At 41.7% G+C, this 243,191-nt stretch overlaps 12 protein-coding genes and 1 long non-coding RNA gene across 24 annotated transcripts; 7 read left to right on the forward strand and 6 right to left on the reverse strand.

Annotated features, from left to right (window-relative positions):
• Positions 1-16,359: 16,359 nt before the first annotated feature.
• Positions 16,360-32,064, reverse strand: tmem174 (transmembrane protein 174). The gene is made up of 5 exons (XM_069700758.1): positions 31,352-32,064; positions 20,087-20,137; positions 19,384-19,504; positions 16,551-16,602; positions 16,360-16,448 (listed from the first exon to the last, which is right to left on the reverse strand). Exons 1-5 carry the CDS (start codon positions 32,062-32,064, stop codon positions 16,360-16,362), a joined length of 1,026 nt encoding a protein of 341 aa, XP_069556859.1.
• A 10,873-nt stretch (positions 32,065-42,937) lies between these two features.
• On the reverse strand, positions 42,938-88,287 carry fcho2 (FCH and mu domain containing endocytic adaptor 2). 8 transcript variants are annotated; one of them, XM_069700814.1, is made up of 31 exons: positions 88,199-88,287; positions 78,302-78,393; positions 74,552-74,626; positions 73,838-73,979; positions 71,902-72,054; positions 71,469-71,573; positions 69,667-69,765; positions 65,443-65,539; positions 61,557-61,601; positions 61,373-61,442; positions 61,266-61,290; positions 60,963-61,019; positions 59,942-60,001; positions 59,541-59,714; positions 56,905-56,929; positions 55,966-56,010; positions 55,277-55,316; positions 55,013-55,092; positions 53,645-53,728; positions 51,488-51,985; positions 50,957-51,072; positions 50,749-50,884; positions 50,504-50,581; positions 50,192-50,251; positions 49,605-49,716; positions 47,785-47,940; positions 46,893-47,025; positions 44,976-45,175; positions 43,934-43,998; positions 43,643-43,807; positions 42,938-43,552 (listed from the first exon to the last, which is right to left on the reverse strand). In XM_069700814.1, the coding sequence occupies exons 1-31, from the start codon at positions 88,229-88,231 to the stop codon at positions 43,530-43,532; spliced, it is 3,243 nt and encodes a 1,080-aa protein (XP_069556915.1). In that variant the 5' UTR covers positions 88,232-88,287; the 3' UTR covers positions 42,938-43,529. The 8 variants fall into 8 exon arrangements, with proteins under 8 accessions (XP_069556915.1, XP_069556916.1, XP_069556918.1 ...); XM_069700815.1 differs by lacking the exon at positions 55,966-56,010; XM_069700817.1 differs by lacking the exon at positions 53,645-53,728.
• A 3,892-nt stretch (positions 88,288-92,179) lies between these two features.
• tnpo1 (transportin 1) lies at positions 92,180-112,970 on the reverse strand. 4 transcript variants are annotated; one of them, XM_069700823.1, is made up of 25 exons: positions 112,822-112,970; positions 112,569-112,680; positions 110,761-110,836; positions 109,806-109,955; positions 108,825-108,931; positions 103,345-103,478; positions 102,720-102,801; positions 101,641-101,763; positions 100,960-101,078; positions 100,530-100,590; positions 100,073-100,241; positions 99,707-99,859; positions 99,374-99,599; positions 98,951-99,122; positions 98,749-98,835; positions 98,535-98,642; positions 97,877-98,035; positions 97,695-97,782; positions 97,515-97,613; positions 97,294-97,389; positions 95,244-95,319; positions 94,117-94,216; positions 93,927-94,001; positions 93,443-93,582; positions 92,180-93,361 (listed from the first exon to the last, which is right to left on the reverse strand). In XM_069700823.1, the coding sequence occupies exons 2-24, from the start codon at positions 112,671-112,673 to the stop codon at positions 93,475-93,477; spliced, it is 2,673 nt and encodes an 890-aa protein (XP_069556924.1). In that variant the 5' UTR covers positions 112,674-112,680; positions 112,822-112,970; the 3' UTR covers positions 92,180-93,361; positions 93,443-93,474. The 4 variants fall into 4 exon arrangements, with proteins under 4 accessions (XP_069556924.1, XP_069556925.1, XP_069556926.1 ...); XM_069700824.1 differs by lacking the exon at positions 112,822-112,970 and having other exon boundaries at positions 112,569-112,796; XM_069700825.1 differs by lacking the exons at positions 92,180-93,361; positions 93,443-93,582; positions 93,927-94,001; positions 95,244-95,319 and having other exon boundaries at positions 94,129-94,216; positions 112,822-112,951.
• Positions 93,516-94,590, forward strand: LOC138622235 (uncharacterized). The gene is made up of 2 exons (XR_011310995.1): positions 93,516-93,605; positions 93,934-94,590. It is a non-coding gene; the product is annotated as an uncharacterized lncRNA (long non-coding RNA).
• Positions 110,650-124,691, forward strand: LOC138622232 (MOB kinase activator 1B). 2 transcript variants are annotated; one of them, XM_069700875.1, is made up of 6 exons: positions 110,650-110,747; positions 116,343-116,509; positions 118,650-118,743; positions 119,168-119,301; positions 122,268-122,431; positions 122,581-124,691. In XM_069700875.1, exons 2-6 carry the CDS (start codon positions 116,455-116,457, stop codon positions 122,656-122,658), a joined length of 525 nt encoding a protein of 174 aa, XP_069556976.1. In that variant the 5' UTR covers positions 110,650-110,747; positions 116,343-116,454; the 3' UTR covers positions 122,659-124,691. The 2 variants fall into 2 exon arrangements, with proteins under 2 accessions (XP_069556976.1, XP_069556975.1); XM_069700874.1 differs by lacking the exon at positions 110,650-110,747 and adding an exon at positions 114,678-115,000.
• A 1,484-nt stretch (positions 124,692-126,175) lies between these two features.
• dck (deoxycytidine kinase) lies at positions 126,176-131,583 on the forward strand. The gene is made up of 7 exons (XM_069700881.1): positions 126,176-126,331; positions 126,607-126,722; positions 128,757-128,950; positions 129,245-129,392; positions 129,561-129,676; positions 130,016-130,115; positions 131,285-131,583. Exons 1-7 carry the CDS (start codon positions 126,229-126,231, stop codon positions 131,309-131,311), a joined length of 804 nt encoding a protein of 267 aa, XP_069556982.1. The 5' UTR covers positions 126,176-126,228; the 3' UTR covers positions 131,312-131,583.
• A 776-nt stretch (positions 131,584-132,359) lies between these two features.
• Positions 132,360-165,666, forward strand: LOC138622237 (electrogenic sodium bicarbonate cotransporter 1-like). Its single transcript, XM_069700882.1, has 27 exons — positions 132,360-132,666; positions 137,133-137,206; positions 137,995-138,171; positions 144,371-144,503; positions 146,524-146,684; positions 146,855-147,049; positions 147,288-147,386; positions 147,953-148,029; positions 148,829-148,986; positions 149,251-149,338; positions 150,410-150,564; positions 151,336-151,452; positions 151,781-151,955; positions 153,529-153,662; positions 155,352-155,614; positions 156,011-156,063; positions 156,210-156,395; positions 157,843-157,956; positions 158,656-158,817; positions 159,272-159,450; positions 160,420-160,492; positions 161,343-161,411; positions 161,628-161,801; positions 161,906-162,070; positions 162,213-162,306; positions 162,644-162,721; positions 163,400-165,666. Exons 1-26 carry the CDS (start codon positions 132,647-132,649, stop codon positions 162,685-162,687), a joined length of 3,339 nt encoding a protein of 1,112 aa, XP_069556983.1. The 5' UTR covers positions 132,360-132,646; the 3' UTR covers positions 162,688-162,721; positions 163,400-165,666.
• A 7,605-nt stretch (positions 165,667-173,271) lies between these two features.
• Positions 173,272-174,842, forward strand: LOC138622189 (neuropeptide FF receptor 2-like). Its single transcript, XM_069700768.1, has 3 exons — positions 173,272-173,587; positions 173,712-173,811; positions 173,909-174,842. The coding sequence occupies exons 1-3, from the start codon at positions 173,272-173,274 to the stop codon at positions 174,804-174,806; spliced, it is 1,314 nt and encodes a 437-aa protein (XP_069556869.1). The 3' UTR covers positions 174,807-174,842.
• Positions 174,843-184,679: 9,837 nt separating this feature from the next.
• LOC138622238 (probable global transcription activator SNF2L2) lies at positions 184,680-192,095 on the reverse strand. The gene is made up of 6 exons (XM_069700883.1): positions 191,801-192,095; positions 189,540-189,769; positions 188,487-188,592; positions 188,050-188,151; positions 187,750-187,888; positions 184,680-187,557 (listed from the first exon to the last, which is right to left on the reverse strand). Exons 1-6 carry the CDS (start codon positions 191,894-191,896, stop codon positions 187,424-187,426), a joined length of 807 nt encoding a protein of 268 aa, XP_069556984.1. The 5' UTR covers positions 191,897-192,095; the 3' UTR covers positions 184,680-187,423.
• A 6,351-nt stretch (positions 192,096-198,446) lies between these two features.
• On the reverse strand, positions 198,447-207,426 carry LOC138622180 (KN motif and ankyrin repeat domain-containing protein 1-like). The gene is made up of 11 exons (XM_069700759.1): positions 207,390-207,426; positions 203,957-206,503; positions 203,390-203,527; positions 202,709-202,817; positions 202,469-202,624; positions 202,271-202,358; positions 201,365-201,584; positions 199,670-199,812; positions 199,050-199,250; positions 198,670-198,768; positions 198,447-198,568 (listed from the first exon to the last, which is right to left on the reverse strand). The coding sequence occupies exons 1-11, from the start codon at positions 207,424-207,426 to the stop codon at positions 198,506-198,508; spliced, it is 3,801 nt and encodes a 1,266-aa protein (XP_069556860.1). The 3' UTR covers positions 198,447-198,505.
• Positions 207,427-211,634: 4,208 nt separating this feature from the next.
• On the forward strand, positions 211,635-214,827 carry fbp1b (fructose-1,6-bisphosphatase 1b). Its single transcript, XM_069700884.1, has 8 exons — positions 211,635-211,881; positions 212,376-212,538; positions 212,653-212,745; positions 213,470-213,610; positions 213,778-213,915; positions 214,044-214,163; positions 214,303-214,492; positions 214,612-214,827. Exons 1-7 carry the CDS (start codon positions 211,712-211,714, stop codon positions 214,489-214,491), a joined length of 1,014 nt encoding a protein of 337 aa, XP_069556985.1. The 5' UTR covers positions 211,635-211,711; the 3' UTR covers position 214,492; positions 214,612-214,827.
• Positions 214,828-225,874: 11,047 nt separating this feature from the next.
• gas1b (growth arrest-specific 1b) lies at positions 225,875-228,038 on the forward strand. The gene has a single exon (XM_069700885.1). The coding sequence runs from the start codon at positions 226,322-226,324 to the stop codon at positions 227,096-227,098; it is 777 nt and encodes a 258-aa protein (XP_069556986.1). The 5' UTR covers positions 225,875-226,321; the 3' UTR covers positions 227,099-228,038.
• Positions 228,039-235,132: 7,094 nt separating this feature from the next.
• Positions 235,133-240,833, reverse strand: c9 (complement component 9). Its single transcript, XM_069700886.1, has 11 exons — positions 240,750-240,833; positions 240,560-240,650; positions 239,820-239,970; positions 239,583-239,724; positions 238,420-238,558; positions 238,112-238,333; positions 237,771-238,011; positions 237,424-237,552; positions 237,145-237,320; positions 235,870-236,104; positions 235,133-235,764 (listed from the first exon to the last, which is right to left on the reverse strand). The coding sequence occupies exons 1-11, from the start codon at positions 240,827-240,829 to the stop codon at positions 235,607-235,609; spliced, it is 1,764 nt and encodes a 587-aa protein (XP_069556987.1). The 5' UTR covers positions 240,830-240,833; the 3' UTR covers positions 235,133-235,606.
• Between the last annotated feature and the right edge of the window lie 2,358 nt (positions 240,834-243,191).

Here is a 243,191-nt window from a genome sequence, read left to right on the forward strand (position 1 = left end):
TGCAAATGACTCTTGCTTGCAGTCGATGCGGGTGGTGTTCTCAGGGGTTTCCCACTCACGGATAGATAATAATTAGGGCCCAGGGCCCGGGGCCTGTGTGCTAACCCCCCCCTCCTTGTTCCCCCCAGAGTCTGGTTCTGGTTGGATTTATACAAGCATTTAACATTATGTGGCTTTTAAAACAATTTAGAAAAATTATACCCCACTGATAGTGGCCTTAAGTTGTGGTTTCCCCCCTTTTACATGGAGCATGTGCAAGAGTATGTAACAGCATGAGACCGGCGTGATATTAATAGTACGCACGGCAGCAAATTTAGCAGGGAGGTGGCTACTCTGCAGACCCCACCGACAGAGAAGCAGTTTTTCCCATGTTTGATATGTCACCTACAGCCTCTGTGATGTATTCTCACCAGATTTTATTTGGAATTGAAAACCCTTTAACGCTTATTATAGGCTCTGCAGCTGTTTTTCCCGAACAGAATCGGCCCACTGTGAATCAAATTTAAAACTATACGTCGTTTGAAAGCTCAAAACTTCACAATTCAAACAATGGGAACCACTTTAAGATACGAATACCACAGCAACAGTAGTTTCTTGCTTTTTAATTTGAGTTTGTATGATTTTTCTATCCATTGGGACACATACTTGTTGAAACACAATGTGCTGTACACTATTTTCACCATAAAAATCCAACAAAATGCTTGTTCCCAGAAAAAAAAGGGGTTGAGTCTCAAAACCCAAACTGCCGTATGTATTAATAATCAAGAAGTCTGGTTGTTTTTAGGAGCGCAAGAAGAAGGATGGTGGTTTATTTGAATGAATAAAACGACAAGTAAAATTTAAAAAAAAAAAATACACTGACACTTTAAGTAAGAAAATTACTTGTTGACTGGACAACATGCTTCTTTCAAGTGTTAGTTAGATATGAATGGTGGAAAATAATTCAAAATATATATATTTTGTATGGTTTGCTAAATGTTCAAATACACAAGTAGCCAATTAAAATAAAACGTTGTTGCCATATTGGTGGTGCCGAAAGAAGCCTCTTTGTTACACACCTGTCTTTCTCTAAAATATGTAATCTCTCGCTCTCTCACTCTCTCTATCTACCTATCATATGGAAAAATATTGTTTCAGCTATACTGCCCGCCCTGATTAGTACCCAGACAAATAATATACAAGTAAATTACACTACTTTAGACCTGGTTTATTTATGTTAACCAGGGTCAAATGTAATGCATCGTTCATCTCAGGTCAGGCGGGAATGCGGCAACCAGATGTAGATACTTGTGCCTCCGTCAGGTCGAGTTAGTTTTGTCCTGTGAAGAGTGAACTCTTCTTTATCCACAGTCAAAAAACGGACTCAAAGAATGCAACAAGTAGGAAAGAAATTTACCCAAATCAAATGTGAAGGGTGGAAGTCAGCAAAGTGAGCAATAAATGTGTGTTACATGTGATTTTGTCAGTTGTTGAAGGCGCAAACATAAAAGTAGGTTGATGTCATAGATGAGTGAACACACAGGCCAGCTTTCGGAGCCTGAGAGGCCCAGGTGAGCTGCATTAGCTGACGACCCTCCAAGACAGTGGGAGGGGCGTTACAACACACACACGCACACACACAGCTTGCTGGCATTTCCCTTATAAGTAATGAGTAAATTGTGCCAAAGCTGGAAGTGCTTTTGTATATTTTTATGAATTTTAATGGTTCACTGTCATGACTAGAAAATATGAAAACAAGTAGGAAATGAATGTTTTGCAAGACAAAGTTAACCAGCAGTAATGTTCATCAGCTGCCTGGTGTTTGCCTCAAGATTCAGCGCAAATAATAAAATTCATCAAATGTAATCAAGTGCAACACGTCGACAGTATAAAACAGGATTAAAACACGATCAGAAGTAAATCGATTGCAGAAGTCTGTGGAAGCAGTCGAAGAAAGGAACGGGACGCTCTCAGCTGGATCAGCGGGGACAAACAGCCAATGAATCAAAACTTCAGAGTCGCTGCTCAGTCCTTACAGCTTGTACACAAACCATCATCAAATGCGGAGAGCATTTAGGGAAATGAATCATTTTTCCTTTTTCTTTACTTGCGGAGTTCACAAGCAAGATGTTAAACGTGATCAATCTCTCTTCTGCACATGCTTATCTGACATTAGCCCCATCCAATTATGGTTAGAAAAAGCGGGGATGATGCTCATTACGATGGGTGGAGAAGCCTTCTCGGTTCCTTTCCTTCACTTTTTGACAGATGCTATAATTCATAATGTAAGAGGCACGTCAGTGCGAGTTAAATACCGAGCGTGGGCCACACTCTCGTTCGACTTAGCTGGTGGTCCGTCTGAATTATGGTGAAGGAAATGTTTTGTGCGTGTGTGTGTTTTTAACTTTTAAAAAGGAAAGAAAGAACCACTCTCGACAAAGCTATCCTAAAAGCATCCATTACGTCCCGCCTCATGTGCTGTCTATGAACACCACATGTTGCTGGTCAACGGCAGGAAAAAAAAAAAAAAAAAATACGACTCTCTAAATCACTTGTGGCAAGTTTACGGTACACTTCATTCGCTGTGTGTCTGTCCGGCTATCTTTGTGTCTGCTCTTGCAAAAACACACACACACACACACACACACACACACACACATATAAAGCCACACACATACGTACTGTAGTGGCCAGTATAAGACGCCGTCAATTGAGTAGTAAAGTAGATGACTGTAAAGGGCGGAGGGAGACAACGTTGTCATTTTTTTTTTTCTCCGTGTGATGCGAATCATAAAATATGATTAACCACACATGCGCACTTACAACTTAAACTGTGTCTACATCACATGTACAATTGACGTGTCAGCAGTGAAAAGAGCAGCCTGAACTTACAATACGCTCTCTAAACGATCTTCATATTGTATTAAAATAGTCAAACAAACTGAAAGACTTCAATTTTGCAGGTGGTGTAAGAAATATTCATAACCTCTAATTCGACCGAGTATCACGGCAAAGCGTGAAATAGACACGCCGGTCCACTACAGCACAACGTGAAATAGTCACTCTTTGGGCTGTCAAGGCGCGAAAGTTACACACACACGTCAATGTCATGTGAGATCATGTGACAAAGGTCCTGCAATAGAGGCAACCAAGGACATTTTTTGGTGGTATTTGGAGGTAGTGACAGACTGCCATGCAAGACAATGAGGTTCAAATCCAGCAGGTGACAAAGTTTTTGTTGAGTTGTTTTTTGCTTACTAACCCCAACCATGTTCTTTCTCCAAACCCAAACCACATGTTTTAGCTACAAGTTTCATTTTCCTGTAAATTACATGCAGTAGGTGTCATTTTCATGCACTCCAGGATAACGTGTAACTTTCACACCTAGACAGGCTAAAGCGTGGCTATTTCACGTTTTGCCAGGATACCGGGTTGTCTAATGATAGGTTAGCTTTGATTGTTCTATATTTCTGTTATTGTTCACAAATCCCTTCAAAAGAGCAAAAATAACTCCCGTGTACCCAATTGCTCGATACATTTTTTTGCGCAGAGCTCCATTGTTGTCAGAAAAACAATTAGGAACATGTTAATTAGCCACATCACTCTGCAGGGCTACATGTTCCTTCGTTACAATGAACTCGGGCACTCTTATTTTTTTGTGTTAGTCCCACATCTAATGTCCTGCTGCCATAAAAATTTAATAACCACATCAAATCCTTGGCTGAAAATATCCCCCCATAACTCCTCTGGTTTGAATAACATTTGCTAAAACTGTAGTGTCCAGCTGCTTTAGAAATTATTCAGCCTTTTATAGAGATGAAAGTATATCATCTATTTTAAAAGATCCTCAGTGGGAACTGACAGGCTTTGACCCGAGTGACACAGACAGGGTAATCCATTGTTGTTGTTTTTTGTCTTTTCATGGGATTTGTTGACAATAAGAAAAATATTGAATAATCCCCAACTTTATCCTTTTCATAAAAGTTGCCTAATAATCTTAAAATGGTCAATTACAAGTAAAAATACTGCATTTAGATCTCTCTAACTGCAGTGTAGGATCATATTCAAATGACTGCTCATTTACACATCCAGCAGACAAGGCACAACACTCATTCAGAGTTGTGTTTATGGCATGTACAAAGCTGCAAAGTCTTCTTTTAGCTCTCTAACAGCGGAGGGAGATATCTGATTCTTTAGCTGCTGAATGCTCCATTATGTTCACCATCAAGTTGCTAAAGTCATCAGCCGTTTTGTGCTGAGCAGGTCTGGAAACTGGGATGAGAGCGGGGTTTGTTGGACTGTAATTCAAAAAAGGTGCTACAATGCTCTATAGTGTAGAAGGGAGCTGCAGAGTCAGGTGAAAATTCTCTGGGGGTCTGTTACTCTGGGCACCTTATGTAACACTCTTAGTGCATTCAGCACAGTATTTATCAGCGCTGCTGTAGCTTGTGTCACCACCCCAGCCGCCTCATAAGGCCACAAAAAAACGACACCCAATTTGCATCTTTCAACCTAAACCCAAACAGACACCCAGCAGGCAACAGAAGCCTCCCCAACAGCCAAACAGAACTGGGAGAAAAGCAGGTGTCTATACCCGCTCACACAGGTGAGGTTAATCCCTTGACTGAGTGGGCGGGGCCAAGCAATCAGGACCAAAGCTGAGCTGTATTTGTTTCAGGTTTGTTCCATTAGTTTTGCTACATGGTCTGTTTCATATTAAGGAAATTAACATCCCACCATGAATTGCATTGCTGTAGTCCATGGATTCAATAAAACACAAATTTAAACCAGTCTTTTTTTTAAATTCTAGAAAGACAATGTATTGAGTTTAGTTGCAGCTGCCATGATTCCACCAGCCAAGTGTTTAAATTGGTTTCTCTTTTTTTTCTGCCCCCCAAAAATTCTTTTTTACCCCACAGAATAATTGAAAATTTTTATGTTAAGTGTGCAACCTCAAAATGGAAGCCAATCCCGCTCATTAAAACCAAAGAATAAAAGTTCAGTAAAACTGATAATTGTTTGGTCCAGTTTTACAGCTAAACAATGTTTTGAATTAATCATATCAAACAGAAAACGTCCTCAACAATCTGTTTGATCGGTCCCTGCTGAAAAAGTCAAACCCCGCAGCCGCCGCAGACCGATATGAGATTTAAATCCGAGTTGCCATGTTTTGAAACGCTCCATCAAGACTAGTGACCCGTAAAAGCCAACCGTCTTTGAATTCGACACAACACTAGGTTACATCAAGACTTGGGTGTCTCCCACCAGAGGCAAATGTTGTCTGTTCCCAATCATTTCGGCCTCTGTTGGTGTTTCTGCATGGTGCCTTGTGAAGATACATGCGAACCCAGCGCATACATGTCATTCATAACTTAAGAAAAAAGCAACATCAGAGCGCGCGGTGTCTGAGGTTATAGTAACAAACTGAAATACAAAAAGAAACCTCAAATACTGACTACAATTCTGTCTAATGCACCATAAGACTGTAAACTGACGGTGGAGAGTTGACTCCAAACCACCACAGCATCGGCTCACGGTGAAGAAATAAGACGGTTCATTTATTTCATCTGGTTTTGGAAATGGATGAAAACACCACTTCCCTGTTGGTATTTTGATTAAAGTATGAAAATCAGTGGATAATATTCTGTATTCATGATGTACTTGGAAGTATCCGTGTGTCCGTAATGTAATCTTGCGAATATTAAAAGTGTAACATGTACAGAAAAAGTTTAATTAATCCGTAGATTTACATCAATTACTTTTTTATTTATTGAAGTAAATCAGCAACAGTTGGATGAAAATTTTGACTTTTCCCGTAATATTTTCTTTTCCCGCCACTTGGGAGCAACAACCTGTAAACATTACTCTGACATGTCATCACTTTTAACTTTATGTGCCATGTAAGTCTAATATTGACTCTCCTGTTAGCTTTGATTTGCTCTCTGTGAACTTCCGAGGGAAACAGCTGGCTGGTAAATCACAGCTAAATTTGTGTGCCAGTTGATGCTCGGCAGGTAGCACACTGTCGGTTAGAGCTTTTTCTTAAATGGAAACTTTCAGCTTGCTGCTGCTTGAAATGACACTCAGAGCAGTGACAGTTCACCAAACCACACACTCAAAACAGCTCCAACCAGTACGACTCTACAAGTGACCGCTTTCATATTATACAGTCATTTAATCCATTGTTAATACATATATGTGGATTAGAGCAGCTTCTTTGAAAAAAAAAAAAAAATCCATTTAGCAGCCACTGATACATCTTTTATTCAATGGATTTGTTTGTCTTTCATAGCTGTATTTTAAAGAAAATGTATTTTATACTGAAGGGTTTGCAGAAAATGTTAACAAAGACTTGGGCATTTCTCAAAAACACAGATTGAAACAGGTAGGGTTTCTTACATCACATACCTAAGGAACCAATCCTGTCAATTTGGGGGCGGGGCTTTCCACATCACCGGAGACTATTTGCAAATTCCATGTTTTCTGAATTACATCTCAGCAAATTAAAGGCAGTAGGGAATTTTTTTTTCTCTTGAAAAAAACCCCTCCTAAATATGTCATTTTTAAAACAGATGACTTTTGAGTTGTTGTTTTTTTAGTTTTTTTTTTTAGAGGAACTTTAGGGATGAGGTCAGGGTGGATAGACGGGTCGACCAAACATCAGACTTCAACACAATAAGCTGCAGTTTTCTTCCCGTTTCCCGCCAATAAAAAACTTTTTTGCCAAATCTATCAATTAATTCCAGTACAAAAGTTGTCATCACTGTGATCATTTCTGTTCCCTTAGCTCTTTCAGTGCATTGTGTGAGTTAGACCAGAAAACAGCCACTGGATTTGTATCTAAGATGAACATCTGAAGTATGACTTTATAGAAAAACTAAGACTATAACGACAAATTGATCAAATTATGAATGAAAAATAAAGTAGATTTCATTATTGTCATGGATGGAGACAAAATTTGCTTATGTGGGGGAACAATGCATATTTCCACTGAAAATGAACTGGAAAATAAAACTGTGATGGAGGGAAAATGAGGGAAAAGGGTGATCGTTAAAAGAGACAATGTATCCCAGCTGAGTAATGCAAGTGGCAGATGAATTGAAAACAATATCCCCCTGCACTAGGCTTTCCAAATTCAGTTACGGATTTCAGCTTTAACCTATTGGAACCCCGGAGCTGTTTTGAAGGGAGTGAGCAGGAAAGCAAACAGTATTAATCCTCAAAAAGTTCAAAATATCTTCCTGTCATAACAAAGGATTGAGCCCTTGTTCTGCGTAAAGTCTGCAAAATAATATTAAGTGCAGATGTGAGGGAAGATGGAGGCATAAACACTGGACCCTGTCTTTTCTAAATGTTTAAAAATGAACTCTAATGCAGAAGGGCTGCGGGTATTTGCCCAGCTGTTGGATAAATAAGCAGAGAGATTCAAAGGCTGGATAACCTCCGCCAGTGCCCATCAAACCAAACAGATGAGAGGCCATAATAATCTGCTCCGTTCTCAAATGGGACAACACTGACTCCAATTAGCCTTTCGGTCCCGGATCCGCGGCGGGAAGTTGGTGGAAATCTGAAAAAGAAATGAAACTCTTGTTCACATTTTACAGAACGCATTAAAGAGTTTCCACCTTCATTTCTTTTAATAATGTTTTGTTGGGAGCGCTGACACTCTTTGCTTTTTCACCGGGGTCAAACAGGAACTGTAATGCTGAGCTACACGGTTTTCATACTCTCCGTGTAATTAAATGACAACAGTCAATCAAAGTAGATCAGCTGTTTTCTTTACAAACACTGACGTCACGTCGGCGCTCGCTGCCTTATAGAGCATCGTGCGATGTGATAATCTTGGCCGCATCGCTGTTGGTTAGCAGATGGACGGCTGCACCCTTGGTCATATTTGGAGTAACAAAAAAATTAAAAAAAACGCTTTGATGTGCAATAAATAATTGGCAGCAGGATCCTTCTGGAAACGTATAGGAGGTCTTTTAAAGAGATCGGAAAAATGTTTTCACTACTGTTGAGCTCGCTGGCGTTCGAGCGGCAATTAAAGCGAGGTGGAAGAAGTGAGCTGACATTCATCAGGACTGTAGCGGGGGGTGACGGGGTTCGGGGGGGGGAGTTGATGCTCAGCTCAGCGCCAAACCAACAGTCTAATTCTTCATCTCTAGTTATTTTCTTGGCCCTTTCCTCCCTCTGAAGTTTGTTTTGTCATGGTACGGCCAATTTTTGAGCCCAATCTCTTATTTCCACATTTAATCCTCGCTATTGATTGTACAAACATAATTTTACAAAGTTATTATGTAATTAAATGTATGTTTGGCTGCTGGAAACTTCAAAGCGCGGGCTATTTCCGAAGACATAGCTTGCTGCTGATGTAATAATTTCCCTGGGATATTTAGAACAAACACATTAGGCCTGAAAGAATTCAAAACTTGTCTCGGACGATAACGCCGGCCTTTTTGATTGGCGTGAGGCGGGGAACGACACTTTTCAGTGAAAACCAATGGTCGTATTTAGCCAGCCTGCATTTCCCAGCTCCCATGCAGTGTAAATTATAGGATAATAGGGTGCAGGCGATTGCAGACTCTGTTTATTCAATCCATTTCTTCACACAAGTTCCCATTGCCTTTTTCCTTCTTTCTGCCTTGTGTGTGGCGGTCCTCTGATCCTGCTGACCCTCGCCATGTGTTTTCACTTTCGGCTCTGATCTCAGCTCCGCGACCAGTGGGGAACCAAATACAAATTGAACAGTAACCATTCACAGGCCACTCTGTTTCATACCACCGTTAAACCCGCTTTGTCTTCCCCGGGAGGCGCTCGGGGGATGGATGTCCCTTCTTTTGTGACGGGGGTCTCGAGTCCACCCCCCCCCCCCTTCGCAACCGTCAGGTTTTTCTTGCTGCAGACGTCCAACAACAATGTGGTTTACTGTAGTTCATAGCACATTTGACATCTTTTAAATTGACATCACATTATTCTCCCCGAAAAGGATCAACAGACCGCAAAACACAGGCTAAAATGAAAACATTTAAATGTGCGCCGACTTCTCAAAGCTTCGAGAGTGACGAGCGGAGGCCCAGAGAAAACACGACAGGAAAGGAACAAATCGCCAGTGTTTGGGTGGTGTGCTTTTTATTATTCCAGTTAAGGTGAAGTTTTCCTTAGGCCCATAAGCCCCCCCTTTTGAAAGCGAGCCCTTTTTCTGTGAAACTCGCTGGACAGCAGCCGCTCGCAAGTGGCAGGGTATGTTTGTTCAGCTTTTATTGGGAGATGTGGTTTGAAGAAGTTAAAAAGAACCCTTTTGTTGTTCTTGGGGTTCATATTTTCTCTGGAGTTGCTCCATGCACCGTGTTTGTTCCCCAGACTTGAGATTGAAAAAAAAAAAAAAAAAAAAAAACCTGAACACAGTAACTCACCTAAAGTGAAGACAACCTCTCGGAAGACTCGGTGGATAATCTCTCAGATAAGATATAAATCAAGAATGGTGAAAACACGAGCTGCGGGCTTTTATCGGGAGGCGGCTGCCAGACTTCGTGCTTTAAGACTCACAGAACAATTTAGTGGCCTAACATAATGTAATCCCCCAAAATGAGCCCAGACTTCCACCAGACCTGCGATATTTGATCAAATGATATGGCACAGATAACATCTACAGGCTGTTATTGTATTATCAGGACAGGACGGGACATGCTGATACGCTACGAGCGCATTAAAATATCCCGACACGTGCGTTTGTAATGTAATGTTGTTGTTTTTTTAAATGATCTTTACTGTACCGGGATTCTCCCTCCCTCTTTATTAGAGCAAAAAACACGCTCATCACCTGTTTCACATTAAAGTTTCACGCACGCAGTCCCAGCCCGCTTGTATCTTGTAAACTCTGCTTCGTTTACTTAGCCTGGATTTCATTGCGGCCATTTTGCATGGTTTACCTTTGTTTAGTTTATTAACCCAGGGGGTTACTTAACCCAAACATCCCAGCCTGAACGCCTCAGCTTTGGGTTTCAACGTTTTTAACAAAAGTCTTTTTTATAACGTAGCTCAAAGCAACACAAAGTGACAGATGATAGTTTTGATGCGAACGACAATTGGGAAGGTGATTGGATCAAAGATTTTTGAGACGCATATTTTGTTTAAATCTGAACCTGAAAAATTCTAAGAAATTGGACATCAAAAATTTCAATCTGTGAAGCACAGATTAAATTGATTTCAACTTCGACTAAAATTAAAATTCGACTTGTTCAAAGTGTCTTAAGGGAAAGAAGATTCTTTGATTTCACTCGGACATCGATCCTTGTCTCGACATCTCCTATCTAACTTCCGGGCTGCGTCACTTTCAACAGCACATGTCAGAAACCCTCAGAGGACTTTTCTTAAACAAATAAAGGCTCAGAAAAGCATTAGACAGAAGGAAGGCCTTTAAAAAAAAAAAAAAAAAAAAAACCCTGTGTGAAAGTCAAGTGAGACCGATCTTCATGTTACTAAACCAAAAATATCCCCCAGTTTTAAAAGGACCAGCTCCACGGCTGATGGCTGCCGCTCGGTTCCCATGCTCCAGCATTGTGTCTCTTCCAGCTGCAGCCAGGGGGGAAAAAAAAAAAAAAAAAAAAAAAATGGGGGGCGGGGGGGGGGGGAAGGCACGCTCATGGGTGGTCTGCCCCACATGGTCCCACACTCTGCGGTTTGCGCCCCTCCATCTGATAGCAGTGGCTCTCAGCTGGGGCGCGCACAGCTTACATTCTCCGTGCCATTTTTTTTTTTTTTACTGCAACAATCCCGAGCTCCATGGAAGGAGGCTGGAACTGTTTACCGCGCAATATCTTCATCAGAGCGGCACAGCTGGCCTCCTCTACGCCAACATTTCTTCACCAAAGGATGTTGTTCAAAATCTTCCACCAGTTTCTCGCTTGACTTTCACCATTAATCAGAACAGATAATGGTTCTTCAGAATTAGAACTTTTATTCTTTTTTATCCACTTATGCCCTTGCACGCTGCCTTTCAAATAATACTTCTAGTAATCGACACTTTTATCTACTTTTACCGCGCTCGGTTAAGTGAGCATTAACTACTTGTGCTGCGCCATAACCATTACTCTGCACGCATTTGGCTTAAAGAGACTCTCACACGCCCTTGCTATGGGGGTAAAATCGATCATTTCTCAGCCAGAAGGTTTTGCAATGTTCACACAAATCATGCTGAAATTTTTTAAATCCAGCCGAGTTAATAAGTGAGGGGGGGATGTTAGATCATTTAGGTTGAAGTGGATTTATCCTCGAGCCCACAAATACCACATTTTTATTGACTTTCATATGCTAGAGACCTGATGTGAAGTACAGGAGCACAATTAGCTTCATAATAACATTTTATGGAAATAATCGATATGGAGCAGAGCGGGGATGTTGGGGTTGGGGCGAGGGCTTCGAGTGTGGTCCTCGTCGCGACTTACAGACAGCGAGGCGATGGTTCTCTGCGAATTTTCTCATGAGCAGAGAAGCCAACATGTTGCAATCATCTTTTAACCCAACCACACACATGTAGATGAATAGTTTTAGTTTCTGGTTTAGAAAAGGGGAGCTCTTGATGGTGACATTTTGTCAAGTTTTCAACATCTTAATCATAAGTATATACCTTTTGATTTGTGGAAACCCATCTAGTTTTTATTCCTTTTCAAAAAGTTTAATCATATCTTTATTTATTTTTGTGTATAATTTTGTCACCGTAATGATTTTTAAAGTGACACCGCTGATTTAGGGAAAATTAGTATTGGGCGTTAGTTTGCTCACGATTCCTTACAGATTTCCTACATCTGTTACCTCTGCATTGAAATAAATGGATTATTTTCCAGTTATAAATGTTTTAGCTGTTTTTTTGTAGTAAATATATGTGCCTAAAAATCCAGACGCACATTGTTTCATGAGAGAATATGATCTATAGCTATGGTGATGACAGTGATGCTCGGTAAATGCAAAACAATTTTGAGAAAATCCAGATGCTGGATTTCTGGTGTGTGTGTGTGTGTGTGTGTGTGTGTGTGTGTGTGTGTGTGTGTGTGTGTGTGTGTGTGTGTGTGTGTGTGTGTGTGTGTGTGTGTGTGTGTGTGTGTGTGTGTGTGTGTAAAGCGAATCAGCGGTGATAAATTCTTCTACTTCAGAAGCTGTATTTTAAAATGTTTTATGCGCAACATGTTTCTGAGAGACGCGCTTTTAAAATGGTCTCCAGAGGAGGCAACAAGGGACATCACTCATTCTGCAGCGCGACTGTGATGAAGAGGAAGATGTTTCACAGCCAGAAGACGACACTGTTGGTGATCAGGGCGGTGAAGTGTTTCACAACTGCATGTGATACAAACAAGAGGCATCAATGAGCACGGCGGGAGTCTTTTGAAGTGGATCATGAAAAGATCAGGATGATTTCATCGGATGGTTATTATCATGTTATCAGAGTAGACTGACTTTAATGCGGACCATCCAGAATTTCAGTCCACCAATGGAAACGGGAGACTTGCTTGTCGTCAAGCAACACAACAGGGCTGGGTGTGTCCCCGTGACGACAGCGAAAGCTCCATCACTCGTGTTAAATCTGAAGGCAGCACACACAAAAATTCAGCTCGTCATATTGACAGAAAGGCTGAGCAGCAATAATCACGGACGAACAAAACAACGTGAAACTATATCAAATTAATCGAATGGGAATAGGTGAACAATCCAAATCAGTCAAACTCCAAAAATAATATGTTTGGTACTGACTGGTTCAATCTGGTGTGACAAGAAATTCTTAATCGTTTGACCAACGACTGTTCAGAAGTGGCCACTTTATTAGGTACACATAATCTCTTGAAAATCAATTCAACAATCCTGCTGTAAATTTTACCCTCACAAAGTTTTTAATGTTCCGAAATATGCACATTTAAGTTTGTTTATTAGTCACAATTTTTTGGTCCTTTTCATTTACATTCATGAGGGTGAAGAATGTCACAAGCACCGCTGAATATAATGCAATCCAGTACAACAGTTTTACACTATAACGCAAGCTAAAATGTAAAACTCAAGTAAAACCTTTGTGACAGCGTCCAAAGAACTTATTATAGACATAATGAACGTGCAGGTGTACTTAATAAAGTGTCTCCCGAGTGTACCTTTAAATTCAATGAGGGCCAAAACAAACAAAAAGTGGTATGTTAGGTAATAAGTATTATACATAGTAAAACACCCACACCATCAGATGCTGTTGCGTGTGAAAATCCCAATCAGTTAGAAATAAATCAAGGGATTTTAATGAATGATTTTCCTGTTTGTAAAAAGTCATTTCCTCGTCCCTCCAACAGTTTAATCTGCGCTGTAACTTTGAACGCATCCCTACAAAGAAAACCATAATTAAAGGGACATGCTGAAGGAGGCTTCTTCAATGATTAAGTAATAAAGCACCAGCGAAACAAGGCCTCGGGCTCGCTGACAGTCTAATGAATATCTTCTGCACTGAAATATGAACTGATGGTATTGTTTGCGGTTATTTTTTACAAGTGGACCATACAATATGAATTAAATTTCACCGCCTCAGCTTTAACTCATCAATGACAGTTCAATACAAAGCAGCACAATCTAATAAAGTACAGACTCAACTTGCTTTGTGAAGAATTCTTCCCAAAACACCTTAAAAATGTGATGTGTTCTTTCAAAAAGGAAGTTGAACAAAGCAAAAACCCAAATTTCAACTTAATTTGTAAGTGTAAAAAACACAGCAATATTTGGTTGACCGTGTTTTAAAACAGTCTCTTCTACATCTGATAATGATCAGCATTTTTTTTTTTCTCCCCACAAAATTGGTATTCAACATTTGGGAATAGAACGCTTCATTTCCTCGTGGCGTCTGGACACCATGAGACCTCTGAAGAGTATCGGTTTCCTTTGTATTTTTCACGTCTTATCGTACTCGAACTCTCGGCGGTGATTGCTACGACACAGGCTGAAAGGTGAAGTTTTAAGATGTTGCAGCTGATGCAGCTTTTGGAAAGGAGAGTGGCAACTACAGCTCCTCTTTCATGCGGAAAGATTTCTCTACTTATCACTTAAATCTGTCCACAGCCTTTTAATGTGCTGGCGAAAGCACAAAAAGATCTTCACATGTGGGTTTTTAAAGTACGAGGGTTTGCAGCATAAGATGATCAGTCTGGCCCGACGTATGCCGACCTCGTGAACTTTTGAATTTCCAGCTCAATTTTTCTCTTGTGTTTCTTCAAATTCAGAAAAAAAAAAGTCACACTCCAAAAACATCACAAGTGCAGCACCTGCTTGTTCTGACACTTAATTCACTTTATATTGAGTTAAAATCCAAGATGCCACGTTACGCTTTTTTTCCCCTGTGATTTCCCTGTGGAGGAAAACTGGCAACTTTGCAGTCAGATCATTTGCTGCTCATTTGGAAAGTTTTTAACGCAAAGATTTGACAAATGTTAGCGTTGACAGCCACGCAAGCAGATTTCTCTGAATCTGACACAGTGGTGTTTTGAGCTAACTGCTCATGCTTGAAGGCTACTTTGAACATGTTGACAGAGACAATGCTTATATGCTAATTGAAACTAAACACAACCAGGAAGGGAAATGCCTTTAGTTTAGCAGGCGTTTGGCCATAAAGCAGAGTATTACTGGAGTCACCAAAGTTATGATCCTGAGCCTGCACATGTTTTTAGCACTCTTTCTGGACTACTAACAACAACATCCACTAAACAGTGCTTGTAGTTACACACACTCATTCAAAAGAATATTTCACTCTTCTGTTGACTCTGTGGATTTAGCGAGCCTTTTTTTTTTATTTATTTATTTTTTTAGCTTGCTGTGTGTGCAGTCAATTGCTCCCAATATTGTGTCTTACCTTGTGTTTGGTTGAAGCTGATGACTCACTTTGGGCTCAGTGCTGAGCGTTCAGATGTAATCTGGACCCAAAAGACGGTGGTGGCCGTACAGATTTGTTGGGTGATGACTGAAAAATCTCATCTGATTAGACCGAATACATCAGTGTTTTTCTGGAACTCCATTACATGCTGTGTTTCTGTTGAAATTGTCGCAAATCGCTCTAATATAAGCTTGCTTCCTGTGCATGTAGGCAGCAGTAGTCTTAAAAAAATGCAGGACCTAACTGCACAACAGCTCCTGGGAGAGACAACAAGGTCAGCAACGCCTTGTTATTTGTTTTCCATGTTGAATTCACCGCTGGTAGTCAATGCTGGTGTAGTTCCTGTGGAAAGGGTCATGTGATAGGGGCGTGCCGAATCAGGGAAAGACACATCATGACTGGTAAGACTCAATCAGGAAGTGTCTGTCCGTCACGGTATTCAAAAGTCTCTGTTTTTAGGGGTTCAGATACATTGAAGTGGTGCGGACGGCAAGCATAAATGTAGCCAAAGTTATACTCTTTAAAACAAAAACACATTAGTGTGGATGTAGCAAGTGAAAGTTAGAGGGTGTAATTATGAGTCATCTTCACAAAACCATGAATATCTGAACCAAATTTTTTTTGGCCACATCAATTGGAAGAGCTTCAAATTTTTTTTTTTTTTTTTTTTTTTTTTAAAAGAAAAGGTCATTCATTTGATGGGCATTATGGATATCTGCACCAAATTTCATGGCAATTCTTCCTATTAACTGCAGCGTTACTGGTTTTAAGCATTGCAGTTTAAAGTTTGCAACAAAAAAATGACACGAAAATCCAATGTTTTTCTCCGATATCTGGGTCGCCCATTCGTGCGTGTGGATGTGCATATGTGTGGCGGTTGAATCAGACCTCGGTGCGCGCACACACATACGCGGAAGTGTTTATGTGTGTTTGTCAGAGAAAGCTTTGTTTCTGGGCGTGTGTGGGGCGACCGTGTTTGATTTCAAAGCACGGCGAATGAAACCTAAAACTGGGGAGAAGCTGACAAAACACAGCGAGCCCAGGTGGTTAATGGGCTGGGAGAAATGACCAGTTGACCAGCATCGTAGACGACCTCGTTCTCACGTGCCCTCTTCACCGGGCCAAACCCCATCTGCTTGATATTACACCTCGAGACTCTTCTGTTGGTCCAACATGCAACAGATGGGTGGTCTTGAGATGACACGGCGCGGCGCCTGCGTGTCATGTCGCTGAATGACACGTTCAACGTCGATTCAGTTTTATAGATTGGAGGCCACCGATGTGACAAGTGTGTCGTCATGCGGGCAATGACAACCTGCTCATTACTTCATGACGCCACTTTGAGACCAGTCACTGGAAAGGATGTGGACCTTTTGGCGGAAGGATCTTTTATCGTCTTTTAAGCTACCAACCGCAACCGTTTAATCACCCCGTCGCACCCAGATGCCTCAGAGAGACACCAAAAGAAGAGTTTGTCCGATAAAGAAAGACGTCTACGCTCTGGGAGCCGTCATGTGAAAGTTCCAGGTGTCAGGGGTGAGAGGTTGAAGGTCCCGGTAGTGTGGGTGGTTCTGATGAAGCCCTGTTAGCAGTTAATGAGGGCTGAACAGACACACTGATCACCCCTTGTAATTTGCAGAGGGCTAATCGCTGAATATTCCCTTTGACAAGAGAGATTACACACAGAGCCCGGGGCCGGACAATGGAGATCTGCCATGTAATGTCTCCGCTATAGACTGGGGACACAAAAAAAGGAGTGGATCAGACCGTAGGGGAGAGGAATTAGGGGAGGGGACGGCGAGGGGGGGGTGGATGTGACACCGGCCAAGATGTGCCACCTTTGGGACAATGTGAGGATAGGGGAGGGGGTGGAGGGGCAGATGGGGGGGGGGAAGACATATAACAGCGCGAAGCAGGAGAATCACATGGGTCAGCTATGACCTTAGAGAATGGCCATGGCTGGGGGGGGTATTATGATCGCCCAGAGAGAGATAAGAGCGCTTCGCTTCTCTTTACTTTTCTTTTGTGAGTTAAAGCAGCTACGATCAACACAGAGAATTTTCCCCCAACGCTGCGGTTTTCTTCAACTCTACAGAAATCTATGGCGTCTTTTAGCTCATTCTTATTTCAGCAACAAAAAAACAAAAAAAAAGCACTGAACAGCCAACCCGGTATTACGCCAAAGAATGTAAAACACCCATCAGCCCATTAAAGGGCACCGTGTCGATATTGCGTGAAAAGTAATGTAATTAAGATTCGGGCACCAAATACCACAAAGTTAGGTTACGAAAAGGTCATGTTTTATGTTAAATGTTTCACCGTAAAACTTTGGTTAGATTTAGGCAACAAACTTACTTGGTTAGATTTAGGAAAAGATCATTGTTGGTGCCTTCCTTATTTGACCCCGGTCAAACATGCGTGTACATTTCACGCCTGGGCAGGGTAAAACGTGACACTGACACAATACCATGCAGTGGACACAGAGGTGTGTTACACTGCGGGCCTGACACCAGGCTGAAACGGTAATAGTTATATGGAACCGAATAAATGTGCTAGATATTTAAAAAGCCTGTAAATGTTTGACAAGTTTGGCATATCAACTTAATTAGGTGAAAATTCCAATTAGGTGAAAAAAAATCCCAGCAGCCCTAAGTGGCTAAAAAACAACGAGGAAGTGAATCGTGACCAAAGTAAAAATATGTTTTTTTTCTTTTTCATTTTCACTAATCTGTTACCTCATAACTACCACTTGCTCCACAAATGTCATTTTGGCTCAGCGTGGAAAAACCCAAGGGAAGGATTTAGGTCTCAGTCCATCAAGCACATGGAAAGCTCATAACTCAATGAGGTTGAGCTTGCTTTAGTGGTTTTCAGTGACACGGATGACTTTTACAGGCAAAATGATTCCACACTAAAGGCAGTGCGCAACTCCTACATGTGTGAATATACCACATATACTTATACCTTGGTGGTCTGTACATTTAATTTAGAGATTTATATTATAGGCTGACCAAATACAGTACGAGGTTCGGGGTTGTCATGATCACCAGCTTTATATTCAGCTGTTAAATTACTAACTTTAATTCTGTCCCTCTTGTGTTTTTTTTTTGTGTGTTTTTTTTTTTTTTTTAATGAAATATGAAAGAGCAATGCATCATGGATATTTCCGCAATTAAGTTTCATTTTAAAAGCCAGCTGTAAATAAAATGCTGATCAAATTTGTAGCCGAAGATTTTGTTTTTCACATGCGGCGTAGTTTTAGATTTGCGCGCATAAAAGTGGAACAGATTAGTTTAATCAGGGAAAATGATATGGGTGACGTTTGCATTTGTGACACAAATATTGTCGGCAACGTGTCAAATATCAGAAAATGTTAACCGTGTGTAATCTGAATGATTCTTTTCTACCATATTGTGCAGCCGTAGACTTGTCGGGGAAACTTGACCGCCGCTGGTGCAGAATTTAGCTGCAATGACACGGCTTAGGTATTGTAGCTGGTGAGCTAACAAGCTAACACACCAGCGAACCGGAAACATGCTCGGTGTGAAAATATGTAAATGCGTTTACTTTGCTCCCACAAGTGTTTACATTTAAGTGACTTTATCGCCACAAAATTGAAAAAAAAAAAAATGCAAACGCTGTTGTGGTTGCGCTTTCATTATAAACAGTTTCTGCAAGGAGATTCTGCAGGGTGTCAGACAAGTCGTGCTGAAGGAGAGTGTCTCAACGCCGCGTGAAACCGAGGTACGTGATATTTTTGAATTAGCATGCTGTTCTGTGTTATCTACAGTGACTTTTGTTTTCTTCCTTGCGTGGCCCGACATCCCTCACGTCAGTCATATTTGCGACGTGCGGCTTTTTGTTTCCCCAAAAACATCCTTTGGGTTTGGCACGCGTGTTGAAACCAAAGGATGCATGCAACATGTTGTACGAGTCTGCGAAGACGGACAGGATTTTCCTTGTATTTTTTTTCCCTCCTCGCTGTATCCTGCGCGGACCACCAAAGATGTCGGCTGCAAATTAATTACAATCTCTGACATGGGCTGCATGTTTCGGATCCCCTGCTCACGTTTGTGTGCATTTACTTTTTCTGCAGTAGTCTGCATATCTTCACAAAAAAAACGGAGCTCGAATCCCAAAGGCTCAGAGACGGTCACGGGAATCTGAAGCCACACATTGAATATAAACTCCCAGTGGCAGTCTGATGAGAGTCCTTCAGCTCCGAACGCGTACGGTTGTAATTTGTGTAATTTGTCCCGAGGAAATCTTTCTCAGCCTCTCGCACAGTTTCGGGGCCGCGAGGTACCGGAGGAGAGGACGAGGGGGTCCATCCACCGAAGACGTAAAGGTGAAAATCCCGACTGCGGTGCCTTGATTTAACAGCTGAAGTTCTGAAAGCCCGGTGGATATAAAAGCCTGCCATCAACACATATAATCTCTTAGCTGAGCCCATTGAAAGCTGGGTCTCAGGGGTTAATTCTCCCATCACTCCATGTTTGAATCAACTCCTGACTCACATTGAGATGAAAGCCACGGAGTCCCAGGACCGAGCCCGGACTCCGAAGGCCCACTGATCCCGGACGACTGGAGCGGATTATTGCATGTTCGTCTCTTCGGACCTCCATTGGGACGGGGAAACTGAAAAGAAAAACAATAATTAGAGATAATTGCTTGTGTCCAAACACGAGCGTTAAAGCCCTCCTCCCCTCCCATCTCCTTTCGTAGTACGTGAGGTGGAATGAAAGGGACACCCCCCTGTTTTGACAGCTGGGCAGGCGAACATAATTTGTGACAGCTGAACTGAAACGTCTTTAACCGCAGGGAGAGAAACAGAGAGAGAGAGAGGAGGATTTGGGCAGAGAGAGAGAGAGAGAGAGAGAGAGAGAGAGACAGAGTGAGAAACGGTGAGGAAGATCAGACAAGAAGAAGGTCCTGGGCCAAAAGAAAAAGAAGGAAGATGTTGGGGGGAAAGAAAAAGAGACAGAAGAGAGGAGGGGGGGGGTGATTGCTGTGTAGTAGGGAGGGATTTCAGCAGAAATGGATGGAGGAGGTTAAAAGGGGGGAAATTAGTCACACACCATAAACTTTGAAGAGAGGTAGAATTTAAAATAACCCACCAAAAAAAAAAGAAAAAAAGACAAGAGACAGCTTAACATCAAATGCAAGTGGAGAAGAGGCGAATATTTAAAGAGCAGAGCTCGGCTGAACATGGTGTCATACCAGCTTTGACACATTGGGTTAATTTGCTGCTCCCTGGAGGTGACCCTTGATCTTCGGGGGGACACGGGGTCGAACAGGACTCAGAGTGAGACAGCCAAAATCATGTCAGTCTGAGGAGCCGGGTCACGGGTCACCGCTGAGATCCTCAGTATACAGGCCAAAACAAGGACCATATGTGGACGGAAACACATTTGAAACAAAAATAAGTCACGATTTTCCGTTCTCACTCCAAACTGGCCGCTTTCTTTTTCTCTTTTTTCCTCCTCCTCCTCCTTTTCCTCCTTCTTCTTCTTCTTCTTCTTCTTCTTCTTCTTCTCCTACCACCCCAAACATCTAGACCCACCGCAGACTTTCTGCCCTAATTCAATAAAGTCGTAAATACCAGCGTAACAGCAAATTGACATAATGTTGGCGGCGTGCCCTTTAAATTGTCAGTGACAGAAGTTTTCCCAGAGGTGAAATATTAATACAAACACAGGATTTCTTTTCCAAAATATCCAGCTTCCAAACTCTCCCATGTTTACTTTTCTTCCATGCTCCTAATTTCTCTTAGTGTGAAATGTTATGCTTACTGTTGTATTCACTGACAAGGGGGGGAGGGATGGAAACCATGGGAACCGCCACAGTGATCTTTAAGGGGGCATCGCTTAGCCAAATAAGTGACTCTCTGTCCTTTTCGTTTTTCACCTCACGTGACCAGGAAAGCTCCTTTCACCATCTGCGGAGTTTGGGTTTAATCGCTGATTGATCACCGCTCAAACAGTAAATAAACGGAACGTTAATAATTCCTAACTATTTGCGTTGTGGTGCAGTTTCTTCCTGCGCCGTATCAAATAGTATCGAGAAACACGACTCCCCCACAAATTAAACTAAGAACCTGTGCAGTTTGTTCAGTTTGTGGGGAAAAGGCCAAAACATGAGCACAAGCTTCACATCTCATTAAAAATCTGTTTTATTATTCTTTATAAAGTTCCACTATGATAGTTTCCCCCACATTTCCATCCGAATAGTTACATTTTGTTACCAATACGCAAGATGATCAACTGAATTAACATTTTTCTGCTACTAAATTAAGATTTTCGCGTTTTGTTTTTAACATTATTCAAACTGTTTATAAGTCAGTTACTTATTACCATATTAGATGAATAAATAGTTGTATAAAATAAAAAAAAAGAGAGAAATGATGCTTTAAGAAAGAAATCCAATAGTACAACAAACAGGAGTCAACAAATATAGGTACATATTGAAAAACTACAATATAGGCCTATATATAACAATACATGGCAGGGATGATGTTATATATAATATTAATGCAGAAAATACAACATAAGCCATTCACAGTAATAATATAATACCGTGAAATGCAGAGGAATGTAAGAGAATGCCATGATATACAGTAGCCACCAATAGAACAGCATGCAACTAAAAATATAGAACTAATATAGTATTATTATATAGTTGTATTAGTATTATGGTGCAGAGCCATGTTGCTGCTTCTTATACTACAACTGCCAAAGTACTGCAGTTACAGGACTGGTGATGTGTAATCAGAGATGAAGTGCAGATACTCTATAATATTGGACTGCTTGTTAAAATGTGAAACATTTCTGTCGGAGCGAAAGTAAAGTATTAACTCTAACTGTTTGCCTGTTTGTCAGATCGATAACTGTAAAGTTGTGTTAAATGTCTTTTTTGACACCTCCCTCTGAGAGACACCTCTGCATATTCAAGGTACAAATGCAAACATAACCGTATCATTGAGAGGGTTACACCATCACATTTGATGACAGTCATTTTTTTCCCCCTGAGCACAGTTTCGTGTAATTCATCTCCACTCTTTATATTATTGAGTCCCCTGATTTGGCACCATTCCATGTTTTAGTGCCACCGTGTGAGCAAATACCAAAGTCTTGTGTTTTATTTGCAGTATCTAACACCTTTAAAAGAAAATTGTTGCCTTCATTTTTCATTGTGGAGCATTTTATGACAGACATGTTAAAAGAGGAGTTGAAATAGTGACATAAATAGAAAGTAAAATCTAATTTCATAAACAGAGGTCCAAAGTCTGTGAATCTGATGGGACATCCCCTGAGTTTAGTTATACGTTTTTCCTCTTGATTTTATTATTCGTTTTTAATTCGCTGCCTTATGGTAGATACTTTAGGCTTTACAGCTATTAATAAAAAAGGATCAAATGTTTCATTATTGTTTTCTTGGCAAACTATTACATCCGACGCCCTTTTACAATACTGTGTTTTTCTGTTGCTTCGCTCACAAATGAGTAAACATATGACGAACACTCAGTTGAAGCCTAAAAAGCTCAAAAACGACTTATCCTGAGGCCAAGAGAGGATTTACTGTAATTGTATTTATTATTATAACATTTCAGCAAGACTCTGAATGAGAAGCCATTACAATAAAGTGTAAAACTGATTGTTTTTTGTTTTTTTTCAATGAATGAAAGAACAACAAAACAAAAAAAAATGAAAAAGTTGCTTGCTTGTACGAATACTTGTATTTTCCCACAACCTTTTTTTTTTTTTTTTTTTTTTTTTTTTACATTTTAACACTTCAGGAACTGAACACCATAAAATCTCCCACATCTGACATCAAAATATAATAATGTCATGGTAAAAGCCTCATAATTATGGAAGTAATAAAAAGAAAACCTCTCAAGGACAATTAAAGCTCAAATCTTATCTCGTATACAAAATGAAAACTTCATGAATGTAATAAGTGCCTTACAGAAGACACATGTAATTGCACTCAGAGTACAGTCACGTCCACTGCGGTCGCCCTCGTATACATTTATTTCCAATATGAAGCTGACCTCGCTGTGCTCTCTCCCTCCCTGAATGAGCTGAACACCTGCTCTCCGAGGTGCAGCGGAGAGGGAGCGGTTGGTCATAAAAAAACAAAAAAAAACAAAAAAAGAAACGTGATGGGGAAGTTATTAGAGAGAGAGAGACATAGAAAATGAGTTTATCATGGCAGCATGCTGTAGTTTGGCTGACAGTCAATAAAGAAAAAGAAAAATGACATAGTTTTGTCACTGTAGCTCTGGAAAACAGATGCAGTCATGTGAGCCTGGAGAAAAGTGTGTGTGTGTGTGTGTGTGTGTGTGTGTGTGTGTGTGTGTGTGTGTGTGTGTGTGTGTGTGTGTGTGTGTGTGTGTGTGTGTGTGTGTGTGTGTGTGTGTGTGTGTGTCTCTTTGTGTGTGTTTTCCGTGCAGTTTAGTTGCTGTTTGCACGTATACCTGTGCGTTTTTTGTCCGTGCATGTGGTGTGTGTTAGACAGAAGTGGAGCTGTGTGTGTGTGTGTGTGTGTGTGTGTGTGTGTGTGTGTGTGTGTGTGTGTGTGTGTGTGTGTGTGTGTGTGTGTGTGTGTGTGTGTGTGTGTGTTTCGGAGCTCCATACAAGGATGTAAATGGGTTATTATGCTGAGGAGATCTGCAAATCATTTCCTGTGGGCTGACTATTTATCAGATCCCCTTTGAGGTTTTCAGACGCTTGTCCCCATGCAAACTTGTGTGTGTGTGTGTGTGTGTGTGTGTGTGTGTGTGTGTGTGTGTGTGTGTGTGTGTGTGTGTGTGTGTGTGTGTGTGTGTGTGTGTGTGTGTGTGTGTGTGTGTCTGGAGATTGAAGACGTGTTTTCCCTGCATCTTGAGGATATAAACAAACTGTTAATTTGCATTTTTCAACACCTTCTCCACCAGGAATAGCTCAATAAAAAAAAGTGTGGGGACATTTAATCTGAAAGTGGCAAACCATGTGAAGTCACTCTCAGGGTGACTGCAGTGAAAAGAGCACTAAATGCAATGTGTGCAGTGGGAGAGCGTGTGTGTGTGTGTGTGTGTGTGTGTGTGTGTGTGTGTGTGTGTGTGTGTGTGTGTGTGTGTGTGTGTGTGTGTGTGTGTGTGTAAACTCAGTCTCTCTACCTTTCATGCACACACACACACACACACACACACAGACCTGCTCGCTGGGTGGTGACACCGCTGGCGAGCAGAACTTTAAAAAACTGCAAACGACAAAAGCTGGAACAACAGGAAGATAATTCAGATTTGATTGGTTTCACGTGTTCTTCATAAACAACAAAGTTTTCCTGCGCCTGCAGCGTGTTTTCCTGCAAACATGGAATCCATTTGTCCCCCCAGTCTCTCGGTGCCCTGTAGTTGCACACACACACACACACACACACACACACACACACACACACACACACACACACACACACACACACACACACACACACACACACACACACAGGCAGGCACACAGAGTGAGCCCACCACTGTGGCACTGGGATCTTTTGATATATACGGTCAGGAACTTATTTTGAAAACAGCCACTTTCAGCTGCTAAAAATAATCCCGAGGGGACTCCGAGACGAGAAATGTGAATGAGGTTCACCAGATCGGCGTCTCTGGCCAAAATAACATGAAATGTCCTGTCAAGAGGATTGTGTGCTTTTATGCCACTATGCAAGCCAGTCTCACACATGTAGGCACACACACACACACACACACACACACACACACACACACACACACACACACACACACACACACACACACAGGTCGGACATTTAAAGGGTAGACGCGCTCAAATACAAGAAGACATCATTTCTGATTTATGTCTGATGTAAAGAAAGTTTTTTGTTTTTTATTTTAGCTGTCTGAGATTTCTATACACTGGTAGTAAATTGAATTTTCTTTGTAGTTATCACATTCACGACAAACTACATTTTAAAAAAGGACTAATAGAAAAGTCTTTAGGTTGTGTTTTGCATCATGGGGTCAAAAGCAAAAAGGAGCCGGGAACCAGTGAGTGAGAAAGAAAATCTGTAATTTGAGTGAAAAAAAAAAAACTTTAATGCACACTAGGCCACATCATGCAATTTTTTTTTTTTTTTTATAAATGCATAATTTTAATACTGATTCCTACTTTATATAACTATAACGCTATATAACTTCAGCTTTAATTAGTCAGTTGATTAATTAGCAATAAAGACACCATTTAAACCCTTTTTGCTGTCAAACGTGTATCAAACTTAACTTTAAATCCTGTTGGAAAAAGTTTTCAAAAGTTGTAAATATGCCGAGCTAAAGTTTGGGGCAATGTAGAAAAAAAACTTTGCGAAAGAAGTATGGAACATTTTGCACAGTTTGAGCAAAAAAATATAATAATAAAAAAAACACAACAACTATGGAATATTGGCTGTTTTCGTCACTGGTAAACATCAGTAAAGTGTAGAATAAACAATATATGATACTGTCAAAGGATTTCATCATACTCGAAGCTCCATAAATTGGAAAATAAAACGGTACAGTAAGAGGTTAAATTTGGTTTATGATATTCGAACAACCCGTTTGTGTGGCTTTCTCTGCAGTCCGGCGTACTCTGTCGCTTTATATCAGTCGCAACAAAAGCTGCTTGAGTGCACCGTTACGAGAGAATTTCCTCCACAATGAGCTCAAGTTACAGTCCAAACGCCAACTTCAGCTGTTTGTGAGCTGCACGGACTTGAGCCCCGCGCCCGCTCTTCGCATGCGTCCATATGGGAGGACGATGTCGTAACAACGCAAACACGAAGTTCTCCCTCCGAGGTCGGCGCTAATTACTGGAAGTGCAATTGTGATTTAACAGGGATTATATGACCCCTTTTTGGGATTTTTGATTTCAAAAGGAAAATGCCAAACTCAAATCCATCCACAAATGTTTGGCTGCTGGGAGCACATGTGGTAGAGTGAGAGAAAGGTGGAGGGAGGGAGGGAGGGGGGTGGGGGTGGGTGGATTGGGGGAGGAGGAGGAGGAGGGGGGGCTTCCGGCACAATCAGACCGCTTTAGTAGCCACGCAATACACGCTCATCCCGGAAAAAAAAAAAAACACACAAAAAAAACACGTGACCAAAAGAGACACTGGGAGTTAGAGTCTGGACACCAGTGCAGCAGAGGTAAATAAATAAATAAATAAAAAAAAACACCTGTTGCATTCACAGAGAGCTTTAAATATTAAAGCCAGGAGTATCTTTAATATGCAGAAAGGTTTTTCCACCTCGTTATATAAATCATCATGTAGCCCCATTAGGACGTTTAAAGCTGCCAAATCAATTCAACAAGCACATCATTTTTTTTTTTTTTGATTTTTTTTTTTTTTTTTTGGGGGGGGGGGTATATGACTGTGAATAACTGGTTGTTTTGCTTTGAAACAACTCCAGATGGAATAAATAAAAGTGGTTTCCCTCATTATTAGCCATAAAATTACTGATAATAACCTATTCATAACCTTCAAAAAATAAAATCATATCAGGGCTCCTTTCTCGTGGGATTTTCTTGGCAAATATATTTCCACTTTTTTTTTTTTTCGCTTCTCTTTTTTTATTTTATTTTTTTTTTTTATTACGGAGTTGTTATCGTTCAGCATGTTCCGTAATACTTTCATAAATCGTCTGCAATTCTCCAAAATGGTGAAATAATGGGCCTTGTCGGCCACCCGCATTTTACTGTGCTGTAAAAATAATGAAAGTCATATTGCGTTGCGGTTTTCGGAGCTGCACAGCCAAACTGCACAAGTCTGAAGGAGGTCCCGAGATGTTTGCTAAATTGCGATGAATTTTTCTGTTTTTTTTTTTTTTTTTTTTTTTTTGTGGAAAGTTGTTATTGTGCAGCTGTACGCGTGTTTGTGGGAGCAAAGCCGAGTGTGAATGAAGAGAGACTTTGAGCCAGTGTTGGAACAAAGAAATATATAAATATATTTTTGGTTATCAAATCCATATTTTCCCGAGCTCGGAGCAGTGACATGTCACCTCACCTCCAAAAGAAAAACAGCAGATTAACTCCGTTAAAACAGTTTTTCCTGCTGCCCGAGACTCAGACTGTGATTCGTGAGGCGCCATTAATGACACAAACGACACGTACAAACTCGTGACACTAAATACACTCACAAATCTCAAGGATATAATCGCTTGTATTGTAAATATGACAGTTTTGTCATTTTACGAGCAACATTTTAAGAGGAATTGGAAAAAAAAAAAAAAACGGTTATAAAGTTGTTGTTTTTTTTCTAAAAACTTAAAATTCAGTCACAAATAATGAATAGATTTTTTTTTTTTAAATTGGCTAAACATGTATATATTTATTTATTTTTCAATGTGTTGACTAATCCGTATTTTAACACTGGCTGCAGGGGATCATGTTGTCTGCAAACGGGTTTCTGTTTCAGACGTTTAAAAAAAAATAAAAAAAAAAAAAAAATCCACCCCCGCCCACCCCCCTCCCCCCAAAAAAACCCAACTACAAATCCATCCATGTAGCCTTATTTATTCATAATTTTATATAATTAGCGTGTCAAATTAAGATAAACGCCCACAGATCGAAACTTTAGGCGAATCTATTTAGACACACCCAACAAGAAAACAAAGTGCGGTACGAGATGCGAGACATAACGAATGCAAAAGATATATAAATAAGGTTTAATGCAAAAGTAAACAAAAGCAGAAGATAAGTAATAAAACACGGATGAAAGGGAAATTCAAATTACAGCTACACAGCAGTGACAAATATGAATGTATACTCCCTATTCAATTTAATAAATTGTTATGACTGTTATTCATAGCATCAGTAGTAGTAGTAGTCGTAGTAGTAATAGCAGTAGGTGTCAACACTATAATCCCGGTACAACCACCTGACCTGACCCGGTGGATGGAGGTGTATTGATTTCCTCAGTGTTTCTGCCCCCGTGTGGTGCAGTGACACTCGTGTTTATCCTGCAGGCACAACGGACGACAAAAACTCCCCTCAGTCAACTATCAGGCTGCCTTCAGTGTGATGATCCTGCAGGAAAGCATGGGGTGGATTGAACGTGTGCTTGTTATGAGCATCATTAATATTTAGGACTGGTAGGAGCAATGTGGATGGGAATATGTTTATTGACTGATATTTTAAGGGAGATCTGCTCACTATGAGGCGATCATATTTTTGATGTTCATTGTTCTTTTTAGACAGCACGTATAAACGCGAGCAATATGCAAACAATTACAATCAAATGATAACTGACCAATATGTCTTTTTTTTAAATGTTAATTTTCGCCAGGATTGAATTATCAAAAGGAAGGAGGGGGAAGAAGAAGAAGAAAAAAATCCTCTCTTTTAAGTAACTCTGGTTATTCATCTCCATGTTTGTGTAGATGTCTTCTGCATTTCCTCTGCCAGCATTTAATAGACATGTACGGTGGTTTGTGTAGCAAACGGGAGACAACAAGCTCAAGATCAAATGTGTGTTTTCACGCTGAATTGAAATTGAACATTTCAGCTTCCAAAACCTTAGAGCCCTCAGATGGAGCTGAGGTTGCCCATAAGTCTTCAGTTTAATGAGGTTTTCTTCCAGGGAGTCTCATCTTTGTGGGTTTTATGACTTCATACATAATTATTATGGTGACTTTACATGACAACAGCTGTGGGGGCGAAGCCAAGGAGCAACGGAGTTAAACATTAAGGATATTGTAGACTTATTTTTGCAGGTTGTGATCGGTTGAATCACTATGACGAAGCATCTTTGAACTCCTTAAGAAAAAGGGAAAAATTTCACGGAAGGAAAACATGACAATCTTTACAGATTACATGAGATATTTAGGTTGGATTGTGTTTGTGAAAGGTCGGGTATATGTCTTCGTACGCAGGTGGTGGTGGTGAGCAGGTGGAGCCGACATCCTCTGCCTTCTGTAATCTATAAGAAATCAAACAACAGATCTCAGGCAGGCTGGCTGTTCGAGAAAGAGCTGGCTGATATCCAAATGTTTGCAGGCCCAATTGGTTACCCTTTAAGAGAAAACACAGAGGTTGAGCAATTTCTCCCTTGATCATTCCTCTATTTGGCAATAATCCCTGGAAACATGCTAAAAACAGGTCAGAAGTCGTGACAACATGAGCGAGCTTGCGAGACAAGCATGTGGTCCTATATGATCTGGGGCAGCAGTTTATTGTCATCCTAGGTTAACTGTATTATTGCTGCTGTCTGCTTTTATTAAAGCCAATTTCTTTCCTGGAAACCTGCTGGGAGTAATCGTCTAAAACCAATACAAGAAAGTGAAATCTTGTAACTTTTTCCACTAATGGAAGGCAGTTTTGTGTTTAGCAGGACGTCGGTCTGAGGAGATCCGATTGGATTTCAAATAATTGGGATCCTGCAATGAGAGGAAAAAACTTTTTTTTTGGGTAAGAACAGGTGTGAAAATATGACCTAAACATTCTCGCTTCATTTGTGCTTTTCCTTAAAAAAAAAAAAAAAGCACATGTACTGTAATATGTCTTCGATATGACATTTTAATCCTCATAGGGTAATTATATTAAAAGATGAAGAGCAATTCTGATCGTAATTATCCCCATTTTATTGACACAAGGCTAATTTTGTTTTATGAAAATGCTAAGAAAATATTATAGTATTTTGTTACATTTTCAGACTGACAATAACCAGTACTTATGTGCCACATTGCTTGCAGTACAGTAATTTAAAACACCAATGTGTCGACTATCATTCAGACATTAAGTGGACCATAATTGACTGAGAGTGCAATGACGGCCAAAAACTCTTCGGGCCAAGTGAAAAGTGATCTTGTGGTTAATAAAAAATGAACTCTGGTACACGATGTTCGATTTAATGAGCACTGTGAGAAGTTCTGAGTTTTAACTCACTTAAATCTTACTTAAAGCAACAATGTGTAACGTTTTCTGACAAGAGACAACAGCGGCCTCTGTGGTTGCAAGTGGTAATTACAGGTTTCCGGTGCATTAACTTCTACTTCACGACTGAGCATGCAAGAAGGGAGAAACCCAACAGCGACCCTCTCAGGACCACCGTGGCTACATCTACACTCATAGAATCCAGGGTTACGTACGTAACCAGTGTTCTTCTCTACTGCTATTTATCCATTCGTCAAGCCATTATGTTTGCCTAGTTTATCGCAGGTCACCAGTCCATCACAGAACCGACACAGAAACACAGACAAACATTCACCAATTCGCCAATTTAGAAACCCCAATAAACCAAGCACACATGTCTTTGGACCAGTTTGAACCCAGAACCTTTTTTTTCTGTGAAGAGACAGTGCCAACCACTGCACCAGTCCCTTTACTACTTCCAGTAAGAAAAAACAAGACCCTCGAGATACAGATGAGGGCAAAGCCATCACTATGGTCAAGACCAAGTGGCAACAGACAATGACGTCACCCATTGGTTTGTCAACGGCCATTATGAAGCCTCGGGTTTCGATTTTGGCCGGCACCATCTTGCCAGTTCGGAGCCAGAAGTGAACATATTTGGACAGACTTGGGAACAGCGAGCTGTAGATCGGACTCGATCTGATTGGAAACGTGACGATACTACGTCCCGCCCACCGACAGTCGTAACCTGACTGCACCACAAGCCTGTCAATCAAACAGACACGCCCCCAAAAACACGTCTTTTTGAAGCTTATTTTCTAATTAATGAGGGCATTGTTTTCAGATGGACCGCCAGAAAACTAAGAAGAAGAAGGGACTTTAGCTAACAACACCAAAACAACTTGTGGGAAAAATGTGTTGACTTCGTATTTCATGAGAGAAATTGAATGGAAGTCTATGGAGCCGGATGCTTTTTGGAGCCGACCTTTAGTGGTACCCTGGTATTGCAGCTGAAGGCACTTATGCAGTTTCATTTTTCAGTCCCAGAAGCTATGTCCACTTTTATATTCCTTTTTGCGTTGCTGGGTTTCAGTTCCCCATCAGCCGGTACCTCAGGCGGCTGAGGAAGGGTAACTATACGGAGCCTGTCGGCGCTGGACTTCTCGTGCATGACACTGCGGTGCTAAAATATCCGACCGCTGAGGTGCTGGAGCTGACAACAACAAGACCAGGATCGTCCCCCGTCTCCTGCAGCTGGCTGTCCGCAACAATGAAGAGCTCAACAAGATGCTTCTTGTGAAAAGCGAACTCGTAACCACTCAATCAAAGTGACATTGTGCAAGAACAGGCATTCGGGGCACAGAGTGGGATTTAAAGAGGTGCCACTCTCCTTATCACAAGTGAGTGCACTTTCAAAAAGATTCGAAAGCTCCTATTTTAAGGTAAACGTTACACATTGGGGCTTTAAGATCAAACTCGGCCTACCGGCTCTCAAACCGTACGACCACAATAACAGCATGTTTAAGTAATGGGGGATCCCAGCAGGACTAAAACGCTGCTCCTGCTTTCCTATAAAGTTGGAGAGACGTCTGCCGTGGCTTCGTACCTGCTGCCAGCTGAGCCGTCTCCTTCTTCAGTAAAACCTGCGTTGTCCACACAGTACACAGCGTCGTATGGAGGAAGCGCCGCATGAACGTCGTTCACAGAGCGGCCGGGCTGCAACGCGCCTGCCTGGCGTACTTCCTGGCTTACGAAGTTACACGCAGGCGGAATACCAAGCATCCTTGTGGCATCCGGTAACACGACTGGCCGAGTCGCGCCACAAAACACTAAAGGATGTCCCCTGGAGGTTTGCTCCCTCACGGGTATCACAAACACCTCATCCTCCGGCTGCCTGCGGGGCCAGCAGCAGATGCTCCCGAACTTGCAGACGCCGGTGAGAATGAAAGTCCCTCCGACCGAGATCAGGATGGGGCCCAGCAGTTGGGTCCACTCGAAGCTGGGGTCGGCCAGGTAGTGGTGCCATCCCACGGCGGTGAAGGCGACACCCACCACAGCGAGGAAGACTCCGGACAGCAGCAGGGTGACTCTGGTCTTCTCACCGTCCAGCAGACCATCCGACAGACGGGGGCGTGGAGCAGGCGGGGCCAGGTGAGTGGGGTCACTGAGGACCGCCGCAGGACGTCGAGCATTGCCGGTGTCCGCCGCAGGCGCCATGTTAGTCCGGGAACCTTCGGGGTCGTTGTCGGTGCACGAGTCCGACAAGTGACACTCTAATTGGATCACACTGCCTCTCTCAGTGACGGTAAACCAAATCATCACTGAGTAACTCGGAGGAACTCTCACCGGCCAAGAGGACAGGTTATGAGCTAACCTGCGCTTCAATCCCGTTGACCACAACAACATGGGGGTGTTTGACCGCAACTTCTCTATTTTAGCTGGCGTAAAAGAGCTCACGCAGACAACAAGATCACTGTTGGAAAAAAATGTCTGGATGCACGAACCCTTGTGCGTCGGGTTGGAAAATTTGGTCAGATATCAGGCTTGTCATCAGCCTCTAGAAAGGCCATGAGAAAAAAGATCTGGTGCGTTTAAGGGCTGCGAAACGGGACTAAAGAAGAGATTCCTGCACGCACTCGAACGTGATCCGAAATCCGCCTTGTCACATGTCGTTTCACACGGACGCGTCTCCTGACTGCGCCGTTATGCGTAACGTATCAGCGGCGGCTCGTGCTGCGGAGTGGTTGACCAATCAACGCAGCATGTTAAGTGGAAGGGCTTAAAAAAAAAATACATCACGCTGTACGTGTTAAGACTGTCGCAGGCTAAACGAGCTGCACGCAGGAGTAAAAAAATAAAATTAAAAAAAAAAAAACACACCACGTAACACGCACATTACGCTCGACTCCCGGGGCGTCGGTGCAGTCTGCCGAGGGCTGACTATGAATGAAACCCTGTTGAGGCGAAAGATTTTTTTTTTTTTTTTTTTTATGTAATCGATTGTGAAACTGCAGCAAAGTGCTTAAATGTTACAGCTGATGATGTCATTTTACCCGCTCGGCAACTTGGTGTGAAAAGGAAATTCCAGTTCTTTCTTAGTAGCTTTTGTTTACGTCTCTGCACGGTTATCCATTTAGTTTCATCCTCCTTTTATGGCTGCGTGACAAAGCAAAGAGTCTTGTTAGGCGTGCCGGTTTACTCCACCAGTATCCTCCACCGGATGCGGCAGAGTGACTCCACGTGTGCGTGTGTGTGCTGCATCCAAAAAACAAACAAACAAACAAACAAAAAAATACGTTCATAAAATTTTAATTCTGAATGCAAACACTGTGACATGCAAACATGTTTTTCAGCTGCGTTTCATAGCACGTCTGCTCTTCTCCCAGCGGGCAGCTTACATTGCGTTTAAAGCACATCCACGTCGTGTTGGCATGTGTCCAGCCGGCTGATCGGAGAGAGCGGCATAACGCGTCACTTTATGGCAAAGCAAAACAACCGACCGTCTCGCGCGCGCGCGCGCACACACACACACACACACACACACACACACACACACACACTGGCTGTGTGTGTGTGTGTGTGTGTGTGTCTGTTTACCGTATAGCTGCAGCTCATTTCACTTGGCACTATTGAACAAGGGAACAGATAACTATACAAAGGATCCATATGAGCGCAGTGTTTAAAGAACCTCCCAGAATTTAAACTGCACAGATTCTTTCAATTAGCAAACTCCAAATATTTATGGAGTGAACATTTCCTCTCTGGAAGGAAGGAGAGTCCTGTGTGTGTGTGTGTGTGTGTGTGTGTGTGTGTGTGTGTGTGTGTGTGTGTGTGTGTGTGTGTGTCTCTCCAGTTGACTCATTCTGGGGTGTATTGATCCCCTGGGCTTATGCTTCATTTCACTTCAGCTCTGCCATCATCCTTTAGAAGCAACTCTGTCCAGCATCTGTACAGTTTACTGTCTTTTATTTGACCAGAAACGGTCACAAAGAGGTTGTAAAAATACTCTTTTAAACAATGTTTCAAACACAATCAAAGGAAAACATGTCTGCAGATTTGGAGAACTCCTCAATCATCCCCCTCATTTGTTCAAGTATCATCCCAGATTCAACCCTCGTTTCATCTGCTGGAGTCTGAAAGTTTTGATTGTGAAGAAAACGGACACTCTAAACATCTTGTTTCTCTCTCCTCTCGTGTTAAATTAGTCCTTGGTTTCTCCTCCCTCCCTTCTTGCCTCTTGTTTGTACGCGTCATCTATTCTCTTCCTTCGTGGTGGAGAGGAGGCTACAGCCGGTCTTGGCTCTACTCTACTGGCTTTTGGTACCAGGTACTTTTGCTGGATTTCGTTTTCCACTGCAGATGGCGCCTAGCCTGGCTCCACCACACTATCGCTACCAGCTTCAGTTTTCTTTACCGAGTCCGGAAACGCTGCTCGTGTTCGTGTTCGTTGTTAAAAAAAACACTTCAGTGGACATGGGCCGTAGGTAGTTGCAGAAGTGGCAAAGTATCAGTCATCCAGAAAATCAGTTCACTCCTCTATTGCTCTTCCTAAGGTTTCTTCCATTTCCTTCCCAGTTACAAGCTTCGCTGGGAGTATTTTATTGTCTGAGCTGAGTGTCTAAGGACACAGTGTGTCATACTGACATTGGCTTATATAAACAAAATTGATATGACTTGACATATTTACTAAATGTCATCTGTTATCCTCAATATTATACTCAAAGCAGTTGCACTGTCAGATTCTGTTGGACCACTAAACTAGAACCAAAAGGTCCAGTGTAAGAATTAAGATGTGACCATTTTTCAGTCATCCCCTCCCCCCCAAACACACACACACACACACACACACACACGCTTACCATGACAAATAGCCTGTGACGTGCCTCTGTGAACATGGCACGAAAGGGTCCACTCCCTTTCCCCAGGGCTAATAAGGCAGCAGAGTCTGCCAGTAGACTCCCAAACGTCTCCTCACTGAATCTGAATCTTACTTCCACTGAGTCATTTCACCTTTTTCTAGCAGCACTCAAGTAAAAAAAAAAAAAAAAAAAAAAAAAAAATCACATGCGAAATGACAACGGTAGTATCTCCATTGCTGTGTGCAGTTGCCAGGTAGCAGTGGCGCAATTTGTGCAGTTCATTATCTTTGCCTGACCGCCGGGGGTTTAACATTTCACATGACTCAGCGTCTTAATGTGAAAAAGAGGCAAAAGGATGCACAGTTGGTCATGCTGAAATCAGCCATTTAGAAAGACTGATTTAATCACTTCCAGCCAGTGACATCCAGTTATTTATTTATTTTTTTTTTTTCATGTATTCTTTTAAATGTAAAATTCAGGTTGTGTTTGGGTACACTTCAGAAAACATGAAGACACTCTGTTTGAAGGAAGGTACTCTCCTTTGGGGACAGACTTTGGAGGAGGAAAAACTCCAAGCAAAGTAATTTCTCTGTCCAAAGGATATTTAAAGATTAAATTTTTTTTTTCTTTTCCCATGAACAGGCTGCTTCGCTGCACGGTTTTATCCACAAATAGAGTAGACCATAAAAAAAAAAAAAGTAAAAAAAAAAGAAGCTTTCCGAGTCTGATCGAAGGGTGACATTTAAAGCCTCTGATGACTTAACCTTAAACCAAAAACCTTCAGAAATATTCAGCTTCCATAGTTTCAGGTCTCTGTCACCAAACTGTCTCAAATAAAGTGAGTAGGGAGCCCGCGCTAGAGATTTATGTAATCCCGAAGGGTTAATAGTAAGAGTAATTAAAAAACAACAACCTGTGTGCTAATGTTATTGGCACATAGTCAACTCCGTTGACGCTGTTTGCACCGGTAAAATGGTGGATAAAGCCGCTCCAATCGCTTCAAAATTAACCTGAGCTCTACGCCCAATAGGTTACAACGACAGCAAACGATTGCCTACGGAGTGTACACAGAACCCACATGGTAGGTAGGTAGGTAGTTACTTTATTAATCCCCGAAGGGGGCATTTTTTTAAGGACGAGCGCCCGAACAGGGTCACGCAGTTCATTTGGGTCAGTAAACACCGGGCTGCCCGTTCGTTTCCCCAAGGCGTCCCAAATTACCGTTTTTGTCACGGAACGCTGCTGTCTTAGAGAAACCCTAAGTATCAAAAAGCATGTGGGGAAACTCGCGGTTCGGGCTAGTGTTTAAGGCTTAAGGTTAGGGGTTTGAGTTAGGGTTGAGGGTTAGGTTTAGGCATTTAAGGTCAGGGCGTAATTTCAGGGTTAGGTTGGATTGGGGTTGAGGTTGAGGTTGGGGTTAGGGTTTGGGTAAACCCTGCAGAATCGAATCGTTTTATCCACGTTCAAGTTAGCCGGGCTCGATCGACAGAAGCCTCTGAAACAAAACGCCCTGCTTCTATCACAGAGCGTGCCCGGTCTGCATTCACCCCACGGGCCGACACCCGAGTGTTTCACGAGACACCGGATTTAAAAACTCCGTACACTGTGAAATCCAGGGAGATTTATCTGGTTGATAGGTTTAAGCAGCATTGCGGGGACTCATTTGGAAAGGGCTCGACTGTAGATGGTGTTTTTGTTAAAGCACCACACGATAGGAATAAACTCATTTAGATTTATTAAAAAAACAAAACAAAGAAACTATGGTGTTTTTCAAACAGCACGAACACAGCAAACTGACGTGCGTCACATTTGCTGCAGAGTTGTTGAGGGTGGAGACACAAATGGTTGATGGCAGGTGGACGGAAGAAAGAAACAGAGTGAACACATGAGAAAGCTTTTATACTCTGGCCTGGAGGGACCAGGTGAGCTGCATTAGCTGACGACCCTCCCTCCCTCCACGGCCAGCTTGCTCCGGGACCGCCTCCTCGGCAGTGGGCGGGGCATCACACCTCCGAATCATTCATGTCTGTAATTAGAAGGTTTTCATTTCCTGTAAAATGTGCCCTATTGCTAAAGATTAAGAGACTAAGAATGTGCTTTAAAGCTGATGATCTGCTGTTGTCAGCCGGACAAAAGGAGTTTATCTACACTCTCATTTTCCTGTCAGATTTGTTAACGCTGAATTCCTGTTCTCGCGCCAGGGGGAAACAGTCAACAGAGCTCTGCTTGCTGAGTGGAAAATGTGACAGATGCCCTTGGATGCGAGTCTGACATGCTCAGGGTTTGAGTTATTCTAAAGAGGTCTTCTGGGTTTCGGCGTGAGCGGGAGAAGCAGAGCGGAGGAATCCATATTAATGCAATGAACTTACACCACGCTTGTTTATTCAGATGGTTTTCCTCGCGGTGAAGACGGAGATCAAATGGGCACATCAATTATAAATCGTCCATAAATGTTACTGATGTGGGTCTCGCTCTCTGGATTTTGGAATAACTCAACTATATGGCTCCGGCGGGCCTTTGGACAAACATAACTGTGACGGGGGACAATAAAGACTGAATGCTCGCTCTGCTCGGGCTGTTTCACGGAGATGACTCTGACGTTAAGGCTCTCTCAATCGATACCAGACACGGACACCTCGACCATCCCAGAGTTTCCTCTGGTTTTAAGAAATACTTCGACAGGACCAGCATCTCTACAGCTCCCAAATGCACAAGTAATTTGGTGTTTGTGCGCAGCGACTCGCCACAGCTTAGCTTGCAGCATCACAGTGATGAACAGACTTTCAGCACATCACATAGGGTTAAATGAATGCTAATCCCAACAATGTCCCCTGTTTTCACTATTTTAGGGACCTGGCTAGTTATAGCTTCATATTTTATTGCACAGGAAACAAAAAAAAAATCTATCTTCTGATCAAACTCAGCAACAAAGTGAATACGCATATTTTTAAAGGTCCCATATTGTATTAATTCAGATCCATTTCTTTCCTGATAGCATAGCAGGTCTCGGTGATGTATAAATTCTGTGAAAGTGTCAAGAGGCTCAGCCCGCTAAAAAATACACACCGCCTGCACTCAGCAACTGTGCCGTTTGGACTCCAGTAGGCTTGTGATGTCACAAACCCACGCTCATGTCACTCGTCCGCCCTCGGTACGGCCCGCTTTCTATTTTTACAACATGGAAGAAAACTGAGAGCGGTCATTCTGCCGCGGAGCTGGCGAGCTCCAAGACAGAAAAAAAAGCCTATGGTTTCCTGGGCGTGCCTCGGCCAATCAGAAAAGAGGGTCATTGATATGAATGCGCCTTAAAGGCACAGACACAAAACAGCCCGTTCTTGGTAGAGCTTCAGAGAGAAGCTGGTTTGGGGTCCTCGAAACCACAAAAATATCTTCTTATTGGATGTCAAGACTGCAAATAAAACACAGAAAAATTGGAAAACACAAATTACAGAAATACAAATTAAACAAATTAGAGAGAGTGCGTAATTTAGTGGGCTTTAGATGCGATGACAGCCAGCTTTTCTCAACTTTAAACTGCTGTAGTAAGCTGTTTCGCCGTGTTTCCAGTCTTGTGCTGAGCTAAGCTAACTGGCTGCGTATTTAGATACGAAAGTCGTGCCCATCGTCTGAGCACATTTCCCCAAAAATATCCCGTTTTTTTTTTCTTTTTTTCTTTCATCCTCTCGCACTCGCCGTCGTCTTACCTGTACCAAGCCCACGCACTCCCGATTCCCCCGCCCCTCTCGGAGCCTTTTCTGAAATGCCTGGCCACACACAAGAGTCCACATGTGGACCAACACACTTTTTGGATACCATTTCGTCTCACATATCTCACTTTGGCCTTTTCAGAGAATAACATCACACACAAGAGACCCTAAGATCTTTCCCTCCTCGTCTCAGCGAGGCAGACGGTGGTGGTGGTGGTGGTGGTGGTGGGGGGGGGGTGGGAGGAAACGAAAGTAGAGTCAACACTGATGGCTCGCACATGTGGGCTGTGAAGAAGGCCGCGCTCACAGGGTGGATTTCAAACAGCGAGAGGGAGGTCTTCGGGCAGAGAGACACGAGGGGATGACTGAGTGTGTAAATACGCACAAGGTGTTGATGTAGCGCCGAGCGCGGGCGCACGGTCGTGCATACATCTTCCTCCTCCTCCTCCTCCTCCTCCTCCTCCCCCTCCTCCTCAGCAAAGGCACCGCACGAGGTTCTCGCAGTGCAACCGGTACATTGGTAACACATGTCGCTCTGTCTTCGAGCTTTGTTTTCATGCTCTATCATCCCGCATTTAGACGGAGAGTTTAATACAAACCTTTTGACGCGGATTATTTCCACACACACGCACGCACACACACACACACACACACACACACACACACACACACACACACACACACAAAAGACAGTATACAGATTTAAAAAAAAAAAATTTTATCGTGTCATATTGAATCGTTTGACTTTTTCCAGGAAAACATATTTCATCAGTAAAATCAGTATCTTTAAATGGGGTGGGGGCGAGCGGGGGTTTAGAGGGCTTTAAAAGGCCAGTTCAGTCTAAGGCATTATCTCTTTCTTTTCTTTTTTTTTTTTTCTTCTATCCCATATCGGTTCAGGTCAATGCAGTGTGTTGTTCAAATATTTCAACCTTTACACTGAGCACACATCTGTACTAAAGCACATCCAACCGTCTCTACACAAAACAAATAAAGTGTGCACGCAAGGTTTGTCGATTATCTTTGAGGACAGGGTTGATTTTTTGTTTTTGTTTTCTGGAAAGAGATATTACTGCTGACTCTTAAAATATATATATATTTTTTTGCTGCTGAAGCACGTGGTCACAAAACTGTCTAAAAGACACTATATTGACCACAGCTTTCTGTGAAAGATATGACGACCTGGCCGTGTAGAGTCGCCGAGCTACTCTGGTGGATATGATAGGATGGTGGACCGTAAGAGCGTCTGCCCGGTAAATGTTTGAGGAAAAACTGCCGTCACAAATTTATCTCTCGGGTCAAGTTAAAAAAAAAAAAAATAAAATGTAAACATGCTTCATTTTAAACAGCTTTAAATATGGCCTACCCGATCTGACCACCGTCAACGATGTCTAAATTAATTAATCTATGAATCAATTAACTTGTAACAATGCATAATTGGTGCCACTGCTACCGCCACACAAGTAGCTCTGATAGGCGCAGTGGGGTGGGGTGGGGTGGGGGGAGGGGGTATTATTGGAAATATTTGCTCGTTAGCACTAAAGATAAAGAAGAATTCGTTTTTCAGGTACGTGGTCGTTAAGGGGAGATCAGGTTATATATCGACTGGGAATCGTCGATGTCTGTTAAAAAAAAAACAACAACATTGTGCTGACCCAACAAGTACATGTTGAGATAATTAACCGGAGACGTCCAGTGTAAGTTGTTGGTACCTGTTTTTGTGCCTGGCTGACTCAAAGAGCCCGTTGTGTTGTTTTTTTTTGTTTTTGTTTTTGTTTTCTTCCCTCCTCGTTTCTTTTTCTCCCCGCACCTGATTTCTATCAAAGCTGCTTAACGACATGATTGGTTTCCACCTGCGTAGTCGGGCCTTGGCTGCTCATTGGTTCCCTTGGACTTTCGGTTTGGCCAATCATCGTCTGTGGCCCTCAATAAAAAGAGTTCACTCTCTTCGCTCTGTTTAGTCTGCTTGACCTGGTTTCACCGTTTTGTGGATGATGAGTAAGTTAGAGTGCCCTTTACAACTTCTGTATTTGTATTGGTGGTTTTGTTTTTTTTGTTTTTAGAGAAAAGGAAATTAGGACTTTTTGTTTATATCTTGTTTTCAGATGTGGTTGTTAGTAAGGCCTAGTTTTGTATTTTTAATCTCAATTTTTTTTTTCAGCATAACAACCGCTGTCCCATCGTGCCCCACATTTTAAAAAGTCTAAATGCTAAAAAAAATCTTTTTGTCTCGTCTTTTTCAATTCTTCAGTTGTCGTGTGTCGTCTCCATTTTTTTTTTCTCATGTTCCCCTAAATGGGAGGAAACGGCGTAACTGCAGGAAATGTCAGGGAATCATCAATCAGTGGCTCCACCTCTGAGGACCAACTCTCATGGCAGTCCACTCAATAGCTATGGGACAGTTCAGTGTGGACCAAAGTGGTAGATAAACTAAGTTCCTTGCACAGTCGTGCCACCAGCACGACAAAAAATAACTCTCACTCAATGATAAAGCTCAAAGAAATCACACGAAAACACACTTAAAGTAGTCATTTTCATATATTTGTATATATTCATATATTACACATTTAATACAGGCACAATGAGAAATCATAAAATAGACAAAAAGTGGCTGAAATATTGGCAAAAATGTATGAGATTCATTTACACAATGTTGCTCTTTTTAAACTCTGTTTAATACAACAAATAAAAAGTAGAAAGAAAGAGAGTGAGTAGAGACGGTGACCGTAAAAGGAGCCCTGTAGATTTATTTAGAAGTTTTTTTTTTTGTTTTTAAGGGACAGCAAGAACCAGCTTGCTAATACTGAAAAACAATTACAGAATCTGAGTACTCTTTTTTTTTTTTTTTTTAAATGCCTCGTCTGACCAAAACCAACAATATAATTAATTCAGAAAGAACACAGAGCGACGTGTTGATTTCTCACTGTACACATATGCAGTGCTACAATTTGAGGATTTAATGTAAACTCATTTGAACTGCCTTCAAACGTTTGGCTCGTTAGTTAAATCCATTTAGGATTAATGTCTGCTCCTAAATTAATATTAACGGTTTGAGTTTTTAACCAGGTACTAAAAGAGTCATATAAAACACCAAAAACTGATGATTACATGTATTCACGCTGGCCAAATATGTCTGAAATCCAAAACATCTTCTATTTCTAAGAGTTTTTAAGTGGCACTTAAGTAGATTTAGGAGTCTAAATCACGTGTAAACCAGTTAAAAACTATAATAAGTCATGTTTTAAAGTACTGAGGACAAAGTTAAAAAAAAAAAAAGCGTTATGAAAACTTAATTATCTGAGAGGTCAGTTGGCCACATGATGCACAGTGTATGAAACTCCTCACCCTGAAAAGTTCCAGCAATTTTTCAATCACAGCTTTCAGGAAATTTATCCTTAAACACATCAACCAAATTCAGGATGAGGACGTTGTTTAAAAAAAAAAAAAAAGAAGTCCCGTAGAAGATAAAAAAATACTCCATCAAGAAGTAAACCAGCGTCTAAAGCAGCACCCCTCGATTAGTAAAAGACAAGAACGAAGCACCAAAGAAGTCAAACGTGGCAATTCTCCACCCGTCCACGTGCTGAAACCCTGGATGTGTTGTATCCCAGCATGCACCGGAGCCGAGGCAGGACAGGCAAATTAGTACTCTATCACAGGGCAATTGGCAGTACTGTCGCAATATCTAACCACAGGAAGCAACACCGGATTACTCGGTGTCGAGCGGCTGCGATAAGGCATTTCAATCATTAAATTGGGCCCGCCGTTCATTTACGCCGACGACTGCGTGGTGAGAGTACGAGAGGCCGACGAGCTTCGAGTAGAAAAAGACCCCAAAAAAAACGTTATAAAAGAGTTGTTCAAACGTTGTCACGGAAGGCGAACCGGACTCGTTACTGGAAGACAGCGGGGATAAAAAAGAAAAAAGAGGAGACGGGTTTCCCTTCAATATCCAAATAAAAGGAGTAAAAAAACAAAAATAAACATAACTGCCACTTTGTTGGTGCTTTTTTTTTTCCGTTAATTGTGCTGTAGTATATAAAAAGGAATAGAGAAAAGTTAAGATTCAGGCACGTTTCTCCATTGATAACACATTTTTGTAATTTTTTTTTTTTTTTAAATGCCACTTTTTCTTTTTTGTATTATATATATATATATATATATATATATCTATATATATATATATATATATATATATATATATATAAAAAGGCTGCCATTTAAATTTGGTTGATTTGTTTTATTTTTTTTATCTAATATTTGACAATGTTTTACAGTCAGAACAAGTTTTGACGAAGACTAAAACGGGCTTAAAAATGTTTTTTTTTTTTTTTTTTTTAAAAGACCGCACTGGTCAGACTGCAGTGGACGATCAAAGATGCATTTCACCACGGAGACATGTAGCTTAAATCTGGGTAAAACATTTGTGTTGCCTGTTGTTCCACAGTACAAGAGGAGGCACTGAGGTCAGATTATTTTTTTGCATTTTTCTTTCTTTTTTTTTTTTTTTTTAAAGCACTTTGATATCATTTTTTAAAATCATGCTTTGTGCCATAAGTGTGCGAGTACTGTTTAAGACAGGTTCTACCTTCATTGCTTCATTGCACATGATCGAATAGAGGAAAAAAAAAAAAAAAAGAAATCAGTAAACAGAGCTGATCTGAGAGTCAAGAGCTGGTCGAGCAGAATATTCAGTGTTATTATTTACAATTCAAGATCCACGCAGAGATTCTTTTTGTTTTATATTCCTTATAAGGCTGGTGGAAAAATGAATATGAGGAAAAAAAAAAAAAGAGCATCTGTAAGATTGTTAGTGCACTTTTTTTTTCTCTTGTTTTTATGATTTCAAATACAATAGATTTATAGCTAATTCATAAATTGTTTCTGACTATACAAAACAAATGGATTGATCAGAAAGCATTATTAGACTTCATATCTACACATTTCCTGAAAGCTCATCTTAGTTTTCTTTCATTATTATTATTATTATTATTATTTTTTTTTTTAAACAGTGTTCAATACTCAGTGCTGTTTTCTTTTTTTTCTTTTTTTTATCGTAGTGAGATTCTGGCTTCCTGGCTGAAACTGTGACACTTGTGCTTGGATGGATCCAGAGGTTCAGGAGGCCTTGGTGGCAAGTTTTGTGTCCAGCATGGTTTTCTTTTCTTTTTTTTTTTTTTTTTTTTTAAGTGAGAACCAGAGTGGCGGGGTGGTCGCCTCAGCAATCTGCCATATAACGTCCTGAAGACACAAGGGGTGCAGTTTGAGTTGTTGACGCAGTAGACGGATCAGTGTCAGGTGCACACAGAAGAACCGAGCTGCACTACGTACCTGTGGCAAACCTCTTCTTGTTGAGGGAGAGTCTGTACCCGCTCCCCTGCAGCTCCATATCCACTCCTGACAGGGTGCTCCCGTCGCTCATGAACTGCACCGCCATAGTGGAGGGGTTCGACGGACCACTTGACAGGTCGAACTTGGCCCTCAGAGACCCAGAGCCTGGAGGTCGGACGCAGACGGCTATTAATCGCTCGCCGGGAGACGATCCAGCTCTCACGGTAAGATTTGGAGAAAAACGTTCATAAAAAAAAAAAAAAAGACTTTTATGAGAATTAAAACCCTTACCTTCATTTTCTGATTTTTCTGAGATGTCAGTCAGCTTCCAAAGACACTTATTCTGCTCTGAATTCCTAAATTAAAAGAATGAAATAACACTTTAGGGTTAGTCTATTTCATTTAAAAAGAGAAAGCAACCACACAGGTCTCTTGTGCAGCTAATTACGACCCACGGTTTTAATATGAAACCCGGTTCAGACCAAACATTCAAGACCAAAACTGTTTTCGATTATTGCAGCAGTGTGAGCCTAAGACCATCTGACGGTGTCGCCTGCAAACTCAACTTGTAAAGTCACCAGTGGGCGGTTTTAGAACGAAAAGCACTTCACGTCTTTCAACAGCCAATCGGCTCGTAGCAAAGTCAGTTTTTGTCGTTTCATCACCACTAAAAGTGCAACTGTCGCAAGTCACTCACGATCACTGTCCTCATTCGTGCGTTGTGGCGCCACAAATTTATATCGGCCACAATAAAGCAGTTAAGGACAGAGCGTCGCCGAGGTGGAGACATAACTACTCGCAGTTTGTCTGCAACATTTTAAAAACCTGACAGTTTACACCGGAGCAACTAGACGAGACGGTTTCAAATCATCGCGTCACACATCTTTGGTGTGGGCCGACCTTTAAGCGACCTCGAGCGGTTGCATAAATAATGACAATCTGGTGTCTCGGAGAGGTGACTCAGTTCAGATGATGTGAATTTCATGAGTTGTTTTTTTTTTTCCACTCGTGTGGAGGGGGATGAAGGTCGGGCGGAGGGCTCGGTACGACAGCGGACTCGGGTGCAAGACTTCGAGAGATTTTTTTTTTTACTACATTTACTGTTGCCGTGACGATGAAGGTTGCATTACATTGAGGAAGCAGTGAGTTTAACGTACAATCATCTTTTCTCGAGCCAAGTCTTTTTTTTTTTTTTTTTATTGCCTAAACCCTAAGCGGGATCTCCAGTTTAGAAAAAAAACCCTGCTGCGGGTCGTATTCGAAGGTAGGAACCATCCACCTGCACGGTCGTACGGGGGTTGGAGGGGTTTGTTGCGAGAGCACCGCGTCTCACCATACGGAGTTGGGCAGCGACTGCACGCCGGTGACTCCGCCGTCCACGGGCACTAAGATCTGCAGGTTGGTGAGCGGGCCAGGCGTGTCCATGGACTCCGGGTTGTAGCGGTAGTCCACCCGCAGGTCCGTCGTGCTCGGCGTGCACTTCCAGTACACGGCCATGTTGAGGGGAGTGGAGTGGATCCCGTCAGACAGCACCTGAACACGTGGAAAGAGGTCCAAACTTAAAATTGAACCAAAGCTGCTTTGGAGTTTGAGCAGTGAAGTGACATCGCCAGTATATTTGGTAAAGTTATGGACAGCACACAACGGCATTTAAAGCTCCTGTTGCTTCCTGCATGCTCCGAAGCGGAAGCCCCGAACAAAGGCTAATTCTTCTCGTTTACAAAAACGCTGTCGGGTTAAGCTGACTTGGCGGATTCCTCGATTGTTTGTTTATTTTACGCCTCGATGAGCTTTCGCGAATATTTCAGCGTTTTCATTATATTTCCCAATCCGCTAAAACTCAAAGTTATTTGTTAAAAAGAAGCTTAAAAACGTGGTGCCTGATGACGTGCCGGCAGGACGGCTTTCAGTTTGTTTGTAAAGTTGTGTGCTAACTGGAGGGATGAGGCCTGATCCTTGATGACAGCGTGGCAAAACACACTGATCAATCCAATATATTTAACCCCTGCCTGCCCAAAGGCTGCCGCATTTCAAGGTTTGCAAGAGATACTATTAAGAACTATATACAAATGTACATGTGAAAATCATCCATAAATGATAAAACGTCTGATCGGATTTCCAATCTCAAACACTTTGGTTGATATTTTTTGAACATGTACAGTACTGACTGTTTAAATAATACAATCACTCATCATCGAGTACGTAGTGACGAGTCTTACTCGCCTTGACATGTGCGCACAGTCATGCAAACACACCACATAACAATTACAATGTGGATTTTCAAGTTTGCACAATACTACTTTTTTTGCATACAATATAAATAAACTACTACAACAATGCAAATAAGCCTATTTAAAGTTTAAAATCAAGCTTTTTTTAAAAATTCGTTTTAAAGGCGTCCCGAGACGTTTAGCTTTGTGTCCACATCAGGGGTCTCCAAATGTTTCAACTCCGAGAGCTACTTTGACAAAATTAAATTGTCCCTGTAACATTTATTCACATAGCTGAGCTCCACCCAAAGCGGCTGAGTAAACTTCTTTTATGTGAACAGTAACAAATAGACAAACAATAACACATATTTATATATATATATATATACTTAAATTACATGTTAACATGTTTTTATGTTCTTTCATATCTGTTTTTAATGTGAAACATTGCATGTACATTTCTTTGAACTGCATTTCTTGTGTGAAATGTTCTATACAAATAAAGTTTAATATTAATAGTGTTATAAATTGATACTCAACACACTCATACTCAACCAGCTACTGGTTGGAGACGCCTGCTCTACACACTGCAGGTGTGATAAAGGTTTAAACCAGGCTAACCACGGGACTTGAGAGTAGTAAATGTATTCCTATCTGGTACCAGAGAGATTGCGAGACTGTGTTTGCAGACACAGAAAACAGTGTTCAAACTACTGGAATATAATAAGAATGTTATCATGCAATGCTGTAAAGGACTGTAGGATGAGACTCCAACACAAAATAATGTGACAGTATTTCTCCTTAATGTTGGAACATGGGTATAAAAAGTACAATATTTCCCATTGAAAATGAATTATTTTCTGCGTATAAAACCTCCCTTTTCACTCCCCCGGCCTCATATTCACACTCCCCAACTGCTGCTTCCTCAGACTCGAGCACTTCGGGAAGTATGTTTAAAAAAAAAAAGAAGAAAAGAAAACATTCTTTCAACTATTCTATCTGGACGGTGCTCCGGGCTCGACGCCGGCTGACTGACTGACCTGGTATTTGAGGACGTCTACGTTATAGTAGGAAGCTGCCGGGTTCTGATCTGAGACTTTTCTGAGGTAGGACGTCAGCGCTTGCATGTTGAACCAGAAGTCCTTGGAGTTTGAGTCACTTTGGGAAGGATCACTGCATTAAAGACAAAAACAGTCAGAAAGACACACACACACACACACACACACACACACACACAAGGAATAATCAGAGGCTCAATTATTCATCGCTCCTCTTGGCTTTGTGTGTAAAGCTCCAATAGCTTGGAAAAAATGACCCTGTTATATCCAACCAGCTACTAAATCATGAATTCCATTTGATTCAATTAGTCCAGCCATGTGGTCTTGGGATAACTGAGGGGAACCAGAGCGAGAAACATAAAAAAAACAAAACAAAACAGACAAAGATGTCATTGTTCATTACTGTTTGAGAAAATCACAGTTTTAAAATAGAACAAAACTAATTTAGTGTCTTAGCTGCACTGTGCGTGAGATGAAATGTACGTTATTACTGCCTGAAGTTAAAAAGGTTGGAGATGCGTTAAAGTGCTGAATGAAGCAGCTGTTAGGTGAAGTTTTTTTTTTTTTTTTTTCTTTAGAAGAGACATGGGCTGTTAAGAACCTGGCTGTTAAAAAGTCTGCTGGAAAATACTTCCTTGACAACTTAATGATAGGTTTATGTCAGATTACTAATTGAATTTCCTCTCGCTGACGCAGACTACATTTCCTCCATTCTCGCCCGTATCGCTCTGGTCCAAATCCCCTCTTTTCTCTTAACCACGACTCTGACAAGTCGTCAACTCATCCGCTTCTGCTTTAGTTCCTCAGTTGCAATGAAATGACAGCCTGTTTTGTATTTGAGCTGTTTGGTGATGAGCTTTCCTGGACAGCTCACCTGTATAAGAGCTGTTGGTTGGGGAGGATCTGCTCCAGCCTGCTGGTGTTCTTCAGTTTGAAGGTGAGGACGGCGGGGGAGGGGTTAGTGGTGAACACCTTGATGATGCCCATCGGGAACGAAAACGTCATGTCGCCGGTGATCTTCACGATGCACCTGTGGAGTGCAGAAGGCGGAAGATTTACCACGTTGAATGGAAGCCTTTTTAAGACCTTTTTTTTTTAAGACCACATAGAATCAAATTTATTACGCGGTGTGAAAAAAAAGTTTCTAAGACTGTTCCTGTTGTGCACAAATGAAGCGCAGCACGGTGATGTGCACGGAGCAGGGGGAAGCTATAACCTTCATGAGTAAGTATTGCAAGTTACATCACTTGATCAACACCAGCACCTGAGTTACATGCATTTTTGTGACCACTGGCATATGTGTGTTTTTTGCAATTTCACCATAGACTTAAATCTTGAGCAGAGAGCGCATACAATTTTATGTCCAATTTTTGGGGAACAGAAAGAAGTTTCAGGTATGTCAAAAATTTTTTTTTTTTACATAACTCAGGTGCTGATGTTGATCAAGCAACTTAACTTGAAATACTTATTCGCAAAGGTTATAGCTTCCCCGCTGCTCCGTGTGCATCACAGTCCGAAAGGTTCATGGATAACCAGTAGTAACAATATGGTGAGGACTGATTTACGACATGACATTTTTGCCAATTACTTCCGAGTATTAGATCACAATATATATCGATCGGCACTTGCCAATCATAAGCTGAAGAGCATTGTAGCTACTATAGCTAACAGTAGTGACAGTGATGGATACAGCTCTGACGGTGTTGACTGGATCTTCACCAAAAAGGATTGCAAAGCATCCTCAAGTACAATCTACCGTCAAAGCAAGCCCACAATCATTTACAATAGCCATGGAAATCCTGAGCTGGTATTTATTTCCGACACATATAGAATTTCTTTGATTATTCCATGTCCAAAAAAGACCAGAAAACTTCCCAAAAACGCCCATCACAACTTCCAAGAACCCAAAGATCTGCTTCAATATAAACAAGATGGAAAATATATGAAATACGCTCGTTTGAGAAGCTGGAGCCAGAGAGTATTGCTTAATTGCAATTATTTCATTATTAAAAAACAAACCTACATTTGACACAATTTGTCTAATTATGAGTCATAATTTAACTGATTGCATGTGTAGTCCTGTTGTCTGGTTCAGTCATTCGCATTTACCTCCATGTGCTTGGTTCATCTCCACTTTTGCCAGTCTGTAATTATATATCTGTATACTTCGATAATCTCGTGTCGATCCAAGCTGCTGAACAACTTCACTGGTGAGAGGAGTCTATGTTCAGTCTGGGTCTGAGCCTATAGGTCTTGCTGGTCTTGGCCCACAGTGGGTCTCAACCTCGCACCGCGTCTCCGCTCGCTGCATTGCTTATGAAATGTTCCATTTGCTAATCCCTGCAAAAATAAGCCTTCTGCACAGCAGCAATTTAACAGCAGTTAACCAATAAAACGCTGTATGTTTTTTCTCTGCCCCGCGCTATAATCTGCGCCGTGTGCGTTATCCACTCTGAAAGAATGGTGTCAGACTAATGCAAAACATTCCACACAAGCAGAGCGAGCAGGGGAGATAACACGCTGCACGACGCCCGTCCGAAGGCCCGCCGAGTGCGGTTCGCTACAACGACCGCGTACGACTCATAACGTCATATGTTGTCGCAGTTCAACTACAAAATACAGACAGTAATGTGCATGCGTGCGGGTCCATGTCGGGGGGGCCCTTTGAGCAGCAGGAGGTCATGTGAGACTCACTTAGTGGGATCAGCTCCTTTGAAGTAAGCATTAACCGATTCTGTGAAGGCCACGGCAATGGGCAAAGCATCTTGGGATGCCAGAGTCACAGGGCTGGGGCCGCGAGACGTCCCTGAGAACGAGAGAGAGAGAAGAGTTTAGAGGCGCGTTGACTTGGCTGCGGATCAGACTCTCAACATCAGAATCAGGAGGGTTTGATCATGCAAAAGATGCATTTTATTATTGTATTTCATGAGGTCAGCCATTCAAAAGTCAGGAGTGTTGTTATTTCTCAATAAACAGAAATAAGGTCTTTGCGTTACGGCTGCTTTAGTTAAAACTGAGAACAACCTCAGACAGCAAAATAAGAATATTAAAAGTAAAACCAGTCAACTCATTCATCGCCTTATTGTTTTGACGAGCAAATCATCGTCATGTTAGGAGCTGAAAGTGAGAAACGGGCTGAAAATAAAGAGCACACAAAGACGGAGAACTGCAACCACTGCAAAAGCAAGATCTCCGGTCGTTCATCCATCCAGCCCGTTTCAACAGACTGCTGTTAGTCGGCGCTTTAAACACACAGAGGAGAGACCGAGCTTCAACCGTACCTGCTGGCGTCTCACACCGCTTCTCAAAGGTAGGCAGCTTCGCTATGAACACATCGTCCTCTTTACGCCAAAGTAAAAGGCATAAAAGAGGGAAAAGGAGGAGATACAGAAACCCAGAAAAAACAAACGTGAGGAGGGATTGATGTCACAGTTTCTAAACGTGTGATGATGATGATGATGATGATGACTTCAGGGGAGTTTATTTATGCAGTTTAGAGCAGAGGTGAAGATTTGTAAGCAGGGGGACGGGGGGTGGGTTGGTGGGGTGGGGTAAGGTAGGGTGGGGGGTGGAAACGAGTTCGGGAGACTCACTGAGAAGAAATAGAGGAGAGAGGGAGAGCAGCTCTGGCTCGGGGGAGGAGAGCGGCAGAGCGAAGGTGTGCTCGGCTCCTGCAGGGAGACGAGTGGAGGGAGGAGGAGGAGGAGGAAGAGGAGCGAAGAGAGAACGGCACACGGTGGTGCGGAGATAAAAGGTATGTGACAGGTCGGTGAGGAGGAGCTGAAGGGAAAAAAAGAAAAAAAAAAAAAGGAGGATGAAGTTGTTTAAACAGGCCTACCGACAGTGGGGGTGTTGCCGGCGCTGAGCGAGGCGTTCGAGGACAAAGAGGAGGAGCTCTCCGCGCGGGCGAGCGGCGCCGTCTGGGGAGGAGAAGGGCTGGCGTTCGAGGTTTTGGGCGGGCTGAAAGGCCGTACCTGAGTAAAGGGATGCTATTAGAAGGTACTTTGAACTGCAATAAAAGCCGTAGAGATATTCGAATGACTCACAATTTCATTGATTCCTGTGAGCTTTCCAGTGGGGAGTTTGGGTCTGGAGGAGGGCCGCGGCGGAGGCACCAGGGCTCCGGCTGCCAGAGGGGTCGTGGGTCGGTTCGGGACTGGCACTGCACGGAGACACACATGCAGGTTTTTGTTGTTGGTGACAGTTAAAGTGGAAATTAGGTACAAACATGCGTGTAAAACGCGTTAGAACTCATTCGTTGCTCCTCATGCATCAGGACTTCTCGTTTAAAAACCATAAAAGCAAAACATTAAATATGGAAAATCATGACAGGAAACAAGTAAAGCATGTTCCAAAATAAATTTCACAAGTAGAAACTCAAACACATTGCAAACCAGGCGGTCAGTTAAGGAAAATAAACAAACAAAAAACCAACAGAAAACATTCACAAACACAACTGTCAATTTCAAATACAAAATAAATGCACAAAAAAATAAGAAAAAAAAACCAAAATGTAAAAAAATAATACTCCAAACCTCAGGCATAAATCACGACTCTAACATCAGTATTAATGTTACCATTGAATATTTTGCTCGACGGGGCTGCAGGCGTCGCCCTATCTGTAATCCCAGAGAAGACCTCAGTGAAACAGGTTTTGCCGTCCTCTCTGCTACCAGCCGAGTCAGCAGACTCATCCGACAGGAGGCGGCTCGACCTGCCGCAGCCCGGCTGCGCCCTCTGGAGCTCCTTCGCCGACGACCCCGAGCCCTGACGGAGAGGCGGAGCGAAGTTATCGCTGAAGGCGATCCACTGGCTCTGGGACCAGGACACGGAGGAGAAGCCGTCGGCGCTCTTCGGAGGGCTGGAAGCGGTCGGGCTCTTGATGGGGTCGACCGGCTCGGCGGGCCGGGTGATGGGGGCGCTCTGGGCCCTCGCCGGTACGGGCTGGAGGGCCGGGAAAGGGTTTTCTGGTGAGTCCCAGGGAGAGGATGCGGACGAGGAGAAAGAGGAGACGTCTTTGGATTGCTGGCTCTCGGCCAGGGGAGGAGAGCGCTCCCGCTGCTGCACCGTCTCGGCTGGAGGAGGCGGCGTGATTGACAGGGAGGAGGTAAACACGACAAATGCAGAGCAGAGGGTAGAAGGTCAACTTTATCAGTCGCACATCTGGAGCAGCAGTGAAATTACTGGAGATCCCTGGAGCAGTTAAGAGCAAGTTCTCATCTCAAACTGTCTCGAATTTAAGATTTTATGGGAGAAATAGCCGATTTAAAATGATCAAATTAACACATTGTTATTGCTTTATTCATAAATTAAAAACAAAACTTGAATGTTAGACACATAATCCCATTCCAGTGTGGATTAGAAAGCAAATACTACTAGATATACTGGTTTCAAGTAGTGTGGCTGAACAACATTAATCAGATGTGGTTTGACAAAGTAATATAGAGGTGCCGCATTTAAGTAATTTCCTTATATAATCAACAGTGCTGCAATCACAATAGTCTTTTATTATCAATTCATCTGACGGTTATTCTTTTAAGTTTCATCTATGAAATGTCAAAGAAATGACTATATTAATTTAGCTTATCAAAACGGTTATTAATTAGTTACTTGTTGATCGACTTCTCAAAAAACTAGACGGGTTGATTGTAACACAATTTTGCTTGTCTCAGCAACCTCTGAAACCAAATGGATCCAAGCTTTAGGCGTCGTTTAACTCGGTTTTAGATCACCGGGCGATGCTCAAAACCTACATGCGTTGTGTTTCTTGCGTTTGTGCATTTACCGTTTGAAGCGAGAGGTGATCGGGGCTCTGCATGAAATATCTGACAACTTTCACGAGTTCCTTCTCCGGACACCATTTCTAGGTTTGTACATGGAGCCATAACACCTTATTAAAAAAGGTAACTGATCAGCATAAACATGAATTATTAAGTTATTGCGTAACTTCTTGGTCCCAAAAAGCATGTGACAGTTGAACCTCTTGAGACGATATACTGCATAATCTTGCAATTCAGCTTCTGTACAGGATCTCACCACTGCCATATTCTTTAAAAAATAGTTATGTTCTGATCATTATATTATGTTTGCTAGTTAAACTTGTGTCTAAATTTTTAAATAACCATCCAGCCTCCCAGTCGGTGGTCCCTCTGAGGGAACTGTAGTCATGAAGAATATGGTGCTTGTCATCGAGTTTTATGGTAATTTTACTGTATAATTTTTTTTCTTTTTGTTTTATTCTTTATGTATTTACCTGTTTATTCTTCAAAATGCAGTTGGTATATTTTAAATTGTTACACGATGTTCCTTTTCATTGTTCGTCTGTTAAACCTGTTTACAGTTAGCAGCTGATACAGCTAGTTCGTACTTAATTTTCTATAATCATATTTCTCTTCAAGAATCATTTTTGTATTGGCTGTAGCTCTCGGAAAGTTTAAAACTCACTCAAAGTCTGCGTAAGCACAGTTTTCGTGTTCAATCTTTACAGAAATATCATGCATATCTAAATGATATCAGCTTATTAGCAATAAATGTGCAAAGTGATGACCCTGATTTTAGAACCGCATACAGACGAACATCCTGATGATTAAACTATAAAGTCAAATGCATTTAAAGTAAAGAACACTCCAAGATGTACAAAACCATGAAGTATATACCATGCAAAACAGCGGGTTGATGGTTTGTCTCATGTTGTCCAAGTTTTCATTTTAAATTACTGCCACACACATTTTTACCTGATGCCTCTGGCAGAAAGACGTCAGAGTCATTCATCAGAAAAGATGGAGATGGAGGGATTGAAAAGAAGACAGATGCAAGGTCTGACAGGAACAGGTACAAAAAAATTAAATAAATCAAACAAACAATACATCAAGTCACTGAAACATAAAAAAATATATATATATATATATATATATGTCACTGTAATAAAACAAAAAGACAAGTTAATTAAACTGAAACGTGTGTAAAACTTCAAAATAAAATCAATGAACACAAAATCAACAGATTAAAACAACAAAAGAAAAATACATGTTTACATCTTAATCTTTTTAATACGTCTTAGACTTGCACAATGTGTCATGTGTGCATTTGGAGCTGGTAATGCTGCCACACTGTACACGGAGAGATTTAACAGGCTGAAAGCTGGGACTTAATTCCCATCAGCGTATCCTAATCAGGGCACTTTTTGATGCTCTTTTGACTTGTAAGCCGAGACCTCTGACAGTAACAAGACACTGTTTGACAACATACGTGCCAGTGGGCTTTATAGCCGACCCGCTGCCCTCAACTAGGTGCCAATTAACTGTGGATTACGCTTAACCTAGGCGATGGGTCAGTGCTAATGTCACTCTGTTTAAACACCGGTGTTGTGCACGTAAAGCCATGAGAAAACACTCGATCCACGTTACACGCATTAAAAACACAAATGTATCTTAGGGAAATGTACCTGTAGAGACTACAAGAAGTTGAACAGAAAACAAAAAGTACAAAAAGAACCAGAAATATTTTTTTAAATAAGAAGATAAGCACAGAAGAAAGAACTCTGACCTGTACATCGATTTACAAAAACAAAATGCAAACTGGGATTGAAAAAGGCCGGAGAAGTTGAATATATTGTTGACTTCAGGGGTCAATTCCTGAATCTGGGACTTCACTGAGAGGAAGAGCTTTCGAGTGGGTGGCTCAGAAAAAGAAAGAGGAGGGAAAAAGTGCAAAAAGTGCTTCGAGAGATGGTGAGAACAGGAAAAAGAGAAAAATGACAGACTCAACTCGGTAAATGAGTAAAAATTACATTACTTTTAACACCTTAAGGTAGAAATCCTTCAGATTTTCATGAAATCAGACAGAATTTTTTTTTTATACCATTTATGTTCTGTCTTTTTCTACTATAGCTGTTGAAATTACTTTTGGCACATTTTATTATTAAAATCATGAGAAGTTTGTTTTATTAATTCAATTGCTATTATGACTGCAAACAAGATGATTCCAAACAGGCCTGAAATCTTAAGGAATTATTGTTTTACTGTTCTTTTTTTGTTGATTTACACTGTATGATGCACGGGGATAAAGATGATGCTAAGCTTTAATTAGGCTTTCTGTGTTACCTGTCGATGATGACACAGAGGAGGAGGATCCTACTGTCGGGCTGAACGGGTCCAGAGACAGAAGGTCGTTGTTCGTCAGCCTGTCAGAGAAAAAAATTAAAAAAATCAAGCTTTATTGAATTTCAAGCTAAAAGAAGCTCAATTTGATATTGAGAGTAACATATGAACACAGACAAGAGGAAATTTATAAAGTTTAAATGCATTTATAATAACCGACACTGAGCAGATGATTTACAAAGAAAAGTTTTCATGTTTTATACTCACTCATATGATGTTGGCACTCTGGGTTTTCCTAGTTCATCACCTACAATAGGAGGAACACAAACAGGATATTCAGACCTTCGCAGAGTGACGACGGCAGACACACATTCACAGGAAGTAAAAAATACAAATAAAAACCCAACCCAAGGTTTTTAACGTGACTGAGGAAAAAGTACATCACACCTTAAACCACAAACATAAACTGAGGCTTTGATTGAAACCACCATCAATCATTGAAAGTTATAGAAATATATCTGCAGTAAGATTTAGGTTAGACACTTTTTTTTTTTTTTATAGCCTATTATTTTTTATTCATGAAGTAATGTCTTACCCAAATACTGCAAAAGCGTTAACACACAGGGTTGTGCTGTGTTGTGCACTTTAAAACAGGGGATGGAGGGATTTTGTAACAAGAAATAAAATCAGAAATCGTTTTATTATTTCATACCCCTGTCTAAAGTATTACATAGGCAACCTGAAGCAGCACATAAGCACCAGAGATGATGAGGTACAACTAAGAGGACCCGAATTTAAAAACAATACATGTAAGTAAATTCTTGAAAATAAGATAGTTTGCTGAGTGTGAGGACCCCCTGTCAGTAAAGTTAGCCGGAGGCAGAAGCTGCTGTGAAAGGCTCCTGTGAGGGGAAGGTAGCACTGTAGGCTAACTGTTGCAGTGAAAACATACTCACCGCGACCCCGAGCCTTAGAGCTTAATGTAGACACTCCTGTGAGCCCTGAGCATACGTAGAGTATACATCTATCAATGCCATGCTGCAAATTGATCTATTCAATTCAATTTTATATATAGCACCAAATGACAACACAGGTTATTTCAAGGCACTTAACACATTGAATTCCTTACATTAGAGCTTTACAGCATTATACAAAGGAACCCAGCAATTCAAATATTCCCACGTAAACTGGGAAGAAAAAACTGTCCTCTAAGGGAGGAAAAACCTCTTTTAACAGGAAGAAACCTGACAGGGGGAAGGAAAAACTCTCTTTTAACAGGATGAAACCTCAGATGGAGGGAAGTAAAAACATCCTTTTAGCAGAATGAAACCTCCGACAGCGGGAAAGAAAACTCTCTTTTAAAAGGAAGAAACCTCCGACAGAACCGGGCTAAAAAGTGGGTGGCCATTGGCCTCGACCGGTCGGGCTGAGGGGACTATATCTAACTCTTCACTATAACAACGTTTCAGCTGCAAGAAGTTCCTGGATTAACAGTCAGGGCTTTTGAGCTTTTTTTCAAACATGCATTAAGCGCGATACTTATTTTTTCTACAAGCACCTTTGGGAATACAAACACAGCAAAACTCACAAAACCGTGCCAGATAATTTCTGACATATGAAAATATAAACAGCTAATTTAGTAATTAATCTTATTAGTACCACTGAGGGGGAGGAGAATTATCCCTCAAGCTCACATTGATAGAAAAGAACAGTTATTTACTTTTTCTGGGGGATGTGTTGGTTTTGGCTGGGTTTCTGGATTTTTCCTTTTTTAAAACACAACCTCTTTAAAAACAAGTCGGGCCAAGAAAAACGTCAGTGGAGAAGTCGTACGGTCGACCTCTCCGCTCCTCGTAAGAGATACAGAGGTCAGGAAAAAAATAAAAAATACTCACTGGACTGGTTCCTCCGCATCTGCCCCTGTAAGCAAAAACAAGACATTTAATTAATCAAAGATGTACACGACCCACCGCCATGAAGTTTCAACTTGTTGCTCGCCAGTTTTGTTTACTTTGTGGACTAAAAATCATAAGAAGAAGCGCAGGAATGAAGTGATCGTTCGCAGGACACTTTGAAATTTTTTTCATAAAGTGAAAAGCACTATTTAAGGGGTCGTAGATCCACTTTTGGGGGAAACTGTGCAACTTTTAGAAGCTTAAACTTCTTCCATTTTTACATAATTTGAACGTGTAACCCTCATTTTTGATACAATTCCAAATACATATATAAAAAAACAACAACCTGTAATTATGAATTATTCTGAATGACAGCGGGAATTTTCCACTTCAGAGTTAAAGACATTAAATCACAGGATTACTCTCCATTCACACATACCAGACATCAAACCTAGGGTGAAAAATTCAGCAGTGTACGTAAGCCCATAGAAAGAAACAGACAGCGTGCCCTCAACACTTCACCAACTTCCTTCACAGAGACCTTTTTTTTTTTTTTTTTTCCTCCGGACATAAATCTGCCGCATCCCGCTGCGTAACACCAGATATGAGTGATAGACTCTCGAGGGACCGCCGGGCCGACAGAAACTAAAGAGCATCGGTTTCGATGAAGAACTTATTTCTAACAAGAAGAAAGGTTAGGAGGGAGGAGGAGGAGGAAAGGGGAGAGGGGGGGTCGTCAAGGGATGAGAAGGGGGGGGGGAGTAAAAGAAACAAAAATGGGTTTAAGGAACACAGCAAAAAGCGTTTAACCACCGTAGAGCTGCGAGGCCGGGGTTTAGTCCCACAGGCGCTAAGCGGCAAATGGGTTCAATTACGGCTCTTGCTGGCCACACACAACACACACACACACACACACACACACACACACACACGCACACGCGCGCACGCACACACGCACACACACGACTTCCAATGCTATTTCAATAAAAGGAACACCGTGGAGGGGGAAGCAAACAGGAGGAGAAATGAAAAAGACAGAAAAATGAGCACTGAGGAAGAACAAAAAAAAAAAAAATAGAAGAAATCTCTCAATAATTCACACCAGATGATGCAACTGTCGTCATCACCTCGGATGTACGTTTTAACTCTAATTCAAAACTTTTTCTGTGGACATAAAGCAGTCAAAGGGAGCAAAATAATAAAACTGGAACAGAAAGAGAGGAAGGAAAATATAATCTCGTGACTGCTGCTGTTTAAATGCAAATAAACACCAACAAAGGTCTGGTTTTTTTTTTTTTTTTTTTTTAAATCAAGATGAGAACCAAACTGCAATGAACAAAGTAAAAGTTTGAAATAAGAACTTTTTTTTCCCCCAAAAAACTCATTTAATTAAATTGAAAAGAAAAAGCCCCTCCTCTATAAACTTGCAACTTATCTTTATCATTAATTCCTCGGGTGGAAAAAAGAAAACATTTGTAGAAGCTAGGCAACTACCCCCATAAAGTATTCATAAATAACCACAGCAGAGTCCTGTCTCCGACAAGTGGGCTCCAATAAAAAGCCAAAGTGTTGAAGCAAACAAAGAAAAAAAAAAAAGAAAAAAGAGAGGAGTGAGGTACGACACAAACAGTGAGCGGTGACGGTGGCCAGCGTGGAGAGAAAGGGAGGATGAGCGAGAGAGAGAGAGAGAGAGAGAAAGGTGCCGTGACACTCGTTTAATGTGCAGCCGGAGAGCGAGGCGGGTGAAACCCGCTCGGCCCCCTCCGCGACACCGAGCATGCCCTCTCAGCCGCTTCCACAACAACAACAACAGCAGCAGCAGCAGCACTAACAACACACGCACGACGCATGTTTGCACACGAGCAGTAGTGGTTTTAAATTTTAATGGCAGTGGCTATTTTCATAGAGCAGCAGAGAGTGATTCAGAGATTGAGTGATGGTGAGGGACAAGGAGCTGAATGAGGAGCTCCATGACTGAGGTCACGGATCAGACTGGGCTCTGGATGCGTGTGCGTGCGTGTGCGTGTGCGTGTGTGAAGCCATTGCCGCAAAATATTTCCTAAAGTGCCTGCAGGGAGAGCTGAGTGCGTGTGTGTGTGTGTGTGTGTGTGTGTGTGTGTGTGTGTGTGTGTGTGTGTGTGTGTGTGTGTGTGTGTGTGTGTGTGTGTGTGTGCGTGCGTGCGAGTCTGCAGTAAAAGCCAACATCAGACACTTAACTCTGAAATTGTTTCTGAATTATTATTTTTTTTTCTTCTTCACACACACACACACACACACACACACACACACGCGCACACACACACACACACACACACACACACACACACACACACACACACAGGAAGAAAAAGTGATCCCAAGGTTGTTTGACATGAAACTGAACCCCGAGTAAAAACTAAAACATGAAATGTGTGTGAACAGGAACCTTAATGAATCAGAGACCAATGTGGCATAGCAAAATAAATTGGACATAACATGAGGCTTTCTAATGTAAATAAAATGAGCTCAGAGAAGGAGGAAGCCGTGGAGAACGTGTGCTGATAAATTAAGTTAGATATTCTCCTGTTGCCCTCTAGTGTCGGTGAGGAAGACTTCCGCCGCAACAGGTTTTCAGTGTTTGGTGTGTTTTTCAGTACCGAGGTCGAGGGCGACAGGATGATGTTTCCGATGGAGGCCTTGAGCTCGTCGATGTTGGCTCGGTGCTGGTGCGTGCCGTTGTTCGGCTGGACGGGCTTGATCTGCACGTGGAACTTCTTGGGCTCGTCTTCGTCCTCCGAGTCGCTGGACGAGTAGAAGGAATTCTCTTTGGCATGTGAGCGGAGGAAAAACAAAAGTTAAGGAAGAGGAAAGGCAACAAATCCCAGAGCAGAAAGATAAAGAGATCATGTACAGGTTTTTTTTTTTTTTTTTTTTTTAATTTATCCCTGGCTTCAGACTGCAGACGGGTGCGAACAGAGAAAAACAAACAGCGACAAATCCTTGGTGTCTCGCAGGGCTGGACGAAGTGCGAACAGTGTGGAGACGCGCGGAAAAGGATATCGTTTTCATTCGCTTCTGGTCTGATACAGAAACCCTCGGCATCAACTTGAGGAACGTTCTGCAAAAACACAAGCAAAAAAAAAAAAAGTTGAATTCAAAATCTATTTCCAATCAACACGGTTAAAAGAAATCTACTCTGTGTCGAATCCAATTTAAAATTAAATACAAAATTCTAAACTTTATTTTTTTTTTCACAATTTTGAACATAGTGGTAAAACAATTTTTTTTTAAATTTAATTCTGAAATTGTATTTCAATCACATTTTAGACAAGAAACTGCTCAATTTAACTAATATAGATTTTCTATTAAACATTTCAAAATAAGACAAAAATGAAGTGTTGACTAATATTTCTTTTTTGTCTTCCACCTTATGCAAAATTTGAACAAAATCTTTAAAACTCAATCTTTTAGATTTTGTTTACTAAATTTGTCTTAAACCTCATCAAAGCTAACTTGTTCTTCAACTAATCAATTAACAGACATAACGTTCATTTTTCAATTCTGATATTCTATTTCTGAGGAAAAAAGGAAATGATCACATCTGTACAGTATCTGTAACTACACTACAAATGCAAACGGAAACACAGTGGAAACACACAAACACACGTGCATGAACCTAAATCACAGTGGTGATCACATAACTTATAGCTATTTACCCTACGAAATCAAACAGGGAGCGCTTGAAATCGATCCCCATCATTTCACATTGAATATTCATAAATGCCACTTCGAAGGGAAACATTAATAACAATATGGTATAAAGAACATATTTTTGTTGTGCTCTAGTCTGTATAAAAATATGAAAATGTTATTTAGTTTTTTCCAAATTGATATATCTAAAATGAAATACAGCATATTTTACTCCTGGATATGAATATTTACTACGTGTGTGTGTGTGTGTGTGTGTGTGTGTGTGTGTGTGTGTGTGTGTGTGTGTGTGTGTGTGTGTGTGTGTGTGTGTGTGTGTGTGTGTGTGTGTGTGTGTGTGTGTGTGAGTGGGTGGGTATTAGTTTGCTTACAGCATTCTGGATGTCTATGGAGCCAAAATATCCGGGGGGAGCGCCATTGGCGGTGTTCTACAAGCACAAATGGAGAGAAAATGAATGAATGAATGAATGAGTGAATGAGCCGTTCCACTAAAACAAACAAGAGGGCAAGAGACAAGAGAGCAAGAGAGCGAGAGACCGAGTCACATGTTCCTAAAGCACTAAAATACAGAGCAGACTAAAACGAAACAAGGATCTTTTCCACCTCCTGCTGTTGGAAACCAAAAATAACACACTGAAATAAAGCGAACAGAAGAAGGAGGAAGTCGTACTCACAGCAGCTTCAACTTCTGTCGACTCGCTGGAAGACAAGACGATGACATAGTGATGAGGTTGAATTTTTGTGAAACAAAAATATGTGAATACAGGAAGTGTTCACTCACGTGGAGTCTGTGTCCTTGTCTTTCCTGCGACCTGGGATGCCGAATGGTTTTCTCTTTCTGGGTTTGGCACCTAAAAAAAACCCACACGCACACAAAAAGGATGTTAACAACAGACTGTTCTCATATTTTAGATTTGACGCCATTTAAATCGGATCTGTTAAAACGTTTCGGGCAAACGACTCACCTTCAGTGGCGATGGCGGCGTTGCACTCCTCGAACTCGATGGGTCCTAATGAGACAAAAGAAATAATCATTTAGGTTCATTTGGCACAGAAAGGGTCAATGGCCCACTGCTGTGAATGCGAATGTGAATGTGCATCATGCAATAATCACACACACACACACACACACACACACACACACACACACACACACACACACACACACACACACACACACACACACACCAGACTGCATGTTGTGTGTTTGCCAGAGTGTGTGTTTGTCCTGTGTGTACGTGTTTGTGTGTGTGTGTGTGTGTGTGTGTGTGTGTGTGTGTGTGTGTGTGTGTGTGTGTGTGTGTGTGTGTGTGTGTGTGTGTGTGTGTACGGGGCTGGGGCTGGTTCCCAGAGGGCAGACAGGGTCAAGAGCGGAGTCAACTGTGCGACTGGTGGCCCTCTCAGAGATGTAACAGTCCCTGCTGGGTACACAAAGCACGGCTCTATGCCGCCGAGTCCTCCACGCGCGCGCACACACACACACACACACACACACACACACACACACACACACACACACACACACACACACACACACACACACACCCCCCCCCCCCATACAAATTCTTATATCTATTCCTCGTAATGACCCCAATGTCATTCTGAGCACAACCAGCCGGCGAATTCACGGGGACAAAAAAAAATAACATTTCCTTTTTGGTCGCCACGGACACGTTTGTGAAGGAAACGGCGAAAAACAACAAAGTTTACACTTAATTTAACGCTCATCAATTATGCACATTTACCGCCGAGGGCCCTGCACTTCGATTGTCACGCTTCAAGTGTCCCTCCGGAAACATTTGTTGAAGCTTCTCAAAAGGGGGTCGGAGCACGAAAACACACACGCACACGCACACGCACACACACTAAAAGCTGTAGCAAAAACCAGAGGCAAGACATGCAATGTGTGTATGTGTCAATCAGGCAAATCCAGGAGATTGGGCTTTTCGTGTGTGCGTGTGTGTGTGTGTGTGTGTGTGTGTGTGTGTGTGTGTGTGTGTGTGTGTGTGTGTGTGTGTGTGTGTGTGTGTGTGTGTGTGTGTGTCTACTTAACATCTATTAGGAAAGACTGATTCATTAGCTGTATAATTAAACGGACTGAGAGCATTTTCATGAGTGTAATCCATATGTTTAATTATAAATCTGTGCAGTGCATTTTGTTTCTAGACTCCCAACATTGTTAATGTGGCACTTATGTAGTTATGTGACTGTGAGAGAGAGAGAGAGAGAGAGAGAGAGAGAGAGAGAGAGGGATGGGGCAGGAGCCTCTGGCGATATTTCCGATACACTAACATGCCTTGACCTCAGAACAACAAAGCTAATGATATTTGAACTCAGAACGTATACAGTAGCAGCGGCCCAACGCCGCCTTCCCCAGAGGACGCCGGTCACGAGCAGAATTGACGCATTGTTTGGCGTGTGCAGTGCTGAAAGTGAAGCGCAGGCAAGCGGCGAGTCACGAGAGGCATGCATCACGCCAAGTGAAGTGGATAAAGTACACCAATGACCGATCTACTCTACTGTGCAATATCAGGCCTCTTCACTGCTGGAAAATAAACAATGGCAGCACGAATGACTGTCGCGTTTCCTTTTTTTTTTTCTTTTTTTTTTTCGTATGCGAGTTTTCACACCAGTCAAAAAACACAACAACTATATTGGCACGCTCGTTCAAGACGTTTCTCTCATGGCAGGAAGTGAGAAGGCAACTGTCATTTCACTGTTCCCCCCTTCCCCCCGCCCGTAAGAAGAGTCATATGACATCATCTTTCATTACTGTGACAATTTTCAAACAAAAGTTTAAAAGAAAAAAAAAAAGAAATGTTCCCCAAAAAAAACAAAAAAAAAGGGTGAAATTACTGGAAAATTACACATTGAATTCTTTATTTCAAGCTCTGGGATGTTTAACAAATGCAAGCAGGAAACCTACGTAAGACCCAGGCAGAGCGGGAAAAACTCTTCGCCGCAAGCATCCTCGCGATTGCATCTGACAATATTTATGCACACCAACTGCGGAAAAAGTCCAAACACCAGACACATGAATATTACCTAAATCTGGACAGACATTAGGAACTGTTTAAACATCTCCTAAACAGACAGACGACTTTGTTTATATAGGGGAAGATGTTTCCTTTCTTTCTGCTCTCTGTGAGGGAACCATGCAGTCACGCATGAGTGGAGAATGTTTTTTTTTTTAAATTGCATATGCTTCACATGGCACTGGGAGTGGGAGAGGGGGCGGGGGGGATGGGGTGTGGAGGAGGCAGTGGGGGGGAAGGGAGGCGAGGGGGGGGGGGGTTTGCGTGTCTGGCCCACCGCCAGTTGACAGCTCAGCTGGATATCGTTGAACACTCCGAACCCCCCCGCCTCGCAGCGTGTCACTTTGGGATTGTTTCCGCAATAGAAAGTTTATTCAACCTCTCTCTCTCTCTAAAGGCCCCGGACCGGCCATCCGTTCAGCTATTTCATCAGGGGATGGACAGGTTATTTTTCTGACAGCGCCGGGGCTGCTGCGCAATCCCTAATGAACAGCTTGATACGAGAAGGAATTTTCTAACCGTTTTTTTTTTTTTTTAGCCTCAATTAATTCTGCTGTCCAAACAAATGAGGGCCACCACTTTTCGGACGCAGCGTCTGGACACGGGGGTCACCGTGTGTGTACACACAAACACAGCAGAGGTGGACCCTGTGTGCCTGTGACCTGAGGTAATGTAGTACATGTACGAAGGAGGGGGAGGGGGGGGGAGGAGGAGACCAGACGAGACGAGACCAGACGAGTGAAGCAATATTTACCGCCGAGGGTTTTAAAACCGCTCGCATGCATCAGGCTGCACGGACGAATCAAAAAGTTTGACAGAGCTAAAAGTCAAGATTCAAGAGTAGCTGTCAATGAACGAGGTGTGCGAGCGTGTAGGGGGAATGTGTGTGTGGAGGAAGAGGGAGGTGAGGGGGAGGGGTGGGGCGGGGGGGGGGGTATGAGGAGTATTCCCTTGATTATTGTGGCATGGCAAAGTTTACACAAGAATCATTGTTGAGCTCTGACCTCCTAGAAAGAAGTTGGTTATGGCTGCTTAGTCTGTGAGCGCAGCAAAGGCCCCCCCCCCCCCCGTGTGTCACATGCTTACCGGAATGCCGAGCCTGTCTACCTTTACAGCAGATTACTATGATTGACTCTGATGGCCCCCTCTCCTACTTCTAATTGCCCCTCTCCTATACACCCCTCCCCCAGGCCCAGAAGCAGTTTATCAACACGCAGACAACGTGAATTATTAGAATTAATCCATCGACCGTATATAAAAGTGGATGACGCTTCCGGCTCTGAAAATTAACTGCAATACCACCGAGGGCCACCAGAGGGTCGGCTCCAAAAATCCTCCGGCTCCATAGACTCCCATTCAACTTGTCTCGGAAAATTCTAAGTCAATAAATTTGCTCCACAAGTTATTTTGGTGTTGTTAGCTAAAGTCGCTCCTTCTTATTAGTTTTCTGGCGGTCCATCTGTAAGTATTGCCGTCATTAATTTGGAAAATAAGCCTCAAAAAGATGTGGTTTTAGGGTGGGGGGGTGTGGGGGCGTGCCTGTTTGAGTGGCAGACCTGTGGTGCAGTCAGGTTACGGCTATCGGTGGGCGGGACGTAGTATCGTTTCCAATCAGATCGAGCCAGATCCACTGCTAGCTCCCCCCCCCCAGCTCGTCCAAATACGGTCACTTCCTGCTCCAAACCGTTGCGATATCGCAAGATGGCGCCGGCCAAACTCTGAACTCCAGGCTTCCCAACGGCCGTTCACAAACCAACGGGTGACGTCACTGATGGTTGCCGCTTGAATTAAACATTAGAGGCCTCTGGTGGCTCACCTGGTCTCTCCTTGCCCGTTCCTTTGCTCTCGGCCAGCTTCTGTATTAAACTCTCCACCGACGTGTTCTCGATGTTCCTCACAAATTCAGTGTGAACCTACAAAATTCCAAAACAATAAAACATATTTACTGATGGTTACTTGAAACTCAAAGACTGTGTGCACATTGAAAAAGAAGCTCTTGTAAATCTTGGTAAATTTTGGTCGATTTTGTGTTGGGGGTACCAATTTACACAGTTGATTAATAATCAATTCATTAATTACTGAAAAAGTTCATTTCGGGCCATTTACTCGAGTCAATCAACCAATCAAGTGCAGAGTCACTGAGCAATACACTTTACGATTACAAACACATAAAACAGAACATGCAGCAAGTAAATAAAATAATACAAGTAAGACAACCACATTAAGACATAATGTTAATGCAGTGGTGGAATACAGATGTTTGGAGAGCAGTGGAGAGGTGCTCAGGTGCATCATGGGAGACTCCCCCTACAACCTCAACCCTAGGGTCCAGTTCTCCTCAAGAAAACATACTGACTGCCAGTACTATCGTTTGACCGAAGTGTTTAACCAGGTGAGATGAACTGCGATCGCTTAGCTGTGGCAGCACACTCACATTCAAACTCACCAACACTTAATAAACGTTGTAGTGCGGTTTTTCATGCTGTGATCCCAACCGGATCCCAACTTTTAAAATTTTGCCACAGACTGGTATTTCTCCCTACTCAGCTGTTGAATGTTATTCCGGTGATCGCAGGTGTGTTATTTCATAAGAAATATATATAAATAAATTACAATTATTACATGCATATATTGTACCCGAGCACAACGGAAAGGTGCACCATGTGAAATCAGCTAGAGTAGACAACGCTGTGTTCAAAATGTTGCTTCTTTTTAATTTTTTTAAATTTTTTTATTAAACAGTAGTGTTTTAATCTTTTACTTTATGTGTATGTTAATTTTTTTCCAAACAGGAAAAGGTCCGTAGTGCTCAGATGTTCAAATCCTGTAACGTAAAGTCGATCTTTGAAAAGGAAACACAAAAAGTTAAAAAAAAAAAAGAAAAAGGCATTCATTCTGGCAAAAAGTAAAACACCATTATTTCACGTAGAAATATTAAAATCAAGGAGCTTTTACATGTTGAAACAAAACTGGGTCTTTAATTTGACTTTTTTTGTTCACTAAAATGGAATTGTCGACATTAAACCCGTCGTTCGATGACTGATCTGACTTTACTGCTTTGAGTTATCAGAACAAGTACACACATTTCACAGAAACAGTAGTCACTGGTTGACGTGCAGGAAGAGACAGCTCACTGCTGTTCGTTCTCTCTCTAACTTGAGCCGCGTGGGCTTCCATTGGTATTCATATCATTTGTTTGTGTTTATCTGGCATGCCGAGACAAACTGTACTTTACTGTCACTCCGCTGTGTCAGGCCTCATCATTGCTCGCCGGCACAGCTGATACCCCTTTGGGCGGTATATCGGAGGCAGGGATAGTGTTTGTTTGCTTGTTTGTGGGATGTGTGTGTGTGTGTGTGTGTGTGTGTGTGTGTGTGTGTGGTGGAGGGTGTAAAAGCGATGGGCATGTGGATGAAGAGAGTGGCTCTGCCATCGCAAACAAACCATTTAGATGTGCGTGATACTGTAAGCGAAAGAGTGTGCCCTGCTATCAAACAAAACACACATACACACACACACACACACACACACACACACACACACACACACACACACACACACACACACACGTGCCCTTCCCCTCCCCCCCGGGCCCCTGTGGTGAGGTGGAGTGCATTAGCCTTCTGTGCCCTGGTAGGAGAGGATGTTGTGGGGTGGGGGAGGGGTGGGGGTGGTTGTGTGTGATGTGGATGAGGGGGACAGTGGAGGTTGCCACGGTGAGGAAGTATGCCTGGGTGCAGCACACGCAATCTGTCAGGTGCTGCTGCCATTACGGAGGCCACTCGTGTCATCAACCTGCCTAGCCTCGCCTGTCTGTCTCTCCTTCACACACACACACACGCGCGCGCACACACACACACACACACACACACACACACACACACACACACACACACACACACACACACACGCACGCAACCAAACAAAACCTCATCCCCAACCGAGACGTCCACCCGCATGCATCGCAAAGAACATGCATGTGCCTTCAAGGTATCCCCGCTCACACACACAAACGCTCACTTACAAAAACAAACACAAGCACGCACTCCACCCCTCCACCTCCCTCCACCCGACAGACACACACCCATGAGAGTTAAAAAAAAAAAAAAAAAAAAAAAAAAGCTCGTCCCCACGCCGAAACAACGTTCTGCACTTTCTCGTCCCCGACTCCAGTACGAACTAAACATTTTACCTTTATACGGTATTCTTTCCCTCCTTTTACACCGCTGAGTTCTCACTCTGATCCGTTTTACGTTTCATGCCCACTGAACTGCTGCTGCCGGCTCCAACTCGCACGGCAGACATGAACACTTCTTTGTCTCTCTTTTCGGCGGAGACGTTGATTGGCCCTAATCACAGATACCCAAGTTATGTCTCTGTCTCTGTTTTTGCAGAACTTAATGTAGAAAAAAATTGTTTGGGGTAATTCAGACATTTTTCTGTTAGTGTTTTTATTTTATTTACAGTTATCTATAATTATTCGGGGAAGTTGCCTGTTTCGATGCATTGATGTCATCGTGGGCAATAAAGTTTATCGTTATACAGTAAAATCTCCTGCTTCTATTGCGTATCTCTCTCACAAGTGTTTGATAACCACATTTTGGCCGATAATCAATATCATTTTGTTTATTTCTAAATATTGATAATGCACAAATGAACCAGAAACCGTTGGGATTTAATTTAATGACCGCGGACCGCCAGCAGCTCAACACTGGACTTAAGTATCGGAGGATCTAAATATAGAACATCAAACTTGAGTTTTTTGGGTTTTTTTTTGTGTGTTATTCATTGTTTGTTTCCTTCAGTTTTTCTTGTATAAGTATCAGTCTCCCTCGAACTCCACCGTTGACCTGAAGTTCAAGTGATGCTCCCGTTCCAGCTGTGCATGTCAGACCATGTGTGTGTGTGTGTGTGTGTGTGTGTGTGTGTGTGTGTGTGTGTGTGTGTGTGTGTGTGTGTGTGTGTGTGTGTGTGTGTGTGTTAAACTTATCCAGCACTTACAATAGTTTATTTTCAAGACAAGTGTATGTACATGTGCGATTCTGTCTGTGTGTTTTGATCCTCAGTGTGAGCGCCTGTGGCCTCAGTGACTAATCGCAGCGTTGCAGAGTTCAAATTGGTCTCCGCCTCCCTCCCTCTCTGCCTCCCTCCCCTTCTCCCCCCTCCCCTCATTCCTGCCTCACCCTTCAGGAGACAATGGCAGGAACCCAGCACCCTCCACAAATCTGGTCCGAAGACAATTTCTCACAGTTTCTCAAGATTTGCTCGGGACTTTCCGGGTTCGGACAGACCGACCACCTCGTCCTCGGGCCGTGTTTTAATTTGTCTCAGCAACAGGCATGCAGCACTGCCCATCCCCTGCTCAGAAGCAGGAACTGCGGGGCTGAATAACCTGTGGTAGCCTGTCGCTCCGCATTCTTTCCAACTTGCCTCACGAGCTGCAGGCTGGACCATAGACTGTATGCAACAAGGGTGCCGGACTGGCGTTTTTCCTCTCGGTGGAGCTGAGTCGCCCTCTAGAGGCGAACTGCAGCAGCAGATGAATTAAAACAGAGCAGCAGATTGTACTCAGACTGCAGTTATTCTGTGTGGCACTGCCTAAGTATGATTGCTGGGTAAATAAATTAAAAGAAATCTCTGGTTCGCATTAAAAACGGATTAAAAAAGCTCTGAATCATGTTTGAAAGCCTTCACAATTGGACCCGATGCCACGTTCATAAACCTAAACACACTCTTCCAGAAACAAGAGTTCCCGTGTGTCACTTTCAAACTCTCGCACTTTTTTGGCAACTGTCGGGACTCGCGGAGGTGCCTTCGATAGGCCAAGAGGCGCGTTTTGATCAGTTTTTAATTGCTGGGCATAAAAGGATGAATGGACCATTTCCTGCTTCTCAGTTAAATGATTAGCGAGATCAAAGACGACACTAATTGACATGACACACAGTGAACCCAGTGAGCGCGGCCCCCAAGTCAACGAGACACCTTCTCCACCCACAGGAATGTTTTCGGAGGACGTACGTGCGCATGCGCACGCGCTCACCTCTCCGATCAGAACGTGCGTCTCGTCCACGGACTGCGAGTACGACTGGATGATCTCCTTCATGTGCAGGATGTGGTTTTCTTCGATGTCTTGGAACTTCTGCAACACAGGGTGGGGGTTTGGGGGAGATGATAGTTAGTGTGATGCGACAAAAATCGGCATCACGGCGACAAGAAAACAACAAAATGATCATTTAGGAAAGCAACTTTTTTCCAGGAGTTAACCCTGAACTTTTAAGTTAAGACATGAATCCCATGACGAGTAAAATTCAACTTTCATCTTCAGCTGTTTTAATGTTTTAATATGTATTATTTGATACTTATGGAGTTTGGAGTATTTAACCTCTTACAAGTTTGAGGCTAACTCTACCTTAACTGCGACATGCATGTATGACTTTGCTACTTTGAAATCTTATGGTTTTGAATCAGAGCCTCATTTTATGTACCATTACGTCTTCGTTGAAATCTTCCAAAAACTGCATGTTTTAACAAAAGTAAAATATCATTTCTTCCCACTTTGATTTGATTTGGTTGTTTTATTCTTAAGAGTTACAAAAGAAATAACGAAGGCATGCTGGGAAATGCTAATACGGCAACAGCGCTGCACAGTAACCACCAGGAGAAGTGTTGAATCGTGCTCCTGAACTCCCATCAAATGAAGGCAGAAATATTACTCCGATAAAGAGCATCCCTGAACACAAATCTTAAACTCTTTCCCTCTGTTTTATTTAACTGCTTCCTTTTTTCTGCTCCAGCGACTTCCCGCGTGTCCGTTTTGGGTGGTCTACGGCCCTCAAACACACGCGCCCACAAAAGAGGTCGATCCTGCTCGTGAGATGCGCTGACGAGGACTCGTTTCTGGCTCGAAGCATCGGACGGAGCAGATCGCAAACTCAAACGCTGGTATTTTTACTTGCCGTTCGTGTGTCTGACTCCCAGGGTTTTTCGGGGTGAGCCGAGGAGAATGCACATAAATAATCGCAAAGTGGAAAATCCCAGTGCGGATGGAGGGGAGGATGAAACCACAAAAACACTCAGATAAAAAGCTACTTTCTTCTGCGTCCACACTTTGTCTGCTTTTACCGCGATAACAGCTAGCATACGCTCCCACGCACGCGCACACGCGCACGCACACACACACACACACACACACACAGACAGCCAGTCAGACAAAGAGGAACACACATGCAGGAGCCCCGGTGATGTCAGAGTCCACATGTGTTCGGTGTTTATAGTATACGTCCACATGTGCGGCGTTGGAGATGAGCCGTAGACTGTGATCCTGGTGGAAGCGGCGCTGCAACGCTGCTTTCTTTCAGGGCGGGGTGTGTGTGTGTGTGTGTGTGTGTGTGTGTGTGTGTGTGTGTGTGTGTGTGTGTGTGTGTGTGTGTGTGTGTGTGTGTGTGTGTGTGTGTGTGTGTGTGTGTGTGTGTGTGTGTGTGTGTGGGAGTGGGGGGCTAACTGGAAGCAGCTCTGGTGGCGGAGCAGCTGCGGTACACGGGAGGATATGGAGGCCAAATTCTGTTGATCTGATTTTAATTTGGAGTTTATCTAATCAGTCTGTCAGATGGATCCAATCGGGGCTTTCCACAACGATTTCGTTACGGAGGAACAAACACAATCTGGAGATGATACGGGGCGCAAAACGTGGTACAAACACACACACGCACACACACACGGGACCGACAGATTACACAATAAAAAGCGTTGCATACCACAGAGATAAACAATAAACAGAGCTTGCGAGGACATATTTATATTATTCAAGCACGCGGGGAAGAAATAGGGGGAAAGCAACGATACCTGCGCAGTCTCTGCCATCTTCTGTTCGAACTCCGACTTCGCCGTGGCATATTTCTCCACGTAGGATTTGTAGGTCTCTGTGGCTTTTTTGGCTTTCACTCCAGCCTTGAAAAGAGTGCAAACAAACAGATAAATGACTGTCATGGGTTTGTTTTTCCCGGAGACGACCACTTTGACAAATCAGCGGGGGGAAAAAAAAAACAACTAAAAACGAGCCTCTGCTTCACATTTGAGGGCGAGAAGCTTTTTTTTGAGGGGGCCGGGGGTTAAAGTTTCTGTTGAGGCACTTCATCATGCTTTATTACCATACAGTGATTATGTGTGTGTGTGTGTGTGTGTGTGTGTGTGTGTGTGTGTGTGTGTGTGTGTGTGTGTGTGTGTGTGTGTGTGTGTGTGTGTGTGTGTGTGTGTGTGTGTGTGTGTGACCTCCCACCTTGTCCACGTCTCTCTGGGTGGCCCCCTCTTTGCGCAGGCGCTCCTGCTCCACAGTTTTGGCATTGTAGATCTCCTTGGACTTCTGCAGAGCCTGAGAGATGGTCTGGATGTTCTGGACGGCCTCCAGGGTCGACGCCACCTCTTCTTTTGTCTGACAAAACACACACACACACACACACACACACACACACACACACACACACACACACACACACACACACACACACTTTTTGTACAGTAACTCAGCTGACAGCAAGTGAAATAATACGTGCAAGCCTCACCCATTGCTCTCATCTCGCACTTAGCAGAATAAACACTCAACGCTTGTCCTTCTTGTCCTTGTGCATTATGTTAAGTTTGAATAAAAAAATAATAAATACAATCTCAGTGCAGACAGACGGCCTTTATGAGTCTCATAAAATACTATTTCAGTTCCTCTGATTCACTCCCCTGCATGTGACACGGACCTCTTTTGCACAGTAACAGCAGGAAGCAATTAAAGCTATCTAGCACCACTTAAAAAAAAAAATGTATACAACTCTGCATTTGATGTGAACACAGCATTTGTTCTGGTTTTATAGCCCTTCACTTCAACGTCAAGACTTACAAAGAGAAATATAACCAAGCGGTAATGGCTCATAATTACAGTGACCACACAGTAAGCTTTGCGTGATCATTTGTTTTACTCGTTAGCATCATCACTGAAACCCTTTGAGGTAGTTATTAGGACCCAGTTATGGTCGAATGTAAACATCACTGCAGGAGCACCTACATCAACGTGGGTGTCTGGGTTTTATTTCTTTTTCTTACACACACACACACACACCGTTTAAATACAGCGTGCGTCGTATCAGCTGAGAAAGATGCAGCGGCGCGGGCGCAGAGAGCTAACAAGAGAGATGCTGTGACAGCCTTTTTTTGTCGTGCTGAAAGCACCGAACACAACTCTGCTAATTCCAAGCTCCCTATTTTACTTTGTGCGCTGTGGCTTCATGCATGAGATATGAACTCACAGCGGTAAGGAGAGGAGATAGAAGTGTTTAAAAAAAAAAAAAAAAACCCGCTTCGTAGGATAATGCTGCACGTTAACTTTTTTTTCTCAAAATGGAATCAACAAAACTGTTGTGTTTTTTTTTTTTTGGCACGCGGTCTACTTTCGACTTCTTTGACTCCAGAGATAATAAGCAGAGTGTGAAATGAGTCATGATGGAGAGAGGTAACAACGGGTCTATATTTAAACGTTTTTCTTTGGTGGTGACAAGCTTGCGGTAAAACTGGAGCAGCAAACCACTCATAATAACGAAGAAAAACCAGAGGGGACAAGTGACACATGTGTGCACTTCAAGCATCAAACCTCTATACTTCTGCTGGAGAATGGCCTGGTTGCACCGATAAAGCGCTGATACAGGTGAAAATATGCTCTGGCTCGTTTATATTTCTTTAAACCTACAACGATCGTCTTTGTAAAACAGTGTCAGAGGTGACTTGTTTTTGGTGGTTTTTTTGCGAGCCCGAGCATGAAAATAGCTAAATCCCCCCCAAAAAACAAAAAAAAACAAGCAGGCCGGTCTTATTGTGTGATCCAAATCTTCGACAAAACCTTTTTTCAGCCTGTTTGTAAGTTGTTTTTTTTAAGTTGCAATGGGGATTTTGATAACAGTAACACAGGCATAGTGGAAGGGCAGGAGAATATCGACTGAAAGAGTTGATAACTTTCGTGGTTTATAACAACAGTCAAGTGCAAATATCAAAAACTGTAAAATACCAAAACTTGGCATGAATGCGTCCTCAGATTTGTTCTCATCTTTTCTTTTCTTTCTTGTCCTTTGATCAGACCGTTTTTTGTGTCCTTGTGTTTATCACATCAGCAGCAATACTTGAACAGTCAAACCTTTGATGCCACAGTTTCCCCCAGTCCTACACCCCCCCCTCACCTTTTTGTGTGCTTTGGCCTGCTCTTCCACGTACTTCTGAACCTCTTTTATAAGTTCCTGTAATTTCCTCACGAGCTCCATGTGACACCCGGCCAGCTTCTCTGTTGAGCTCTTGAACACATCCCACACTGGAGCGAACGTCCTGCGATAAAAGATGGCATATTCATATAAATATGATTATTTAATTCTCAGGTTTTTTCTTTGGAAAGCTACACTGTGAATAAAAAAGGTATAAAAACGTCTTCCAAAAAAAAAAGTCCAGCAGCAAAACAATTACCCTCAAATTACAGCAAGAAAAAATGTAGTTATCGTAAAGGAATTTCTTTTCTAAAAACAAATATATATATATATATATATATATATATATATATATATATATATATAAATATATATACTGTGGGCATTCTTTGTATTTTTACACTCCAAATGAAGTATAATTTAAAATTAATGTCAGAACAAATCATTACTAGAATGTTTAACAAATGTAAAAAAAAATTGAAATATTGTAAAATTACATAATTTATAAGTATTCATTACATTGCTCAATCAATTCACAAATATTCCCCATCAAATTTCAGATTTCTGGATGTAAAACACAAAGAAATAATGTAAATTCACATTTAAATAACCCTCTTTTAAAACTTATAAACAGAATCTCAACCAGCTTTATGAAAAAAACAAAACTTTTTTTTTTAGAGAGATGTTTGGACTCACCCAAGTTGAGAAAAGTTGCCAGCTGACTTGGCGAGTTTGGTCATTGACCGGGCATAGGCCTCTTCTATAGTACTCCTAGAGCAGGGTGGGAACACAAAAACATAACACACAGATTAACTATTGCATCACTATAAATGATAAAAAAATTTTTTTTTAAAAAGTCATAAGTAATATGATGCCAACAATGTTAGGATAACAATTCTGCTTAAATTAAAAAAAAAAAAAAAAACATACTGTATAATAACGTTTTTCCAAAGTATTTGCAACTAGGTTAAAGTCTCAAACGGAGCACGTCAGTGAGCGTCTGAAGATCCCGGCCAAAAAAACACCCACTAAGAACTCACAACATAAATGTTTGACCGCGTGCACCGTACGTGGGCAAATAAATGTGGCCTGGCTTGCGATGTGTTCATGAGCCTCACGTTTGGAAGATGACAGGCCGTGAAAGCTGGTGTTTTGAGTTTCCTGCTTCTCTCAATTTCCCTTTTATTTTGTTTTGATTCCGTTATTCTGCAACAAAAGTGACAGGAGAAAAAAAAAAAAAAAAAAAAAAACCTGCAGCACAGCGAAGGCCTGAATTATGCATGTCTCATTTAGCCAGCCTCTCTCTCTCCCCACCACCACCACCACCACCACTACTTCCTCTCTCTCTCTGTAGTCGTGTCACAGGAGCGAGGTCAGCCAGGGGGAGACGGGACAAATGTACGCAGTCATAGACACGCGCAGGTGCACGCAAACATGCCACGAACAAACACACTCACACACAGCGGAGGATGACTCAGATGATGCAACCAGCTACAGATGCATTATAGGCTGTTTTTTTAGTTTTTTTTTTAATACTTTATCACGTTGCAGAGCGCCATCAGAAGACAACTGACTTTTAACAAAACCCCTAAAGAACTTAGTGTTCGCACGTCTAAACCGGGACACGAGGAAGTAAAAGTTCACGTGCAAAACTGTGTGTCCCCGACTGTGAACACACACATTTTACAAAAAAGGTTTTTTTTTTTTCCTGTTCAGCTTCGTGAGATGCAGCATGTGACTTCCTATTCTGAGATTGTTGTATTACTTCTCAATGTGAACTCTGATTTGTTGAAATTTTCCTGGACCCTTGATTGTTATACAAATAATTAAGATGAATGACTTCATTGTCTTTTTCTGTTCATTTTATTCCAATAGTATAGCATAAGCCTAATTTTAATTGAATAATAATTTATTGTCATATTATGTAAATAAATATTTCATTTCATTTTGCCTTTGTAAAAGCCGCGTAAACTTTTGTTTAAACTAAAGAAAAACTGCACAGGGCAGAGATGTCAGCAATAACAACTTAAATGTACAAAACCTAAAATATATACGAAGAAGTTACTGACAATGACAGGTACCAATAATCAAAATAAACCGTGTACTGTGGAGGTGTTAATTATCCAATAATGATGCAATTAAAGGCTAGAAGAAGGGGATGCAACAATAGTCAAACCACTTGGATTGAAAGTAGAATATGTAATGAGTCACCAATGCACAGGTAGTTGTTTACATTTCAGTGCCTAAAAGAGCTTTTATGGATTTGCATGCCCCTTTTGGAGATTGCCGAGTTTGTGTTAACCTTAGTTACTGGAAATATATTACGACCATGCACCGAGCTTTTTTCTCCACCAGAGGAAGCCACAGTGCAGTTTTTGAGAGGAGAGAAACCGTGAAACATCAGCAATCTGAGTCTCTGGAGGGAAAAGCTCAAATAACTTGGAGGCTGGTACGTCTTATAAGCAATGTGAGCACTTATGGTAAACAATAAGTAAATCACCAACTGACCTTCTGTCTCTTTCATGAATAATGCGTCCACTCTTTTCGTGGTATAGGCTGTCAAGAGTGTTGATATTTAAGCAAAGTGAAACGCTCTGAGATGATTTATTACAAGAAAATTAACCTCAACCTTACAAATGGTTGAACGGCTAAACGCAAGCAGCAACAGAAACTCACTTTTGTATTTTTGTGATAAGCTTTAAAAAGTATTTTCCTTTGGTGGCACCTGCCGCCAAAGAAACGACTGCAGATGAGCTAAAGAATGAAAAATACCCTCAATAAATGACAATTTAACAACTACAGTAATGAAAATATGATTTTTTTTATTATTATTTTTTTTTTTGTAGGATTATGCCGTAAAATAAATTTAAAATAACCTTTAAATTCTAAAATCTTTTATTATAAATAATACTTTCCAATCATCCTTCAGTAAACACAGTTCACTGAGCAGATCCCGACGTGTTGAAGTGTGGGAACGACTGAGCTCATTCCTGCCAGGAGGTAGTCCGTGGAATCCACGGCTGGATTCCAGTGGTAGAAACATCCATCACGTGGCAGGTTATAAAAACACACCTCTCACACAGGGAAGCTAATCTTTTACGGAGGTGGGAGGGATTTTGAAAAGAAGCTATTATTATAGTGTTATCGAGCAACAGACACCGGTGGCGTGTAACATAATGCCAAGTTGCAGGTGGGCTCAGGTTTAAGCTCCCGCAAACAAAGACGTTAAGTTTTGCACCGCGACAAGCGGTAGCCACGGTGCTGCGTTCACTGGCTGTTTGACTGGGGACTTTTTTTTTTTTCCATGAATTAATAAAGCAGAACGATTGGAGAGACTTATGTTGATGTTCGAGCTAAAACGGGACAATTAGTTGGTAAATCATTTCAGTAATTTTTTTAAGTAATAATAGTTACAACTATAAGAACATTCAGAGCTCACTGCTTTGTTTTGTCATAAATCTTACTTTCGAGAATACCTTTTGAGTTTTGAAGGTGAGGTGAACATGGTCTTACATTTTTTTTTTGTACATTTAGTGGGCTACTATTAATCAATTAATTGCACACGTAACTGAGATTAATAGATTGTTAAATGCAGCCTTAGAACGACGAGCCAAGTATTACCAGATCCAACTTCACCGCGTCGAAATATGGGTCTTGGATTTGGGATCGTTTCCAGTTCTTGCATCCTAATAGGTGTAGATCTCGGGATGATTTTCAAAGTGTTGAAGCAGCCATTAACCAATCAGCAGTGACCACCATATGACATATGTTGTGGCCCGAACCCCACCAAACTGTAACCAACGGAGAGCCTCCCCCAGTGTGAGCAGAGGGCAACACCATGACAGTAAATGACCATTGCAGACCCTCCCCCCCCCCCCAAAAAAAAATGTCAGGCATTGTCCGTGCGGCGACTTTAATTCCTCGATATCTCCGAGTTTTTCTACAACAGTTCCCTTCGCCTTGTCGAACTCGACCACCGCCGTCATTGTCGGAACGAGAATCATTAACAAACGCTTGACTTAAACTTCATCGCTTTGGGCCACCGCGACCGGTCGCTGACCGGTCCAACCTTCATAGTCGCTTAGCAAACCTTCCTGCGAACTGGGTTTCGTCACTATAATCCCAGCAAACATTGCAGCAGTGAGTAATAGGCGGGCGGAGCCAGGCTATAGAACAACTTCATATGGTTCGAGATGTACACCGACGGCAAACAGGCCAATTCAAAGTGGATACTGGAAGCCGTGTCAACCAGGAATTTGGGTGTTACTACAAGCACAATACAAAGAAACTGGAACTGCAAGTGCGGGAGTTCGAAATACATTTAAACACCGAGAAAAACCACACGGGCGAGCACGACGCAGCATAACCGGTTAATGTTAATGTTTGAATGTGATAGATTAACCGCGTCGTTCTCTCACTGATGTGCACCGGCCGGCTGCGTCTTACCTTTCCCTGATGAAGTCTGTCAGCTCCTTGGTGGAAATTTGGCCATGCTTCATGTTATGGTAGAGCACATCGAAGCCATTATTTTTTTCCCCCTGCGGTTCGGAGACAAAGCAACACAGTGGGAAATGAATCACAGAGAAAAAACAGCAAGTTCAGCAAGCGGCGACAGGCGCCCAGGTATTGATCGTACGTTACCGTGAAGGCTTTTTCCAACAGCAGCATTCTCACCGTCTGCATTGCTTCTAGCTGCATTTGAAGCAGCCTCTGGTCAACCATACTTATCTCGGCCATATTTAGGAGTAATAAATGAAAAAGAAAATGTGGAGAAGGGCAGAAGACGGGCCTATAACGCAAGAGAGAGACGAACAACTGCCCGTCTGTGTTGCTGTAACCCTGCCACTGGGTAACGGTGTCCGGTTGCAACTGATGCTTTAAAAATGCAAACGTATCTCTGAATAATTGATATGACCAAAAATAAATGTTGGGCTTAAGTTAAAAATAAAATGTTCTTTTAAAGATTCTTTTTTTTTTTTTGGTCATTTTGTCTTTATTCGATAGGATCATGATATCAGGACAGGAAATGTGTTGAAGGACAGCAGAGGTCGATATGTACTGAAGGACACATGGTATGTACTGAAGGTCACACGGTATGTACTGAAGGCTATCGGGTCAAAAAATAGGGTTTTACAGTCATAAATGCTGTATAGTTCAAATACAGTGCTGACAACAGCAATAATGATGTTCTGCTAATCTAAACACTCAACAGTGATTTACATGGTAAACAACAGGAGACACAGAAAAAATAATCAAGACAAGAAACACAATTTCCATGTTACGGCAAGCATTCAGAGAACAACATCACTACTAAAATGTGCCGAGAGGAACTCCTGTATTAGAGCGAGACCAATGAATGTGCCAGGTCAATACGCTGTATATCCACATCAGCCTATTGCAGGTGTACTTTATTAGGTACACCATGCTAGCACCAGGTTGGACCCCCTTTTGCATTCAGACAACAAGATGCTGGAAACACAGCCATTAAAGTCACTTAAATTACCTTTCTGATGCCTGTCTTGAACTGTTTCTCGACACGATTGGCTAATTAGATATTAGCTTTCACGAGCAGCTAAGCAGGTGCACTAAATTAAGTAACAAGTAAGTGTACATCAGTGTCAGTGTGTACGTCTGCCAATAAATGAGAAACTAAACAACAGAAATGCCAAACTGGGGTTTGACCGTAACATTGTTTGTCCACCAAAAAGTACAAGTGAAATTTTTTTTCCGTTGTTAAATTTCCTGCATAAGTATGGGCGCAAATGTCAGAGGTCTGCAACAAGATTGTTTCTTTATGTTTGTATTTTTAAAATTGCTCTTGGCCGAAGTTGTGTCGTCTCATTTTTTGACATTTACAAACACGTGTCAGTCTGTGTCGGCTTGAAATATGCAGACTCATTCAGGCTACATTGAAAGATAATTATTTTATTTTCCAGTGTGTTAGAAAACAGTAAGTTTCTACACGCGGGACCTCTGCATTTAAACCATGTGTGAGAGGTGAACAGACAGTGCTCAAACTGGGAAGAAAGTTGGCTCAGGCAGACTGTAGGCAGGCTGCAATCAATCAAGTTAACCAATCAGAGAGCTGGAAGAATCAGATTCATGGACTTTACTATCAGATAGACACGAAGTGACCTTTGCTGGAATAACTCCTCCTGGGTTTGTATTTAAGGGTAACTGGTTTAGAGTCCTGACCCTGATGCAATAGCTGAACTGTCAACCTTAATTACCCTGCAGTCACTTTTGAGAAGAGAAGGAAAAGAAACACGTTACTTCCTCATCGCCCTCCGTGAGGCTGTTTGTTCAGCGCGGGAAGAAATGTAGAAACTGTGGCCAGAAGCGAGGAAATGCTCCACTCTTACAACAAACGAGAATGGAGGGAACAAATGGACCACAAACAGCAACATGACCCACACACTTTGCGGGTCAAATGGTAAATAATGTTAAATTCTCATTAATCAGCAGCTGGTGGACAGACACAAGAGCTTTATTTGACAAAGGTGGCAAACTTTGGCCGGAGTCCAGATGAGAAACTCCTCTTCAATGCAGTTCACCCTCATTCTTGTACAAATCTGCAGGTTTCACCTCAACCCGAGACGAGGGCAGATATTTCCTGGTTCCTGGAGCGATCCACAGTCAGCAGTTTGTTCTGCAGGCTGCAGCATCAGAGCAGCTTTAAACTCGTGCCTTTAGCCTTGTGTGTTTTTTTGTTTTTTTTTCCCCCACATCGACACGGATAAAAGTTCAGGAAATTCGTGTCAAAGAGCTCAACTCTATAGCTACCAAAACAAACTGTACTTACGGAGCAGATAAGACATTAAAAAGCAAAAGCGTCCTTCACTGGGCCGCAGCTCGCTGGCCTTCGTTTTACCCCAGTGAGCTGCAGTCCACAGTGCTTCCTGTTGCGAGACAAAAACATTAAAAGAAGAGCACAAGTTCAGCCCGCCGAAGGCAAGCAGCATGACATGCAAACTACACTGCACGCAATTACATGTCAGGACGGTAAAGCGACCCAGGGACCGTGACGCCCAACCTTGGGCAACGCTGAACTGCGGGAGAAACACAAAGCGAGACGCACACTAACAATTGGCCAATTCGGTTCGACAAAACAGGGAAGTGACAAGCCGAGTGAAAACGCACGGCGACAGGAAGAAAGTCCATTCTGTGTGCAGCGACTGCGCTCACGTGGAATGTGATATCAATGAGTGTGAGGGAATAATAAAAAAAAACAAACACAGGAAACAGCTGAGGGCGTTTTTGAGGTTTTCACAAGTTACAATACAGGACGTATTTAGAAAAGTAATCTTGGAGAAGAGTCAAGAGTGTTAAAAAAAAAATAGGAAATGTGTGGGATTTTTTTTATTTTTACATTAACTTCACATGTTTGCTTAATTAGGAAGGGGGAAGTGATACCAGAGCGACGCTCAGTTTCTCAATGTCCTCGTATGGAGACTCATTGATGGAGGCCCTCGAACCGAGCGTTTAATATTCCATCCACACATTGTGAAATTCAAAAGTACTCCTTATGCTTGGACGGAGATGAAGTGGGTGTTTTAACCCCGGGCGCCCCACCTCGAAAAGCAAAAAGGGGAGGACGACATGCTGGGAAGTTAGCACACGTCAATCACGGTTTGTTTGAGCAGCGGCACAGACGGCTTCCGACAAACTGGGTTCATTTAAAAGAAGAAAGGAGGAGGGAGTAAAACGGCCGTTAGCCGTCCAAATATTCAGTCTGAACGTGGAGAGGCAGCGCTCGCCACCGATAGAAACGGATCCCCCCCCCAAAAAAAAAAAAAAAAAAAAATCAATCTGGTTCCAGGCTGTGACTCGCTGCACAGACTGCAAAACAGTGCGTCTCAAAAAAAAATTACAAAAATATAGGTATTAGCCGTGCGACTAGACAGGTTACCTCAGAGCTGAATGTGCACTGTTGCTTCTGCAAGGAAGACTGGTTTCCCTCATAAGCAGAGAAGGAGAGACCTGACAAAAAGCAACTTAATACCACAATTTAATATACAGACATAAAGTTTGATTCCAGGTTATTTTGACAGAAAGCAGCTATTTAAAAAAGAAAAAAAAAAGCTGTTACAACACAAATCAGGTCTTTGAACAGTGACGGAAAACTACAGAGGGTTCATGGACCTCTTCACTGAAGTCACAATTATTATGCAAACAAAAGCTTAACATTCCCGTTGACTCTTGATTCTGCGACATCTTTCCCGAACACAGTTTTAACCCTTTGATTTCTTGTGTGTTGCAAGTTACATGTGTGTGTGTGTTTTTTTTTATGATTTATGCAGCCGAAAACGCTGTAATGTCCATTTGGGGCATCGATAAAGTAATTTATGTATGTATCTATCTAATAACGCCTGTTCACTGTTGTTTTCGTCTGGTTCAGGTCTGCTTTCCGTCCTCAGAGCCTAAACTAAACAAGGAGAAGCAGCTTAAGCTCCACACGTCTGGAACAAACTTCCAGAGAACTGCACGTCCGTTGCAGCTTTCACTTCTTTTAAATTGAGGATTAAGACTTTTTTTTTTTTTTTTTTTTTTTTGGCCACTTTCGTTTGAAAAAAAAAATCTAATAATTACGTCTTTCTTGCACTTTGAGGCTTACTGTTGCATTTCTTACATTTTGTCTTGATGTCTTTTATTTTTTAATGTAAAAGCACTGTGAACTGCCTTGTTGTGGAAATGTGCAAAACAAATCAACTTTCTTTGCTTTGGGGACAATATTAACATGTCAAAATAGTTATTTAGCTATCAAATTTAATCTAAACTAGAAGTGGACTTTTGGTCGAACGTGATATTTTTGGACTTTTCGCAGATCAAACGACTGATTCTCAAAAATGCTCTGCTTTTAGCTTCTCATTCTTAATATTCGCTGATTTACATAGATTTTTATTATATGAATGATATGTCTTTGTTTTGTTTTTTGACAACTGGGACTATCGTAACTGCAGTTTGAACGCCCGACCTCAGGCACGTAGAAACTGACATTTTCCACTATTATCAGACACCTTGTAGACAAAACAATTAACCGCTTTATTAAAAACATCATCCGCAGATGAATGAGGAATGAAAATGATCACTAATTGCAGCCCTGCAGTACAAACACAACACACTACTTCAAGTCTGGCATTAGAGCTGCATTCACAGGTCCATTCATCTATTAGTGGTTTGATGGAAAATGAATCAGCATCTATTTTAATAAGTGCGCAATCAATCATGAGTTATTCTCAAGGAAAAATACCAAAATCTGTCCAAATTCGCAGGTTTTCTTTGTCTAATGTTTCATTAATCCGGGATATCTTGAGGTTTAAGATCGTTGGGCGCACAAAAGCAAGCAAGCCGAACACGTTATCTGAGACTACAGGAAACTGTACGTCGATTTTTGAACGATTTTCTGACATTTAAAGGACCAAATGAATAATCAGTTACTGAGGAAAGGGAGGAAATGAGCTGCAAGTCAATCAATGATAAAAAAATAAATCAAAAAATACTCCTAATTTGCAGAGGAGGAAACTCTATCTGTTCTCTTACAGAGGTCTGTGTTAGATTACCTACCTTTCTCGTAGCCACAGGGACTCCTGAGTCAAGAAGAGATTTCAATGAGACGGGCACACAAGCAGTCGTATCGGCGAATAGAGCCATGTCTACTGCTTTTAAAACTCTACGCTGTATATTAGCACACGGCAATGTGATCGATGTAAAGAAGAAGAAAACAAAAAATCGACACGAAAACAAACGGACATCCTTAATCTGAAATGGCACCTTAAAGGACAGATAAAGTAAAAAAACCACAGAGCTGCAGTTTATCTTGTAACGTCTGCCGGGCAGAAGAGGACAGGAATTCACTCTCTTTCTGTTCGACGTTCAATATCCTGTGTGTGGGGAATCGAGTGTTTATCGCCCGACAGGCGGTAACGTAAACCATGACATGGAAAGTTATGTTAGGTAATCTCAGCATTATACTGCCAACGACAAAGGAAAACTGAAATGAACCGAAGCTATTCATGCTTCCCTTAATTTCAGACTGCTGGTATGTTGTTTTATTCATTAGATTGTCTGCTTCTTCTTTTTTTTTTTTTTTTTAAACTGATATTTCAGTACACAACCCTGATTTTTCTTTTGTGTGCCAGGTCGATACGTGCGCTTTTCCAGCTGCACAACAAGACCGTCTTGTTATGTGCAAAATTTGCCAAAATATGATTCAATAAAGAAGACAAATTTTCTAATTTGTGTTGGAAGCTGAGCAGCTGGGAGTAAACCTGAAAAGACCGATTACGCTTTATGATGATGACACGTTGGTATTCGGGCTGGAAAGTGGAACTGCTTTACCAACAAGGCTTTTTCTCTTTAACTGTAAGGATAACAAATAAAAAAAACGACTTCATCGTGGCTGTTGAAGTCACTGCTGTTGTTTATATAGTGGAGCTGCAACGATTGGTCTTTTAACCGATTCGTGGGTCGACAGAAAACTCACTTTTGACTCATTTTCTTATGAAAAACAATTTGAATTTCTCTGATTTCAGCCTTACAAAAGTGAATATTTTCCGGTTCATTTACTCCTCCATGATAATAAACTGAGTATGTTTTGGTTGTGGACTGTTGTGAACATTTTAGGCTGCGCTTCCTACATTGTCACCATTTTCAGACATCTTCAAAGACCAACCTGCATGTTGAATAAGGGATTGAATAGAGCGGCGATGGCTTATCTGTCCGCCCTGTCGTACTCCTACTATACCGCACGCCGCTTGTTGAAATCATTGGACCAGCAAGTCTCCAGAAAGGCTCTTAGAGCCGACCAGGTAGCTCAAACTTCAGAACAGCCTCATCCTCCAGATCGGGTCGTCAACTTCACAACCAGTGTTCAAATTTCGATTAAAAACATATCGGTTCTCTCTGGCATTTCCCGATCAGACCCAATTTTTGATTTTAATATTAATTCAGGTGTTGTTTTGGCTTCATACTGTTTATGCTTTCTTTAATTTTTGTCATTCATTTCTGTGAATTTTGTCTATAGTGGCTTAATTTGGTTGAATTCTATCTAACGATTTTATATTCTGGCTGCAGCACTTTGGTCAAAATGTGTTTAAATCAATTACATAAATAAACTGGCCTGACAAACAGCGAAACAATAAATCGATAGAATAATGAACAGATTCGTTGATAATGAAATAATTGTTGTTTGTAGAATTCGTCACATAATAGTCCAACATGTATTAAAGGCAGGAGTGGCGTGCTGAAGGATGTTTTGTTCAGATCATTTCCGACTGAGTAGACGAGGAGAAAAAAAAAAAAACCGACGCGAGGATTCAGAGCGTCTCCGCTGACGGGACTCTGGTCCCGGGTGAACGTTCAGGCGAAAGCAGCGGAAAGAGGGATTCAGACGCATCTAAACGAGACGGGCCTCTGTCCACGCAGGCTCGACGTAAACGACGGCCCCGGTCGCAGCCTGCAGAGCACTTCAGCACACAGGAGGCAGACAGCACGATGACATCAGAGCGTCTGCCCTCGGTCACATGACCAAGAGAGGTCTGGGAGCGGTGCACCGAGCTATCACAGCTCATCAGAGCAACAGCAACGCAGCACGCACACACACACACACACACACACACACACACACAGGCCGGGGCTTTGTTTGTGGTAGAAACAGAAATACTGCGACTTCAAGTGCAAGGCTGCCACAACAGGTCGGTCCTATCGAATACCCACTTTACCGCCTCTAAAAACAAACTCATAGGTCTGTGTTCATGAGAGGTGGAGCAAAAAGCAGTAAACAGAAATGTGGACGAGCACCGTGAGGCGGGATTTTATGTCACAAGCAGAACCAAAAAAGTGATGTTGTTGGGATCATAATGTTGTCACTCCACTGTAACAGAGTAAAAGACTTTTCTTTTCTTTTTTTTTTACTGACTCTCGTGGCTCTGCCAGAAAGAAGCCAAACCTAAAACAAATACTACCGTCCACCTTTTTTTCTTCGCCCAGCCTTTTGCTGCGTCATTGCGACATTTCCTACGTCTGATCCTGAACTTGTGCAGTGACATTGTGACTGTATTACACCACCACACACACACACACACACACACACACACACACACACAGACTACAGACTACAGACAGCAGAGAGAAGAAGGCCATCCTCAAGCTGTTTGGCACCATCAGCGTTGTTTGCTTATCACACTGCCATCTTATTTTCCCATGACCTGCCGGAGGGCTTCACATTAAACATAAAGCTCGTCATAGTTTCTCCATTACGAATCAGGCCAACTACCTGCAGTTACGCCGAGACCTTTCAGCAAATGTCACGCACACGCACACGCGCACACGTAAACAGGCAAATTTCACACACTGGGGAAAAAAAAATACAAATTGAAATGGGGAAATGAGACATGGCCTGCAACTAGTGTGCAGCGGAAATGTTTTAGCCACTGGCCAGCGGACAAGTGCTGCAACTCTGACAGAGAAACAACACTGCATTACCATGTCTGGCTCCGTAATTCCCAAAGAACTTGTTTATTCAGCTGAGGGCACATATTGTCGACATGGGAGATTTGAACCAAGATTATAGACGCGCAAAAAAAAAAAAAAAAAAAGCCTGCCAAAATGTCTCGCCACACGGAGTGAGAGATCACGAGATAGTGGAGAATCTGAGTGAGTTTTGAGCGAAATTCAAAAATAGATGTGAAAAATGCTCAACCTGTGTGTGTGTGTGTGTGTGTGGGTGATGATTTGTAGTCAGGTCAAAAAGGGAAATGGATGCATCTCCTAATGCCAAGTACGTGTGCGAGTGCGCCCTGCATGTTAAACCCACAGCCCATCTCAGACCATCACTGGATCCTCTTGTGGCTCACTTGCGGGGCACAAAGGGCAGATTGAGGAATCACGAGTGTGTCTCAGCTCTCTTCTTTCTCCCCCTCCATTTAGTTAATGATGAAGTCCCCTTTAGAAAATAAAATAAAACTGAATGTAGTTTTTAAATAAATGCTCTTTTAATCCGTTTTTGTTGTTGTTGTTTTTTTTTAGTAAAGAGGAGATCCGCTACAAGCACCTGGAGCTGTGAGGGTTAAGTGAGGTTAAAAACGAGGGCTTCGTTGCTTCCCACCTTGGTGAAGACAGGGGTTTTATGAATGGAGGTTATTTCTAACTGGTTGACAAACACACAGAAATAACTCCACCAGCCTGGAAAACACAACGTGTGAACTTCTGTTTTCTGGAAAATTTACATTTTTGGCAACATAAATAATAAAGATTCACCCAAAAATTGTAGGTCATTGAAACATAACAAACAATAACACATTTATAAGCATGTATCCGCCCTCCCCCTCCCCCCCACCACTCCCTCCATATTCAGTCTGTCTCGTAGTGAAAGAAGTGATCAATTAATATATTTTCAGCATCTGCAACAGTTCACTTATGACCTGATGCATGACTACAGATTAAAACCCCACACAGTACATGGCCTTGGCTAAAAGCAGCAGTACTAATTAACGTACAGTGTGACTTGTTTTCACTTTCAACTACGCCAGTCTTTGTGGCTTTGTGGTTTTGCAAAGACAAATTAAAAAAAAAAAAAAAAAAAAAAAAAGTAGCAGTAAATTCAAGCTTGTACTTTTCAACCTGCTTTAACACAGCCACGTCAAATTATTATCGGGACAGAAACGACCTTTAAGCAGCACACAGACAGGACAGTACACAGTGTAATACTAATACACGTAAGTACAGTGCTGCTTGTACAAAATATGAGCTAATGTCCAGCTCAGTTTGAGGCTGAATTCGTGTAGGTTTTTTTTTTTTATTTTTTTTTTATTATTATTATTTTTATTTTTTTTAAAAGCTGTTTTAAGTTACTAAACATCTGGCCTCTCACTGAAACTTTGTTACGGAAGAAAATGACGCGAACGGCGAGAGGGCTGTGACTGATAGCCGCGGCGTCCAATAGCATTCTTGGAACTGACCATAAACATTCCAAGCAATCCCGACGTAGCCAATTAGCGGCAGCAGGGGTGGATTCCACCGAGGTCTCATGTTAGATGGGTTCGCGGAGGCCCAAAACCCCGGGGTGGCAAAAAAAAAAAAATAATAATAATCGCCGAGGAAAATTATCGATGGCCGCGGGGGCCGCTGACCAGTATGTCTGGCTGAGCCGGACACTTTGCCGCTTCAGCGCGGAAGCGAACCCGTAAACCGGACTCTGCAACGAGAATGAATACTTGATTCCCGGCTGACATGAACATGGCAGGGAGGGAACACAGCGAGAGAATAATAAGGAATAGCACCGGTGTAAACACGGCGAATATAAATTAAAAAAAAAAAAATTAAAAAAAGAAAGGCACCACCTACCCAGAAATTCTCTAGGAAGTAGGGCGTTATCATCTTGTTTTATTCCTCTTTGCCGCAAACTCTCACGTCTGTTGCTGTGCAACTTTTAAAGCGTAAATCATCCACAGTCCTCCCCCCCGTTTCTCTTCTATGTGCCTTTCCCCGTATTCCTCCTCTCCCCCTTTCTTCTCCCTCCCCACCTTACAGACTCCACCTCCGCCCGGCTGTACTGCGGCTCTCAACCCCTCTTGTCTTTTCTTACCGTGGAAACTCTGCCAGGCGAAACAGCGCCACCACCGGCGGATAAATGCACCAAGACGCGCCGTCGCTGCGTGAAATGCTGCCTTCAAGTGCGCCGCGTAAATCCCTCTTCGCGGAAACATACCGCAGCGGTGCTAAAAACACAGAGAATTGAATGCTTAAAATGAAAGAAAAACAAACTAAATTGAAAACTGGGGCTTTTATTTACGTATTTATTTACTATTTTGTCTTACGTATTTGCTTATTTACCAATTTGCTTACTCACTGCTTAAACAGTTTTGTTATTATGGCCCTTCCTCATTGTTTATAGTTTCCAGCCCACTTCCTAAGACTTCGAGTCAGTGGTAGAAGCATCAGTTTGGTTGTGATTTATATATATATATATATATATAAAACATATTGTGATAGCTCAACAAAACGTGTACTGTAACTTTCATAATCTAAGGTATGATTGTGATGTTGTGAATTTGAAAAATTGCATAAATATAAATTGAATGAATTACATAATTGATGGAAAGATTCTTTTATATGATGGAAAGATTCTTTTTTTTTTTTTTTTCCCCTTTTTATGCACATGTTATGTTATACTTTGTATAAACAGGAGGGATATGATGGAAAGGAAAGATTTGTCTCTTCCTCTTGTTTGCATTGTGGCTCCGGAAAGTCTCAGGCCCCCGAAAAGTTTCCTTTGTTTTCTGTCTTATTTGCAAGTGATTCTTTCCGCATCTAATTGACTCTTGTGACCTACAACCAACTCTGTATTACCGTACAAAAGCAGGTACAAAGGGAATGGGGGTGATGGTCTACTGTTTGTCCCACTGTATAAAAGCTGACCTACAGAGGAGGGAAGGCCCCTTCTTTGCTGGACACCTCTCTTTGAGGGTGCATGTATGTGTTCCTTCTTTCAAGAATAAATGTCCGATGTGTTTGATTTTGAACCAAGCCTCTGGAGTAATTTTTCTAACAATAATATATTTAATTGTTGGTGCAGTGGTGGGAATAAGTTATTTCCAGTAGGAAGTAGGAGTCCTACTGGTAATTCTTATAGAGATGAAAGAAAAAAAAATTTTTTTAAAGAATTTTATTGGTCCAAAATATAAATATATTTTTCCAATAAAACTGAAAATTCAAATCAATAATTTCCAAAAGGAATGTGAAAACATTTTCATTTGTGAATATACACAATAATGTTGCATTACTGTATATGCTGCAACAATTGGGAGAAAGCACAGACAAAAACTGCTGCTTGTCATTTAAAAAAATCTTTATGCTTATGTTTCTTTGCATGTTAATTTAGTGCAACTGCAACAGGAAAGAAATGCTCCACAAAGTGGGAGAAAATACAAGACAACGGCCCATAATAATGTAAACAATTTATTGGTACAATGTACAGATTCAAGCAATGGTAACCAGTCACACCCACTATATCATCTTACAAATATTACAAAATTACTACAGTACAATATAGAGTCTTTGCATGATCCAAAATATTTGGTGGCCCCAAAAGTATTACTTTTTTAAAATTCAGCAGCTTATTAAAAAAAAAAAAGGAAAAAAAAAAAATCAAACCATGTCTATCAAAATGATGTTTTCGCTTTTATTAGCAAAAAAGATGAAGGCAGATTATCTAATCAAGTTTAAAGGCTAATTGAATTATAGAATACAGGAGCTCTTTGACTAGACATTCCTTAATATTGGTGGGTGCTTTATAAAATACAAATTTTCCATAAAGCTTCATAGAAAGTCAAACGTATATTTGCAAACATTATGTTTATAACATTGCTTTATAAGTTGTCAACCCAACTTCTTCGCTTTTATAGTAGGTGGTACCGGTTTATTTAGATACTGTATATCTATTGCAAAAATAAAAACAACTTAAAAGTATTTGCTCTCAAGGCGTTGTGTAGAGGTTACACTATTTACCGTAGTATGATAACAATCACTTTCGACAAAAAGTACATAAAGTATGTGCACGTTACCATTTCTGAATTGTTCTTACCCCTCCTGCTTTGCAACTGTAATCACATTTGACAGCTAGCGGTGTTGCACGCGTTTAAAACTAACGTCAATTGACACCCACGGTTATCCCGTTTTCTAATATGAAGGGCAAGCTCTTTACTAATCTGTAGTTGTTTGAGGAGATGCATAAAGGCGTACACGTTAAGGGGGAAAAGGGGGGGGGAGGGGATGATGATTTTAAAAAAAACAACAAAAAAAACAAATAACACTGGACTCAAACGACCTGAGGTTAACACATAGAAAACACATATTCAAGTGGTGAAACACAACTACAATGTATAGCAGCAGTCGAGTCAGAAATACAGCACAGTTATAATGTGTTTTATAGACCTACACTCTTTCAACGAAAGAATAACAGGACTGCGTACGTACACACACACACACACACACACACACACACACACACACACACACACACACCATCAAGCTGTGATGACTCCATTTTTTTTTTTTTTTTGCATGCCAAACAGCTGGAATGTGACAAGACAAAAACTAAAAAAAAAAAAAAATTAAAAAAAATCACTTCAAAAACACGACAATGATGTGACGCATACATACGAGTATTCGCCTCTGTATTCCATGATGCGCTAAATCCTGTATTTACCTTATTGAATCCAACAGAGCACTTGCGCATTTCTTATTGTGACAGGATGAAACTACATCTACAATCTTAATAATCCAATTGCATCGAGATGCTTATTGTATTAGGTAAATACATTTTCAGCAGCAATAGTTTATCAATAATCTGTGTTAACCCCGAGGTCATAGTCTCAAGGGTTTCGGCGACATCGTTCATTTTCAAGCACTTGCTATTTAAAGTTGTAAGTGCATGTCGCCTGCATCGCAAAAAGGTTTAAAATACTGCAGTTATTACTCTGGCCAGCAGAGGGAACATGACTGGCTGGGTGTCTTTAAAAAAACAACAAAAAAACAACAATTATAAAAATCTTCCTAGCTCTCAAACCCATCATGGAATACATTCAGGCTAGCTGTAACTTAAACACTTAGACACTTAACAACAACAACAACAACAAAATATATATATATATATATATATATATATATATATATATATAACAGCGCAAAACAAGCAGAGACAATAACATTCTTGTACTTTCACAGTATTTAAGAGCTATACATCCAGCTATGGGGTAAAAAGTTTAGGGAGAACACTCCAGCAAGATTCACGTGAAGTCATAAAAAGTCCCAGTGTAGCGATACATAAATGGTTACTATGTACTTTTTTTTTTTTTTAATTTTTTTTTTTTAAATTTTAATTGAAGCTCCCCTAATTCCCTCCCTTCCCACCCACAATCCCCGTACCATTATAATGTCAGAGAGGGAGGGGCGGGGGTGAGGGGCCACCAACATGCAAAAGATGAAAGCATCCAAGTACCCCACAGTGACGACCACCCGAAACGTTACACAGTCATCCTGGAGATCATGCTTTTAGCAAAAGAAGCCCAATAACGAAACTTCGGTACATTAAGAAATAAAACATATCCAACATTGATTTGGTGGGTTTGTATGGTTCTGACAGTAAAAAAAAAAAAAAAAAAAAAAAAAAAAAAAAAAATCACAGAAAGAGGATTTGTGTCATTGTGGTAGAAGTCCAAAAAGGAAAACGATAAAATAATGAGCGACACAGAGGATGCGACCCCGCATCCTCCTCCGTGTTTCCTCCACGTGGCCCGGACAAAAACATTTGATTTATTTATTTACTTTTTGTTTTTAAAAGGACTGTAAATCTAAAGCTCTGATATGCTTGCCGATGAACGTCCGCGTCACATTCATGCCACGAGACCGGGACCCCCCCTCCCTCCCTCCCCTCCCCTGAAAAAACCACAGCTCCACTCCGACGTCACATCACAGCCAAGATTTGACACGTTTTTTTTTTTTTGTTTGTTTTTTGTTTTGTTTTTGTTTTTTTCCTAAAAGTTCGGTGTGTAAACCCTGTCATGCTACATTACAGCTGATGGCCATAATTCTCTGGCAGAAGAAGAAAAACAGAAGGGAATACAAATCACAAGAAGAAACCTTATCGAAAGGGCCGATGACAGCTGTCGAACGCAAAACACAAAACGGCACTAAAGTTCAACAGCTTTTCCACGATGATATACGCATGCTACCTATTCCCAGACAAGCTGCTCTTAAAAAGGTAAATCTTGTGCTTCTCTGGTGACGTAATTAACAGCCCCGCGCCCCGCTGAAGAATAGGAACTCTGAAATAACTCATTCTCGGTGATATGCAGCATCGTTAAAAAAAAAAAAAATTAAAAATAATAATAATAATAATAATCTAGTTTTCAGGGCCAGATGCAATAAAATGCATCCTTCGGCTACAACTTAGCTTTAAGCTAACCTTCACTCCATTATATTTCTTCTTATTAAAGAACAGTCTTCTTATAAATGCATATCTGCCCCTTCAAAACCACTTTTTTTTTTTTTTCCGCATTAAGGTTTCCCCCTCATCTGACTAAAATTGAAGAGCAAATGCTTTACAGGGTTTCGCAAAGATCTTCATTTTATGTTTACATTTCTTTCTAGTGGTTAAAAAAAAAAAAAAAGAAGATATTTTGGGGGAAAAGAAATGGAGAGAAAGAAAAAAAAAGATCAGGGGATAATTTCAATTATTTCTGATCGAGGTATGATTAACATGAATTTAACCTCCCATGATAAGGTTGCTCTGCCAGCACCCCCCACCCCCTCCCCTCCCCTATAGCCTGTGCACAGGGGGCACTGAGGAACTGCAGCTACCACCTCCCTCCCACCCCGTCCACCCGGTTCGGGGAGGAGGTCGGCACCCCCTTCCCTTTCCCCGTCAGCAGGCAGACCCTTCCCCCCTAGTAAAGGGTAACATGTTCCCTGGGACGGTTCCCTATATTGTCTCCCGTAGTGAATGACCTGCGCGGAGAAAGAGAGAGGCCTCGTTAGACTGCGGGACAACTTTGACATGGTGAAATGATCCGAGAGCAGAGGACTGACCCCAGAGATGAGGCACAGCGCTGTGGAAACGGTTACACCCCGTAAAAGCTTGCCAGCCGTTCCTTCAGCGGCATCGGGAACTGATCGGAGAAGCGCCTCCAGTTCTCCTCGCCCACCTGGTTCTTAAACCCGTGAAGGATCTGAAATCGAACACCGGGAAAAGGTTAGACCGCGTTTACAACGGAGGCGCTGCCTTTTCAAAAATAGATCTTCTGCGCGACGGGATTATTATCAGCGTCAGCTGGAGACGCTGCCGTTCCTGCTTTTGGCCACTAGGGCGGAGGGGGGGGGGGGGGGGGAATAGGGGGCAGACATGTTAACCAGTGAAACAAGTGAATTAAGAAACCATGATGGCTCCATGTCTCAAATTAAACAATTTGCTGAAATCTTACATAATTAGTTGTCTGTTTTTTTTTTTAATCATTATTATTACTGTAATTTAATCTCCGTAATTTGTGTCTAAACATTCATCTTCAACGTTTACCTTGCAGAACATGTCTCTGAGATCCTCATTTGGATTTACCCAGGAGGCCACTGCATCACAGAAGAATATAAAATCCTGTTCCAGAGAAGAGAGGCGAGGCAACATTTCAACTTCCCGGGACTGTTAACAACAACAACAACAACAACAACAACATAACCACCGCTACCATCGTCTTACCGCTGGATCTCACCTGCACTACACCTCCCGGATTTACACTGATCATAGTGCAGATTCCTCTGAATGCAGAGTCTTTCTCCTCGTTGTCTCTTATGTTTCGTAGAGACGTGCACCTGACAACAGGGAGGGGTCACATTTAACACCACACCGAAAGAATCCTCAAAGTAGCAACTTCAGAAACTTGTCTACGAAAAACTGCCTCTAGAAACGACTCGTACAAATATCTATAACAATAACTAACATACATGTTTATAAGAAATAACATTATTTGAGAGATAAAAAAATATATATATAGCCTCTCTCGATACAAATGTGGTTTCTTATCATCAATACATTTTCTTTCTTAACTGTACAAACACATTAGACTCTATGTACACATCCATGTGAGTAATGTCTATCATGACCTGAGATTACCACAACACATAAAACATGCACACAAAAGAGATTAAAATTAAAAAATTAAAAAATTTGACATTAAACACAGCTACTTTGATCTCTGAGAACTTCACTTATTCTTTTTTTTTTTCCCGTCTATGAGCAGTGTGTTCAGCAAAAACCTCAATCTATATAGCACCTTGAATATAAACATTACTTTTGGAAAAGGTTTTGGGGTCATTTCTTTTGGGACGGGCACATGCAGCTGGGGTGAACTACTGAATGAGAAAGGGATTTAGGGAGGGAAAAAAAAAATGCTCTTTGGCATTAAAAGGTCTGCATCCTTTCTCTGTTGCTGAACCAGCAGGCACGTGACAAAAAAATAAATAATCTGATCCCATGCATCTTCTAAAAGGTTGTTAGCGACAGTTAACAAATGACAAAAAGCTAGAAATTAAACAAATTAAGGTATAGAAATACATGAAGGTGCTACCGAGGCAAAAAACAAAAACAAATCACGGGTAGGACCTAAAAGAGGACAGGGTTAGTCACACGGTTGGCAATGATTACAAACTGAGAAGAAAAAACAACTGAAAAGACGTCTTTTCGAGAAGGAGAAGGAGAGTGAGGAGAAAGGAGGAGGAGGAGGAGAGCAACAAGGTGGGGGCGGGGGGAGGGGAGGAGGGGGGGACAGGCGACAGACGAGGAGAGAGAAGAAGAAAGCAGAGAGGAGATGAATTAAATAAAAGATTGAATAATACACACCAGGGTCTTATAAACTGCTGTAGCATGGGTGCCACCTCTTGAGGACAAACGTAACCAAGACGACCAATTGTTATTGCTAAGGTAACGCAATCACGGTTACACACCACCAAACGCCAACCAAGACATGAGCAATGAGGAGGGGGGAGGAGAAAAAAATAAAGAAAAAACAAACAACTCAGAGACATAAATCAACAGAATCTGTGTATGATAATAAACAGAAGATTTCACTAGCGTTGATTATTACTGCCCCTTTCAAGTCACGGGGGGAGGAATGTAAAAATATGACACTCTAAAAAAAGACATACGACAACGTTTAAGGGAGAACACATTGACAACTTTGACAGGACATTCATAGAAAAAAGGCAAACAATGGCATCTGCTTTCAGAAAATCATATGGATCAAAATAGCTAGTCAAATATAGGATTAAAAAAAAAAATGCATTAACTTGATTTTAAAATGTACGTCACAGGCTAGCGAAAGGTGTAGCATGTGCAAGTGACCGGCCTCAACAGGAGCAGTTCACTTTGGATTGACAGAGATTTCTCCCTTAAACTCACAAAATGTTAATTTCCATAAGAAAACAGAAATGGTTTTTTTTTTTTTTTTGTTTGTTTTTTTTTGTTTTGGAAAAGAAATGACACATTACTCCAAGCCAACTACATGGAGGGAGACTAGTATCCAGCACAGCAGGTTCTTATGAGGCAGAGAGGAGGGAGGACCTAAGTTTAAGAGACACAAAACTATGCAACATTCTCATTAACAAACAGGCATTTATGAACAGTCCAATGACACATGCAGAAAGCAGATGGTATGCTCATTAGAGTAGAGTTCAGTGCAGGATCAGCTGATCGGGGGGGCGGAAGAGGGGGCGGGGGGGATACGAAGAAGCCACGCCCACTTTTAACAGGGGCATTACAGCGGCTGTTCGTTTTAAATTTTGCTCCAGCGACGAGCTGGTTCTCTTGGAAAAGATAATATCTGAAGATGGCATAAACATCTGAATTTGTACATTAATTTTGGATGTTTTGGTTCACCGTGGCGTTTTCAAATTTAAATATTGAAAACACTCGACAAACAGCGAAGACGTGGTCAGATGTGTCAGGAAACTCTTACGGCTGTTCGTGACGGAGTTAAAAAAAAATATCACGTATCCTGCATCAAACATCGGCCGTTCTTAACAACATTTAACATCTATTGGCAGATATGCATCCACATTTAAAGAACAGTAAAGAAAAGCAACAAATAAACTGACAGCAAACAAACAGGAACACATCTACAGAGTCCCTAGTTTTTCCTCTTTCGTTTTTGAAAGCAGGTCACACTTCACCCTTGCATGTATATATTTTCATTATGATGGTCTCTTTGACTCATCGAAATTATAAAAGACCGAATTTAAATTGGGGGGAAAAAACAAAAAAAAAACAAGAGCAGAGTGCAACCTCTTGGAGAATTTGAAGGCTTTTCCATGCTAAGTGATCTACATTTAGTCAGCTCTCAATCAATCAGTGTTGTTTAGGTGTTCAGTAAATATAAGTGACTATGTGAAAGCTATGAAGTCATCTATCTGTCTCAAACACTGCCTGTGATTTCACACTTTGTTCTATCATAATAGTGTACTTCCCCACACACAGTGCACATGAGTTAGTTCCAAGACTGGGCTCTTACACGGTTTGTGCAATTTGAGAGTTTTAAGAATTTCACACCACGGCTTTCCCATGGTTTCTTTTTTGTCTTTTTATCTCACTGTGCCAGATGAAAATCAATACCTGAAATATTTTACATACTTTGGTAAAAAAAAAAAACAGCAAAACCTGTAAGGCTCATTCCTTGGGAAAGGTTGTTTTGATAGAGATTAAAGAGGGGGCAGGATGAGCACCCAAGTCAATGTGGTGAATTCTGAGTGTGCAAGGACCTCCCTGTGTGTGTGTGTGTGTGTGTGTGTGTGTGTGTGTGTGTGTGTGTGTGTGTGTGTGTGTGTGTGTGTGTGTGTGTGTGTGTGTGTGTGTGTGCACCCTGGCTGGCTGGCTCAGCACTACCACCAAGTGGTACCTGTGTTCTCCAGGAGAGTCTTTGGGGTGTTGGGCCTGTTAATGATCTCCACCAGCTGGTGCAGCACCATGGCAATGTATGGCTGCATTTCAGGCCCTGAGGGTGGAGTGAGAAATGTTATTCAGATTTTAAAAACACAAAATATTATTTAAATGGTGATATTTTGGGAAAATGTGTTGGGAAAAAAATAAATTAAAAAAAATAAAATAAAACACACTCACCCATTTGTATAGATATCTCCCCGATTGCCCATGTTGCATTGTTGCACACTGATATTAACTCTGGGTTTAAATTAGTACCCAGTATGGGCATAAAATCAGCTGTAAGAAGGAAAGTGAACAACTTAGCGACTGACTGCTTATTGCCAAACGGTGCTTCAGATTCAACTGCACAGAACGTACCGATGCACGGTTTGACATGCTGGAAACAGGCCTTGGTCAGATCCCCTAGTAGAGCAAAAGAACTCTGACGCACTTCTGGCATTTTGTCCTGAGCGGTTGGAGAGAACAGCACACGGTGAACAACGAACAAGTCGGTGTACCGGTTTGCCACGTTAAGACAACTCTGACGGCTCTTAATTCACCTGCATGCACTGGTACATGAGGTTGAGGATGTTGCTACGAGCAACCAGCTGCTCAATGGTGCCACCCAAGCCCTCGGCCAGTCCGCTGAGCAGGTCCAAAGCCACGATCATGAAGTCTTTGTCGGGGGACTCGTACTGGTCCGGCTGTGACTGATGAAGCTGGAGAGTGAAGGACAGGTAGAAAAGAAAGTTTGAATTCATGAAACATGAATAAAAACCTGAGTTATGATGTATATTTTTTTTGTTTGTTTATGAAGCTTCCAACCCACTATGCTGGGATTAAATCTGTAATCAAAATTGTATAGTACACATGCACATTAAACCTGCATGAATTCACTGTTTCACCATTTGGGGGCAGTGCAGCAATTTATGAAATTTAAGAAAAAAAGATCTTACAAAAAGCTCTGAGGATTTGATTGGACCCGTAGGGAACTTCTGTGGAGGGATTTATCACGACAAGCGACTCATTTCACATCCATTCGTGAAACTGTTGTAAAAGGTATTTTTGCATTGACTCTATGTTACTAAAAATGAGCAGCTCTCGGACACTTTCAATTTTAAATTTGTCACTGTAGAGGAAAGAAGGTTGGAGATCCCTCGATATAGAGAGTGTGTGTGTGTGTGTGTGTGCGCACATTTCTGGATCCTACACACTCACCATGGCCTGAGCGAGGGTCTTCTGGACCAGGTTGACACAGCGCTGGTACACGGGCTCGCAGTAGGGCAGGAAGCCACTCTGCAGGGCGGTGGCTACAGAAGACAGACACTGAGGGAGGCAGGCGGCGGTTAGATATGGTCTGCGGCATATCCAGACGTTAGATGATGAAATTACACATCATACGCGAGCTGTAATTGCACATTAAGAAACTCACTTCTAATAAAGGGAAGAGATCTTTGTCTTCGTCTTTCAGCTGGTTCCATTTCTGGATCAACGGTGGCATCAACATCTGGATGTACTCCTAAAAAATTACCACAGAAAAATAACAATTTTATTGCAGTGATTGATGCATTCAAACGAGGAAGCAGTAAATAGTATGTTGTGACGTTACGTTCACGTGTTTCCGTTCTGCATACCGGTTTATTGAGATGGTGCCCGACTGAATCTGCGAGCGTCCCTATGGCGTCGTACAGAATGAGCAGGTTTTTGTGCTGGTACTTGCTGAACGCGAACACCAGCGTGTCCAGGATGAACGCCAGGTAGGGCACCAGCTCTGTACAAGCCTCCTCCTCCAAAGTGGCAAAGGCACTGGGGGGTGGAGAGAAGGAGAGGAAAAAAATGAATAAATAAATATATATATAAAAATAACTTTCAGCACTACGTGACATGGAAAGCTCTCGACAACATTAAAGAAATCTGGATGCATCTGCAAAAAAACCGAAAAACCCCTGGCGGGGAAAAAAATAAATAAAATGTGTGGGAGCGGCCGAACCGAATGCGGCGCCAGTGCTCCGACTGTGCTGTTAAAAAAAAAAACTTCGTCGGGACTTCTCGCCCACCTGCAAGCGGCCTCCTGCACACGCTTGTTGCTGTCCAGAATACGTTTGAGCAGCTCCGTCATTAAAGGCTTCAGGTAGGTGTCTGGGGGCTGGCTGACGACCCAGTGCGCGTAGCGGCTCAGCGTCCAGCAGGTGATGGATCGCACCAGGGCCTTCTTGTCGGACAGACACTGGACGAGGTGGGGGATGAGCTCGGGCAGGTACGGGATCATGCCCTGCATACAGCCTGGAGACGGGGATAAGAGAGTGTAATCTCGTCCGAGAGGGACCTCACTCCCATGACAGTTTCTTCCTCATCCCTCATCCCTCAAACCCCCCCCCCTTTCTTCTTACCTTCAGCTATCGCCCCCAGCACGAGGATGCCAGACTCTTTAACCACCCACTCCGGGTGGAAGAGCAGCTCTTTGAGAAGGGGCAGGATTGGCAGCAAGAGGTCATCCCTGAACACGTTGGCCAACACGTCCAACGCTGCCGCTGAACACTTTCCTAAGGTGGAAAAAAAAAAAAAGTATAGACGTACACAGAAACATAGAAGTGTGCAGACAGACGTAACGGGTACGGCACACACAAAGAGCAGAGAAATCATCAATACACTTTTGTAGCTCTCAGTAAAAAGGATGGGGAGTAAACGAAAAAGGATGCTTTATAAATGAGAAAGAGAGAGCCAGACAGCTCCGTTCACACAGGCGCCCAACTCACGCAGGTTCCAATCAGAGATGGTGTCATCGTCGTCCAATTCGTCGTCATCGTCCTCGTCGTCCTCGATCCCGTCGCCCTCGTGCTGCTGGGCGACGGTGCGGGAGCGGTGGAAGCGCGGCCGGATGTCTTGCTCGTTGTCTGGGATGGCCTCGTCCTCCTCGATGTCCCCCTGATGGCAAAAAAATACATATACGGCGTGAAAGACACTCGTGGTGACTGGACTGCGCGGGAGAAATAAAACTGCAATCGACATGAAAACTAAACCCGATTTCAAATCTGAATTATCTACAAATGTTTGTGGTTAAAAAACAACAACAACACACACACACACACACAACACATAATTCAAGTATATTTGTCCATCACAGGCATCTTAGCTGACCCGCCTGACATCCTGAGTCATGGGCCAGTTCATCACGGCACCTACAGGTATACATATCAAGCTATATAAACTGACCTTGAGCAGGATGATGTCGATCTCGGAGTACTTCATCCCGTTGACGAGCACCGGAGTGAGCCTGCAGCAGGAGCCGGAGGGGAATGATCAGAACAAAGGGCAAGGATAGGTCGGAGCCCCACAGGCAATCACTCACATCTGACTTCCTGCTGCGGGAGAACACTTTATTGTGACAGTCCTGTGACAGATGTTACAACTGAGGTCAAAAGGCAGCGGGGGGGGGGGAGGGGTTTCTTCATCAGCCATCGTAAGGGTGAGGAAGAAAAATATCCTTTCTGGTACAAGGTCTGCGCCAGCTTACTGCCAAGGTTGCTATGAATCAACTGCTTTCAAAATTAGCGCTGGGGTCTGTGTGCTATATGCGTTTTATATGTATATATATATATGTGTGTGTGTGTGTGTGTGTATGTGTGTGTAAGTGTGTTCTTACTGTGAGAGGTGACCACACAGCACTTCTTTACACACCGGCTGCTCAGCCAGTGTGAGCCAGAACTCGCAGGCCTCCAAGGCCACATTCTCATCGGGGTCCTGAGTCCTCTGGAGCATGTACTGAGGTGGGAAAAAAACATCAGGAGACATTTCATTTTACATACTTCACAAACATCTTATAAAAAAAAAATAAGAGCGGTAAAACTATATTCTTGTTATTGTCAAACCATCCTGATTTGTGCATTTCTCCACTTTTGAGCTCCATTTAGGGCACTTAGCTTCAAGCCCATATGCTCCTTAATGGACACATAAATCTTGATCATGAGTGTAGAGTATTAAAAAAAAAAAAAGACAAAATAATTTCCTGTACTGGGCAAAGTACATTTAGTCGTATTGCTTGTTTTCGCACAACAAATTTATGAGTGCACGATAGCACTTATGTCCACCGGATATTGTGTGTGGGTTTGACTCCAAAATCCCCCACAGTGCCTGTGTTCATTACAGTGAAGGAACGCAACCCCCTTCCCCCCCCACCCCACCCCCAAGTGCAACCGTGTGGCTTACTGATATTAATAGAAGTTTATGGCCCAGAGGAATAAAGACTGTAGACTCTGTAAAGCATCATAGCAGTATTTCGTGTGGCTCGGTTTCTCAGCCTGTAACCTCCACCAAACCCGCTCACCTCTATGATGTTATGCATGTGAGGGAGGAGACGGTCCAGGCGGACCTCCAGGAGCATGACGAGAGCCCTGCAGACGTTCTTCCTCACTTCTGGCTCCTCATCTGTCGCCAGTGCAAAGAGGTTCTGCAGAAGACAGAAAGACAGCTTAAAGTTACGACGACTAATAACAGCTCAACATAGGCATTTTCTGTGACTAACATAAATGGGATAAAGTCAATACAATGTAATATATCATATTATGTAAAGGTTTGTGAATATACATGCATTTTGTTTTATGTTTTCTCGTCATTTGCAGATGTTTTTCTGTTGAATATTAATCCAAGTTGCCACGCAGCATCTTATCTATGCAAATCCAATCTATCTATGCTTTCCTTATTTTGCACTTCAACCTCTTGCCATTTTATGACTGCTTTGATATTTTCATGATTTACAGGTAGCCACCGAAAGCGGCGAGAACGTTATGCATCTTCTTCTGATGTTTCAAGGCTGGTTTCTTTTATTTTGACATTTTTAGCAACTCTTACTGTTACTATTTGTTTAATAAATGTATCTTAATACCAAGTGTATTATTTGCAATGCAAAATAAAAGACTACCATTGTCAGTTATCTCTTCCTCCAAGCTCTAAATATAAACAGCGCATTCAGCCATAACAAGAAACTACTAAGTAAAAATTGAACTAAAAACGCGTTCAACTCAAAACTTAAAAGGAAAAAGAGGAAATAAACAAATCATTCCTCGAGCCTTTTTACACAGGTGTTTACAAGCAACATTTTGAGAAGGGATTTAAAAGGATCCACACAAGCTGCCTCCAAGAATTTACATGAGGCTTGATACGGTGATTTACTGGCCTTAAAAAACCTTAAACTGAGAGTTAAACCACAGACAAACTGTCAGCGCAGCAGCTTTTATTTACTTCAGTGAGACAGGGTGAGCGCACCAGTTAAAATAACCTCCCTCATTCTCACTTGACTTCGAGACAACACGCGCTTCATTTTGGGTCTGTATAAACACGTGCGCACACACGAAAGGATAAAAAAAAAAAAATAGCAACCAAATACGCATTCGCAGTCCGACTCGCCTCGATGAAAGGGTCGATGTGCAGCATGAGAGCCTGAGTCCTGCTGATGATGAACTGATTGACGCAGGCGATGGCGTGAGACCTGCAAAACAAAACAAAAAAACACCACGTCAGAGTTGCACCAACGTGTTTCCCCTCGCATGCAGCACTCTATGAATGCAGCCCCCGTATCATTCTCTGCTCTAATTCGACCCGCCAAATATGAGGAGCTCTTTTCTTTTGTCGACGGGCATGTCGCAGTGTGACAGACGGAGAGTTTGAAGGTGCAATTACAGAACTTTATAGTCCCGTCTTTGTCTCCAGGAAAGAGTCGAAAACGCGCAGTATTCGATTTAGGACTTAATGTGTTAAGATTTGCAGCAAATACAAGAAGCTATTGAACCATTCGTACTTCATATCATTGGAAATAATCTGTCTGGAAAGTCCGCATGCGTAAACTGATAACTATGCACCATAAATATGCAGGTTTAATGAACAGGATTCATGAGCAATATCAGATTTACTCACTAAAAAAAACCCCGATTAAACCTTCATTGAAAGGCGGTAAATTCAATGGGATTCAGAAGTTGACTTTTCAGTTGATAAAAAAAAAAAAAACTGGAAAATACAAGAAGATTTATGTTACCTAATTTTAGGACTGCTGTGCTTAAAGAACTGTAAGAATTTGGGGATCATGATGTTGAGAGGACGATCCAGCATGTCGCTGTCCAGGATCTCCGCAGAGTCTTCACAGATTTTCTGCAGGGCTCCGAACGCTCCCTGAGAACACGGGAAAGGCAAAAGGGGAAAAAAAAAAAAAAAAAACAGCATGGTGAGTGATGAGAAGTCCCCAAAGAAGACCCTGGGTAAGATTTAATAACTGTGCAATAACACCAGGGCGCTAGGGAGGTTATACCTTTAAAATATCGAGATACTGCAGCAAATAATATTAAATGTTCGGAATTTGTCTTTTTGTTCGCCCCCAACGCCAAAGGCAGTTTTGGCCGGCGCCATCTTGGATTGTTTGTGGAGTCAGAAGTGATCATAATTAGATGAGCTGGGGAGGAGTGAGGGGTGGATCTGATTGAGAAACCAAGGGCGCTAAGCCCGCCCACCTACACCGGAAACTTGACTGCACACCAGGCATGTCAATCAAACCAGGCACTCCCCCAAACATGCCTCTTTTTGAGGCCTAATATCTAATAAATTACGGAATAATTTTCGAAGGGACCACCAGGACACTGATCAGGAGGGTATTTAGCTAAATGACACCATAATGACTTGTGGGAAAAACGTACACACTGTGTATTTCATAAGAGAAGTTGATGCTTTTTGAATGGGAGTCTATTGGAGCCCAGCCACTAGTGGCCCTCAGTGGAACTGCATTTCTCTCTTGGCTTTACTTTTTAGAGAATTGAGATTATGTCCATTTTTATAACGAGTGTATGCCCCACACCTAACATTGAGATAGCCAAGACTGCGGCTCTAGACGTTGTTGGGCTAGTGAGGTGGAATGGGTTGCAGTTTAACGTTTTGGATTTTACTGTATTTTGCGATAACAATTCAACGTATTGTTCATATGCAGTACGCCCATATTTCATTTGCTCTGTAGTAAACAAAGGCAATATTATATACATAATCCATAAAGGCCATGGAGGATCCAGTTCCAATTTTTGCCCCAATGGAAGCGCTTCAAAATGTGGTCAACAGCCTCTTGTACGATCTTCAATAGGATTCATCCACTTCTGCTCTAATAACCATCAAACAGTTGGCAAGCATTGATACTGTACAACACACACACACACACACACACACACACACACACACACACACACACACACACACACACACACACACACACACCTCATCCTTAATAGTAGCTGCTGGACAGATGGTTAGTATGCATGCTCACGATATGCTGCAGACTTCAGTGTCTCTCTCGAACACAAAAAAAAAAAAAAAAAAAAAAAAAAAATGCAGTCTGCGAAGCAAATACAAGAAACAGCACAGCACCGACACTGACGCGGTCTGAAATGTGTTTCCATGGAAACCGCTCCCATGTCGGCATTTCTTTCAGATGACAGATACAGAGCTCTCTCTCTCAAAAAAAAAAGAATATGTGGAGGAGCCGAAGCTATGAAATGAAGACGAGGAGAGCAAGGCTGAGACGGTGTCAAGGTCACACAAGGGAGGAGGCAACGTGCAATTACGGAGAATAGAGTCAGTTCCCCTCATTAGAAAGCTGATTACGCACCGGCAGAAAATGTCATTATGGAATTTGAGGATAACTTGAAATTGGACCAAAACAGACACCTGGGAGTGGATGAAACTGGCTGGTGGGGAGGTTTTGATATGCATAAAGCATATGATTTAGAATATTCAAATAAATATTTGCCAGATTTAGCTGAATTAAATACTGCTGTTGAAAAAGTGTGGTTAAAAAAAAAAAAAAAAACTTTCATATTTGTGGAAGATAAGCTGTAATTTGAACAAATGTGAAGAATATATGATGTTGTGATTTGCTGCTTTATATCAGACTCGATATCTTTGGGGTTTAAAGTGTTGTTTGAACAAACCAAAAAATACATGACATTTAATATGTTAAAATCACAAATCGGTATCAATCGAGAAAAATCTGCATATTCATTTATAATAAGAATATTTATTGGCTGAGTCCCTGTATGGAAGTAAATGGTTTAAGTCAAAGCCTAACAGTGCATTTTCCAAACGATCCAAAAATTAAACTAGTCTTTTTTATGAACCAGATTTGGTTAATATACTGGTTGTTTCATTTTTCATGCTTTTTTTCCCCGACCATTATAACACTTATACGAGTTTTTTTTTCTGAACACTCCAGCCACTATAGCTTCACCATTAGCTTTGTTTTACCCACGTTTGGCGATTATTATTTTTTTATGGTAGACATTTTTCCAATACATATTTGAATGATAATAGTCCCAAATTACATGAAAGCACATGGTTTTTGAAGCAATTCAGCATCAACTTCTGGCTCCGGAAACATTATACGCTTAAATTCTGCTCCGTCAGGACGAAGGGGCGAAAAAAAAAAAACACGAGAGGAATCCCGGCGACGTCAGGACGCGACGTCGCCGTCCATGTCCCCCCCCCCCAACCCCCCCCCCCCACAACCCTCCCCGCGTGTCGACGGAGAGACGCGGGAGTGGTCTTCGAGCATTCCGGTGACGCTCAAGTGTCTGAAGTGTAAATCCTCCTTTCAAGTGCTGCTGCTGCTGCTGCTGCTGAAGGTCATTCGGCGCGGGGAATGGAAGTCGTGCAGAATGACTGCGAGTCGGGGCGACGAGCGAGACAGAGAGCGACAGAAAGAAGTCAATCGGTCGACTAACCGGCTCGAGCAGAGGACGTTTGAATAATCTCACGCCACGCATGAGCATGGAGGTGACAGAGCGCCATCGTACGGGATCGTTTGCCCCCCTGGAGTGACATCGACTTGACGCGCGCGCGCGCACACACACACACACACACACACACACACACACACACACACACACACACACACACACACACACACACACCACTATTGCAACCACTTGCCAACTGCCATTAATCAAAACGGTAAAACTGCTCTCAGGCGAAACCTATATAAAGCCATCCACCGACGTTACACTTGGCATCCGACACACCTGCTTGTTTCTTTTTATAGAGCCTGCAGAGGAGGGTACAGCGTGGTGGTACGGGAGGGGCGGGAGGGGGAGTGGGAGGGGAGGGGGGGGAGACCTCCAGCAGCAAGCACTCATCTTCAACCTCAAACTGCAGCTACCGCTCCTCGTGTTACCATCTCATCTCTACATTACATTACGTGTATTCCATGTTCGAGGAGGCGGCGACATCACGGGACGACACCAGCCGCCATTTCGCCACCGCCCCTCTCTTTTCCGCCCCAACATCAGCAGACACCGCGGCTCGGTGTGAGACTGCTGAAAGCTCTTTGAGTGAGGATGATGATGATGATGACGACGACGATGATGATTCACTAATGAGAGCGATGGGGACCGTCTTGCGTAGATATGCAGTAAACGCACAACACGGAGGACCTATTTTGTCTCCCGATCGAATGGCCCCGACGCACATTTACGCGCTTCTTGTTGCTGAGATTACCGAGCGCCTGCAGCTCAGAAACTGCACACTGGGCAGTCATCAAATATTCCTCCCCAAAAATAGAAATCAAAGTCCTGGTGGCAGCGACAGCGTGGATTATTGAAGGGGTCTCGGTGGCGGCAGTCAACGCCGTCCAAAAGAAATAAATATCAGGTTGGCACAACACAAATATTTGCTGTCTCTCGCTGCTGTGGGACTGACAGCATTCATCCTGCACACCGGCATTCGTTGTAACCTTTATGAATGCAATATGTATAAGCAAAGCGAACAAGCTCTAATTTTACGAATGCTTTCCTCCACGACAAACAATACAGCTAATTGGAAATACCGTCTCTTTAAGAGTTATAAATCCATATTATTATTTCCTTTAACTTGGTGGGAAACAGGGCCACACTCATTTAAGCCTGACTGAGTCTCACTGGTGGCTCTGCCAGGCTATGAAAGTATTAAAAAAACACTGAAAACTTATTGCCGTCCCATCTCAGTGACACTCCAGATTAAAAAAAAAAAAAACTGTGAAAATGTATCATGAATAAGAACCTTTTAAATGTTTTTGTTTTTTGTTTTGTCCCATTAAACACAAAATTCAAAGACACTTTGTTCATCCAGCATCAACTTAACCATCTTCAGCATCAGACTTTAAGAAGCTTTCCATGCCCCAAGCTGCTTTTGAAAAACATAGCAAGTCTCATGAGGAGTTTCTACATTTGGTCACTGTTCAGCATTAAGCCTTGAACGCACGCACGCACACACACACGCACGCACGCGCGCGCGCGCACACACACTTCAAGATCCTCTGCAGTAAATAGCTGACCTAAATCTCGGCTTCTGAATGAGCTTTATAAGTGAGGCCGGCAGTGGTGCTACAAGGAGATCCATTTATTTATTTTTTTCTTGTCACACCTCTTCCTTAAATTTCCGATAATGCGGCTCACTTAAAATCGTACGGGCATTCCTGCACTGAGCGGAGACGAGTAATCCGGCACGGATACACTGCGTTTGCCCTTCGATATGGCCGGGTTTAGCGTGACAGTTCAACGCGCCGGATAATTTGTGTCCTCTAATGTGATGAATCCAACTTCGCTTAAAGTGGCCGCCGTCACGGTCGGTCGCACGCAGTTGACAGCATATCAACGATCGGGGTGTTTAATCTGAGCCAGATACACGTGAGATGATCCAACAGGCAACAAACTACTGTATTGTCGTTTTAGTGGCCGCAGCAATGTGGCATTCAGCCACTGTAAAAGTGCTGAACTTTGTCTTGATGTAATCAAGCACGGATGATAACTATTGCACTGTGGAGCAATCAGAGGAGGTAAAAATGTTTTTGGATAATGATCGGTAATAAGAGAGAAAAAAAACACAACTTGCATTGCTTTAGCTTACATGCACGTAATAAAAGCGGGACAAGCGTGACGATGCGTGACACGTCAGGAAACGGGGTCATACGGTTTTCTGGTTTAAAAAAAAAAAGACAGAAAAGGATAGAAATAGAATATGACTGTTGAATAATCTGCGGTCTGTGCTGCTGCTGCTGCTGCTCCAGCTGTGAGACCGCCTTTAGCTCATCTGGCCAGCAGGATGCGATCCAGATGCTGCTTTATAGCTGACCCAGCACTTCCCTTTCCACAATAAATAAATAAATAAATAAACAGACAAGCACGCCGCGTGCCCAGACAGACTTTTAATGTGTTTAATCTCTGCCTTTCCCTTTCTCTGCCATGCAGCTCTGGCAAAAATAAAAAAAATAAATCACACTTCGTCCAACTACTGATGAGCTGAACAAACACAGTAAATCAAAACAAGGAACCCAGAAGCTCTAAAAGATTTGGTAGCAACAGGGTGTTAACACTGGACTTTTGTGGGAAACTTTTTTTTTTTTTTTTTTTTTCCCCAGCAATTTAATTACTGGTACGTGCAAGGTCTAAAAGATAACGCTATCAGGCCCCGACTTACATGCAAGCCACTATCTGAACTGTTTGTCCTCACCTCACATGTGTTGTAGTCCTCAGAGTCCAGCAGCAGGCAGAGTTTAGGCAGAAGCTCCGGCCAGTTTTGGAGCTCTCCCTTGGAGGCAATTGTGGTGATGAGGATACCTGTAATAGAGAGATGTACTGTTATTTCCTCTGGTCTGACTAAAATACTAAGAGTGCACAGATGCTGATCAGTGACTGCTTGTCGTTATGCAAATGTTGCTTATAGCAGGGTTTTTTTTGTGTGTGCATAATTAAGGTTGAATTTTGCAGTAATAACAGGCAGTGGTTCGGAGAACAAACCAGAGTTCTCTGGAGTTGATTAATCTAACTCTGGCTTTTACCATGCTGATGTGGTCTTGGTGTTCTGTGCTAACAAAGTTTATATATTTGTGTTCACCTCGCTGCTCTAATGAGGGCAGATTCAAATAATGGAAAAAGTTAAGATTCCAGTCCTGCGAAAAAGAAGATAACCACATCCACATATATTAATATGGTATAATCAATATTCAATGTGCAGATCAGTTGTAATCTATCTCACTGGTTAGGTCACTTTTTGTCTGGAACTAATGACAATTTTGGACATTTCTCAAACACCTGAAGTGGCAGCTCTTGTATTTAGCCGCAGGTGACAACACGCTGAGTCATCAAATCTACAGATTACGTGTTTCCATGTGGTATTGTTGATGTTTCTTTGTGCAAAGTAAATTCCCCCCTTGGGGCAAAAAAAACAACAAAAAAAGGTTTCATTCATTCAAAAACCACTGCACGTGACAAACCATGCAAGGTAAATCCCCAAAACTGCTTTTAACTACTCAATGTTGTCGTACTATGGTGGATATTTTTTCCTTCTGTACGTATGAAAACGTATGCAGCAAGCAATCTGAATTACAGGCATGTAGGTAATAAATAAATAAAATAAAAAACAATCAACCATAAGTGGTCCTTTCCTGTCGCATCTTAAAAGCAAGACGTCAATAAAGTGGACACAACTCACCCACAGTTGCCCGAATGAGGGGGGAGGAGTCTCCGATGTTCTGGAGGCACTCGCTCTTAATGAAATCAGACACACCATTGGGGAAGTTCTGATAGTGAGCTTTCACATTGTTCTTGAGTATCAGCCCGCTCAGAGACCGAGTGGGTTCATCTTAGGACGAGATGAGAAAAGGAACGAAATGTTTAAAAAAAAAAAAAAATAAAACAATAACAACAACAACAACAACAACAACAAACATCACATTCAAGCGAGCCAAAAACACTGGCTTCAATTCAAGATGAAGGTTACTGTGAACTGAAGGTTGGTGACTCAGTGGTTAATTGCTCGCTGGATCTCACTGCCATCACATTCCTTTTCATTCAACTCAGCACGACGCATAAAAGCGGCAGAACATTAACGAAGTCGTGCTTCAACTGGGGGAAAAGGAAAGAGCCAAACCAGATGCTAAAACGATGGCTGGAAACAAGAACTATTTTGTATCAAATACTAAATATTTACATGACGTATCCTGCTTATAAATTAGCAACTAACATCTGGACTTCTACTAATTTCTAAATATTTGCAGCTCGCTGCAGCCGAGATAACAGCAGTGATGCAACAGCTTAAAACGTCTTAACGGCACTTAATATTTGGGTCATCTCCTGTGCAGACAGTGAAGCCAAAAGTTGAGTGGTGCCAGGAATCAGGTTTAAAATTAGAGTGACCCATATTCTGAGTGCCACATCATGTGTGGCAAAGTTACCATCGGGTCAGCCGAGTCGTGGGCAGACGGACGTGTTACTGAGCGATTACATAGAGAAAAAAAAGAAAAGAAAAAAAAACAACAAAAAAAACACAGGTCTGATGCCGATACTGAGTGATGATCTAGTAACGCAGTGACACGCCGCCTCAACAACAACAACAACAACAACAACAGAACATGGACACGGACAGATGAGCAAGGCAGGCGGCTTACCTTCTGATTTTAACTTTGTCAAAACAAATATCAAATAGTTATTGAAGTCTGGATACTGGTTCAGCTGCTCGAGTCTCTGGGAAAAAAAATGGTTGAGGATGACAACTGTACAAGCGGCATCTTAAACGGCTTTGAGCACATTTTGGAGTTAGTAGCATAGAAAAAGCAGATTCTTTCTTTATCTGAAAAGAGGGTACAAAAGAAAGGAGCAGTGAATGTGTTTTATCACAAACAGCATAATGGTGTGTGTGTGTGAGGGGAAATCGGGTGTATGTTGGTCATAAAGATGTCACTTCGGCGTGACTGAATACTGTACGTAGCCAGCCAGATGGCGTCTTTAGGGCTATAACGGCGGCTCGTCTATGAGTTAATGATGCAGTACATAGGAAGGGTTACATAAGCAACTCATTCAAGGATCAGCATGCCGCCGGACAAAAAAAACATAGGTGAGGGGGTGGGGGGGGGGGGGCAGCACCGAGCGGCACATGATAATTGGTCTGTAATGTAGAAGTACGGCTGTGACTCCCTTGTGCAAAAACACTGAAGCATATCTGCCTCGGACAACAGCAGCGCACCAGCTCCATGACGGATGTAGCAAGCAGCTATATTTCAGCCAACGTTTACGCCTCTTTCTGCGCTGTATTTTACTTCATGTCCTGGTCTAATGCTTGCCATTTAATCTGGCTTTGAGGGAGGGGGGGGGGAGAGGAGGGGGGCTGGGGGAGTTGTCATCATAGTAGTGTGTCATACGCTTTTGGCTTTCTTAAACAAGTCGAATGCCGACAATTCATGACATCCCTTTGAAAAGTGAGATGGAGTAAATGTCACCGTGAAAGCTTGAATAACGGCAGCAGAATCGCAAGGCTTTCTTTCTTTCTTTCTTTCTTTTTCTTTTCTTCCCTTCATGATTATCCAAGTTAGTTTTGTCTGATTGACATATTTTATTCCGATTTTTCTCGTAATATATTTCCAGCGATTTCTACCAAAGACTTACACGCACATCCTTACTCTTAATTTTCATTGTCCTGTCACGAGAGGGTTATAAATCACAGATGCTGCTTAAAATATCATGCTGTTTGCATACAATCTTATTGGATGTAATTTAGGTGCAATACCTGAAGGGATTGTTGTTTTGTCTTAAAATGTTAAATGATGGATGTATGGCATTATCAGTTGTACAGTGACTCCTTTGTGATCTTGAATACAATCATCTTTACATCATTATAACAGTACAACTGTCCTGTTGGCTTTGGGGAACGTGAATGTCACGTCATGCTTTGTAAAAAATCATTCCCACAGATTAAATAGAAAACCGAAAAGCCCCGTGTTGTTTGAGGATTAGGTTGTAGATAATAAAACGGAACGATCTGGCTTTTAATTTGGGAAATTAAGCTTCTTTTTTGTTTGTTTGTTTGTTTTTGTTTTTCCTGCTGGAGTGAAGGTGTATAATACGAGGGCGATTAACAGCTGGATCGAGCCTGCATGATTTGAACCTGCCCGTAATCACACAGTTATTATTATTATTATTATTACAAATGGTCAGAGGTGAGTAACCTCGCTCACTATACGACCTGCTTTGCATTTTTTTTTTTTTTTTTTGCAGCGCGTTGAGCTCATTAGAGAGACAAAAAAAAAAAAAAAAAAAAAACACCAACCGGTAACGGTAACCACCCGGGCTAAAGTGTTAGCTGTCGCTAGCCTGTTGAGTCTATCTGGGTATTACCGAGCGCTAACAGATGCTAACGGGGTTCGTTATCGTCCACGTCCGGGCGATGAGGGGGAGGGAGGGAGGGAGGGAGAAAGGATACTTGCTGGACGGATCTCTGTGTGGACGTATCTGGCGACTGAGACTCCTTCAGCAGCTGTAAAATTTGTTGAAGTCCTTGCTCGTCTGGTTTCCACTCACACTCCATCTTGCTGCTGCGGATAAAGAAATAACACGCAGAGAGCACTTGTCATCAAATGACTCACTTAATAAATGCGTACCTTCCAGGGCCGGGTTGTTGTTTTTTTAGGGTGCAGAGAGGGGGCTTTTTTTTTTTTTTTTTTTTTTTTTTTTACCTGCTCCGGCTCGGCCGACGTGCCCCGTGTGCGGCTGACTTTCTGTCGAAATGTGACCGTCAGTCTGGGTTTTCAGACATGGGCCTGTTACACCGAGTACATCCGTTTTCGCAACAAGCTGAAAAAGCTTCGGGCCATACAGTCATACAGTCTCGCGTCGCATATAACTGGCAGCCTCGTCAGCTGACAAAACGCGGCTGCGGGGTCCTAGTGCTCGACGGGTATCGGTCAAACGTAGGAGTAGTCATTGAAAAGCCCTTTGTTGTTGTGGTATTTTTTTTGTTGTTGTTTTTTGTTTTGTGGAAAATACAAAAAGATTAGGAGTGCAAGTACAGATTGGTGCAATGGGAGGGTGGTGGTGGTGGGGGGGGGGTTGCATAATATTATATAGAAAAATACATAAAATAGAATACAATTTAAAATAAATAAGTAGATATAGAGTTGGGATAATGTGGTAGGGTAAAATTGCTTTTAAAACCAGTGGTGGAAGACATATTTAGGCCCATATATCTCTATAAAAGCAACGACATTTATATCTGATCTCTGTCTCTATCTATATACAAATCAGATTGATTTTTTTTTTTAAATTGATTTTACTTTTATTGTTTATCTCTTACACCCCCCCCCCCCCCCCCAAATGTGGTTGAGTATCTTTCGGATATGGTATGGCAGTCAGAGTGAAGAGAAAAGGTGAGAGATATGGAAGGTTTGGAAATTGCCCAAAAAGGATCATATTTACGAGGGTGCTTGAAGGCATCACGGCTCGCCTGTAGGCCTTTGTCGCTGTTGCGTTCAAAGATATTGGTTTATAATTTTGAAAAACAGCGCCATCTTGCGGCTTTTTGTTTTTTTTTAATCCAACAAATGCAATTATACAGGATTTACATGAAAACAAGGAATTCATGTTCAAAACAATGGTTAATTTTAAAGTGCTATGAATATTTTTTTAAATCAACTATGTAGGCCTAGTACAAAACTTATAAACACATGACTAAAAAAGCTACCAAACAGACCTGAAGGTTGAAATTAGAGAAGGACATCAGCAAAATCGAAAGTATTTGTAAATACAACATAATTACATGATTGCATTATGATACACTGATGCATTATTACAAACATATGTCTGTCATCTCCTTTGACAAATAACCAGGCGTCTCGTCTTCTATTTTATTGCAAAAATTCCGGCTAATTATAAATTGCTTTGTTACTCAAACAAACATAAATCAAGCTTTAATAAACAAGGGACCACTGATGCACCATGTTGTTTACGCAGACAAAGGAATCCACTGTCCACACAAAACCACTACATTTTTTTTGATGCATTCATCATATAGGAAGCAAGCAAGCAGAAGAACAAAGGAAATCATGCTTCCCTGCCTCTAATGCTCTGGGAAAAAACAAAACAACATAGGACCACCCCCAAGTGCATGGTGGTACCTACCAAAACAACCTCAGGTACCAATGGTCCTACCCAATTTTCCCTCCAAAAAAGAAAAAAGAAAAGTAAAGAAAAAATGTATTAGTGAACAAAATACTACCAGAATAAACAAATAAATAATAAAACTAAACAAATAACCAGAAAAGGAAAATTCTATCAAAATCTATCTTATATAAAGAAAATAAATAGTTATCCAGATTTAGAGAAATTTAAAAAAAATATTACGAGTAAATAGCTCCTACTATTAAATAAAAAGCTCTTAATATATATATATATATATATATATATATATATATATATATATATATACAGTACATTGATATGACCTGCACTGACAGTTTCCGTCCACTGGGTGGCAGCACGCGGCAGAACTGCGTCCGATCTGCTCTGAACGGCAGATGAAGAAGTCAGCGTTACATTCAGTACGCTGCTGCCTCTCAGCGTACAGAGCAGCAGATCGTGGACTTGGTCTGCGTGTGAAACAAACCCGTGTTTTTTATTTTCTTACTGGCGTGGAGTTGTTTCGGTTACAGTCATATTTATTCCCGATATTCCACTGACGAAGCTCGACAGAGAGAGAGAGAGAGAGAGGAACCAGAGGACGTCAGAGACTCCAGAGTTTGGACAAACAATCCCCCTTTTTTTTTTTTTTTTTTTTTTTTTTGGGTCCACTCTTTTGCTTGCGAGCTCCTCGCCAAGAGACACATTTTCTGCTCTCCGAGGAAACATGAGCTTCCTTTTGTGAGTTTTTTGCGTTCGCGATGAATGCCTATGATGCTTATTTACGATTGAGCTTTTATTATGCGGAAAATGTCAGTGTCGCTTTACACAAGCCAGCTAGCGGTAGCATAGCATTCGGCTGAGACTACTTCCTGGACTCTCCTCCGAGGTGCTTGATGCGATTCACGTTTCTCCGTGTTTATTTGCCATTGAAATGGAAATTCAGCATGAGCTGTAACTTAAGAGCACCTGCTATTGTTTACCACGTTGTAACTTTTATCTATTTAGTGCCGATTGTGGGTCCAGAGTGACTTCACAGGGGCGGAGGGGAGGGGGGGGGTAAGGGGTGGGGAGGGGGCTAACAGTCTGGCCTGGATATTTGCTGAACACTTTGGATGCCACCGGGCTAATCCAACCTCGATGTGATATAAAAAAAAAAAAAAACCCCGCACCGGTCAGTCTCTGACCCCACATTTGATAAAAGTAACACGACTGTGTGTGTCGTCGGTGTTTAGCCAGCTACATAGAAAATGATGTCTGTGAATGAAATCATAAGAGGGTGGAGGAGAAACATGACATGGTCACTCTGGTGAGGATGGTGAGGTCTTGTGGGTAAAATGGAAGAAGAGCCAAAAATCTACTGGTCATCTCCCTTTTTCTTTTTACTCAAGTTCATTTATTGATAACGACACTAATATCTGTCATTTTCTCTCTTGAACAGAATCATTGTCATTACAAAGGCCTGTTTTTTTTTTTTGTTGGTTTGTTTCTATGTTACCCATCGTTTCCATCAGACAGGAGGGTGCAGAGACACATTTCATCATCTCTAGCTGATTCTTTTATGGTTTAATGATATTTCAAACATACAGTCGCCTTCAATGAGAGGACGCGCTCCTCTTAACAGTACCACACCATTTGTTTTGCCAGGTTAAAGATGATTAAAAAAAAAAATAGGATGTAGGGTGTTTAGATTTTGATGTAGATCGGTTTAGCAGATGCACTAATTAATCGTAGAGCTGTTTTTGTGTCTAACCTACCGTGCTGTGATGACTCAAAAATTCTTGTTTAATGGGGCAGTGAGAGGGATTGAATACAGTAGCTCTCCAAATGGCCTCATTATGCACACAGAGTCACACTGTTCTGATCCTCCCTCCCCCTCACTCGGATTTTGCCGAGCCGAAGGCCGACCACAGCTGGTTTATCTGTTTTATGAAAACATCTTGATTTTTTTTTATTATTAGTTTTTTTTGTTGTTGTTGAAAAAGTCCCTCAACTCATGATGTCTCACCACGTCTGTTGTCTTATCGCCTCATTTATTATCGCACCGTTTTTGTCTTTCCTCTTTTGAAATCGTGACTCACAGTGGAAACCGTTCGTCCAAAACGTTCAAGCCCAAGAAGAACATCCCGGAGGGTTCTCACCAGTACGAGCTGTTGAAACATGCCGAGGCCACGCTTGGAAGTGGAAACCTGCGCATGGCAGTCATGCTGCCCGAGGGGGAAGATTTAAACGAGTGGGTCGCAGTCAACAGTAAGCACTACCTGTTTCTCCCCTTCCCTTTGATACACCCCCCCCCCCTCCTTTGTGGTTTAGACTCCCTGGAAGAACGACTTTACCTCAACACTCCTTTTTATTATCTTTTTTTTGTTTTGTTACACATTTGCATATCTCTCATTAGTCTTCCTGAAATCTCAATCGATCCACAGCAGGAATCAGGTGAACTATCCGCATGCAAGATCTTGGCATTTGCTCTTGAAGACCATGTGCGCTCATGCTGGACAAACCACTGTGAATGTTAAATAGACTGTATTGTCTGAGCTGCGAGAGCCGTGTTTACTTTCCTCCGAATTGAGACAAACGGCTGGTCAGTGGAAGCTTGATTTCCCTCTCGCATCAGAGTGCCTTAAGGGTTCGGGGAATGTGTAACACGGGGTTATTTTCGCCGCTATTTTTACACACAGTTAAAACAGAATTATTTTTTTTTACAGTTTATACATTTTCTAGTTTTGTTGAGTGTGCTTCAGAACGGCCTTTTTAATCATTCAATAGGTCAGTGGGATTGAATGGAGTTTTGGTCAGCGTTACACAAGCTGGTTTAACTTGCACAACAAAAAGGAAGTCAGAATAAAAAAAAAGTGCTGTGAGCAACAACTTCTCCCACCAGCAAGTATAAATGACTTTTCACATGATCTCTATTCACAAGAAGCAGTTCGCTTTTTTCCTTCCTTGAAGGGATAGAGACAGTAGCAGAGACGGTTACAACATGCAACAAAGGTTCCCAGTCAGAATTAACCCCTTTGAACAACACACAGTTTCTATGGAGACGGTGCAATCCTGCTTCTAGAGAGACCTCAAACGTGTCTTTTGTGCAGTATAACACAGTTATAATGTCATAAATTATAAATGAAAACACAAACTTTCTCTTCTGAACTCCAGCCTGCAGTTCAGTTAAAAATGTGCCAAATTTTTGTAATGTGTGACTGTTGGTCTCCGTCGAGTCACCCAAGCCTTTGTAGTAGGGCTGAGTAGTATTTATTTATTTATTTCTGATTCTGAATTGTGCAAATGCTTTATCTTTGGTGAATTAAAAAAAAAAAAAATTGTTTTAATAGGACTTGATGAAATAAAACTATTTAAATGAAATATCACTATCGTAAACTTAGATTTGGCTCGTTTTCGAAATAGAAGCGGTTGCCGCATGTCAAGAGTTCAAGGCTCGTTGGAAATTTGAATGTCTTATCCACACTTTGTTTTGACTGAACAAGAACATCAACGTATTCTACACCCCCTGACAATCTTTAATGTTGTGTAGCTCTGCCTGTGCCTAAGAAGTCATGGTGACAATGACGGTGACACCTGTCATGGCAAAGTTATCATACTGACTAGTTGAAAACACGACAGACCTTTTTTTTTTTTTTAATTTTATGGTAAGTAACTATGTTTTCTTCCCCCCATTGTCCTAACCGCAGGTTGTGTTTCATTTAAATGAACCAACAAAGGTGTTTCTCAGTGACTCGGCTGAAAAAAATCAAACACGAAAGAGGTTAATTTGATACATTAGCAGGATATTGCCTTGAAATAAGCACTTTGGAGTATATTTCTTATTCTGCTGTTTTTGCCGGCAACCTTCAAGCTTCATATCTTATTTCAGGCTGTAATAATTACATCGCCGACTTTGGTGACGTGACAGTTGTGTGGCCCTCCCACCGTTTGGCCTGCAGCATAGGAAGGACACAAACATTTACTTTGTCCGTTATGTGTTTGTGCATCGGGATGCGAGTACAAAACATTTTGGACAAATGTTTTCCAAAGAGAGTAAACAGACTTTGAAGGCAGCTGGCAGCTGGCAGAAACAGAACATCACACGACACATGTTGTATCAGCTGTTCGGTATTTATAAAAAAAAAATAATCATAATAAAAAAAAAAAAAGATTGCGAGAGAGTGAGATCAGCACCGACTGTTAATTCTGCCCGTGTTTAAAGTGGACCTTCCCAACTGATTGAAAGCCAACGTTGGCTTCGCGCCTCCCGAGAATGAGAACGAAATGTGGTGCCAAATAACTGCAGCGTGTGCTGCCGGTCTACAGTTGGGACAGTGAAGAAGGGCGGTGAGGAAACCCGGGAGCAACCACGCTGTGTTTGAACGAATTCTTTTTTTTTCTTTTTCAGCTGTGGATTTCTTCAACCAGATCAACATGCTGTACGGCACCATCACAGACTTTTGTACAGAGGAGAGCTGTCCGGTCATGTCTGCTGGTCCGAAGTAAGTGTGTCATCGCAGCGCTGCGAAATAAAACGAGCCCGCGGTCCTTTATTTATTTATTTATTCATTCATTCATTCATTCTTCGTGGTCTGACGAGGCTGAGCGGGGTTGGCGTTGGGCTCAGAGTTAAGTTGTTATAATGCAGCGCACTTGTTGCCATCATAATCCCTCCGTGACATAGATATCACAGTCTGTCCTCCTGCTGTCACACTCAGCAGATTTTCAGCTTCAAGTTTTTGACTTGACGATGAAAATTGAGATCGCTTTCCGTGCGGTTGAACGTTTCTGCGCGAGATTGACGTGTTTGGTGACTTTAAATCTTTCAGAAATACAAGTTGCCATACAAGTAATGACTAGAATGAGTGTAAACCTTGATGATAGCCATAAATATATTCTAAATGTGTCCGTCTGTATCGCCTTTAGGTACGAGTACCACTGGGCCGATGGAACCAACATCAAGAAGCCCATCAAATGCTCGGCCCCCAAGTACATTGATTACCTCATGACCTGGGTGCAGGACCAGCTCGATGACGAGACACTTTTCCCTTCAAAGATCGGTAAGATTCGATGTCTGGTTTCTACTCGTGCTCCAAAAACGAGCAAATTTCATACACCTGCTGTCTGTTTTTACTCCGCATCTGTCTAATGTTTGAAAAAAAACAGGGTCTCTGCAAGGTACAGGATTGTCACCGCTACAGAAGCAGGGATGGGTCATGTTTTGTCGTCTTGTATTAAACAAATATTCGGCATTTTCCCTTATTTTTTTTTACCGGCACCCGGTTGCAGCGCGTTGCTACCGCCAGAAGGTGGCTGTAATGCACCTAAAAGCTTTTTAAGGACTGTGATTAAACCATAAAAAGAAGAAGAAGAGTCGGTTGCTACCAGGCACCCATTAAATGTGTGTGGCTCTGTGAGATTAGATGCTATGGTACAAAAAAAAAAAAAAAAAAACCATGCAGACTTCCAAAAGTTCTTTGTTGAACTCTTATTAAAAAAAAATTAAAATAAATAAAAGATGTATTGCAAACTCTGCTCGGTAAAGCTAGCAGGTTATTAGCCCACCACAGCTTTGGACAGTCACATGAATTGCTGGCATTTGTTGAGCCCACGTTGTCATTTTTGCCTACAGGACCCATATCTAATAGCCATTAAACGCATGAGGAAGTTTTCTCTTCCCTGTGAAATTCAACTGTCATGCAAAAGGAACAGATGTATTAGATAATATGCAAATTCTCCATTTATAACTCGGCAGCAATATGACCAGTCTTGCTGGTTTGTCATTTGCACGTCACAAAGTTAATTAGTATAAATTCAGAGGTTTTTATCCTTAACCAACTTCGCTTAAATTTCAATACGAATGTTATCTATATTTAAATTGTCTTCAGGAAAAGTTTTCATGAGTCAAATATTGATAAACGCTTTTTAGGGGAAATCATCAGATTTCTGAGCTTATTTACATCTATTTGCTAACAGTTTGGCCGAGCAGTCTAACCACGAGCTCCGTTCTGTTATTCAAGAGCTTTCGGTTATATCACACAGTCCTCCTTCAATCTCATGTAAAAAAAAAAAAAAAATAAAAAAAAGCACACTTCACAAATAACATTTCCAGAAATATAACAATGTGCAGAATCGTTGAAAAGCCAACACAGTTCTCTACCTCCCGACTAGCCGAGGCTTGTTGCCGTCTCGGGTGGAGCCGTATTTTCCTCTGGGTGGCAGCCAGCATAAATAAACGTCTGATGGACTAACTCGGTGGAAGGACCAAAATCTGCTCCCCTGCAGGGACACAATTTGCTTCACTGTCTGTGATCGGTGGTTCTGTTATTCACCGTGGCAACAAGTACCTCGAAGCTTCCCGCCATCTACTGGGTCGGAGCATCCTGTCGTGATGGAATGAGCCCAGAACCGGTTGCATGCGTTAAAACCGTAGACTGTATACAAAAGTGGACGTAGCTTTCGGGTCTGAAAATTGAGGCCCGTGCAGAAGTGCCTTAAGCTGCGATACCACCGAGTGCCACCAGAGGGCCGGCTCCGGAAAAGCCTCCGTAGACTCCCATTCAACTTGTCCCGTAAAATTCCCAGTCAATAAAAATTTCGCCACGCGTTATCTCGGCGTCGTTGGCTAAAGTCGCTCCTTCTTATTAGTTTTCTGGACGTTCATCTGAAAACGATCCCGTCGTTAATTCGAAAATAAGCTTCAAAAAGCCGTGTTTTTGGGGAGGGGGTGTCCGTGTCTGTTTGATTGACAGGCCTGTGGTGCAGTCAGGTTACGGCTACCGGTGGGCGGGGCGTAGTATCGCCGGGTATCCAATCAGATCGAGCCAGATCCCTCCCTCCCCAGCTCGCCCAAATATGGTCACGACCGGTTCCAAACCGCTCCGAACCAGCAAAGATGGGGTTGTTGGTTTTTTTTGCACATCGGGAGCTTCTATCCTATAAAAGTGTATTACTCGTGGAACAGTCGGGTTGGTGTGAAAAGGAAGCAGTTACGTGGTCGTAGTAGTAGTAGTAGTAGTAGTAGTAGTAGTACTGTTGGGATATCAAGCCGTGGCTTTAATCTAGATCTCCTCGGCCTCCAGCTTCCTGTGAATAATTGATGTTGAGTTGTACAGTAGGTGGCTGTCTGCACGCCCTGGGAGAGCTCTCCGCCCGGGCCGCTGTACTCGCACAGCTGCTCAGTGAATCATCGCTGGAGTGTGCAGAGGAGCAGCAAAGAATGTTCCTTCCTCCTCACGAAATACTGGCATTGTTACCGTGGGGTGGTTCTTGCGTTGCCGTCGTGACTGTTTTGCACTCACCTTCAAAACGTGCCGAGGCCTGTCCGCGAAACACGTCTGCGAGCGAGGAGAAGATTGTTGTTTTTATTTTAGCGAACCGGTGGCAAAAAAATAAATTAAAAAAAAAAAAAAAGTAGAGAGAATAATAAACAGCTGGGTTTATTGAGTGAAATTGTTTATTCGGGGCTGGACAGTGGGGTGGGGGGGGTGGGGGTTATTTCACTCGTATTTGCCCTTGAAAACGGACGCGTGAAGCAGAAAAATCATTTATGACCTAACGTGTGGGCCGAATACAAGTCGGCTGTGACACTGACCGCCGACCCGCCAGCAGAATAGCCCAAAAATATCCGGTTGTTTAATATTAACTGTGTTTTTATTTTTTTTAATCTACATGCAAACACCTACCATTTCCCGGAGCTCCTTCAAAATAAAAGCCTCCCGCTGGAAGGCCTTTAATATAAAACAGCAGACCAATACGTCTGGTTAGCATTGGGGCGAATGCGTGATTTTTCACGGCGTGTACGAGTGCATAAATGTGTTGCTTTTATTCCACGCACGCGCAAGCACGCACACACACACACACACACACACACACACACACACACACACAGTATAAATATCTGTGATAAAATGTTGAACAATTTCTGTTCAACAAACTTTGGGTATTTTGGAATCGTCTGCAACTTGTCGCTTTTTCTTATTGACCTGAATGATCTGACGAGCCTTCCCTTTCGTTCTTTTCCCAGGCGTCCCCTTTAAGCGAAACTTTATGTCCGTGGCGAAGACCATCCTGAAGCGCCTGTTCAGGGTCTACGCTCACATCTACCACCAGCACTTTGACTCCGTCATGCAGCTGCAGGAGGAGGCCCACCTCAACACGTCGTTCAAACACTTCATCTTTTTTGTCCAGGTAACGAATCTCGTGACGTCTGAATGTTGACTTTAATGTTGTTTTTGTTTGTTTGTTTCTTTTAACATACATTAACAATGAAAGTTGGAAAAACTCAAGTGTTTTCTTTTTTTTTCCTTCTTTCTTTTTTTTTTTTTTTTTTTTTAAAGGAGTTCAACCTCATCGACAGGAAAGAGCTGGTCCCACTACAGGAGCTGATCGAAAAACTGACAACCAAGGACAGATAAACAGCATTGTATCCCTTTATTTTATTGTTCTAGTTTTTTGCACAGATACCCACCCCCACCCTGGCTGTATGTATGCAGTATATATATATACGATATTTCCATTTGGGGAAATGTTTTTAATAAGGCCAGGAAGAAAGGAAGGGTCTTGATAGGTTTGAGGCACCGGGACTAACGCTATCAGGGATTTACACACTTTGATTTGAACAAACCACAGATTAACATTTTAGCTGTATGGATTAAAAAAAAAAAAAAAAAAAAACCAGAATCCCCCAGTATTCAGTGATGGCTTACAATTTAGTATAATATAGACAATATGTTCATTAGTTTTCTACTGAACTGCACAGATATGTTTTGTTTTTTTTCCACTGGGATTTACAGCAGCACGCGGTTTCCAGCTCACTTTCGGGGGAGCAGGTGTGCAACGTCGCCGTATCGCGGGGGGTGTCGTCGGTGAATTTAAGACAGCTTTTTAAGCCAATTCGACAGTAAAAGCTACTTCTTTTATTCACCGATCTACACGGAAAGGATCCGCCGACACCTGTCAATACGGGAAAGGAAAAAAAAAAAAGAAGAATCCTAAGTGCCTCGCATGGCTCATAATTGCCCTATATCGACACACGGAGAACTTTAAGAATAGATAAAGGCCATAATATAACGTTTAATTCTCCACCGCACCCTCCCTTTAAGTTCACGCGCTTTCAAAATTTGCCTTTTTTTTTTTTTTTTTTTTTTTCCTTTTCCTATTTGTACTGTAACTTGGTTTCAAAATGATTTCCTCCGTAACACTCACCCGCTTTTATCTTTATTTAGTTAGGAAGTCTCTTTGCCGAGCGCTCTGTGCAGGTTTATGATAAATGAATGTGTTGAAGGACATCATAGAAGAATCGAGGCTAGCGATTTTGTCATGTCGTAGCGGGGGACTGAAAAATCTACTTTATTAGAATCGTTATAGTGACATGTTCCTGTGTACTAGTTTGTTTTTTTTCTCCCACAAAAAAAAAAAACAACAAAAAAATGAAAATATAGACGCTAATTTTAGGATAAGTCTGCAAGGGATCTAAAACTTTAAAATTGTATATAAATAGAGACGTGTGTTTAAACTCCACCGCTTTAAACGAAAACAAGTACAAGCATTTTGGAATCGGATGACGCTGCTTCCCTTGTTATCTCACTTCGCCGTAAAGCACTTTGAACGATTTTTCCAGACCTCTCTCGCCTGAATGTTTCTTCTGCGTAGACTCTTTTGTGAGAAGCCGTGACCGATCTTTAGGTTGTTTCCTCCCTCGTACCCCCTCCGCCCTCAAAACGAATGTTTGAATGACTTTCAACTTTCTGAAATCAGCTCGAAAAAGGCACAAGTGAGATTTCTTAAACGCTTTTTTTTTTTTTTTTTTATGGTCTGAGGTTGTTGTTGTTGGTTTTTTTGGTTGATTTTTTTTTTTTTTGTCACTGCGCTTCGGACGGCCGACGCATGTAATCTCAAAGTGTAGTTTACTATGCAATGATTTGACACTAAAAAAAAAAAAAAAAAAAAAAAAAGGTTACCGGTTGGCTCGTTCGTTCTTTTTAGCCAATATTATCTTTGTAGTGCTTGAAAATCGGGTGTGTGATGATGAACTGGCTTCTCTGTCTGCTTTAGTGACACGAACGTTTTATATGTCGGAGGGGCCGTAACACCTCCAACGCACACGTGTAAATACTGAGGGTCTGTTTCCGAGAGCGTTTTCAGCCGGCACGGAGCGACGAAACCCAACGCGTCAGTCTTTTTACCCCCTCAGCCTCCTTAGCGAACTATTATGAATGTTACCGCTCGCCGGATAATCTGCAAATGTAATAGAGAATCGGTCATCTCATGCCCACAACTCAGCCTGTCGCCTGCAGTTTTTTTTTTTGTGTTTTTTTTTTTCCCTTCTTCTCTCCTCGACTGTAAGAAGTGATGAATTGTTTGTAAATAATGGCTTGGTAGGGGTCTTCAATGCTACTGAATTTGATTTATGCTGTTTACAAGGCAAATAAAGTTGGTCTTGACTCTTTGAATGGAATCGTACCTCCGCTGCGTCCGCCGACGCTCCGGGCAGCCGGTGGGGAAAGGAAACGTGCATCTCCTCTTTACGCTGCCATCGTATTATAGTTTAGAAGGAAATAATGCGCTTTTTTTTTTTTTACTTCACTCCGTTTACTTCGGCGGCTGTCGTTGACTTTGATATAAAGATTTGACATCCAAAAATATAAAAATATGATGCGTTTTTGTAAATATATCTGGTCTTTAAGGAGTTACAATTTCATAACTCTTACTTGAATGCTCATTGGTCAACAATAACGGCAAAGATATGAAATAATATCTGACATTCTGTCATGAGTCTTTTTTAATTTGGATGTTTTTACATTGTGTGGTCATTTCTTTTTTTTTTCTTTTTTCCAATGTAGGACTTTTATTTTTAGTGGAGAATTTCCCTTTTTTTTGGGGGGGGGGAGGGGGGATTGTTGCTTTTACTTTAATACGGGAGAGTTTTAAGGTGCTTTTACTTAAGTATTTCCGGTTTATGCTACTATATACTGCAATACCAATATATTTTGAGTGAAATATTTGATTTAACCTAAAATACATGTAGTTTTCAGATGAACTTTTACATACAAAACACAATGAAATAGATTGTGAGACATGCTGCAGCTATCATATATTATTGAAGAGCATCTAAAAATAGTTCCACTTTAGCCAACTGCATCATTTGTGATTACATGTGGCTGAATCAATAATTATGATGTACTGAAGTGGCAATATGCGGTGCTTGTACTTTACTCGTGAGTATTTCCATTTGACGCTATATTTATACTTTCACTCCACTACATTTCAGAGGGGGGGGATATCATCCTTTCTACTCCACTACGATTATATATCTAAACTTGTCACATGGTTTCATATTAATGTGTCCAACTGATCCAATATCTCTGTAAAAAAAAAAAAAAAAAAGATCTTTCCTCTCCCAGGAACCATCTGACAACCCTGCGGATTTATCTGCCATCCCTGGATATAAAACTGAATATAAAATAGTTGAAACGCGCTCCACCTGCAGCAGTTACACACCGGCTCTTCAGTATTATCATTCTGATGATGTCTTTATAATAATATATCAGTCAGGGGGACCAAACCAGTACTTTAACAACATTTTGCTGCAAATACTTATTGAAGCAGGACTTTTATTTTTCCATTGCTATATTGACAGTTACTCAAGTAACGAATCTGAATTCTTCTTCCATCACGGGTTTGTGTTTACATGTCGATGACTGCCAGTACTTTTCCTCTTGATACTTTGAAAACATGTTTTTTTTGTTTTGTTTTTGGTAAAGAGTTTTTACGCCCCGACACGTGCGGACCTGCAGCTGCTTCCGGGGGCGGAGACGCAGCTGTGCAAGCCGCCTCCTTTCTTTCTCTTCCTCTTCCTGACGTTGGTTTACCGCCGAATTTGAAACAACAAGGAAGAGTTTCCTTTATCTCCCGCAGCAGCTGCAGCTCCCGCGTTACCTGCTTGCACTTTAAAAAGAAAAAGAGACGTACCTTATCCTCTGAAGATGTCGCTCACTCCGAAGAGACCCTGCCTCGAACCCGTGAACGACTCCATGAACGACTCCATGGAGAAGAGGATCAAGCGGATTTCCATCGAGGGAAACATCGGTGAGTGCAACTCGATGTGGGGAAAAAAAAAAAGAGCGACATTTCATAATTTAAAGACACACAAAAAAAGCAGCTCGAAACCCTCCATCTGCTGAAGTTACACGGCAGGTGGACGCGGGTGATTTACTCCTAAATCGATCCATTTTTGCCGCTAATTTCCAGCCCAATACGATCTGTAGAGGATAGTATGTAAATGTAACTGCACGTTTTAAATAAAATAAAAAAAATACGAGATGACAGAACTTGTCATTTCTTCCTCCTTTGTGTGCGTCCAGCGGCGGGCAAGTCTACCTTTGTGCGCCTTTTGGAGCAGGAGAGCGCGGAGTGGGAGGTGGTACCGGAACCGATCGCCAGGTGGTGCAATGTCCAAACAAAAGGCAGCGACTTTGAGGTAGTTTTTGTGTGTTTTTTCTGAAATTGTTTTTACTGGGGGGGGGGAAATGAAAAAACAACAACAAAAAAAAAGGTACTTCAGTAGTTCAACTTTTCTGACAACACCATATTAGAATAATGGAGATATAGTTTTTATTTCCAGTAGCTGGAGTGGGAATATTTACGCTATGGATATAAAATATGGATGTTAAATGTGGACATATGAGTAAATATGATGAAACTGAACAGGATTTATGATTCCTGATTTTCTGTTATACCGTATTCTGATCAGAATCTTTGAGGTAGTAATACAGTGGGGGGGGGGGGGTTAATGCAAAGTAATGCAAACACCTCATGCAGAGAGTTGTGAAGTTGCTTTACATTAGCCAAAATACAATCTTGGTTGTTTTTGTTGTTGTTGTTTTTTTGTTTTTTTTTTTTTTTACCAATTTGAGGCTAAGTTTCAAGACTGCAGTATAAAAAGGAGAATGGATTGTCTTTATGATCCTTCGGAGGGGGACATGACCACCGCTCAAAGCCACTGGTTGAGCATGCAGACGGGAAGGGGATAACTGGGAGAGTCTTCATCTGTATTTAGTGTGCAGCTGCCATCTGTCCACATATCTTCGCTGGTTCGCTGTTAGACGACCACGCGCGCGCACACACACGCAAAGATGCAGGGGAACAGATGGTCCCGCCGGACAGATGAACATGTCATCATCAGGACATCTCGAACCTCCCACACGACTGCCGGCCTGCAGCCTCACCCTCAGTGTCATTTTTCTGTGGTTCTGCATGCCAGCGTAGGTCTGCCAGTGAGCTGCATATTCAGGTGGTTGTGCGTTATAATAATTCTAATGATTTCTGAAGCATCGTCTGCCCCCGTGACAGCCAGGAAAACTTAAATAAATGATTTAATCTGAGGAAAAAAATCTGATTTTATTGGAAGAATTGGCTCTATATTAAGGCTGAGTGGTTGTTTTCACAGCGTTCATTATTTTATTAAAGGAATATGTCCGTGCAAGACACAGAAATTCAAGTTTTCCTGAACTCATTCAGCTCAGTTTGACCCCGTTTGAAGATTATTTATTTGAATAATGATAAGCTATAAATAAAGTCATCCCATCTGTGATAATACAGAGGCTTTATCAGCATGTGGTTCAAGATTCCTCTTAACAAGCCTCCTGTTACAGTAGTTTGGTCAGGCGCCCTCTGCTGGTCACTGGACAAAGTGTTTTATTGAACCCTGTGGAGGTGAAGAATGAATTGAATAATTTGTCCTGCTATAAGGAACCCAGATAAATTGGACTGAAGGGGTTTTGGAAAAAGTTATTTCAGCTTTTGGTCTTGGATCTTATTGTAAGCAAAAGATATATAATACAATACAAGTCGTAGTTAAACCTATACAGAACAACGAGGTGTCCATTGGGGTTAAAAAAAAATAAAAAATTTTAGTTCCCTTTTAAAAAAAACAAAAAACACACCTTAAAAAGTCTCAAATTAAAAAGCTCTTCTTTGAAGTTTCTAGACATGAGTTTTCTTTTGTTTATCATAGCTCTTAAAGAAGTAAGACGGGTTAGACAGTGGATTATGAATGTAGGAGTTGTGGTAAAACACAATATTAAAGCCACACTAGCTCATAGACTGAGCAAGAAGAGTCAGTTTGAGCAAAAATGTCAATTAATCAAATTTGGTGAACAGTGGAAAAAACAAATACGTCGGCAAGAAATAACAGCCGAACAACAACTTGACATGTCTGATATGATTTGTACAGTGTTAGAAAAAGTGAAGCTTTGTATAGAAATATCAAGCAGCCACTATAAACAGTTATAAAATACCATGTTTACAAGTACATTATTTATAGGTCATTTACTGAAGAGTGAACTTTGACGTGTTACAACTTAAAACATGAATCTAAACTGCTGTGTTTGTTCACATAACTCACTTGAACTTTATGTATTCGTTGAGCCTGTTTACACGGCTGTATAATATTTTCATATTTACTCGTCTCAGCGGAAAGTGTGGAGATTGAACTTTGTCTCGACCGTCCCAGGAGCTGACCACGTCCCAGAGGAGCGGCGGGAACGTCCTGCAGATGATGTACGAGAAGCCCGAGAGGTGGGCCTACACCTTCCAGAGCTACGCCTGCATCAGCCGCGTGCGGGCCCAGATCCGATCGGCCAATGGGAAGCTCCGAGAGGCCGCGAACCCGGTGCAGTTCTTCGAGCGGTCCATCTACAGCGACAGGTACCGGCGACGAAACGGAAAGACGTCCGAATCTGAAGAAAAGAATAAAATGTTTGGTGAATTTGTACGTTTACAACCGTCGACTGCGAAAGACATTAAGATATTTAAAAAAAAAAAAAAATCTAAAAAAAATCACATTAAACTTGCTCGTAAAGGGTAAACATCCACGGTGAGCATAGTTAGAGAAAACGGTTTTAAAACTGTAAATAAATACTTCAAAAGTTTGTAGCGATTTTATTATTTATGTCATTTATCGAACAAAAAAAAAGTCTTGTTTTCTTCTCTGGTCTTTAGGTACATTTTTGCAGCCAACCTGTACGAGAGTGAATGTCTGAATGAGACGGAGTGGTCGGTGTACCAGGACTGGCACGGCTGGCTGCACAACCAGTTTGGCAAGCACATCGAGCTGGATGGCATCATCTACCTGAGAGCCACTCCGGAGGTACTGTCCCTGTCGCGTCCCTCCTCCCTCCCCGTCGCCTGTCGCTTCCCTCCCACGCTGTTATTCAACAACATCTCAATGGAGGGATTTTTGTTATGTCAAACAATTTTAAGAGAATTTTAATTTCCATCTTCTTCTTTTTTTTTTTTTTTTTTTTGCCCTTCACAGAGATGTTTAGAGCGACTGCACCTGCGAGGCCGAGAGGAAGAGCAGGACATCCCGCTGGAGTACTTGCAGAAGCTCCACTTCAAGCACGAGAGCTGGCTGCAGCACAAGACCATGACGTAAGCAAAAGAAAACAGATGTGTTTGTGTTACAGAGGCGGAGGGTCTGCAGACTTTTATTGAGTTACCCGACTGCTGATGGGCTTCAGAGAAAAGATCCCATTCACGCAACAACCTGCAGGCCAACTGAGACTTGGAGCAGTTTGATGCGCGTGATCTTTCACCCACCGCATTAATGTCTTTAGGAGATGGATCGGGTCAGAGATGTTTCTTCGGCCCAACCGTGTGCACAACATTTCCCCAACAAAGTTGAATGCCTTCATGTCTTTTTAAAGAAATATTCCGTTTCCGGCGTATGAATCGTTGAACATCACTAACTTCGCGCACCCCCTCCCGCAGCATGGAGTTCGAGTATCTCGACGACGTGCCGGTCCTGACCATCGACGTGAACGAAGACTTTAAAGGAAGCGATATGAAGAGAGCCGACATGATCGAGAAGGTGAGCGACGGGTTATAAATACCGAGATTTAAAATGGTGAAATCGTGCTTTCGTATTTCCATTCGGGACTTTTAAGCTGCAATTCAACAGGAGTCCGAAAATCCTGTCGACCTTCTGCGTAAAAACTTAAATCTATAAATCCCAGTTCGTTTCAGTATATGATGACACCCCACCTGCGTTAACCTAAATTCACAGGAGTGTTTCCAATTCAGGGTACTTTATACTTCTTAAGTTTTCAGAGGAATTTGTACTTTTTTTTTTTTTTTTTATGTTTGACAGCAGTCGTTTTGAGGTTATTGCATTAATACTTTATATAAAAATGAAGTAATATAAATATGATGTACTGTAAAAACAGTGGTTAAAATTGGCTCCAAATCAGCTGTAAAATTGAAATGCTGTTTACATGTTAAAGCATCAGTAAAACCTAGTTAACATTGTATAGAATACAACATCAATATATAATGTATTTAGAATGACAATTTAATGTTAAATGATTCTAATGGGCTTTTTATTAAGATAAATGGAGTATAGAAGTGTAAAAATAAGTTTAACAGACAAATCGTTTGTTTCGAGAAATACTTTGAAGACGCAGTTTGACAAAATGCTGCATAACAATCAACAAACGTGACTTAAATTTCACAAAATTCTACAAACCAGTTTCAGGTGTTTTTTTTGTAATTTTAATCTTTTTGAGAAACCTGATGCTACCTGATGAAAATGGGGATTTTTACATTGAAGGATACTTCTGATATATTAAATGCATTTTGCTGATAATCCTACGACTAAAAATGCTTATCTTTTTTTACAAAACGCTATCATTACTTTTATTCGTGTAAAGACTCGTTGAGGACGTTTCCATGGTTACCACTGGCAGAAATATCCAATCTCATCTGTTGCAGCTGATGTTTTTTTTTTTTTTTGCACAAACTGACTTTCGAACCTTTTCAAAGAAGCAAGTTAAAAATCGAGCTCCGTGCTCCGCACTGAGTTTGATCTTTCTAAAGCTGAGACACGCATTCACACCCCGGCGTTTCACATATGCAAAATCCGGCCCGGAGAGCTGCTTACGTAGCAGTTTTAATGTTGATGGTAAACACGGGTGGCACCGAGGTGCTCGTTCTGTGTTTTGATTCACCGCTAACTGCTCGTCTGCTGAACTTCATTTTCAGGTGAAAGAGTTCTTGAGCACGTTGTGACCGGAGAATTACAAAAAGGAGGAAGATTGGATGGAGTATTATTGTTGTTAAAAACCATGACAGTGAAGTATTGTTTTGTTTTTGTTTTTTATAAAAAAAAATTAAAATAAGCGCTGTTTAAAAAAAAAAAAAAAGAAAAAAAACGGTTTTGCTGCCTTGTATTATATGTTGTGTATTTATCAATGGTAATGTATATGAGAATGAACCGTATGTCCGCGTGTTAACAAAGACAATAAACTCGAAATACTTCCAAATAATTTTTAGGGTTTTGATGTTTTACTGCCTCAAATTATTGAATTTTTTTTTTTTTGGATTGTTTTCTACAAATCAATGCCCTACTTTTTTGTTGTTGTCTTTCCAACTCTTCCAGAAGATGTCGCTAGTCCCCACAGCGGCAGTCCGATCAGCTATTTTTGACTGCTGAGCTGCATTTACCTGGTAGTTCCAATAGGATTTGGGTAAAATCCAAACCTGAAATATCTGCTTTCATGTGCACTTTTAATGCCTCATAATCACACGGATGAAAATACTTGACAGGGTGAAATCTGAAGACTTTATGGTGCACTGAAGGGATAAATTGTCATGTATAAAATCAACACTTATTGTAGTTAAAAGTTACTATTTAATACTTTGTTTTGTGTGAGAAATACCCCCCCCCAAAAAAAATAAATTATAAAAAAAAAAAAAAATCCAAAATATATGTTCATCTACAAGAACTACAGACGCAAAAATACTTGTAAAAATGACAATATAAGTTGAATTTGTTTTATATTAAATTAACATAATACCAAATTTGGAAAAGTGCTTTTTATATGATATGGTAAGTTTCTGGTGTCATTGTATTTTCAGAGTGAAGGATAGAGAGGTCACTTGCGAAGTTGGAATTGTTTGTTGCGCCACCCAGCAGCAACTTTCTGCCCCCCCCCCCCCCCACCCCACCCCTCCGGTGGCGTCACTCAGGAGGAGGGATGGCACTTTAAATATGGAAAAAGACACGCTGCGCTCAGAGTCCTCTCCACACGCTTCCAGCGAGACGCAAAACGAGCCTCCTCTCCCAAGATGTCACCGCGGCACCACCTGAAGAAGTCCTGCTAAGATTATGGGGATTGCGTGTTCCGCGTTCGGTTTCGTTTGCAGAGTCGAATAAATTTTATCCCGGCGAGATAGCAGAAGCGTCTCGACTTCTCTCCTTACTTCGTATCCACTTGAACAGCGCGACATCTTTTAGAGTAGAGGTGCGGATTTTTTTTCCCCAAGACGCCACGCACAGCTGGGACGAAAGACGGCTTCGGGACAGCAGACTGATCACCTTTTAAGAGGGGAAAGTTTGTCACCATGAGCTCCGAGAAGAATAAGTAAGTTCACGGTCACTCCTTTTTTTTTTTTTTTTTTTTTTTTTCCTTTTGTCAAACTACAAACTGGTCGTGTTGGGGAAAAAAAAAAAAAAAAAACGTTTACCTTGTGGCCTGCGATCCGCGGGTTGAGGCTCTATTTCTTGGCCAGGTGAAACCAGGTTCATGTCAGTCACGAACTAATATGAAATCGGTCACATTCCAAGTAACATGTCATTATGTGGCTTTTTGTGCGTAAACTCGGCTTTTTCGGTGGCTGCTCCGGGTTGACTTCGGCCACTGTTGTTAAACCACATGTATTGTGTTTATTGGGCTACTAAATCACGTCAGGATACATTTTCATTCATTCGTGTGTCACTGGCAGGATAAGCCAGGGTTGCCGCACCGCTGCGGCTATGAACGGACGCTAATCTATTTTCCAAGAACCTGCCACTTCCAATTAGAGAGAGAGAGAGAGAGAGACGGGGAGAGCGCAGGCCGACCCAATAGAGATACAGTCTCCAGTGCATCTGCAGGAATCACGCTGTGTGCGTGTGCGCCTCACGGGCCATGTGGTGAGGCGGCATCCCCCCCCCCCAAAAAAAAAAAAAATCCACATCCAGCGTGAGCCGGAGTGTGCGTCCTCGTTGCGCAATGACGCGGATGCCGGAACCGCAATAAAGCTGACTTTTATGGTTACTATCAAACACGGAAACTAATTTCTGAGTTGTCATGCACTTTTTTTTTTTTTTTTTTTATCAGCACATGGAAATAATTTTCAGTTTGGTAATTCCACTCTGCAGGAAGTTCACGTTAGTTACAAGTTATAGATGTTTGGGTTTATATTTTCAGCCAGATCCCACTGGAATGGGTGGGATTGATACTTTCTCTTAGGGAGTGAGACCAGCAGTTTCACCAGAAGTGACCTCAGCTGCGTGGGTGCGCTGCCCTCCCTTGGCAGCAGAAAACTGTAAATACCCAAGCTGATTCCTCATTCTTCTGTCTTTTGTATTGATTGTGACATCTGCTTTGCAACAAGGAAATGTTTCTCTTTTTTTTCTTTTTGTTCCATTCATTTTCCTTGCATGACTCCTTACTCTGGTTTTGTAAACTGGAGTCTGAAATGATCTTTTGTGTGCACCGCTGAGTGATGTCAATTAAACAGCTGTCAGACCAGTCTGATTTGATGAAATTCCAAAAGTCATTGCCGAGCCGACAGGCAGTGAGTACATCGATTATTGCATAAAGAGAGTGTCAGAAGACTAAAGATGTTTTAAGGCCACTTTTCAAACCCTCGGGTTTCCCGGAGGATCAGTTTCTCAGTGTAAAAATCCCATGAAGGCTCATAAATCATCAGAGAACGGCTTGTTGTTCTCACCGCACTGGAGGGCACCCACCTGGTAAAAACCTGGCCGGTGGGATTGGGTGCGTCACTCTCTGTAAAAAGATGGGGATGATCCCTGATCCCGAACCGGTTTAGCCCCAGGTTTAGCTCGGCCTCACGAGGTCACCAGGAGCCCAGGCGACGTGAAAAGTTCACCAAGTGCGAGACGGATGCAGCTGCTTGTTCTGACATCCACTCGGCTGCAGATTATTTTTTCTTTTTTTCTTTTTCAAATTAATGAGGCAGAGGATGCCATGGCAGGAAATGAAAAAGAAGATCAAGAAGATTTCCTGCATTTACAGCGACGTGAATGAAGAGACACGGGATCTTATCTGGCCTGCGATTTCAGACGCACGCTATGCGCTTGATTTTGTTATTGTTGTTTGTTTTGCTTTCAGCTACCCGATTTCAACTCCAGGAAACCATTTGGACATCGCCAAAGAGCAGATTTAACGTTCCTTATCATCTCTGTAGCTGCTTTTCTATTCCGACGCACCGGTCGTATTCTTTCATTTAGCCCCTCCTCCCCCGTTTTGAAACGGGAATGCCGAACTCTTGTGTGCGTCCCCTGCATGTCTGTGTACCTCATCGTCAGGGTCTCCCTGTCTGCGGCCCCGGCGTGGACTGATTAAACATGGATCCGTGGACGGCAGTAAACCTGAAACATGAGCTCGCTCCGCTCCCCTGTGTGGCCGACAGCTTTCTGAAGGCCCTCTCGGTGTGTTACATGACCTGCCTCCATGCACACACAAACACGCACAGCATCACCAGCGCTCCGGTGTACCTGCTGCAGATGTAACTGCGACAAGACTGAGCGGTGTTCCTGGAAAGATCCTGAAGCACATCTCCCATATTTCATTCAATTTGATTTATATAGCGCCAAATCACAACACAGGTTATTTCAAGGCACTTAAACACAGTGAAGTCCCTCTGACAACTTGACAACGTTATACAGAAGAACTCAACAGTTCTACAATTCCCACGTAAGCCGCGAGGGGGGGGGGGAACAACTCCGCTTTGAGGGAGAAAAATTTCCCTTTTAACTGGAGGAAACCTCCGAAAGAGGGAAGGGGGGGGGGAAACCTCCCTTTTAACAGGAAGAAACCTCCGACAGAACCGGGCTCAGAGGCCCACCCGCCTCGACTGGTTGGGGTGAGGGTGGTTATGGACAATAATTTTCCGAGAATGAATTAAAAAAAAAAAAAGGCCCCACTAATTTGTTTTCGTAGGTTTCTGTGTGTCTCTTCTGATCCCTGGCTTCAGTAGTGCAAGATCTTCACAAAAGAAAACGGTGTGACAATCAAGCAAGCTCTTTTGAAGCTGGTTGTGTACGCTCCGTCCTGGAGGGGAAGATACAGCACAAACAGATCGCGGAAAGAGAAAAGCTGAACGACAGCGCTGACCCTGCCTACGTGGTGCCGTGTGGGAACTCTGCTTCTCTTGTAGAATAATGGGCAACAAGACACTCGGAGGCTCATCGCGTTTATTAGCAGCGCCTTGCAAACTTGGCGTCAAACCCGGCCGCTTCTCTTCACCGCTCGTTCGCTCAGCTATCAGTGTAATATTTTATAACTACCGCTCTCAAGGTCCAGTTATCGTATCCACTGGGGAGATTCAGACGAGCTCGCAGCGCAATCAGAGGAACAAGTTGTATCCTTCCTGACTTTGTTTGTTTACAGATTTTTTTTTTTTTTTTTTTGGTACACTGCTCCCATCCCCTCATCTCTTGAGCCGCGTTATCCGCAATCGGTGGCAAACTCTTCGTGTGTTTATTGATATGCGTCCTAAATCAAATATTTATTTGTGGAACAAAACTATTCTGATTAGATAAAAAAAAAAAATTGGTCAGGGAGGGCGGGATGGGTCGTCGCGTTACTTGCCGGAGGTCCAGGTTGGAATGCTAGTTTGATAGCATTAGCATCGTTATCACTTTCAGTACATACAGGTCGGGTGTGTTTAATAAAATACTGATACTCTGGTCTAATTATCAGCAGTTGGAGGTCAAGGTTTGTCCACTGACAGCTTAATTTGAGGCTTTTATTGCACTTTTTTTCTTTTTATATAGTCTCATAAAGAATGTAGGCAAGTTGTCATTAACTCAAGTCATGTTTGGTGGGGCGGTCAGCCCTGCCAAGACTAGTAATTTGAAAGTGCATTTGTAGCCCAGTGAAATAGGTACAGGCTTAAATCTACTTTAACAGTAGATTTGAATGGTAGCCTCATTTCTTTGGACAGTTTATTTATTTTTATTTATTTTTAGGCCTAAAACCAGCTTTCAGAGCCTGGATTAGTCCACACTTTGCAGGACTGGGGGAGTCTCATTCCTCCCAACCTTTTTAAGGAAGATTTGGGCTGAATGATCAAAAGAAACTCTCGATCATGAAGCTGAAGAAGAAGTGTCTAAAATCTTCGGTGTGCGCTGCGTGTTCTGTTACGACTGTCATTTGAGAAAGGAAAAAAAAAACCCGGCTTTTTATGCAGGTCTATCTTACTCTGATCAAAGTTTTTCATGCACTCCCTCTTTTTAAAACATGAAGGTGACATTTTGGTCGTATGTGGGTGGTTCCTCAGGATCAGAAATTTTGATGCCCTTGAAAGGCAAGATGAAGTAATAAACCACATTTTAAATCATTCTACTTTCTTTTTTTTAAATTTTATTTTTTTTAATTTTTTTTACAAAATGTCACATTCAGGTCTGAGTGTGATGATGGAAGTCAAAAATAGACCCATCTTGATATTATTCAACTTTAAAAAGGGAGTCAGTCCTGTTTTTATTTTTCTATTGTTGTCCATGAAGTTGGTAAACAGGAATCATTATCAGGATTGGGTTTTATTGTGACGAATTTGGCTCTATTTGGCATAAACGTTGGATCATTAGAATAAAACACTGCATTGGTTTGGCAGCCTGAGTTTGAATCGAGCAGAAGATTTAGTTGTGTCATTTGTTAATTTGAAGTATATTTTAGTGCTTCAGTGCTCTGCGGATGATGTTTGTGGGAAATGGCAAACAAACGGACTTCAAGTAGGACCCACAATTGTTGCAAGCACACAACACACTGTCCTATTCAGTATTCCTTATTTAATACTTTCGTCTTTTGCCTTGCAGAATGGAGGATGAGGCCGTCTTGGACAGAGGAGCGGCCTTTGTCAAACACATCTGCGATGAAGAGGAAGTGGAAGGTGAGATTACTGATTAATTTGGAGCTACTACTTTACAGACAGACACATCGTGAGCTTTAACGTGTCCCATCGGCTGGCGTTTCTGTACAGGAAAAGTGTTTCTTCTATCCATTGCTGGCTGTCAACTAAAACCCACAAATTTATTTTGGAGACACCCACATGAATTTTTCTGAGCCGTTAGCATATTTCACAAACCGCCACTTAAGCTTGCACACAAAGGGAAACCACGTCAGCACTCGGTGAATTATGTCAATCTGTATTTGTGTGTATGCAGCGGCTGAAAGATCCTTTTTGCGTGTCTCCACGGGGAGTCAGGTGGAAGTTCGTTGTTTTGCGTCCGCCTCAGGTGCACTTTGGTTTTTCTAGACTGACCACCGAGAAGGGTGAAAAGATATCTTTTAAAAGACATGTTTATGGGTGAATGAAGAAATGTGTTTTTCTCTCACCCTCTCTTTCTGTCTAACGACTTCCTGGAGACACATAGTCATCATTTCCTCTATGAGCTCAGGAAGTAGTTGTCATTCATTTAATTTGTCTTCCTGAGGCAGCAAACAACAACCACAAATTACCAACTTAACAGTTTCAACTCCAGCACAAACCTACAAAAGTGTGTTAAAGCAGCCTTAAGATAAAGCAAACATTTCATCCATCACACGACCCCGTCCTCCTCTTGTGTGGAAGATTACCAGCGTTCAGGATTAATGTGATTTTCCGTTTTTTTTTTTTTTAAGCTGTGAATGTAACATCTGATCAATACATTTCCTCCCTGTTGTGTCGTGCCGCAACAGGTCACCACACCGTGTACATCGGCGTGCACGTTCCCAAGAGCTACCAGCGGAGGCGACGCCACAAACGCAAGTCCAGCCACAAAGAGAAGCGGGAGCGGCCCGAGCAGAGCGCCGAGGGGTGCAAGTTGGACGGGGAGAACGTGGACGAGTCCACCGCCAACATCCTCAAACCGCTCAGTGAGTCTCTGCCGAAAAACAACAGAAACTGAGAGATTTGGTGACGATATCTTGGGACATTTCACGAGTGGCTAAATCAGCCTTGAGCTTGTTCGTAAAGTCCAGCAGCTCTCTTACAAATCACAGCCCACGACAGGATATCAGTGCTTCTGTAGTTGAGGAGGAGGAGGAGGAGCCGGTTGGGTTGGGGTTGGGGTGGCTGCCAAGAAAGCGAAACAAAAAAAAGTCCTCCAAGCAGAAACCTACACTTAACAGAATTAATGGAGCAAAGAGAACGGGAACATGCCGAGTACTAATCCGAAAATGACACTGGATTGGCTTAAAGTGTGTAAAGTAACCACAGATAGGGGTATTATCTGTCAGTTTGACGATTAACGCAGCACTCAGGGGGGTACGGATTTGTTGAGGAAGGATTCTCAGACGCTAACAAGCAGGGAGGAAGAGGTGGGAAACACAGAAATTAAGATTTTACACAGGATAGATGAAGTGGTGTAAAACGATCGCCGAGCTGAGAAGAGCAATGAAAGAACATTTAACCCCGTAGAACCCAAAATTGCCACCCCTTCTTCTCGGCGCCGTGGGTCTTCGTCATAGAGACATGCAACACATATCCTATGAAACCGCACAAATCGAGCTTTCCAATAATGTCTGCTTCGCCTGTGTGACGAAGCGTCCCAGAGATAATCAACTTTAAAGTTGCATCAAAATGAAATCGTCGTCACACTCTGCATGAAGCGCTGCGTCCATCTCCGCACCCGCTACTTTTGATTGAATATTTTCCGAAGTCACGATTCCTTCATAACCTGCTGCATATCAAAATAAACAGCAGAACTCACCCTTTGTGGTGATGCTGTTTTGAAGTCACAGCTGACCTCTGCATTGTCTCCAACACAAGGCTGACATTACATCCCACGTTTTATGAAAAAAAAAAAAAAAAAAAACAATAACAAAAACAACATATTTGTAGGCCTAAACTACAGCTGAGTTTTATATTACAGGGTGAGTGTGAGCAACTGGTTTGGCCACCCGGAGTCATTCATGACATTTATTTTCCAATCAAGCACTAAGCTCATATTATTTCAAGTTGCTGAGTCATCGAGTGTCCCACAAACATGGTTCAGATATTGCCAGATTCAAGACAATCTCCTCTACATGACTATACAAAGCAATCTCTACTGACAATATTCAATGGTGAGGCTACATGTAAAAACATAACAATTTCATGAGACTATTTTTTTTTAATTTCCTTGATATAAAGGCTAATATAAAAAAAAGTTCTATGTATTATCAATTTTATTGATGAAAGATTTGAATAGCCTAAACCGTCCTGAAAAAAAACAAGATACAGCATGAATGGTTAGCCACAAGATATGAGCTTAAAAGTGAAGGGAGTGAAATTACACTGAAAAAAAAAAGAGGAGTCAACGGGCTCAACGGGTTCAACGGGTTCAAGATCAAATGTGTGAAATTATCCGTCAGGTAATGGCATCCTGAGTGGCTATCATCTAACATCACAAAATAAACATTTGTGGTCGGAGATGCAAAATGCACATTAAGAGGCACATCAAGATTGTTGTGATCACAGGAATCTTACTCCCGCTGCAGGGAAAGCACACCAGATGTCTTTCCCGAGAAGCTTAGAAAAGGGGCATGCTAGAACCATTAATCCCCCGATTGTTTCCGAGAGCAACTCGAAGAGGCTCTGTAAGTGGAGATGCGTGTATATTGGACAACAAGAGAATTTTTTTTTCAACGTGGAAACACAGGTGGGAAAGAATTAAACCTACAGCCTTTTAGGGGGCACGTCATGATTTAGCATCTGTATACAGGAAAATAGGCAATAGAAAGTGTACGGAGGCTCCGCACAAACCTCGTGGGTGGGTACGTTTTCTTAAGATCCCCAAACATTAACTTTGGTATTTGCAAGATGTGCAATTATCATTTAGAGTGCTGGAATTCACCTTTTTTTTTTTTTTTTTTTTTTAAATGGTCCTGGTTGGAAACTGGCTTAATGGGAGGGTGGTGCTACTGGTGGAGGTAACAGTTAGAGAAGAACAGAAAAGAAGTTCGTCATGGCGTGTGTGGACAATGACAGCAGCACCACATACTGCAGGCTGCTGCAGGGATCCAGGCAAACTGGTATTTCAACTAATATGTGAAGTTCAGAGGCAGCCTGAGTGACTCTTCTAATGACATGAAGTGCTAAAGGGAAAAGAATAACGGCAACCTTTGCAAATGTAGAGTTAAAAAAAAAAAAGAAAAAAGAGTAGCTTTCCTTGGCCTGCAAGCGCACATGAGACTAAAAGGCACTTTTTCATGGTTGCACATCAGAGAATGGTGAATGCAGTGGGAGTACATTTTTTTGAGCAACACCCTTAGATAACATAAACCGGTGGAGCAGATACTCCGGGAAACTGCAAAAAATAGTTTGTGAGGCAAGACACCACAAATAAAAGCTCTTATTTTAAAAAAAAATACGACCTGAATTTGGGATAAGTCGTGGCAGGATAAGCCTGTGATTTGTCGCCGTCCTAAAACCACAATCAGTGGCCTGAGGTGACAGGCTCAGATGACTATTTCTGATCGTGAGGAAACTTAACTCGTGCCTGACAGAAGGGTTGATAAACCTTGCTGCATTACTAATTGCGTCATAATTGAAAGAATTAGGCGAAACTAGATGCCTCGGTGCATTGGAGATATTGGAATTTGCAATCACAAATTAGACACTCAGTATGGGAGAGAAAGTCTGCAGGAATTTACACCTGTTTTATCAGCTGTTTACAGCCTAACGCTACGACAAGGAACTCTATATAGTAGATTCCTTCGGCATTAGTCGGATAATGGCTTTGAAATGTTCACAATAAGACAGATTTAGTCAGGTTTTTAATATAGCGGAGCATAAAGGTGACAATAACTAATGAATGAAGTATATTTAGGTAAAAAAATAAGGAAGAGTTTCCTCCTCCAACACCTCGGGATTTGTATTCATGCCAGGGTCGCAGTAGGCTGTCGTTTCACAGACAGACAAGCGGTCGAGTAATCCGCTGTCCTCTGACGCTTTAATCCCCTGTTACACCTCATGCTCGGGCGTAAACCGGCCCGTGTGCTTCGTCATCCCCAGGTGCCATGAAATGACAAAGGCTCTGCTCACCATTAATCCACGTGTCATAGGGCCTCATCTGTATGCTGAAGGAGTCATGTAGAGTTTTGGTTACGTTGGCGCAGACTGTTGGTAAACAATGTAAAGGAGAATATTTTTTACGCAATCAGTTGCAAAACATTTTTTTTCCAACACTTGGACACCGTTTTACATAATAGATGGGAAAATTGATTTATTAAAAGTGACATCTGCATGCTGATATTAGGTCATAGTCTGAGCGCCACTTACCGGCAACAGGAAACGACATGTTTTAAATTCTATCATGCGTCTCCGAGCTGGTTGGTCACATCAACATCAAATCAGGTCAGAAGAGCCTTCAGACCTTGATGATGATATATTGAGAAGCCCGCGTGTTTTTTCGTCGCTACGGCGATGCGGCAAAGTTTGATGGTTCGCCGCGACGAGGGAAGTTGACGTTTTAAGATCAAGGGATGCCCGAAACCTCACGAAACGTGGCAACAGGCATCGGGCGTGGTAACCATCCGCGGCCACGCCCGCCCTCGACCCGCTGGCTCCCCGACGGGCGCAGGTGCCGGGGCCCGCATATCACCGCTTGCAATTTTTAATTGGGTTTAAGTATTTGCTGAAGAGCTTTACAACCATTCGACGATACATAAATCAATGAAAATTAGGAAAACGGATGCATTTGTATTGAAAATTGAAATATTTATTGAAATTGCCATGCAACATGGTCCCAAAGCACTTTACAATAACACACAGCAGGGAAACAACAAAAGACGCATTAAATACATCGATGTTAAGTCACGATTTAAACTCGCCGACTTTTATGTAAAAACCAAAAGTGTTGCTGGTTGTTCGTCCATTGACTTTCTATCAGACTTTAAATCAGCGGGTGGCAGGACAGAAGTGGAACCAAAATCAAACACACAGAAGCAGGTTTTAAACATTAAACGCTCCCTCTAACACACACAAACAGACAGAGACTCCTACGTTCTCATCCTACTGTATCTCTGCAGAGGATCTCAAGCTGTAAACAGTCGTGTGAGGTTGAATGAGAGGGCAGTCCCGACTGTCCGACCAGCCGCTGTTGGGATAAACATTCAGGCTGTAAACCACATGCAAAGATATTTCATGTTGGAGTTTTGCCCTTTTTTTTTTTTTATTGAAGCGGCTCGTGAGACATGTTGCCTCTTCCTGACATGCCTTACTTCCTTTTTTACCATCTGTGTTAAATCTTAAAGTCGCATGGAAAACTTAAAGGGTTTCGAGTTCCCTAAAAGCAGCAAAGCCGTGTCAAAATATCACAGCGGTGGGTCGGCCGTTTACATAAACATGTGGCGCAAGAATGACGGTGACAGGATTTTTGATATGTGGGTAGTGTGGCAGACGACCAAATAAAAGCCCCGACTCAAAACACACAGCCCGGTCGACAGTGCACACAACAGAGCCTCCACTTGTTGGATTTTCCGCTGTTTTGCCCTCCATCTAAATCCCCGTAATCCTGTTGATTCTGGCAAACCCTGTGGAGCTGTCCACTTCAGAGTTGTGTGCAACCACAACAAAGGCCTGGTTTTCATTCATAACACCGGTCGTGAGACCCGGGGAGGGCGAATGGCGGCAGGCGCGCCACGTGGCGTCAAGAAGTCTTGTGTTTTCCGTCGGTGCCGGCAGAAAGGTTCCCCGCGGCCGCGAGGGCCAAACTCTCTTTTTGTTTTTGTTTTGCGTGAACGCACCGACGCACAAGACGGGATCCCAAAGCCATTTTCACCGGCCTTGACCTTCAACGCTGCTGCCTTATATTAGCTTTGGAGAAACGGCACCGAGTGTACTATTTTAAAAACAACCGTCCTAAAGTAAGCTCAGTGTGCTGATTCAAGGATTAAAAGGTTACAGGCACCGTTACGTTGTCAAGGTATCAACCTGTGGGATCCCGACTGGTACTGTGACTCAAGAAAGCCTCGTAAATAGCCTCCAGTGTCTCGCTACTTAACCTCCGCTTCACAGTTGCACAACTTTCTTAGAAGCGTTAGCAGGAGTTACCCTTTACACACAGGATAATAAATCTGGGAACTCAGCTCGCTGATGTGTAGCTGTGATATTTTTTTTCTCGTCAAGGATCTGGACAAACTTGACATGAACGTGACCCCGTTCTCTGACTTACGCCTTTCTAAGGAGGAAGAAAAAGTTATCTGCGACGGAAAAGTTATTTCTCGTCAGGGTGTGTTGTCGAAGTACTTCCTTCCAGCTTGAAATACCGCTGCTCTTTTCATGGTCTGAATGTAATAGAGGAGCGGTTTTTACCTTCCTCGCAGATCATAAATGTCCAAAAACAAACACAAATGTAAAGATTTCTGCATCAGTGTTCGTCTAAAACTCACACTTCTGATTTGCGACTTCTTCAAACAGCCTGCAGTTTTATGATTCAGTGCAACGTCTAAACGTCTCTTGAATTCTGTTGTTGTTGTTTTTGGTGTTGATTGTAGCATTCTTGAAATTATAAGATTCATATTTTGAAGAGGAAAAGAGTCTTCTATGCACGCAACTACACAACCTCATCTTTTGAGCTCAATTTGGGAAATTAGCATGTGTTTAATAATGATGATGATGATAATAATAATAAACTTTATTTGTGGAGCACCTTTCATACAAGAAATGCAGCTAAAAGTGCAAGAAAATTACTTGCAGTGTTCCTCATAAAACAGATATAAAAGGAACATAAAAACATGTTAATATGTCATCTAAAAAATATAACAAAAGAAATAAAATACATGAGAACAGATCAAATTTAACAAAAGACATTAATAAAATGGAAAAGAATTCAAACATTAGATTTCGGTGAAAATTAAAGGTTTTGATTGATTCTGAGAGATGTGGGTCACAGCAATCAGGGAAAGTGTTGAACTGTATGTCAATTTTCTGCCGCTGCGACCTCTGACCTCGGCTTGATTAAGTAGCACCAGGATGTTTTTATCATTTTTAACAGTGACATGACCTTCATATAAAAATCAGATGCCATCTCAAGTAAAGAGATTTTTGTTGAGATTTGTTGGTCCCTGACTCGCCTCTTCCTCCCAGCAGTATCTCCGGCCGAGAGGATCCGGTTCATCCTGGGAGAGGAAGACGACGGCCCGCCGCCTCCTCAGCTCTTCACCGAGCTGGACGAGCTGCTGTCCGTCGACGGGCAGGAGATGGAGTGGAAGGAGACGGCCAGGTGAGCTGAAACGCCCTGCGAAGACTCGCACGAGTTCTCTCGGCCTCCGCGCCCTTTTTTTTTGTACTTAAAAAAAATATCCACTGGCAGTGAGTGTAGTTAGAAACTTCCTGCTTCACAATCCCGTAAGTGGAACACAATCCCTTTCTGACTTTGTGTCTACTAAAACAAGCTGTACCTTCAGTGAACTCCCAGTCTGCTCTTATCTGACTCCGATCTGTAGTACCTGTTCTGTGAGTGCAGGAAAAGGCACATAATGAGAACAAGACGTCATGTTACCAGAAGAGAGCTGATGAACTCAGGAACTTTTTGACTTAAGCGTGTGAACCTTTCAATGAAGTAAAAATAGTCTTTTACACAGTGTTGAAAGTCCACGTGTGACGTGGTTAACATTTCTGTGTTGACTCTGACAGAAAAAGTAGAAAATCAAACTGAGATAGTTTTAGCATTGGAGATGAAAAGGGTAACGTGTCCGCACTTACGTTAACCTTTTTATCCTAGCAGTCTGCAAAGCACTTTGAAATGTTTGACACACACACACACACACACACACACACACACACACACACACACACACACACACACACACACACACACACACACACACACACACACACTAATAACAACAGAGCTACCATGCGAGGTGCACACCTGCCAGCGGGAGCAAATTGGGGTTTCAATGTTTCACTTTGCCAAGTTTGTGGGCGGAGCCAGGGATTGAACTTTCACCCTTGTGAATAGTGGACAACCTGCTTCACCATTTGAGCCACAGCAGTGCCAGTGAAACAGTTTGATAGACGCACAGTAAAGATAGCAAACAGGGCAAAAACCCAGTAGCAATATTTTGACGGGTAAAAAAAAAAAAAGGAGACATTATCAATTGTTAGCACTTTAACTATTAAGGTTTTATGCCTTAATAAATGAATCCAATCCAACAATTGAAAATATTTCAAATTTTCCTGGAATGGCTTCAATAAAATCGATCTCTTCCGATTTTCCCAACAAAGTCACAGAAGCACCCCGAGGTTGTTTTAAGCCTTTTGTGGCTCCAGAAGAAGCATGAAGTCTGATGTTGTTATATAAAGTCTAGCGCATGTTATGGTTATAAATGTAAGTACAACTAAGCATTACAAAGAGGTATCAAAGTGACTAAACCTGTCTCCCGATCACATATCCTATTATTCGTTTTGCACCTTTTTATGGTGTGAAAAGAGTGTTCATTTTGCTGTAAATGGACATTTTCATGATAAGAAATTTGCAAACTATTGATAAGCGTAAGTCTTTGTCCTGTCTTTATTTTGTTTTTTTGGGAGGAGAAAGTCTAAGTTGCTTAAAAGCGAATATGAATGAGCTCCTTAAGGTAAAGTGCATCTCCGCGGCCGAGCTCGTCTCCCAGCAAGACGGCCGGTCACAGGCGTGTGGACCACAGCCAGAGGGGGTTACTCTATCCCTAGAGGAAACTCCATCCTCGGGGCCTCAGGAGAATGGCTCTTTTGTCACGGTGACATCTGAGGCATTATTATTAAAAAGATTCCTTGTCCTCAGTCTTACCTTCGAGGTAAAGCTTATCCGCGGAAATAACAAAGTCTTGTCTCTCCGACCGAGCCTCGTATGGTCTGACAGTCTTGGACGACTGTCGCCGTTCCAGTGTCTCGTGAAGTCTAATGGTTTATGTTTTTATGTCTCTGGTGTCCTGCATCCCCTATTCGTACCCTGAGAGCTGTGACCAATTCAAAACACCGTGAGGATGTTGTGTAAAGAAAAGAGAAACGATCTTGTCGCCGTTTGTTCGAAGTCTTTTGTTTTGTCATAAACTTATAAAGCCACTGTTCTGTGCTTTTATTTATGTTCGTGTTTTGACCTTTAACTTTCAGGAACCCGTGATTACACACACGCGCGCACGCACGCACGCACGCACGCACACACACACACACACACACACACACACACACACACACACAGTCCAGACTGGTAAATACATGTCTCCCGTCTCCTGTGTCTCGTATCCTCCTCCGTCCAGATGGATCAAGTTCGAGGAGAAGGTGGAGAAGGGCGGCGAGCGCTGGAGCAAGCCTCACGTGGCCACGTTGTCCTTACACAGCCTGATGGAACTCAAAATGTGCATCGAGAAGGGAACCATCATGCTTGACCTGGAGGCCACCACGCTGCCGCAGGTCGTCGGTAAGTGGGGTCGACCACGGACCAAGAACTCCAACATTGTCGTAGGTTCCTCAAATGTTTCTCAAAAGTCTCTCGAAGGTTTCTTGTAGGTTTCTTGAAGAAGGGTTTCTCGAAGGCTTCTCGAAGGGTTTCTCGAATGTTTCTCGATCTCCAATGTGTCCCTCTAACAGAAACGATCACCGACAACCAGATCGAGACGGGCCAGCTGAAGGCGGACCTGAAGGAGAAGGTCATGTACACGCTGCTACGGAAGCATCGTCACCAGACCAAGAAGTCCAACTTGCGCTCTCTCGCAGATATCGGCAAGAGTGTTTCCAGCGCGAGTCGACTCTTTTCTAGTCAGGAAAATGGTAATTCAACTTTTCGTTATCCTTCTCGCCTCCGACGACTTTACTCTCATCGTCTTGTGATTTCTTATTTCTTACATCCGTCCCAACACTAACTACTACACTGGACTTTTCTTCTTCTAATACAACCTTTCTTCTTTCCCAACTTTCTTTCCCTTTTTTTTTTTTTTACTTTCTTTCTCTCCCTGTTTCCCTTTTTGTCTTTTTTCCTCTTGGGGCTCTTTGCCGTCTCTGACTTCCTGCGTCTCGGGTGCAGCAGCGCGCACTCCCCTCGAGCACCCTGTGCCTTCTTTAAACCCGCAAGACCCAGAGGAACCATGTGAGGTCATGAGGAGCTCCAGCATGGGATACCTCTGTGAGTGAGGTCACAGCTCTCGCAAACTGAAAGCAGCAATTGTTGAGACGTAGCCCCGTGGGAAACTAGCGTGTGTGGAGATACAGAAACTGCAACTCTTATTTTGTCTGTTAAAAAGCTGCAGGTGTGTTTGTCCAGCACTACGACAAGCAGAAATTAGCGTGGAAACACAACTTGGTTAAATATTTATTGGGCAACAGACTTTGTAGACTCTGCTCCCTTGTCACGGTGGACGAGTAAATGGCCTACATCTGCAAACTGAGTTTACATTCTCACTCTTTTTGCCAGTAGTTTCCATGTTTCAGCTGACGTGTCCATGCAGTGAACCTAAGCGGGGTCATGTATCCCTACTCTCCTCTCCCTGGAGTGCCTGAATGAACGACCATCTGGCAGTAGTCCTAAAGCTTTAAGCCTTCCCACATTTCGCTTGGCCCTGATGTTTCTGCCTCTCTCCGTGTTCTCTCCTCGTACCTTTTTTTATTTGTTTTTCTTTCCTCCGATTCCTCTTTAGCCCAAAATAAAGCTCTGGGTCTCCCTGATCCTCACAGTGTCTCACCTCTCTGCAGGTAGCCCAACGACTACCCACCGAAACCTGACCTCCAACAGCCTGAGCGACTTCTCCGACAAACCAGAGAAGGATCAGGTAATGCGTTTGTGTGTCTTTTTTTTTTGCCCATATCATTGCATGACATTAAAAAGGCTTTTTGTGCCGGCATAAAAGATGATACTTCAGGTCTCCATTCACAAAGCGGCACTATGCAGAGTCACCTGCTCGGCCTGCGTGCACGCCGGAGCTTGTGAGCCTCACGCAGTGACAGAAAAACTTCGCGCCACAAAGACGGCTTTTGTTGCCTCCCAGCAGAGCGAAGCTCTTTATCGGTCATCCACTGTCCGTGTGCAGTTTTCTCTCGCCTGTCAGGACTCATGATGGAGCGGCTAACGCGTGGTGGTGGTGGTGCAAATAGGCTACACATTACAGCAGAAAAAAAGATCACAGGAAGCGGTTAAACTGTAACAAGACTGTTAAAGAAACTGTCGATTTATCAAAGTGGCCGGTCGTTTGTAGACACTAAGGTCTTAGTTAATCATCTCCCTGCGAGGGAGATGTGTGCATATTTTTCTTACTAAATCCAAATAAGCACGGTGCAGACTTTGGATATACACTCTCGTGAATTATTTGGGTCAGATGGCAGAAAGTCAAGCTGCTGTTCAGGACATAATTGTAGGAAAGGGCAGGCACTACCTGTTTCCACATGCTTATAGCGACAGTACAAATGCACCCACGTATTAATCACCACGTCTTAAATTAAATGTGACGACCCATATCGATTATATGGTACTTGATGGGGAAAGATTGTGTCATAAAATGTGTGTTTATTGTTACATTTGCTGCCTGATTTTGTTGTTTTTTCTCTCTGACTTGCTTCCCTCCCTCCTCCCAGCTGAAGAATAAGTTCATGAAGAAGTTGCCCCGCGATGCTGAGGCGTCCAACGTGCTGGTCGGGGAAGTCGATTTCCTGGAAACTCCCTTCGTGGCGTTTGTTCGTCTGCAGCAGGCCGTCATGCTGGGGGCTCTCACCGAGGTCCCCGTGCCCACGAGGTACACATCACATCATCGTCATTAGCATCATCAACAACTGTAAAACAACTCCCAACAAAAGCAGTCCAATTTAGAATAATACATAAAACGAATATATCTGCTAATTGCAGAATTTTTTTAAAATTATTATTACAATACGTTTGTATTTTATATGATATGAGAAAATCCCAATAGAAAAATAAAGAACAAAACCGTGTCAGCCAGGTTGAAGTTGAACCATCAGATTCGGACTTTATAACGTCTCATTTCCTTCTTCTTACTCAGATTTCTCTTCGTCCTGTTGGGCCCCAAAGGCAAAGCGAAGTCCTATCATGAGATTGGAAGAGCCATCGCCACCCTGATGTCAGATGAGGTACATTTTTTACTGTACAAGTTTCACTTTTGTCGGTATTCTTCCTCCACTTGGAGTGTGTTTGGCCTGGTTTCACCTGAAATCTTTACAAGTTACAGGAGCTCTTCAAGCCCAAAAATGTTTCACAACAATTGATAAGATCTATTTGTTCTGAACTAGTTTTATCAGACTGACAGAGCACCAGAGTGATTTCCACTGTCCTAAAGGAGTAGACCTCATCCTCTTTGAGCTGTAATTGGACTAATCAAAGCTCTTGTGAACTTAAGATAATGGACATTTTAAGACCTTATTCGGAATTTGGGACTAATCCTCTGGACGGTGGAATAACGTGTTAAAAAGTTTTGGCCGTTTCCAGTTACGTTAATTCAAAGAATTGTCCACCTTAAGCCCTCCTCCTTTACTATCGCTGCCAAATCAGCGCAGCAGTTGGTCTGTTCTGTTGGCAGCGACCAATTTATAGCTTAGTTGTTAAGCTGTGAGGTCAAGTTGTGGGAGACTAATTTATTATACAGTGGAATAAGGAGGAAAAAAAAGACACTCCCTTTCACTCTCTTCGTCGGCTTTTTGCACCCTCCCGTGCCCTTCGACCATGTCTGCTCAGTGTCTCTCTGCCGTGTTTGTCTTCTCTTCTCCCAGCTTTAACCTCTTGGCGTTTGTCAGGAATGTTAATGGAGAGCTCTTAGTAAGCAGTCTGAATCCTGAGAGCACCTGGGCCTGTTATTTCCCACAGGGCCTCTGAAACTCTCCTACCGCCAGCGTATATCTCGCGTGTCAACAAGGCAGAGTAGGAAGTGTTTTTCCAGGATTTCCTTGAGTTAAACTTTACCCTCTCAGTGCCCAGACATGACCGTCGTTGCGTCACAGGCTTATCAGATGTTTGTGGTTTTGAGTCACACCGCCTCACACACTGCTTTTGTAAATACTCTACCTGTGATCCTGGGAAACGCAGATGTTGGCTCAGACGATTTCTTGGTTGTTGTAGTGATCACATTTTGTGCCTCTGAAATGAATCATTTAAGGACACGTTACATTATTAATGAGTTGGTTATGAACGGTTGCTGTTATGTCCAGGTATTCCACGATATCGCCTACAAAGCGAAGGACAGGCAGGACCTGCTGGCCGGGATCGAGGAGTTCCTGGACGAGGTCATCGTCCTGCCGCCCGGCGAGTGGGACCCCGACATCAGGATAGAGCCGCCCAAGTCTCTGCCCTCCTCCGACAAGAGGTCCGCTCTAATCCATGACACCTAATCCGCATGAATGTAGTCACCACACATGAATCTTGTTAAATCCCACGAGTGTCACGTGAACACGCGCACAGTATTAGAGACATAAAAACATATTTCCTGAATCACCTCAGGCCCTTTTTATCATCCAATTATTGGAAGAGAAATGCTAAATTGCTAAACTATTGTAGCACAAGTGCAGAGGAGTCTCAAAGTCAACAAACTGACTCAGATGTCTGTTTGTTAACACAAACTGCAGCTCATAGGAGACTAAACAAGGCCCAGAGGCTGCTGACTCAAACCACCGTGTGTTTCACTGCTTCTGAATTTCACTTTCTTTTGGAAGCAGAAAATTTGTTCATTCCTAAATACGGAATAAAATGTCGACTGAGCACAATTTATTATGGGAATTATGAAGTGTGTCTGCAGGATGAAGCACATTTCACACTAAAACTGATCTGTGCCTGTAGCACGATTAGAAATAGCTGAACTCTCTTTGAAAGATTTAGTTGTTTTCAATTTTCCACTGCATATTCTTTTGACTTGATTACGTGTCATGGAATCTCAAGATGCACATAGTTTTTTTTCCATTATAAATTGTATTAATTGTTCACAGTATTTGCAAAGATGATTTGAAGCCACAGATTTTTATGTCAATGGATCAAAAAAGCCAAAAATTATACACAAGTTTCTCTAAATGCTTTCATGATTTTATTGAAGTTGGGTTGTGTGTGTTTTTCTTTTTTTTTTTTTTTTTTTTTTTTTTTAAAGGAAGAACATGTATGCTGGTTTAGAGGCACCTCAGATGAACGGTGACACTCCCCATGACCCGGGACACGGAGGGGGAGGAGGGCACGAGGTCGGAGAGGAGCTTCAACGCACAAGAAAGTAATTCAAATTCTCTTGAAATGAAATACACATTTCTACATTAAAATATAAAGATGTTATCATGTTTATAATCCTGATGGTGTCTGATGGCTGTCAGTGAAGATATCTATTGTTACAAATAAGTAAAATATTTTGTCTTCCAGTAAGTTTCCAAACCAGGAAATGTTCTGCACAGATTTAAAGAACAATGAAAGCAGTTTTACCTTTTGAATAACCTTTTGTTTTCCTTTCCATAGACAAAAATGTTACACATCATGAGTCATCGTAGATCTGCAGTTAAAGTTATGACATCAATCGCTTGCTAACTCGAACGGCTCTGTTCTTTAAGGTTCTGCGGAGGTCTTGTCCTGGACATCAAGCGGAAACTGCCGTTCTTTGCCAGCGACTTCTACGACGCTCTCCATATCCAGTCCCTGTCAGCCATCTTGTTCATCTATCTGGGCACAGTCACCAATGCGATCACGTTCGGAGGCTTACTCGGAGACGCTACAGAGAACATGCAGGTAACCCCCCCGTCCCCCTTTTTTTTTATTATTGTTGTATTTAACTGATCTGCAGTAAGAAGGGCGATCAGCTCCCAACAAGCCAAATGTGGGACAAAGAGGACATGTTATCGATGCTGACAGATATATGTCTTCCCAAACGTAGAAAATATACAATGCAGATTAGCATGTGAAATGACTAAACAAATAGCATTGGGGGGGTTTGGAAAGTTTCATTCAAATCAAATCTAAGTAAATAAAGAAAGTATATAAAAAAAAAAAAAAAAGCTGAGGTTTCAACATATATGCGGTTTCAGCTTTCTACCACAGTCTGCTGACCTGTGGGATTGCATTCCTCACTTTCTTCACAACCTTTGGACAAAAGCCACATTTTGGAGTAGAGCAGTCCTACATAAAGTGGGACACCTGGTCGCCCTTGCGGCTCGTCAATTTTTTTTAATCTGTGGAAATGTTGTTGCACAATCAAAGGGAAAACTCAACGAGTCATAGGTTAACTTCGAACCACCTGAAGCTCCGAGGTGTGACCTACATTTGACTCCTTAAAACCAGACCTGAAACCCCGGTTGATCTAGCTTTAGTTAATTTAACACAGACTATTACATGAGGTTGCTCTGACCTAAACACGGCACTTCATTTTGCATACAAAATAAGACGCAAGTTATCATTTTCAAACAGATTTTAAGGCTGAAATTGTGATTTTGAGTCTTTTTTTTTTTAATTATTATTATTCCTCTTATCTGTACGGCATGTTTTGCTTTCTCCATTGTAACCAAACTAAGATACGTTTCCTACGAGCTGAGCCTCAATATGCTCCCCATGTAAAGTCAATGACGTGACTCAATTACTTTTCAAGATGTTTGTTGTTTTCACCTCCGTCACAGCTCCTCATTTTAGGTCACAAACTAATACGGTCCCTTCAGCTGATAAGCTACACACACATCCATCTGCTGGACCTGCTGTTGGCGGCATTGTAATACTGCTGTGGTATGATAGCTGCTCGCTCCACCCACGTCGAGTCTTTGCCCGGCGCTGTAAATAAACCACAGATCCAGATTACGCAGCGGCTGCAACCTCATCGTGGCTGTGTTTCCACTGACCGTCCCCGCTCCCACCAACCGGTGCTCCTTAATCCTCTATACTCACCCCCGCCCCCCCTCTTTTTTCTTTTTTTTTCCACTCGGGGAATCCCTTGCCTCCACCGAATGTTTTTTTTTTTTTTTTTTTTCTGAGTGCGTGATGAAAGAGCTCTCATAGCATCCAATTTGTAAACTTGACGGGCCAGATGTGTGTGTGTGTGTGTGTGTGTGTGTGTGTGTGTGTGTGTGTGTGTGTGTGTGTGTGTGTGGTTAAACAATATTTCCACCTGAACAAGCAGAAATATGTCATGAGAGTTGTGGAGGGAAAAAAAAGTTACAAAAATATGCATAAAACTGATGACAAAATTCCTGACCAAGATGGTTGACATGGAGTCATGCGCATATTACAGAATTTGCTTTCTCAATTCTTTTTATTTATTTATTTTTTTACTTGTATGTGCTCCATGTGAATTTTTTTTGGTCTTTCTGTGTTGCAGGGGGTGTTGGAGAGTTTCCTGGGCACGGCAGTGACGGGAGCCTTGTTCTGCCTGCTGGCCGGTCAGCCGCTGACTATCCTCAGCAGCACAGGCCCCGTGTTAGTCTTCGAAAGACTCCTCTTCAGTTTCAGCAAGTGAGTCGACGCCCGCTTTTAAAATGAGTAAATATAAGCGAGGGGTGAAACTTAGTTCACAAGCGGGGGTCAATAGCCTGCGAGATATTTATAGATTGTAGTCTTTCCCCCCCAAAGGACAGAGGCTGTTTGTGTGTTTACAGAAACGCTATCCTTGTGCTCCTTTTTAAAAAAAAATTATTTTTTATTTAAGTAGAAATATAAGCATAATACGGAATAGGTGATTCACATTGTCAACTTTGCATCAGAGGCCGTTAACTTAAGTGATATCTCACTGGAACTTTTTGTGCCTGACTCTAAATCTCTTGGCGGGCACCGTTGCCAACTTATTGTTAATTTCCCATGTGTTTTGTGCCGTCGACTTCCTGCCCTGATCGACATGGGGATAAAAGCAGCGCACACACGCACACATGCTTGTGCACAACCAGTGGAAACAGAGACTGTAATGTGTTCAACTTACAGACATTAGGTGCTGTAATTATACTCTATGGAAAAAAAAAAAAAAGGAAAATGTATTTGTCCTGAATGAAAGTGTAATATAAAACCGAGATGACACTTATTGTGCATTTCAACGTGTGATTTATAATGCTGACTTCTCCTCCCGCTGAACTCCCTCCCCTCAGCCGAACAAAGACTTCTAGCATTACCAAACACTAGGCTGATTATGTTCCATTATTAATAATTCACTCTCATTTAATTTTACACTGGGAGTGAAGAATGTTGTGGCGTTTGCGTCCTCCCCATGTTTTCCATGCCTCGGGTCAACTGTTGCCGAGTCAGTGGCAGCTGCTAGGCTCTTACAGCTGTTGAATATATATAGTATATATACTGTGTATATCAGGAGTCTCTAACCAGTATCTAAGTAGCTTGGTATATTTGGCGATCTATTTCAGCATTTTACTTTTTAAAAAAAAATCTTTTTAACGTGTCTGAGAGAACGACGCTATCAAAGTGGTCGATTAAGGAGTGGACAATCTCCTCTCGCTTGCACCGTGCCAGTGTAACGGGGGCAGGAGGCGGGGTTGAGCGCCTCCCTTCATGAAACACACAGAGATCAGAGGACAAAAACGCAGCAGAGATTCTCACTGAACTGGAACAAAAACAGGTGCTCATGAATTAGGTAAATAACAGAAATACAATATTTTTTTGCTGGACCGCAATAGCGGGGCGGAGCTATAAAGAGTCTGTCACTGAAAGAGTTGAGAGATCGAAGTTACACCGCAGGTCGGCTGAATGCCGAGACTTTTCAAATTCAAAGAAACAAAAACACTGAATGCATGACGTGTGCATTTAAGCTACAGATGTGGGGAATTTAAAGGGACGTTATGGGACACAGTGATATGTGGACAGACAGAAACATAGGTGAAGTAGAGTAAGTGATGAACATTGTTTTGTTTACTGTAACAGATGTGATCAGTGTCAGCTTTATCGATTTAAAAACAAAGAAATGCATACAGGGAAAAAAAACAACAACTGCGCATGCTGTTAAGCTGTGATACAAAAGTGGTGTATGAATTTGTTATTGTTCACATAAAAGAAGCTGATTCAGCAACTAATATTTGCAGACTTTTAAACACAAATTCAGGTTCGACAGCACTCGCTGAAAGCCCACTGAAGTGTAATTGTTTGGGGATAAAATGTAGCGTCGTAGGAAGAATACGCTTGTTCACTCGTTACCGTCTTCCTCAGAGACAACGGCTTCAACTACCTGGAGTTCCGGCTGTGGATCGGCCTGTGGTCGGGGTTCCTCTGTCTGGTGCTGGTCGCCACGGACGCCAGCTTCCTGGTGCAGTACTTCACGCGCTTCACCGAGGAGGGCTTCTCGGCGCTCATCAGCTTCATCTTCATCTACGACGCGTTCAAAAAGATGATCAAGCTGTCCCACCACAACCCCATCAACTCCGAGTTCGACCTAGACCTCGTCACTCGCTACGACTGCCGCTGCACGCCTGGTACGTAGATATCGAGAAATCGCTCACCGGATCACAGGAAGAGTTTCTCCCCCGACGACGCCGGGCAGAGTCAGACAACACCTTCCTTTCCCTGATTGTTTTGAGCCACCATGAGAAGTTCCGTTATCGTGAACATTTTGTATTTGGTGTCGTCGGATTTTGCCGGTGACGTTACTTTTTCTACTATAAAGCTTCTGCTGTGTTTGCAGTGGAAATAACAAATGATACTTGGAGATATCACTGTTTACTTTCTCGGCAGCCCTATCAGACTGTGTGTGTTGAGTGGGACTTGGCAGTGTTGTTTGGGAGAGATGTTGACACGGATTTAAAATGACAAGCGTGACACTAGAATTGTTCTCATTGTGGAGATTAGATATTATTGTTTCTCTTCACCAGGCAACTCCTCAGAACTCTTCGATATCACCGCCTGGACAAACAGTACTGATCTGGTATGTAGTGACCTTGTTTTTTTTTTGGTTTGTTTTTTTACATTTAGTGGCAAAGATCCAGAATTCATTGCTTGAAAGCTACTCTTCCTCCAGATATTGTTGCGTATTTGTTATAACCGATGACGTCTATCCTTGTGTCTCTCCAGCCGGTGAACGCGACCTGGGCGTCCCTGACCAGGAAGCAGTGTCTGAACTACGGAGGGCAGCTCGTGGGAGAGGCTTGTGGCTACGTGCCTGACATCACCCTGATATCCTTCATCTTGTTCTTCGGGACCTACACCTGCTCCATGGGCCTGAAGCAGTTCAAGACGAGCCGCTTCTTCCCCACCACGGTGAGTGATCACTGCTTACGACACATGCGGGTTTTTTTTTTTTCTACGTCTGGCTTTGTGCGGACGGAGTGAACAGTGATTGAGAACATTAAGCTGCAGACGGTTGCGAGAAAAGGTAACGTGAAAAGCACAGATTTTGTATCAATTTTAACAGTGCTGTTTTGGCAAAGAAGTCATGAGTCGAGATGTCAGGTTAATAAATGAACTGCAACTTTATTTTAAAAAACTGTTTTTAATTTGTTTATTGGTTTTACATTTTACAGATAAATACAATACAAATGCAATACATATCATGTATTTTTGTTTTAACATCAAGCCAAAAACTAAAATAATGCCAAAAAACTCAAATAAAGCCCAAAACCCCAAAAATAAAGCCAAAAACTAAAATAAAGCCCGAAAACAAAATAAAGCTGAAAAAATATGAAGTTGTTCAAGGCTTAAGTATAATAAGATGAATTGATGCGGTGTGTCCGGAGAAAATGACTAACCGTAGGTCTGAAGTTACATAAGAGGAGATTTAAAGCTTAGAGTCAGCATATGACAAGAAGGGATGCCACATTTTCTCAAATTCAATAGAAGAGTCACGGGGTATAAATCTCGAGTCTCTCTAGTTTGTATCTGTATGACATCTCCTAACCAACTTCATTTACATTTTATTACAGAGGTTTAGTGACGTGTGCATGCAGGTGGTCCCACTTCTGTATACTTATTTCAAAATTACAAATATTTGTCAATGCATATTTTGCCAACTAAGGCAGTGAAATTTTACACTTTGTCAACAAGAAAAAAAACCCACCTGCGACTAAATACTTACACTGAGGATTTTTTTTTTTTACTAGAAGGATTCAAGGAGACGATGCAATGGACATAATGTTGGAATAAGATATTACACTGGAGGACATAGGAGTGTGTGTTGGTAACTGGTGGAGGAAGTTCAAATTTAAAAAAAAAAATTCAAATTCAGGAAAGGAAACACTGCGATACAAGTGTATTGAAATTTTTACATGATGATGGTGGTGCGAGATGAAAAGCAAATGGTTCCTCAAAGTTATTCAAATTCATCCTGAAATAAATACAAATTCCATTCACCTGTCGAACAGCTGAGTGGAGAAAATTCAGTTTGCGTCAGTCCAAAGTGGAAAATGGTCTGCAATTATGCAAAGTCTTTTTACCATAGCGGTCTCAAAGCGCTTTACAAATTTGTGCTTCCCATTCAGACACCAGTGGCCTTAGAGCTGCCATGCAACGAATGTTGAGATCAAATACCAACATTTCATATTCTCATGATCATCCAGTGACTCTTTTGCTGTGTTCCAAGTGTGCTTGCTTGTTTATCTACAAACACGGTGTTTAAGGCGGCGTCGTTCTTTGTCAAACACACGACGAAAACATTTCACCAGAAGCAAAAACAAACAAAAAAATGTTCCTCCTTGTTTTTTTTTTTTAGGTGAGGAAGCTGATCAGCGACTTCGCGATCATCTTGACCATTCTCCTCTTCTGCTGCGTGGACGCCTTCGTCGGTGTGGACACTCCGAAACTCATAGTGCCAAGTGAATTCAAGGTACGTATTAAAACACGCAAGGCAAAAAAATAAAAATGACGCACAAAGAAAGTCGTCGTCGTTTCATTTGGCGCCTGAAATCTTTGCACCAAATAGTTTTGTTTTTTTTAGCGGGGGTGACGACGGCAGTTTCCCTCCGAGTACACTGATAACGATCCATGTTTCTGATAGAAAGCCTCTGTAATTCTTTTAAATCCCGGCATAATGCTCCTCTTTGTAGCTTCCCCCAGTAAAGATATATATTACCTGAAAGTAAGACCATCTTGGAGATCGCTGGAGATCGAATGTTCCTCAGCTGGCATCTAACACACACACACGCGCGCGCACATACACACACACACACACACACACACACACACACATCGGTGGAGGAGCGGGCACGGCTTGATTATAGGTGATGTGAGAACACAGGTGGGCTTCTCGCTGCGAGCACAGAGCCACCTTTGTTCGACCACAGAGTCTGAATTCACGGCCTTTTTTCTGTCATTTCAAACTCTGTTCGGTACTTGAGACTCACCTAGTGCACTGAAGTAACCGCTTCAAGTTAGATTTGTGTTTCTGTTTTGTTGTGAGGTTTTTAAGATGTTATCCGTGTCCTGTAATCTAGAAATGATTTGGCGCCAGTCGGCGGTCCAGAGGCGCGTATACATGCGATGGTGTATTTTAATCATCTCTGTTCTCCCTGCTGGTTTCGTGTAGCCCACGAGTCCGCTGAGGGGCTGGTTTGTTCCTCCTTTTGGAGCAAACCCTTGGTGGGTGTACATGGCTGCTGCCCTCCCCGCCCTGCTGGTCACTATCCTGATCTTCATGGACCAACAGATCACCGCTGTGATCGTCAACAGGAAAGAGCACAAGCTCAAGGTCGGTGCACCACCTCGAGGTTTCCGAGGGATGAAATACATGTTTAATTTCAAGGGTGAAAATAAAGGCTCGTGGACAGGATTTAAAGAAAATCAAGAGTCCAAAATGATCAATCTTTGGAAGAGTTACCAGAAAAAAAGTGTTGAAATTTGTCTTTATTTTTTGGGGTTTTAAAAAATGATGCTTCCTCACAATGCCAGGAAGGACAGGTGGAGAAATAACGTTTCTGGCCTGAAACAGTCAAACTTTATATTTTAAACCACACTATATTTGTGTCATTGTGAAAGTATTCTCATTAAAACTTGTTGGTTTTATTAGTTTGATCTATTAGTTCACTTCTACAGCACCACGAGCTCTTAAGATCATTTTGAAATCATCGTTGGCCAGCTGTCTCTTTCTTCATGCCTCTCATCCTCCTGCTCCTCTTCATCGCTTTCCTCCCGTCTCCTCGCAGAAAGGGGCGGGATATCACTTGGACTTGTTCTGGGTGGCCATCCTGATGATCATCTGCTCCTTCATGGGCCTGCCGTGGTACGTGGCCGCCACCGTCATCTCCATCGCCCACATCGACTCTCTGAAAATGGAGACCCAGACGTCGGCCCCCGGGGAGCAGCCCAAGTTCCTGGGTGTCAGGTGAGCTGCTGGGCACGGTGTCACCGTCATTTTAAAATCATTTGTTTCTAACTTGTTGGTCCGGGACGGAGGTTTCTATGCCTTTCTATGTTTTCATAGAGGGCATCCAGTATTGGATTGTGACAGGTCAATTAATTTTGTATTCTCAGGTGTAAATAAATCTACAAACGGGTAAAGCAGAATAACAGTTTTTAACTTCAGGAACCATAATTTGTGTGTAGAGTCCGTACTAAATGTTTATTTCGACACATGAAGACAGAATTGCATGCGGTAAAATATATATATATATATATATGTTCATAGAAATAGACTTGCATGCAGTTTTGTATTTTATAAATCCCAAATTGAAAATGTGGGGAAGTGGACAAACCCAAGTCCCCTCCCATCACTGATCATAAACAAAGCAGAGCCATGTTTTCTTTTTCAAGAATATCGTGCACAAAGACACGATTATTAACCAGCAACAAGTGACAGAAAAAACAGAAATAGACCATTTTACTTTAATGAATCAGAAAGGAAAGAAACAGAAGAACATAAAAAAGGAGAGAAAGAAGTCTTAAAATATGAGAGAAAAGGGTAAAAAAAAAAGTCTTTTCAAATCTCAGTGTACTGTATGTAAAGATATAAATATACTTGCAGTTGTTCTTTTACAGAGAATGGCTGCGCTAAAAAAAAAAAAAAAGTCCATTTAAAAGGAAACAAATTTGTTAATGAGATAGAAGTCGGTAAAAATCTTATTTCTTTTACAAAGTCTGTAAATATTGCGCATCATGGTATCGTGGATTTGTACGTGATTATGAGGATAAGGATTTCCTTGCGTGTTGATGTGGTTCATTCAAAAACATACATGTCTTGTGCATATACAACCATTAGAAATTCAGCTCCAGGACTCGCTGAACCTTTGCTGCATCTACATCGATTCAGATCTGCTGACTAATTTTGTTCTTATCCCCCCTCCACCCAATCCAGGGAACAAAGAGTCACTGGGATCTTTGTGTTCCTCCTGACAGGACTTTCCGTGTTCATGGCCCCTATCCTCAAGGTAGCGCTCCAACTTCTTTAATTCTTCCGTGGAAACGCGGATTACTGTCCGCCTGTTTTAGGACAAACTCCTGTCACACCTCTCAAATTTGAAATAATTTCAGATCTTTTATTCATCCGATTAGGAGGTCCCGTAGCTGAAGTAATACGATGTGAAATAAGCATGTTCATCAGGGTTTAAGCTCCAATTGCAGCAGAGTGCCTTCTCCAGTTTCCATTCCCTCATTAAACTGCCAAACAAAAAATGTGAAGGCTAAATGGAGATGGATGGAGCTGGTGCTCCCCCTTGTGGGCATATTGCGTACCGTGCTTCAAATCCTGGGAATTTATCTTCCTCTCCACACTCGTCTGGTTATGTAGTCTTGCATGACATGCAAAATGATTATTGATGCTGCGTCAAATGTCTTTTTATATTTCACACTTTGTCATCTTCTGCCGCATATATTTCCCTTTTTATTTATATTGCAGATTTCTGCTCTACCTTGCAAGATTCTAGTGTTTTGAGGTTGTTTTTTTTTCCCACTGCTGCTTTTAAGTTGATGCAGGACTCTGTTGCTGATACTGAACAACTGCTTCTCAAAGCTGCACCAGTAGCAGCCGAGTGACTGTTCCCACTGATGTGTGCACGAAAAGGAAGATTCTTTAGAAAAGCAGCCTGCGGGCTATTTTTAACTAAGCAGTGGTGCCAAAAAAAAACCCCAAAAAAACAACTCTTGTTTCTTGCGAGGGCTCTACCACATCAACGTATCTTTTCACATTTTCCTTTTCTTTGTTTCTTAACTTACCCGATGCTACTACAACCAGTCAAACATGCGATTAACACCGTTTCCGTTGTGCTCCGTGTCCCTCAGTTCATTCCCATGCCCGTTCTCTATGGTGTGTTCCTCTACATGGGCGTCGCGTCACTCAACGGTGTCCAGGTGAGTCCGTCCGACCCAGTTCATCGCCGGCGAAAGCGGCGCTGGACGAGCGACTTGGAAAAATGGGGCGCATTTCTCATCACACGTTACTCATTGAAAAAGTTAGCTGGGTGGCATATCGTTCGTGTTTAACGCTTGCAGAAATAAAATTTTTTAAAAAAAGCATACATTTATGAAGTACACAGCTGAGCGTTTTGGCCTGTTTATTTCTCTCAGTTCATGGATCGCCTGCAGCTGCTCCTCATGCCCGCCAAGCACCAGCCGGACCTGATCTATCTGCGGCACGTCCCCCAGAGACGCATCCACCTCTTCACCTTCATCCAGGGCCTGTGTCTGGCCCTCCTCTGGATCCTCAAGTCGACCGTGGCCGCCATCGTTTTCCCCGTCATGGTTAGAGGCGGCTAACGTCACGGCAAAAAAAAAAAAAAAAAAAAAAAAGTTAAGCTCGATCGTTTGGCCGCGAAGGATCGTCAAAACTCTCTCTCCGTTTTTAGATTCTGGCGCTGGTCGCCGTCCGAAAGGCCATGGACTACGTGTTCTCCCAGCACGACCTCAGCTACCTGGACGACGTCATCCCGGAGAAAGACAAGAAGAAGAAAGAGGACGAGAAGAAAAAGAAAAACAAGAAGAAGGGAAGCATCGACAGTGAAATGGAATTCGTAAGTCAAGACGTAACGTTTCAATGTGCAAACTGCCTTTCTGTGTGTCCGTTGTTCTCGTGACATCCTCCAGTAGGTCCTCACCTTAAAAAAAAGAAAAACTACCCATGAGTGTTAATGTTCTCCCTCCGTGCTCCCACAGTCTGACTACCCATACCATCCAAATGTCCCCAGTATAAAAATCTCTATGGATATGATGGAGCAGGAGCCCATGTTGGCGGATAAATCTTTGGATAGTGAGTACCAGCCAGGGTTCGCTTTGCTGTAGCTCCGAGAGCTGCTCCAACTTTTACTTCTAAGTGCCTCCTACTCACATTTCTCCTGGCAATGCTGGCCCTCTTGCATGCTCTTTTACAACAATTTTAATATCTTAAAGGTTCGCTAAGGTTTTTTCTGTTTGTTTGTTTTTTTTTTTTAAATGTTATGCCGCACAAACCTGCCAGTTTGAACTCTATGGTGTAACCCTAGAAAGCAGCTTTGCATTGCTCTCTTTGTTTTTTTCTTTTGCTGATTTTGGAAATTGATGAATGTTTACAGTGTGTTTTAACGCTTTTATTTCTCCTTTCCCTTTAGGAGATAAGACGTCGGTTTTCCTTAATACCCATTCACCGTGCTGAGCACTACTTGCGGTCTTCCAGTGTGGCTGAGTAAGTGAGTACCAACTTGGATTTGCATTTCACAATCGTCCATATTGTGTGATTTAGAAGTTCATTAGAAAAGCCCGGTCAAGTCAGTTTGCTTACAAAGCACATTTTGTAGCCAACGTCAGTTGACTTAAATGTTGCGCAACATCAGAAGCCGCATTTCCATTGGCGGTACCGGCTCCACTCGACTCTTCTTGCCAGCACTCTTCTGAGTAGCGTGTGCTTTCCTGGATTTTCGTTTTTCCACTTTGGAAACTGCTGTGACTTCATTTTCAACATCAACAACAACAACAACGAAATTGCCTTTCAGCTCTACGATAGGACATCCCGCAGGCAAAATTTGCTCAGAAAGTTAAGTTTGGGTTTCATGGCTTATCTTTGAACCTCACTTGTGAAAACACGATGCCTCAAGGGCAAGCCTGTGTGAATGAATGCCTGCCCACTTCATTTGTGTTCAGGTGATACCAAAAATATACCAATTACCAGATACCATTTACGGATAATATAAAACCCCGAGTCGAGCTGAGCCGCACGGGTACCGTCTTTGGAAAAGGGCCTTGAAAGAATTGAATCGCATAGACTTGAAACGATTTATGCCCATTAAAACGAATCAAGCCGTAAAAACTAAATCAAAAGAAATTCAAAACATCACATTCATTGTATTCCGTGTCTCTTCCTCTTTCAGTCTCGAGAAATGTTCTTCCGTAAAAGGTTTTCCTCAGTTTCTAATGCACCGGGGCTCTGAGGATTACAGTTTCTTTGGGAGGAGAGGCTCTGAAACTGATCTGTGAAAAGATCGTCCATGGATACGAACACAGCTTGGCAAACGGAGCCGTCCTCTTTTGTTTCGTAGTACCGCTTCCTCGCGGTGTTTTTGTAAATATTCGTCAGGCGAGGACTTAAATCCGAATGGCTGGAAGTTCTTTGTCTTAAACGTTAAAATTACTTTGGTGGTACTGAATTTTTAATTGAGGACCGACACGAGATCCGGTTGACCGTTCGTCTTCTGCACGATTTCTTGCCGAAAACAAAAGGGCTACTCAAGGTCATCCGCATGCAGTTTTTATGGGACATCAAAATCTTAGAACTGTGTGTGCTAATAATTTATCAAGCATCAAGATAAAGATAGGTAATCATTGATAAGGTTTGTAGAACAAATCCGTCTTCCAAACAAACCTTTTATTTGATTGTGTACAGATCAGGAGGACTTCTCCACCGTTTTTAAGATATATATATATTTTTTTTTTTAACAAATTAAACCAAAAATAACCAACCTCTCTTCTGATAGTACTGTTTTTAGTAGTTAAAGATTTTAAGTCCTAACTTACTGGAATGTTGGAGGTACCGCATTTTCAGAGGCGACCACAGGGGTTTCCTCCTTTACTTGTTTTTTTTTTTAACAAAAGGGCTACAAAAGGTCGTCCGCGGAGAGTGACGTGGCGGACCTTGATGTTGTATTTATGGGCACATTCTCATCCAAGGCTGCATATGCATAAACAAATATTTTTTTTCTTCTTCTTCTTTATTTATTGTATTTCAACTCAGCAGAAAATAACTTCTTGGTTGAATTTTAAGTACGGCTTTACCATTTAACATCACCATTTGTGGAAATTTGAAGATATGTTTTTCTGTGGTCTGTCTCCACTCCGCTGTCTTTTCCCTGTTTTAGGGAGTTTTAGATGTATTTTAGCTGTATGTAGCTCGACCTACTTTTTCTGTAGGTGCCAGGCATGATATATTAAGCACATCTGTTGTGCAATGATTTGTGATCAAACACTAATTCTATTTTATTTTTTTTTTTTAACCTGGCACTGCATAGGATCTCTGAATCTTAACTTTAAGTTTTCTTGTGCTCCGTGACACTTAAGATTTTTTTTTTCTTTTCAATGTCAATATGAACTAATTCAAGTATGAATTGCAATATTTTAAACCCATACAAAAGCGATAATTTTAAAGTGATTCGAACCACCTTATGTAAGCATTTTAGTAATAACAAAAAAAATCATAAAAACATCTTTTTTCTTGATGTTTCAAATGCTGACATTGGGTGGAAAAGTATTTTAAACCCATCTGATGGGTTAGTTTTTCTCATGTACTTGACCATAGACTCAATCCTAAAAGTCTATTTGAGTTGTATTTTTCTTTCAAATGTGATCATATTCCACATTTAATGTGATAATTTTCAATCTGAAATCTTCTTTAGTTTTTTTTTTTTGAATAATGCATTTTTTTTTATTAAAAAAAATAAAATGCAAATGAACACACAATCACTGTGAGAGATAAAATGCTGTGACTCCCAATCAGGGAGGAGCTTCTGCTTTTTAGTGTGTAGGGTAAAAATGTTGTGCAGTATCAGTACAAAATGCATTATTTATGTTCCATGTAGTGACGGTTTAATTTGTAATGAAATGCATCAATCTGTAATTTTTTTCTGACATCAAACGACTTGATTATGCTTAGTTTTTTTTGATTGAAGTATACTCTGATAACTTAAGGTGAGTCAGTTGATCTAAACATATTAATGCATATCTGAGTGTAATACATCTCAATCATTTAAAATATATTGACTTGCACAGTCAGCATTGTGCGTGGGCTTTGGGCTTTGAATCACGCTTTCACAATCACATCGATGAGCTGTCAAAAAAAAAATGTGAAGCACTAAAGATTGTTGAAGCTGCTTTGACCCAAAAAAGCCACGTTGTCTTCCACTTTATTCTGTGATCTGTATATCTTGACCTTTTTTTTTTTTTTTTTTTTTGGACTTTCTGGTTCTGATTCCACAATTAATGTAATATTTTTGATGTTCAAAACTCTGAAACCAATTTTATACAAGCATCTTACGTGCTCAAATGACCGTAGGTTACTCGGAAGGAAGAAAAATGTCAGTGTTTTTTTATGAAGTAGTGTTTTAAAATGAGAGCAATAAAACAGTCCAAATGATTCTTAAATACATTGTTGTGTGTGTTTTTTTTTTAATCGTTATAAGAGTTTTCGGTTGCCAAAGGTGTGATTTTCAAATGAATGACGTTTGCATCTAGATTTTGCAGCTATTTACTTCCATCTAAAACAAATGAAAATGTAATCTTTTTATCTGATGCTGTTTTTTTCCTCCACTTCAGATATGTCTTAAGAGGTTAATTTAAACTTCATCTGTCCTCAAAAGGGACTCTGACTTATTCAGCCATTGCTTTGCAGATAATGAGTGTTACCACGATGTTTGAAGAGTCTGGGAGTTTATTAGACTCCGTCACCAGCTGACAGTCCTGGTGACAGTTCTCGAGCAGCCTTACGAGTCCCAGTGAGTCACTTAAGGTCTGACGAGTTAATGAACTTCTGAGACTTGTCAAACTTTTGCTCATGGCACAAATATCAGTATTTTTATTTCTATTAATTGTGAATTAATATTTAAAGTAACGCCAGATTCCTACTGACTGACTGCTGCGGGGTTCAGATTTTGTTCTTTTAAATTTGAACATCAACTGGAATATGTAATTTTCCCTAAATTGTGCCTACACCTGCACAAACAAAGGATTTGTTTTTCTTTGGAATAAACACATTCAAGCATAAAAACCCCGGTTTATTCTGAAATTCGTCAAGAAAAGATAAGTGTAAAGAGTTCAACGAGCTGTATTTAGGAGATGCAGACACCCAGGCCCAGTTGTTCAAAAAAAGGTCATCTCTAACAGACAGATCCACATTTGTAAATTCCATGTTTTGTTATCCAGGCTCAGTGTAATCTATTTTAACTTATGTGCCAGTGTATTTTTTTAAGGCAACATGATTGGATCATCCTGATCCAGACACACACTTCTCGAGGTGAATAAACTTAATAAAACACCGGGTTTCTAAATGGGACTCCAGATGCACGCTACTGGCCTACATTGTAAATAAGAACAGGTCGTAGAGCCAGGATGTGAACTTTTAAGTGTTAAAACAATACAAACATCCTTTAATACCCGTCTCATCCTGTACAGGGTCACGAGACATGTCCATTTCCGTTAATCTGACACACAACTAATACAAAAAAAAACATAAATTTTTCACTTATGCATTATGGATACTTTAAATGTTTTAAATCTTAAAAAAGCTCAAATATCATTACATGTAAAGTCTGGCTTTGGTTTGCTGTTCGTGAAGAACATTTGTGACGATTAAACAAATCAAGTGCAAAATATATGAATGCTATAACATTACATTTTCTTTATTACTTTTACCAATTTTAAGGTTTTATAACATTAGTTCCTGAAACCCAGATTTTTTTTTAAATTTTTTAAAATTTTTGGATCAAATGGTATCCCAAAACTTCCAAGATGTCCCAAACCAAGACTCTTACTGTATTTAATCCAGTTTAAAACACCCTACTTTCCTTTGAACAACCAATTTTCAAGATTTCATTCAATCTGCTCGCCAACATCCGATCAGGTTACCTCTGAACAACCGGGGGCCCCGCAGTGTTTTTAAAGAGATGGATTGGACTGAGTTTAAGCTTGGAGCGAAACTGTAGACACCAATCTCACATCCTGCTGTTTGTGCTGAGCTGAGATAAGAAAGGAGGGCTGCATAGTTTCCATGATCATCAGGCCTGAGTCGGTGATACAAATTGGCTCATTACTGAGTCAGTTTTCTTTTCATTGCATTCCTCCTCGGGTGCAGGAGAGAACATCGGTGTTTTTTCCCTTCACATTTTCTCAGATTAATGTAACTGCATGTTACAGATATAGTCCGAATAACTGAATATGAGTGATGCTTTGTCAAAGCTCATAAAGTGTCCTTAAAAACATCCTGAACATCCACATACTTGTTCTCACATCTGTTCTAAATTGTAAATCTATCACACATGTTGTAGTTTATCATATTTATAGTATGATTTTATAACACAGCGTTCTGAATATTGATTGGATGTACATGACAACATTTTACTTAACAGAGGAATATCAAATACGTGTAAATACAGACTGTATGGCGTTAAATCAGGATAGCATTGTGTCTCAAGGGGGCAGTAGTGACTCTTTTCAAAAAGACACATGCACATCCAGCAGTGTTTTACAGATAATAAACACAAACCAAAACAGAAAAACCCAAATGAAGACCAACTCGACACTGAGATTAAGGAGAGATTGTAGGTTCTCAACAAAAAATGGCAGATAAGAAATAAATCTTTGTGTGCAGGAGCATGGGCAACATTTGCATGTCACGACGATTCAAAAACTCCCTCTGCTGCTTTGTTAATGGTTTTTAAAGATATTGAAGACTTTTCAGGTCACACGTCATTGAAATGGGTTCCCAGGTATTGCGAAATCATTTCTGGCAGGAGTCCTTTCTGTTTACTAATAAAGCAGTTTTAAATGTTGAAGAAAACCAAAGAGTATTAATAAATACCAATTGCTTTCTCACTTTCTATTAATGGATTAAAATCTAAAGTTCCAAGTTATTCATAAAGAGTTTTTAATCGAACATGCGTGCAGTTGTAAATGTGAATTAAAAGTGCAAGCAGCGAGGAGTTCGTTGAAATACAACATGTGCGAATCGCCAAAAATGGCGACTAAATTCAAAATGGCGAACTTCCTGTTGAGTTGACGTAATGGTGCAGTGGGACTTTTTTGTACATCTCGGTGTGATACACGTCCACCGAATCTCGTGCATGTAGGTAAATGTATCTTTCGGTGCTCTGGCCCTAATAACTTGCTAATAAGAGGATCTTAAATTCAGGTAAGAGGGGTCAGCGATTATGCACAATCTGACAACCCAAAGGTTATTCTTGTTAATGACTCATATTCATCTACTGAGTATTAGAAAATGATGCTTAAACATTTAATGAAGACTTTTTTTCTGCGCAACGTACACACTCTGTGTAAACGGTACCCTATGAAACGGGCACCGGGAGGTTTTCTCTACCAACAGGAACAAAGGTATTAAAACAGACATTTTAACACTTGCATGTGGTGTGAAGTCATGTTGGCACGACTCTTATCACATTAAAGGGCCCCGTAGCAAAAGAAAAAACAAAAAAAGTCAATTCTAAATGCCTGAATAGAAAATGTGAAAATTATACATGTCGAAAAGAGACCTTTTTGCTTCTCTAACAGCCTTCCAGGCTCTTAATAAAGTGACAGTGCTCTCGACACACACTGTACATCCCTCCCATGAGACGGTCTCCGAGGTTTATAACATCGTCCTGTGATTGCGTGTCCAGACTCTTCTCTCTCTGTCGCTCCTCACTCCAGAGGATCCATTAGTGTGTCCTTCCTCTGGGCATTACAGGCAGTTCAACAAGTAACCGCCCCCGCCCCTTTTTTTTTTTTTTTTTTCTAATTAAATGTCTTTTACTTTGCCGGCCTCTGCAGTCATGAACTCCTTATTAGCAGTGTCACTCCTAATAATCCAATCTATATTTGCTTTATGATTTAATTTGGTTGTCTGCACCTTATTCTCCACTTCATGGTGTGTGTGTGTGTGTGTGTGTGTGTGTGTGTGTGTGTGTGTGTGTGTGTGTGTGTGTCTCAGCTCATTAATATTCCTTTGTTTTAACACTTGTGTAAGGAACATGGTGTTAAAACAGATGCACTTGGTAAGGCACCATGAATACTGATCCGTAGCACAAAGTGTGCAGGTTAAGTTCAGGGGCATGACACTAGTCACGCAACAAGAGTGCTGTGTAATTATATGATCATTGCAACGTGTAAAGGACGACAAATGCATCGCTGAGAGAAGCAGAGTGCAAAAAATAACGCGTGATACAATTAGTTCTCAGGGTGAGGGGACCCCTGGTAGACGACTTAATAATACGTTAAACAGAGCAGAAAATCCTGCAGCTGAAAATGTTGTTTTTGACTCATGAAGCCTGTAATCATTGTTATATTTAAATTCTGAATGGCATCTGTTATGTGGTTACCCCATATTTTGGCAGTAATTTTCACCTTTGGTCTTTTTTTCTTGACGACAAAGCGAGGTCATTATTTTGTTTTCTCTGACTTCGGATGATAAACTGAAGGTTTATATTTTACTTTCAAATGCTGTTGTGGAAATGATTAAGTGTATTTACTCAGGTTGTTTACAAGTTCTTTTACCTTTTTCGGTATTCCCATTTAACGCTCCTTTACACATTTATTGCTGCACATTTCAAAGATAAATGTTGTTTTCACTCTCTTAAAAGTTCAGTTAGAGTTACGCCATAAACATTTAGTCAATAACAGCTGATAAACTGTGCGGCCAACCCCAACCATGTTGTTTTTCCTAACCCCAAACGTTTACTTCTTTATAGTAACCCCAACCAGGTGTTTTGGTTGATAGTTTCATCTCCCTGTAAATCACATACGCATGACGTAGGTTTCATTTTCATCCACTACGGGAAAACGTGTAACTTTCACGCAGGATTTTATTTAAAACACAACACACACTTCAAAAAGTAGTGGTGTGTTGCGTTTTTATAAAAAAGATACGGCTTTGTTCGAATCAAGCGGTAACCAGTAGTGATGTCACCGGCTAGTTTGTGATCAGCTGTTATGAAGCCTCGAGTTCGGAATTTGTCCTGCGCCATCTTGCCGGTCCCGAGCGGTTTGGAGCCGGAAGCTACCATATTTGGGCGATATGAGGGGGGAGCGAGCAGAGGATCTGACTCGATCTGATTGAAAACCTGGCAATACTACGTCCCGCCCACCGATAGCCATAACCTGACTGCACCATAGGCTTGTCAATCAAACAGACATTCCTGCTTCTGTATTTCATACGGGACATCAGCTTTTTTGGTTTTTTTTTTTTTTGTTAAACTGAAGGTACAGTTATTAGAGTACATGAAACAGAAAGGTAGCCAAGAAGGGACGAATGAAGGCAACCGTTAAAGAAAAATAAGCACAGTTAGACAAAAATTGTATTGGCCAGTAGCCTTGGGCAAGAAACGGAGCAATTAAGTTATTGAATCATTCAATGAATAGTTTGATTTATTTTATTTTATATATATATATATATATTCAAATCATTTTAGATCATGCACGCAGCTTTAATTTCAAATAATACTGATGGTACTAGAGCAATTTATCACTGCAAATCAGTGGTCAACAATCCAAACAGCACCGATAATCACTACTTAACTGCTGTGCATCTATTAGCACAAATTGATGTAAAATAAATGGAAAAGCCAGTTAGATGTGCCAGTTAAGCAACAGTCTGCCATCACAACAAGCTGTCAGCTGCCTTAACACCTGTCCACATCAGTCTGTTTTTTGTTTTGTTTTAAATAAACCATATGTTTTCTTTTGAAGGAGAATACGTCTACAGTTTTGACAGGATTTGATTTTTTTTTAATGCATCTATTGAGCATTCTGAAGCAAAACTATAGCCTGAAATGCTTTCTCGGTGACAGTAATGAAGAATTTCGTATGGCGAGCGCATCCTTGAAGCTTTCCTCCCTTCTATCTTTATCTCTCCTTATAAATTGAGATTCAGCACTAAGCGGCATCGACCCTCCTCTTCCTCCTCCTCCTCCTCAGCTGGCTGCACAATGGTCACAATAAGTCCTCACCTCTTCGTCTCACCTCGTGCTCCCTGCATCAATCCCACCTCTTTTAAATCACTCCCTACCGCTTTTCATCCCTTTCAGCCTGTTACCTTTCTCAGGAAAAGTTTCCTGTAATCATGAAGTTCTGCTTGCGGCATTGTTGGGTGTTATTGCCGGGTCTCTTCCTTTCAGTTGATGCTGATAATGAACACAGTTGAGGTCACTTTTAAATGCTGCACTGTAATGAACGGTGACCCAGCTGTGGAGAATTCATGTGCACCAATTAGACTTTTGTATTTTCTCTGGTGTGAAGGGATGGGGGGGGGGGGAAAGGTGAGATCAGTGCAGGGGGGAGCGCTGAGGAAGAGGAGGAGGACTGATTACTTGAAAGGGTGATCCAAGACATGCTAGCCCAACCTCTTTGTACAGAGGTTTATTATATACCGATTATATATTATTCAGTTCACACAAAGCCCTCAAACATGTTACTCGCAGCCCCTCTGCACCGCCCAGCACATCTCTCCCAAGTGAATCTTGTCTCCTCTCTGTCATCTATAAGTGTTACAGCAGTCTGAATCTGGCAGGCGCGCTGCGCGGACGCACGGGGTGCTCACGTAGGGATGAGAGCGTGCGGCTTTCTGCTCTGAATGAGGTGAAATTTGTGTCGAATGGATATATACCATCTGTGAGGGACAGAAGAAAGAAGGAGAACTCACTGCAACCCTGCAAGGTAAGAAAACCAGTTTCTAATGCTGAATTTTTTTTGAAAAACTTTCCTTAGATAGTTTTTGTCTTGCAGAAATGATCACTTAAACACCTGGAATAATTCATTATGCATCAATTGTGTAAATGATTTTTAAACAGAAAACAGAGGTACTAAGCCTGTATGAGGCAAAATTGAGTAATGCAAAAAAAAAAGAAAAATACTTTTTATTAGTTGAAATAAACTGTCCTTCACCTATCAGTGAAGTATTGTAACAATACTTCACAACAAACAAGGATAACAGTGATTACATTTCTTGAACCACAGAAAGATAAATCTGGCTATCTCCTTTGTATCTACTGGTAATATTGATGCTCAGTTCAGCTATATGGAGCAGCAGGAATTGATTTTTTTTTTATCGTATTTCTTTGCAATTTATAGGATTTTGGAAATGGGCTTTAACATCTACTCAGTCATCCATGTTCGGGTTATTGTCACAAATACAATAGAGTAAAGATTTTGAAGGCTGACGATCTGTCATTTCCTCCAGAGAAGATGATGGGAAGGTTTCAGAGTGAATCTGAACAGTGGGTTTTTCACAGAAAATGCACCGAATATCTTACTTTGAATTTAATGCAAATTTTAGTTTAAGTTACTAAAAATGTTGAAAATATGCAATTAACTGTAAAAAAAAAAATTAAAATAGCTAGATTTCATGATTTGATATATTACTTTTTAAAATACTAATTTATTGCATTGCATTGACGAATTATTCATCACTAAGTAAACCTGGTCCACTACCATCTGTTTATATACTGAAAACAATCATCAGATTGCTTTTTTAAATCGACAGTTCATTGTAAACAGTTGCACAGACCTGCAGGACAATACATGAAATATAATATTTTTGATAGACTTGAGTTCCTGTCAGCTCCTGCAGACGGCATGATCTTAACCTTACAGGGAAAAATAAGTCAGAAAGTTTTGAGGAAGACGTGGGGATTTTGATGATTTTTAACACATCGGTGAGCCAGCGAGCACACTCCACTGCTCCCTGAACAGATTGTTCATTTTTGGGACAGCTCATTGTTGTGAGTGTGAGAGAGCATCCAATGGAACGAATCAACCAACCGAGATGGTGTCAAAAGACACAAAAATTGGATTATCGATTTGCGGGGAGGTTTTATTGTTTTATGAAATTACCCATCAATTTGCTCTTCTGGTCTGCAGAATTGAACTCCTGCTTGGGTGACGTTGATTTTTTTTTTTTTTTTTTAATTTTTAATGAAAGGTATTGGTTATTTAACCCGGAAAACATGCACTGATATGTCTTCGTCTCTCTTCCACCCAGGTTATCACCATGACCCACAACACCACCTGGGAGGGCCTGAACCTTTCCAACTCCTCGGGCTTGCAGGACAACCCGCTGACCCACCAGAACATCACGTACGTCGACTTCTATCTGCACAAGCCCTCCGTGGCCGCTGTCTTCACCGTCTCCTACCTGCTCATCTTCCTGGTGTGCATGGTGGGCAACGGCGTGGTGTGCTTCATCGTGTTGCGCAGCAAGAACATGCGCACCGTCACCAACGTGTTCATCCTGAACCTGGCTATCAGCGACTTACTGGTCGGGATCTTCTGCATGCCGACCACGCTGGTGGACAACATCATAACAGGTATGAAATGTCACCTTTTCCGAAGCCGTAAAAGGAGCAATTACCTCGTTGATTCATAATTTATCTACTTATCTACTGCAATTTGAAAACGGTGACATATTCAGCTTGTTAATCTTCTGTGCAGGATGGCCGTTCGGTAGTGTAGTGTGTAAGCTAAGCGGGATGGTTCAAGGGATATCCGTGTCGGCGTCTGTCTTCACTCTCGTTGCTATAGCTGTTGACAGGTAAAAGTTTTTACGACACTACCGGTTATTTTTTACTTGTGTAGGTGTGTCTTGTCCCCTAAAAGACGCCATTTCCTTCCCTTCATCTCCGTGTCAGGTTCCGCTGCATCGTCTACCCGTTCAAGCAGAAGCTGACCATCGCCACTTCGAAGCTAATCATCGTCATCATCTGGGTCCTGGCCGTGTCTATCATGTGTCCCTCGGGGGTCATGCTCCAGGTCACAAAGGAGCAGACGGTGCGAATCGTGCTCGGTCGCGACAACAAAACCCGTCCCTTCTTCTGGTGCCGGGAGAACTGGCCCAACCAGGAGATGCGGAAAATCTACACCACCGTCCTCTTCGCGAACATCTACCTCGCCCCGCTCAGCCTGATCGTCATCATGTACGCCCGCATCGGCGTCACCCTCTACAAGACCGCCATACCTCCGGCGAGAGGCAGCAGGATCGTGTCGGAAGAGGGCAGCGGCAGCAACAAGCTGAGCACGGAAGGTCGCCACACAATCTCGAGGAAGAAGAAGCGGGTGATAATGATGCTGCTGATCGTGGCCCTTCTCTTCATCGTGTCCTGGCTGCCCCTGTGGACGCTCATGATGCTGAGCGACTACGCCAGCCTCACGGAGCACCAGTACCGCGTCATCAACATCTACGTGTACCCCTTTGCTCACTGGCTGGCCTTCTTCAACAGCAGCGTCAACCCCATCATCTACGGCTTCTTCAACGAGAACTTCCGCCGGGGCTTCCAGGCGGCTTTCAAGTTCCAGCTGTGCTCGGCCGACATCGCGCGCCAGAAGACCTTCTCCCACCGGATCAGGGGGAACGCCGTGCTCCCGGTGCAGCCCGCCGCCAGATCCGGCTCGCGGGTCGGATCGGTGTTGGTGGGAAACGGGAAGTGCTCGTATCAGGAAGGGCAGTGCTTGTCGAGGAGAAATGAATCAAAGACCGTCAAAGAACAGGACCTGATTATAGAGAACTTGGAAAAGGTGTCCCAGATTTAAAACCGACTGAGACTGTGCAAGCTTCTAGACGCATTCACCGGCACAAAGTTTTCAGAGAGTCATATAGTGCATTCAAAGGACAATGACGAATATGCCTCAGAAATATGTGCTTAAACTCTTGTGTATAATTGTTGCAAGCGAATGTACTTTGAAGCTCTGCCACATTTGCCATCATGAATCATTTTGAATTTGCTTGTGAATGTTTTTTTATGGTGTATATAGGAACGAATGGTATAAATGGAGAGATTTAAAAAGCCCCCGAAAACCTAGTTTTAAATGTTCAGTATTTCTCTATAATATTAAGTATTTGTGAAAAAAAAATAAATGACAACAAACATCGCTGGTACTTTTATTATTAATATTGTAGCCCTTACAAATCACAGCAGTTGATTGGATGACATCTGTCGTAACCATGGTAACAGTAGACACTCAGAGAGCAGTTCATTTGCCAGAAAATACCAAAAGGAGAGCAAATGGTGCACTTGAGTGCAGTAGAGTCAAACTCATGTTTGATCTGATTTCACACAACACATGGTGCCAACATTGGTTTTCCATACAATATGGGAATGTTAGTAACACTATTAAGGAGTTGTAACTCGCTCTTTTTCTAGCACTTCTCTGCAAAATATGAGAAATCCTTGTGTGTGTGGTGGGCTCTAATTACTGAGAGTTCATGTGCTGAGTAACTGAAAAAAATGCCAAACATATAAAGTATTAAAGTGGGTTTTGAGTCCATGAAAATCACAAGAATTGCTACTTTAAAATCAGATCATCTGCTCGGGTGCGTTTTGATTACACTTAATTGTGTCATTGTAGCACTGATATCGTCGGATGGACAGCGTGAAATGATCCCCACGCCACTCAGAAATCATTCATGTGAAATGGCTCCAGCCTTGTCCGAAAATTGTGTCGCCTGAATGAGAATAAAAACCTTTATGGGGCCTTTAAAGTAGAAAAAAAATATCTTTTGAATGTTCCTTTTTTATATATTAAAAAAATTAGTCGTATTACATTGGATTTTTGTGTTGAAGCTTCAAATGTGTTCTTGTTTGCATACACGGTGAACTCAATCCACTGTTTTAATTCCTATTTCAGATTCTCTTTGAGGTGATGTAATACCTGAGATTCAGTGAATGGCACAGTGCTACCAGGCTTTTACACAGCAGTGCACTGAACATTACACTCACTTTTTTTTTTATTGTTTCTGGTAGAACATACCTTTAGCAATTGAAGATATTTATATAAAGACATCATGTCTGTCGAGGTTGAAATGCAGGGCAGCGTGATGGGAATTTGTCAGCTTCCTCCAGTCGGAGTTCATGCTCCGGTGGCCTGAGGCAATTGGCGCAGGGCTGACATCCGTGACACACGGTGGCTGGGGAAAAGGATCGCAGACTCATTTGGGAAAGCAGCCGTGTGCCCTCCTGTTCTCTTCCTCTCACTGAGCGCTATGAGATTTGAACTCTTGAAACACTGTCGGTGGAGGAGTTATATTTTATTATCAGTGAAGGGATTTGGCAGGAGAAAAAAATGTGTGTGTGTGTGTGTGTTTGTGTACTAGTAGTAGTAGTAATATTAGCAGAGCCTCTTCTGGAAATGGCTACTGTTACTGTGGTGACGGTTACCGTGCTGAGTGAGTGAACATATGCATAATGTGGTACTTAAAGGTACATAAAGAGGCCACACTGAACGGGCGGGGGCATATTTACCATCCCCTGAAAATTAAATCCAATATAGAAACGTACCAATATATAATGCTCAAAAGCTATTTCTGGTCTATAGAACTTATGATCTTTTTTCCATTTAGAACCAGTTGAACATGACTGCTGTACTTCACTAAGTGTGTAAAACCTTCACTCTCAAGAATAAACAATATGCTTGGCTATAAAGGGAAAACATAACTTAAATGTGACGAGTGGGCTCGGCTTTCTTACATTGTTACCACAACAGTAATGGCAGTGTCAAGAATGTACAGCGTTGATATAAAATGTAAATTATTTTCTCTTCATAGGTTGGATAGATATTCATGGACTTAATGGAAAACCTTTTGTTTTTGTGTAATATTATTTGTTTGCTGTTTTTTTTTAACAACTAAAATAACCGTGAGCTACATTATGTTATGTGTTTGTGTCAAAATTTTAAAGCTACCCTGTTGAGTTTTTGACCACTAGTAGTGCAAACATTTACAAAAGTAGACCGATTTTTTTTTTTTTTTGTATCACTTAGAAGGGCTGATTCTCAATTCGCGTTCTTCTGTTAGTAAACTTACATTTGGTACACTCAATGTTAGTACGCTTACTTGTGCAGACCGTTATTTTCGACAGTGTACTGTTGTCTTGAATCGCACGTGGCCGTTACGCATTTACTGGAAATCAAAACTGCATTTGAATGCAGCAAAAATATCGTCTGGCTTTTTTCTGCTTATTTTACTTAAAAATGAATGTGTTTTCTGATGGCTTCTATCTGTCAACAACATAGCCGTACATAGATAAACTGTATTGCAGACATGTAATTGGTAGTCTCCTTTCTGTACGCTGCCGTGGTGCTTTCTCTGATTGGTGTACGCCCCTCTTCAAAGAACACATTCTGTGTGATGGTTACGAAAGTGCTCTAAAGAGCGGCAAAATAACCAGCCTCAGGGATTGAAGAAGAATACCTCACTGATAGAGCCATGAAGTTTTTGAAATGTTGACAGCGTATACTTGATTTATTTTTTTCTGATTATTTTCATACAGCTGGCAGTATTTTAATTTTTGGTTTTTAGTTTGTCTGCACTGTTGAAATTTCACGACTTTGTTTCTCGGTCATCACAAGTGGGATGTAATGAATGATGAAAAATGTTCCTCAGAAGATTAAAAAGTCTGAAGCTATAACCACTTTCTGACATTTCTATGAACCTATCAATAATCATAGGCATAACATGTTGTGTATATTCCAACCAGCTATTTCTCGCCTGTTCGTATTTGTAAAATGATGTTGTATTGCCAATGTTCTTTGCTGCCTGATAGCAAAATGCGAAGAAGAGCTTTTCTGTTTGTAATTGAAAAATAAAGATGAGCATTTCCAAGACTGAAAGTCAGTTTTTGTTACATTACAGCTGCAGCACAGAGAGCAGGGGAAAGTTTTGTAAGAGAAAAGCTCCTCGAAATTTCCAGTAAAATATTTCATTATTCAAGTCTATTTGCAAGACAAAGGCTAACCGCACTAATTATTATGTAGTCATTTTTGAGACGTCATGTGCCTATTTGGCATGCAGGAGACAAGAACAAAGCCTTAGAAAAAATATTTCCTCTTCTGGACTCTAGAACAACAAGCAAACTGTTTCCTCGGCATCATTTGGACCTGGACCAAAATTGACATTTACACAATTACCTTAACGCTGTGCAGATAATGGGCACGGTGAGCCTGAAAATAGATGAGAGATGGTGGTTTAGACATTCTGATTATGACTCTTCATTTGTGCTTGACATTATGCTGAAAGCTCTAAGGTACGGTGCCACCACATGTCATGCAAAATTCACCTGGGGCTGTTGATGAAGGCTTCAAAGACATTGCATTTAACATATGTGCCGCAGTTGCCTACACAACAAACTAATTTTCAGTTGCACCTCAACAAGCCTGTTCGCTTGCAAAAGGGAGCTGGATTCACGACATCCCAGTTCTGCAGCCTGGACCATCTGGCAAGTCAGGTTAAAAAGAACTACCCTCCCCCAACCTCCTCCCCCCTGCGAAAAAAGGCTGATTGTATGATAGCTATAATGAGCTTCCCATTATACATGGAGGTGGTTGAAGATTCTTTGTATTGATTCCGCGAGCAAAGACGATAACTGAGAGGCGATTTAAAAGAAAATCTTTAACACAATCAGGTGCTATTGACTAGAAACCAATGATCTTGACTACATAGTTATTTATTGCTTAATGTATAGACTATAATTAGCGCTCAGACTTTAATTACTGTAGACCATGTCGGCATTTATGAGTTTCATAAAATTTATGCAAACCAATTTCAAACAAGTATCTGTTTTGGTGTTTTTTCTTTGTACCAGAAATATCTTCCTTAAGGCCCAAAAAATAAGAATGATCTTTTTACTATTTGCAACATGGTTAAACATTAACAGATGTTCTGCCAAAGCTGGAACAGTTGTCCCCAGTGTCCCCGGTCTAGACGGTCTAGTGTCCCCCACTAGACCGTCTTCATCGCTGAAGAACACCCAGCAGCAGAGAGACTGAAGCAGAAAACAGAGTCCAGCACTACCATCGCGCGGAGGAGGAGGTGGAAGCAGACGGATGTTTGTTCTGACGAGGATTTGGTTTCATTTACAGTCGCAGGTAGAAAAACGTCAAACAGGCGGTTTTCTGCAGGAACAGGTGAATCACACCTGACTTGCAAGGGCAGCCTCAGGGGCAACTGTTAATTAAGTTAGCTCAACAGGAAAAGAGTCAGGATTGACAGTTCAAATCACACCTTGCACTGAACAGTGACAACTTGTGATCGACAAGACGAGACAAGAAAAATTCATTTGAACCTATGAGGGAAACGATTTGATGATTCTGTTTTATAGCAGAAACAAACTGACGTGATGAAGCTCTAAAGCCGCTGCTCTCCGCTCCAACAGTTTATACTGAGGCCAATTCCTGTCAAACCCAAATGAAAAGAGTCTTCTGAAGGGCCACTGTGTCTGTCGTTCATTATATAGAGATAACATTCAGCTAGCATGACAACAGATAACATAAGTGGGCGACTGGAACAACACGTGGAGAAACACATACATGGACAAGGACATCGGATTCCTAACTGAGGGACTGCCATTGTAACAGCAAGTGTATGCATTATCCATGTAGCCGCCAGCTGAGACCAGCTGCGCCCACCTTTCACTCAGTTTTCACTGTGATTATGGTGTGAAAACCCTGCTCGCATGAAGGGTCACTCAGCTACGTTGAAGGGGCATACCAGTCAGTGGGGGAGGGGGGGAGGGGGCTAAGTGCAACGATGTTCATGTCAAACGTTTGTTTGGAAGTGTGGTTCTAGCAATGGCTTAGATAGACGAATCACGTCGAAAATAACATGTAATTGAAGTCGAAGCAGGAACATTGCTAAGTCATGCCAGACGCTTTATGAAAATTGCAGGCAAAGTCAGAGATACTTGCAGATATTAACAGCAGGAGAAAGAAGCACGACGAGACTGAGGAATACCAGAGTTTGGAGAGCCGACTGCAATCGAAGGAATTGTTGAAGCTCACAGGAGGTTCAAGGGGCTGCGACCTCAAGAGGCACAGAAAAGAGAAGAGAGCAGTCCTGGGAGCATCGAAAACACTGCGCACAACCCTTAAACTCTGCTTGAAAGCAGGACGGAAAGCAAAACTCACAGGATTTGATTAGCAGACCTTTATTTATGTTTACGCAGCCACAGTGGCATGGAAGTTGAAACTGAGAATTATTAGGATAGACAGCTCTGCAGCTGGGCTGATACGACCTGAATGAGTAACCAAGGATTGGCCGAGGACTTGCCTGCAAAAGTCGAATCAAGAACCAGCCATTGTTCTCCGTGATCCTTCTGGAACAAATGTACATCATGAGAAGAGATGACACATTGCTTTGAAACGAGCATGATGAATACCACTGGTAATACAAATCCAATCTGCTTGTTTAATAACGGACAAGGTCTTTCAGAAGGTATGTGACATCATTGTCGTGTTAGGGGATATGCAAATATGGGTTATGTGGTTACATGCCAGGGATGAGCTTATATATATAAATCTCATATGATTCCTTTTTAACCAAACATTAATAAAATAATTAATGTATTATCAGAATCAATCATGGGGTCTGTTGACTCCACTTTTAAAAGAGAAATTTAAAAAGCATTATTGAAATGTTCTTTGGACAAATGAAACAAAATTTGTTTCATTTGAGTTTTATTGGAGGTTGTTGTTTTAGTAAGTCAGCTTTCTTGTACGGTAAGTTAGATAGAAAAAAATTAAGTTCTCAAAGAAAAAAAATCCTCAATGTGAAATGTGAACCAGTTTTAGTTGTGTTACGGGGTTGCTTTGCTGCATCTGGCACAACGTGCCTTGAATCTGTGAAAGGCACAATAATGTCAGAAGATTACCAAGGCATTCCTGGAAAACACCTTGTCTAAGAGACAGAGAGATCGATCTCAGTCGGAGATCAGGACTCCTCCAAGGAGAACAATGCAAAACAGCCGTCTAAAAGCGCCCAAGAATCGAAGAGAAGAAATTATTGAACGACTTTGAAATGGCCGGCTAAGAGTCCTTATCTTCCATCCTGTCCAATTGGAAATGGCTCAGATTGGCAGCGGGAAGAGGCAGCCATCAAACCGGTGGGAACTGGAGTGGGAAGAATAGGGAGCCTTAGCTTTTGTAGCCTACCGTTATAGTGTTGAGGGACGTCTCGTGCTTAATATAACTCCAATGCGTCAAAAAGCCATGATTTCAGACCCACCCAAATTTTTTTTTAATTGTTTTCAAATTCAAAAATCTGAAAAATGATTGAAAACATTTTAACGCAAAATTTCTGAACTATATGGTTAATAGTTTTTCAGCAAAACTATTTTATGTGTTTCGAAACATCAACTATTTACGCAAATTATAATTTGGCTTAAAAAAAAATATACCATGACTTTCCTGCCCTCAGTGAAAGGGAAGTTGGCGTATTCACCAAAATACCATAATTGTCACCAAAAATATTTCTCTGTACTGCCACAGCAATGTAAAGTCAAGTTGTGTCTGAGATCATGAACTTAAAGTTACACAATTTGTACTCAGTGAAGCGGACAACAGCAACCCAGGCAAAGAGGAAAACAGTAATTGAGTTATTGACATTTACATTCAGGTCATTCATCCTCGAGCGGCTGTCTCCATTAATGTCGACCCTTTTCTTTGAGCCAGCAGTCCTGTCACAGATTCTATATGTACTCAAATGTACTGTGACAGAAGTCAGAAAATGTTTTTTAATATTGTATGTCTATGTCGGTTTTCTGTTCTCTTGTCTTTCCTTAGTTTGACTTTTGTTTTCCATTTCCTGGTCTCTTGCCCTTTCCGCCCTCTCCTCCCCCTCTTTCTCCCAGTAGCCACGCCCACCTCACCTGTTCCCAGTTCCTCAATCGGCTCACCTGCAGCCAGTCTGCCAATCAGCTCTGCCGGTATATATGTACTCCCAGTCTACCAATACTAGGTTTCCAATCAAATCAGGCCTCTGTTTTTCTAGTCTGGTCTACTAGGTTGCCAATTTGGAGTTGTTTTCCTTTGGGGGTTTGTTTGATTCCTCTTTAGCTTTGATCCTGTTTTTACTTTGGACTCATTCTCAGCTTGCTCTTTGTGTTTCATTTGCCCATTAACTGGGTTTTAGACTTTTATCTACTGGGTTTTTATTTAGCTTTTTCCCTGTTATTTTGGGTGAAAGTGTAACATTATCAAAGACACAAATATGCAAACAACTCTGTGACCGCTTCCCAGAAAAAAACCATCAGTGACTTCGTGGGAATGGACTACAGTTGTTTAGCAAATGGATGGCACAAAAGCAAAAAAAAAAAAAAAAAAGCGAAATTTACAGAGCATGATCGTCCCAAAGTATTACATTGCAGCCTGTTTTTGCGACTGCTGGCTGAAGTGCTTCCGCTCAATACAGGACCAATTTCAAAAATGGTTGTACCCATTAGGCACTTAGAACCAAATTGATGGCATAATAGGATCCAGGTTGAAAAATAACAAAAATGTCCTTTTAACATGTAAAAGATGAGAATTGAAAAACTTACTAACTTATTTTGGCAAATAAAGCTTTAAAAAAAAAGAAAAAAAAGTCAAATGTTGACAATTTCCTACCAACACTGGCAGTGATATGAAATGTAATCAACTTTTATTACAGGTGATTAGTGAATGCCGTGATAAATGCAGGCCACACTGACTATCTATTAAAGCTGCGTCCTATGGGTAAAGAGAAAATGGATTGTTTTCTCAACAGATTAAAGTCACCTTCTGGACCCACTAATCTCCAAAAGCCATTAGTGCGTCTACCTGCAGCAATATCTCTGCCCATTGCCTCTTCCATTAGGTTTACGTGTCATTTTATGTGAGGTTTTCATCAAGGCAACATACGTGCCGCTCTGTTTCCCAGAGCTATTTACTGTAAGAGCCCACGCCTTTTAGCTGCTCCACACTAAGGACATTGTTAATCTCCAAACATCTGCGAGAAGCTTCTTTTTTTTTTCACTTCTGACACTTTGCAATTCATCAAATGTGAAGAAACACACATATCTCAGCGCTGTAAATTGATTTATTTAGTTTTCATTATCTTAATCTACCCAGGAAACACTTCGGATTTGACTGAACAAGATGATAGACACTTTCATATTGCCTCGAGCTTTCAGGTGATTTGATTTGCGATTTCAATATAGTAGATTTAACATGCAGAATTTTTGCGGACGTTTGCATCGCTTAACACCTTGCACAATTTAGACTTTACAACTTGTAGATTTTGTCCTTTTTTAGGCCGTTGTTGAGTTCGGTTCAATTCAAGGAGCTTTAAAAATCCAATCACATAGTTTCATTGTTGCGAGCAGACAGTTGGGCGGGGATACAGTGGAGGTTTCTCTGACTATCAGACTTGTGAGTTTGGCTGTCAGACAGCAATGTAATAATGAGCTATGTTGTCAGAAAACATTTATAAAGGCGAGAATCCAAAAAAAACGGCAAACTGGTGTTTTTTGTGTCAGCCAAGGCTGCACCGCCTGTGTCTGTGGAGCTCGGTGACAAAGGAGGACATGGAAGGTACATAATAGAGGGTACTTTATTTCTGAACCTGAAAAGCAAATAAGTAAGGACACATCTCCATTAACTTGTAGATAGCAAAAAAAAAAAAAAAAAAATCTCAAATAGACTGAATACAGTGCAGAGAGGATGGGCACAGGCGCATTGGATTTTTCTTTTCTTTGGAAGACACTTTACTTGTGGAGTTTGGCTGAAATGAGAGCACTTGATACCTCTTGACTTTGAATTTAAGCTACTCTTAAAGCTAAATGGACACCTTGGTTGGCGTCTGCAAGAACTAAACTTAAGCCGACAGTTGTGGCCAGGACTTTACATGATCCATCCCCCTCATAAATCAAAGTAGTTGAAATGGCATGACACTGAATTATAATGCAAAAGCACTCATCATCAGCCTTCCACTGCTGCACCCCCTTCTTATCGCTGCATATTAATTTCTCGACTGCACTGTGTTCAGACTTGTCTTAAACTCATTTGCTAGTCTAACAAAAGCTGTCTGAAGCGCCGATAAGTGATCTTTTTTATTTGAACACTGACTCATATCTCACTCAAAGAGCTCAGATGAGAACAGTTTTCACACGACTGAAATCCCACAGAGAGAATCAGCTTAGGGTGCAGCTCTGTGCAGCTTTCTGCCTTTTTTTTAATTATTTTTTTTTATAGCCCACAGAGATAAATCCCACTGACTCTCTCTCTCTCTCTCCCTCTTATATAAAACTATGGAAAGCCTCTGTGATTGGCCAGTATGGTACCGCTATGGTGCAAATTGTTGATTGGTTGGGTCGTTGATGAAGTGACTTATTAGATTATGATATTTCTATAAGGGGATTGCTGACCAAACCACGCCTGAAACACTCAATATATTAGATTCAACAGGAGGACAGAAACATGACTCAATGCAACATTCATGTGTGTCCGCGTCCCTTAGTAGGACACTTATTAGTTTTTTTGTGACAAATTCAGAACATGACTAGCTGAAGGACAGGTGCTTTGTTTTGGAGCCTTTCTGCCCCCTAGTGATCAAAAAACTACTTAAAGCTACTTTAAAGGAACAGTTCAACATTTTGGAAAAACTCTTTATTTGCTCTTCTACTGAGGATTAGATGAAAAAAAAAAAAATACCATACATATCTTTCTTTTAAGCATGAACTTAGAGACAAGACAGGATTTACTTAGTTTGTACATATGGGCATAAAGATTGTTCCAGGATGCAACTCCACACATAAAAACTACAACTTTTTATTTATAGAGTAAGCAAATGACATTTCGCGTGTCAATTAAAAAGCTTTAAAGATGCTGACGAGCGTTTTACTTTTGAACCTTTGGAAGGGCCAAACCTCTGCTTTTACGGCTAAGCTAAGCTTAGCTTTTGCTGTATATTCAACAGCGGACATGAAAGTGGATGCTTTAACTGTTACACTCAGCATCAGAGCTACTGAGTGTATTTCCCAAAATGTTGGACTATTCCTTTAAAAATGTCAGTGTTTACATCATAAATTGTTTATTATTAAATTTATATTGACTTGCACTGGCAGTACCTTAAAAATGAAATCTGTACGTTTCACAGTAAAAAAAAAATTAAAAACGCAGCTCTATGTTGGTGTTTGTAGTTAATACAGCCGTTCATCTTTGTTATATTGACTTACGATCGATTATCTCATAAAGTTGTGTTTTTGGGGGGAAATGTGGGCAGAGAATCTTGGGATTTCTTTTGCTGCGTTTAAAGTCGTCATCAGACCATCCATAACATACTGCAAAACTGAACTTGCACTGCAGAGTGGTTTTACACTCACATTTACACCACGTAAACTGGTGTTGGCTTCCATATGCATTCCAATATTGGCTACATACATCGCTCACGATGGATTGGTGCCATTTAGTCTCCTTGCCGCAAATTGAAAGCTGTCAAAGGACAGGTGGCTGGGTGGGCACAGATTGATTGTGACGCTGCCACAGATCGGGCCCTGTGATATATGACATGAAATGTAGACATCTCCAAGCATGGGAGCGAGATGATCATTGAAATTCATACATCAAATACCATTTGAGTGCAGGAACATACATGGCAAAGGTTCTGGCAGCTCGTGCAATTCGTCTTCAATAAACTCTCACGTTGACATCGAGGTCTAAAAAGAACTCTTCCTCATAAAGGGCCGTGTTGTTCTCTTCACTGTTATACTTACACATACTATGAGTGCTGTAGCACAAACTATGGTAACATATCAGTGGTGATAATTATAGATACTGTAAGTAGCAAAAACTTTGGTCATATATTAGTTGTAATTAGCTGCATAAATTCAACCCTAACCCTAACTGTGGATTAGACTGTCCCTTATTTGTCTCTTTGGACAAATAGGTCAAATGAACACGTGAATGTAAACAAAGCACATGTGTATTGCTTGATCATTACTGCTTGGTGAAGTGTCACCTCTTGCATTTTGTGTATCATTTTCTGAAACAGTGGCTGCCACTTGTTGTTACCATTCATCAGATGCTGTACAATTTTAATTTTTTATTTTCACAATTTAATGGATTAAATACAAATTGAGGAGAAAAAAAAAAAAAAAGGTGTAGAGGGTTGAGACAAATGAAAGCTGTTACTGTTATTTACAGTAACACTTAAAGCAACCAGACTTAACCAAACAGCTCTGTTCCACCACCTACTGGTAGACTCTCAAAAATACAGTTCATATACATTATAATTTATCACTTAAAGGGAATAATGGTGACTGATAGAACATTCTGCCTTAATTTAAAGGTATGTAACTGAATAATATATTATATATCATATTTATATTTACTATTTCATTATATATATTATATTTCAAATTTGTGAGATATGTGATTTTTGTTTATCCTTTGTCTTTATGCATCCTACAACTATTCACTATTCATATTAATAATAATAATCATCATCATTAACCGGTGGAACTTTTTGGTAAAATTTATTTTGCAAGAGTTTAAGTGATACATGTCCAGAGGGATTGTCTTAACAACAACGTATTTCATCCTCCCCAACAACCGGGAGAGTGATTGAAAAGAAATGTAATCTTTAGTTACTTTTCACACAAACTGTACAATATGTGAATATACTGTAGCACAAGGGATACATATGTTCAACTGGAGTACCCTTGGTTATAGACCAAAACTTATTCCATCAAGTATCAGAAACAGACAAAAGGCATACTATCAGTACTAGTATTTGTCAAGTGTCTTTGACTTCAAACTTCCACTGTTTTTTTTTTTCTTTTCTTATCAAAGATGTATTATCTCTAAAATCACATTCAGAGATTTGAAACAAATTTACAGTGTTCATTTTTTTTCTCGATTTCTTTAAAAAGTCCTTCCCGTGTGCTTCAATTCTCGAGCCCTGAACACAACAACTTCAGCAGGCGCTCCTCTGGAGGAGCCGCAGCTTCGAGAGAGAGAGATACATATCATGCTCCAAAGACATACGAAGGCATTTCATACAATCAAATATATTGATTTAAAAACAGTCAGTAAAACTGGTGTTTTTCATAATATCTGCAGAAACAATCACAGGTACTTAAAGCAGATAAGATGTAAATTATGACGTATTTTTTAAAAGACCAGCTAAATGAAAACAACAGCACTATGCACTGTGCAGCAAGATGAGTTGGAGTGAGTTCATCTAAAGGAAAAAGCATTGTTCTTTAACTGGCTCTTTCAGTGGACCTTCCCCTTATATTTTCAAGACCTTTTCTTTTGATTAGAAAATAAAACAGAACCAATGAAAAGGGACGTGGTGGAGAATAGACATGAACAAGAATACAAAAAATAAAAAACAAAAAAAATAAGCAGGGCCCTTCGGTTCAACCCTCGTCTTTTGTGGTGTTATCTTCTACATCCTCATCACTGTCTAAATCACTGTGAAGGCTCTTGGCCAAGGTATTTCTGCTTCTCTGCTCCTTAGCTCTCTTCTTTATCCGAACTGGTAATGGTTTCACTGGTTACAAAAAGAGAAAACAGAATGAGACTAATGCAAAAAAAAAAAAAACATTGAATTTGCAGTTTTTCAGGATGTTACTGGAAGAAAAACCAGCAAACAAGAATTTTAAAGATTTGAAACTAGCGTTCACGCTCGTCCTCATCTTGTTTTTTGCTTTAATTTGGTCACTTGTAAAAACACAGGCCTCACCTGCTGATGGCACAAACTGGTCTTCAGCTCCACCGCCATTATTGCTGTGACTGGCTGTCTGTTTCTGTTCCTCGTCTGTGACGATTCTCTGTCTCGCGCTCTCAAAAACCGACTTAATGACAATCGAATCCTCGTAGATCTGCAGAGGTTAACAAACAAACACACGTATAGATAATCAGAGCATTTGTTGTTGGTCACGACATCAAGATCCAAACCCATTTACAACTATAACAATACAAAGGAGACTGTGAAAATGAATTTTGCTGCTTGAAATTGAAAAATAAATTTCTCTGGCTTCACCTGAGATCCTTCCAGGTTGTAAGTCTGTGCATTGTGACACAGGAGGAAAATATCCTTCTCCAAATCCCCCACACTTCTGTACTTGTGATTACGCACACGTTCCTGGGAAGCAGTGAGTAATCACACATAATTAACGGTTTTAATTAAGTATTTAATACATAGTAGACCAAGGAAGGGAAATTTGATGAAGAACAACAAAATAAAACAAAGATACAATCCCAAAATGCAAAATAACAACATAACATAGAAAAAAAAACAAAAACAACTATATCCAGGCACCATTTCAATCATCCTTTATATCAGTATTTACTTAAAAAACAAAAGTGAAATAGTCACTACAGACACCCATTCAACATTGGATGTATTGCGTATTGACCTGCCTTACATGATAACCATGACGTCTGTATTTGAGTTTCTGAGGGTGTTCGGCGACATACCCTGATCCTTCTGAAGTCCACGGGCTTACGGATCAGCTCGTAGTACTCGGGTACCTCCTTCTTAGAGGGAAGCTGCACAAAACCTTTGCTGATCTGTCGTCCCAACCTGGAAGCACAAAGTTAAGTTTCGCGTAATCTCATTTTATCAAGACCCAAAAGGACAGCTTTCGTTGCGGTTGTATGCCTCTTCCAAGTTACAGTTCACACCCGTGACTGTCTCGACTCGTGTAATATACTGTAATTAGTGAATAATTTGAGGGAATCCTTAAGTGTTCACATGCTTAGCCCAAAAAAAGCTGATTGATAGTAGACAAGGCTTCAATATATCGATAACGCTGTAAAGAAGCGCTAAATGCTAAAGCGTGCAGGCTTCAAATATCATACTTATATACATACATATCGTGGTCACAATCTCCCCTTCTGGTTCTGAGTTATGGTGTTGAATAATAGCCAGAAAAATGTTTTGGCAGAACATTGCGGTGTAAGTATGAAGCTGACCGTTGACATTTTTGACCTTACAATTTTATCCTGTCGAGCGTTTGTGTGAAATTTGATCATAATTAGCATACGAATGATTGAGTTGTGGCCACCAACGGGTTTTGTGTGGTCACAGTGACCTTTTGACCTTTGACCACCGAAATCTCAGCAGTTCATTTTTGTGTCCACGTAAAGGTTTGTGCCAGTTCCCTCAAGGTACTTCTGAGAAATGGCATTCACGAGAAAAGGGACAGGTTGGATGGGACGAGGAGAAGAGGTCACAGTGACCTTGACTTTTGACCTTTGAACACCAAAATCGAATGACTTCATCCTCGGGTCCAAGCGACTGATTGTGCCAAATTTAAAAAAAAAATTCTCTCGGGACTGTCTGGAGATATTGCGTTCACCAGAATGGGACGACGTGAGGTCACAGTGACTTGACCTTTGACTCCGAAAAACGAATCGGTCCATCTTTTGGCATTAAATCAACATTTAAAAAAAAAACTCAAATAAGCCATGCATTTAGTTTAGCATTCATTTCTGCACCACGGTGTTCTATTATTTGACAGCCCTCACCCGTCCTTGTAGTTGATGACCATATCCACCAGCGTGTTCAGCATTCTGGTGAGCTCGGGTGGATTCGGAGGCAGCTTCTCGGCCGGCGGGCGTCCTCGCTTCCTCTTGACCTTTTCGGCCGTTTCCTGCCCGGCCTGCAGCTCTTTCTCTCCATGATGATCGCCTTTACGCTTCTTCAGACCGATGTCCTCCTCCATGTCCTCCAGGGAACCGTTCTCTCCTGGCTCGGGCTGTGGGGGACGAGAGAACAATGGGGTGGGGGGTGGGGTGGGGGAAATCTAACAACACTCAAACAACACTAATAAGGTGGATGAAACACTGTATGATAAAATCAAAAAGACTGTACGGACACAAAAGCCTGCGACATTCTGCTGTTATTGTTTAGTTCATACTTCGGCTCTACGAAGGATAATAACAGCTGCTGAATGGGAGGGAAGAGGATGAGTGGCGACTGAATTCCATTCAAAAACTCTTCCCTTTCTATTCATCCTTTGACTTTCATGTGGCAGCTCTCTTACGCGGCTATAGCCAGCGTATGTTTTCAAAGAAAACCTGGAGCCCTTCAGACGGCGATGCTATAGATGTCAAATCTAAAAACCCTAAATTAAAGTCCCCCCCGCCACCGTTTCCATCTATGTGGCAGTGGTGGCTGGAGTTCAAGCACGGAGAATGACAAGAGTATGAGTTTTTGTATTCAAATGAAGCAGCATTTATTCATTTATAACAATAGCATCTGCATTTACATGGACTGGAGTGATCTATTTGCTGTGCTGTCTCTGCAAATTTAGGACAGATTATTTTATCTGGAGGCTTTGATGTCAGATGATTATCAGGGGTGGGGGGGGGGTGCTGATTTTTTAATGCACAATGAATGCGAATAAATTTAAAGAAGCCATGTTCTCTCACAGTCTGAAATGCCACAATGCATATTTATTCTTATTTTCCTGGTTTGCAGTCGGCTTCGTGCACAAAAAAATGAGACGGCGGGGGGGGAGGAAACATGATTTTTTTTCTTTTTCTCTTAGGTATGTGGCGTTTTACAAACGTGCCTGCTTTCCCCCCCCTCACCCCACACTCAGTTATTTTCAACCATTTCATCGCTCCTTTTTTTTTTTCTCAAATATCTGCAGCAACCACTGTGTTTTCCACAAAGGCAATTAGAGGCCAGAAACACGAGTAAGCATGCAGCAGGAGCAGCTCTTGCAGCAGCAGCGGCGGCGGCGGCGGCGGCGGCAACCCGGCTGAGGAGAGAGAGAGGAGGGTGGAAATAGAGAAGGCATGCTTGTCCAATACGAAACACAATATTGTTGGATCAATCAGGATCATTACGGTGGACACATCAGCTCTCACATCCCATAATAGAGCACGCACTTGTGGAAAAATCTATTTCTCAAGGACAGAGATGGAAGCAAGGATGAGATGTTCGGCTATATTCTTTGCAGAAACAGTGGCAACACCATGCAGAATTATTACAACAACAAGCAACATTAATGCGAGACTGATGGTGAAGAGGCTGTACGCGTGCCTGCACTTCAAAAACCAAGAGACACGTCAGAGAAATGAGTTACAGGAGACAACAACACGGGAGAGAGGCAACAATAGGAATCCTGCTCATCATCGCTCGGCTCAGATGTGGGCTTTGAAAGCCCCGCTGCTCTCTCTCTAAAGGGGCTGCAGTCGTTCCAGCGGAATACTGGAGGGATAGAGGGTAATCCTCAAAGATGTATAACACAGCTGAGAGCTGCCTGATTGACTGTGCATGTGTGTGTGTGTGTGTGTGTGTGTGTGTGTGAGAGAGAGAGAGAGAGAGAGAGAGAGAGAGAGAGAGAGGAAGGGTGTCAATGTGTGTGTGATTGTGTGTGCATGTGATGCTCTCCATGCCTGTGCTATATCTCCTTAACAAGCCTGCCTCTTTCCCTGACTAATCTGGAAAAGATTCCCTCTCATCTGTTACAACACACACCTACACAGTACTCCCTCTCTTCCTGCTCTTACTCACACACAGACGCGCACGCACGCACACACACGCGCGCGCGCACACACACACACACACACACACACACACACGCACAGACAGACAGGAATTACACTCACAGACACTCGCTCTCCTTTCCCTGGCGCACACACACACATAGACACACACACATTTTATCCATCTCTTCTTCTCTTCCCATGCGATGTAACCCCTGGCTGAATCCCGAGCACCGAGAAGAAGAAGAAGAAGAAAAAAAAAAAAGAGAACATGGAGGAAGGATATTTACCTGACTGCAATCTGCAGGCTGGCTATCGGGATCGGCTGCAGCTGTGGGGGAGAGAATTAGCAAGCCAGCATAGCGGCGAGCTGCTAGTCTCTTCATCAGCTGATCACTCAGAAGCAGAGCCCAGAAGGGGGGAGAATAAAAGCGCTATGTTTTCATATACAAATCAATGGGCTGGGGGGAAATACAAATGCCGTACCCATCTCCTGTCTGCAGCTCTCCGAAGTCTTTTTCCTGACTCTGGAAGGCCCCGAGCTTGTCTCCCTCTGCATGTTTTTAATATCGACTGTTGCCAGACGGGTTTTTTTTTTTTTTTTTTTTTTTTTTTTTCCCCCTCTCCTCTTCCTACCCCGCTGTTAAAGTTATCAGGTCCATTTTTTGTTATTTCTTTGAAATTTTTGCATCGCGTTTTGAAAGGGAAGGTGCACATTTTATATTACATATTGCAAAGATGTTTAAAAAAATATATATATAAAAAAAAAATAATAATAATAATAATATGTGCTCAGTCTGCAGCAACACGGTCATTCATGGTTCACATTGAGTTTGCATGTGCAGCCCCCTGAATTCCAGCAGGGTGATTAATGCATAAATATTGACTCGGATTACATTTAATTCCCCTGCACAGGCAGCAAAGGGGGGATATCTCCGCAACGCTGAGCTGCTCAGCTAAAACAATTGCAGTAAAACAGAGGAGTTCTTTTGTTTTGTTTTTCTAGTTTTGAAGCTGATATTCAAACACATCTGTTTTCTGTGAAGCCATTAAGTTTTCCAACATTGTCATGCAAAATGCTGCTGGAAAACAACAGATGGGGGGGGGAAACAGATAGAAGTAAAAAATTATCTGTTGCACGTTATTCAAAATAAAGGCCAATCTCATAATGACAGAGCGCCATCCTTTTGTGTGATGTAGAAACTTGGCAACTGCAGGACCTGAGCTGCTGCGAATGGAATTTCAATGGAAACAGAGAGAAAATCAGGACACACATGAGTTCAACAGACAATCCAACAGTGCTTTCATGTTTTCATTCCTACGGCTGTGTGTTTCTTAAAGCCTAATTATTTCTAGCTGGACTGTGCGCTGCTTAAGAAAACTGTTCAAATTAAATACACTGACATTTTTATAACAACGACATTCAATAGTTAGGACTGAATATTTAACAATCAAAAGTAAGTTTGAGGACAAATTGTCGGTTAGACTTTTTGTTTTTTTTTAGTTCAACACAAACAAAAATAACCTTAATCTCAAACTAATCTGCTTCAGATTTATGGTTTAATTGACAGGGATATCACAAGGAGCCCGCAACTGTCATAATAAAATTAAAACTTTCAAAAACTATTTGTTGAGAAGATGTTACTTTAATTAGTCACTTTGTGTTATCATATTGTCACATTCATTTAGTAGCGGAATGTAACTAAGTAGGCAACATTTACTCGAGTACTTTATTTAAACAGTAGGCATTTGTACTTTACATGAGTTTCTATTTCCACTTTGTGCAGCTTCAGTGAGGCCCACTTCTTACTTTTAAGATATTTTTTTTCATATCCTTCCTGTCCCATGAAATATCCAAATTTTGTAAATTTGAAATGAACTTTTTCTAATAAATTAAAGGATTAGATGTTCTTTCACCTGCTGACAAATTCTCCAACTTTTAAAGCGAAATAAACTGTTTTAAAAACCCTCTTGGATTCTCTTGAAAATGCATTGTTTTTCTGAGCGTGTTGACTTTTTAGAGATACGTGGTTCTTAAAAAAAAAACATAGAATCTTTATGGAATAATGATGCATTACTCTAGATTAAACTAACCAACGGTAGGCCCACACAAAGAAGTTAAAAATACCCACAACCTTGAATAACCTATAGCACTAAAATACAGATTTATTCAATATCGATCCAAAAACATTGTATATAAAAGTAAAACACTGACATGGTGTACTTTTAAATATGTGACATCACATTTTTCCTACCAAGCCCCGCCCACTTCAAAACAGAGAGCTGGACATGAACAAAAACACAAACGATGACCCTGCTCCTTAAAGTAAGAAAAATGAAGTCAGGACCTTTAAATGACTATATACTTTAAATGTGCGGACAAAATGAAATACAGCTCATGGAGCCACGTTTGAAGCTCAACTGTTGAAATGTCTTTTCAGAGAAACGTATCAGTTTTATTGATTTTTGTTTTTATGGGACTAACATCCAGTAAACTATAAATCAAAGCAACACAAGAAACATTTAATATGAAGATTATTACACCAACATCTGGTTTGTTGCAGAATATTGGATGCATTTGCAAAGTCTGTTAGTTCCAGTTTTATGAAACATGCAATACAAATATTTCTGGTAAGACCTCCTGTCACCACTGCACCAATTTTTTTTTTGTTTTTTTGTGTGTGCTTATTCTGTATTTTATTACTCGTATTGTATGTATGTCTATGTTTGCAAGACTCTGTAAGTGTAATGACGTCACCCCTTTTACGGCGCTCGCCTCGTGCGCGCTGGTCGGACGACAAATGGCCGCAGGTGTTTGTAGCTGCGTCCGAGTTAGCTGCCCACTCTCTTCACCCGCTCACATGCTACGCTCCTGTCAGGTCAGCATTCGTATTTAAGGTGTGTTACGTTGTCCGGCTTGTCTTAAAAAGTTTTTGACGGTCAAATTCATGTTTATTAGTGAGAAGTTAAATCAGTGTTTGAAATGTAAACTCACGCAGTTCAGCTAAAAGCTGAAGGACTGCGGGGGTTTAGATGGCTTTACTTTAGGAAATACGGTGTCTCTTGCATTTTTATATATAGTTTCCAGCGAGCTATGGTCTTTATAAAGTGTGTTAAACGTAGAGCCCAGTCCTGCTCTGTTTGTACTCGTACTGTAAACTAGAGAGTTGGTAATACCGAGGTCGGAGGCAGCAACGCAGGCTCTGCACTCCCAAGTTTTTGTGGTCAGATTAAATGGATCAGTGCTGCATTAAAGCCAAATAACGGTCCCTGGCATCCTTGCTGAGTTTTTCCCTCTATGGTATTCTTTTAGTTTGCGTGTACACTTTGAAAAGAAAATCTCTCTGGGGACTCAAAAAGTATAAATATGGTCCACATCGTATGTTGGGTTGTGGAAATCATATTCTTTTTTTTTTAAGAGTTTGGATTTGACTCGGTTATAATTACAGGTTGACTGATCGGTTCCTGTGCTGTGCTTTGCTTTGCTTTGCAGGTGGTAATGGATGTGCTTTTGCAAAATTGGACCCATGCAGGAATCTGTGAAGAAGGGCTGCTTGTGCCCACCGGAGAGGAACTGACGGCTGCTGCTACACCACCTCCTGGATAACCTTTGGTATGTCATTTCTCTACAGAAGACAACTTAAGGAACCCGGCAGATTTAAACTTCAAGAGGCCATTATTTATTTATTTTAAGTTTAAGGCTAACACAGTCTAGGTTTAACTTATAATTGTGGATGTCGATAAGCCAACTATTTGAATATAATGATTTGTTTTTGATTGATCTGACTGAGTATCCGAGGACGCTACGATTCCCCAACCATACGGGAAACCTGACTGCACATCAAGTAAACCGGACATGCCCCCAAACACAGCTCTCTTTGAGTTGTAATATTTTAATTAAATATGGAGTGAATGGGGAATGACGTCATAATGATTTATAGGGGGGGAAAAAAGAAGTTATCGTGGCCATCACTGGTACTGCACTTTAAGACACTTCTGCATTGGGTTCACTTTTTAGTTTTACAGTCTGTTTTTTTTCTGGGTGTTGGGGCTTCCTCCCTCAGTCTAAAGATTTACAGTAAAGTTAAAGGGGAACATTAATACAAACATTGACCCTTGCTCCTTAAAGTAAGGAAAATAAAATCCAATCCTCCAGGTTTTTAAATGTGTGGTTCACATTTGAATTTAAAGCCCAACTATTTTGGTTGAAATGTCTTTCCGGAGGAACTTATCAGTTTCTTTCATCTTTGTTTTTATGGGATCATCAACATCCAGCAAACCATAAATCAAACCAAAACAACATTTTAATGTAACGATTATTTCACCAACATCTGATTTGTTGCAGTATATAGATATTAGTTTTATGAAACATACAATCAAAATATTTCTGGTAAGATCTCCTGTCACCACTGAACCAATACCTGCTTAATCTGTGTTTTATTACTCAATATGTATTCTGATTTAATAGCATCTTAATTGGGAAATATGAGGATTTATTGAAGCAGATATTGTGGAGCACAGATAAGTATTGAACTGCTGGAACAAAGACGTGCTGCACCACTGGCAGACTTGAAATATTAAATCATGAGCCACCAAATTAATCATAATACAGTAGATGTCAACATGCGACATATTGTGCTAGATTCAGATGCAATGCGCACGCTGATACGACACTTTTTGATGGAATGTCTGGACTTGCTGAGAGGGATTAACTGGCAAGAAATATGACAATAAATGGCATTTAAGGCAGAATTCAAGGAAAATGTCCTTGAATTCTGCCTTGTATGTCATTTATTGTTGTTTAAAAAAAACAAAACAACAGAATGATGTTATTTTGAAATCGACATATATTCTAATAAAGTGGAGACATTTCTACTCAAATCAAAGGAAATAGGGATATCATTTCCCGAGCGCCCCTTGCTCTAAACTGCTGACTGTTACCATAGCAACAGCAAATTTTGATGGTGGACCTTGTATATCGTTGTATTTTATTGCCGTTGCTGGGAAATGACTCAGAGTGCTCTCAGTCACACATGCACAGGCTCTTGGGAATGGGACACAGTAAGCGAGAGTGCGGCGGCAGGCCGTGGTGTGAAATGACAACATCATTTTATAGCCTGTGTTTTTTCTTCGAAGCTTTCTGTCCGCCTTTTAAATGCCACCGAGATAGGCACAATGTGAATCGCCTTGGTAGATGTGGGGAACAAAGGCAAAAGGACACAGAAACAAGACATTGTTTCTCTGATGAAATTATCATAAAAAAATTCTTCCGATTTTTGCAAATTCTAAAAGCTATATATATATAAGATATATTTTCTCGCTTCCAAAAATGAGCTACATCTTCTGCGGTCTTGTTATTCAAAGGTCGTCTCACAGTTCTCTCGTGTTGAATTGAACAATGATAGTCTATAGGTTGCAGGATTGAATTATTTCATTCGAACAGCCCGAACTGTCGAGCACAGGTTAGTCCGAATGTTTCATAAATCATGTACGGTTAATTCAAAGCTTTAATTGTGAAGTAGGGTAAACAAGGACACAGGCAAGAGTGCTTTGATCAGCTGCCCAGTCTTTGATTTGCGGTGTCAGGTGACATCACAAAGCCAACTAATATACCAAGGATTTTTATTTCAGTGTTCTGAAAAGGTGTTTACAATTTAAAAGCACTTTGCTGGACTTTCCTCATGAAATAGTGAAAGCTCTCTGAAAGAGGTGATCCGTCAAACAAGTGCAAGCAGAAACAAACTCAATTTAAAAAAAAAAACCTGAGGTACCCTTATCAAGCAAAGAACAATTCAAGAGCTCGTGTTTTTCATAAGTTTATTTCAATTCCAGCCTTGAAATGCATATGATGAATGAGTAACTAATAAGATTGGATTGTTAAACAGCCAATACCTACATGACCTTGCAAATAATGATGAAGAGTCTCTTTAGTCACAGAAGAGAAAAACGTTCAGGTGCCCATTCTTCATTTCGGTCAACGTTTCCGAGAATAGGCTTATTTGGTTTCTTGCTGTGAGAAGATGAGAAAAACTGACCACTATGCCCGTAACCTTCTGTTAAAAGGAAAAGTCAGCATTTTTTTTCAACCTGGACCATATTTTACCATCATTATGGATTTAAGTGACTAATGGGAGCAACACTTTTTTTTTTAGTCCAGTATTGAACGGTAGCGCTTCAGCCAGCATCCGAAAAATGAGCTGCAAAGCGATACTTTGGGGCAATTGTGCCTCAGCAATGTACGTCCACTAAAGTGCTCATTTTTGCCACTGACAGTGTAATATAATTGTCTGACAACATTATGAATAGGATCCCTGACCTGAAACTACTAGCTCTAGCTTTATATTTAACAGAATCAGAATTGTATCCGCTTCTCATCTCCCTCTCAGCAAAAAAAGTGATAAGAGTATGAATCTTGGCAACAGAAGCGTAACAGGTTTTAATGTTTAATTCCATGAACTTGTAGTTTTGGTTGATAAAACGACAAAATTGAACATTTATCTTTGTGATTTTTTTTTATATTGAACCTGTACAGATTAAAAGAGTAAAAGAATCAATTTATAAACACAAACAAATCCTTTTTTTATACATCACAATACAAATATAGATATGCAAAGCTCACCCAGTTTTAAAATTGTACCTTTTTTTCCCCAGAATGAGTAACAAAATAATAAGAAATAAAACATTTTTAAAGGAAACAGTATTTAGTGGCCGCAGGATACATTATCAATCAATTATAAATATGAAACGTAATCTACTCTGATGTGAATTTATAATCCCGCTGCAGTATAATACATGCTGTATTAATAATTCTGTCAAGTTGTCAAATAATAATTGTGACGAACGTGGTAAAATTGACAAATGACATTGTTATTACACTCTCCCCCAACCCCCCCCCCCCCCCCCCCCACCGATCCCCCCCATATTCATTAAGGGCTTTGACATTGAATCACCTCAGAAATAAGATGCATGAAGCCTCCAGGCATTCAGGCATCTCCTCATTCAAACACGTTTCTTCCACCAGAGGAAGAGGAAGACTTGCCACCGTAACGAGCAGCTGCCTGTTAAAGACACAAAAAGATGTTTTCGAAAAACGTATAAATAAATATGTCTGGTTATATAACTAGTTTGAGTTTTAATGTGAAATTGTTGCCCAACATACCCCTGTCTGTCCTTTGGAGAAATTGGCATGAGCATAAAGGAGCACCGCGATGTCATTATGGCCTGCCTCTAATGCAATGGACAGGGCTGTGCTTTCATCCTGTTTACACACACACACACACACACACACACACACACACACACACACACACACACACACACACACACACACACACACACACACACACACAATCGTTTACATTATGACAGGTTGAACTGTTTATTTTTCATTCTCAGATGGTAAAAGCGTTCAGAAAACATGTCATTATGTACAACTCCCCTGACACATTTATTGGAAATTTCTTCCACGGATGTTTTGTAATACAACACGTAAGACAAAAGTTTTGAATTGCTCTACTTCAGAGGTAGCGACTCACATACACTGTCAGTCAGCGTGGCGTCACACTCGGGCTGCGCCAGCAGCAGTGTGACGATGTCGGCGTGGCCGTGCTCGCTCGCACACATTAGTGCCGTGGAGCCCTCGTCGTCCTGGATGTTGACCTCCGCCCCCTGTGCCAGGAGAGCCCGAACCATGTCCACTCTGCCGTGGCTCACCGCCAGCATCAGAGCTGTCTGACCCGCCTGCGCAGAAGAGGGCAGGGGGTCAAACACGGGCAATAGCGTTAATGATCCTGAGTCTACATTTACAGTACACAGATAAAGAGATGCAGAGATATATTTATCTGTTGTTTATGGAATCAGTCCACACCTTTTCTGTATATTTTACTTTTGTTCACACTGAATTTTCATGTCCCGTCAATTGCGTAACACGATCTACTTCAGGGGTCACTGAACTTTTTAGAGTTTCTGCATATACTCGTAAAGAAATAAAACTTCAGATGTCAACTGCGAGCACCCCAATTATTAGAAAAGCCGCATCCGTTAAGAGGGATGATAAAAAAATTAAAAAAAATTAAAAATCATCAACAAGCTCTTTTACTAAAAGTCACAGCAGCAAATCGACACAATTTACAGCAAGAAAGTCTGCCTGACAAACTGACCTGGCTGGCTTTGGCATTGACATCTCCTTTTGCGAAGAGCTGCTCCACCACCTTCATGTTGTCTGGATTTTCCACGGCAGCGAGTGCAGCCAGCATGACGGGCGTGTAACCTGCCGCGTTCTGTTGGTTTACGTTACACACCTCTGTAGCGATGGTAGTAAATTGGCGGAATTGGGAGAAAGAAAAGAACAGCATGTCATTATTTATTGCTTACATTTGCAACCTCTTCTGAACTCTAGTGACTGTACCAAGTTTTATTGTAAGAAATATCTGCCTTTGTTTTTAGCAAGCAAAAATGTCAAATAAAATTGGCCTACACCAAAGATTGCTCATTCATACAGGCGTAGTCACAGAAAAAAAAACATCAGCTCTTGCATAAGCCAAAACTCAATTTGCATAGCAGCAATGACAAACATATTTTGCCTTGTTAAAGTGCACTCGAATATCTGCCACTGAAAGGCCATTAACAGCTCTCAAAAACAAGAATTTTGAGGGTGCTGAACTTCAACAATGAGTTGGACAAACAGCCACTTGCTGCAAAATCTGAAACATCACACCACCTTGACATGCTGTCTCAAATAGGGTTTTATTTTTCTAATTCTTCACAGAAGTTTTGGGCGGGGTAAAGGTTGGCTTTCAGGGTCGGGTAATAAAGTATTACACGACTCAAGCATCAATGGAAAAACTTTTTGCAAAAGAAACACTGAAAATAAACGACAGCTTTTTGTTGATTATTAATTTCACTATAACCTGCCCTCTGATCAGAAATATTCAGGTCCAACCTCTTTTGAAAGCTGTAGCAGCGATTTTAGATAAAAGTACTACATCTCCTTTATTAGGATCGTATTTCTGTTTGCCTGTTCCAATAAATATTGATGAAAGTCTCTGAATATACTGGACCTGAATATGTTCGACCGTTCCAACTTTTATAAACCCAGTGAGCTGGAGAGAGGGTTATTTTGTTATGCTCAGTTTGATTTCTAAAACTAGATATCTCAAGTAGATTTTCAATTCTACCTAAACAAAATATTTTTAAAAAAGTTTGAAAAACTTAATGTGCACTCTTGATGATCAATACAGTATTTTAACAACTAATTTCACAAGCTTGAATACGTGCGTGAATTTTTCTAGTGCGGTGTAGTTATTTTCTGATCATTTTCTGAACATCTTTGACAGTTAAAAAAAAACTAATTTGGTGGCTATGCTATGCAGCAGTCAGAAAAATTTAGTCTACTCGCCTTGTTGTTTTAAGAAGCCAGGGTTTCATTTGTAATTTCATCATGTACTGTATCGTAACTCATTAAATGCAGTCGCTCACTGGGTTTGTCTGCCCCCTAGTGGCTATTGAAAAAGCATGTTAATGTGCACATTCGAGACACAGAACTGGAGGATTCACCGGCCTTGGTGCAGCACTGCTTAACTCTACAAGAGGCTTCGCAACAATAAAAGTGTGCCCTTTTTTTCCTTTGTCTCCTACTCAACTACTGCGGAGTTCAACTGAAAAGCCCAACTATTGTGGTATTTTTGGTATTGTACAGGGTTAAAGTACTCTCGCAAGATAATATCGTCTGTAACCTTGGTTGTTGTTTTTTTTAAATGTTAAACTGCAAGTAAATTAATAAAATTGTTCTCAGAGAGGATGAAAGAAGCCACAATACACAATGACCTGTACTCGCCCTGGGAGCGTTAATGTACCTGCATCGAGCAATTTTTGGACAATGCCAAAGTCGGAGTGAGAAACACTATAGTGTAGAGCTGTGTTTCCGTTGCCGTCGGCCATATTAACTATGTGCCGCAATACCGAGGGTGAAATGACCCGAAACGTAGATAAGTAGTCTTCTACGGCGTCTGGAGTCGCTGACTTGTGGCTGGACACGGAGAACCACTCTTGCTGGAGTGTGTGTAGACAGTCCTGCTGCAAGGGGGGGAAAGAAAACAATATTTGATGGTGGGGTTTTTTTTAATTTATTTTTTTATGCCACTCCATAAATGCCTTGTAAGTTGCCGTAATTGAGCGTGCAGAGCAATTTCAACTTTGAACAGATAGGAACAACATGTAAATTCGTGACTAAAACGGCACAATAAAGTAGCAACTCACCTATAAAAAAAAAATCCCCAAAATCACAACAACATAAAGGAAGAAGAATACGCCATTACTTGAAACACAAAAAAGCACGTTGAGTATTCTTATTATTTCAATTTTCATTATGAAATCTTGTTTTGGTTTCCCTTTCGATTAATTTACCCAATTGTTGTTAGGAGTCTTTTTCACTGAGAAAAGTTATTGTTCTGAAGTTGAACAAAAATCAACATTCAAGCTGTTCATTCCTGCAATTTCTTAACCCATTTCTTTTCAAATGACATATTTCCAACGCACCCTTCCCCGGCATACCTCCACACCCATCCAGGGACATGCTATTAAATGTGCATGTGTACACAGAGAGACACACACACACACACACACACACACACACACACACACACACACACACACACACACACACACACACACACACACACACACACACACACACACACACACACACACACACACACTGACCTTCAATGGCTCGCACATTGAATTTAGTTAACAAAACATACCACTTCCCTGCTGGATAAAGCCGTATCCTCACTCAGGTGCATCTTCAAGGCTTGACAAGCAGATAACATCCTTTCACTCAACTTGCACCTGAAAAGAATTAGAGGCCAGTGTGACCTTTTTAATGCAGCAATCTTCTACAACTTTTTTTTTTTTAACACAACTAAGATTTTAATTAGCTTATTACACTTCCTCTTTACCGCTGTTGTGTACATAATTTTGTCGACCCTTTCAATCCTTTGTTGGGGCCATCTTTTCCCTTTCTTGCTTGAATTCCATCTTGCGAAGCTTCCTTTAAAATTTGATTTCCTCTTCTTTCTACTTCTTCGTGCTCGTGGGATGACATGGGGTCCAATCTAAGGACAAAACACAATTTAGTATACGGTAAAAACATCCAGGAGTCTAGCTATAAAATATTAGTTGAGACAATAGATACATACCCAGTAGTCACCTTCATAAACTTCATGCTCTTCCTGTTGCTACTACAGCTCTGGTCACCATTCTGTTTCTTCATTACGGACCAAGGCTTTCTGGCATTAGTTGACCCGTCTAGAAACAATAATACAGCACTCGCCTCTGAATCTTAACATAAACCACCAAATTAATGTAGCATTGTGTCATCTTTAGCATATTTTTTAAAAGACATGTTAAAAGAGTAGACATAAACCAACTTGGTCATTCTTGGCAAGACTTGAGGTTGTACATTGTACACAGTACGATACTTCATATAATATACTTTCACATCTGAATGGCTCATTTGAAAAAAAATTGAGAAGGCATTCTCTGACACCAATTCCTCCTATGAAGCTGTTCAAATTTAGACTCCGAGCCACAAAGTATGTGGTACGAGACGCCTTCCCAAACCAAATATCATTCCTAACATTGCAAGTGTATCCCTCAGAAAGTCAACTTGCCCAGCCAAAGGCAACCACTTCCTCTGAGCCTAGTGCAAGTTTAAACTGGGCCCAGGGAGTGGTTTCAAAGTAAAATATTTTGAAACTAAAAATATATTTAGGCTACTTTCTAAAAGACGGTGTTTCTTACTGAATTTCGAAAGATGTACTCGGTACACAACTGTTCGGGATTATAAGACAATTATCAACACAAACATGCATGATTACCTTGCGTAGCGGAGGACGCCTGCTGTTCTAACATTTTAATCATTCTTTTCACGTCTGATTCATTACCACCCTGTTGACAGATTCCTGGATTTGCTTTGTCGACTGAAAGTTGAGATGAGGACTGAAAGTCTCTGTTGGCTGCAGGGAAATAAGAAGATACGTTTTTGAATAGTATCAACATGACACTGTGGATATAAAATACATACTGTATATTAATCAGTACATTAAAGAAACCTAGTGGAGTTTTTGACCCCTACTGACACTCTGGCCCAATGTTTTGATGAGTGGGTTTGTTTTCCACGGCACCGGCGGTGTGGTACACATGTCTGCTTCTTGCCGTGAGCCAAAAAAACACAAATGTTTCGTGGATTGAAGCTCTTTTGTGTACCTTGGTCTCTAGCTATTTATACTTAGAAATGTTGGGGATAAAATAGCACTGTATCAGCAAAAGGAAGGGAAAAAGTAAACACTAATATTTTTGAAACATCAGCGTTGCGCATTTTCTTTTTTGAAGCAACACATTTGCAAACCCTCAAAGGATAGACATAATCCCTTTACGAGCGTTACCTGTCGGTTGATGGATTTCTGTCCCTCCTTGTGCCACGGCTTTGTTATTGTAGAACAGCACAGAGCCGGCACTTCCTCGTCTGCCGTAATGGTCAGTGCCGTCCTCTGCGAGCAGCTCGCCCTGCTCCCTGAGGAGCCAGTGCATCTTCTCGATGTAATGGTTCAGCTCGTGGTCCCACTGGAACTGGGTGGATTGCTGCGATTTCTGTCCAGGACTGCTGGATGAAACGGACAAATCCCGTATCCTCCCTTCCCCTACCCCGATGCTCTTTGTCTTGACAGGGTCGGGTAGATGGGACGGTCCGGATGCCATATTTCGAGTTTTCAGTCCGACCAGGTAATTCTCATTAACGTTTGTGTGCCCAACGCCGGTGTCTCGAGTTCCCTTGATCACTGTCTCTGGTGTTCGCTTTGAAATACTTTCTACTAGATTTGCTGTGCCCACACCAATCGTACGTGTCGCCGTGGTGCACTGGATGTCTCTGACCCTGTTGCCTACAGACACTGTCCGGGTGGAAGTGTGACTGGTGTTGGTGTGCTTGTCTTGGGTACTGAGGAGCGTATTCGTGCTGGAGTCGGCACTGAAGGCGTGACTGGTGTTGGTGAAGCGAGACACCGAACTGGATACGGTGTTGGTGCGCTGCGAAGCTGTCTGAGGTGATGCCATGATTCCCAGATCTACTCTTCTGACTGGATCTGTGGTTACACCTTGAGAAACAACTTCCTTTGCCTCGCAAACGAGCACATCGACAGAACAATCTCCACAAGCCGTCGAATGATACTTTATCTTTTCTTTCTCAGGTCCCAGATTCTCCACAGGCACCTCTGTGTTGCTTTCCGCATCGCACACCTCTATCTCTGTTCCGACTCCTTTTGAGCTTGTGAACACCTGGATCCCCACGGCCTTTTCCCTGGTTTCCACTCGCTCCCTGGCCTCCCAGTGGTTCATGTCTACATCTGGTCCCATGCAAACAGTTTTCATCTTCGGCTCACAAGATACTCCCACACTTTTTGCCTCGGTTGTCTCTCCTGCGCTGGCATCTCGGAGCTCGGTGTGATTACCCACTCCTCGGCTTTTGGTGTGAGGCTTCGCCTCAATGCCTGTGCTTGCGGTGGCCGGCCTCGCAAAGCAGGCCTTGTCAACTCGGTTCCTAGCCCCTGCAGCCTGAAGCTCCAGTTTCAGACGGGTCAACTCTGTCTGGAGAGCTGATTCTTTTAACTCCGCTTCTAATTGGCAAATTCTGTCCTTCAGGGCACCATTTATTAGCTGTTGGGCATCAAGCTCGGCCTCCTGCTCTGTGTAAATTCCAAGATTAATTTCAGACACTTCTGTCGCAATGGACCTTGTCTCTACCTGATCGGTGGATACATATTTGTTTTCTTTTGAGGGTTTTGACAAGGTAATACCCATATCTTTGTCAGGTCCAACTGCGACTGACTTGATGGGCTTGTCATAGAGAGGGCTGCGACCTTTTCCATGCCATGCTCGCAACGGTCCGCCTTTGATGGCTCTTTCCAATGCCCGCATCTCTTCAGTCAGCTGCCTGAACTCCTTGAAGTCGGTGCATTCACTTTTTTCTTCAAGTTCTCCTTCAGTATTTACCTTGTTCTCAATGTCCGACCCTTCTACGCTGCAAGATCTTTTCCAGATCTCATCATTTATGTCCTCGTTGTCACTCTGGTTCCTCAGCTGAGAGACCAGTTGCCTCTTTTCTTCCTTAAGGACGGAGATTTTGACCTGGAGGATTGGGATGATTTTGACCTGCTCCTCCAGCTCTTTCAGCCTTTGCAGGGCTACCACCATCTGGTCACGGACATGCTGCAGGTGCGTGGGCCCAAGACTTGAAACTGGAGTGTTTCTCCCAGAGCTCTGCGGGCTCAGCCTCAGGCAGCCTGTGCTGCCTCTGCTGCCGAGGGCTGAGCTGAGATGCATATCGGCTCCTGCGCCAGTAGGATTGTTCCCATTGTTATTCTGATTGTACGCACCCAGGCCGGTGAAGGGTGAGAGCGACCCAGGGGAGCTTACACCTCCAAAGCTGGCCAGTCGTCGACGGGGAAAGGGCTGAGGTGGAGACTGGCTCGTCACCTGCGGATTCAATTGTTTTATGGTGTCCACCATGGTTTTTTCCATCACAGGGCTTTGTCTTTGTAAAGCGAGAGATCTTGCCGCTGGCTGAGGCTTTGACTCGGTAAATATCTGAGAGGTCGCTTGACCTTCATTCCTGCTGGGTTTGTTATCCAGCGAGGAACCATGCGGCGGAGGAAGAGGAGGTCGACCTCTAGCTGCGGAGGACATGCCCAGTAGCCTTGTATCATCACCGCCTGCTGATGATGACAGGGACTCTGCAGAATACCACTGGGTGGATGAAATGCCACTCTGCGTTTTCTCCGCATTATTGACGGCCACTCTGGGCCTCCTCTTCAGGCTTAGCCGCTTAATGGTGGTGCCGTTATGGAAAGTGTCCACACACTTGAGGCAGTCCACGTCCGAGTGATAACTGCAGGCAATCCCAAGGAAGTTAGGAACACACTCTTCAGCGGTTTGACCTGTCGGAGTGACAGTGGGTTAGCCTCTGTTACTCTTGCATAAAAAGAGGTAGTAAAAGTACAAAAAGAAGAGAAGTAAAAAAAAAAAAAAAACTGACCAAACACAAGGGTGAAAGTTGGGAAATCTAAAACACAACTACATCGGATAAAAAAAACATAAGTTAAGAAACTCGACTAACTATAAAACTAGACATTAAATTGACCAAAAAAACATGCATATTGAAAGTTATTAACAAAAATATCAGAAAAAAACATGACATGCTATTAGGAACACAATCTCTGAGGCTTTCTACTGCTTTATACTATATACTTTTAATCTTTTCTAGTTTTTTTTCTTTCCTTACCTCAGTGTGACGCGTTCATCAGTGACCATTGCTATTCGGGTCTAGAGGCTTCCTTCACCTCAAAGTGTTTTTGACTATTGACTATGAGCCTGTCCCACAGGAGGAGGAGGAGGGATAGAGGAGGACTTACCAATCGCGTAGACACTGTTTTCTGTAGTCACTTCCCTCCAAATGGTATGTCTCTCTACGTAGACTGAACCCACTCTATAATTAGTCTGCAACTCTCCCTCTAAATGCCCGACCATTCTCTTGGCAGCTTTTCTCAACCACAGACATCTTGCAAGTATTTCAGCCAGTGCATAAACAAAAGAGGAAAGCAAATACTTAAAACAATGCAACTGTAATTCATTATATCTGTATTTGAAAGGTAAATGTTACTCCCTTCTCTGCAAGGTTAGGTTTAAATTCCATCATATAACTCTTATTAACAACAATGCCGTGGACATTTTCTGCGTTACAGGAAGAAACATGTATAAACCACATACAAATGTTTTAAAACTATGGCAATTCAGTTTTTAGCATTAAATATTAACAATAGTTACCTGACACATTTCTCAGGATGTAACTGCCTTGGGACATGAATACGTGCGTTTCAGGAGGTATCAATAATGGAGCAATCCCTTTACATCCAGTAGGAAACGTTGAATAAAGGCTGCAAAAAAAAAAAAAAAAAAAAAAAGGAAAAACATAATAAATGAAAAGGTCGCTTCACATCTTAATTATTAGCTTTTCCATGTAAGGTCTTGCTTCCTCCCTTGTACAATGTCTTTGTCTCTCCCAGCCCAGGGGTCCAGCAGTCGATAACAAGCTACCGTTACATGCTTGCATAAAGGAAATGCAATACGGGGGCCATGACACATTATAGTTAATGCTGCACAACTAGAGTGGGCAAAAGGCTAAGCGTCAAGTGCACGGCAATGACTCTCTGCGACGCCGTATCACTTTCACACCGGTGAGCACCTTCTGTACTCAGCATGCGGAGGCTTCCTCTCTCATTTTGCTGGCGTCTCGTTTATCACTTGTACAGGATGACTTTCTCTCCCTTCGAAGGTAATGTTAGTTATAATGAGTTAAAGAGGAAAACTGTGTTTTAAGTATCAATTGAGAAAACATGACGCAGATAAGGAGCACAGAAGAATCAGGATTCACCAAATAAATAAATAAATTCATTAATATATGCACGCAGGGAAAATATATGGACACACAGAGATATAGTTGCAAAAACTTTATATCTTTTGGTTTGTGATTGACCGGAATCAGGCATGAGAAGACTTCACCTTTTGCTCTGGAAGTTTTTTTGTTTTTTTTTCCACATATTTTTCAATGCTTCAAAAATGAATAAAAACATAATTAGCACATCAGCAGATGTGAGTAAATATTTGTGCGTATAAAAGAAACCATCCAACCTCAACGCTGACGGTCTAAAAAATACTTTATTTTTCGTATGAAGCCTGTGTGAGTGAGCAGACGTGACATCAAACCTCAGGAAATAAATCCAATAAGTTTCGAAGTTCTCTTTAGACTTAGCCACAGTGACCCAAAGTACTATTTCTGCTGCTCTCAGATGAATGTTACAGGGTGATTTGGGAAAACTCAGTTTAGCAAAACAGTCAAATTTGCAGTTAAGATGGAAAAAAAAAAAAAAAACACAAAAAACAAAATCTGGGACAAACAAACTTAAACTATAAACGGATTACAGACACAAAGTAGAATATTTTAACTTATCTATGCTTTATGCATTCTCCATTCAGTATCCAAGCGCTGTAATTTTTTTCATTAAACATATTCTAGATACAGAGAACCTTATTTTTTCCCAAAGCAACTCAAATATCCTCATTCATTCCTTCATCGAATTTCTCGTACTACAGACTGACCTCCAGCGGCAATCTGAGACCTTTCTGTTTATGTGTGACTCTGTTCATTTCACATGTCACCATATACAGTAAGAAGTCTTGTATTTAAACTGGTAATTAAAGTAGATTTATGAACAATCGTGTAAAAGCTTTAAAAACTATCCTTAAAAACGATCAAATAGAAAATTGAAGCGTTCATGGTGGGGCCAAATCATTTATTTTGGAGGGCCGACAGGCTGTTATTTGCATGCCACTGGGACACAAAAAACAACAAAAAACAACAGTGAACCAAACTATTATTTTCATAATTGGATGTGGTCATTAAAATGTTTTTTTATTGATATAAATCAGTGGTTCCCAGCTTGTGGGTCAGGACCACCACAAGGTGTCACAGACAAAGAAAGTCTAAGAAGTCAAAAATATGATTTACAGTATAGATAATGTGAAAATTAAATCATTCCGTTTTGCACGTGTGCGTGAATTGCTAGAAAATTCTAAAATCGTAGACATAAAAAGTCATCTTTTTTTTGTTAACTATTCATAAAAAAATCGTTTTTAACCCTTTCACAGTTCGCACAATTAATTGTCCTACTTTAGACATCTTAAACAAAACCTGCTGAAACAGACTCTTACTCCTTCAACATATGATGTTCTTTCTATTATGCTGAAAATAATGATCATAAGTGGAAAATGGGTCAAAAAAAACAACAACATGCCTTTACTCTCTTCCACCCAAAATACTGGTTAGAAGGTCTGAGTGTTGCTTAAGCCTGACGCCTGCTGGTCGTAAGGGGAAAATAGGCTGCAACATAAAGTTTAACCATCATAACATGTTGGTTAAATTAGGAGAACCCAAAATCACCTTGATAGCTGTCGTGAGGAGGAGGAGTCGCTCACCTGTGCGAGGAGGAGCGGACGGCCACCTACGACATGTTCAGGTGATGTAGAAGTTTATTATCATGTCACAAAGTTACCTCATCAGTTGGAAAGAGTAAAATAACATATTTTAGACGTTGATGCGAGCGCGGCTCCATCTTTTCCCGCTTTCCTCCTCCGTTTAAGGCGGATATTCGCCATTCCGGTAAAGAAAGAAGTTTTTGCCTGCGTGTGCAGGAGTAGGGCGGACACCGCGCATGCGCCGAGAGCTGTCAACGTGCACGACAGGTGCTGCGGGGAGTCAGTCAGGTGAAGAGAGCAATGAAATATTGACGACGTCTTTCCTTCTATTGACTCGATTTACACGGCCACATCATTTTTTTTGTTGTTGTTGTCTCTGTTGTTTCAAAAGCATCAAGTTTCAGAGCAATTTGCCACAAATAGTACAGAAAATACATATTTTCTTTGGGGATAATTTTCGGAGAGTGTTTTCTAAAGTCAGAGGCATTCTTTATGTAGACTGATAGGATTTAACTACACTCATAAAAAAAAATTAAAAATGGGAAAGTTTAATTATTCACCCTTACATCTTGCAGGATGTTGCTATCAGAGCTGTTTGTATTGTGGAGAATAAAAAAAAAAAAGAAAAGGAAGTGACTTCTTTAAATTGTAGAAAACTCAGAGTCATAGAGGGATTCTCAGAGTTTAGTGCAGGAAATGATGTCCCTTTTATATAATTGCATCTTTTCTCAGACTTGACTTATATTTAGCACTTGCAAGCTGCACAGCGACATCATGTGGACACCGTGTAGAAGTGCCCTTTGCGCTGCATGCTACACTGGTAGTGTCAACGTTTTTCCTCTAGAGTTTGAGTGGCATTCCCTGGAAATAAATAAACAAATAAAGGTGCATATTAGTGAAAATCAGTGTTGTTTGCTTGTAAAAAAAAACAACAACAACAACAACAAAAAGTACAATTTAATGTGAAATATTTGCTCTTTTTTTTTTTAAGGAGCCGTTACAATTTAACCTTTTATATAGTGTTATGTGCGGCTGTAAAAATCACTTTTAGTGCGTGATTAACCATTGTGATGGTTAGCAACAGCTGGTATACTGCTAAGGTCAAAGGTCAACTCGAGCTTTATGTCGTGAAACCGGTCTCCTGACTGTCTTTGTGTCGGCTGTTGATGCAAGTAACTTCATGTTTGTGTCTCGGAGAGATAAACTCCTTGTCTATGTGCGCAGACACAATGACTTGGAGACAACTCACAACCTCCTCTGAACGTGACTTATTGTTGCTTATTAACGTGCAAATACTGTTTTATCACTACGTGTTTAAATTATAGAGACATTATCTCAAATTCAGCAGGGTACAGAAGGACAATGTCTTCTGTGATTTGAACTTTACACTTCTTTGGGATCATGCAGGGAAAGCATGTTTAGGTGGTCTGAGTGGTACAGCAAGAGCAGTGCTGAGCTAATCACAAGCTGGTCCAGTACAAGCTGGTCATTCAATTTCTAAAAAGATCTTCAAGTTTTCGAGCAATGGAAGCAATTCTACAAGGCTGTATTAGCGTGTTGGCATAAATTGGCAAAGAAAATGATCAGAATTTGTTTATAACTCTTCTAATTACTTTGAAATTAATAGAAAAAAAAATCTGCAAAATTTAGAGCATTTTTAAACACTATGAGGAAATAAAGATTAAGCTAGGTGCATAATGTAGTGTTGTTTATACACGGTTCCTGTTCAAAGCTCTTGGGATAATTATGCACTTCAGCCCAAATGGACACAATTAAACAAGATTAATTTGTGTTAAGACAAAGTGCTCATTAAATGGCTGGAAAAACAAGCTCAACTCAAATCAAAGGGATCAGTGACTATATCAGACTGAGGTACTTTGAAACCACAATGTCCGCTATCTTTGAACTTTGCCCTTTGTAAACCCACAGTCACAGAAGCGATCAAACCAACTCCTCTCTTCCGACCAATCACAAGCGTCCTTTCTGGCAGAAGTCGCACACCCCTGTTCTTTCCCCTGTCTCCCGTTCAAGAGTCAATTTTTTTTTTAACTTTGCAGAAACGCTTACCTATTTCACATTCGGGTCCCGGTCCCAGTCCCACACCTGACGGCAAAATGTCTGAGAAAGGAACTTTTGACACCAACGTGCTGACCCTCACCAGGTTCGTTCTGGAAGAGGGCAGGAAGGCCCACGGCACCGGTGAGCTGACAAACCTGCTCAACTCCATCTGCACGGCCGTCAAAGCCATTTCCACCGCTGTGAGGAAGGCTGGGATTGCTAACCTGTGAGTACTATTTCCTTTTTTTTTATTTTTCATTTAAAATAGTAGCAAAAACGTGCGTCCACCTGAAAGTGAAAGTAAATAAATGTATTATTTCACCATAGCAAGTTAAAATTTCGATGCTGTTTCAGTTTGAGCTGCAACAAACAATAAATAGTATTTTTTTGTAAACAATGAAAAAATGGTCGTCAGTTGATTTGATTTAAACTAACGGTTGATATTTGAGCTTAGTTTTATTTGTAGTTGCATGCAGTGTGACATGAGAGCCAGTAAGCAGTTTTAACTAAGCCCCTGTCCAAAAGTAAACTCTGCACTTGTTGTGCACGATCCTCCGGGCCAGAGGTCAACAAGATAACTGGTTTTTCAGACTGTTTTTATTGCTGCATGTTCATTTTTTAATCACATTTTCTTAATTGTGTTGTAAAATGGCATCAGAATGAATCCTTTTTCAAGGCTTTTAAAAACCTCACGCTGCTCCTTCTTTCCTCTCCCGGAAGATACGGCATCGCCGGAAGCACCAATGTGACCGGGGACCAGGTGAAGAAGCTGGACATCCTGTCCAACGACATGGTCATCAACATGATCAAGTCCTCCTTCACCTCCTGTGTGCTGGTCTCAGAGGAAGACGAGAAGGCCATCATCGTGGAACCGGACAAGAGAGTATGTGCATCTGTGCACTGCGTATTTATGTTTTTTGCCTGAAAAGGTGCAATACTTTTTTCTTTTTTTTTTCTCGTGTGGTGGTGATTAAATTCTTTTTTTCTCGACCAACAGGGAAAATACATCGTGTGCTTCGATCCACTGGACGGTTCCTCCAACATCGACTGTCTTGCCTCCATTGGAACAATCTTCGCCATCTACAGAAAGGTCAGTGGCTCTAAGATTGCCTGCCGATCGCAAACACACTAAAATAATTACACCGGCCCATTGTCCAGCTGTCAGCTGCGGATTATAGGGCGGTCTGCTGGTCAGTCCAAACTGAAATAACAACGGTGACACTGACATGAAATGTTGTGGAGTTTCTTGGTCCCCAGAGCGTGAAACAGAGCGACTTACGGTGACATCCTGACTTCTTCGAGAGAAGTGTTTAAATGTGGTACATACATTCACGTCCCACTCAGGATGAAGCTAGTGTTACCATGTCAACACATTCAAGTAAGATTGTGAACACGGCGAATGACTTAATATCGACGTATCAGCAGGGCCGTTGTTAGCATGTTAGCATCTGACCTCAACCTTTCGCTCAAACCACCTCTCAGAGCTGCGATCATGACTGCAAACCGTCTCCACGGTTTTGCAAAAAAGCATATCCGTCACACACCAGGAGACCTTTTCAAAAGTTAGCTGCACAATGATCTGACATAACACGCACAGAACGGTGGATTAGATACCAGGTATGCAGGAAGAAAAGAAAAAAAAAAACACGTTGTACAATTTAGGCCTCAATAAAAAATAAAAAAAAGAGGGTCTATTTTTACACTGTTGCCGATATCCTTCTCCCCATAAACTCCCGTCAAAGAAACCAACATTCGAACTGTGTGTCTCCCATCTCATTGGCTCCTTTTCTAATTTGTGACATTTTTGCACACAGACCACAGACGGCGAGCCGTCTGAGAAGGACTCTCTGCAGTCTGGAAGACACATCGTAGCAGCTGGTTACGCTCTGTACGGCAGCGCCACCATGATGGTGCTCTCCTCCGGGCAGGGAGTCAACTGCTTCATGCTCGACCCCGTAAGACTCGAGGGTTCACCATAACAGATGGAATCCAAACTGCAACCGCATTCAATGTGCGAAGTGTTAGTTTTCGCTGCAGTGATTTCTTTTCGGCCGTGTTTGACGGCGTTTGTGATGGTTCCCCCCCCCCCCCTTCTTTTTTTTTTTTTTTTTTTTTTCTCAAGTCAATCGGCGAGTTCATCTTGGTGGATCGGGATGTGAAGATCAAGAAGAAGGGAAAGATCTACAGTTTGAATGAAGGATACGCTCAGCACTTTTATCCAGATGTGACAGAGTACCTGCAAAAGAAGAAATTCCCTGAGGTGAAGCCAACATCTTAGTCACCAAGGATCAAGTCTTAACAATGTGAAAACGAGAACAAACTAATTTTGGATCCAGAATATTGTAAAAAAGAAATGTAGATAATGAGTCAACATTTTTGTGTTTCCAGGACGGTTCTGCTCCATATGGCAGTCGGTACGTCGGTTCGATGGTCGCAGATGTTCATCGAACTCTGGTGTACGGAGGAATCTTTTTATATCCCGCCAATGTCAAGAGTCCGAAGGGCAAGGTGAGCAAATGGAACGTCTACCAATTGTAAATTTTTTCTGACGATTTATGTTAATTTGCTGTAAAAGCCACACATTAAGTTATGATATATATTCTTACGATGTAACAACTCTTCTTTCTTTCTTTTTTATACCTCTTAGCTGAGGCTGCTGTATGAATGCAACCCCATGGCCTTCATCATGGAGCAGGCGGGGGGCATGGCAACGACTGGAGCCATTCATGTTTTGGACATCCAGCCCGCCACCATCCACCAGAGAGTCCCTGTGGTCCTGGGGTCTCCCGATGACGTGCAGGAGTACATTGCCATCTACAAGAAGCATAACAAATGAGGTATGAGATATCATAACACAAATACCAACAAGAAAACTGTCTGGGACAATAAATAGAAATAATCATGCTTCTTTTTTTTTTTTTTTTTTTTTTTTTTTCATTTTCCTTGACTCTGGCAGGTCAAGTCTTGTGGTGAAATTCCCTCAATCAGGACTGACGACACAATCAGGAGCCTCAGTCAGGACACTCATTCCATTTTGTACTCGTTCCCTCTGTTGCACTGATGAAGGACCAGGAGCTGCTTCTTCACAGGGTGCTTCTTCCATTTTGCTGTTCGGTATTTGGAGAGAATTAACCTTTTTTTTTTTTTTTTAAATAAAGACCACTGGAAAGATTCTCATGTATTTTATTGAGTTGCAACATCACGTTGATCTGCCACTCTGGCAACACAACCAATCCCCCTCTCCATGGGCTCTGATTTTCCCCGAATCCGAGCAGTTTGTCCCATTTTTATGAATGAGCAATGCTTTCCTTTCATAATGCTGTTAAAAAAAAGCTGTGAGCAACGCATTTTATTACATTTTATTTGGACATAATGGCTTGTTGGGATGGAAGCTCAAATATCCCTGAACAAGAAAAAGGGACGCCGTTGTTTCTCAGATATCTAAAACCACAAATCAGTAACTATGAGTTGTTCTATTATTGACACAAACGGATGTAAATATGCTGTATGCAGTATGTATAGTAAAAAAGCGCCTTTCCGGTTTTAAAATTGCACGTAATGTTAAACATATTTGGGATCTTTTTGATATTGTTAACGAGTTAACTCGTAATCAAAACACTTTTAAAACACCTTTTAAAGGAATAGTTCAAGATTTGGGAAAATACACGTTAGCTTTCCTTCGGATGATGACGGAAAAAAATCTATACCGGTTGTTGATGTTGCATTCAATACAACCAAAATTAAATTCAATGCCAAAGTCTCGACACCAGGGCAGGAGCCGAGAAGAAGTCAAGCACGTAACACCAAATTGTTGATTTCACACCAAGTTTGTGTATGTTACACAACGAGTACAAATGAATCCATTTGAGTGAGCTTTAGAAGTGTTTAGTTAGTGTTTCCCCTTTTTCTCCTCTTAATGCTAAGCTATGCTAACTAGTTGTCCCAGTTTCCTGTTTAAAGGACATACAGCATAAGTATCAATATTTACATCCAACTTAAAGCCAGAAAATGATATTCCTAGGAAATTTGGAATAGAATTTGAATTGTCCTCTTGACCTGAGACGACATACTATAATGTTAGACTTAAAAAAAAAAAAAAAAAAAAAGAATTTGTCCCTGTCTATCAATAACTTCTGCTTCATTCAGACTGTGTTTCTTTGTCAGCGCCCGATGATTTCTGGCATCGGGCGAACGCACCCCGACGGGCTTCAGCGGTGCCAGAGAAATGTCTCGGCTTTGCCGCAGCACTAATGAGCCAAAAGGACTCGCAGGGGAAAACAAAAAGATCCAACAGAACACAAAAGCCTCATTCAATCAATCACGTTTATTTAGAATAACAAGTTATTAAGCTCTGCAGAACAACTGCAGCCTACAAAGTCAGTACATGCAGAGTGAAATGTAGCTTCTAACACAAGGGAAAGAAAATCTTACGTGCGTCTCGACGAGCTTTTAATCATGTGAAAACACAGTAATGGCACAGTTGTGTGGCTGCTGATGTCACTTGGAAACTTGGCCTATATGCGTTAAAAGCTCCTCTGAGTGCATAGTGGAAATGTACTCCTTTTTTTTTTTTTTTTTTTTTAAACTTACATTTTGCCCATTTAAAGCCTCTCTTTGTGAGAATATTCTGTGAGTCATAAAAAAGTTGAATTATGTCAACTGGAAGCAGATGTTTGATCAGAGTGCTTAGTGCTTTTGAAAGAAATCCTTTGTGTATGTAGAGAACACAAAATAATTTATGTAGCTCCAGTGTGCTGGATGGGATCCATATTGTCTGGTACCGAACCACTTCCTCTTTTGTGTGTGTGTGTGTGTGTGTGTGTGTGTGTGTGTGTGTGTGTGTGTGTGTGTGTGTGTGTGTGTGTGTGTGTGTGTGTGTGTGTGTGTGTGTGTGTGTGTGTGTGTGTGTGTGTGTGTGTTTGTCCGTGTCACACGTCTCCGGCACACTTGTTTATTTCGATTCTGTTCAGGCTGTGTGTGATTATAGGTTGCAGAGTCAATATTTAGATTTTGCAGGAGAAGCAAACTGGGCTCGTTTATTTTTCCCTCGCTACTGTGTTTCGTGTGTGCGAGGACAAGATGAGATGACATGTTGGTTTGAGGTAATGGTCGTGCTTTTTGGTCTTCAAAATACAGTAAGTGGGCAACTTAAAGGGTGATTGTTTGACTTGCACGGCAATTTTGCTTTTTCAAGAAAGACATGTCTATTTGTTGTTTTCCACCCCACAAAAGAGCAGATTGTGATTTGGAGGCACAACTGTCTTGACTTTTAATTTTCCTGACAAAAATCGACAGTGGCTTGAAACGACAGCTGCACGCCATAACATCTCATTGCTTCCAAACTGTCTGACTCTTAATGGAAACGGTATACTTGTATTTAAAATATAAAAGAATATGTCCCATTTTTTTGGGGTGTTTCATTTTGTTTATGCAACACCGTTCCCCCCCCCCCCCCGCTCCCTTTCACCACCCACCCCACCCCACCCCGCCCAACTTTTAACCGTGACAGGACAGAGCCTGTTGTTTCCTGTTGTAGTCCTTCACTGTCTGACTGTCATCCAGGCCATGTCCAGACAGGCTCTGTTTACTTTACACTCCGATGAAGAGTGTTATAGTGGTGCGTCTGTGGTGTGTCTGCAGCAGCTGACAGCTTACTCGACAACATCATCCCCCCCCCCCACACACACACACACACACACACCACCCCTCCCACCCCCACCTCCTCTCTCCCTGCTCAATTTTACTGGTGTTGGAAGGACATGGCGATTATAAAGACAACAGATCTTCAAATTTATTTGTTGACAAATTAAGGAAAATAGTGTCAAATAAACTCATCAGGAAGCATGATCTTTTTCATCGTGCCAACAGAGCGGCTCGGCGGCCACGTAACGCAATTGGATGAGCATTATCATGACGTTCGGGTTGGGTCGTAATAACTCCAGCCATCTCTCACATTTCCACCACTATCAGACCAACATTGAAATGTGTCTTCATATTTTGATTAATGACCAAATACCTGCAAAAGTTAGCATGCTAAAACTGTAGTTCACAAGCATGCGGTGTATGTAAAAGTAAGACGTAGCTTCCGGCTCTGAAAAATGAGGCCGATGCGGAAGTGCCTCAAACTGCAATACCACCGGGTGCCAGTAGAGGATGGCTCCAAAAAAAGCCTCCGGCTCCACAGACTCCCATTCAACTAGTTTCATGAAATTGTAAGTCAATAAAGATTCTTAGTTTTTGGCCGTCCATCTAAAAAAAATAATAATAATAATCCCGTCATTAACTAGAAAACAAGCCTCAAAAAGCTGTGTTTTTGGGGGTGTGTCTGTTTGAGTGACAGGCCTGTGGTGCAGTCAGTTTACGGCTATCGGTTGGCGGGACGTATAATCGCAGGGTTTCCAAATCAGATCGAGTCAGATCCAAAGCTCGCCCAAATATGGTCACTTCCGGCTCCAAACTGCTCCAAACTAGCAAGATGGCGCCGGCCAAAATATTCGAACTCGAGGCTTCTTCAAATGGCCGTTAACAAACCAACGAGTGACGTCGCTGCTGGTTGCCTCTTGTTCACGAGCCAGTGACCTCCATTATAAACACCGTTCTCTTTGTTAGGTCGTGTACCAGGAAAAGGCTTTAAAACTTCAGTCATGTAACTGCACTCCGGACCTGGCATCTCATCCTCTTGTTTAACTGATCTGCTCGGCTTTTTTCTCAGCACAGTGACAGTACGCTGACCCTGAGAGCCTGTGTTTAGATGAAACATAAACTCTTGTGTCTCGCAGACCACCCCGAGAGGAGCTGACTGCCCGAAAACCTTCGTCCAGAAAGGATCCAGATCGGTACCCGATACTTCATACATTAAGGATTGTTATTTTGGAGGTAACGCATCACACAGAAACTATGTTTCCTGGGTGGATACGCATCACTAGACCGCATTTCATATTTCCACATCTGAAGTTCAAACTGAACTGAGTGATTGTAGTGCCACATTAAACTCTTCCCTAACCCAGCTAAAAACTTTTTTTTTTGTCACTCTGGAGAAGAATCTTGTCAAAGACTGGAACCAAAACTTAAGCCAGTTCAATGGGAAAAACCTTTACAGCTCTTTAGAGGGTAAAGAAGAGAAATGTTTTGTCCATTACTAAGCAACCATTATTACTTATTATTTTTACTAAGCAACGCCGATGCTTGAGGTGCACTGAGATGCTCCAATAACCTCTGTTGATGCATGAGCCCTGTGTTCATATGGAAAGTGTCGACCACAGCAAAAAAGCTGACAATGGATCAGTGCATCAAGACAAAATAATATTCTATTTCAAGCACTAAATAATTCTTGAGGGTCTTCTTTCTCGTTTCATTTGAGGTGGTTAAAAATCCAGTAGTAACCGAGGTCTTTTGTGGTATTTGTAAATGGAAGTAGGAGGGGGAAAAAAAAGTCCACTCATATTACCTTGATTTATCCTTCATGGATGGGGACAGTTGGACCAGACCACCGCCGGTGCCGTGCCTTACAACAGGTGGTCTGTTTGGGTTAAAAGCATGTGTGTGGTTAGTGTCACTGAAGACAGCCTCATCTGAGCTTTGACCGCAAGAGTCTTCGTAGAGTCGACGTTTCCTCAGCTCGTAGGATATGTATGTATTAAAGCATAATAGCTGTAATTTAAATGGAATCTCACCGCAGACTTCATCCACATGAACAATATAATATATCAAAGGATGCTCTTTGGTGTGTTTGCATGTTTAGATATTGTTTTATATGTTTAGATATGTTTTCCCATGCAGTACAGTTTTGCAGTAATGGGACGGAGCGATCGATCTTTGTCAACTACTCACAATCGATCACAGTGTTTCATAAATCCGCCCACACATATTTCCCCATGTCGAGACCCGGAGTTTCCCAGAATACTGTGCCGGAATAATCAGGGAACAATGGCCCATTGCTATTCAAAGAGTCTTCAATTTTTTTTGATTTGTTTTTTTGCACAACCTTGTGATTACTCAGGCAAATGTCAGGGAAGCCCGATGGTCACATCTAATTTTCTGTCTCCGGAAACAGCAGCTACGCCTTAAAAGACGGAGCTCTAAAATGCACCCCACGCTGGCGGGGCGCCAGACGGCCCGAGTTACGGAATGTACCACGAAAATGAAAACCAATCTATCCTCCCTCTCCGACTCTGTGGGACCGTACTGCGTGTTTATGCAGAGTATTAATTCCCCCTTCCAGCTTCTACTAAAGTATCTTGGATAACTTTTAGGAGAACATAACTTCCCTCTATGTTGTGTCGCTTTAGGTTTAAAGGAATAGTGTAACATTTTGGGGAACTTAAAGAGAGAGTTCGATGATAAAATGATGATACTGCAATCGTCCTTAAAACTTTATGCCCTCTGAGGTGAATGGAAAACTTGCCCTCTTGCTGACAGTTAGGTGAAAAGTTTGCACACTCGTCAATACAATCAAATATAAGATTACAGCCGGCACACAGTTACTTTAGCTTCGCACAAACTCAACACTTCCCGTATCGGTTTCAAATAAAAAGCACTCCAGACTTTCAGTAGGTCAAAATCTTTCATTTCATTACGAGGCTTTTATTGTGAAACATTTGCAGGAACATGTTGTGACGGATATCTTTTCATAAAACTTTAGATGAGTAATCCAGAACAATAGTTGCAAATGGGATTGTATTGTTACCTTCATAAAATTCTTAAATTAAAGCGATTAAAATATCTAGGCTACACCATTGACTATGAAATGTAATTTTTACAATTCTGTTTGTTAAGTTATTAAAACAAACAACATGAGGTGTTGATTTTTTTAGCTTTAGAGATGCTGATAGGTGGACTTTTGTTATAATTTGCACATGTTTTCACTCTTTGTGCTTTAAATTAAGATAACTGGCAACTGGCTGCAGCCTTATAATTTTATCATTATAATTAGGGATTCCATAAATTGCAGAGTAGTCTGGGATTTTGCATCCAAGCATGTTCTGATGCCACTACTGAATGGCTAAAATATGAGGACTGTGTGTATTTAACAACCAAATCCATTTTCCTTGGCAGCAGCCCCCACAATCGCTGACACTAAACATTGCGGTTTGCGCAAGCAGTCATTACACTGTCACACGAAGATTCATTGGGACCAAAGCAAACGTTATCGTGCCTAATTAAACACACTGTAACTGCAAAGTATATTCGTTGTTGATGAATTACTCTTGAGAAGGTTTAAAAGAATTTTCTCAGTGACCAAGAGTGAGTAACACAAAGTTTTTCTGTTCAGCTCTCAAAATGCTGGATAGTAACTTTGTTCCTTTCAGATCTTTTCAGAGGACTGAAATGCACGATGCAATGGCAGGTAAAAAAAAATGTAAGCGTTAATGATATCAAAAGGTTCCAGATACAAAAAAAACAGACAAGAAAACTAGATTTGGAAAGGTCCCACAAACAAAAAGCAAACCAAACACAGGCCAAGGCAGAATCCAACAGGCCAGCAATTAACTGGTCGCAACCAAGTGGTAACCAGCAATGACGTCACCTGTCAGTTTGTGAACGGCCGTTATGAAGACTCGAGTTTGGATTTTGGCCGGCGCCATCCTGCTAGCTCGGAGCGTTAGGAGCGAGCGGCGTTATCTGACTCGAACTGATTGGAAACCTGGCGATACGACGACCCCCCCCCCCCCCCCCGACAGCCGTAACCTGGCTGCACCACAGGCCTGTCAATCATACAGACCACCCCCCCCAAAAAAAAACCCAAAAAAAAAACCCCCAAAAAAACATGGCTTTTTGTCGTGGATACCTTAAGAGGGAGGCGTTTATATGGACTGTACTGTGGAACATGGTAAATACGACCCCATTCGAAGACAGAATAGGAAGTAGTGGTGAACTGGAGGTGTAAAGACAGCATAGCTGAGTTGGAACAGGTGTGTGGAGGGTCAGGTAAGGCAGCAGAAAGGAAAGCAGGGCAGCTGGGAGTGTCCGGTCTAAAGAGGCGACGGAGTGATAAAGACAACAGAAGAAGAAAAAACAGGCTAAAAGAAGGCGTAAAAAAAAAAAAAAAAAAAAAACTGTGACGAACGGCCTCGATAGAGTGAACAATGGCGTCTTTGTGTTGAGGTCCTGGCGGCATATCTGTCCCTGAGCGGCTATTTCCTCTTGGAGTAATACACGATCGCAGTCTTAGAGACAAGAGGTCATGTTTCAAACAAAAACTTAAACCGCTGTCTGCCATAAAGTCTCCTTCCCCCTCTGACACACCTCCGTCTTTAGACACAGGAATTCCCTCTGGGGGAACTTGTGTGTCTTTATTATCTGCCCCACTTTGCACCGAGGAGAAATGGCTCTGTTGTCCTAACACCACTTGACCAGTATCACCGCAGGCCCAAGTAACCCAGGAGGGTTTTTATTATTCCATATAACACAGATTTTACTGCAGGTGTCATTACTCGACGACTATCAATTACCCTCTTTTGAGAAGGCAAAACCATTGTCGACGTGTCGGCCTGGAGTTTTACTCACCATTTCAATCCGTTTAACAGCCACATTTGCTTTTTCTTCCAAAAACCGTTAGGAGGAACAAGACGAGCCAGAACATTCATCGTTTGTAACGTTAGCTTTACTCCCTGTGGTGTTCGTGTTTTCCATAAAGCCAGCCAAAGGAATCTGAATGTCTCTCTGATGGGAAACCATTACAGCAAAACAATTGCCTATCTGTTCATCCTCACATCATACGCTGTTTTAAATGTTTGGCTTTGAGGATTCCGACTCCGTGAGTACACTTTACAGCCAGACTGACCCATGTTTGAACTTGTAGCTCTCTTCTCTTCGTCGAGTTCAAAGTTAAACCCTTCTCCCGCTGTGGGGCACGGCTTCCTCCTGAGGGATGCACTTTAGTCTCAGAACATGTGTTCCCATCCCAAAACATCCCTGGTGTGATAAAGACATGGGGCATGCCGGAGTCTGGACAGCATGATGAGAGAAAAGGGATTCTGGTGAGAACCATAGACGGGGTAGTCTCTGGGTTTGAAAAATAAAACCAACAGGAAGTACCTTAAAGTGCATTACCATTGACGGCCACTCGGGGATGGCTCCAAAAAAACTCTCTGGCTCTAATAGACTCCCATTCAAATAAACATCAAATCAAATAATTTTTTTCAAGTCATTATGGTGTCATTAGCTAAATTCACTCCTTCTGATCAGTGTTCTGGCGGTGCTTCTGGAAATAATTCCATAATTAGTTCGATATGAGGCCTTGAAGAGAAGTATGTTTGGGGGATAGCCCAGTTTGATTGACATGCCTGGGGGTTATGGGGTTGTTAAAAAAGGTAGGCGGGTAAAGTCCCATCATATTTTCAGTTAGATCCACCCCTTGCTGCACTCCAACTCGTCCAACTACTAACCAAACAAAATTTTCAAAATTTGGTGTTAAGTCAAAGTTGTTGAGAACTTTTCCCGAAAGCTGCAAATGTCAAAATTGTGTTGGAAAAGTCAACGGATCACGCAAGGCAGGATGAATTGTCTGGCAACCCAGCAGTTTGGTTGTTTCATCCTCTGGGGATCATGAACCTCTGTACAAAATTAGTACAGAAAACGTCAAACGGAAGGTTCTGGCTGACCTGAACCTGCTGGTGTTGCTGCTACTCTGCTTGCATAGCTAAAGTCTCTTAAATCTGGATGGTTGGATTCCTCCTGTCGAGTGTTTCAGTCGCGCACAAGGAAACCAAATAACTGCAAAGCGTTAATGATAAAACGTTACTTATAATACATGTTAATGTCATAAGTACGCAAAGGCTGGCAAAAACCTATTTTCGTGTTTTCACAGAAGTCACATGAATGCCTCTATTTAATATAAAAAGAATGAATATATATCAGCATATCTGAGACAGACATCTGAGAAAAGTTTTCATGAGCCACAGAAAAATGAAAAAAAAAAGAAAGAAAGAAAAATCAGGCCGAAAAACACTTGGCAGCTTTCTAATATTGACTCCTTTTCCACCCCTCCGCTCGCCCCCGTCTCTCTGGGCTTTTGGAAGCACTTGAATACAAAGTTCAGTGAATTGTTCTGGCAGGGCGGCCTGTGTGTAATGACTTCTGACAGCAGTGGAGACAAACTGAAGAGCATGTCTGTCTCTGCATGAGTATTTACAAAATCTCCTCCGGGGAACCGCATTCCAATTCTGGAAACACTATTACTCGAGAGTCGCCACCAACAACCGCATGTACGGGACGCGTATCTGGAGGTGCTCGTTTAAAAATTTTTTTTTAAATAAACACAAGGCGAGACTTTAACAGGACACTGGAAGCATATTTCCACCAGAACAATTGGAAAAGTTTGGTATAAAAAGTAGAAGTGATGCATTAGAGTCATTTCAGAGGTACGGTTTGGGGGCGGTTGCCGCTGGCTCCTGCTGAATCTGGCCGTTGTTCTTATCTGGCTGCCGGCCAACCAACGCTGATGGGATTTTGGTTCTGCTACGCATTATGAACTCTTTTCTTAAAAGTGAAACGCAAGTGCGAACAGGGTGCGTTCTTTTTTCTTTTTCTTTTTTGTTCTCGGTTGTTTAAAAAAAAAAAAAAAAAAGGAAAAGCTTTGCGAGGGCTCTTGTGCACCGGAGAAATTAGAGGTATACCGAAAACCTTTATGGATTGTAGTGTTTCAGCAGTGACGCAGCACCCGTATCTATCTCTGTTAAGTGTCGTCTTTGGCCTGGGATGTCAGGTCCTCTTGTAGTTAATAGAGACCCTTGAGCAGTCCACCATTTGGGGCTTTCTCAAACCCCCACTTTGATGTTGAGTCTGCAGTCAGCCTGTTGCACAGGAATGCCAGCTGGATGAGGTGGAGGGAGGGTGTGTGTGTGTGTGTGTGTGTGTTTGGGTTGTTTGGCTAAGAAACTTCTTCTGCACTTGTCTTGACTCCTCTCTAATCTCTCTAATTGGAAGTGGGGAGGTGGGGGGGAGAGGGGAGGTCCAAGGGCCCCCTCACGGCTGCCAGATCTTTGTGGCCACAGTTTGGTGATGTGACGGGGGTCAGAGGAACCGAGTGTACTTTGTTCTGTTTCAGCCCCGACAGATCCATTCAAGTCTCCCCACTTACAGAGGCTTCATTGCTCGATGTTTGTTTACGCGGCGTGCGCCTGCAGTCGTTAGTCCTCCTTACAGCATTTTTTTTCCCCCCCTCGTTATATGTTGTAATCAGGAAAAAGCAAATGGCAAAGCACCAGATTTCACACAGAACGGGGCAGTAAAAATTTAAAAAAAAAACACGCACACAAATATGTTTTTCTTTTACTTTTCTCACGTGAGGGCCTCCGGTACTTTCCCAACATCACGTCTGGAAGTCATAGTTCTCAAACCTCCGAGCTGTTGTTGAATATGTTTGCACAGTATTCATGAGCCTGCTGTGTCATATGCACCATGTAGTATGGTTGTGGTTCAAGGTGGAAAGTGTAAGACAGGAGCTGTGCGCGTGTGTGTGTGTGTGTGTGTGTGTGTGTGTGTGTGTGTGTGTGTGTGTGTGTGTGTGTGTGTGTGTGTGTGTGTGTGTGTGTGTGTGTGTGTGTGTGTGTGTGTGTGTGTGTGTGTGTGTTATAACAGCTGTGGTTTCAGCCTGTGGGGAGCTGCAACAGAATCTCAGTGTTTTTAAAAGTGTAATAGTGGGGATGGATAATTTTTAAAGAATCAGACGGGGAACTGTGGAGCATGTTAAATGCAAATTTTGTAATATTAGGATATCTAACCATCAATCCATCTATCCATCTATCCAACCATCCATCAATGGATCCAACCATATGTAATCCACCCATCCATCCATCCATCAATGGATCCAGCCATCCATAGTCCATCCATCCATCAATCATCCAGAAATCATCCATCCATCCATCCATCCATCCATCCATCCATCCATCCATCCATCCATCCATCTATCTATCTCCCAATAAATTGCTGTAGAAAAAGCAATAATAACTGTAATATGTGGGCTCATAAAACATAATTAGGTCAACTTTAGTCTTAATAAATAATAATTTAAAAAAAAAAACTCTCTTCCCACTTTTTATAACGAGATAATAAAAAGTACAGTGGCAGAAAGTTTCCTCGTATAATTCAGTTTTAATAACAGTTGCTTGCGTCACTGGCCGCGTGTGACGAGGGGATCACAACAGCTTATCTGACCAATCAGACGCTGTTGTTGCAGAGCTCTAATCAGCCCCTCATCACTGCTCAGCCCGCATTACACAGCGACCGCAGCCGGAGTGGCCGCTGGATTTGCATTGAAAGCGCACGAGTGACTTCAGGAACGAGGATATCTTGATAGTCGTTTAGTTTTGGGGTCTTTTTTTTTTTTTTGTCTTTTTTTTTTTTTTTTTTTTTTTTACTAAACTCTTCCTCGTCTTTGTGGCTGCTCGACTGATACAAAACGCGCGTGAAACCTGTAAACACGCCTCCGGACTGTCGACGACTGAAAACTTTGTGTGGACTTGGAAACTTTTTTGAAGATCTCAACATGATGTACTTGTTATGGCCATCCTTGATGAGCTGCTTACTTTGTGGCGCCTCACAGACTTCCAGACACCAACTGTGACGTGATATGAAACTCTGAAGGAGAAACTTTCGACGCAGCGTGATGGACGTACAGAAGCTCATATGAAGTCAGACGTTTTTAAGATTCACTCTTGGTGGAAATGGCAAGTCTTGCCTTGTTAATGAGGCGGGCAGTGGTTCTGATATGTAGTGTGTTGATGCTAATCATCGGCTTCTGTGTCGGATCACCAAACCACAGCCATCGGCTGGTCTGCTGGAAAGCCATCCTCAAGTGTCACGGGGAGCCGGAGTGCCACTACGCCTACGACCAGTACCTCTATGCCTGCGCATCTGTCATCAGCGGGGCACGTAAGAAGTGTCCCAGCCACTGCATCTCCTCTCTGATCCAGCTCAACTTCACCCAGAACGGCCCGGCTCTGGAGGACTGCGACTGCGCCCTGGACCCGGTCTGCAGGAGCACCAAGCAAGCCATCGAGCCGTGCCTGCCGCGGACGAGCACCATGGGCTGCACCGAGGCCCGGCTGCAGTGCGAGACGGACCTGCCCTGCAGCTCGGGCATGAGGGATTACTTGTTTCACTGCCGGAAACTTTTTGGAGGGCAGAGGTGCTCGGATGAGTGCCGCAGAGTGATAGCCAACATGCGCTCCATACCGAAGGCGCAGCAGCTGGACACATGCGTGTGCGACGGCACTGACAGGAACATCTGCGAGTATATCAAAGTCAGCATGAAGACTTTCTGCTCTGATTCCAGTGACAGGTTCGCGGGAAGCGGGTTTTCAGACTCCGAGGAGGACGGTGAGGACGATTACATCGACCAAGAGGATTATCCATACGTGGAAAGTTCAAGTGACTCCCCACCTTGTCAGACTGCTCTAAATGTCCTGACCACCATTTTGGTTTTAAGCAAAATCATCTGAGAAAGCTCGGGGCAGCTAGAAAGTCAGTTTTCTTGAAGCAACACGAGCACTCACTTCACTAAGCGTCTGCCTGCTTTGTTGTATTCCTCGTATTTTGTCACTAAACTAACATTTTGGACCATTTAAATCCAACCTAAATGTTCTGCTGCACGCCTACACAAACTCATAATTTTCTGTTTATTAATCACTCGTGTCAAAAAGTAAGCAAAGTGGATCAGATCCAGTTAGGTTATCACGTATATTGCAGTTACACATTTAACAGTGTTAGTCATCTGATGATGCTGAAGGAGCCTATTTTTGTACAGAAAAGTCAATTGTACAGTATATTGTGTAAAATTATTTTTGTGTGTGAGTAAAAAGAGATTTTGCACTGTATGAAAAGATGAGTCCTGCTCTTATACTGCATTATGACCACAGAGAAGGGAAAAGGAAAAAAAAAGTTGTTTTTAAAAAAAAAAAAGTGCCTATAAACTGGTTTTATTCACCATTCAGTGGCCACACTTCAAAGCAGTCATATTCGTTTCATTAAAAACCAAAAGCCACTTAAAATGTGTCTTAATCCCACATCAGTGTGTAAACAGAAGCTCTTAAAATTGATACACTTGACCTTGTAAACACAATGTTTGCAGAAGGTATAAAGTGTTAATTCCCTGTAAAGTGTTCAGACAGGCTGGTAGAAAGGTAAACTCCTCCTCTGGGTGGGTGGGTGGAGGGGGGGGGGGGGTTTGCAGCACAATTGGAGCCAAGAAGTATTCAGTTGGGTTTGTTTATCTTCACCCCATGTGTCTGGTAGAAGTCCTCTCGGAGACTTACTGAATAAAAAAAAAAAAAAAAAGAAAAGAAAGAAGCATGTCTGTGTCTGGGTGAGTGGCGATATTAAGTGCCTGTTGTGAACCTCTGAATGTAAATGCACATGAAATAAATCTGATTTTTAAAGTGATTCTTCTCTGGATTTGAATCTGTATTTATTAATGGAACAATTCATCAATGGAGTGCAAGGCAATGCCGGTGTATTTACAGTATTCTATTTTTATTTTTACATCCCTCAGATTTATGCATGTGTAGTTTTCTTTTTATTCAAATGTTTTGCTGTATAAATGCAAATATAGTAATCTTAACTGTGGTTGCAACAGTATTAGGGTGTTATTTTAACTTGTGCCAGAACAGGTTTCATTTTCCTGTAAATCACATGCAGTAGCTTTCATTTTCGGCCACTACAGGAAAACGTGTAACTGTCACGATGAGACAGGCCAAAGCGTGGCTATTTCACGTTTTTACTGTAGCGGACTGGCATGTCTATTTCACGCTTTGCTACAGTGTACCAGCGTGTCTTTCACGTTTTGTCGTGATACCGGTTTGGCCATAATGAATGTGTAACATCTAATCAGGGTCTTTTGCCAAAATAATTCCTTTGCTCTCATAGATCTTCTTGAATTCTTGGTATTTAAACAATAACTGAGATTCAGTTTTTTAGTAATAAGAGTGAGTTCAATAGGTTTTAACAGCTTAAACCACTTATAACTAAACAGGATAAAGACTGAATACAGATATTCCAATAAGTAATATATGTCTCCAAATGTATAAATTAATTTCTTTGAGACAATTCACACAGAAAATCCGATTTTAGGATTTCTATCCAAATTTTATGATTTGTAATAAGTGGCTTCAGTGATGTTGGAGGTTACAAGTGTCTGTTTACATCCCTGTGACTCATGTTATGATTCGGCCAGCTACACTCCACGTACAAAAAAAAGAAAAGAAAAAAAAGCCAGTGTTCCCTCCTTCACTTGTCTGATGATGGGTCTCGAAAACCATTGATGGCCGCCATGTTGCTTTTCAAGGAGAAGAGATGGGCCCTCCAACCCATTGATTGGAAGAGAAGTCGAGTGGCACCTCTATTATGGAGCCACAAAATACACAATGGTGCCGCGGCACAATGTGGGGGCACTTCATTCACTGTTCCCCTGTCAGCCCCCTTTTTTTCAGGGAGTGGGGGAGCATGAGGAAGACAGCTATCCCAGAGGAAGACAGAGGAGTTATGTGAGAGAGTTTGGCTTTATTGCTCCGTCTAACTCCTGCTTTATTCACTGTTTCTCATTTATTTGTCGTTTCCTAGATGTTTTAATGGTTTTAAAAGGAAAACCTTCGTCAAGTTTAATTATACAATATGACTTCACTCTAAGAAAAACCCCAAAAAACATAAGCTGTCATTTAGCTTTGATGGTTTTTAAAAGAATGACCCAAATAATAAATCCTACAATGGCAGCGACTGTTAAAAAAAAAAAAAATACTAACAAAGCAATGTTCTGAAGGCATTTGTGGGCCTTTTGTTATGAGAAGCCAAAAAGCCTGCCACTGTCACTTTAAGAGAGAGCGGCCCTCCGATCCAACCATTAATAATTGTAATGCCTTTTTATTATTGTGAAAGATAATGAAGGGATGAGAGTCATATGGGGGCCCCCAGACAATACATTGCCCTGAAATGTTTTCAATTAACTTTTGGCACCAGAGGAAAAATAGGAATGTTTTTTTCTTTTTCCCATGCCGAAGCAGAAAGGAGTCGACTGGGGCTTTCTGGTGCAGGGACCAGAACCTCATTAAAATTGCCTCATCATAACTCAAAGTGTTGGCCAACCTCCCCTCTGCCCCGCCTCCAATCATCCGTCCTCTCGGTTACACTTAAACAAAACAGGCAACCATTATTTTATTTTGTGGACAAAATTCACGCAGATGATGTAATTTGTTCTGATATTGTTGAGATGTGTACAAACCAAAATGTTATTTTACAATTATACTATATACACTGCAACACATGTTCTCTGGAGATAAAAAAAAAAAAAATCATTTGGGCCCATATCTGCGATTCATTTTGATTTCAGACGCCGTTCCTCAGCGCAGTGACGATAAAATAACTCCCTTCCTTTGCAAAACATTTTTAAAACAGCTCGGCCACCAGACAGACTTTTTCCTGTCGAGACTATTTTCATACTCGCTGTCTCGGAGTACAGAGAAGTGCTTCTAATTCAGTTATAGTCATGTCTGCCTCGTGCGAGCTCGAAAAGATGGAGTTTATAAAAAGGCTGGAAAAGAGAAAGAGGGTAAAGAAAAGAAAAGACAGTATTGAGAGCAAAAGTTGGTTCTCCACAGCCTGATATATATTGAAGTTGAAGCTGCAATATGAAGTTTTTGAAAGTAAACGGGTAAACATTGACCTCCATTTTTGGAAACGGTAGAAACTGGCACAGCAAGGCAGCTTCTCTCATGCAAAAAGCATCTATCCATCAATAGTTGGTTTCATAACTTTTTATGATCCTTTATTCTTTTCGGAAAATAATTGATTTTGCAAACCTGTCAAACGTTTGCTGATTTCAACCTTTGAAATTTGAGAATCTTTCTTTTTGTCGTTGTTTGAGGTGGACGAAACAAGGAATTCGAAATTTGCGCAAATGATTAATCCACTAATTGGAAAAACAACAAAAACTTTTTTTTTTTTTTTTAAATAATAAGTCGCATAATAAAGTAGGACCAAAACTTTGAAAAATGCACCTAAATGGGCTGTAAAAGACAAACAAAAAAATGACCACATACTGTTTTTGGATACTATAATACACTTTTGCATTGAGTTTATTAAATTCAGTAAAATCTTTCTTTATTGCTTTTAATTTAAGAGGAAGATTCTGTGATTTCTTTTCTCAGAAACTGCATCCAAGGCCTTGCCTTCAAAACCCTTTAACACATTTCTAGATTTCAGTTTGGATCAAAAATAAACAAACTTAGCCAAAGCAAAGTGAAGTGAATAAACCTCAGTGACCCACAATAATTGGAGGTTGGGGGTGGGAGTGTGTGTGTGTGTGGAGGGGTGGGGGGGGGGGGGTGGAGGAGGGGTTGATTTATGATTAAGGGTTAATGGGGGGGAAAAGGGCTGTGCTGGGTTGAATGTCGGGGATTTCAAGGCCTCTGAATTATGATGCAAAGAGGGAATATTTAATCAGCCAATCAGAAATCGGTTCTCCGGGATGGCTGGACAGGAATTGTCCCCTCAGTTTCCTCCCCCCTCACCCCTTCCCGCAGCCTCGCCGAAGAAGGAGCGAGAGGTTGAACACAAAACGTAGCTGACAAGGGGGCATAACTTCATTTCCACGGTGCCGGGACAGCTGTGTGGAGTAATCTGCCGTAGCAGCCTTCTGAAACTTCAATGCCTTTAGTGACCCGGGGAAGTGGAGGGGGGGGGGGGACTCCAACTGTGTGCAAGCATTTAAAGAGTGCGAGGGGGCCGACTTTCACACTCTACCAGAAGCTTTTGTTAAAAAAAAATTACAAAAAAAATATCCCTTACCTCTTGTTCACTGAAAGCGAAGACTTTATGTTTACGTGATGAGACAACGGTTTGCATTTTAAAACTTAAAATTTATTTTCCAGTTTGCGAGAAACAAACTTTCAAAGGAAAGTTTTTACGAAGAAAAATGGAGTGAATGTTTCTCGGCTGTTTCTCTGTTTTAGTCTTTAAGGCAAGTCAAATTTATTCATGGAGCTCCAAATTGTAAATTACAAATGACAAAAAAAGGGTTTTTACAATCCGTACTGCACACACACACAATCTTTATATTATCAATTTGAAAAGAAAAACATCCCAAAAAATAAGTTAACGCTGAAAAACAAGGTTTGGACTTGTCTATTTAGATGTTTCTACCCCAATAAATTTATTTGATATCACTGATTTTAACCTTTAACATTCTTCATTAGTATGTTGAATATGTCTAAAATGGCAAACACGGCTTCCCCACATTATTATGAATAACTGAAATAAAAACCTTTTCTGTCTTGAACGTCTCCTGAAAAATCCTCATTTTCAAAACGCTCCCTTCTTACAGTTTGTGTAAATATTGGTTAAAAAAAAGAAAAAGAAAAGAGAACCGGGCAGTCTATCGATGAAGAGGGGGTTCATTATTTCGTGCAAACGGTTCTGTTGAGGACTGAAGAAAGAACAAAACATTTTGGACTAAGATAATGGCTCGAGGCCGGCTCGCTGTCCGCTCTGAATGGGGGTCTCCCCGGAGCTCAATAAGGTCCCAGAGTTTTACTCCATTATGCTGACATCCTAAAGGCCAGGGGCCACCACCCCCAGTGGTTATTCCTCAAGTATGCATTCATCACCCCCCACTACACTCACTCACACACACACACACACACACACACACACACACACACACACACACACACACACACACACACACACACACACACACACACACACACACACACACACACAGTCTTTTGGACTTTAACTCTGCTCTATTTAAGTGATGACAGGAGGTGATATTCCCAGAGAAGAAGTAATAAGTAACGTGCTCAGGTCATTTAAAAATTTTTTTTTTAAAAAACACAACAATGTATCCAAGACTCTAATATGAAAACATTGCAGGTGTTATTGTGGCTTTAATTTGACTTTTTCTATTCTTTGATCATTTTAAACGCGCCATATCAGACTGGGAAAAAGTTTCTAAAAGAATTCACTTCTCTATCAAATATTTTATCCAAGTAAACTCCTAAACATCGTGTCAAGCTGTCGCGGCGCTCTCACTGCTATCTCACCCTCTCCCACTGTTTGCTTAACGAGGCCACTTCTTGTGGCACGAGGATCTCTCATCAACAGCCTGCAGTGTCGGCGCTAAACGACGGAGTCTCTTAAACCAAGAACAAACACAGAAATCAAAAGGCTGTTAAGCTATGAGCAAATATGCCCGTCATCCTTCTTTTTTTTTTTTTTTTGTCCATTGTGGCAGCAAATCCCCAAAGCATCCGAGTAATAGCCCCCACGGTAATGGTTTTAACATTGACAATGAGGAAAAAGGGGCCCCTAACAGTGCTGCCATTTCACTAAAGAGAAGAAAGAGAAAGGTTCGGTGTTGTGAATCGCAGTATTGGAGTTAGGCAAAGGTGGGGTATGCATTTTGTTTTGTGGAATAGTTCAAACAGAATTTGAAACTACAGCCATCCTTGTGCGGCTCTCTGATGCCTCTCCCACCATGAGGAAATAAGCATGAACTTGATTCTGTTTCCTACTTTATCAGTGTTACTGGCAGGCAGCAGGCTGTCATTTGTCTCCAGATTGCTGAGGGTCTCTCGCCCCATCTGCTTTTGGCAGCGCCCGGTGGTTGCACTTGTTCGGGGCATTGTAGTCCAAAGCTCTCCCCTGGGCTTGGCCTTGCTCCCAAATGGACGACTCTATGTCCCCGACCACCTCCACAAGCGACACACTCCTGGCCGGACTGCTCCGAGGGGGGGGCGAACAGACTTAACGTCAGAGTGTGCATGAAGGCCAGTATTGGGTCCCCTTTCAGAGACACCCAGGTCCTGGTCCGCCACTCTAATCTTCGGCATGGTGCGGCTGCTTCGCACTCGTCGCCCTCTGCGTGCCTTGGAGTGAGGGTAGTGGAAACAGGGAGGTTCCATTTTTTATTAGTTGTTGCCACTGCTGCAGTAGCAACGTTTTCCACCACTGAATCAGACTGAATATCTGACCCGGATGTAGACACGCATCTCCAATTGTATAACAGCCAATAGTTATGCAATCTTTCTGAAATCACCCATGATTGGCCTAAAGTCCCAACACACCCAATAAACACACTGATGGCTTCTGTGCAGCAGCTGTAGTGGGAAAAAAAAACCACACTTTTGTGCAGTGTTCAGAAGTCTTAATTTGAAAAATTCTTTACACCGGTGGCCCCGCCCCTTCCGCTACAGAGCCAAGATGGCGACCGTTTGGGGTGTAAAGTGTCTTTGTGCACTGCAATGTTTCTGTACTTGACTGCATGAACGGCACACATTAATGCACTCCAACTAGTGTTAGTGCGCAAGTACACCATTTGCAACACAACACTAGTGTTCTCTCAGACCACTTTGAGTTATTATAAACTCTTTGCGCCCCCCTAGCCCCCCCCCCCCCCCCCGAAAAAAAAAAAAAAAAAACTGCCCATTTCAGCTTTAATAGATCTTGTTCTCAGCAGACTCTTGACGTGTCAAAGTAGGAACAGCACAGGTGTTACTAATCACAATAACAACGGCTCTTTTCTGTTCAAGTGTCCCAGTAACCCACCAGGGTGTGAAAGTGAGCCGGCATCCACGCATCCGGGACCCTGAAACTGAAGCAGGTAAATGGAATTCATTCATTTAATTACTTGAACTTTTTCTTGTTTTCATGTAAAGAATACACGTTCTGTAATTTCATGTGCATCTTTTGACCGAGTTAGTTGAGAATATTTCCAATAAGAGACATTTTTTGAAATCTCAAACGCATAAAACCGGCAGCCCATCAAGATGCAGTTAAGATAAAAGCTTTGACATTCAAATAGTCCTCACCCTTTATTAAATGTGTTCCTATGTTACCTGACCTACTCAGCAGTTTTGGCAGCAACAAGTTGTAGATTGTTCTTCACTTTCTCCTATGCTTTATTGTACAAGTGTGGAAGAGGTTTTTTTTCGGAACAGTAAAAGTTCACATCTAATATCTTCCTTTATGTTGTGTTTATGTGCAGCACTTAAATCTCTGTCTGGCGGTGTGTAGTCGTCCTCCGTGTCGGCTCTCGCTCTCCCTCCGTCCAGGCAGCTTCTGCTCATCTGGTTCTCATTTGCGCAGCAGAAACCAGCTGGAATGTGTCCGTGTTTTTTAAAATGAGTTATTAGCCCATTAATACATACTTCAGCCAAAGCTATTTAAGTGGACTAAAGTAAAAGAGACGCACAGAGTTGTTTGTAGCCAGAAAAAGTCAATTCTTTTGGGTCTAAATATAAGTCTGGTGCATTATTGAATAAGATTTGAATTTTATTTTGCTGCAAAAAACTAAATACAAATAAGTTATTGTTCAGGAATTTACATCAGCAGCGGTGTCGCCATGATACAAATTTCAAAGTGCACAGAATACTGAGAGCTGAGACTACATCCTTTTTTTTTTTTTAAAGTACACACATGTCGAGCTTAATACTTGTCTCGTAGCCATTTATCTTTGTTTGTACTAAAAAAAAATACCAGAAGACTTGTATATTGGGGGTAAAATGTAGTTTTTAATTTTCTACTAAACCCACATGCCTACATATTTACAGTTGATATACTCTCCATATTGAAATCACAAAAAATAAACAAAAGATCAAAACTCAATGTGCCTCTTGTCCTACGTAAGCATGTGGGTTCTGGTTGTACAGTCTATCGATTATGATTGTAAAACGTCAGTCTTTTGCGACCTATTTTCCCATCCTTTTGGCTGCATGGTGATACTCTGGGTTAAAGACCCTTTCCATAATTTTTGTCAGACATTTATATTAAGAATCGGAATCTGTCAGTTGGAAAAATAAGTACTTTTAGTAGACATGCGTTTGCTGTGTGCGATTACCCTGCAGGATTACATTGCAGCATGTTTTGCAGCCAATACTGCAGCAATTTCAAGAATTGTTGTCCCCCTTTAGTCAATTGGATCCAAGGTGATGGGTGAATAGGCTCCAGACGTTTTCTGCTCAGCAGTGTTCTTCGCTTGCCGTGTCTCCTCTGCACACAGCTTCGAGGAGGCCGTCAGTGTTGCAGCTGCGCGTCCTTCTGCGTTTCCCCGCGCTGCAGTTGGACGAGGCCGACCAGCACGACCAGTTACCTTCCTGAACAACGGTGGGTCTTGGCCCTGAAACACATTCAAATTAACAAAAACAAAGTGATGTGAAAGTGCCTGTCGGTATGCAGTGTTTTAACATGTACGTTTTCATTTATCTCGGCTGTTCACGCTGACCTGAGTTCCTAGCTTTGTCCTCCTTGAATTTCTGGCAGGCCTGGCCTTCAAACAGGTGAGGACACAGACACATGCACTTTCCATTCAGCAGAGCCAGAGTGCCTCCGTTATGACACGGCTTACACTTGCACACGTTGTACTCTGCCACGTAGTCGGCCGTGGCCCGCTGCAGGTTCAATATCCTGGTGTTCGCGTCCGGCATTTCCAGTGGAATTAACATGTAGATGGGCTCCGGCTGCCGGACACAACGGGATATATATGTTATTTTATTCATTTTAACAGAAAAAAATATATCACATACTGAATAATGTTCATCCGCCTTGTGTCATATGCTGCATTCAAACGGGGTCATGTTCACGAGGAAAGTTTATATAAACAGCGCCCTCTTGTGGTATTCAAGCCGTTGGAACTTGACATTTTCGGTAAGCCACGAGTTCACGAGTTGTGACGCTTTGTTTTATTACTTGAATAATGCAAATGTGGAAATGTGGTCTTCACATTTCCTGCATTGCGTTTACCCGCCTGCCAGCTTGCTGAGCTGTTCGCCTTTGGTGTTTCCAGATGCCGTCTACGTTGCCGTTCCTTCGCAGCGGTGCTTCTCGCGACTTAACTACTTGAATGACGAGCATGCGGTGAGCACGACTTCTTATGTCGTAACCACGAGCTCACGAGTTACATTTGAACGCAGCATTCAGAATTCTCAACCCTACAAGCAGCTCTGGGAGGATGTAGTTTCACACAGCGGTGCTTTAGGATATATGCCACGAGGCTAACGTGCTAATGCAAACGCTGAGTTGTTTTTTTTGACCATATTCATCTCGGTTTCTTGCCTTAGCATGCTAATATTTTATCATCACAAACTAGCGGATGGGAATGGGAATAGTTTTGGAGGTACTTGGTCATTAACCAAAAAAAAAAAAAAAATTGGACTCTTGTGGTGGCACAAGGTGAAAAGTCAGAAGTTCACCAAAGTTATTAGGTGCAGAAACTGTGAAAGTATGAAAACAACTTTTGTGCCAATTCATCAAATATATCACAGGATAAGTGAAAACGTTGACCAGCTGGCACTCGATGAAAAGTCAGGGGTTAGCAAAGGTCATCAGATTCATCCTCTGGAAACCATGAACATAAAATTTCACGGCGATCCATTGAATACATTTTCAGATATTTCAGTCTGGATGGATCCAACCCACTGACAGACATTTCCATTCCTCTAGTATTGCTCCAAAGACTTGCCAATGTAACAGCATCATTTTCACAATCTACCGCTCCTACCTCACTGTTCAGCAGCGCCGGGGCATCCGGGATGCTCTCGGCCCACGCCTGATACGTAGCGAGGTCCATCACACCTTCCTTATTCAATGTAGCCCTCATCACGACGGCACTTTTTACAGTGCCTCCTTTGACCGACGTCATTACCTTATCCACCACTGCTTTTCCATCAGTGCTACCTGTGCAGCAGAAAAAGACCGATTTTGAGCTTAACTTTTAACTCGGGGGGGGGGGGGGATCCAAGTTAAAATCAGTGTGATTAGAAAAACAGGGGAAGCAGACCTTCTTTTTTTGTTTTTACATCTGTACAATGCTTTGGTCCAACTTTTCCTTGTCCTGTGAATGACGGGCCACTGAAGTCTGCCGTGATTCCCAATTTGATGCATTCTTGGATGCCTCTTTGGGTCAGATCTGTAAGAATCATGAAGGATAGAGGGTGAGGACATCAGAAAATAAACATTGGCCTGGGCCTTTCTGTGTGGAGTTTGCATGTTCTCCCTGTGAATGGTCTTTGTTTCTGTCTGTCTCTATGTGTTGGCCCTGTGATGGACTGGCGACCTGGCCAGGGATGTACCCTGCCTTCGCCCTCAGTGAGCTGGGATAGGCTCCGGCCCCAGACACGGACGTACTTTTCTGCTTTATGATGTCCTGGTTGAGGACGTAGATCAGCTCGTACTCGCCGCCAGACTTCCCGTTTTTGGTATAGTGCGTTCCGTAGTCCTCCAGGAAGGCAAAATAAATCCCCATCTCATACTGCAACGGCAAAGACTTGACGTGCTCCAGGAATTCATCGGCCACTTGGAGGTCGCGGGAGCGCATCCTGTAGGTGTTCATCTGTACTCGGCCCTTTACCCGCATAAAGCTCTGGTTCTGCAGGAAAGACGATGTGGGAGTAAATACAGATCCATTTTTTTGCATTATTCTTAATTGAACTACTTAAAAATGAAACGTGTTAATGATGGATACTTACCTTAATGGTGGAAAACTCTGAGACCGTCTTTATCATGTTTTTCTTTTCATACTCAAGCCCTACATTAGCACCCAGAGAAGTATTGGACAAGGACCCCTCAGACGGGTTGAATTTGAACGAAAGTCCGGCATCGAAATTGAAGGTCATCTCATGTAGTATTTCGTTCAGCAGACTGTGTGTGCTGTCGTACATTTCCCTGGAGACGGTTTCCTCCACGAGAGTCTGGAACAACACAGAGTGCCTTTATAATCCCCGACGCACCGTACGTTCAATCGTCGCTGTCGAGACGAGTCGCGGATGTGGCGAACCTCATAGCTGAGCACGCCGACGTTCCAGGGAAGCCTGTTTTGCCGCGCGGTGTATGGATTGCTCACTCGATCGCATCTCCCGTTGAAGTAGTCGTTGTTGAAGGGGTTCATTCGAGGATCTGCGCCCAACACGTTGATCCTGGTGCAGGAAAGAAGGGCCCGCTTTAAGACGATATACAGTACCACGCCTACTCAGCTGATATTGAAGGGTGCTTGAGTGTTGTACTCAGCTGCAGGTTCTCTAAATTGTTCTTAAAGGAACAGTTTGGCCCTGTAGAGGTGCTCAGTCTCAGAGTTAGATGAGAGGACTGACACCACTCGCATATCTGTCCATTAAGTCAGCAGATGGTTTAGCTTAGCTTAGCATACAGCCCTCGAAGTAAGGAAGCCGAGCGGTGTCCAAAGCACGAGCACGCCCGTAGTTAACTTTTCGTAGTCGCTCATTTGAAGAGAGTTTGCATGAGATAGAGCTCAATCAGCGATGTCGGTTGTCTCGATAAATGTTTTCTGATATGACACATTTCCATGTATTTGTTTTCTTGCTTAGAAGCTACTCGCTTACAATTGTTCTCCTTAAAATATAATATTTTTAAGCATCTGGTACGACACTTTAAAATTTACGATCTGGCAATGCTAAGGTAGTGAGTTAAAGGTTCTGATAAAACCTGGTATCATGTCGGGATTACGTTTCGCCTTGCCAAGGCATGAAAAACGACGTGTTTAGGTTTAGAAAAACAAACTACTTGATTAGGATTGCGGGTACATTTCACGCTGAGGCAAAATGGGACACTGTAGACCTCTAGTGGACTGATGGGTGTATTACAGGCGTCGGCATGTTCTTGCTGCTTTGCAGTCTTGATGCAATGTAAAGCTAAGCTAAGAGTCTCCCGGCTTTATTTTTATCACATGACAGGGAAATTGATGTTCTGTTCTAACTGGGCAAGAAAGACATGAAGCAAATTTCGCAAAATGTCAAACTGTTCTTAAAAATATTATCCAGGTACAAAATACATCATTTTTAGTGGTTAAAAACAACTCGGATCAAATCGTAATCATCTCTTTCGAGGCCGCTTTGCTGCTGAAAGTGATTTTCATAACATACGGCCACCGTGATGTTACTGTATATTGACTCCGATTGATTTGGCTCTTTAATATCTCTTTACCCGTATCCTGCCGTCCTGCCCTGCTCGTTGCTGTCCAGGACCGCAGTACCGCAGGGTTTACGCTGAGGATCGCAGTCCTCGTCCGATCCATCCTCGCAGTCGTAGTCCCCGTTGCACATCAGTCTCTTCTTAATGCAGGATCCTGTGCAGAGACGGAGGTTAAACTGACAGGGCCCACCATACAAAGACAGAGGGTACTCTACACAGGGGACATTTTAAAGGGAGGCTGCGGTTCACCTGATTCGCACTGGAACTCTGAATCTGAGCACGCAGGCGGAAGCGGACGCTCACACTCAGCATCGGTCACGCAGAACTGCCTATCTCCCAGTGACCCCTGGCAGGAGTCGCCGCCGAACTGGCCAAATACTTCGATGTTTCGGGAACGCCTCTGAGGATCAGAGATGACGTCACACTTTGTTAGATATCTCCCACTTCCCTTACCAAAAGCAGAGAGACGAGTGGCTTAAGTCTGAGGCCTGGCAGCCACATATAGATAATGAAGCCTTACTTTTATGCCCCTTTTTTTTAGGCACATTACACTGGGAAACAAAATGTTCAATTTTCTAAAACAAGTGGATATGCACGACTTTTTATGCTGATTTTATTGTTATTTTATATTGGTTTATTGATTAGATGGTTCTTTTAGATGACTATCTAACCGCAGTGTCCAGCAAAAATCTGCAAACATTGACATGACCTAATTTCCTTGGCCTGCTTTCCCATATCAATGTGAGTTCATTGGAATAAAAAAAAAACTATGAATGATAAAGAAATTCTGAAAACATATTTGGATTTGGCGTACAGAAATACCTCAGAAACAGGTGTTACTTTAATATTTGGGACAACCAGCGTTATATATGATTGTCATATGCTTCATATAAAACCTTGGAACAACATACCCGAGTCTGGGAATGTAAAGGTCGCAGGGGAAACACAATATGTTGAAATAAATTGAGTTTTGTAGCCGCTGGACTCACTTTGATTCTTGTGCAGGGATTACAAGCAGTCCACTCGGACCAGCGGCTCCACACACAGTTCACAGCCAGTGGGTCAGGATGCTTCACCTCCCTGAAATACACACATTATATCCCCTTAATCTCTCTCTATACTTGTCCTTAAACTCGAAAGCGAGCGATTATAAAAGAATGAAACTGGAGATATACGTACATTCCTTCTCCGAGAAGAGCCAGAGTCAGAGTCAGACACAGGCTGCAAAAGCCGAGCTGGAGAGAGAGTTCAGTCCTCATGATGAACCGCTGAAGAGACAACTGGTTCTGTACCTGTGTAGTCTTTTAATCTACCTCATTGTTAATGATTATCCAAAGACTGTGTTGTTGTTATCAAAGTCAATAGTTTGATATTCAGATGCAGCAGTATTGATTCACTGCTCAGAAACTCCCGAGGCAGAGTCTGCTTTGTTTGTTCGAATCAAAAACATCTGACTCGTACGAAATCAGGAGATTTCATTATTTACAACGTGAGCAAAGAATCTTCGAATACATAACACAATTTTTTTTTAGTAAGAAGTGATTCATTTCCTCTCATCATCAGTGGAAAACCGTTGTTATTAATTTGCAAACAGTTTGATCAGTTATGTGTTTATCTGCTGGTTCAAATAAACAATGATTCACTGAACCAAATGGATTCACGATGACATAAACAGTCACCCTTTTCCCTTTTTAGGGAAAAGATTTAACATCAAGTTGTATTAAGTTAACAATACGATACGTCATTGCTATCAGTAAAGGTTGCTACATATCTTTTTAGGGAAAAGATTTAACATCAAGTTGTATTAAGTTAACAATACGATACGTCATTGCTATCAGTAAAGGTTGCTACATATCTTCAGCATTTATTCTTTAATGTAGTCGTTTAGCGTTTTATTTCCTTACTGTAATTGTAACATGTTTTGGAACCATGCTTACACTGTAAATTAAACTAAACTAAATTAAATTAATATGGATCAATTCTACATTCAAGCTCTATAACTCTCTGAACATGTTCATCCATTCTGACTTTACACCACAAAGAATGAATCGCAGTCAGTGTAATACTTGTCAGTGCATCTTGAAATGTGTTTAAAGAAATTATATCTTTATTTATTCATTCTTTTCTTTTCTGTGTTTCCAGGATTATGCAACTTCCCGGGCAGACATGCAGCAAAGCAGAGCAAATATTTAAAGAGGTTTTGACTGTTTGTAATATGCCGGCTAGTCCACGGTGCATTCAGGTCATCATTTAAAATTGGGAAACGAAATTGTATGACTATTAAAAGTAAACTACATACTCAAACACTGGCAAAATATATACATTTGGAAAACTTTTGGTTTGTAGAGCATGAACTGAAGTGCAACTCTTTGACCACAAGATGGGGACGTCGAACAGATAACAGCAGTATTTCAGATTGAGTCCATTTCTTGAACTCACACACTGTTTGTGTTCCTATGTTGAAGAAACACGCTCATATAAAGTTTATGACAGCAACATGTACTGCATACAGTTGCATTAATATCATCCCAGAGAATGTAAAACAGTTTTATTTTGTGAATTCAGTCAAACAAGCCTTGCACAATGAACAGGAAGTTTTTAACTGTTGCACCCAGTGATCTGTCATGTGATGCGGGAGGCTTTTGCTGAGTCTGCAGAACTTTGTTCTTCAAAAAGGAGGGAGAGAAGTGGGTATAAATTATTCACAAAAAAAAAGAAGGGAAACATGACACTTGAAAACAAATTTATAAATCAGCAGGGGCATGTGAGGATTATCACAAAGTTATATGATGGTCCATAATCAGGTGAAGCATTAATCAAGGGGGTGTAAAAGAGGCTGAGAAATGTCCTTTTTATATATATATATCCATTTGAGAGGTTAAAACTGATGTTAAATTCCCGAATATTCCACATGCTGACAAGTATTTTCCTGCTGACTTAAACAAACACAGTCGGACTTAATTCCCCGAAGTCTCTGAAGTCAAATGTGGGGGGCTGCCCTGTCTCTCTATCTGCAGGCAGAGCAGGTTGGGGGGAGCGGGGGATGAGGGGGGGGGGGACGTGGTCACGGCCCCCGATGGAGAGGCACAAATATGTGCTGCAGTCACCACTTTCAGGAGGTCCGGCAGTTTCCCTCCCAGCTTTTTCTCAGGAAACCAGAGGGTAGGTGAGGTGGTTGGCCAATGTTTTCTCCTGACTAGAAAGACTTCCTGTTTTGTTTTTTTGGAAAGTGCCTGGAAACACACTTAAGGAGAAGTCAGATTTTACTGTAACTTTACAACTCAACACACAAAGTCTCTGGTTGATCATGTGTGACAGAATATGTTGGCTTACTGCTTGATAGGGTATTTTTAGACATCGGTCGGGAGCTGTGAGCTGCACTTAAGCGCAGAAAAGGGGACACAGAGGATACAAATCTAAGACTACCTCAATTATGGGCTGCAGATAAGTGGCTATCTTAGGGTTTTTCTGGCTGCTGGTTCCAAGCTTCACGCCCTGAAACGCTTCATGTTTGGATCGCGGCCTTTTCCTGTCATAAAGGGAGGAGAGGACGCTTCCCATCAGATTGTCTCTGTCAGCGTTCTGTCATAAAAAACAATTCCTCTAAATGTGGTCTGTTTT

This window comes from Brachyistius frenatus, unplaced genomic scaffold, assembly GCF_029030835.1.
Source record: "Brachyistius frenatus isolate BFR_SWC_R1_liver_20210118 unplaced genomic scaffold, ASM2903083v1 Contig_35, whole genome shotgun sequence".
In the NCBI taxonomy this organism is placed as follows: domain Eukaryota; kingdom Metazoa; phylum Chordata; class Actinopteri; family Embiotocidae; genus Brachyistius; species Brachyistius frenatus.

What these genes read in the sequence shown, in the direction of transcription:
- LOC138622238 (XM_069700883.1), bottom strand. Translation starts at nt 191,896, where the DNA reads ATGAAGAGACTAGCAGCTCGCCGCTATGCTGGCTTGCTAATTCTCTCC. An exon ending in GTCATCAACTACAAGGACGG is followed by an intron (nt 188,593 to 189,539) that starts GTGAGGGCTGTC and finishes TTGTGCTTCCAG; the next exon opens with GTTGGGACGACAGATCAGCA. An exon ending in CCAGTTTGTGCCATCAGCAG is followed by an intron (nt 187,558 to 187,749) that starts GTGAGGCCTGTG and finishes TTTTGTAACCAG; the next exon opens with TGAAACCATTACCAGTTCGG.
- tnpo1 (XM_069700823.1), bottom strand. Translation starts at nt 112,673, where the DNA reads ATGGAGTGTGAGTGGAAACCAGACGAGCAAGGACTTCAACAAATTTTA. An exon ending in CACAGCAGTCCTAAAATTAG is followed by an intron (nt 102,802 to 103,344) that starts GTAACATAAATC and finishes TTTGTTTTGCAG; the next exon opens with GTCTCACGCCATCGCCTGCG. An exon ending in AGACCCTCGCTCAGGCCATG is followed by an intron (nt 98,036 to 98,534) that starts GTGAGTGTGTAG and finishes TTCACTCTCCAG; the next exon opens with CTTCATCAGTCACAGCCGGA.
- gas1b (XM_069700885.1), top strand. Translation starts at nt 226,322, where the DNA reads ATGGCAAGTCTTGCCTTGTTAATGAGGCGGGCAGTGGTTCTGATATGT.
- dck (XM_069700881.1), top strand. Translation starts at nt 126,229, where the DNA reads ATGTCGCTCACTCCGAAGAGACCCTGCCTCGAACCCGTGAACGACTCC. An exon ending in CAAAAGGCAGCGACTTTGAG is followed by an intron (nt 126,723 to 128,756) that starts GTAGTTTTTGTG and finishes CGACCGTCCCAG; the next exon opens with GAGCTGACCACGTCCCAGAG. An exon ending in CGGTCCATCTACAGCGACAG is followed by an intron (nt 128,951 to 129,244) that starts GTACCGGCGACG and finishes TCTGGTCTTTAG; the next exon opens with GTACATTTTTGCAGCCAACC.
- c9 (XM_069700886.1), bottom strand. Translation starts at nt 240,829, where the DNA reads ATGAGGACTGAACTCTCTCTCCAGCTCGGCTTTTGCAGCCTGTGTCTG. An exon ending in ATCCCTGCACAAGAATCAAA is followed by an intron (nt 239,971 to 240,559) that starts GTGAGTCCAGCG and finishes TCTGATCCTCAG; the next exon opens with AGGCGTTCCCGAAACATCGA. An exon ending in GGACATCATAAAGCAGAAAA is followed by an intron (nt 237,553 to 237,770) that starts GTACGTCCGTGT and finishes TGATTCTTACAG; the next exon opens with ATCTGACCCAAAGAGGCATC.
- fbp1b (XM_069700884.1), top strand. Translation starts at nt 211,712, where the DNA reads ATGTCTGAGAAAGGAACTTTTGACACCAACGTGCTGACCCTCACCAGG. An exon ending in AAGGCTGGGATTGCTAACCT is followed by an intron (nt 211,882 to 212,375) that starts GTGAGTACTATT and finishes CTCTCCCGGAAG; the next exon opens with ATACGGCATCGCCGGAAGCA. An exon ending in AAAAGAAGAAATTCCCTGAG is followed by an intron (nt 213,916 to 214,043) that starts GTGAAGCCAACA and finishes TTGTGTTTCCAG; the next exon opens with GACGGTTCTGCTCCATATGG.
- LOC138622180 (XM_069700759.1), bottom strand. Translation starts at nt 207,426, where the DNA reads ATGTCCCAAGGCAGTTACATCCTGAGAAATGTGTCAG. An exon ending in TTTATGAAGGTGACTACTGG is followed by an intron (nt 202,625 to 202,708) that starts GTATGTATCTAT and finishes TTTTGTCCTTAG; the next exon opens with ATTGGACCCCATGTCATCCC. An exon ending in ACGCCACGCTGACTGACAGT is followed by an intron (nt 198,769 to 199,049) that starts GTATGTGAGTCG and finishes GTGTGTAAACAG; the next exon opens with GATGAAAGCACAGCCCTGTC.
- LOC138622237 (XM_069700882.1), top strand. Translation starts at nt 132,647, where the DNA reads ATGAGCTCCGAGAAGAATAA. An exon ending in ACAAACCAGAGAAGGATCAG is followed by an intron (nt 148,030 to 148,828) that starts GTAATGCGTTTG and finishes CCCTCCTCCCAG; the next exon opens with CTGAAGAATAAGTTCATGAA. An exon ending in GAGGTCCCCGTGCCCACGAG is followed by an intron (nt 148,987 to 149,250) that starts GTACACATCACA and finishes CTTCTTACTCAG; the next exon opens with ATTTCTCTTCGTCCTGTTGG.
- LOC138622189 (XM_069700768.1), top strand. Translation starts at nt 173,272, where the DNA reads ATGACCCACAACACCACCTGGGAGGGCCTGAACCTTTCCAACTCCTCG. An exon ending in GGTGGACAACATCATAACAG is followed by an intron (nt 173,588 to 173,711) that starts GTATGAAATGTC and finishes TCTTCTGTGCAG; the next exon opens with GATGGCCGTTCGGTAGTGTA. An exon ending in GTTGCTATAGCTGTTGACAG is followed by an intron (nt 173,812 to 173,908) that starts GTAAAAGTTTTT and finishes TCTCCGTGTCAG; the next exon opens with GTTCCGCTGCATCGTCTACC.
- tmem174 (XM_069700758.1), bottom strand. Translation starts at nt 32,064, where the DNA reads ATGATTTGGTTTACCGTCACTGAGAGAGGCAGTGTGATCCAATTAGAG. An exon ending in TCCGTGGCTTTCATCTCAAT is followed by an intron (nt 16,603 to 19,383) that starts GTGAGTCAGGAG and finishes TTGTGTCCCCAG; the next exon opens with TCTATAGCGGAGACATTACA. An exon ending in ATTGTCCGGCCCCGGGCTCT is followed by an intron (nt 16,449 to 16,550) that starts GTGTGTAATCTC and finishes AACTGCTAACAG; the next exon opens with GGCTTCATCAGAACCACCCA.
- fcho2 (XM_069700814.1), bottom strand. Translation starts at nt 88,231, where the DNA reads ATGATAACGCCCTACTTCCTAGAGAATTTCTGG. An exon ending in AACGGGCAAGGAGAGACCAG is followed by an intron (nt 61,602 to 65,442) that starts GTGAGCCACCAG and finishes TTGTCTCATTAG; the next exon opens with GACCCATCGAGTTCGAGGAG. An exon ending in CGGCAACACCCCCACTGTCG is followed by an intron (nt 50,582 to 50,748) that starts GTAGGCCTGTTT and finishes GTCTCCCTGCAG; the next exon opens with GAGCCGAGCACACCTTCGCT.
- LOC138622232 (XM_069700874.1), top strand. An exon ending in CGAGTGGGTCGCAGTCAACA is followed by an intron (nt 116,510 to 118,649) that starts GTAAGCACTACC and finishes TTTCTTTTTCAG; the next exon opens with CTGTGGATTTCTTCAACCAG. An exon ending in ACTTTTCCCTTCAAAGATCG is followed by an intron (nt 119,302 to 122,267) that starts GTAAGATTCGAT and finishes TTCTTTTCCCAG; the next exon opens with GCGTCCCCTTTAAGCGAAAC.